Source organism: Cydia amplana, chromosome 27 (assembly GCF_948474715.1).
Source record: "Cydia amplana chromosome 27, ilCydAmpl1.1, whole genome shotgun sequence".
Lineage (NCBI taxonomy): Eukaryota > Metazoa > Arthropoda > Insecta > Lepidoptera > Tortricidae > Cydia > Cydia amplana.
In genome coordinates this window covers 4,447,946-4,651,060 of record NC_086095.1, presented here as the reverse complement: position 1 = coordinate 4,651,060, position 203,115 = coordinate 4,447,946, and the positions used below count along the sequence as shown (strand labels likewise).

At 38.4% G+C, this 203,115-nt stretch overlaps 6 protein-coding genes and 1 long non-coding RNA gene across 7 annotated transcripts; 5 read left to right on the top strand and 2 right to left on the bottom strand.

The window, feature by feature from the left end:
- The first annotated feature begins 21,424 nt into the window (after positions 1-21,424).
- On the top strand, positions 21,425-98,143 carry LOC134660527 (scavenger receptor class B member 1-like). The gene is made up of 13 exons (XM_063516302.1): positions 21,425-21,441; positions 48,899-48,974; positions 49,268-49,347; positions 62,490-62,600; positions 66,725-66,869; positions 75,176-75,317; positions 89,186-89,380; positions 90,388-90,507; positions 92,102-92,225; positions 92,346-92,486; positions 93,092-93,210; positions 94,761-94,889; positions 97,699-98,143. Exons 2-13 carry the CDS (start codon positions 48,910-48,912, stop codon positions 97,954-97,956), a joined length of 1,629 nt encoding a protein of 542 aa, XP_063372372.1. The 5' UTR covers positions 21,425-21,441; positions 48,899-48,909; the 3' UTR covers positions 97,957-98,143.
- Positions 98,144-98,679: 536 nt separating this feature from the next.
- On the top strand, positions 98,680-109,695 carry LOC134660416 (uncharacterized). Its single transcript, XM_063516156.1, has 7 exons — positions 98,680-98,897; positions 99,884-100,628; positions 101,129-101,262; positions 102,482-102,581; positions 103,967-104,098; positions 106,371-106,456; positions 107,914-109,695. The coding sequence occupies exons 1-7, from the start codon at positions 98,745-98,747 to the stop codon at positions 109,693-109,695; spliced, it is 3,132 nt and encodes a 1,043-aa protein (XP_063372226.1). The 5' UTR covers positions 98,680-98,744.
- A 483-nt stretch (positions 109,696-110,178) lies between these two features.
- Positions 110,179-113,503, top strand: LOC134660547 (uncharacterized). The gene is made up of 3 exons (XR_010097883.1): positions 110,179-110,283; positions 112,122-112,220; positions 113,459-113,503. It is a non-coding gene; the product is annotated as an uncharacterized LOC134660547 (long non-coding RNA).
- A 4,912-nt stretch (positions 113,504-118,415) lies between these two features.
- Positions 118,416-121,481, bottom strand: LOC134660458 (coatomer subunit gamma-like). The gene is made up of 2 exons (XM_063516207.1): positions 120,867-121,481; positions 118,416-120,469 (listed from the first exon to the last, which is right to left on the bottom strand). The coding sequence occupies exons 1-2, from the start codon at positions 121,410-121,412 to the stop codon at positions 118,424-118,426; spliced, it is 2,592 nt and encodes an 863-aa protein (XP_063372277.1). The 5' UTR covers positions 121,413-121,481; the 3' UTR covers positions 118,416-118,423.
- Positions 121,482-121,846: 365 nt separating this feature from the next.
- Positions 121,847-153,187, top strand: LOC134660512 (protein suppressor of forked). Its single transcript, XM_063516284.1, has 19 exons — positions 121,847-122,016; positions 122,103-122,294; positions 123,123-123,155; positions 126,680-126,777; positions 127,500-127,653; positions 128,422-128,515; positions 129,920-130,059; positions 132,898-133,089; positions 134,828-134,965; positions 137,212-137,354; positions 137,827-137,984; positions 140,945-141,029; positions 142,540-142,621; positions 143,540-143,647; positions 144,769-144,857; positions 146,760-146,860; positions 148,738-148,872; positions 152,101-152,207; positions 153,082-153,187. The coding sequence occupies exons 1-19, from the start codon at positions 121,969-121,971 to the stop codon at positions 153,184-153,186; spliced, it is 2,202 nt and encodes a 733-aa protein (XP_063372354.1). The 5' UTR covers positions 121,847-121,968; the 3' UTR covers position 153,187.
- A 4,007-nt stretch (positions 153,188-157,194) lies between these two features.
- On the bottom strand, positions 157,195-169,226 carry LOC134660415 (isocitrate dehydrogenase [NAD] subunit gamma, mitochondrial-like). Its single transcript, XM_063516154.1, has 7 exons — positions 168,871-169,226; positions 168,352-168,466; positions 166,787-166,938; positions 165,341-165,485; positions 163,155-163,297; positions 161,251-161,402; positions 157,195-157,427 (listed from the first exon to the last, which is right to left on the bottom strand). The coding sequence occupies exons 1-7, from the start codon at positions 169,107-169,109 to the stop codon at positions 157,195-157,197; spliced, it is 1,179 nt and encodes a 392-aa protein (XP_063372224.1). The 5' UTR covers positions 169,110-169,226.
- A 529-nt stretch (positions 169,227-169,755) lies between these two features.
- On the top strand, positions 169,756-193,971 carry LOC134660532 (transcriptional repressor protein YY1-like). Its single transcript, XM_063516307.1, has 12 exons — positions 169,756-170,033; positions 172,398-172,497; positions 173,575-173,686; positions 176,943-177,126; positions 178,349-178,413; positions 184,158-184,295; positions 186,499-186,585; positions 188,448-188,549; positions 190,136-190,237; positions 191,201-191,321; positions 193,211-193,330; positions 193,817-193,971. The coding sequence occupies exons 2-12, from the start codon at positions 172,411-172,413 to the stop codon at positions 193,944-193,946; spliced, it is 1,248 nt and encodes a 415-aa protein (XP_063372377.1). The 5' UTR covers positions 169,756-170,033; positions 172,398-172,410; the 3' UTR covers positions 193,947-193,971.
- The last annotated feature ends 9,144 nt before the right edge of the window (positions 193,972-203,115 follow it).

Sequence of the window (203,115 nt, the reverse complement as noted above, 5' to 3'; positions counted from 1 at the left end):
ACATCTCGAGCTAGCGAGACGTCATCTATCATCTTCTGCAAATCCTCCTCAGACACATGGCTCATAATCGGCGGAGGTGTAACTTGACACTCAGCCCAGATTATCATGTCTATATAATCAGTTGCATTAAAATTGAGCTGAGGCAATTTAAACACTCTGACAGAACCAGTGATTGGCTGTCGTCTTGCTTGTAAAATTTTTCTTAGAGCAAGTTCTCTCACAGATTTTCTCTCATCCGATATCATAGCCACCAGTATGTTTTCAGGGTGAGCAAAAAAAGCATTCCTCTGGATTACTGGATCAATAATAGACCTCACATCGTCACCGAATGATCTAGTTAAACGTATTAAATTAAATACGTGGTGGGCTCCATAAATACACGACGATTTTTTCTTTATTTCAAACCAGACCGGTGCGTACACTTTGACAATGTATTCTGTTAGAATTTTCAATTTATTCGACGGTTTCTCACATCCAATATAATATCGTAATATACGATTTGCTGTGGTAAGCCAACGAGAATGAGCCATCTTTCCAGGTTGTCTATTTGCGAGTTCTGCACTACAAGTTCCCGTCGACACAGCACAACACATTTCGTACAAATACTTTTGGTCCGTACTTAAAGATTTTAGGACATTTTGGTCTATATCAGTAATACCACTAGTAATAGCTGCGTACTTTTTTACACGCAGTTTATCACAGGTTTCTAGAGCTTTTCCTATGGGCCCCGAGTACTCTCTAGGTCCACTTGTGCCTCCATCCAGCTGACAAAATAAGTGTCGTAAAGGCAACTCATTGGCATGGAGTTGGCATACAAGCCACTGTAATGGTTTTTGCAACTTCAACTCAGTTAATCTAATAACTCCTGCTTTCCACCCAGTATTCGTGGCAGTCCCATCACAACCTATACATTTTAATTCATTTAAGTCGATTTCGTGGCTTTGACAGTATTCAACGATTGAATTGCAAATTTCTTTGCCAGTTCCTGTTCGTGGTGTCGTGTGTCCTAAGTATAAAGAGCCTGGTTCACTTATAAGCGATATATGTTCTTCCACAGTAAGTCTACGATAGGAGCGACCATTCGAATTTTCGATAAGCAAGGTTTTGTCCTTCCTGCCGTCAAAATAAATCGCTTCCAATTGATCATGACTCATATTCTCCTGCAAGTTACATCTTTCGTTATTTCGAGCCCGCCATAGTTTGTTTTTATCCACTACTAAGTTTTTGTCGTCGTGAGATATAAGTCCTACGTCTTGCAGCACAGCAGTTGCGATTGCAGCTCCGGATCGATTTGAAATTCCGTACCGATCACACGTCTTCGCCAGTTCTGGCAATCTTAGGGTGTTATAAGGTGTATCAGTCTTCGGCAGTGATATTACAGATGGAGTATCTATGATGGCATTCGAATCAGTATGTGAAGCAAGCGAAGTACGTGCTATTTTTCGGTTGGAGCTTAGACCTGGTTGAGAGTTATAAAAATCCATCATACGGTTCTGCAACTTTTGCTGTCTTTCAATTTTTGAGCAATTTTTTTGAGTCTGAATTTTGTCTACACCAGCTATAATCATTTGTCTGTGAGATCGTTGATCTAGTAGAAATTTTTGTTCGATGACTGGTACTTTATTTTGTTTAGCACAGGAACAATAATCGGTCCTCAGTACAATCGTGCACTTGCAAGCTGCAATGTCGAAAAGTTGCGTTAAACAGCCGTTTTTAAAGCTCGTCAACTTATCCCTATAGTTGTCGTTTATTTTACTTTTAGGGTACCGTATTACCTTTAAGTATTCGTCGTAATACTTTTTTAACAACTCCTTTATTCTCTTGGGACTTACAGTAGGAATAGAAGCGGAAGCCCAGATCTTCTCGATGTCGCAGCTCACACAAGCAAAAACATGGGTTATTGACGGTTGTTTTCCGGAATTAAGATCTTGCATACGGTGTCTTACGATAAGTATATACTTAATAGTGTCTGATATCGTCGGTAAAAGTTTCACGTTAAGATCTGAAGGTGGTCCAAACAAAGGGCAAGTAACTTCACTTCGTGTTTTGACGGTAGATTGCTTAGAACTCATATTTATGAACAAAACTTGAATAAAGTTGAATTATTATAGGGTTTTCTAAATGTTTAATAAGATTTTCACTTGGTTTTATTTATTTTTACTTAAAAACTATTAATGAGTTATGAAAACAACTATTTGACAAATTTATGAACAAATTGGCGGGTAGCGCGAAAATTGAGTTGACAGTTTTGACGCAAGAAAGCTTACTTTTGTCTATGATTTAAAAAAAAGACCATTGTAATGTACGTTCCGATACTCGCAATGAATGAATAAACTATAAAATTAAATAAAAAAGCTTTCGGACACATTTTAGATACAAAAATAAAAACGTCGAAAAATATATAATTTAGAAATATTGAAGCCATGGTAGAGGGCTAAAAGTTATATAGGTTTTTTTTTTGATTATTTTTCTGATGCTAAACAGACCAAAACGCAACTTTTTAAACGTACCCAGCATTAAAAATATTATTTTTACAAAATCGACCCACCCTACTGAGCAGTGATCCCGCTGAACCGTCAGCTCTCACCCCGGCTCATTTTCTCAACACTGCTCCGCTGTTGTCTTTACCTGTTCCATTGGTGGAGTCAGGAAATTTACGTGACCGACATGCCCTCCTGGATAAGATAGTGCAGTCTTTCTGGCAGCGATGGCGTGCAGAGTATCTGCATCAGTTGCAGTCTCGAGCTAAATGGACCACGTCATCAGTTCCTATCGTAATTGGCACTGTGGTTGTTATAAAGGTAGATAATGCGCCGCCATTTTCGTGGCCTTTAGGCGTTGTAGAGGCAGAACATCCTTCAAAGGACGGCTCAACCCGCGTTGTCACTGTCAGGACAAATAAGGGAAGTTTTGTACGGCCTGTCGTGCGATTGTGCCCATTGCCTAACCAATAATATGTACATAGTATAATTCGTTAGGATAATATTTTTCTTTAGTTTGTTATTTCGCTATTGTTGTGAATGTTCGTTTCTTAGTTTGATGACAAGGGTTATCTCTTACTTTATTCAGTTTTGTTTCCTTTAAAGGAACCCTTTAAAGCCGGGGGAGAATGTTCGCGCCCCTTTTCATTCATTATCATTCACATTCATCCATATCGCTCACTCTTTCTTTCATAAATATATTCGACCTCATTTTTCACATCACCCGCCTTTTCTGCCGACCTATCAAACCGCAAATAAAAAGTAAACAATTTAAATATATTTATAAATTGAAACTTTGATATATACCATTTTTGAAATCAGCAACTATTATTAATTATCTCATTATAATTCCTAAATTTTCGATTTATATACATATCGACATGACACTGGCTACTGTAATAAACGCCATTAAAAAAAAAAAAAAAAAAAAAAAAAAAATATTGGCATTGCTGTCATTGAGCAAAAATACATCGATCAATATAAACTATTATAAAAATACGTTTCGCGTGTGAATAATATAGAGGTTAAAAGAGAACGGAGAAGGAAGAAGGAATAACGAACCACATTTCTGGCGGCCGCCGAAACCAATGAAAATTACATGCAGGTAAGGTCGGCCCATTAATCCCATAATTTATTCATACATAGCCATAGCCCCATCTTATCTTCGGGCTGCGCTTCCTTCCGCTGGTCCTTCGTCATCTATTAGCCGCTCCACAAACAGTTTTTATCTCTTGTGAAAAAAAACGAAATTTTGTGATAAGATAAGATAAACGATAGTTTATTCAAGTAGGCATATTACATGTATATTATGTGTATTCAAAACTTGCATTTCATTAATTTTAGTGATTGTACACTATTGTTTTTGTTTGTCCGTTACTTCTGTTTTGTTTTTATTCGTTTCCTCAAAGGTTAACTGGAAGGGATCCCATACAGGGATAAGTTCGCCTTTGTTGTATTTAATTTACTCTGTAACTATGTTTCTCGTGTTTTTATTTCCATGTGCAATAAAGTATATACATACATACATTACAATGCGCTTATGAACGTCAAATAAGTGTATTAGCTTTATTTGAACACGGCTCCAACCCTACACCTGTGGCTCGAGAAGATTTAAATCCCCCCTCAATTGGAGGAGGGTATCCCAATATGGGACCGGCAACAAACTCGGCGAGACACATCTTTTCAAAACATTATTACATCTTATAATTAACATGCATAATTTACGAGTAAATAAGACAAGTACAATTTAAATTACTATATAATACATGCAATTATACACAGTAGGTACTTTTTTTATAGAAATTTGATTTACAAAAAACATGTACATGAAATCATACAAATAGCTATTTCAGAAAACATAATTATCATAATATCACTTATCAGTGTGATGTAATTAATGGATGACCCCTAAACAGATAAAAATGTATATATAGTGCGTCAAGCAAATCTTGCCAGTAGCAATGTACTGCAAATTAAAGTAGGGTAACACCATGTAACACTCAAAGAGCAGAATTGCGCTAAGAAAAGCAGCAATGTACATCGAACCAAAACGTGTTTCTTTTTCCGCCCTTCATACGTCAGTTCGAGTGAATTATCATAACCTCAAATTTTAGTAATGTTTACCGTCAACGAGTATGATTGTACAGTCACCAGCAAAAATATATGACTGTGGGCAGCCGTGCGAAAATATCTGATGCTCCATTGGAGGCATAAGTATATGGCGACACTAGCTCGGTAAAAATATGTGATGCTTTGTGGCCGGCAAAAACATCGTTAGTCTGTATCCGCATAAATATCAGATCGGGTCGCTTAAAAATATTTGACGACTCATAAAAATCAAAATTATGTGATTACTCTCATCTGGCATAAATATCTCTCCTCTGTGAATGCAAATACATGGGATGGCAGACGGACCGCCTATATATCTGACACGAAATTATGAAATATGTCATCAATCGGCAAAAACGAACCATACCTGGATAGCATAGAGCCTTAAATTGTATAAAGTGATTTGACAATTCACGAAAAGAGTGCAGACTTGTCATTGCATATGTCTGTCTCACGTATTTCATTTGCAATTTTAAATTCGTACTTAATTCAAGTAGACTTTTAATAGAAGATGTGTAATAAACCTTACATAAAAAAGAATGATGAAGAAGTCAACTTGTGTGCCTGACAAGGACAAACAATAATAGCGCTTTCGCTGCTACTCCTACTGAAAGATACGTAAGACTATCCCGCTCGGTCATTTCCCCCACCCTTCATGCCAGATCCAGTTATATACTAGATTCATGATATGATTGCAATACGTTCAAATTAACAAAAAAATTACATCCATTTTATTCCGTCAAATCGATGATAGAATATAATGTGAGACAGACATATACAATGACAAATCTGCACTCTTTTCGTGAATTGTCAAATCACTTCATACAATTTACGGCTCTATACCAAACATGTATGGTTCGTTTTTGAAGGTCGATAACATATTTGTGATTTTCCAACGTGTCAGATATATAATAGGCGGTCCGTCGTCCATCCGATGTATTTGCTTTCACAGTGGAGAGATATTTATGCCAGATGAGAGTAATCAGATAATTTTGATTTTTATGAGTAATCAAATATTTTTAAGCGACCCGATCTGATAATTATGCGGATACAGACTAACGATATTTTTGCCGGCCACTAAGCATCACATATTTTTACCGAGGTAGTGTCGTCATATACTTATGCCTCCAATGGAGCATCAGATATTTTTGCATGGCTGCCCATAGTAATATATTTATGCTGGTGACTGTACATTGTAGGCACCTTAGCTTTGCTTGAGTCCATGCATAATCTTGGTATTTAATGGTGACAGCAGAAATTTCCCTTGAAATAAAAACGATTCAGAATGTAAACAATAAGATGATGGCTGTCATTCAGGATCCACATTCCACAGATAACACACAGATGACACGCGATTTTGGAATTATTCTAACACAGTGTTGCTAACCCGCGATTTTTCAAATTTGCCGCCTTTTACTACTGACAAGATTTGGTTGATCCAGTATACCTACTAATAAAATTATAATTTTATTTTCAGGTTAATTAGAAATATATTTGCCATATTTGGGACGACACCACCGTAGGAAACTAGACGACATCGTGAATTCGAAACTCGAATATACTCTAGTTAAAATTTAACCAATAATATTGTAAATTGGACCTTATGCTAGTTGACATAAGATATTGTTTACATTGGTTAGAGTGTAGTCGCATATGGGTGGAGCAACTTTTTCTTGTCACTCGGTGCCATGGTTACGTTCTCCTGGGCCACTTTAAAACCTGATTTTTAGGCATTTAAATGCACCAAACACGCTTTTTTGTGATACCATTGAGGGTCGTCTACCAAGCGTGTCAGAAGAAGGTGGTGGACAATGTCTGCTAGCAAACTATGCTACTATTGTCTCCTGGCTGACCGGTCAGAATAACAACAAGAAATAGTTGATCCACCCATATACATGTTGACAAATATTAATAGTAATTATCAAAGATACATAGATTGAGTACAGATGCGTCAAATCTAAGATAATATTTAGTGCTTCGAATTTGACAGGTAAACGAGATGGCGGTGTACAGCCCCATACATTTTGCGGTAACTGATTGGCACAAGTTGGCGTTTGACAATAGGGAGTATTACTGCAATGTTTAGCCGCCAGAGTGCAGCACTAGCGCCTTTCGTGAACCATAGAGTAACTTATACATACTGTGCCTTAAACTGTTGACAGGTTTTCACAGACAATAAAATATGACATTGATACATCAAGGCGGTTTGTTTACAAAGGGTCTACCGGGAAACGCGATATCGAAACTCGGCTATCTACTTCTTTATCGCTTGAATATGAGAGAGTGATAGAGAGGTTAGATAACAAAATTTCGACTCTCGTTTGTGGTAGACCCTTGGATTGTGACGGATTGTGGAAGTGGCGCCCCCTACGCAGAGTTTCGCGTAATATTCCCTATTCAGTTACCGGAAACCAGTACAGCGCCATCTGTTTTTCATGTCAAACTACAGGGCACGTTTTTTTCTTAGACTTTGTCTCTCTATTACAATCAATTCTCTTTATAATTATGGACAAATCAAATGATATTAATAAAATAATATGTGTTGCTACTAGAAAAGCTACTGTAATCAAATATACACATAAAACATGTAAAAGAAAGTTTCTTACACACAAATAATAATTTCTCAACGTTTTGATTATGAATACTAATAATATTTGATGACATTATTAACTTCGAGGTAATTGGTAGCTTCATAGTTCTGTAATACATAGAGAAATATAAGTAAAGAAAGAGTGGTAACTCCACACATCAGTTTTCTTACCAAAACGCGAGTTATTTCGTAGTCGACATCTAGCGTCAATTAGCGGACATTATCAGTACTGCTAGTTGACAATAGATGTCGCGGCAAACCAAAACTCTAATGCTCGACAATTTTTAGCTAATATTATAATCGGATTAACCGGAACTATATTTTTAACTCCTTCTGCTTATAATATTACCTAGTTGTAAATTGTTTTAGTAGCGCGTTTTGGTAAGAAAACTGATGTATGAAGCTTAGAATAAATTTAAAAGTGGAAAAATTACTGTCTTGGGTGAGACTTGAACTCACGGCCTCTGGATCGATATTCCAGCGCTCTGCCATCTGAGCCACCAAGACCTCATCCATAGCCAGCAAATCTTTCCACCATAATATCGGTCTAGGGAACCCTAGCGACATCTACCGTAAGAGCGTTACACTTCTTAAACGGCTACCGGAGTTCCAAGTCATATTGGAAATTCACCAGTTACGATGTGCTACCCAGACTAATTTAATTTTACAAGCAGAAACGTCTGCGACCGATGCTATAAAGCTTAGAATAAATTTAATTTAATTTTTTATAGGATCGGTCGCAGACGTTTCTGCTTGTAAAATGAAATTCTGATGTATGAAGTTACCACTCTTTCTTTACCTATATTTCTCTATGGTAATATATAGCGTTGGTGCTATAACATAATAGTATATTGGGTTATGAGGTAACAGTAGTATTGTAGGGTTCCAAACTATAGTTTAGTTGGGTTTTAACATGGGTAAACAAATGTTTTGGGTTACTTTAATAACAAAACTTTCGTGAGACACAGACATTTAATAGTTATTTACGATACAAGTGCGAAAAATTGGAGATTCGCAAACGAGTGGCGAATTTTAAAACACCACCGAAGGGACTGTTTTAAATCGACACGAGCTGCGGATTACCTATTCGCACGTGTATCGTACGTTTTACAGTACATATGGCCCTTTCAATTTTCGACGTAGTTACGTAATGTGCTTATTATAGCGCAGGGTGTCGTAATGGAGCACCAGGTGTACTGTAAACACATATATTAAAACGGGTCACTCACGTATATAATTTAATATATAGGGCATAATATAAATATACTTATGCACAAATTCCACTCATTGTAATGAAAGGCAAATGTGCCTTATAGTTAAAGCATTACTTGAAGAGCTAGATGTATCTTAACTTAACTAAATGTACCTAAATACGAAAGAAGTGACCAAGGCCCAAAGTGCCCAGAGCAGCTATCATGGTCGCATTTTTATCACCTGTCATGCTATGCGTCACTTTCGCACTTACATATTTGTTTAAACGTGACAGCCATGGTGACAAATGATAAAGAGCCGGCCATCTTAGTGTAAGGCCTGAGTGGACGCTCGAAGCGGAGCGTTCACGCGTGATGTGAGCAGCGTGCACTAAGGCCGCTCCTATACGTGCGCATTTGTTTAACATGCACGCCGCACGCCCCGCCCCGCTGCACGCACAACATGAGCGTCCACTCAGGCCTTACACTTAGCCCTACAGGGCTGGAATCGAACCAGCGTCCTCTGCCTCTGCATTCGCGGAAACTGCCTAGACCACTCGGCCACCCGGGCCACGGCGGCATGGATCCAATTTTCTCTCGTATATACACTCTTAAGCGCGACTTGCACCATCCCACTAACTAACCCAGGGTTAACCGGTTTAACCGTTAACCCAGTGTCAAATTTTAGTAGTAACCATGGTAACTCCAGATTTAACCCGTTAACTCCGGGCTAGTGGGATGGTGCAAATGGCGCAACTTACATTGTCAAAAACTGCCTTAGAGGCTAATATTATATATTTTGGGTAGAATAACATATACTCGTAATCCGACATTGTATAATTGTATGGCTCAATGTATTCTGGTGTATAAATATGAATATTTTACAGTAGATTTAGATTGTTAACTGTATACGCCTTGTACAAAAAATGCATATAACGATTTCTACTCCAATAATACAAGAATACTTACTAATTTCTGTCCTACGACGCATAAAAGTTGTAACTGCCACTGGAAAACTTGAATTTTTGGGTGAATCAACTTTTTCTTGTCACTCGTTGCCATGGTTACGTTCTCCTGTGTCACTCTTTAAAACCTGATTTTAAACCTACCCTTTCCATTGAGGGTCGTCTACCAAGCGAGTCAGAAGAAGGTGGTGTACAATGTCTTCTAACAAACTATGCTACTATTGTCTCTTGGCTAACCGGACAGAATAACAACAACCAAATAGTTGATCCGCCCTTTTAATTATTGGTCCACCATTGGTAAGAATTTTATGAAATGATTTTTTCGGCTCGGACCTTAATCTGTTAAACAAAAGGTACCGTTTCTTTTTTGCAGGGGGTACTTCTGCTACTGCTATAACGCCGTCATGAGTAAAAACTGCAGGTAGCCCCTTAACAGATTAGGGTCTGCGCTGTAAAAATCAGTTCAGAAAATTGATACATTATTTTGTAGGCGGTGATCTTCTAATAGAATGTATGATACGGCTTTTATGGGTGGACAGAACTTTATTTCAGATCAGGGGTTGCCAATCTTTTTCAGTCCGCGGCGCACTTGACAGGTTTTAAGGGGCCCACAGATTACCAGTCCGCCGGACGATATCAGCCTGTCAGTTGTTCGGAACTGTCACCTTTTGCGTTTAACTGACAGGCCGATATCGTTAAAATTAACACATTCATTGCCACCCAGCCAAACAAGACATACAAGACAGGCCACAACAATTTCGTCATATAAAGCTGTAGTACCACGATCCCGACTATCGGGTCGTCCGGCCTGGGAACGAAATCATAAAAAACCCGATAGTCGGGTTTTCGGCACTGAATGTGTTAAATCTCGGCGCCCTAACCTACTATAGTTCGTTTTTTTAGCATTAGAAAGAAGGTAAGCGATCTTGACATGTCTTTTAATTGAAAAACGCTTTTTAAAAATCATTAACTATTACTTATGAACGCGGAAGAATATAAATGATCGTATTAGATTCATAATTGTTACATATTTGCCGTGACTGATTTTTAAAACGTGTTTTTCATTAAAAAGACACGTCAAGATTGTTTACCTTATTTCTAATGCTAAAAAACGAACTATAGGCTGTTCAAAATAGATAAGTAAATTCCTTTTTCTCCTTGCACCAATTTTACATGTCTCTGTTTGGCCCGATGGTTGACTGGTAGAGAATGCCATTAGGCATTAAGTCCGCAATTTGTACATTATTTTTGTGTATTGTGCAATAAAGTTTAAATAAATAAATAAGTAACACGGTGAGAAGGATTTCCTCACGGCGCCCCTCTTTACTGTTTACGGCGCACTAGGACGGCGCGGCGCACAGCTTGGGAACCCCTGATTTAGATATTAGATGATAGATTAGATACAGACATGAACTTGGTTTTCTTTTATGATAATTATGGACAATCATTTACTTAAAATGCTTTGACATTCCAAATGGTCAAAGGAATTCTATTTCGTACACTTTTCTTAAGAGGCCCACGGATTACCAGTTCGCCGGACGATTTCGGCCTGTCATTTAACACATTCAGCGCCGAAAACCCAACTATCGGGTATATTATGATTTCGTTCCCAGGCCGGACGACCCGATAGTCGGGATCGTGGTACTACACCTTTATATGACGAAATTTTTGTGGCCTGCGCGGATGTCTTGTTTGGCTGGGTGGCAATGAATGTGTTAAAGGCAAAAGTTGGCAGTTCCGAACAACTGACAGGCCGATATCGTCCGGCGGACTGGTAATCAGTGGGCCCCTTTATGCTGGAACGTGGATCCATGTAGTAGGTATACTTATTTCAGGCGGTTGTTAAAAAAAAGTTGCACGACAATTTTCTAGTTAAAAGTAGCTGAGTTTCGGGGTTATAATAGTTTATTATATTATACATTTTATGTTGCTTAACATAATTCAAATGGGTTCCAAGCAGCCACACCCGCAACCAGTACGATAATGACCATAATACTAACTACCTTAGTTAACAGGAAAGGGGAAGGCCGTTTCTCCATACAAACGTAGTCCCCATTTTCCTCTCTGAATATTGACATTGTGGAAAATATTTTTACATAATTTGATGCATATTAACCAAAGCTATATATGCCTACGTTTGACTTTTTTCGATTTTGCGAAAAACAGTATTCATACACATTTTTAAATGCTCATAACTCTTATAATAATTAAAAATTAAAGAAAAATCAAACGTATGGGCATAGCTGTGATTGATGTACAACAAAATGTGACGAAATATTTTCAAGAATGTTAATATCCAGATTAGCCAGAGAGGAAAATGAGGACTACGTTTGTATGAAAAAGCGATCGCGCGGTTCCTCCACTTTCGTCTTAAACGGTAGGGTAGACCCACAGACATGTATCCTAAGTAGCCCTATTTTTGAACTCCACGTTCCGGTTCACGAAAAAGGCATTTAGTGCCATCAACGCGCATGTGCGTTAAAGCCCCCTCCACACTCGAGCGCGAACCGCGGCGCGAAGCCGAATTCGCTGTCTGCGAATTCACCCGCTTCGCCCGCGATTCACGCACGTAGTAGTCTGGAGGGGTATTGTAGTCATTCCGTTTTATGTATTGACATGAATTATGCTCGACGAATGCTCACATTTTTATTGACACGTTATTTTAAGGCATTTCCTGGGACTTGTGGTATTTATTTTGTTTTATGAAATAAATCGTTTTTTCATAATGTTGTATGTATTATTTAGTCAGTATAACCCCTGTTTTATGTGACCCCATTAATGTGTTTCGTGATTAATAGTAAACCTACACGCGAAAGTATTATACTTCCCGACGGTAAACTTAATATAACATAACACATTCAGTGCCGAAAACCCGACTATCGGGTATTTTATGATTTCGTTCCCAGGCCGGTCGACCCGATAGTCGGGATCGTGGTACTACAGCCACCTACAGCTGTATATGACGAAATTTGTGTGGCCTGGCGCGGATGTCTTGTTTGGCTGGGTGGCAATGAATGTGTTGATATAGGTACGAGGGGCGTTCAAAATATTCTCGGTATTGATATCTTACGACCTCTTCTAAAATTTCTTTCGTTACTGGCCGCTAAGGTTTATTCATTGACATTAAAAAAAAGTATAATTCGAACCGAGATAGTCTTTGGTTTTTCTGCAATTGCTGAACAAACATGAACATCATGTGCGAATTGACAATGTTAACTAAATTAGAACATCGATGCGTGATAAAATTCTTGACAAAACAGGGTAAAAATCAAAAAACCATAAAAGAGGAAATGGATTGTGTTTACCGTGAGTCTGCTCCTTCTTTATCTACCATTCAAAAGTGGTCAAGCGAGTTTAAACGCGGAAGGGAGAGTATTGAAGATGACCCTAGACCTGGCCGGCCTGTAGTAGCTACTTCACAAGAAAATATTGATAAAGTGGAAAAACTTATATTGGAAGATGGTCGAGTGAAGGTAAAATCTATAGCACAAGTAACCAATCTCTATTGGTACCGTACATGATATTATACATGACCATCTTAATATGTCAAAAGTAAGTGCAAGATGAGTTCCGCGAATGCTGACTCGGCTTCAAAAAGACATGCGTGTAGCTTGTTGTTCCGATTTTATTGACCTGTGCGGTGAAAATCCTGATGAGGTGCTGCAAAGAATAGTTACTGGAGATGAAACCTGGGTTCATCATTATGACCCAGAGAGTAAACAAGAGTCCATGCAGTGGCACATTAAGGGTTCAGCTCATCCCAAGAAGTTCAAGGTCATCCCTTCAGCTGGCAAGGTCATGGCCACGATATTTTGGGATTGTGAAGGAGTATTACTAATCGATTATAAAGAAAAAGGTGTAAATATCACAGGACAGTACTACGCTAACATTCTACGTCAATTAAAGGATGTAATTAAAGAACAGAGGCGAGGAAAGTTAACCAAAGGTATTCTGCTTCTGCATGACAACGCCCCCGTCCATACTGCTCATATTGCCAAGGCAGCTATTGTTGAATGTGGGTTTAAAACTGTTACTCACCCACCGTATAGTCCGGACTTAGCCCCCAGCGACTTCTTTTTGCTCCCCAATCTTAAAAAGGATCTGCGTGGAAATAAATTTTCTGACGATGAAGCATTGAAGGCGGCAGTGGAGGAGCATTTTTACACGAAAGATAAAAAATATTTTTACGAGGGATTAAAAAAATAATTGATCGATCTTTTAAGTGTATGAACATAGGGGGGGAGTATATTGAAAAATAAAAATATCAAACTTTTCGTACTTGTTTGTTTTCATTCTCATACCGAGAATATTTTGAATACCCCTCGTAGGTAAGGACCTAGGATTCTCCCTGCATTACTGGCGTTGTTTAAAAAAAACACCTACGGAAAAAAGTGGACGTCAGAGGTCTAAAAAATAAAAGCGTCATACATCTATGACCATTGACCACAGACAACTAAAGATTCGGGAACCAATTTAAATATGGCGGCCACGTATTGTGTGTGCGCTGCATGGCTAATAAAACTATAAATTAGTACAGCCGGTAGCACTGTACTGACTGAGAGTTAAGGGTTGAACTTGGTATGTACAAAAAGCTGCAGATGTAAGTCAAATAAGTCTGCAGCTTACTACAGTATGTCGCACCAATAATGTTGGCACGTGTGTGCTATTTTTCAACAATGTTTAAAAATATACGGAAACAAGGAAAATATCGTGAGGAAACCAGACTAATCCCAATAGGGTAAACTACCCTATGGGTTGGTAGGTCAGATGGCAGTCGCTTCCGTAAAAACTAGTGCCTACGACAATTCTTGGGATAAGTTGCCAAGCGGACCCCAGGCTCTCATGAGCCGTGGCAAAATGCCGGAACAACGCAAGGAAGATGATGAATGTTTAAAAACATAAACAGTGCACGCAGAGGTATGTAAAATGTAAGTAAAATGCAGTCCTTATGTACCGTTATTTATAAGATTTATAAGTTTTACTTATATCTTTAAATTAGTAAGTAATTCACTTTAAATCGACCATAACATTAAACTCTGTACCAATTAAGTAGTACTTTCATTGGAAAACTAGTTTCATTAGGTGAACTAGATATAAACGTAAAAGAATTTAAAAGGCTGTCACACAAACGTTCGTATCTAAAAGATTATAGTTAAACAGTCGCCATCAGATATATCGGAGCGGTCAAGGCGCTCACAAATATCTGAACACGCCTCTATTGTCAAGGCGTTAGAGTGCGTGTTCAGATATTGTGAATACCTAGGCCGCTCCGATATATCTGATGGCGACTGTACTATGGGTACCATCGCACACACTGTTAACTGTACATCGCTGGACCTTATGCCTTTTGTAATAATGTCCACCGATGTACAGTTATGTAGGAGTGTTGCTATTTGTACTAGTGGATATGTGATAATGACAGGCGTGGCTCACTCCGCGATTTCGTCGCTTTGCTACAGGTAGCCAAAATTACATCAGTTCCACACCAATTTTGGGGAAAGCCATAAGCCGCGCGTGGCGCTGTCGCCACCTAGCGGCCATATCTGTGCTGATTGTAACAGACGCGTTTTGTTAGAGAGTGAGTCTTCTGTACCTAGTACTATTATTTATTCTGGCTTTGATATAGAATAAACAACTCAGTGGTGATAAATAAAGTAGGTAATAGGTACTATAGGATTGTACAACGGGACTTAATCGCGTATTTAAGTTTTAAGATTTAGATTTGGTTTTAAGTTTTCAGTTTAAAGATCTTTATTTTCTCATAAGAATAACAATTATTCACTTACATGAGAAAAAACAACAATCAATTACAAAATTAAATTAAATAGTGAGCAAAAATGATAAACATATAAGTTTTAGAAGATGTTGATGTCAACTTTAGCCAGTCTTCTCCGAGACCATGGGGACAACGCCGTTCTCGAAACGTCGGATCTTAAATCTTAAAACTTAGATACGCGATTAAGTCCCGTTGTACAATTTTATAATGTGTAAAAATCATGTTTAAATCAGTGTGTTATGTAGTATAGGGTTTAAGTACAGTATACTAATCTAATAGGTACTCGTTTTACATTACAAAGATGTTCCGGGTTGCTAATCAATTCAATATTGTTTAGATAGATAATTCTATTTAAAATATAACATGTAATAATAATTGTACATAAGATTACATAGTCGACTCATATCGCTCGTAAACATGTAAGCTAACTGACATAAAGGATGACTCACGTTAGACCGGTCCGCGTCCGGGACGGAGTTTCCGGCGCTTACTTTTCTATGACAGATGACAGGTGATCACGTGATACTTTCCATAGAAAACGAAGCTCCGGCCCGGACACGGCCCGGTCTAACGTGAATCATCCTTAATACGACATTATAGTTTACTTATTCTGTTCTCGATTTTCCGCCTTCTTGATTTATCACAGACATGTTTAAGTAGATTACGCATGTTCCGCGATTTATAAGAACGACGACTTGGCACTAACGGCTCGGCCACGACAGACAGCGATCTGACCTTTCGTTCACACTTATGGTTGTCGCTGCCGCCGTCGCAAGTCGCTCAATGTCATGGCTGAGTCGTAATGGCATTTGTCCTACCACCGGCGATGAGCGGGAAACGAAGCTATAAGTACCCATCACGAGCTTGAGACTGACCTGACTGACTGACTTGGTAGCCGTACTGGTAATATGTAACTAGCCCTCTAGTGCAGTGGTTCCTAATCCTATAACCTTTTCAGTCCGGTCACCCCTATGACTAGGGAACCTGATTTTACCCCTCCTCCCAATGGTAATAAAAAATAAAACGTGTACGTTTGTTGTATTGTTATATTAGGTTAGTTTATTACCCCCGTAAAATACCAGTTTTACCCCCACGGGGGTAATTACCCCCCAGGTTAGGAACCACTGCACCACGAGCTTGACACTGACCTCACTGACTTGGTAGCCGTATTGGTAATATGTAACTAGCCCTCTAGTGCATGTCATTTGGGGCATTATCTATGAAAAGGGACCAGGCTGCGTAGCCAAGACGCCAATCGCTTACGCTTCGTAGCGATCGAAACGCAACTGTCACTGTCGCACTAATATGGAAGAGTGATAGAGAGACACAAAGCGTTTCGTTGTCGAAGCGATAGCGATTGTAACCTTGGCTAGGCCGGCTTATTATCGATGGCGCTTACGCCGCACAGCGTCGCACGGCATTGTATTTATATCGGAGCATCGTTAATAATGGCGTAAGCGCCATCGACAATAAGGTCCCTTTTCATAGATAAGGTTACATTTTTGTTTTAATTTGAACTTTAACACGCATGTCTATTAATTAGGTGATGTTTGCATGTTTGGAAACTATGTATGTTACGTATAAATTGTAAACTATCAAATTGACCTGATATTTAGTTAGTGTTGTCGTGTTTGCTGTTTGCGAGATCTACTTTTAGATATGTCTGTGCAATTTACGTTGTCCGGTCAACGTCTGGCCTTAGTTGTTTATGTATTTAATTTATTGATATATGTAACTCACATAATGGTGACACAATGATTCACAGTTTTAGGTTCTAATTTGTCTGTTTACACGACAACGGTTTCACTCACTAGAATTTTTAGTACCTGTAGTGTCCGACCGAAACATATTTTTTTGCCGAAGGTTCGGCTTTGGCTCTAGTTTCGGCCGAAACCGAAACTTTTGCAGATTTATTAAAATAGTTGAAAAAATGTTATTAAACCGCTTTTATTTATACACATATTAAGACTGCGTCTACCTCCAGTGTGGTCCAGTGGCGCCATCATTAGGGGAGTTGTGTTTTCTAATAAACCAATTAATTTCTGTATACTTACCTACATAAATATTGTTGTCCTACTTGCTCCCCAACTTTTGGTCTTTGTCACATAGTTTAGTTTCATAATACAAAATACTATTTCGTATGTTTCGGCCAGGCCGAAAGGTTCGGCCGTTTTTTGACCGAAACCGAAAGTACGGCCGTAACATGATTTTATGGCCGAAACTGGCCGAAACCGAAACCGAATCTTCGGTCGGACACAAATTTTAAGTCGCTATATTGGCGACATGTTTCGGGCCCTTCGGGTGTCCTTCTTCAGGCTCGAATGCTCGCGGCGACTGCAACTCGTGCACTGTCTGTTCTAATTTGTCACAAATTTTCTTGATAGTTAACTTTAAACAATAATACCTAACTATTTCATAAAAAAGTATAACGTACGCTATCATTGTGTGCTGTAACTTTTGTACATTTTAGATTCAATCAACTCAATAGGGGAATAATATTACGAAAAACTCAGTAGGGGCGCCACTAGCACAAACTGTGAACAACCCACCTTGATGCATCAATGTCATATTTATTCGTAACAACTAATCTGTGAAAACTTTTCAAACAACTATTTAAGGAATTTAGTACATATATACTCGTAAGTTACTAGCGACCCGCCCCGGCTTCGCACGGGTTAACAAATTATACATAAACCTTCCTCTTGATCAGTCTATCTATTAAAAAAACCGCATCAAAATCCGTTGCGTAGTTTTAAAGATCTAAGCATACATACAGAGTATACAGACAGACAGACAGCGGGAAGCGACTTTGTTTTATACCTACTATGTAGTGACGATATGGTTTACGGTTTGTCGGTTTGTGCTAGTGCTGCCTCCAGCGGCAGAACATCGCAGTAGGTATTACTTGTAGTCTTTAAATCATGGTACCCCATGTAATAGACAAGGGCAGTATCCATTCAGTGATTCGGTGTACCTCTTGCATTTCATTAAATTATCGTGTTTGCTTTGCCTCCACGGACGTCTCCCATCGATTCCGTCAAAGGCATATATGTAACTTCGTATGTTTACGGGAATGACACAGTTAAAAATGTAAGTTTTAACTGGTTTTGCACGCACGATAACGTATTACATTAGGTATAGAATGTGACATTACGTAAGACCATGCGGACCGCCACGCTGCCCTTCAGCCAATAAGGGCAGGGTTGCGCACTTGCCCATATGTCCGATACACGTGTGTTGTAATATGTACGAGTATAGATTTAGATTTATTTATTTCATAATATGAAATTACAATATAAATTATTTTACACTAATCTATACGAATTTATATTATGATCGTCAAGTAGGAAAATAACAATTGATTATAATTATACAAATGTCAAGCAATACACAATTTAAAAAACCATTACAATCAATTAATTAACAAAAAAAATTATAGTTGGTCGAACCAATTTGTCAGTCAGTAAGAACCAGGAAAACTATACTCATCCTTTTCTTTTGGGTGCTAGTACTAGTGTAAGACAACGTCCGTTTGGAAAACGCGCCTGTGTGACGAAGCCTATATACAGTGCCGGCCCGAGCCCTTGATCAGGGCAGAGCGAAATCGGCTTTTGGCGCCCTTCGTTGAAGTTTTCTAGCGTATTTTCCACCCCCCTCGCCAACTCGCGTTTTTTATAACTTTTTTCTCATTTGCCATTTTGGCGCCCCCCTTGCCATCCGGCGCCTAGAGCGGTCGCTCCACTCGCTCTACCCTAGATCCGGCCCTGCCTATATACATGTAATACATGGTATGATTATCTCTGTCTATGTTTGAAATGAGCCAGTCCTTTAACAAACTATAGTACTAAAGTAAATAAATAAGTGGGAGGAACCTCAATAATCATTATGCACTGAAATAATCATTAATTTACAAACAAGATATTCAGTATATTTATTGCATCTTCATGTTGTTTTTACAAGGTTTTAAGGTATTTCATTTCTGGATGAAACATGAACCCTGTTGGCATAGCAATCTTATCTCTAATAATTTACATAATACAATTCTTGAATAAAAAAAAAACATATAACATTAAAATTTGGGTAAAAACGTAAAGTTTAATAAGTAATTACTAAAATCTAATTGTGAAATATATATACAATACAAGATATAATCATTATTATATCGCCGCTATTTTGGAAAAATTTAAAATTTACATAAATAAATATGTGTCCCATACAACAAACGTGATTTTTATGCCGTTTTTTACGTAATGGTACGGAACCCTTCGTGCGCGCCCGACTCGCAGTTGGCCGGTTTTTCTTTACTTAGGTAAATTTCTTTTTGTATTATTCAATAATGGTATATATAATCGTGAGACTGTATTTAAAAATAAGTAAAATAACCTTAATTTGAATATTTGTAGGCTATGTTTAATTTTTTTTGCACTAGCGTTATACCCGTACCATGAGTCACTGACAGTGTCAAAACGGACATATATGCTACATATATGCTAACGTCTACGTAGGTAATTTACTTTCTATACATCTCGCTCACACTAAATGCGAGTACGAGCGAGGTGCATAGAAACTTAGAAAGTAAGTTACTTTCTCGATAGCGTTTATACCAGTGCCAAACTGGTGGTAGCCACACTACTTAATCTAAGTAATGCGTATTAGGTACCTTTATTAATTATACGTTAGATGGTTGCCCTTCGAATCAATAAGGACAGGACACTTATCCATGCTGTACACACGCGTTATACGAGTATGGGGTCGTGACTCCAAGTCCGAACTGTCAAAAATGTTATTTTTAGAATGAATATTCATATTGTACCTACGTTACATTACATATTATAAACCAACGTTCCAAAAATATATTTAAACTTTATACATATGTATATACATATATATATATATACCTATATATTATACTAGCTTTTGCCCGCGACTTCGAGCGCTGGTGGCCTAGCGGTAAGAGCGTGCACTTGCAATCCGGAGGTCGCGGGTTCGAACCCCGGCTCGTACCAATGAGTTTTTCGGAACTTATATGTACGAAATATCATTTGATATTTACCAGTCGCTTTTCGGTGAAGGAAAACATCGTGAGGAAACCGGACTAATCCAATAAGGCCTAGTTTACCCTCTGGGTTAAAAGGTCAGATGGTATGGCAGTCGCTTTCGTAAAAACTAGTGCCGATTTACGTCCTCAAACGACTTTCTTAATGATACACATTATATATACTAGTCTGATTATTGCCATTTAACTATAAAACTGTTTTGATAAGTACCGACCGATGTCTAATTAGTTATTTATTGCAAAATATGTCATAGAACTCACAGTATACCTACATTAACAGGTTGACGTTCCCAATGTGATGACAATATTTAAAACATCTCAGGCTAATTCGAACGGAAACTGACATCATAATGATAGAGTTAGACCAAGATATTCTGCAATTTTGATAGCACACGCAGTGCAAGTGTTATTTTAAATGTCAAACTTCGTTTTGTAGTTGAAATTGTGACGTATAAATAACACTTGCACTGCGTGTGCTATCAAAATCGTTGCAGACTTATCATGGTCCAACTCTATTTAAATTATGTTATTTTGATTTTGAATTGGTACAGGTTTCGGACAAGTACGAACGAAATGCACGATAATAACAATGACTTAAAGTTACTGTATCATACTTAGATCATCTAAGATATATACTGTCATGTAAGTATGACATCTAAGTTAGACCAAAGTAAGTCTGTCTGATTGACAGAATGACATCTAAGTTAGATGTCATTCTGTCTGTCAGTGTACGTTCGAATTGGCCAGCCTATTTATTAGTCATACTCATACATAATTGATGTAAAATCCCCTAATGTGGAATTATATTTTTTTTAAAGGAGGAGAAATAATAATTAAGGTTTTTTTAAGAGTGGTTTCCCGATTTACCCGGATTCAAATCCGGTCCCATTAATAAGGAAATGATGCTTTTCGATTTCGATAGCGAATTATGGGTACCGATTAAAACTATAATTACAAAAAAGGTAATTTTTAATGATTTTTTTACAACCACCGTCCACTATTATTACGCATCCATAAACCACACTATTGTTTTTATTGCTTAATTGTCATTAATGAGTTAGATTATCTGTCCATAAGGCCACGGTCCACGGTTGCTGCGGCCGGGCTGAATGGCCGCAGTCGCGATCTCGCGGTCTTTCGCAACGGCGCGTGTTTCGAAATTTAAAAAATAACGTTATGGACGCGTTCAAAATATGACGTTCTGAGTGCTGTGTTTTTTTTTGTGAAAAGAGGTTAGTTTAAAGTTTTTATGTTTATGGTTATTGTGAGTGTAAGGTTTGTTGTTTTTTTAATTGGTTTTAGTATGTAATTATTATAATTGCGTTAAAATAATTTACGGCTTAAGTTAAAATAGTGGGTCAGGGATTTCCTTACATTATATTGACTGCTGGCGCTTTTCGTTTGACAGTTTTGTATAATATAAAGTTGGATTAGGTATAGAAACCCATAATTCTCAATAAAAAAAACATTGTATTTTTTAAATATTTTATTAACCTTTTGACCGCCAAAGGCGTTAACTGCAATATCAACCTTCGTGCATTATGATAAGGTTCACGATGACGCACCGCGCTGTAGGCGGGGATACTATAGCTGGTCAACCAAATCTTGTCAGTAAAAAAGGCGCGAAATTCAAATTTTCTATGGGACGATATCCCTTCGCGCCTACATTTTTCAAATTTGCCGCCTTTTTCTACTGTCAAGATCTGGTTGACCAAGTATACATCCATTACCATAACTATAAAAAAAACAGTTACTTATAAAAAAAAAACAGATGAATATCAAAACTTAAATATAAACGATAAATATATAGTGTGTCAAAAATATACCTTAGCAGTATTATTCTATTTTTTGACACATTTAAAGCGGTATTAAATAATATGTCCTTAATTAAATGTTCCTCCCGGATCACTTAGTTTTTTTAATTTATTTAATAATAATCTGCGCACGCGCCTCAAATACACTGGTGCCGGAGATGCAGGCGTCCATGGCCTGCGGAAACCGCTTAAAAATATCAATCAGGCTTGTAATCAGTTTGTTTCTAACCCCCAAAAAAGAGGGTTGTACCCAATATGTTTGACGCCAATATCTGTCTGTGGCAGTAGCTCTCAAACGGATGGGCCGATTTGTGAAAGCGAGTTTCCTTGCGGTGGTCCTTAAAATAGCTGTGTTTGATGGAAATCGATCCAGCAGTTTGAAGAGTATCAGCTACAGACGTATCAGCTCTTTTCCAAAATGATATGCTTATATTTGTCATGACATAGATTTTTTTGGCATACAGCGAAGGGATTTTTTATATTTTTAATTAAATAATTATTCACTGACTTTGTCTTTTGAAAAGTATATCATCAGGCGTAAACAAAAACTCACTAATTGCACAAAAATGGGGCATTATCTATAAAAAGGGACGTTATTGTCGATGGCGCTTACGCCGCACAGCGTCGCGCGGCATTGTATTTATATCGGAGCATCGTTAATAATGGCGTAAGCGCCATCGACAATAAGGACCCTTTTCATAGATAACGCCACAAACAGTTAAACAAAAATCAACCTTATTTTGTTACTACCTGGGTTCACTATGGCTCTGAATTTGTGGCAGTAATTTACATTTTACTGGGAGCCTAGACAATCGTTTGCGCCGTAGCGAACGAAACGATATCTGTCTCTATATCACTCTGTGCGATAGAGAGACAAGATAGGGTTTCGTTCGCTACAGCCTAAACGATTGTCACCTTGACTAGGCCCTCTGAGCTCTTGTTGTCACCCGACAATATGTCACCACTCAATACTGTCGTGAAGAGCTCATGGGTTTTTTTATTAGCATGTTCACTTTAGGAATAATTTATGTTAGTTATTTGTTTTACAAGGGGGCAAAGTTGTTGTTTAACCGCTCGTGCTAATATTGATATACTTACCCGAGCAAGGGATATATTCCAAATATAAACCACGAGCGTAGCGTCGAAAAACGGATTCTTAAGCGTTGCGAGTTTGCCTCACATGTGAATAAAATGCAACTTTTGCTATCAGTTTTTGAACAATCACTAGAGCCTTTACCACTTTTAATTCCGAATACCTATTTGCCACGCTCAGTGCACGGTTATTTTTCTAAAAGATAATTAAATTGCTGCAAGTTTTTTTCTTATTACTTAATATACAGTCGTTTTCAGGGTCACAAAAGTAGTCTAGATTTAAGTAAATGGCAAACAGTTTAAGTTAGGTACAAACATAGACTAAGAATCCTCTAGACGGAGTTTAGAGCAATTATTTCATGAAACCGCTGCTGCCAACAATACTGGGGTGCGGGGGACGAGGTGAGCGAGTCCCGTGCCGTGATTGGTCCGTTCAAAGACACGGACGTCACACAAAGACACTTTGACTCGAAAATGGAGTAAAACTACCGTATATTTGTGGCAGAGGGGGTAGAGTCTGTGCGGAAAGAGAATAGTCGTGGAATGTATGGGGCCCAATACATTCCACGACTCTTCTCTTTCCGCACAGACTCTAGCGCTACTTTGCTCAGTCTGGACTGTCTGGAGGATGTCTTGTCTGTGGGTACAAACAGCAACACACTTAACTGTCCATCGGTGGACTTTATGCCTATTTTATTAAGGTTAACGAACTATCAGTTAACAGTGTGGGCGATAGATGGCGAGTATTTTTTCTTCCGTGTTGTGATTTCTTATAAAATAAACAATTTCCGCTGACTCGAATGACAAAGTGAAGTCATTATAAACGTCATATTTATATTTAAAAAATTCAATTTGACATGAATGATGTCATTGCCACAATTTGTTATTGAAAATGCCATGCAGAATTAGCTAGGCCCGACTCTAAATTCATTTAATAATTTGGTGATATTATTTTTTTGTTACTTATTGAAAAGATAAAAGATAGGTAGTTTATTCAAGTAGGCATAATATGACAATGCGCTTATGAACGTCAAATAAAGCTACACCGAATCCAACCCTACACCTCTGCCTCGAGAAGTGTTAAATCCCCCCTCAATTGGAGGAGGGTCTCCCAATATGGGACCGGCAACAAACTCGGCTTTTCAATTTAATTATATAACTGTAAAGTACTCTATGATTGTACGCCATCATTAAATGCACTCAGAACATCTTTAAGTAGTATAAAAAGTGGGCGAAGGATCTTTCTCAGCCTTAGTCTAGAAAGGAACTAGATTTTTCATAGTCAATTAAGTACAACTGTTTTCGTGTCTGGCATTTTTTAAATGGTTGAATCAACTTTTTAATGTCACTTGTTGCTACAAGTTACGGTTAGGTCCAGGGGAAAAAACAACCTTTTCAAATCCGGTCTTATAATATTTAAATTTACCAAACACGCTTTTTAGGGTTCCGTAGCCAAATGGCAAAAAACGGAACCCTTATAGATTCGTCATGTCTGTCTGTCTGTCCGTCTGTCCGTCTGTCCGTCTGTCCGTCTGTCTGTCCGTCCGTATGTCACAGCCACTTTTCTCCGAAACTATAAGAACTATACTGTTGAAACTTGGTAAGTAGATGTATTCTGTGAACCGCATTAAGATTTTCACACAAAAATAGAAAAAAAACAATAAATTTTTGGGGTTCCCCATACTGCGAACTGAAACTCAAAAATTTTTTTTTCATTAAACCCATACGTGTGGGGTATCTATGGATAGGTCTTCAAAAATGATATTGAGGTTCCTAATATCATTTTTTTCTAAACTGAATAGTTTGCGCGAGAGACACTTCCAAAGTGGTAAAATGTGTGTCCCCCCCCTGTAACTTCTAAAATAAGAGAATGATAAAACTAAAAAAAATATATGATGTACATTACCATGTAAACTTCCACCGAAAATTGGTTTGAACGAGATCTAGTAAGTAGTTTTTTTTTATACGTCATAAATCGCCTAAATACGGAACCCTTCATGGGCGAGTCCGACTCGCACTTGGCCGCTTTTTTATTTGTGGTAGATATTAGCCATAGGTAAAAAAAAAAAGTAGTTCGCCACACCTGTCCCCAACTTCGCCAAATATTTTTTTATTATGAATATGATACCAAAAACATATTTCAAACCCTAATTGTTGAATTACTAAACGCCCATAGTTGGTATAGTTTTTAGGACCTGAAATAAATGATTTTTATTAATTTTATTTATTTTTATTGTTAGTTAAGGCGAAGTTATGACTAAAGGCGAATTTAGGATAGGTACATATTTTTACCAACCCCTGTTTGCAACGAACTGCAACATTGATAGCGGGGTTTGTTTATACGTACCTATAGGTACATAATAGTATTGTTATTTTGTTACAAAAAAAGTACTTAGACTATAATTGTGCCAAAGGCTCCTATTTCCAAATAATTATAAATCTAACAAAGCGACCAACAAAATGTGCAATATTGCAAATTTGCAAACTTGTTTGAAGGATGGCTTGTTATGAAATACCTGAATTTTATGACTTGATTCAAGTATAGGCTGACTTGTTATAGGCTGGCCGCATTTCACCTTCCCATACAAACGAAGTTTCCTTTTCATTTTTAACCGACTTCCAAATCTAAAAGGAGGAGGTTATCAATTCGGTTGTATGTTTTTTTTTATTTTTTTTATTTTTTTTTATGTTTGTTACTCCATATCTCCGTCATTGCTGGACCGATTTTGAAATTTTTTTTTTTGATTGCATGTATATGCTTACAGATTGGTCCCGTTTTTGTCAAAACCCAGTTCTGATGATGGGATCCATGAGGAATCGAGGGAACTCCTCAAATCTTAAAGGCATACATATAGTGATTTTTATATTTTCATCAACAAATCAAGCATATACATTCAAAAAAGTGACATTTGATGGAACTGCTGATGATGATCAGAACGGAACTCTTCAACGACGCATAGTACACGTTTGACGATTTGTCCTCTTCGTTATGTTTGTTAAGCAAGTTAAGTTTTTAAGCCACATTTTTGTCAAGCTCGAGTTCTGATGATGGGATCCATGCGGAATCGAGGGAACTCCTCAAATCTTAAAGGCATGCATATAGAGATTTTTGTATTTTCATCAGAAAATCGAGCATTTTCATTAAAAACTGTCGCATTTGATGCAGTGGAACTGCTGATGTTGATCAGAACAGAACTCTTCAACGACGCATAGTTCACGTTTGGCGATTTGTCCTCTTCGTTATGTTTGTTAAGCAAGTTAAGTTTTTAAGCCACATTTTTGTCAAGCTCGAGTTCTGATGATTCCCATCATGTGGCCACGAGGAATCGAGGGAACTCCTCCAATCTTAAAGGCATGCGTATAGAGATTTTTGTATTTTCATCAGAAAATCGAGCATTTTCATTAAAAACTGTCGCATTTGATGAAGTGGAACTGCTGATGATGATCATAACGGAACTCTTCAACGACGCATAGCTCGCATTTGGCGATTTGTCCTTTTCGTTATGTTTGTTAAGCAAGTTAGGTTTTTAGGCACATTTATGTCAATCAAGTCCTGAACATGGGATCCATGAAGAATAGAGGGAATTTCTAAAATCTTAAAGGCATACGTATAGAATTTTATATATTTATATCAGAAAATCAAGCATTTACATTACAAACTGTGGCATTTGATGAAGTGGAACTGCTGATGATGATCAGAACAGAACTCTTCAACGACGCATAGTACACGTTTTGTGATTTTGAATTTCGATTTTGACTTGGACTGGGCCCCGGACTCCGGACTCGGACCCGTACTCGGACTCGGACCCGGACTCGGATCCGGACACGGACCCGGACCTTGACCCGGAAAATCACTATGGTACCTAAACTAAATATACCACTATGATTACCATAAAATGTAGGTATACCTTTGAGTATATAGCCTAAGGAGATGTGATAACGTAAACTCTTCGAACAAATTTTTTCACCACTTTTAGCGGGGGGCAAGGTAAACACCTACAGCACACCACCAAAAGATAAGTAACTCAACAGACACAGATTTTGCTGTTGCGACAAACGCACACTACAATAAAATTCAACACATCAAAAATTACACGCACACAGACAGAGTTTTCACATAACTATGCAGCATACATACGAACATAATAGTGATGGGTCACATCTGAAGAATGAGTCAAATCAGTTTGATGAATGAACTGAATTGTCTTATACTATTTATTATAAAATTGTAAAAGTGAAAATTCTGTACATTGAAGATATTAGGTAGCCAATAAAATGATTGTTTGTATGTATGGTTGTCTGTATTTATGTGTCTTTGTGTCTTAGCCCGCACGCACAGCTAAACTGTGGAATGAACTGTCGCCCGCGGGTTTTCCGGGTTTATAGAAAACTAGCTTTTGCCCGCGGCTTCGCACGCGCAGGAGAGTTTTTTTTAATTTTGGACCCCCATTTCACCCCTTTAGGGGATGAATTTTGAAAAATCCTTTCTTAGTGGACCCCTAGACCTTATAAGGAACCTACTTGCCAAATTTGGACTTTCTAGTCCCAGCGGTTTGGGCTGGGCGTTGATTTAAGTCAGTCAGTCAGGTCTTTCACGTTTATATATATAGATTTGAATTTCGCGCCTTTTTTTTACTGACATTATTTGCTTGATCAGCTATATTAAACAAACTGCAGTGATTGAATGAATGAATGATTCATTCAATCATTCAAATGTTTAGTCGCTTTTTTGACTTTGTCACATCCCTTAAGACCGATTCGTCCCCGTACCACTGTATTCATGTTTACATTTTTCTGTCGTTTATGTATCGCAACGGTTTTTTCTTTAAATGGAGATTGTACTTCAATATACATTTAATAGTTACTATAAATACTTATTTATGATAGGAAACGCAATCTTGTTGCGAATTTGAGCTATCAGATCACCTTTTACACGATAATACAGAACAAGTCACCATTTTTTAAGAGAAACGTCTCGCGACACGGAACGATGCAAAATGGCGGTGAAGCGACTTCAAGTAGTTTTATATAACGTGTTTGAACAGTTGACCAATGTACTTTGCCGGAGGGGGTCGCCCGTGTATCACATCTCCTTAGGCTATATACTCAAAGAGGTATACATATTACCAAATAAAGTATAAGCGCCGTTAAGTGGGTCCAGGCTAGTAGTTAGAGAAGTCGGTTTTTTCTATTAAAGATTATAAATCTAGGTATACGTGTGAAACTTTGACTTTGACTATACGTAATGAAACTTTGCACATGCAATGACATGAGGTATATATACATCTACGTATGCCTGATGCCTGTAATTATAGTTCGTTTTTAGGGTTCCGTACCCAAAGGGTAAAAACGGGACCCTATTACTAAGACTCCGCTGTCCGTCCGTCCGTCCGTCTGTCACCATGCAGGCTGTATCTCACGAACCGTGATAGCTAGACAGTTGAAATTTTCACAGATGATGTATTTCTGCCGCTATAACAACAAATACTAAAAACAGAATAAAATAAATATTTAAGTGGGGCTCCCATACAACAAACGTGATTTTCGACCGAAGTTAAGCAACGTCGGGCGGGGTCAGTACTTAGATGGGTGACCGTTTTTTTGTTTGTTTTTTTTTGCTTGTTTTGCTCTATTTTTTGTTGATGGTGCGGAACCCTCAGTGCGCGAGTCCGACTCGCACTTGGCCGGTTTTTTTTAGCATGAGAAAAAGACTACGCGATTTCGAAGTGTCTTTTAATTGAAAAAAGCTTTTTAAATATCAATACGTAACTATTATAATGTTAAGTTTTATTGTCCTCTGATGTGCAAAATGAGCCAGAGGACTATGATATTCTTACTTTTAATAAAACACCGATTATCGTAAATTCACTATTTAATTTATTTAGCTTAAGATCCGCCATTAAACAATACCATCAAACTCGTCTTGTTATTATCTATGCGCACTAAACGCTATTTGAGTTACATGGATACACGTTACTCGTCCCCCCTTTAAAAGGAATGTACCTTATTATCTAACTTACAAATCTAATCTTTCAGGTGCTCGCCTGATTCTCGTAGACCGTCTCAGATCCGGATCAGTTGCTGGTGATGTCAGTATCTCAGGGGCGTCTACTGCCAATTGTGGTGGTCCAGTTACTCCCACTCTTTCTGGTGGTTCAGCTGAAGGTCCCACATCTTCTAATCCAATTTCATCATTCTCCCCAGTACACTCATTTCGTCTATCCTCTTCGTTTTGTTCTACTTCTGTCGGGACTGGCGGTGTTGCTATAAGAGGATGTGCAGCCTCCACTGATGGATTTGACTCATTTTCAACCGAGATCTGAGGCAGTTCTACACATGGTCTTAAATCAGAAACATGATAATATTTTTGTATACCACTTGTGGTTATTAAATACCTAACTGGGCTTAATATTTTAACAATAATAGCTTTGGTCCATCCTTTTCCTTCTTTTAAATTTTTTGCCCACACTTTTTCTCCTTCCTTAAAAGTCAAAACCTGTTTATCTAAATTATTATTTTTTATTACTTTTTTAGACAATGCATTTGATGGCTTTATTAACTCGAAACGAGTTCTAGGTTTATATTTAAATAACATTTCATTTGGAGACATGCCAGTGGAGTTTGGGCTGTTTCTATATGTAAATAAAAAGTTTTGCAACAATAGTTCTTGTCTGAAAGAGGGTCTGGACTCATGTTCTACTAATAACCTATTTAATGCTTGTTTAGCTGTCTGAACAGTCCTCTCTGCCATTCCATTTGATTCAGGATGGTATGGAGGGCTCTTTAAAGGCACACATCCATTGTTTTTTAAAAATTGTACAAATTGTTCAGAGGAAAAGGGTGGCCCATTGTCACTGACAAGGTATACAGGAATACCAATTATAGCAAATGTTCTACACAATTTTTCTATTACTTGCGAAGCTGAAGTGCCATTCATTATGTGCACATCAAGCCACTTTGAAGTTGAATCAACTATTAGCAAATAAGTTACAGAATTTTTCATAAAAAAGTCTACATGAACTCTTTCAAAAACATTTTCACATTTTTTCCAACTGACTGGTGGGCTAACATTGGTAAAATTTCTTGATGATTGACATATATTACAACTGGCCACAACTCTTTCAACATCTTCATTCATATTAGGCCACCAGCAATAACCTCGCATTAACATTTTTGATTGCACAATTCCTTGGTGGGACTCATGAAATAACCTTAATACTTTATCTCTCAACTTGTTAGGAATAATAACCCTATTTCCCCACAATACACATTTCTGCTCAGTACCTAATTCCGCCCTTTTACTGAAATATGGTTTTATACACTCATCATTTATTGAACTGGGCCATCCAGATAAAACATATTCATACACTTTACTTAATGTCAAATCTTTTTGTGTATATTTAGCTATTTCCTGAAAGTCAAGTGGAGCATCATCTTTAAGATTAAAATAATTGATGCAGTCAGCTACATTGGCTTTTTCTGGTAATGGTAATCGTGACAGAGCATCAGCATTTCCTAGTAATGTGCCCTTTCTGTAATTTATTTCATACTGATAACCTGACAGTATTAAAGCCCATCTTTGTAACCTTGCATTAGCCGTAATTGGAATTTTTTTAAGAGGGTCAAATATAAATTTTAAAGGCTGATGGTCTGTCACAAGCACAAATTTTCTGCCATACAAAAACTTATGGAACTTTTGAACGGCAAAGATAATTCCCAAAGCTTCTTTTTCCACTTGGGAATAGTTCTTCTGAGCATCATTTAATGTAGCCGATGCAAAACATATAGGTTCACTATTTATCTGGTGACTTAAAACCGCCCCAAGGCCATATTGACTCGCATCAGTGGTGACAAACACCTCTTTGTTACAATCATAATGCACCAGTAAATTACAATCTGTGATTAATTTCCTACTCGCTACAAAAGACTCATGACACTCCTTTGTCCATTTAAAGGGAACATTTTTTCTTAATAACGCATGTAATGGTGCTAATTTATCCGAAAGCCTAGGTAGAAATTTTCCATAATAATTTAATAGTCCTAAATATGCCTGTAACTGTGTAATGGATGTAGGTTCTGGTGCCTTTGTAATAGCCTCTACTTTTTCAGGTAATGGTTTTATTCCCTCTTCGCACACTAAATGCCCTAAAAACTTAATCTCACTACAAAAGAATTGGCACTTATCCAAATTTACCTTCACTCTATATTGTTTTAGTTTTTCTAACACCTTTTTTAAATTCTTATAACAATCTTCTAAATTAGTACCCGTTATGATCAAGTCATCAATATATGCTTTAACATTATTCACCCCTTGTAATATTTGGTCCATAACACATTGAAAAATTGATGGGCCTGATGATACTCCAAATTGCAAGCGAGTGGGCCTAAATAATCCTAAATGTGTATTAATGGTCATATATTCTTGTGATTTCTCATCTAATAACAATTGTTGATAGGCACCACTCAGGTCCAGGACACAAAATACCTTAGCTCCTGCCAGCTCTGCAAATATGTCCTCTGGAAGAGGCAAGGGGTAATGATCAGTGTCTAACATCTTATTTAAGGTCACTTTATAGTCTACACACACTCTAATTTTTTTATCATTCTTTTGAACTACAACAATGGGACTAGCCCAATCACTATGCGTTACTCTCTGAATAATTCCTGCCTTTTCTAAACTTATTATCTCATTTTCTACTTCCTGCTTTTTAGCATAAGGAATGGAGTAAGCCCTATGAAAAATAGGAGTTGCCCCATCCCTAAGCTTCAAAGTAGCCTGCATGTTTACAATATGCGAAGATCTATCTTTATCAAACACACACTTATATTTATTTTTAACACTTTCAATCAACTTATTTTTATCTTGAGTTATCCCCTCTTTTTGTATATAACCTACATTGTGAAGCTTAAATCTTTCTTGCCAGTTAGGAAATAATATTTTCAACCAATTTCTACCTACTAAAGGACTAAAATAACCATCACAATCAATTACTATCAGGTATAAATCTGTTTTAACATTTCTGGGCTCTAATTTTATGGCTCCTAGCACCAACAATGGATTACCAGAAACCGCCTTTAACCTCACTAAACACTTTCTTAGTTTATAACCCGACAAGTATGTCTTATAGTCTCGAAGATGAATAACGGATTTGCAAGCTCCCGTATCAATCTGCATATTTAATTTTCTCCTGCCTAGTCACAACGGGAGCTCCGCACAGTCCTCTGACACATTTCCAATGCTGCCCAGTACTACATCTTCCTCCGGCTTGTATTCACTTCGCTCCTGTCTGCCTTCTGTTGTCACAGGTCCTTGATCTACATTTCTGATATTTCTATAACGGCATTTGTGAGCTAAATGCCCTTGTTTCTTGCATACAAAGCAAACACAGTCTTTTTTGTAGCACCTGTCTGTAGAATGTGAACCGCCACAGCATCTGCATTCCAATCTTCCTGCATTAGCTGGATTATTGTTGTAGGAAGAGTTGTATCCTGATCTATTGGGTGCCGGGGTCTTGTTGATTATTTTCTTCTTTTGGTTTAGCATTTGTATGTTTTCTGCCTCTGGTTGAATATTCTTTGTGTCTTTTGCGGCGCTTTCTAGAGCAGTCGCTAACTTAATCGCCCTTTCTAAAGTCAACTTCTCTTCTGCTAATAGTTTACTAATAATATTTTCATTTTTTAATCCACACACCAATTTGTCTCTTAATGCGTCGTTCAGGAAAGTTTTAAAGTCGCATTTAGCAGCTACTCTTTTTATTTCTACCACAAAATCGTTGATAGATTGTTGTTCTTTTTGTTGGCACCGGTAGAAATCAAACCTCCAAGCGATAATGCTTTTTCTTTCGACATAGTGTTCCTTCAACGTTTTAATTAACTCTGCGTAAGTTTTATCTTTAGGTATATCAGGGGACAACAAATTCTTTAGCACGCCGTAACATTCTGGCCCGATGAATGTGATTAACATTGCTACTTTTTTCGCTTCGTCCTTGATGTCGTTAACAATGAAGAATTGCTCCATTCTTTCAATGTAGGCAACAAAATCGCCTCCTTGGCGATAATTTTCTATATTGCCTATCATCGCCATGGTTTTGTTTTTATTCTCGTCGCCAATATGATATTCTTACTTTTAATAAAACACCGATTATCGTAAATTCACTATTTAATTTATTTAGCTTAAGATCCGCCATTAAACAATACCATCAAACTCGTCTTGTTATTATCTATGCGCACTAAACGCTATTTGAGTTACATGGATACACGTTAAGGACCAAATCATTTTTATATATTTATTATTAGTTACTAACATGTAGATTAAGTAGATTAAGTTAAATACTAACAATATGTTGACCTAATGTTGTCTGTAAAAATAATAAAAATTCATTCATTAATTCATTCATTACTTATGTTATGAGAGAAAAAAGAATGTAAATAATCGTATATCATACATAATTTACTTATGCCTGTAATTAGTTTATAATGTCTGGGAGACCGAGCTTTGCTCGGAAAACATATAATAAACTCGAAAATGCGCGTTTTCCCAGAGCTACGACCCAACTAGATCGATTGTTCGCCCCAAAAACCCTCATTAAATGTCATCGAATTCGTTAGAGCCGTTTCCGAGATCCCCGTAATATATATATCGTATCTGGGAGACCGAGCTTTGCTCGGATAATAAATAAAAAAGCGGCCAAGTGCGAGTCGGACTCGCCCATGAAGGGTTCCGTATTTAGGCGATTTATGACGTATAAAAAAAAACTACTTACTAGATCTCGTTCAAACCAATTTTCGGTGGAAGTTTACATGGTAATGTACATCATATATTTTTTTTAGTTTTATCATTCTCTTATTTTAGAAGTTACAGGGGGGGGGACACACATTTTACCACTTTGGAAGTGTCTCTCGCGCAAACTATTCAGTTTAGAAAAAAATGATATTAGGAACCTCAATATCATTTTTGAAGACCTATCCATAGATACCCCACACGTATGGGTTTAATGAAAAAAAAATTTTTGAGTTTCAGTTCGCAGTATGGGGAACCCCAAAAATTTATTGTTTTTTTTCTATTTTTGTGTGAAAATCTTAATGCGGTTCACAGAATACATCTACTTACCAAGTTTCAACAGTATAGTTCTTATAGTTTCGGAGAAAAGTGGCTGTGACATACGGACGGACAGACAGACGGACAGACGGACAGACGGACAGACAGACAGACATGACGAATCTATAAGGGTTCCGTTTTTTGCCATTTGGCTACGGAACCCTAAAAACACGAAAATGCGCGTTTTCCCAGATCTACGACCTAACTAGATCGATTTTTCGTCCCCGAAAACCCACATATAGCAAATCTCATCAAATTCGCTAGAGCCGTTTCCGAGACCCCCGAAATATATATACCTACAAGATCTTTGTTTTCCTATATACTTTCCCTTATTATATTTAATAGGTACCTAGATAAAATCACGCATCATATCTTAATCTAAAATGCATTCGCATTTGCATCGGTAAAGCAAGGTCATACTAATAATAAACGCGGAAATTCGTAAATATAAATGTAGTTTTACCGGTTTGTACGAAGCCAAAACGTTAGCAGTATGTACGCGTCAAAAATACTGAGCCGATCTTGATGAATGAGGTGTCAACCGATAGAGCCCACAGGAGAGAAAACTAGTGTGTTCGCGCGAACTGTATACATTTTTCTCTCCTGTGGGCAATTAGTTAACAGCTTGTGGGCATGTAAGTAATGATTTTATCATAGTTCGACCTCTAAATAAAAGGAGAACCTTTTCACGTGGATAAGGGTTAAATAAGAAAATTAACCTTTATAGCCCTTAACTCTTGTGTATGTCTACAGGAAAGACGTGAACACAGTTTTCTGTTTGACCCAGAGGACCAAACGTCGACGCGTTACCTCCCTGTCACACTTACGTACGAATTTACAAGTGCGACAGAGAGGCAACACGTCGAACGTGGTTCGCGGTAGGCCCTCTGATAGGAACTCGAGTGTTTTTAGTGTCTAAATTTGAAGAATTCATTTCGTTTTTACTAAAACTTCCGACTATTTTAAGTCTCGAGTCTTTTATAGAGTCTTGTAAATGCAACTCAAATGCGTATGCATAATCTTCGTATATCGGAAACCGGGAAGTGGGTCAAATTTAACTTGCAAGATTTAACACGTACAAACATACATATTAGGTACATTGCAACTATTGCAAGTTAATAAAAAGCTTGTAAAAAAGAAAGGTTTTTTAAAGCCTCCCAGTAGCTCTAGTTATTAATGTTTCTTCCGGCCAATTTCACACTTGACTCAGGTCAAATCATAGATTGGTATAGTGCAAAACAATCACTCCAATTGTGTCAGTCCCAATATGGGTCACCCTGTATTCAGGCCAAGCAATTGATACACCATTTATAATTGACGTCACCAGCGTTGCAGTGATTGCCAAACCCTGTTAACAATGTTGCATTTCGCCGTTTTCCACCAATTTTCGAGTGACGAAATCGAGCGATCTAAATTCGAAAATCGCCACTCAGTTTCATGTTAGCATATCATTGCATTGTCATCATCATCTATTAGGGATGTACTCCAAATTTCAATCGGATCGGATCAGATATCAGAAAGTGGTTCAAATGCATGCTACATGCTACGGGAATCAAATATAGAAAGAATTACAAGATTTGAACCACAATATAAAGAAACAATAAACCAGAACAAATATGTGACGTTATCAATGAAACGGGACCTTATTGTCGATAGCGCTGACGCCATTATTAACGATGCTCCGATATAAATACAATGCCGCGCGGCCCTGTGCGGCGTAAGCGCCATCGACAATATGGTCCCTTTTCATAGATAATGCCCCATATACGCAGTGAAGCTAAATGAAAGAGTGTAAAAACTTTATTTTATTATTTGCGCAACACATGATGTGAAATGGTCCGGTCATTGACGAAATAGATTAAAGAGATAGTCATAACATATTTTATTTATTTATATTGTTTTCAGATTACTTTACGTGTATTAATTAGGTACAGTCAGTGCGGAAAGATTGTTTAAGAGGTGATTGACCCCAAACATTTGGTTTAATTTTTTTACAAGTTTAAAAAAGTGCAAATGCCATTAAAAAAAGGTCAGCTTTTCTTGGCTATGTTTGGCTGTGATTAGTAACAATTTTAAAATTGGAAATATAATGAAAAGAAAAATTGTGTCCTAGAAGAGAAAAGTGCAACTTTGACCGCCCTAGCAGGGAAGAAAAGTGCCACTTTGTTCCCTCCTAGCAGGGAAGAAAAAGCCCTTTTCCGAATAAGTGATGTGAAATAGTAGGTACATTACATACCTAGGGAGGTGAATTCGTGATGAATGCACCAGATCGCAGGTGTTTATGGCCCGAACCGAAGGTGGTTGTGGCGCCCGTGGTTAGTCTAAAATTTTACGTCTTGCCTATGGCCAGGAAGAGAGAGTAAGAAAATCCCGCTTACGGGCCTAGGTGACGTAAAATACTTTTATGCAAAATATTTATTCCGTGGGTGTATCACGTAACGTGTAGGTTTAGAATTACAAACTGAAACGTTATCAAAGTTCGAGCGAGGTCAGGATTATCGCAGCAATGAACTTGGCCGATAAAGATTTTGTGCGATCATGCAGGTTTTTAGAATATTATAAACTATTAGCGACCCGTCCCGGCTTCGCACGGGTTAACAAATTATACACCTAAACCTTCCTCAAGAATCACTCTGTTTGGTAGGTAGGTCATTATGAACACCTCGCACGCTCAGCAACTCCTGCTGCAGACTGTCCCTCTTTAGGGACATTGTAAAGTCAATCTATAATATTCAGTCCTGGAGCCTAGCAGTGGTGCCAGTGGTGCCGTGGAGCATGGGTCGGCCGCTAGTTTGGGACGCTACTAGCTTGCGTTGATACCCTGGCAACGTCGTCCTGTGTACCAAACACCAAAGATGCTGCTGTCGCTGAGGCTTCCTCGGCCGAAAGCCTCGAGTTCCGCAAATATGCCGCTACATACGCGTTGGCTGTATAAAAACAAACAGAGGGGCTACCGCCAAAACCGAATTTCACAAATTGCGGGGATCTTTCTCTTTTACTCAAATGAAGGCGTAATTAGAGTGGCAGAGAAAAATGGCCGCAATTTGCGCGGTAGCCTCTCAGCGTATAAGTATCGCCAATCGCCATTCATTCATAGGATGGAAATATGGCCAGCCTTCTTACCTTGCCCGCTAATGGCGACCTGGGCCAAGTTTTTCAACTAAAACTTACAATTAGTAAGTTTTATTAAGTTTGTTAATTTTTCTTCATATAAAAAAGATAAAAGATTGGCTGTCAAAATTCAAAAAGTGCAAATAAAATCGCAATCATGTCAAGTTACTACAAAACATAATATTCTGACGCCGTACCGTACACTAAAGTTTCAGCCTGGCAGTTCAGCGGGGCGCAGCCAGCATCTTGGGGAACTTGCCGCAGGGGCCTGTTTAGGGTTCCGTAGCCAAATGGCAAAAAACGGAACCCTTATGGATTCGTCATGTCTGTCTGTCCGTCCGTATGTCACAGCCACTTTTTTTCGAAACTATAAGAACTATACTGTTGAAACTTGGTAAGTAGATGTATTCTGTGAACCACATTAAGATTTTCACACAAAAATAGAAAAAAAAAGCGGCCAAGTGCGAGTCGGACTCGCCCATGAAGGGTTCCGTATTTAGGCGATTTATGACGTATAAAAAAAAAAAACTACTTACTAGATCTCGTTCAAACCAATTTTTGGTGGAAGTTTACATGGTAATGTACATCATATATGTTTTTTAGTTTTATCATTCTCTTATTTTAGAAGTTACAGGGGGGGGGGGGGACACACATTTTACCACTTTGGAAGTGTCTCTCGCGCAAACTATTCAGTTTAGAAAAAAATGATATTAGAAACTTCAATATCATTTTTGAAGACCTATCCATAGATACCCCACACGTATGGGTTTGATGAAAAAAAAATTTTGAGTTTCAGTTCGAAGTATGGGGAACTCCAAAAATTTATTGTTTTTTTCTATTTTTGTGTGAAAATCTTAATGCGGTTTACAGAATACATCTACTTACCAAGTTTCAACAGTATAGTTCTTATAGTTTCGGAGAAAAGTGGCTGTGACATACGGACGGACAGACAGACGGACAGACGGACAGACGGACAGACAGACATGACGAATCTATAAGGGTTCCGTTTTTTGCCATTTGGCTACGGAACCCTAATAAATTCTGGGGGTTCCCCATACTTAGAACTGAAACTCAAAAAATTTTTTTTTCATCTTACCCATACGTGGGGTATCTATGGATAGGTCTTCAAAAATGATATTGAGGTTTCTAAAATCATTTTTTTCTAAACTGAATAGTTTGCGCGAGAGACACTTCCAAAGTGGTAAAATGTGTGTCCCTGTAACTTCTAAAATAAGAGAATGATAAAACTAAAAAAAATATATGATTACCATGCAAACTTCCACCGAAAATTGGTTTGAACGAGATCTAGTAAGTAGTTTTTTTTAATACGTCATAAATGCCAATATGATAGCCCGCAGGTTTGCCAGCTGCTCGAAAAACGTGAAAGTCACACTGTTCCGTGCATATTGCACAACTTTCTACACGTGCAGCCTGTGGGTTAAGTATACACAAAAGGATACAACGCTCTCCGTGTTCAATACAATGATGCCTTTAGGGCGCTGCTGCGGCTGCCGCGGTTTTGCAGCGCCTCAGGCATGTTTGCGGAGGCGCGCGTAGATTGTTTTTACGCCACAATGCGCAAGAGGGCTTGGTCAGCAGCCCGCCGCGTACGCTCCAGCGGCAGCGCCCTACTAGCGGTCGTCGCTCACCGTGTTGACAGTGTTGACTCTCCATTTGTGAGGCACTGGTTGTCATTGCATGCACCAGTGTCTCAAAAATGAGATAAATAATAAGTATTGTTGGTTGATTTATGAGGAGACATGTGATTATACTTCGTGACATTATTTACTTTACTTTAATTATTATTATTTAAATCATTGTTTAATTATATCTCAACTGTTATTATTTTTATTATTTTATTTTTATGACATGTTTCCCTTAAATCAATTAATTATATTTTAGTAGGTAATATTAAAATATTCTGTATTTTAAATTTTTAATTTTAGTTGTAATTTAAATTTTTATGTTTCACAGCCTTTTGAGCCATGTTGCTTGACTAATAAAATATATTATTATTATTTGTATCTCCGTTATAAAACTCTCGGGTCTTTTAAGCCCGGTCATTTATAAGGCGTGCGTGGGGATATAGATCCAACACGTAGAGGCCATTTGGAGAGATTTGATGTCATGTAGAACGCCTGCTATTATTATTATTATTATAAATCCCCTAAATACGGAAGTTACGAAACCCTTCATGGGCGAGTCCGACTCGCACTTGGCCGCTTTTTTAGATTTAGGTTAGTTTAGTATTACGAGTATTTTAGAATAGTTTTTAGTTTATGTTTAGTGTAATTGTAATTGTAAGTTGTTTTTTTTGTGTCTGTTTTGTACCATATATATATGAATAATTGACATTCAGAGATAATTGTAATATTGGAGGTTTGTTTACATAGTTAGCAAGTTCCATAGAATGACACTTTACATCGCCAACTCTTCGGAGGCACGACTTTTCTGACTTTACTAATTTAATACAATCGATAAACCTTCGCTAAAATGTTGCTAAAATTATTATATGTAAATCTACAATGTCACGCGGCGAATGACCCGCGGGCCAATATCGAGAGGTGAGTGGCAGCCTTGAAGCGGCTGCACCGGTGCAGTATTATGCAATACTATCGTATTTGTAAACTATGTGGTGAATTACTGTACTATATATTATACATATTTTATGAATTCCCCTTATTCATAAACGCACTACAAGTACAAAGCCTCATTTAGTTATTAAACCGTTTGTCTTAATCTGTCATTTTGAATTATATATGTATTTGTAAGAAAGGCATAACACATATATAAATTGTGGCTTGTATTAACGAGTTTTTAAATAAGGGGGTAAGTATGTATACTATCGTCTAACAGTGCCCTTAAGAACTTTGCTTAGCTTAAGAATAACTAGGTGTCAAGATAAAATACAAAATACAAAATTCTTTATTTCATTAAAAACCATTACATACATATTTTTAACAATGGCTGGTGTCTCCCTGTAAGTTATATATTCACAAAATAACCTGTGCTGGGAGGCACTGCTCTTCCATATCTTACAATTTATATAGTATTATACTATTAATTATATACTTAATTATTATGTGTGTGTGTGTGTGTGTACTTGTGTGGCGTGGCTAGGCTACATATCCTAGCAAGTCTTCCACCTGATCGTAATTTTTATCTTCTAACCAATTTATTATCTTATTTTTTACATCGTATTGTAGCTTTGGGTATAATATTTCAGGAACTTCAATTATTGACTCTCCCCTCTCTGTATATCCTGGAAATAACTTCATTTGTCAAAAATAATTTACACCTATTTGAATTTAACAAGAGTGCGCGTCGCAAAGATAATCTCATCCTCCCAGAACCAATCTTAGATATTTATAAAAAAGGACCGTACTACCGAGCAATAAATATATATAATAAACTACCTACTGAAATAAAAAACATACAAATAAATCATTTATTTACACAAAAACTCAAGTCCGTTCTATTGCAAAAATCATACTATACCATCGAAGAATTTATGCAGGATGATCTATTATGATAATATTTGTAAACAAAGTTCCTAAACATAGAAAATAATAATATGTAGCAAGTAGCAAGCAAAGTATGTTTAAGTGTACTAAATATTATATTTAGTTAATGTAGTCTTAAGGATAATTGCCATACCCTACCAGGGTGCCATGTGATCTGTTTCTATTGTAACATCTATTATATTGTACCATGGTTTGCAATAAACGATATACTATACTATACTATACTATATATCTAGTGATTTGTTTAAAATATTATATAGGTGCGAAAGATGATCCCATAAATATGGTTGTTAATTGAAGATTTATTTATATAAGGAATAACAATATCATTAAAGTCAAAAAACGTATGAATAAAATATATCTATGAATAAAACTAAATTAAACCTAAGTGCTGTGCAGAAAGGGAACGCGGCCAGTGTCCTGGGAACAATGCCTCAGACTAATTTAGGGCAGGCGTGTCTCACTCCGCGATTTCGTCGCTTTGCTACAGGTAGCTAAAAGTACATCCGTTCGGCCCCACTTTTGGGGAAAGCCATAAGCCGCGCGTGGCGCTGTCGTCACCTAGCGGCCATATCTGTGCTGATCGTAACAGACGCGATTTGTTAGAGAGTGAGTCTTCTGTACTTAGTACTATTATTTATTCTGTGTTTAGGGCTAGATTAATGATTTATTTGTTTTGTAATTTATCTCTGTTTTATTAATTAAATTTATTTAAACAAAAAGTAACAAAATCACAGAGACGAAATCAATTAAACCAGCTAGAATTACCAGCTTCAAAATTAGCAATGTTCAGAAATGGTCCGTATTACCGATGTATACTAATAGCGAATAAAATACCAGAAGAAATAAAAAAAGCGGCCAAGTGCGAGTCGGACTCGCCCATGAAGGGTTCCGTATTTAGGCGATTTATGACGTATAAAAAAAAACTACTTACTAGATCTCGTTCAAACCAATTTTCGGTGGAAGTTTACATGGTAATGTACATCATATATTTTTTTTAGTTTTATCATTCTCTTATTTTAGAAGTTACAGGGGGGGGGACACACATTTTACCACTTTGGAAGTGTCTCTCGCGCAAACTATTCAGTTTAGAAAAAAATGATATTAGGAACCTCAATATCATTTTTGAAGACCTATCCATAGATACCCCACACGTATGGGTTTAATGAAAAAAAAATTTTTGAGTTTCAGTTCGCAGTATGGGGAACCCCAAAAATTTATTGTTTTTTTTCTATTTTTGTGTGAAAATCTTAATGCGGTTCACAGAATACATCTACTTACCAAGTTTCAACAGTATAGTTCTTATAGTTTCGGAGAAAAGTGGCTGTGACATACGGACGGACAGACAGACGGACAGACGGACAGACGGACAGACAGACAGACATGACGAATCTATAAGGGTTCCGTTTTTTGCCATTTGGCTACGGAACCCTAAAAATGAAACCAAAGATGAATTGTTCAAACGAAAACTTAAAGATCTGTTAATTAAAAGATGCTATTACTCTGTTAATGAATTTTTAAATGATACAACCTTATCGAATTAAAAAATATAGGTATTTGTAAATATAAATGTTAATAAAATGTATATCATATTTTCTTATACACTCAATTGAATCCTAAACAATGAATTAATTTATTTTTATTTTTATTAATTATTATATATACCTAAATGAATTTTTTAATAATTATATACTTATACATAAATTGAACTAATTTATTTTATTGTCGACGTTAAATTTAACCTATTACTTTGTAAACTAGTTAAAATGAAAAATATTTTTATTAATTGTTAAATTTTTAATTATTTTCCACTAATTTACTTTAGTATTAAGTTTTAGTTAAGTACATTGCTATGTACCCTAACGGGGTTCATGTGAACGCTAGCTGTAAAATGCCCTTTGTAAGACCTTATGTAACACATGATTATAAATGCAATAAATAAATTATGAATTAATTATGAATTATGAATTATGAATTAATTATGAAAACCCTAAAACTTTTAGGTATTTACCTAATCTAAATATAATGTATAAAAATTATATTGACAAATATTCAAATGTAGGTAATCTCCACTATCGTTTTAAGCCGGGTTTAAAGGGCTAATTATGTTTTATTTATCGGGACCTAATTAACGTTTCCTGTCTACTTACCTATATCGCAGTAGGCATTGTAAATAAGGGCCTACTAATCTAATCTAAATATAAATTCCTTATTTTACTATGGTACATATTTACGTTTATCAGATTACCGTAAAACGGGGTGAGTAGGTTTCGCGGGGAGAGGTGGGTTATGAATGGGGAGAGAAGGTTTGAGAGGGGGGTGAGAGGGGATTTTAAGGCTACTGCTACAAAAATAATGTATTCCAATTTAAAATGGAGCTATAGTAATACGCATACTTAATAAAAAAAAATCGATCCAACAATCTTCCAAAATCACCTTTGTATGAAAACCCCTCTCACCCCAAATGCGAGGCACTACGGGGTGAGGTGGGTTTTCCTCTTTATCGTCAAAGTTATGAAATGGAACTACCCAAAATAAAATAAAAACTAAAATACAAACGTCCGGAACACTTATTATATACACCATTCAGTTTTCATAATGTAAAAATAAAATGTTATCTAGGTTTGAATTTCAGTTTTGAACCTACTCACCCCATTTTACGGTATACTGATGGTGTTTTATTCCGTTATGTAAATGCGACTGCGGGTGTTACTTCTACATATTATATTACATAGGTACAATACTCGTACATACATTAGCTTTAATATCTTTGTATTGCAATTTCAGCAACGAAAACTAGTAGTAAGACCAAGATAACCCTGCAGCGATTATCTAAAAAACCGGCCAAGTGCGAGTCGGACTCGCGCACGGAGGGTTCCGCACCATCAACAAAAAATAGAGCAAAACAAGCAAAAAAACGGTCACCCATCCAAGTACTGACCCCGCCCGACGTTGCTTAACTTCGGTCAAAAATCACGTTTGTTGTATGGGAGCCCCACTTAAATCTTTATTTTATTCTGTTTTTAGTATTTGTTGTTATAGCGGCAACAGAAATACATCATCTGTGAATATTTCAACTTTCTAGCTATCACGGTTCGTGAGATAGGCTGTATCTCACGAACCGGTGACAGACGGACGGACGGACGGACGGACAGCGGAGTCTTAGTAATAGGGTTTTTACCCTTTGGGTACGGAACCCTAAAAAGAGCACAGAGCGTGAAATGTCTATGGAATTATGACGTTTTCTATTTAGATTTAGATTTAGATTTAGATTTATTTATTTCATAATATAAAATTACAATATAAATTATTTTACACTAATCTATACGAATTTATATTATGATCGTCAAGTAGGAAAATAACAATTGATTATAATTATACAAATGTCAAGCAATACACAATTTAAAACCCATTATAAGCAATCGATTAATTAACTAAATTATTAACAATGTCAAATAATATAAAATAAAAAAAATATAAAAACAACAATGTCAATATGGCTAAGCTAAGCACGGATATCTCATAATGATCGTCAAATTAAAATAAAATAAAAAAATAAAAAACAGGTCAATAGAAAACTAAAATGATAAACAGGTCAACAGAAAAATAAATTACATTCAATTTGGATTATTACATGTCATTTCCATATATTCATTTACAGAATATAATGGATTATCCAATAAAAAGAGTCTCAATTGGCGTTCAAATGTTTCGTCAGATGGTTCAGTTCGCAATTTTGTGGGTAGACGCTCATAATACGTTGGCCCTATCACCCTCGGATTCTTGACTGAAAGTGCCATGCGACGCGGCACTGTGCGTAGTCTCCCCGTGGATCGGAGCTGTTTGCCCGCAACCTCGACGCGATTAAACATGCATATTACATTTGATATTTGCGCCTTTTTCTACTGCCAATGTTGTTTGACAGACTACAATAGGAAACATCCATAAGGGCGAAGTCGCATGCGATTTTAGTTATATAAACGACAGAGTGACATTGCGGACTGTTTGTTACGTTCAATTCAACCGACCGATCAAAACCCGCAATGTAATGAAACTCGCATGCGAGTTCTCGCATCGTCTAAATGAGCCCTTAGCTCGAAGCTTAGTTTATGTAGGTTTTTAGGGTTCCGTAGCCAAATGGCAAAAAACGGAACCCTTATAGATTCGTCATGTCTCGATGAGCATATCTCGACGCTTGCTGCCAACTGCTTTCGAAGACTGGGCTTCGTTACACGTAACCTTCGTCAGTTTAACGATCCTGTTGCTATCAGGCTTGTCTATAATGCACTTGTAAGAAGCAAGCTTGAGACATCATCGATCGTTTGGCATCCCCACGAATCTACCTACAGTTTGCTTCTTGAAAAGGTACAAAAAGCCTTTTTAAGGTTTTTATACAAGAAAATGTTTGGATATTACCCGTTTCTTTATCCGACAAAGTATCTCCTTGGGACCTTAGGTTACAACTCTTTGGAGGTGAGACGTAACCTTAGCTTATTGACGTTGGCGTGTCGGACCCTGCGAGGTGATTCGGACTGTCCAGAATTGGTGAGTCGACTTGTGCGACTACATGTGCCAGACATCCCCAGGATAGCCCTCAGACCGCGGCGACGCGATCTGTTGGCTTTGCCAGCGGGACGCACCGTGTCACGACTGAACTCTCCGCTGCTCCGTGCCCTCACACAGTTGAATGCACTCTTGGCATCAGCACCCGAGTGCGACCTGTTTGCGTGGCGTTGGGTGTCTGTGAGAAATGAATGCCTGAGATTCTGTGAGGTGATGGATGCGAGGCCTACATCCGTTAAGGTGTAATTGTGGATGTGATAAGGGACTATAGTGATTTGTAATTGTGTTATTTGTAATTGTTTGTTTGTACCTGATTGTTATTCGTAATAGTTATATGTACCTGCTTGGTATATGTTAATGTTAAGTTTCATGGCGCATTGGATCTGTCTGTAAGGTCATGTAAACATATTTCAAAATAAAAAAATAAAAAAAATGTCTGTCTGTCTGTCTGTCCGTCTGTCCGTCTGTCTGTCCGTCCGTATGTCACAGCCACTTTTCTCCGAAACTATAAGAACTATACTGTTGAAACTTGGTAAGTAGATGTATTCTGTGAACCGCATTAAGATTTTTCACACAAAAATAGAAAAAAAAAACAATAAATTTTTGGGGTTCCCCATACTTCGAACTGAAACTCAATAGTTATTTGTACAACAAGTGATCAAAGTTTGATATTTCTTCGAGTGCTTATTTTGAGTCCCGTGCAAGCGAAAGATTCTATAATAGATTCACGAGCGTAGCGAGTGAATCTAATTTAGAATCTTGAGCGTAGTAAGGGACTCAAAAGCGCACGAGATGTAAATAACTTTGATCTCGTGTAGTACACAACATTTTTCACCTCAGCGCAGTGAGAACATACCTATTAGACAACTTGAAAAATGTAATCCTTCTTCATCACTTAATACCTGCACTCATGTTTTCTTAAGATATACAAACAATTAAGTTTAATTACCGCAATGGAACACAAAAACAAAACGTAATAATAAATTCCAGTAAAATAATATAGAAATAACAAACATTAACTGACACTTCAATCGCCAACTTTGACAACAAAAAAAATCTTTGTAAGATACGGTCCGAATTGCGGATACGTACTTTTTGTCAACTATGGTAGAAATTCTTAAAAGTAAAATAATTAATTTTGCGTGATGATCTGTGTATTTTTTGAGTTCGTTATTTTAATTGTACAATAAAATACCTAAAATATAGTATTTTATCAGGTTTTATGAAATCTTAAACTTTATTTTTATTTATTAATTATTAAGAATTCATACTCGTACGTGGTTTGGAACGATGCGGTCTGAAGTTTTTCGGGGGTCTATTATAAACCGTGAATATACCGTTGAATGTCGTTTTAACTTTTTTTTGTCTGTTTCTTTGCTAACAGTGTGAAAGGGACAGAGATAATAGAACCCAAGTATTTCGAACTTTTATTAGACCCCGCATGTTGAAATGACATTTGACAATAAAGGTCACTTGAATGTCATTTTGTCTCACTCAGTGAGCAAAATCGCATTTTGCTCACTGGTTTTAAGAATCAAAGTACCCTTGTTCGAGCTGCTGAGGTGAAAAAAATTTTTTTTCATCAAACCCATACGTGTGGGATATGTATGGATAGGTCTTCAAAAATGATATTGAGGTTTCTAATATCATTTTTTTCTAAACTGAATAGTTTGCGCGAGAGACACTTCCAAAGTGGTAAAATGTGTGTCCCCCCCCCCTGTAACTTCTAAAATAAGAGAATGATAAAACTAAAAAAAATATATGATGTACATTACCATGTAAACTTCCACCGAAAATTGGTTTGAACGAGATCTAGTAAGTAGTTTTTTTTTATACGTCATAAATCGCCTAAATACGGAACCCTTCATGGGCGAGTCCGACTCGCACTTGGCCGCTTTTTTTTAGTTAAATACCTAATAATGTTTCTTCCTGTTTATCATGTTTATTACGCGTGTTTCCTGATTGTTGTTATTTCACGTTTTATCTTTAACACGCTAACGTTTTAACAAACAACTTAGGTTATCGTATCCCAAAATTGTTATTACGGAAGAAATTACGCGTAAAACTGTTATCTACCAATGTATCTGTTATCTATTAGGCATGTTATATTAACGAAAATATGTAAAAACACTCAATAAGTTAGCTCTGAAATAGTACGTACTAGCGACCCACCCCGGCTTCGCACGGGTTAACAAATTATACATAAAGCTTCCTCTTGAATCACTCTATCTATTAAAAAAGCGCATCAAAATCCGTTGCGTAGTTTTAAAGATCTAAGCATACATAGGGACAGACAGACAGCGGGAAGCGACTTTGTTTTATTATACTATGTAGTATTTAATTGATAGTTGATAATAAAAACATACCCAAAATAAATAAGAAATCTGTAGATCCAATAGCATAATTTTTAACGTAATTTGGTACACATTTTATCAACTTATTCTTATTATTCACTAGTGATAGATCATGGTTCATAACGATAATTATACAAATTATTTTTATGCCATTTGGGGTTGAAACCCTTGGCCCGTGCTCTACAACTTTTTAAAGAGCTATATAAAAGACTGGTCTACTTCACTGGTGTCCCAAGAGCTGGCAGCTTTCTCGCACATCGTATCATCGATCGCAATACAGCGGGGTAATGCTGCCAGCATCCTCGGCACCATGCCAAAGGGGCCAAATTTCTTAGACGTATTTTAATTTTGTTAAGTATTAGTTTTTAGTTTTAACTTAGTTTTATTTCATACTCATTTATTTAAAATATAATTACATTAAATTAGATAAATTAAGTTACAATTAGGTACATTATTATTAAAATTTAGGTTGGTATGTCAAATATTATTAAAATTTTGAGGATAATGTTAATTAGATTTGTTTCATACAATTATTGTTTAAAATGTAAATTCGATTGTAAATTATAAAAGTCATTTAGATAGACTGTAAAAGGCGAGAGGAGCCATTTCTTTAGTTGGCGCGTGAATGAGTTGATAGATTCTGTCGTGGTGATGTCTTTCGGTAATTTGTTATACTTACACTTTGGGGCCCAGTACGTGCATGGTTTTGGAGGACTTATATTGTAGATTATGTTTATTGCAATAAATATTAACACATTCGGTACGGCAGCGCGAAACCCAAACTTACTGCCAGTGCGTTACTAGTCATATACTTCCCGTATTGAGAAAGCCAAATTTGCGGCACGACCTACATTTTCCCGTACCATGTCCTGACTTTAAAGGTCCCTACAGACCTGGAATGTTATCGATTTGAACTAAAAGTTATTCTGATCAATAGACTATATCCTTGTGTACCTATATATACAGCTGCCGTCGCCCGCGGATCTGTATAAAATTCCAAAAGATATAGGCATTTTTCAAAACCCTTAATTTTATGGGAATTTTAACCACCGCCGCACCGGGGGGGGGGTTAGACAAGCGCAGATAGCTGCCGCACCGGCGGAAAGTCTAATACGGCCAAATGCTTCCCGTAGCGCAGCGAATATATTAATACAATAAATATAATTTTGTTCACAGCAAAACCAAAGATGTCGGAGTCGCCGACTCGGTGTGCGGACGACTCCGATTCGGACCCGCGGGACTCACTCAATAGGTAACTATTTATTTTTCACTTCTCATTCTTCGGTCGTGTTTTAAGTTATCGCCACTCGTTCAGAATTTCCTCCTTTCCGCACTTGTACATCGTCAATATAGCTGGTCAAGCAAATCTAGTCAGTAAAAAAAGGCGCGAAATTCAAATTTTCTATGGGACGATATCCCTTCGCGCCTACATTTTTAAAATTTGTCGCCTTTTTCTACTGACAAGATCTGCTTGACCAAGTATAACTATTATTTCGATCACGTTTTATGTCGATATTTTTTTTCATAATTTCATTTTTTTAACAGTCTCCTCCAAAACTCCGAAGCCGGCAAAACTGAGTGTTCAGCACAGTGCGAGCCAGAGAAGCGGAGAGCGTATTGCTGCAGTGAGTTTATATTCTAGACCTAATTAAAGCCTTTAGACCTAAGAAATTGCTAAAAAAGTTTTGACCCTATTTTCAGACCTTTAAACATTGCAACTCCTTTTCTTGTATAATTAGTATGGAACTGAAAAAACTAATATCACTAATATCAGCAATGAATTCTACGTCTTCAGTTTATACGAAAATGATACCAAACTTGATGCCCTAGTAGACTTGGACGAGAATATATTATTTTCTCATTTTTGCTCATTTTGTCTCACTCAGTCAGCAAAATGCGATTTTGCTCACTGTTTTTAAGTAGCAAAGTACCCTTGTTCGAGCTGCTGAGGTGAAAACTTAATTGTTGGTATATCTTAAGAAAACATGAGTGAATAGGTAAGTGATGAAGAAGGAATACATTTTTCGGGTTCTCTAATATGTTCTCACTGCTGAGGTGAAAAGTTTTGTGAACTACACGAGATCAAAGTTATTTACATCTCGTGCGCTTTTGAGTCCCTTACTGCGCTCAAGATTCTAAATTAGATCTAGTATAGAATCTTTCGCTTGCACGGGACTCAAAATAAGCACTCGAAGAAATATCAAACTTTGATCTCTTGTTGTACTTACAAATAACTATTTTAAAGATGACGGGTAGCGGCCATTTTGTACCCCGCTCTCCCCGACTAGACGCACATTTCTTATTGCCTCCCGGACTAGAAATGCTTAGAATTACTTACTCAAGGAATATATGTGAAGAAGCTCAAAATAAAAATTGTGTTATGTATGGGAGCGATGCATAACTGCTTCCACTATTCCGAGTTGGCTCTACAACCACTGACTTTTATACTATATCAATGTCTACAACATTTTAGAATACCTATATACAATTATAATTATATATAATTATACGGAGAGAAAATAGGGTTAGGACTGCGTTTCCACCAGGGATGTGCGAGGATGCGAGGGATGTGTCAAGAACCCAAGAGAATGGTGTTGACTAAGTATAGTAGAAGTAGAGCTGCGCTGAGCGACGATAGGTAGGTAAATTACCTAAGTGACTCTATTGGTTCCTAACAAACACATGCCACGCTACGCATTCTCGCACATCTCTAGTGGAAACGGAACCTATCTAAATGTTTGTAACCACTTCTACGCATACTAAGTCGCGGGCTGAGGCTAGTAATTGCTAGAAATAATATCTAAATGACCTCAGCGACCTACTTTTGATCACTCAACACTCATCCACCATCATAATCAGATGATCGCTCAAATGAATTATTTATAGAACATCAAGTCTTTTATAGTGTACAAAGAACGACCTAGCATAAGCCTTTCAAACGCGAATTGCATACTAAAAAGAACTTTTAACTACCAAGATAACTTTGCTGTTTGAGAAACGAGAGTCATTCGAAATGTATTCTTATTGGAAACCAGTAAAGGTGTTGGGTAGTTTTGTTAATTATGTTTTTAATTGTGTAGTGATTTATTTGGTTAAGAGACGTCATTGCGTGACTACGTCATAAAATTGGCACAAGAAAACCTTTGTCATAGAAAAATAAAACAAATGCAAAACTACACTTTCGATTTCCATACAGAAGGGTCTGTCACCTGCAATAATATGTTATTCTTCGAAGGCCGCAAAAACGTGACGTTATCTATGAAAAGAGACCTTATTGTCGATGGCGCTTACGCCATTATTAACGATGCTCCCATATAAATACAATGCCGCGCGACGCTGTGCGGCGTAAGCGCCATCGACAATAAGGTCCCTTTTCATAGATAATGCCCCAAATGTGTAACTCGCTCTTATGTCTCTAAAGTGTCATTCTATATTCTATGGAACTTGCTAACTATGTAAACAAAAGTCACTATAGTAAATTCATATTTTTGACAGTTTCAATTGTGATACGGCGGTTTGTTTACATAGTTAGCAAGTTCCATAGAATGACACTTTGAAAAGATAGTGTGAGATATTTTTCGGCCTTTGTTGTGTTACATATTATTGCAGGTGACTGTACAAGTGTACATGCAGTCACACACTCTTGCTACCATAGAAATAAGGATATATGTTTCGATATATTTGGCCACTTTGGCCGTCTTTATCTATTTGACTTGATCTACTCGTTCGCAGGTTGAACTATGTCATCAATTTTAAATCAACCTTATCGACAACCGACAATGTGGTACCTTTTTGTTGGAGACGTCACATATGGGGCATTATCTATGAAAAGGGACCTTATTGTCGATGGTGCTTATGCCGCACAGTGTCGCGCGGCATTGTATTTATATCGGAGCATCGTTAATAACGGCGTAAGCGCCATAGACAATAAGGTCCCTTTTCATAGATAACTTAGGTATCACATATGTACCCGTACCTATACCAATAAACACCACGAATTGTCTTAAAAACGCCTTAAGAGTCCCCGGCAACTGTATTCTCCATACAAACGTATTTACGCTCTCATTTTAAAACGACTAGTTAGATTGCTCTGAAACTTTGTACTTACAATAGGATAAGGTATATCTAAGTCTGTAATTAGTTTATGTAGCTTCAGATACCATAGTAAAAAAATATAACGAATTTAAGTTTTCATACAAAACTTGTTTTTGCTCTACATATTTCGTTTGTATATAAACTGGAGCTATATAAAAACTAGATATACCTCATGTCATTGTATGTGAAAAGTTTCATTACAATCCAACTCGTAATTTTAAAATGACAATGAAACTCCGTTTGTATGGGAAGGCGAAATTCGGCTTATAAATGTAACGTTAAGTTACGCTTATAAGTAAGCGTTTAAAACAAAACACGGAAATGATTCAAACGACCTGTCGCCATTTTAATCATACGATACGTTAAATGCTAGCTATACTCATCATCAATTCCTAAACCTTATTGTAAGCTACATAAGGTCCACCGAATCCAGTCGCCTGTTGCTATCTGTACTTACTTATTACCAATTGCATAATTTAATATTAGCTAACAGTAAAAAACACACGTTTTGTTTCCTCTGATGAATTACGTAAATAACTGACCTTCTAAATAGAGGGAGGTGAAGGCCGTAGTCGAAAAGGATTTAGATGTCTAGACTAGACCACGATTATTGTTTCTAAATTTGTTTGATACTTACCTACTTCCTATTAAATTGTAGGTACCTAGTACCTACAACGGGACTTAATCACGTATTTAAGTTTTAAGATTAAGGCCTGTGCACACTGGGTGCGTGTGCGTAGACGTGCACGTGCACGTGCGCGTTGTAATATACAGATCCTTATGAGAGACGACACACCGCCTTGCGTGACGTGTGCGTGCGCGTCGCCAACATTTTAGCGCACGCGCACGTGCACGTCTACGTACACGCAGCCGGTGTGCACAGGCTTTTGCCTCTGACGTTTCGAGGACGGCGTTGTCCCCGTCCCGTGGTCTCGGAGAAGACTAGCTAAAGTTGACATCAACATCTTCTAGCCGCGCGAGTTTGTCGAACTACCCGCACTTGGTCTTATCACTTCACTTCACTACATAGTATAAAACAAAGTCGCTTCCCTGTCTGTCTGTCTGTATGTATGCTTAGATCTTTAAAACTACGCAACGGATTTTGATGCGGTTTTTTAATAGATAGAGTGATTCAAGATTCAAGGTTTATGTATAATTTGTTGACCCGTGCGAAGCCGTGGCGGGTCGCTAGTATAGTATAAAAATCAGTTTACCACATGTAATAAAAAACAACGGGTTGCACTCCGGGAGTGCGGCAGAAGTGAAAACTCAATTACTATTGCAAAATGTCTGCAGCACTATGTATAATTGAGGTTAACTCCATCTAGTAGCGTTATTTCGTCGCATTACTTGAAACCCCTAAGCACATCACTGTTAGTACTCGAGTTATATTAATACCAGTTAGAGGGAAATTCACTAGATGGCAATTAAATCAATAAAGAAAAACTCAATGTAATTGTAACAGTTTTTCGATCAGGTCACGTGTCCGTCTTACGCGAGTCTGTCGCGAGTTTAATATTTTTCCTCGCCTCAAAAAGTGCACAGCGCCGCTAAAGAAGTTTTCACTTCAAAAATACAATTTTATCGAGGTTTGAATGTCAGTTTCGTCCCTACTAACCCCATTTTGCGGTACAAACACCACTTCAAGAGCCGCTTACTTCCTGGAACATCGTAAGTACCTGACGTAATTATAATTACGCTTTATCAATGGAATGACGCATAGTATCGTGATCGGAATAATATTGTCTAGGAGTCTAGGAGGCCAATTGGAAATTAAACATTAATGTCAAAAAACACAATCTTTCATGGTCATTAGGTCATAACATGGTCATAACTGTATTGCCTGTTAAATAGGTAAATACAGGTAAGTGTGGCATAGGGATAAGTGTGACTGGCCTTCATATTGGGGCCTGTTTACAATTGATTATTGTTTATAGCTAGGTACTTGCGTTGCAAATGTTGTCAACTCGCAATAAACACTAATCAATGTGTAAACAAAGGCCCAATGGGAGCGTTCAAGTATTACGTAACGAATTTGGGGGGAGGGGGGGTCTTGTAAAACGATATAGTCGAACTACGCATTGTTTTTTAACCCTTCAGAACTTTTCGCCACTTTACGGTACTTTACGCCACATAATTGTGGCCTTTAGGTAAAAAAATGGTCACTTGGTGGTTACGTAACGTTTTACTAGGGGGAGGGGGGGTACAGAAAAACGTTACGGCGCGTTACATGGGGGGGAGGGGGGGTCTAAAATGTCCAAAAATTGCGTTACGTAATACTTGAACTTGCAGGTAACAGGCCCACTTGCACCAATTAATCCACTACCCCGGGTTAACCTGTTAAACCTGGAGTTACCATGGTTACCAGTACAATTTGGACACTGGGTTATCGGTTTAACCGCTTAACCCCGGGTTAGTGGGATAGTGCTAGGGGCTTTTTCTAGGGATTCAATGGTCAGCTACCGAATCCCGCGCTTCATAAAAAAAACAATGCCTTTTGTTTAACAGATTAAGGTTCAAGCCGAAAAAATCTACTCAGAAAATTTCAACATTCACAGCTGACCATTTTTAAACCTTATTGCAAAGACTTAAGATCCATCAATAATCAGTTAAAACTTGTGATCGGAGATCAGATATTTTTCTCAAACTATCAATAGATCTGTTAATTAATTCGTATTTATGTAAATCGTGCACTTGGCCCCGATAACCGACTCGGGTTAAAGGGGGTAATGTGTTTTATGCAATATGTCGCGGTTAGAGCATATGTGGCATACATTAGCGGAGACCATGCGGAGACATGACGTATTGTTAAGGCCAGGTTACTCCAAGTTATTTTTTTGCAAACGGTAAACTATGCATTTGCAGAAAACTATAATATTTACAATAGCGGAAAGTGACATATTCAATCTGCATGGAACACATCTCTGGTCTAATTCGGGACCTTGCCAAAACAATACATTAAGTATAGAAAAAAGCCTCAATTGCTATTCATATTTTTGGCATTTTTTGGCAACCGTAGGTATATATATTAGGATCTAAAAAAGCACTACGATATTTCAAAAACTTTTTTCTGAACCTACGGCACCTTAACCTGTACAGTTGATTGAACTGATCGACGAACTTGGCCTTAAGTTGGTTGGTGAATGAAATGACGTTTGGGATCTGCATCGGATACGAATACATACAGAAGGTCACTGAATACAAGGTTCTATATGCTATTTTTCATATTATTATTATTATTATTTGTATCTCCGTTATAAAACTCTCGGGTCTTTCGAGCCCGGTCATTTATAAGGCGTGCGTGGGGATATAGATCCAACACGTAGAGGCCATTTGGAGAGATTTGATGTCACGTAGAACGCCTGCTGGAACCCATTCACGGGTACATCAATAGATACCCATGAACTGGTTTCAGCAGGCATTAGAAGCTATTGTAGAGAATATGGACAGAGTACTGGTCTATGTTTTATGTTTGGGTGGAAAAAAGACTGGGCTATTGCTAAGAGTTCCGGACACCTGCCATAACATTGTGTTATACAGTGTTATCGAGGCAGGCGGTGACTCGCCACTCGCTAGATGGGCACCTGATGCGCCATCGTAAAGACGGCCAGGCGCAACACCGGCGTGAGCGGCTCAGGGGTGTCGAGAGGTGTGCTGCGCTTTCTCCGAAGTTACTCGCGGCGTTATGCCCTTTAACACTTCCACCCCTGGAGCATATAGCTCTAACGACTCCTCTCTGGACGGCCAATTAAGGCAAGCCAGAGCCGAGAGTCCTGCGGGTCCCCTTGGGATCCACTCCGACCGACGAAGACACGCCGGAGACGGAGACCCTGTACGACTCTCTGGAGCACTCGGGTCCGTGGGGTCGTTACTCCCCAATAGCTCGCCACAAGCTGCCCTGCGGGCTTATTATTATTATTATTATATAATTATAGGCGAGCAGCTATTGAGCTGATGAGCCTATGTCACACAGTGTCCAGTGTTATATAGTTCAAAGTTTGTATAGTCATATCACTTCACTAGTAATCATCAGTCTAACTTATTGCTTAAAAGCCAATTGTCCAATCTGTTTATACACATTGACCGAGGGGGCAGTCACAACACTATCCGGTAAACGGTTCCAAGCCGCCACGACACGGTTGGACAAGGAATGATATGCAGCTTTAGTAGTAGTGGGAGTGCGAACAATTCGTAGGCTGTGACCTCGGGTCTCGCGGCTGACAGTTCTCTTATTGATTATTTTGTGGATGTCAGGGAGATTGTAACAGTGGGTGATAATCTTAAAACACTCGATGAGGTCTCCTCTCACTCTCCTAGCTTTGAGTGTGGGCAGCTTCAGTACCTTTAGCCTTTCTTCATAAGGCAAGCGTTTCAGCTTAAAAGGAATCTTGGTGGCTCTTCGCTGCGCACTTTCTAGAAAATTGACGAAATAAGGATTCCATACTTGAAAAGCATATTCTAGCAAGGGCCGGACATATGTTTTATAAATTTTGATAAAAGCTTCAACAGATATGCATTGAAATGAGCGTTTTATAACATACAAGAACGAATTTGCCTTTTTGACTATGTTATTTATGTGCTCACCCCACTTCAGGTTATTTGTAACTGTCACACCGAGATCCTTTTGGGACGTCACCGCTGCAATTGGAGAGTTCCCTATCATGTATTGGACCATAGGGTTTCTTTTACCGAGGTGCAGAACTGCGCATTTGTTAACATTCAATTTCAATATCCACTTCGAAGTCCACTCCGTTAACCGATTCAAATCAGCTTGCAGCTGGCCCGAAGAAACATGAGGGTTGGCAAAGAACTTGCCATCGTCAGCAAAGAAGCACGACTCTGACTCTATTAGTGCTATTAAGTCAGTCACAAATATTCCAAACAGAGTTGGAGACAAGACAGATCCTTGAGGTACTCCACTCAGCACGTTTAGTGGCTGAGACAGGCAGTCACCGACTCGCACACTGAAGGTTCTGTCTGACAGGTACCCTTCTATCCATTTTAGTAGCTTTCCACGGATTCCAAAATGATCTAGTTTCAAAAGTAGTCTCTGATGAGGAACCTTGTCGAATGCACGTTCAAAATCTAAGTATATAATATCTACTGGGAGGTTAAGGTCCATACTTTCGGACTTATATTTACTAGCTTTTCATTTTAGTTGCAGTTATACCTACTAACTATGTAGTACCTACTAACCTTTTATAATCTGTAGATGAATAAGTTTTTGGCAAAAATTTAATTTTTGGTACACGCTCTTATCGCTGACTGTACTTTTCTTACGACAGACAACTAATACTCATCGAGACAATTCTAAAAACCCCTAACACAATTAGGTTGCGTTGTTTCATCACAGAGTTCCTATGGCCACCTCCTGTCTCCATCATCAGATCAGCTCGATAGTACCATAATATTGCATTGTCATCCGACTTACATGTGCATGCAAAATTTCAGCTCAATCGGAGACCGGGAAGTGGATCAAATTTAACTTGCAAGATTCCATTACAATTTAGTTACATACAGGTCGAGTTCCTATGGCCACCTCCTGTCTCCATCATCAGATCAGCTCGATAGTACCATAATATTGCATTGTCATCCGACTTACATGTGCATGCAAAATTTCAGCTCAATCGGAGACCGGGAAGTGGAACAAATTTAACTTGCAAGATTCCATTACAATTTAGTTACATACAGGTCGACCTAATAAAAGCGTGTTAAAAAAACCGGACAAGCTTGCGCGAGTCGGACTCGCCCACCGAGGGTTCCGTACTTTTTTGTATTTGTTGTTATAGAGGCAAGAGAAATACATCATCTCTGAAAATTTCAACTGTCTAGCTATCACGGTTCATGAGATACAGCCTCGTGACAGACAGACGGACGGACAGATGGACAGACAGAGGAGTCTTAGTAATAGGGACCCGTTTTTACCCTTTGGGTACGGAACCCTAAAACATCTTTCGCTCCGGTGTGTGTATGTATGAAGACCAACTCTGAGAACCTTCTCGGTCGTTTCTATTTATTTATTAGATTCATCATCTTCATCTTCCTCGCGTTGTCATGGGAGCCTGGGGTCCGCTTGGCAACTAATCCCAGTAATTGGCGTGGGCACTAGTTTTTACGAAAGCGACTGCCATCTGGCCGTCCAACCCAGAGGGTAAACTAGGCCCGTATTGGGATTAGTCCGGGTTCCTCACGATGTTTTCCTTCACCGAAAAGCGACTGGTAAATATCAAATGATATTTCGTACATAAGTTCCGAAAAACTCATTGGTACGAGCCGGGGTTCGAACCCGCGACCTCCGGATTGCAAGTCGCACGCTCTTACCGCTAGGCCACCAGCCCTTTTTTATCTATTTATATCTCTATCTATGTATTTAGATTAACGACAATAATTTAACAGCATTAAATTACAGAAAATAGTGATAAACTCTCAGATGTTAATAAACACATATAAAACCATTAAACCAACAAACGGCGGCAATATTATTGTTATTAGCTTATTAGTGATCATCTTGCGTCATTCAGTTGCCTGGCGGATTCAGGCCTAAAAAAGCGTTTGTATAATTTGTATGTTAAACATCATTTTGGTTTAACAAAGGCATATTAAATGAATAGTTGTCGAAGTGCAAAATTGCAAATTACAGGCGTTTTTAGGGTTCCTTAGCCCGTACCATGAGTCACTGGCAGTGTCAAAATTGACATACACGCTATCGAGAACGTATTTACTTTCCATACATCTCACTCGCATGACTCGCACTAATAAGTATGTGAGTACGAGCGAGACGCATAGAACAGTTATTTACGATACAAATGCGAAAAAGAGGAAATTCGAAACGAGTGGCGTAAAACACGACCGAAGGGAGTGTTTTAAATCGACACGAGTTGCGAATTACCTATTCGCACGTGTAGGTATCGTACAACGTTTTACAGTAGAATCAGAATCAAGTATTTTATTCGTGATAAACTTAAAACTAAAATTACATACAAGAGTATAACTAAAAACGACAAATATTAAAAAATTGGTAAGCGTTAAAGTTTACCACGAAATGGGCTCGCCTTCAGCATAATACTGACCCGAAAGTCAGCGCTGATCTTCCGGCGAGACCATTTGTGGACCACGCCACGATCACAGCCGTAAGACACGGCCCTACCTATCATAAGCTGAACGCAACCTTTGCAGCAGCTACCGGCAGCAGTATGTACATTTTTTTTTTCTCTAGCCTATTTTGGTGTCCCACTGCTGGGCAAAGGCCTCCCCTCGTTTTTTCCACTCGACCCTGTCATCGGCATTTTCCCACCATTTGGGGTAGAATGCGTCCAAGTCGTCCCGCCATCTCCTTTTCGGTCTGCCTGAACTCCGGCCTCAGCATGCAGCATGCATGCTGAGGCCGCGGCAGCAGCGGCAGTATGTACATATGGACTTTAAATTTTCGACATACACACGGAAAGTGCTATTTCCCGCACTAGTTCGGGAAAGTATCACCATATGTACTGTAAAGTAAATTACGTTCTCGATGGCGTTTATGTCAGTGCCCAAGGTGGCAGCCTCACTTAACTCGAAACAAGTTTTTCCTTCATTTTTTATTCGAACTTATATGAATGATGGAAATTTGACAAAGCATCAGTTTAACTGACTGAGCATTACATTTGTCTTAAGACGATTGGAAGGCCCAATGCCCTTGAGCGTCAGGGCGGAGCTAAGCGGTCTGTACCCGCACCACCCGCTTACCCCGCTCGCTGCGATCGTACGTGAATTTTGTATCACTGCACCGCCACGAGGTTCAAAGAATAAGATACAGCACAGAGGCGTGCAGTTGGCGCTATACTCGTATACCTTTTGTTTGCAGATATTTTGTTGTTTGAGTATGAGTAGATAATGCATTTAGTGGAGGTCGTAAATTACATTTCACGGTTAATACGACTCGCGTCCTGTTTAAAACGCCGTATAAAATTATATTATTATTATATATTACTTACCCATCCCGTTACGCACCATGCTGCACGTTTGTGTAATTGACATAAGCGTCGTATTGAATTGGTAGAGTGTCATTCGATGGAACTTGCTAACTATGTAAGTAATCAAACTTGATGAATGAATTTACTAATGACTTTTGTTGACATAGTTAGTTCCATAGAATGATACTTTATGCAATACGCCGTCAGCCAACATTTTTTAATGTGTTTATTACCTACCTTAGGTTTTTTGTTTTGTCTAATATATACACATATCATAAAGAAACACATCTTCATTCATACTCACATCGTACATCGTAGTGTACCTTTACTTTACTACCTACTATTTGTAGGAACTGCAACAGTAACTTTGTAATAGCAAATATTTATATGGGATTACAAACTTACTTATGCAGTTCTTAGATCTTTAAAACGTGACTGATATTGCAATATTTTTAGGTTTTCTATGGCTTGATAAGCTGAAAACTACTTATGTTTAAAATTTGAAGCTTGTGGATATACTAGAAGTACCTTAGAATTATGATGATCGTAGGTGAGTGAGTGAGTGAGTGAGTGTGTCAGTGTCGAAAATAAGGAACTTTGACGTACAATCATTCTTAAACTACTAGTTCAAATTGAATGTTTTTGAGAATATATCTTAAGCATGTTTAGCCCTATATATTACTGAAAATTCAGGGTTTTAGCTTCAGCCTGCACAAAATTACAGGACGTCGAAAATGGCCTGAATCGCTTCGAGAAAAGGATGGTACGGCCGTGCCTCTTTTTTTGCTCGACTTGGCGGGGGCACTGCCGTGCCCTCAGATTTACTTAATAATTAATTTATTAACATTATTCTACGTTGCATTTGTAGTATCTGTTAAAACAATTATTCTAATTTAAAAATAACTTTAATCGAATAAACCGTTCACTAGAAATAGGCAAAGTTAGTCGCAAAACGGCCTGTCGTAATGTTCCTTTTTTGGAAAAACTATAAGTCATAGGGAACAAGTCAAACATTAGAAATGTTGTACATAAAACGTAAAATCATATATATTTTTTTCATATTTTTTGTTGAACCGTTAAGAAGATATAGACTCTAGAATGTTAGAGTTTTCGGCCAAAAACGGCGTCTAGCGCCTTAATGATCGGTTTTCTTTTTATACGACTGCCCAAAAAAGGAGTGTATTGTTCTCAGGGTTCATGTTTGTGTTTATATGTGAGTTTCTTTATTCCACCATAACTTCTGAATGCCTTGGCCCTTGACCGGTTTAGATACATCTAAATCGTACATGTACGACGTATGGTTGAAATCCTTACGTCAGCCTCCAAGTGACATGGGTTATTGTGACGTCATAATAAAACAACATGGCGGACTTAATACACGATAACGCGCGACCTTTAGAAAAAAACCCGCAAACCCTATCCAGGGGGTATCAAAATGAAGAGCTTTGAAAGACAATTAAAAATATATTTTTTAGCCTTTTAGTTCACTTTTATTGCACATACCTACCTCTAATTTTCAACGGAAGCCTTCAATAGCGAGCCAGACTCGTTCTTTCAGTAACAACAAATCTTGAGCGTTAACCATAAACCATTCATTAGTTTAACTGAGCGTTACATACATTTTTGTCTCAATGCTAGAGTCATTTGACAGTTCCGTTGGACGCGTCATGGGAAATCAATTATAGTACTTATAAATGCCTTATGGGAAACGGTCGAAGAGATAGTTCAGATCCGGAAACCGCTACCAACTTTTAGTATGTTGTTGGGCATGGTATTTAGTCACCAAAACTGCTGGGAGACAGCGGCGCAGGCCATCTACTTCAGCGGAATGACGTCATCAAAATGACTCCCGCCTCGTCGCGAATATTGCATATTGCACCCAAAATATGTATTGCACATAGGTACACGTGTGGGGTATTCAATGAAAGCCAATTAAATATACTATATTCAATGTATACACTGTGTACCAAAATATTCAACAGTTTAAGAGCAATTTACAAAGTAAATAAATGTAAAAAAATATTCGATTATTTGGGTTTCATAACCAAACCAAAAGTCGGAAGTTAAAACAATGTAGGTACTATAATATTAAAGATGACGTCTCAAGCCTTACATATATACCAAAAAAAAAAAATCTAATGAAAATTGTGGAAATTATGCATCAAAATGTAGGTATTCGCCAGAACAAATGCCTTAAGTTTAAAAAATCAAAATTGGTAATTTTCAGGACAATCGGCATAAGCTCCTAATATGTTATTAGCAATATAAATAGGATCATAAAACTGCTGGGAGACAATCTCTATAGTGCCTGAGTGACAAATAATGGCGTCATACATGTGACCACTGCCGAAATTTGCAAAATCTATACCATGAGTCATAAATACACGTACGTGTGCTACATCAAACGAAAGATTATTAAATATACCATGATTCGTCAATACATTATTTGGAAATTGTACAAAAAATCTAGAGCTCGCCAACTATTCTACCTTAATGCGCTTATATTATGCAAAAAGGATTGAATGTGTACAGACGGCATTAAAGACCAATTGTGACGTTCCACGGTAAAAGGTACCTTATGGCACCTGCCTGGCGCTTACGTCGCATAGCACCGCAATTGTATTGGAGCGGCGTTAATAATAGCGTAGGCGCCAACCGCCATAAGGTACCTTTACCCGTGGGACGTCACAATTGTATTAACGAACTCTATTTTGTTACAGATTCCGTAGCGCAGTGTGTATGGGGAGTCCTGCTGCTGATCATGTCAATAGGAGGTCTCCTGTACACGCCCCTAGACCTGATGCTGTGGGAGAAGCTTAACATGAGGCCAGGTAAGAATGTGTCACCACCAGAAGAGTCACTACCAATTACATAGCTAGCAGCTTTGTATGTAAGTTTTTGCAAAAAAAGAAAACATTTTTTTATACGGTTTTATATTTGAACGACCCGCCCCGGCTTCGCACGGGTTAACAAATTATACATAAACCTTCCTCTTGAATCACTCTATCTATTTAAAAAACCGCATCACAATCCGTTACGTAGTTTTAAAGATCAAAGCATACATAGGGACAGCAGCAGGAAGCGACTTTGTTCTATACTATAGGTACTATGTAGTGATTTTAAAATCCCCCTGAGGCCTTTTTTTTAGGGTTCCGTAGTTTGCATCTTGGAACTCTGAGATTAAGTTATTTTGGGAACGCTAACAAATTTTAAATTAAATTAATTTTGTATTAAGCAGAAACGTCTACGAACGATGCTATTAAGCTTCGAAATAAATTAAAAGTGGAAAAATTCACTGTCTTGGGTGGGACTTGAACCCACGACCACTGGATCACTAGGGAGGCTCATAGCGACATCTACCGTAAGAGCTCATATATGGTGGAAATATTCGCTGAATTGGGTACGGTATTGGTAGCTCAGATGGCAGAGCACTGTACTAGTGATCCAGTGGTCGTGGGTTCAAGTCCCACCCAAGACAGTGAATTTTTCCACTTTTAATTTATTTCGAAGCTTAAATTTTAACTTACGATGAAAGTGCACCTATCTAAGATAAGTAGGTACCCCTTTTTGGAAGTCACACCAATGCATCATAAATATAGGTACAAATATTACAGCAGCAATATTATTCGTATGAAGAATTCGTAAACGGAGAAAAAAGTAATAATGCAGATAAGTACGCAAATTAGAGCAAAAAGTGAATGGTGCCGTTAGATAATATTTCATTATTTTGACCCGACATGATTATTTTTATCAAAATAGGGTATTGACCACACAGTGTTATTTTCGCACAAATTTAACTACCTACCGTGTGTGTAACTATATAAATATAAAAGGAGGCCAAACAAACTACCTACGTTTTTAAAATGTAATAAAAAATCAATTAAAAAAGCGGCCAAGTGCGAGTCGGACTCGCCCATGAAGGGTTCCGTATTTAGGGGATTTATGACGTATTTAAAAAAAACTACTTACTAGATCTCGTTCAAACCAATTTTCGGTGGAAGTTTGCATAGTAATGTACATCATATTTTTTTTAGTTTTATCATTGTCTTATTTTAGAAGTTACAGGGGGGCGGGGCCGCGGGGGGGGGGGGGGGGGGGTCACACATTTTACCACTTTGGAAGTGTCTCTCGCGCAAACTATTCAGTTTAGAAAAAAATGATATTAGAAACCTCAGTATCATTTTTGAAGACCTATCCATAGATACCCCACACGTATGGGTTTGATAAAAAATATTTTTTTGAGTTTCAGTTCTAAGTATGGGGAACCCCCAAAATTTATTGTTTTTGTTTCTATTTTTCTGTGAAAATCTTAATGCGGTTCACACAATACATCTACTTACCAAGTTTCAACAGTAGGTATAGTTCCTATAGTTTCGGAAAAAAGTGGCTATGACATACGGACGGACAGACGGACAGACAGACATGACGAATCCTTAAGGGTTCCGTTTTTTGCCATTTGGCTACGGAACCCTAAAAATTACCTATAACTCACAAGTCTTACAACAAAGGTAACTGCCAGCCTTCTGGGCTTTGGGCACTACGAGTATAACGTCTATAACATAACCCATGAAGGTGGCTTTATTATTATTAATTTTACTTTAAATTTTATTATAGTTTAGTTAAGTTTTATTTTTAATGTTTAGTATTTTTATTTTGTTCGTTATTACCTATGTACCTATTAAGTATAGTAATAAATGTTTCACAACAAAGAAATTAAAGCGAGTCACCGTTTTAATATTGGTAATTAGGTATGTATACAAAACTTTTATTCGCTCTTTCGCTCTATTCTGCGGTGGCTAATAAGTTCATAGTATGCTTTAAATAAATCTGTTATTTTTAAATGTGGTGAAGTGGAAATACTTACGTCAATATATATACCTACTTACACTAAAGAAACATTAAAAACCGAGAACCTTCACGGTTGTTTAATTATTGTAATAAAACGTTAAGTGTGCTAAAAAACTGAAGAACGTTTTTCCGGGTGGTCATATTAATAGTACCTTTGTCCATTTTTGTGGCGTAAATATTGACATAGGTTACCTACTTATTGTATGAACGAGTCATCGTAACCTTCGAATGTAGCTGTTTTTAGGGTTCCGTAGCCAAATGGCAAAAAACGGTACCCTTATGGATTCGTCATGTCTGTCTGTCTGTCTGTCCGTCTGTCCGTCCGTATGTCACAGCTACTTTTTTCCGAAACTATAAGAAATATTGTTGAAACTTGGTAAGTAGATTGTATTCTGTGAACCGCATTAAGATTTTCACACAAAAATAGATTAGAACTGAAACTCAAAAAAAAATTATACAGGGTGGATTTTCTTTTTGGGTAACTTTAACAAATTAAAGAAAACTTTTTTCATACATTTACTATGGAGAAAACGTGAAATTTAATTCACATTTTTCTATCTGGCCAATCAGTCCTGTACATTTAAGGACCATAATACTGTATGAAGACATTGCTGTAGGACTGATGGGCGAGATAGAAAATTGAGAATAACATTTCACATTTTCCCCATAGTAAATGTATGAAAAAAGTTTTTATTAATTTGTGGCTTTTTAGTACATTACTGTAAGTTGACCCCTAGGAAACTATTGATACTGGATAGGAATGGAATCGATTGGCATACAAAAACAGCATGTGAAAAATAAAAGTTTTCATTTTCATACAAATTGTATGGGAAAAGTTTTCCTCGATTTGTGGCTTTTCTAGCCGGAAATTTGTTTTGGTTCCATACAAGCTTTTGATCCTTAATAGGAATGGGATCGATTGGCATCAAAAAAAAAGTTTGTCAAAAATGACCTTTTTCTCGCACCCTGTATGTTTTTTCCAAAATCTGTAAAAGCCAATCTTCATTAATTTGAAATCGAGGGAAGGTCTTCTTAGACCGTTTTCTCGTAGCAGCACGGGATCTGGTAGCTGCTCTCACTGACCCAAAAAGAAAATCCACCCTGTATATGTCTTCAAAAATGATATTGAGGTTTCTAATATCATTTTTTTCTAAACTGAATAGTTTGCGCGAGAGACACTTCCAAAGTGGTAAAATGTGTATCCCCCCTGTAACTTCTTAAAATAAGAGAATGATAAAACTAAAAAAATATATGTTGTACATTACCATGCAAACTTCCACCGAAAATTGGTTTGAACGAGATCTAGTAAGTAGTTTTTTTAATACGTTATAAATCCCCTAAATACGGAACCCTTCATGGGCGAGTTCGACTCGCACTTGGCCGCTTTTTTAACACGGTGTTAATTTATTTGTACCTAACCGTTAGCAAGCTTCAAACCTTCAAGAAAAGAGCGTATGATAGTCACTTTAGTAACAATATCTCGGAGACCGAGCTTTGCTCGAAAAACATATAAAAACTCAAAAATAAGCGTTTTCCCAGAGATAAGACCTAGCTAGATCGATTTTTCGCCCCCGAAAACCCCCATATACCAAATTTCATCGAAATCGTTAGAGCCGTTTCCGATATGCCCGAAATATATAAATATTTATAAATAAATAAACAAAAATTGTTCGTTTAAAGGTATAAGATTTTGAGTAATCACGGTTTCAAAATTGGGAACAATGTCAAAATGTATGTCCGTGACCACAACACTACAAAAAAAAGTTGTGTTACTTACATATATTGTACAGTTGTAGCAAAAAATATAACGAATAGAGCTCTAAATTTTGAGATAAAAATCGGATTTTCCGAGAAAAATGACTAGACATGTTCTTTCCGTGTGCCCTTCATTTATTGTGTGGGTATCACTACATAGTATAAAACAAAGTCGCTTTCTGCTGTCTGTCTGTCCCTATGTATGCTTAGATCTTTAAAACTACGCAACGGATTTTGACGCGGGTTTTTTAATAGATAGAGTGATTCAAGAGGAAGGTTTATGTATAATTTGTTAACCCGTGCGAAGCCGGGGCGGGTCGCTAGTTTTTTATAAAATATAATTTCTTTCCAGGCTTCCCCCCCTACGAATGGTGGGCAGACCCTCCGGACGAGGTGAAACTGCGGGCCTACGTGTTCAACGTGACCAACCACGACCGGTACGTGCGGGGGTTGGACGACAAACTCAACGTGCAAGAGTTGGGACCCGTCGTTTACTTGTGAGTACCTGGGTCAATTTCAAATGATAAATAATACTTATGTACTAAAAAAATCTCCCTTTTCATTATAACGGTGTCTTATGAAATGAAATGAAAAACTTTATTTTCAGGCAACTATTGGCCCATAGATAAATACCTGTAAAACTAGCATACATATTATTATAAAATATGTATAATTATCTTAAAACTAAAGACACAAAATTATGGCTGCGATGCAGTTCGTACGCCGCAGTGTCAGGGAGCCAGCCGCGGAACTTGACACTCTTCGGCCTAAACTCCTCCTTGGTGAAGGTCGCTAGGTGTTCAGTCGGAACGCTCACCACAAAGTATAGGTACAAAATAAATGTACATGTAGTCTTGTATCATACTTTATATGTATAGTACCTAGGTAGACTAAATTAGGTATCGCATGCACACGACATGTTTGCTTGATACAAATGTATTTCACCTTAATATGATTGTACCATTTGTACCGGTCTACTTAGTCCGAGTCGTGATGATGGTTATATTAATTGTAATGCAATGAATAGACACGCTATAACATTATGATGTGATCGTGCATAATCGCTTATCAGCGGAGTAGCCCCGTTAGGTCATGCGAGTTATTATAATTATGAAGCTTAGTAATAAAACTAATAATTGATAATCTATATACATAAATGCAAGTGTCCTGACTGACTGACTGACTGACTGACTGACTGACTGATTCATCAACGCAGAGCCGAAACTACAAAAGATAGAAAGTTGAAATTTGCACACTAGGTTGCATTTATAAAGTGTACAAGAGATAAGAAGCGATTTTGAAAAATTCAACCCCTAAGGGGGTTAAAAAGGGGATGAAAGGTTGTATGGGGAACAAGTTTTATTTTAAGCTAAGAATTTGAAACTTTGTACAAATGTATTATATTAAAAAACAAGAAAACTAATTTCAGCGTTTTTGAAAATTCATCCCCCAAGGTGGTGAAAAAGGGGTTAAAAGTTTGTATGGTGATCAAATATTTTTGTGAGTGTGGGACTTGAAACTTTGCATATGGGGATATTATTATAAGACAGGAAAAGTAATTTCAGCGTTTTTGAAAATTCATCCCCTAACAGGGTTAAAAAGGGGTTGAAAGTTTGAATCCATTACAAATGCTTTGAAACTTCTTAGAAAGGCATAATAGCCGATTACAAAAAAAAATTAATTGCAACGTTTTTGGAAACTCAACCCCTAAGGGGGTTAAAAAGGGGATGAAAGTTCGTCTTGGGGTGCAAATTTTATTTTGATCTAGAAACTTGAAACTTTGCAAAAAGGTATTAAATTAAAATACAAGAAAACAAATTTCATCGTTTTTGAAAATTCATCCCCCAAGGTGGTGAAAAAGGGGTTGAAAATTTGTATGGATATCAAATATTTTTTCGAGCGCGGGACTTGAATCTTTGCATTTGGGGATATTATTAGAAGACAGGAAAAGCAATTTCAGCGTTTTGTAAAATTCATCCCCTAACAGGGTTAAAAAGGGGTTGAAAGTTTGTACGGGTTTCAAATTTTATTTTAAGCTAGGAACTTGAAACTTCGTAAAAAGGTATTAAATTAAAATACAAGAAAACTAATTTCAGCGTTTTTGAAAATTCATCCTGTAAGGTGGTGAAAAAGGGGTTGAAATTTTGTATTGATACCAAACAGTTTTTCGAGCACGGGACTTGAATCTTTGGATTTGGGGATATTATTAGAAGACAGGAAAAGTAATTTCAGCGTTTTGTAAAATTCATCCCCTAATAGGGTTTAAAAGGGGTTGAAGTTCGTATAGCGTTCAAATTTTATTTTAAGCTAGGAACTTGAAACTTTGTTAAAAGTTATTAAATTAAAATACAAGAAAACTAATTTCAGCGTTTTTGAAAATTCATACTCTAAGGTGGTGAAAAAGGGGTTGAAAGTTTGTATGGATATCAAATATTTTTTCGAGCGCGGGACTTGAGTCTTTGTATTTGGGGATATTATTAGAAGACAGGAAAAGTAATTTCAGTGTTTTGTAAAATTCATCCCCTAACAGGGTTAAAAAAGGGTTGAAAATTCGTATAGGGTTCAAATTTTATTTTAAGCTAAGAACTTGAAACTTTGTAAAAAGATATATTTTTAATATGCAAGAAAACTGATTTCAGCGTTTTTGAAAATTCATCCCCTAAGGTGGTGAAAAAGGGGTTGAAAGTTTGTATGGATATCAAATATTTTTTCGAGCGCGGGACTTGAATCTTTGCATTTGGGGATATTATTAGAAGACAGGAAAAGTAATTTCAGCGTTTTGTAAAATTCATCCCCTAACAGGGTTAAAAAAGGGTTGAAAATTCGTATAGGGTTCAAATTTTATTTTAATCTAAGAACTTGAAACTTCGTAAAAAGATATATTTTTAATATGCAAGAAAACTAATTTCAGCGTTTTTGAAAATTCATCCCCTAAGGTGGTGAAAAAGGGGTTGAAAGTTTGTATGGATATCAAATATTTTTTCGAGCGCGGGACTTGAATCTTTGTATTTAGGGATATTATTAGAAGACAGGAAAAGTAATTTCAGCGTTTTGTAAAATTCATCCCCTAACAGGGTTAAAAAGGGGTTGAAAGTTTGTACGCGTTTCAAATTTTATTTTAAGCTAGGAACTTGAAACTTTGTAAAAAGGTATTAAATTAAAATACAAGAAAACTAATTTCAGCGTTTTTGAAAATTCATCCTGTAAGGTGGTGAAAAAGGGGTTGAAAGTTTGTATTGATATCAAACATTTTTTCGAGCGCGGGACTTGAATCTTTGGATTTGGGGATATTATTAGAAGAAAGGAAAAGTAATTTCAGCGTTTTGTAAAATTCATCCCCTAATAGGGTTTAAAAGGGGTTGAAGTTCGTATAGCGTTCAAATTTTATTTTAAGCTAGGAACTTGAAACTTTGTTAAAAGTTATTAAATTAAAATACAAGAAAACTAATTTCAGCGTTTTTGAAAATTTATCCTGTAAGGTGGTGAAAAAGGGGTTGAAAGTTTGTATTGATATCAAACATTTTTTCGAGCGCGGGACTTGAATCTTTGGATTTGGGGATATTATTAGAAGACAGGAAAAGTAATTTTAGCGTTTTGTAAAATTCATCCCCTAACAGGGTTAAAAAGGGGTTGAAAGTTTGTACGGGTTTCAAATTTTATTTTAAGCTAGGAACTTGAAGCTTCGTAAAAAGGTATTAAATTAAAACTGCAAAAAATTTGTATTGGTATCAAACATTTTTTCGAGCGCGGGACTTGAATCTTTGGATTTGGGGATATTATTAGAAGACAGGAAATAGTTATTTTCGATACAAGTGCGAAAAAGAGGAAATTCGAAACGAGTGGCGATAAATTAAAACACGACCGAAGGGAGTGTTTTAAATTGACACGAGTTGCGAATTACCTATTCGCACGTGTATCGAACAACGTTTTACAGTACATATGGCACTTTAAAGTTTCGACATACGCACGAAAAGTGCTATTTTACGCACTAGTGCGGAAAAGTAGCCCCATATGTACTGTAAAGTAATTTTAGCGTTTTGTAAAATTCATCCCCTAACAGGGTTAAAAAGGGGTTGAAAGTTTGTACGGGTTTCAAATTTTATTTTAAGCTAGGAACTTGAAACTTCGTAAAAAGGTATTAAATTAAAACTGCAAAAAATTTATTTCAGCGTTTTTGAAAATTCATATTTCAAGGTGGTGAAAAAGGGGTTGAAAGTTTGTATGGAGATCAGATATTTTTGTGAGTGCGGGGCTTGAATTTTTGTACAGAGGCATTTATTAGAATACAAGAAAAGTAATTTCAACGTTTTTAAAAGTACATCCCTTAAAAGGGTTAAAAAGGGGTTGAAAGTTTTTATGGGGTTCAAATTTTATTTTAAGCTAGGAACTCGAGACTTCTTAAAAGGGTATTTTATTAAAAGAGAAGAAAACTTATTTCAGCGTTTTTGAAAATTCATCTCTCAAAGTGGTGAAAAAGGGTAAAAAGTTTGTATGGAGATCAAACATTTTTGTGAGTCTTTGTAAAATGGCATTTTATTAAAATACGCGAAAAGTAAATTCAGCGTTTTTAAAATTCATCTCTTAAAGGGTCGAAAGGGGGTTGAAAGTTTGTAAAGTTGCAAACAAACTTGAAACTTCGTAAAAAGGTATTTCATCAAAAGAGAAGAAAACAAATTTCAGAGTTTTTGATAATTCATCCCCATGGTGGTGAAAAAGGGGTTGAAGATTTGTATAGAGGTCAAACATTCATTTGAGTGCGGGACTTTAATCGTTGTAAACTTTGTATATGGGCATATTATTAAAATACAAGAAAAGTAATTTTAGCGTTTGTAAAAATTCATCCCCTAAAATGGTTAAAAAGGGGTTGAAAGTTTGTATAGGGTTCAAATTTTATTTAAAGCTAGGAACTTCAAACTTCGTAAATAGGTAGTTAAGTAGTAGGTTTTATTAAATAGAGGACATGAAAATCTTCTGGTTGAGAGGGATTATATCGAGAACAATTTTATTCAGTTAGGGGCTTGAAGCTTCGTAGGTTGTGAAAGACAAGTATCATGCGTTGTAATATTAATAATTAACAAATGATTAACCGTCTTACTGCGATCTTTTGCTGCATAATGTTCTAAGCTAATGTAGAATATATAACCACCAATATACAAATCCACGCGTACGAAGTCGCGGGCAACAGCTAGTCTATCTATATATATAAATGCAAGTGTCCTGACTGACTGACTGACTGACTGACTGACTGATTCATCAACGCAGAGCCGAAACTACAAAAGCTAGAAAGTTGAAATTTGCACACTAGGTTGCAGTTGTAAAGTGTACAAGAGATAAGAAGCGATTATGAAAAATTCAACCCCTAAGGGGGTTAAAAAAGGGATGAAAGGTTGTATGGGGTTCAAGTTTTAGTTTAAGCTAGAAATTTGAAACTTTGTGAAAATGTATTATATTAAAAAACAAGAAAACTAATTTCAGCGTTTTCGAAAATTCATCCCCCAAAGTGGTGAAAAAGGGGTTGAAAGTTTGTATGGAGATCAAATATTTTTGTGAGTGTGTGACTTTAAACTTTGTACATGGGTATATTATTATAAGACAGGAAAAGTAATTTCAGCGTTTTTGAAAATTCATCCCCTAACAGGGTTAAAAAGGGGTTGAAAGTTTGAATCCATTACAAATGCTTTGAAACTTCTTAGAAAGGCATAATAGCCGATTACAAAAAAAGTAATTGCGAAGTTTTAGAAGATTCAACCCCTAAGGGGGTAAAAAGGGGATGAAACTTTGTCTTGGGGTGCAAATTTTATTTTAAGCTAGGACCTTGAAACTTTGCAAAAAGGTATTAAATTAAAAAACAAGAAAACTAATTTCAGCGTTTTTAAAAATTCATCCCCCGAGGTGGTGAAAAAGGGGTTGAAAGTTTGTACGGAGATCAAATATTATTGAGAGTGCGGGACTTGAGTCTTTGTATAAAGCCATATTATTAAAACTCAAGAAAAGTAATTTCAGCGTTTTTAAAAATTCACCCCTTAAAAGGGTTAAAAAGGGGATGAAAGGTTGTATGGGGTTCAAGATTTATTTTAAGCTAGGAATTTGAAACTTTGTAAAAATGTATTGTATTAAAAAATAAGAAAACGAATTTCAGCGTTTTCGAAAATTCATCCCCCAAGGTGGTAAAAAAGGGGTTGAAAGTTTGTATGGAGATCAAATATTTTTGTGAGTGTGTGACTTTAAACTTTGTATATGGGTATATTATTATAAGACAGGAAAAGTAATTTCAGCGTTTTTGAAAATTCATCCCCTAACAGGGTGAAAAAGGGGTTGAAAGTTTGAATCCATTACAAATGCTTTGAAACTTCTTAGAAAGGCATAATAGCCGATTACAAAAAAAAGTAATTGCGAAGTTTTAGGAAATTCAACCCCTAAGGGGGTAAAAAAGGGGATGAAACTTTGTCTTGGGGTGCAAATTTTATTTTAAGCTAAGACCTTGAAACTTCGCAAAAAGGCATTAAATTAAAAAACAACAAAACAAATTTCAATGTTTTTAAAAATTCATCCCCCGAGTTGGTGAAAAAGGGGTTGAAAGTTTGTACGGAGATCAAATATTTTTTAGATTGCGGGACTTGAGTCTTTGTATAAAGCCATATTATTAATTCTCAAGAAAAGTAATTTCAGCGTTTTCAATAATTCATCCCTTAAAAGGGTTAAAAAGGGGTTGAAAGATTGTATAGGGTTTACATTTTATTTTAACCTACGAATTTGTAACTTCGTAAAAAGTTATTTCATTAAAAGAGAAGAAAACTATTGTTAGCGTTTTTCAAAATTCAATATTTAAAAAAAGGAGAAAAAGGGGTTGAAAATTTGTATGGAGGTATATTTTTTGTAAGTACGGGACTTGAATCTTTGTATAATGACATATTATTAGAATACGAGAAAAGTAATTTCAGCGTTTTTAAAAATTCATACCCTATAAGGGTTCAAAAGGGGTTGAAAATTTGTATAGGGTTCAAATTTTATTTAAAGCTAGGAACTTGAAACTTCGTAAAAAGGTATTTTATTAAAAAACAAAAAAACTTATTCAGCGTTTTTAAAAATTCATCCCCCGAGGAGGTGAAAAAGGGTTTGAAAGTTTGTATGGAGATCAAATATTTTTGAGAGTGCGAGACTTAAATCTTTGTATAAAGCCATAGTATTAGAACACAAGAAAACTTATTTCAGCGTTTTTAATAATTCATCCCATAACAGGGTTAAAAAGGGGTTGAAAGATTGTATAGGTTATAATTTTATTTAAAGCTAGGAACTTGAAGCTTCGTAAAAAGATATTTTATTAAGAGAAAAGAAAACTAATTTCAGAGTTTTTGATAATTCATCCCCCAAGGTGGTGAAGGGGGTCGAAAATTTGTATGGAACCCAAATATTTATCGGAGTGCGGGACTTGAATCGTTGTATAAAGGCATATTATTACAATGCAAGAAAAGTAATTTCAGCTTTTTTAAAAATTCATCCCCTAAAAGTTTAAACAGGGGTTGAGAGTTGGTAGAGGGTTCAAATTTTATTTAAAGCAAGGAACTTCAAACTTCGTAAATAGGTAGTAGGTTTTATTAAATAGTGGACTTGAAAATCTTCTGGGGGTTGAGAGAGATTATATCGAGATTATCGAGAACAATTTTATTCAGTTAGGGGCTTGAAACTTCGTAGCCAGGTTGTGAAAGACAAATCTCATGCGTTGTATAATCATTAACAAATGATTAACCGTCCCTACTGCTATCTTTTGCTGCATAATGTTCTAAGCTAATGTAGAATTTATAACCACCAATATACAAATCCACGCGTACGAAGTCGCGGGCAACAGCTAGTAAATAAATATGTATATATCCATCTCACAAAGGATACGTTGTACAACTACATTCACAAAGTTAGGTTTATGTTTGTAAAGTTCTAAAATATTAGCTTTCAAACCGGAGATCGTATTATTAAATTGTACAACGAGACTTAATCGCGTATCTAAGGTTTAAGATTTACCTCCGACCATCGATCGAAGATCGCATGTTAGATCACCGGCGGGTACTTCCCTATCCTACAAGTTTCATGGATCTTTTTGGGTTGGGAGCTCACTAGATTGGAGTACGGAACGGACTACAACAGTGGTTCCTAACCCGGGGGTAATTACCCCCGTGGGGGTAAAACTGGTATTTTACGGGGGTAATAAGCTAACCTAATAATAACAATACAACAAACTTACACGTTTTATTTTTTATTACCATTGGGAGGAGGGGTAAAATCAGGTTCCGTAATAGTTGGTCATATAGGGGTGACCGGACTGAAAAGGTTAGGAACCACTGGACTACAAGCTACAGGCTTCTCTAGTGAGAGTCGTGGACTTTTTCACTTTTGAACTTTATTTTCTTCAGTCCAAGTCACGCTTAACCGCTTCTTATAGGTTTTCTTGTAATCTAAGGGCAAACCACTGTTTTGTGTTAATTTTTAGGGTTACGTACCTACCTCAAAAGGAAAAAACGGAACCCTTATAGGATCACTCGTGCGTCTCGTCTATCTGTCTGAGCGAAAATATGTTTTAGGTACAGAAAAGAAAATACCGGCCAAGGAACAAGATGATTTCTGACATTAAATGGGGCATTATCTATGAAAAGGGACCTTATTGTCGATGGCGCTTACGCCGCACAGCGTCGCGCTGCATTGTATTGATATCGGAGCATCGTTAATAATGGCGTAAGCGCCATCGACAATAAGGTCCCTTTTCATAGATAACGACACAAATAGTCGAATGACGTCGTTGTGTTTGTTTCAGAGAGAAACTCCTCCACTCAAACATTCGCTTCAACGAAAACAACACGCTCACCTACACAGCGAAGCGGTTCGCCATCTTCTTGCCCGATGAGAACGACATAGATTTAAACGCTACTATCATCGTGCCCAATCTAGCGCTACTGGTAAGTTAATATTTACAATACCTACACAGCGAAGTGGTTCGCCATCTTCCTGCCTGATGAGAACGATATAGATTTAGACCCTACTATTTTCATGCCCAACCTAGCGCTACTGCTAAGTTCAAACATGTTCAAATTAGCCACATACTTCCTAATACGACAATCTGCCCGGGGCTGGGATCGAACCAGCGCCTTCTTCATTCGCGGTAGATGTCATAACCATTACCTCACCAGAGTTGATTCGAATAGAAGGTAGGAAAAGATCTTTTGAAGATAAAATATGAAAAAATAGTTTCGGGGAGGCTAGGTAAATTTCAAAACCACTAAGTTTGATTTAAGCGCCATCTATTGACAAATTTACACAACAGTTCCTCTCGACTAAAACAGGTAGCACTCACGGAACGTATCCCCGTGAAATGTGCCTGATAATTATAGATAAGGTACCGATTTTCTTCAGTCACATCAGCAAATGTGTGGGAACTCTTTCAAATTTTATAAATAAAACACCAATGCTACATAAACTGCCATTTAATTATAAAAACTGCTTATTTGACTAAAGCGCCATCTATTGACAAATTTACGCCACAGTTCCTCTCGGCTCAAACAGGTAGCACTCGTGGAACGCGCTGCCCAGTACCCCCGTGAAATGCGCCTGATAATTATAGATAAGATACTGGTTTTCCTCAGCAGCGTCAGCAAAAGTGTGGGAACTCTTTCTGCATTCGTCGACGAAGAAATCCATGAAATATCGGTTTGCTTTAATGGCGGCTTTGTCTGAGGGATGGTACTTGCTGAGTTTCCATTCGTACGCGTTCTTTTCTGGGTGAAATTGGACGCCGTAGAAGGGGTACCTGAAATATGATTTGTTGGAAGAAAATTACATGCCTGTTAAAATTTTATTTCGCCGTACGCCGTATGTCAAATAAAACGTTACACACACGCCAAGTACTTAGCAGCAGCCTATTTCCCGATATATAGCGTTGTACACTAGAAAGTATATGTACTTGGTGTGTACTTGGTAGACTTGTGGTCAAAAATCTTTCATACTTTATAATCTTACTGAAAACTTATTTACCTATTATGTTCAACGGTGGCGATGAATTGTACGCCGTAATAGTCGTCACCGTATGACGTCACTCGCCAGTCCTCAGTCAAGTTGTGGGAGATCAGGTTCTGAAATAAATTAATAAATCTTTTTAATCGTAAACCGAATTTCCAACACAACCAACACATCACGATCAAAGTGCTAGTTGGGAAAAGAACCTCTACAATTGTAAGAAAAGATTCCAAGTGCAAGTGGGAAGCTGGGGGCCAATCCAAGATGACAATCGTACAGTCACCACACGGGATTTTACCATTTAGGGTTCTTGCTAAATTGGAAATTCTATAGCGTAAGTATTGAACAATCAATTTAACTAGGCCCCTAAATGGCGCAACAATCGCGGAGCGTGATGGTACATCAAAATGTACTTATTTATAAGCATCCGTCATTGCCATATCCGATATACGGATATCATCACCATCAGGTATTGATACTATTGTTACTGGAAGACCTGATAGTTATATGTACAGTCAGAGGGAGGTGACACCCCCCCCCCTGCATAGGCTGATTGTATGCAGGGGGGAGGGTCACCTCTCTCTGTAGCTGACTGTACATACCAGTAAGCAAAATTAAATATTTAAAAGTGTCGAGACATGGACGCCCAGAGAGCTATGGTCGTCATGCTGAGCATCAACCTTCAAGACCGCGTGAAGAATGTCCAGATCCGACGGCGCACCAAGGTACAGGACCTGGGATACGTCATTAACAAACTAAATTGGAGTTGGCCCGGACAAGTTGCTAGACGGAGTGATGCCTGGCAAAAATGTTAACAGGATGCAGTGCTATCGTATGAAAGGAGCGCTGGCGCCCGTTAGTTCGTTAAGTGGATGACATTCGGAAGATTGCGGGTCACTGGATGAGATTCGCTCAGGACCAACACAAGTAGAGTACTGGAAGTGAGGCCTATGCTCAGCAGTGGGCGATAAAGGGCTGGGGCCTTACCATGATGTCCTTATTGCGATTCTGTTTAGGACATATACTGAATTGCTAATGGACGGAGCTACATATGCGACTCAGGGCCGGATCTAGGGTAGAGCCAGTGGAGGGGGCGCTCTAGGCGCCAAAGGGTAGGGCGGGCGCCAAAGTGGCAAATGCTGTGAAAACAAACATCTTGAAAAAACGGACGGGTAACTACGGAACCTAATACTGAGCATGGAGCGCCAAAACTTAATCTCGCTCAACCCTGATCGAGTACTCGGGCCGGCGCTGATGCGACTTATATAGCTCCGTCCTTTAGCGATCAGTTTAGGCCCTAAACAGAATCGCAATAAGGACATCATGGCACAGGGCGGACACGCCAAACATCAAAAATCATTTGCGCGTCATTGTGTATGTGTGGGTAAGTCGCTTTACTGAGAGTACGCCAGAAGTCCGGCAGATTCATGTCGCGGGGCGAGGTAATGCGAGTCGGGGCGGGGCGGTGCGTGGCCGTGCTGTATGATAATACTATTACTTATTCTGTGATCATGGTAAGGCCCCTGATATCATATCATATCATATCATCATATCATATCATTTATTCCATTGTAATCATGTTCATTTGTACGTTTGGTCTTACATTTGGCAAGTAGGTACATGATACCCAGCTAGGGTGTACAATATAGGATTTTAACTTATACATATGGTACCTCATCGACGATGCAGAACTGGTGAGCGTTGACAGTCACATCTTGTGTTGCGAGTATGTCGATGACGTCCTCGTCGGCGTCTTTGAACATCTTGCTGTCGCGGAAATCTGCAACAAATATTGAATTGAGATTTACTTTTGACTGGCATTTAAACAGCACAGGGGCTACTGCGGAAACCGAATTTCGCCAATTGCGAATTAGAGTGACAGAGAAAAATGCCGGAAATTTGCGAAATTCGGTTTTCGCGGTAGACCCTCAGGATCGGTGTTGCATGATGCATGGATGCCAGTGATCGGTCTTTCGCTCACATGACCAGAGGCAGGCGTGGCTCACTCTGCGATTTCATCGCGTCGCTACAAGTACCTACAAGTACATGCGGCCCACACCAATTTTGGTGTCTAGCCATAGTAGTTACCGCGCACCGCTAAGTAACGGGGACGCCTGCGTGCGCTTGCGCCACCTAGCGGTCATATCTCTCGTAATAGACGCGTTTTGTTAGAGAGTGAATCTTCTGTACCTAGTACTATTATTTATTCTGTGCCAGGGGGCTAGCCAAGCATCGTTCGCAGAGAAATGAAACGAGACGCTGTCTCTATCGCACTAATATGGAAGTAGAGTCCAGACGAGCTGGGCAAATCGACCGATTTGATCAGGAAAATAATTGGCGCCAATCTCATCTAGCGTCCACACGTACACAAATTTAATCACTAATTTGCATTCCATAGATACTAACTTCGAAAATTGGCATTTTTGTGTCCGCACCTGCTGATTTGATCGGGGAATCAAATTGGCGTTTGCGTCCGCACGGCCTGATTCGATCGGAAAATATCATCAGATTGGCGAAAAATTGTCTCGTCTGGACTCCACTATAGAGAGACAGAAGCGGTTGGTTTCGTTTATTGCAAACGATCGCACTAGTGCGGTAAAGCAGCACCATAGGCACAGGGCGGACGCGCCATACATCAAAAATGATTTGCGTTTATATGTGTGCGCGGCACGGGCGGCACGTCTGTACACGCGTCATTGTGTATCTGACGGACTTCTGGCATGCTCTCAGTAGAGCGACTTACGCACACATTCATGCCACGGCCATTCGCGCTCGCGGGGCGAGGTAATCCGAGTCGGGGCGGCGCGGTGCGTGTCCGTTCTGTATGATAATACTATTACTTATTCTGTGCCAGAGGTACCTACTGTAAAATAGGTATATAAATCAATCTCTACGTGATTGTAGTGATACGGATATTACATGTAATTTTGCTTTTTCACAATCGTGTGTAAAATTGGCCATGACACTCTATTAGCGATGGATTAATCTCCTTTATCTCAAACCTAAAAGTCATGCCGGCTTTTAGCCTATATCTTATCACTAAAGTACCTAATTAATAAGTTTAAATTTAAATTAATAATCAATAATTACAATAATCATGTACGTGTAAGTATAGATATCTATTACTCAAGGAATTAATTCATGAGGCATGAGTCATACGCTGAGAGTTCTTCTTTGAGCGGGGGGGGGGGGGGCAATATACAGATTAAGATTTAGATTGGGAGCATCCATAGGCTAAAGGAGCACCTTACTAAAGTGCGAGTCGGACTCGCGTTCCAAGGGCTCCGTACATTAAGTCCGACTCACCCTTGACTAGACATTTCTAATAGGTTTTCCTGTCATCTATAGGTAACGATCTATTTTGTGTATTTTTTTCAAAATTTTAGACAGTAGTTTTGGAGATAAATGGGGAGGAATGGTTGGACAGACAGACAGACAGGCGCACGAGTGATCCTATCTTAGGGGTTCCGTTTTTTTCTTTTAAGGTACGGAACCCTAAAAAGAGGCCATAAAAGTTATCGGAAGCCAGGATCAGCAGAGCTCAAATTTAAGACAAGTGCCGAAAACCTGTAAAAGAGTTACCAAAAACTTTACCAGCAGTGAAGTTCAATGGTAGATTGTCAAAAGAATAACAGGTTATCAGGTTTACCGGCTCCCCCGTCCGGAAGCCAGGATGAGCAGCAACTCAAATCCAAGTGTAAAAACCGGTAAAAGAGTTACCAAACACTTACCAGCAGTGAAATCCAAGGGTAGATTGTCAAAAGAGTAACAGGTGATCCGGTTCTCCGGATCCCCCCGTCCTGAAGCCAGGATCAGCAGCAGCTCGAAGCCGAGACAGGTGCCGAAGATCGGGAAGTAGTCTCCAGCATCATTCAGCTCCATCGCCAGCTCGTAGATGTGCTGGCCGGCATCAGCGTAGCCGTCGGACTGGTTCAAGTAGGTGGCACCGCCGGGAATGAGGACTCTGGAAATGTCTGGTGTTCGTAAGAATGTACGAGAGGACTTAACAAGCAAAACTCCAATGTCTAAGTTTAAACAAACACTTTCAATGTGTCTGGGTTAGCGCTGTTCATGACTATGCCAAATTTCAAATCGATAGATTAAGGGCCAGTTGCACCAACCACCCTTGACAGACTGATCAACGTCACCCGGCGCGCCGCGGCGCTTTACCAAGTATTATGAAACTTTCCATACAATAAAATTAAGCGAACGATGACTAAACAGTGTGGTGCAAACGAACCTAAAGTGGTTCTAGAGATATGGAGCGAATGGAGCGATGTGACAGGCGGGACGGACACAGTTGCACTATAAGGGTTTCTCATGTCCATGGTGGAGTGTACTCGATCCCATGGCGCTCTCGCAAACGGCAAAGAGGGCGAAACGACGGAGTGGGTTTAGTGGGCAGGGCCAAGTACTCTCCCCCACAGGGGACAGAAACGGCGAGTCCCACACACCCCCCCATCATTGGCATTCTCGCGGCCGGGGGGACGGAGCGTAAATGCATTCGCCCACTCCGTGAACAAAAAAAGTGTTCCTTGTGTCCCTTTTTGGTACGGAACCCTAAAATAGGAATCGATTACCATAGGTAAACTATTTGATAAGTCAAATAACGACAACCGGTCTGGCCTAGTGGATAGTGACCCTGCCTGTGCCTGTGGCTTAGTCAATTTGTGTAAAAATGTCCAATAATATTTATTTAGGTATTTAAATAATCCAAACTTGTATGAGGCTGTCAAAAAATCTGGCCGAATTTACTCACCCGTTTATCTTGGACATGATATCTGCATAGTAAGCACGATCTTTACCAATCCTGGAAAAATACACAATATTTAGTATCTTGCCCATTATTTTCAGTCGAAGCTTTACATTTAGAGTCTAGACATCTACGCTCGTTTCATCCAGAAAAGATGAAACTTTTGTATAAGATCGTCTTATACAAAAGTTCCTCGCAGAGTGTATTATGTAATAATAATGGTTCGTCATTCAGATTTTGTTGTTGATTTTAGACCGACTAGGTACTTGGATTTGTTTGCTTGCAAACCTTCGATGATAGGCACCGCCCGCCCACGATAAACCATGACTCTCTATAACCTATTTTTAGAAATTATTAACTCTATTCACGCGTCCCTACAAGTACCTACAAGTATTATGCCTGCGAGCCACACCAATTTAGGTGTCTAGCTATAGTAGATAGTATGTAGTTGCCGAGCACCGCTAGCGGTCATATCTGTCATAAAGTCGTAGATGCGTTTTGTTAGAGAGTGAATCTTCTGTCCCTGTACTATTATTTATTCTGTGCTTTAGTATACATAGACTGCTGTATATTTCACACTACTGTAAGTATGTGTGCGCTATGTGTGTGTGTCCCTTAACTTACATAATAGGCACGACTCTAGCGCCCGCAGCCTCCACATCCTTGACATAAGAAGCCGCGATGTAACTTGTGTAGTTCTCCTCTGGATACTTCGTATGGAGGTACGCGGACTGCTCCTGAGCCAGTACTCCTATGATGGGTCTGTTGTTGACACTGTCTGTTTTTACTCCGTGTAAGAAGTATAGGACAGACAGAAGCAGAAGGGGCTTCATTGTGATCTGAGCTGAAATAAGAAGTTTATGAGTGTTTCAGTTTCAGTTTCAGTTTATTTATTCAAGAACAATTTACATCGTGTGATATCAAAAGGAGTTGTCATATTTAGCCTTGGCCCAATTTAAGAAAAAACTACACGTTATTTTTCTATAGACACCATTGTGATCATTCGTGATCTGTGACCCCCTCGGGTCTTTTAATCACGTTATTAATACTAGAGGGGTCTAATCTAGTATGATGTGATTTACTCGTATGGTCAACCCCAAATCCCATTAAAAAAATTATACAGATTCGTTAGAACTTTCGATCCAAACCGCAAAATCCGAAATTATATTTTCTTTTGCCGTCATATTTAGTAGGTATGGTTGGTACTTATGAAATTTTTGTCCGTTAAACGCCGGATGGAAACTAGGTTTTCCTGACAATTAGCCTCCCATTTTCTTATCCTAGATCGGCAAAGCTAATAATTTTTATAACAAAAAGAGCTAAAAGAAAAAAACTGCAATAAATGTGCACTCTATTCTCGCACTAATTCGCATACAATCAAATTTATATTTAATACCTATGCTATAAAAGTTTCGTTACACTAAAGAAACTCACAGTTTGACGTCACAGAAGCTCAGGACACACTCCACTCCACTGACTTTCAGTGCAGCTCTGTCTACCACGGAGGCGGAATATTAGAAAATCTCTAAAGTAGGCAACATTTATCTTTTGTTAATCGCCAATATGATTATCAACTGATGATAACGCGTTTGATTTTTGCCGATGAATTGTTTTGGAAACTCAATTAGATTTCTAGATTTTTGATATCTATATTTAGGGTAATTCTACAAAAACCTCATTCCCCTGGCCATACCTATTCGCAAATTCCCTGGGGATGCCGCTTTATTTCAAATACAAATGCATTTATTTCATTACTTTTTGACAGCTGTTCTTAGATATAATACTATACCTAATAATAATTAGTCCATCATAGGTATTAGGGGGGTTATTAGCATCTCAATTTTGGTGACTGTGTGGATGACTCACGTTAGACCGGGCCGTGTCCGGGCCGGAGCTTCCGGAGCTTCGTTTTCTATGGAAAACATCACGTGATCACCTGTCATTGTCATAGACAAGGAAGCGACGACGCCAAGTTAAATCTACAACCAAAAGTCAAAACTGTTAAGCAGAATATCCTGGGAATTTGCGAATAGGTTAGTAGGTACCTACCTATAAAGAGTCCAGACGAGACAATTTATCGCCAATCTGATCAAATTGTCCGATCGAATCAGGCCGGGCGGACGCAAACGACGCCAATTTGATTCCCCGATCAAATCAGCAGGTGCGGACACAAAAATGCCAATTTTCGAAGTTAGTATCTATGGAATGCAAATTGGTGATTAAATTGTGTACGTGGACGCTAGATGAGATTGGCTCCAATTATTTTCCTGATCAAATCGGTCGATTTGGCCATGCAGCTTGTCTGGACTCTATTACTATAGCCAGCAGGGGAATGAGATTGCTGTAGGTGTAGAATAACCCTTTAACGGCTTTAACCATGACTGTATTAGCGGATGCGATCCGTGATTCACGTAATGTGATAAATAAAGCAGCGATCGGCAACCTGCGGCCCGCGGGCCGCATGCGGCCCGTGAACCTGTCATGGCGGTAGAATGAGATAGCAATATCACTTGCTCCCTCATAAATGCGTCCCTTGGAGTGGCCGGCGCTGGCCCATCGTGTAGAGGAGCCATCACTTGCGGCCCGCGAGCCTCCCTGGCTATTTTGTATGCAATATTGACAAACGACAATGTCTGATAAAGTCATAAATATTAACAATAGTACGGCCCGCGTCAACTTCGTTAACTACTATGTAGCCCTTGGCTGCTAAAAGGTTGCCGACCGCTCTATTATAAAGGAAAGTAATGTAAATAAAAATAATATTTCGGAAAATATTGGTAACAAGTTTCGCAAGGAAATGTACAGTACGTCTAAGCTGTGCACTTGAATAGCACAAGGTGAGGCAGTGTCATTATATAAAGACTAAGTGCAGGGGACAATTTAGACTGCGGGGTAATTTAAAATAATCGAAATATCTTCCATGTTTTACATTATTCACTAGAATGCCATATATAAGTCCAGATAGCAAAAAAGAGCCCCCCTTGTACCTTACGTCATATTTTTATAGGAGTTTGTCATTAATGATGACATGGCTACACTTTGTCATTTTGGTCCTTCGATCAACACGGGCTTAACACGGGCTTCCGAGTTTTGGTCCGATTATTATAGCCATTCTCAGTAAACTAAGTGTGGTTACATCTAATGATCATGTCTAATATAAAACTTAACCGAGGTCGTGGCAATTAGAATGCGATATTTTCTAATAAGAACGTCGCTCCCATTTATTTTATGACTGAAGAATTGACTGATTCAGTTTGAGGTTTTTGAAGGCCATATGTGACGTTATCTATGAAAAGGGACCTTATTGTCGATGGCGCTTACGCCATTATTAACGATGCTCCGATATAAATACAATGCCGCGCGACGCTGTGCGGCGTAAGCGCCATCGACAACAAGGTCCCTTTTCATAGATAATGCCCCATATTGTGATACATACATAAGAAATGGTTGTTAGAAATGTTTCAATAACTTTCAATAACTTCATTGCCAGTTAGCGTGATAGTTATTCATGAGATAAATTTTAATTCAATATTATCGGAATCTTTTCGAGCGATGGATGGCGCCAGAACCTTGGGCCTACAGTCGGGTAGATCGCGTTAATTTCAATATTTAACAAATTAACACATATCAGTGAAAGAATAAGGGTCAAAGTCAAATGGCGTTCTAACACTTTTAATCTTTTGTCAAAAGATGGCAGTTTTTTTGTGGCACAGAATAAATAATAGTACTAAGTACGGAAGACTCACTCTCTAACAAAACGCGTCTGTTACGATCAGCACAGATATGGCCGCTAGGTGGCGACAGCGCCACGCGCGGCTTATGGCTTTCCCCAAAATTGGGGCCGAACGGATGTACTTTTAGCTACCTGTAGCAAAGCGACGAAATCGCGGAGTGAGACACGCCTGCTATGACAGTAACATACACTCTATGCTCTTTGGCCATACGATCCCATCCTTGGTGATGACTGATTACATCTTATAAATCCCATCGTATCGAAATATCTTCCATGTTTTACATTATTCACTAGAATGCCATATATAAGTCCAGATAGCAAAAAAGAGCCCCGCTTGTACCTTACGTCATATTTTTATAGGAGTTTGTCATTAATGATGACATGGCTACACTTTGTCATTTTGGTCCTTCGATCAACACGGGCTTAACACGGGCTTCCGAGTTTTGGTCCGATTATTATAGCCATTCTCAGTAAACTAAGTGTGGTTACATCTAATGATCATGTCTAATATAAAACTTAACCGAGGTCGTGGCAATTAGAATGCGATATTTTCTAATAAGAACGTCGCTCCCATTTATTTTATGACTGAAGAATTGACTGATTCAGTTTGAGGTTTTTGAAGGCCATATGTGACGTTATCTATGAAAAGGGACCTTATTGTCGATGGCGCTTACGCCATTATTAACGATGCTCCGATATAAATACAATGCCGCGCGACGCTGTGCGGCGTAAGCGCCATCGACAACAAGGTCCCTTTTCATAGATAATGCCCCATATTGTGATACATACATAAGAAATGGTTGTTAGAAATGTTTCAATAACTTTCAATAACTTCATTGCCAGTTAGCGTGATAGTTATTCATGAGATAAATTTTAATTCAATATTATCGGAATCTTTTCGAGCGATGGATGGCGCCAGAACCTTGGGCCTACAGTCGGGTAGATCGCGTTAATTTCAATATTTAACAAATTAACACATATCAGTGAAAGAATAAGGGTCAAAGTCAAATGGCGTTCTAACACTTTTAATCTTTTGTCAAAAGATGGCAGTTTTTTTGTGGCACAGAATAAATAATAGTACTAAGTACGGAAGACTCACTCTCTAACAAAACGCGTCTGTTACGATCAGCACAGATATGGCCGCTAGGTGGCGACAGCGCCACGCGCGGCTTATGGCTTTCCCCAAAATTGGGGCCGAACGGATGTACTTTTAGCTACCTGTAGCAAAGCGACGAAATCGCGGAGTGAGACACGCCTGCTATGACAGTAACATACACTCTATGCTCTTTGGCCATACGATCCCATCCTTGGTGATGACTGATTACATCTTATAAATCCCATCGTCCGTTCACACGTGTAATATTGTAAATACATTGTAAAAACGTTGACAAAGATGTCAAGGCACACGATTATTCATTGCAACAATGAGTGTTGATTATCAGTTATAATTCACGAACCGTTATATGGCTAGTATAACTTGAGCCGTAAATCTGGTTGGTAACTGTCAAAGGTTTTATATAGAGGTGTTATAAATAAATAAATAAATAAAAATCATTTATTTCAGACTAAAGGTCCATACATGGTTATAGACGGCGCCAGAATAGGTTTTACCGGCATCTAGTTTTGTTTTGTGAGTTCTGGCTTAAAAGGATTGACATGTAAAACCTATTAGTGGCTCTGTAAGATGTAGACCTAGTGAACCCCCTTTGGGTCCGCCATTTTGAAATCCAAAAATGGAATAGCCATAAAAATCCATAGAGTCTGTGCAGAAAGAGAAGAGTCGTGGAATGTATGGGGCCCAATACATTCCACGACTCTTCTCTTTCCGCACAGACTCTATCAAAATGTAACGCGTATTGGTTGAAAAATGTAACCAGCCATAATGAGACTTAAATAAATGTATTCTATTCTAAATGCGACCTACGGAGGAGAATAGCCAGACAAACAGACACACGAAAGCAGTTTTGCCCAAGCTCAAATGGAAATGCTTCGCTTGCCGTTCGCGCTTGCTTGTTATTTGTCTGTCTGTTTCTTCTTCACGCCCAAATCGTTGAACCGATTAATTTGGTATGGAGCTAGTTTGAGTCCTGGGAAATAGGATACCTAGGATAGCTAGTTCATTATAAGTTATGGGCAGATTTATACTGGTCCGTTGTAAACATTGTGATTAACAACATAGGTAGGCATTTAGTGTAGGTACTGCGTAATGATAATGGTGTATGTATATGAATAAGACGAGTGAATATTAAAGACTGCTAATAAATCTATCCAAAATCAAGGAGATCCGACCGCTGTGACATTAACATATTCTGATAGTCTCTTATTAATTTGAAAGGGGCCTTGACTCCCGCTCTGGGTTTTTCCTGATCCAAAGGCTGTCCATCGCAATCTAACGCGGCAACGCAGCAAGCGTGATGGGCACCTTTTCGTCGGGGGCAACCCGGGACGGGTTTTAGTAGGTAGTTATTTTTAAAAATTTAGATTAAATTTATATTTAAGCTTCGTCAATAAATAATAGGTACTTTTATTAATTCGATTTTAAAATGCTGGATTTAGGTGTAAAGTAAAGGTTATTGACTGAGCGAGTGCGAAATGTCTCCGTACCAGTTTGGGCAAAAATGTTTTACAGCCACTGACAAAAAACCGGCCAAGTGCGAGTCGGACTCGCGCGCGGAGGGTTCCGCACCATCAACAAAAAATAGAGCAAAAAATCGTGTTTGTTGTATGGGAGCCCCCCTTAAATATTTATTTTATTTTATTTTTAGTATTTGTTGTTATAGCGGCAACACAGATACATCATTTGTGAAAATTTCAACTGTCTAGCTATCGCGGTTCATGAGATACAGCCTGGTGACAGACGGACGGACGGACGGACGGACAGCGAAGTCTTAGTAATAGGGTCCCGTTTTTCACCCTTTGGGTACGGAACCCCAAAAAAACAAATCAAAACAATAGGTATATTTTTATTCGGGCGCAAAGTAACTGCAACTCTGTATAATAAACAGTCCTTGTTAGTAACGCGTCTTTGGTAGGTACATTACATGGATGTAATAACCAACGTATATAATAAAGACCCTTTGAGATGATGATGTGTTAACGTTTATTTAAATGTTTTCCGCCATTTTGATTGCGTTCTCACGTTCTAGATGTCGCTCGAAGGGCGCTAGGAAACTATGACGTCCTTCTCTGGCTCCTTTACACGATGGGCCATCATACTGGCCCACTAAGATGGGCCAGCGTATACAGTGTGTAGCCTATAACGCGGGCGAAAAATTAAAACGTAGATTCTACTCCTCAAACTAGACAATGTTTGTTCAGCGACTTTTAAAAATAACTTGTGGTTTGTATTTTAAAACACTTTAAAATTTAATCGAACACGCAATGTATTATGAAATTGATTATGCCTGTACGGTAACAAGACTGACAGGCAATGTCAATTAGACGGAATTTAAAGTACATTGAAAATATTATTTAGTTTGTTTGAAAAAGGGACAATTTTAAGACTACATAATTTCAAAAAGTTGTTGAACAAAAGTGTTATTGTTTGAGGAGTAGAATCTACGTTTTAATTTTTCGCCCGCATTATAGGCCACACACTGTAGAGAGAGGGTAGTGGTGTCGGATGGCTTATGGCTCCTCTACACGATGGGCCATCATACTGGCCCACTAAGATGGGTCAGCGTGTAGAGAGGGTAGTGGTGTAGGATGGCTTATGGCTCCTCTACACGATGGGCCATCACACTGGCCCATTAAGATGGGCCAGCGTGTATAGAGAGTAGTGAATGTCGGATGGCTTATGGCGATGGGATGGCCACGATATCGGTTTTTCGTCCGCACATCAAAGTGGGCCAGCGATGGTGCGTACGCATCTACACGTGGCCCATTCCTTAGTACTTGCTCTCAACCATCGCATGGCCATCTCGCTGGTCCAGGTCCAGGGCCATCGTGTAGAGGAGCCTTAAGAGCCACACGAACCAAGCCGCCGCAAGTTTTTTTTTTGTATTTATTGGTTCACCAACAATTGTTTACACTATGTAAAATATAACAACAAACGTTTTGAGTAATATTGCTAAGCGTAACAATTACTTAAAGGTACACCGCTTGCATTGACTAAGGTACTAAAATTGTATATACGTAACATAGCGTTTACAATAATAATGCAGGCATTAACTTCACTTTTAATGCGAAATTCTGAAATAATATGAAATACTCGACAACTCGCTCTATTTTCTTTGTGAACAATTTTTTGCAACGAAAACCACGAATAAAAGTACGAGTATATATTATATAGCAAACCTAGGTCATTAAACAAAACCTCTTTATTCCAGGGCATCTCCTCCTACCTCTCCACCGCGCCGTACATCGCGAAGCTCCTCTTCCGCGGCATCGCGTACCAGAGCGACTTCTTCCTGAAGAAGACCATCTACGAGTACCTGTGGGAGTACCGGGAGCCGATACTGGACACTTCCAAGAGTATAGCGCCGGGGCTGGTGCCGGTTAACAACATGGGGATGCTGGCTAGGGTAAGTCAATAAACAGTAGGTATATTAGACAGGCATCGCGTACCAGAGCGACTTCTTTCTGAAGAAAACCATCTACGAGTACCTGTGGGAGTACCGGGAGCCGATACTGGACACTTCCAAGAGTATAGCGCCGGGGCTGGTGCCCGTTAATAACATGGGGATGCTGGCTAGGGTAAGTCAATAAACAGTAGGTATATTAGACAGGCATCGCGTACCAGAGCGACTTCTTTCTGAAGAAAACCATCTACGAGTACCTGTGGGAGTACCGGGAGCCGATACTGGACACTTCCAAGAGCATAGCGCCGGGGCTGGTGCCCGTTAACAACATGGGGATGCTGGCTAGGGTACGTCAATATAGAGTAGATATATTAGACAGGCATCGCGTACCAGAGCGATTTCTTCCTGAAGAAGACCATCTACGAGTACCTGTGGGAGTACCGGGAGCCGATACTGGACACTTCCAAGAGTATAGCGCCGGGGCTGGTGCCGGTTAACAACATGGGGATGCTGGCTAGGGTAACTCAATATAGAGTAGATATATTAGACAGGCATCGCGTACCAGAGCGACTTCTTCCTGAAGAAGACCATCTACGAGTACCTGTGGGAGTACCGGGAGCCGATACTGGACACTTCCAAGAGTATAGCGCCGGGGCTGGTGCCGGCTAATAACATGGGGATGCTGGCTAGGGTAAGTCAATATGGAGTAGATATATTAGACAGGCATCGCGTACCAGAGCGCGCGATTTCTTCTTAAAGAAGATCATCTATGAGTACCTGTGGGAGTACAGGGAGCCGATCCTGGATACTTCCAAGAGTATAGCGCCGAGGCTGGTGCCCGTTAATAACATGGGGATGCTGGCTAGGGTAAGTCAATATAGAGTAGATATATTAGTTGTAGGCCGGCCGTACTGAAAGCTATAATAAGGGAAAAATAAAGGTGGTCTTAATTTGGTCAGACCATCAAATCAAGCATATTTTTTATAGATGTGTGTCCCTATTGTTTTCAGATCTATGCAGACTTCACAGACGAGGTGACAGTAAAGATAGGCCCTCAATGGGGCCATGGGCACTTCTTCCAGATCGACCGGTTCCACGGCGAGCCGCAGTTGCCAGGTTACGACCCTCAGGCAAGTCAAAGTCTCTCTTATATTCAACCACTCAGGCACGCCCCATTTGATTTTGATAGACTGTGACTTACATAAAGTCTATTTTTTTATTCGGTAGACTAAAATGACATTTCATAGTATGAACATCATGTGTCATTTCATACTATGAAATGTCATTTCTACCGAATAAGGGCCACCCCACATCTAGCGTCTTTCGAGCGTCGGCGTCTCGTCGGCGTCTACAACTCTATGGCCCTGCTCGACGCAACGTCGACGCAACGTCGACGCAACGTCGACGCAACTGCGCAGCGACGTCATTTTTCATAGCGCTGACCGACGCCGACGCCCGAAAGACGCCAGATGTGGGGTGGCCCTAAAAAAATAGACTTTAGGGCCATCCCACATCTAGCGTCTTTCGAGCGTCGGCGTCTGGTCAGCGCTATGGAAAATGACGTTGACTCGACGTTCGGCCATAGAGTTGTAGAGGTACAGTCACTTGCAAATGTTACTCAACGAAGCATAAATATGTGACACGATCTTATTTGTAGTGCCATAAGAGCGCGTAACAATTGACATTTTCATGATGTCTGATAATGTGTATAAAAATAATTTGATTCAGTTGCTTCAAACAAAACATAATTAAAATGTCGCTCCGATGGGCCATGCTGTTTTAACTGTTTTTACTCGCTCGTTACATTGTATAGACTACTCCTGCTAATATGAATTTGTTACTGTATTCACAAACCTATTTTGTAATCGTAGCTTTGTTACTTTTAGCTTTATGTTGTTACCTAGCGCTATATATTTTAGATTTATCAGTAGGTAATCTAGTAATCTGTGGACGATGTTGTTGGTCTCACACTTTATTACCCTTTGTATTCTATTTCTGTGTCTTAACCCTGTGTGTTACTGTTTTTTGTCCCAAATAAATTGAAAAAAAAAAAAAAACACTACTTTTGCGGCCTTCGAAGAGTAACTATTTTTTGGTGCCCCGAAAAACAGCGCAGAGTCTTACAGACACTGCTTATGCTGAGCGGCACCCTATTTGGTGTGTACGTACGTTTCTTTATTTAATTAGCTGTTGTACATAATGTATGTTTTTTACGCCAAATATTTTTTTTTCTATTCTATTATTATTGCAGGTATTGTAGAATAAAGAAGAATAATAATCGACACCCTTAAATGCCTTTTTTTGGTTTCTATCATCTGCCGCACCTGCCCTTGTCGAGATTCTTGGTTGATAGAAGTGATAGATGGTTCATGGTCGGGTGGCAGATAGCTCCAGTCTCGTCATACCATCCGGCCTACTGACATCATCTCTTGATACGATGTATGGTGCGAGAAAAGGTTACCTATAACCAGGCGTGACTCACTCCGCGATTTCGTCACGTCGCTACAAGTACCTTCAAGTACACGGGCCACACCAATTTTGGTGTCTAGCCAATCTAGCCATAAGTAGTAGTTGCCGCGCACCGCTACGGAATAGACGCCTGCTCGCGCTTGCGCCACCTAGCGGTCATATCTGACGTAAAAGACGCGTTTTGTTAAAGAGTCAATCTTCTGTACCTAGTACTATTATTTATTCTGTGCTAACACCAATAAACATTGTCCACAGGAATGTCCCGACCGCATCACCGGCTCGACAGAGGGCGTGATGTACCAACAACACATCACCACGAAAGACGTACTTCTCTACTGGAGGAAGACAGTCTGCAAACTTATGCCTCTCTATTTTGACAGTACGTACTTTTGACACTTATGTCCCACCCCACAGTCCCACTTCCAATTTTGACTACGACTTCCAATTTTAAAACTTTATATGGTGGGTCTAGTCTAAACAAAAAAACTGTTTGTTTCAGGTGAACTAACCGTAGACAACGTGTCTGTATACCGCTTCAACCTATCCGAGAGCGTGTTCGAACGGACCAATGGAACCGACTGCTACAACACAGAACCGCCGCTGTCACCTGGGCTGAGTGACGCCAGCAAATGCTACTTCAGTGAGTCATTATAGTTCTCTAAAGTGTTATATAATGAGTTCATTATAGTTCTCTACAGTGTTGTATAATGAACTCGTTATAGTCAGGCCGTATCAGAGAGCACGTTCGAACGAACCAATTAAACTGCCGACACCGTGGCCATCCCATCGCCATCCCGCCGCGCCATAAGCCGTCCGACACCACTACCCTCACTACACGCTGGCTCATCTTAGTGGGCCAGTATGATGGCCCATCGTGTAGAGGAGCCATATGGTGCACCATAGCTACCACAACCTACTTTTACATGACACATTTAAAAATACTAATGGCGTTGTTCATAAACGGCTGCTAACTTGATGAGGTGATGATCGTCATTTGTCCCTATCTGTCGTTATGCCATAGAGAGGGACAAACGACGATTATCAGCTGATTAACTAGCAGACGTTTATGAATAACTAGCGACCCGCCCCGGCTTCGCACGGGTTAACAAATTATACATAAACCTTCCTCTTGAATAACTCTATCCGTTGCGTAGTTTTAAAGATCTAAGCATACATAGGGACAGAAAGACAGCGTGAAGCGACTTTGTTTTATACTAGGTAGTGATAAGTCAGTCTTCTTTCCAGATTTCCCGATGGTGGTATCCTTCCCCCATTTCTACACTGGCGGCCTACCGACGGACCATTACGTGACGGGCCTGCGGCCAGACAGATACAAGCATAATTCTTACGCCATTGTTGAGCCTGTAAGTATTAACTAACTACCTACTTATTTAAGTACATACCAATTTTTGAAGTGAAAACTTCTTTAGCGGCGCTGGGCACTTTTTGAGGTGGGGAAAAAAAAGATAAACTCGAGACAGCGTAAGGCGATCACGTGACCGTAAGCCCCGTAAGGTGGCCACTCATAATTTAGATGGCATTTAAATCAATAAAGAAAAACTCAATGTTATTTGACATTTATGTTGCGGACTCCTTTTCAAGACTCTTTACCTATGTTCAAATAATTTGACGTTGTCATGGCAGTATGTAAATAAACATGTCAATGAAAAAGTGTGATCTTATTTGAGAATTATAATAATATATAATAAATAAATAGAATACCTCCGCTAAACGTATGTATCGTGTTACCGGGCATCGGTAACATAGTGAGGTGAGTTTTCACTTCTATCGGCACTCCCGGAGTGCAACCGTTGTTGCTTGTTTTTATCGCCTACCTATTTATACTCGTAGGAGATACGAGTAATTAGTGTCTACACTACTCGTAGTGCCACAAAACAAACACCTCTATAAACCCATCACAAGCGACATCAAAGGTCACTCCTTGACACCTCACGACCAGCGAAGAGGAAAGTGATCAATAATATCTACACGGTCGCTACATTATGGATCCTGAATGATAATCCGCGAAGGACTTTAATTGACAAGTCGTGATCAATAGCCGGCTGATTAATATTCTACAGTGTTTTAAAAACGATTTGATTTGGAATACTAATTTATTTTATTCGTGTTGAAATTTATTTACAACTATACTTGGTCAACCAAATCTTGACAGTAGAAAAGGGCGGCAAATTTGAAAAATGTAGGCGCGAAGGGATATCGTCCCATAGAAAATTTGAATTTCGCGCCCTTTTTTACTGACAAGATTTGGTTGACCAGCTATAGCTGCGCCCGCGAGTTTGACAATGTTGATAAGACCAGAAATGAAATGTGCCTATTTAAAGCGGTTTCGCACTACTTCCGATCCGAAACCGTGAAAATATGGTCCGAAGTAGCCGTAGAACTATTTCTATGGTAATTACGCACTAGATCCGTCTGATTTCTTTCCGAAATCGGATGACGGAGTGCGTAAATTACCATAGAAATAGTTCTACGGTTACTTCGGACCATATTTTCACGGATTCGGATCGGATTCGGATCGGACGTAGTGAGAAACCGCTCTTACCCTATTTAGCCAAAAGCTCCCTCCAGACTATGTGTCTGTATCGCGGCGCAAATCCGATTCGCGCACGAGTGTGGAGGGGCCTAAAGACGGACATAATAACTTTCGCATTTAAGGCCTGTGCACACTGGCTGCGTGTGCGTGACGTGCACGTGCGCGTGCAGCGTTGTAGTATACAGATACTTATGAGAGACGGCACACCGCTTGCGTGACGTGTGCGTGTGCGGCTGCAACATTTTAGTGCACGCGCACGTGCACGTCACGCACACGCAAGCCAGTGTGCACAGGCCTTTATAATGTTAGGTATATTAGTCGAGATTTGCTAAAAATAACCAAAAATATTTTCTATTTCAGTTAACTGGAACTCCATTTCGCTCCGTAGCTCGCATGCAGAGCAATCTGCACTTGAAAGACCTTTCTGGTTTTACTGAGGACTACAACAAGTTCTCCAACCTGATAATACCTCTGTTCTGGGCCGAATATGTAAGTATAGCCGGTCAAACAAGTTTGTCAGTTGCAAAAGGCGCGAAATTCAAATTTTCTATGGGAAGATTACCCTTCGCGCCTAGATTTTTTAAATTTGCCGCTTTTTTCTACAGACGGAAATGGCTGACGCTGGTCAACCTGGTCAAGCAGATCTAGTCAGTAGAAAAAGGCGGCAAATTTGAAAAATGTAGGCGCGAAGGGTTATCGTCCCATAGAAAACTTGAATTTCGCGCCTTTTGCTAGTGACAAGATTTGCTTGACCATTTATTAGCTCATTAAACACAACAAAACCTTGTAGACCACTTTTCTTTTTTGTGACGGTTTAGTTTATTTTTAAATTTCGTGGCAAACCTCATCAGCCAATGTGCAGAGATCTCATTGGTTGACATATTAGTGTGGCCATGTAATAATGGTAATTTCCCTTATTTGATTTTCCTCCCATAAAAGCTCGTTAATGCCTCATTTCATTAGTTTAATATTTATCAAATCTGTAGTATGACAATTACATAAGCAAAAGCTTAATAGAACTGCCCAATATTACGCTTTTAAAATATTGTCAGGCGTGGCTCACTCCGCGATTTCGTCGCTTTGCTACAGGTAGCTAAAAGTACATCCGTTCCGGCCCCAATTTTGGGGTAAGCCATAGGTAAGCCGCACATGGCACTGTCGCCACCTAGCGGCCATATCTGTGTTGATCGTAATAGACGCGTTTTGTTAGAGAGTGAGTCTTCTGTACTTAGTACCAGTGTTGGGCATTTAAGAATAAAATCATTATTTGAATAAGAATTCGTAGGAATAAAATCATCTCGATTTTATTCCCGTCAAAAATATTCAAATAATTTTGATCTGGAATAATTCGTATGACAAAAAATTTAATGAGAATAACTTATTCTTAATCAAATAAATATAATCATGATTTTTATTCGAAATAATATTCCACGATTAAAAATGAAGTCTGGGACGGGTACCGTATAGGTACTAATTACGTATAGTTAGGTAGATAATATGTAAATATAGTACTTAGTCTCTTGTCTAATTTATACCTATTTTATGGAATAAAATCTTACAAATTGACTGTCGCTTAGTTTCAGTAACCGTATTATTTCTAATTTAATAACAAAATCATTAGGTTCAATTTAGCTGGTCTAGGGACGTAGCCAAGATACCAATCGCTTGCGCTCCGACAACGAAGCGCTTTCTGTGTCTATCTCTCTTCCATATTAGTGAGTTAGCGTTTCGTTGTCATAGCGCAAACCATTGGCAACATGCCAATCGTTTGGGCTACGACAACGAAACGCTATCTCTGTCACTCTATCGCACTAATATGTAAGAGTGATAGAGAGAGACTATACGCAACTCTACGGAGCGTTAACGTGTGGCATGTTGGCTAAGCACCCTGATCGGATGATAGAACTTGGTAGACAGTGTATAGCGGAATTCTTTAATGGGTACTGTACCTAAACTAAAGTAACAAATATCAAATTAATCCGACTTTTAAATAGAAGGGTGAAAATCAACTTACAAAATATAACCGATTGTACTACAGAAATTAGCTTAATTCTAAATAACATTTTAATTGAATAAAACCTTATTTAGAATACTCCCACTTCTAGAATAATTATTCTGTTTATTATTCCGCATTTAAAATAAAAGTCACATGATTTATTCACCTTAATTTTATTCTAAAATAACTAGTGCAAGAATTGTTTTAATTCAAATCGATTTGAATAAGAATAAAATTTCTGTTTTTATTCTTATTCTTATTCAAGTTAATTTTTGCCCAACTCTGCTTAGTACTATTATTTATTCTGTGATATTGTCACGAAAAGCTGTTCAGGAATTCTAAAAACAATTAAGTCGTGCGCTCTTAAGTGGTATCCAGACGGGACTGATCAAATCAGTCGATTTGATCAGGAAATTTGCATTCCATAGATAATTACCAGAGGGCGGAATTGCTCATGGCAAAAATCAAACGTCAATAGAGTTGGAACGTTGAATTTATCGACTTTTTCAGCTATCGATAAGTTCAGTCACCTTTTACATTTCTGAATTTAACATTAACCTCTTTGATTAGCTAGTTGACTAGCTAGTTTTAATAATGAAGTGCTAAGTTAAGTAGGTAGTTTTTAAAATTATCGTTTTATATTGTCTTTTATTTAAATGTTATTCCGTAATGTTCATATGAAGTCTATTATTGTTTGCTTATGGAGTTGAGGTTTAGTTTTGTTAATAAATAAATAAAGATACGCTAATAGGTACCTAAATATAATTTCAGTTTATTCGATAGTCGATAAAATTCAACGTTCCAACTCTATAGACGTTTGATTTTTGCCATGAACAATTCCGCCCTCTAATAATTACCATGAAAATTGGCATTTATGTGTCCGCACCTGCTGATTCGATAGGAGAATTTCATCAGATTGGCGAAAAATTGTCTTGTCTGGATACCACTTTAAAACGCAAAGAGCTCCATGCGGTCTGACGTATTCTGCTCTTGTAAAGAGGTTTATATAATTATACAGTTTTATTTTATATTCATAATTTTATATTTGGTTTTAGAACAGTCACTGTAGAACAATTTGAATACCTACGTTGCCATAGTAGTCTACAAATATCCTCGTCTTAACAAGACCTAATTGTGTAATTTTCTCTGTAAATCTAATTAGTAATTGTGCTTCGTTTAATAAGGTGTTTCCGTGATAGCGTAACCATTACAACCTCCACTAAGTTACATAAAGTCAGTTTTTCTTTTAAGATGATTTGATGATGATGATGAAAAAAATATATGTGATTTTCTTTGTTTCAGAATCAAGAAGGCTTACCAAAGCGAATTCAGGGCACAATATTTTTTATGACGGTTATTCTACCTCCTTTAACAACTGTAGTTTTAACAGCAACTTTATTATTAGCATGTTTTATTATATTTAGACAAATTTACATTCACAACTTTAAGAACGATAGTTTGAACTCTGTATTGCAACTTCAATATAACCAAAATAAGGTTATAGCTAGTACGAAATGGTTTGCCAATGAAAAAGAAGTTTTCCTGAAGCCTTCTAGCTGAATAAAGCCTCTTACATAGTTCTATTTTGATTATAATAATACATTTGAAAAGTGTCATTAGTGTTAACACAAAAATTGTTCAACGAGTAAAGACTGAAAACCATACTCGCATTTACAATATTATCGCATAAATCATGCGCCGTTATTATTTTCTATGACCATAATTACTTCATTTTATAAATATATATTTTTTATAACTAGATACCCTATTCTGTGACAGGTATATTTTGGAATAGGTACCTAATATACACAATTTTTTAAAGTTTATGTATCCAGGGCTAGTGTTACGCTGTGATTGTTCCTAAGATAAGTAAATAAACTATTTGCTCACTTCTAGTTTTAAGATGTAAATAAATGAATAAAAATGAACCTCTTCTTTTATTAATTTTCCCCTAAATTGTAGCAATACTCCAATATACTGGTATCATTATTGCGTTTTGTTTCTAAGCTGCTTCAATGGCGTCAAATGTCAGATACCCGCACTAAAAGAATACAAAAAACGGGGGCACATACAGCTTATTTTAATTAACAATAATTGTAATATAACAACACAAAATAAATCTTAATATTATATTTTATTGCTAACAGTTTGACGAATATTTTATTTTATTTCTTGCTAAACATAAAACGCACCCGTTGCAAAAATGCAAAAACGAAACGCTTTGAAAGTTGATTATTATGTTTAGATTTTTGCGGCGGTAAGCAAAATTTTCATTTGATTGTATTCCTCGTGCTGCCTATGCAATCTGTAATTTCTCTGTTTTATCTCAAACAATGCGACAATGTTAAATGATGATTCCGAACAAGAAAGTACAGAATTCTAAGAGCAATCAAGCCCAAGCAAGTCCATGGCTACTGTGCCCATCGAAGAGTTTCCCCGGAAAGTTTTACTATTTCAATGGTTCAACCGGTGAGACCGCGTGGAGCCTTAGCGATACAGATGTAAGTAGATATTAGTTTAAACATAATTACAAAAGGCCACAGGCTTTAAAGTTTTACATATAAAATATTTCGTGTTCGAAACGGAACTTAGTCAACTTAGCAATGCGCGCTCCGAGGAATTACGATGTCATGGTGTTTCGTTAAAATATTATGTTTCATACACTAGCAGCTGAAAGCTGATGCGTGTATATCACTGCGCTTGTTTTTTTAACGATAAATGTTCATTTTGTTAGTTGTTTAAATGTTTGTCAAGTCTGTTTATGAAACTGTTCACTGAAGGACCTCATATCACCGCTTCTGGTAATAAAATGTTCAACATTTTGTTACAAACCTTCGTAATCACGTTTATAAATTGAGACCTACGTAAATCCATGGTACCTAAATATAAAAAAACCTAAAGTGTGCATTTAAATTCGTTAAAAGTAAGTAAGTAGTCCATCTCAAGACAGCTCGCTGCGTGGTCTGTCAACTTCTATTAGTCTTATCAGGTTCTAACTGGATTCATTTCAACTAATTAATAATTATACAAAGCAGGGATGTTGCAAATATCTGCATCCGCAACCACGGTACTTCCGCATTATTTTCAACATCCGCATTCGCATAAAATCAATGCGGAACAGTTCGGTACAGGAACGTCTTAGCATCTGCGTAAGTGCTAGACTGCTAGGTAATTTAGTCATTAGCCAAAAAAACTATTAGAAATTAGCAGTCAAGCGTGAGTGGGACTTAATGTACGGAACCCTTGGAACGCGAGTCCGACTCGCACTTGGCCGGTTTTTTGAAATAAAAATTACTAAAATGTAATATTTGACGTTTTTTATGTACCTATCTTGACATCCGCATACGCGGATGTGAGCCTTTAAAAATCCGCATCCGCGGATGTCAAAAAATCGGCATCCGCAACATCCCTGATTTTGCAAAGGCAGGTTTTGCTTGAATGATTGCTACACTTAAATTTGAAAATGTTTTTTATTATTTATCCGCAGAAAAATTTGAAAAAGGGCCCAATCCATAGAGTAACAGATAAAGTCCACACCTATCCTGAACCTTTTGATCCGCCCTTAGACGACAGTACCAACACAACAAACTCCTTCTCGTCTCTAAAAAACACCGGCAACGCATTCACGTACCATGCCAACGTCAGGCCTTCACCCGTATTTGGGCAAGCGGTGTTCCCAAAATATGTCCAACCGGACTTTATGCCCAAATTTATATGGACACTGACACCGATGTATGTGCCAAATCAAATGACGCAACACAGGCAAATGCTGGATCAAATAACACAGACATACGTGCCGGATAAAACAATGTATGTTCCGTCTTTAAACAGCCGTTTTCAAGCAGTAAAAAGGCCAACGTTCGCTCCAGAGTTCCGATTCCAGCCGTTTAAAGAAAAACCAATATTTGATCAAGCTTCAAACTTTGAACCAATGGTTCCCAAACCTAAGATGAAGGATGAAGCTTGTCAAACATTCATACCAAGACTACAGAGACTTAGAACCCAATCAGAAATCGATACAACGACAAAATCAGCTCTAAAACCAAGCAGGTCTGTGGAAAATCTCTCATCAACTAAGGATGTGGAAACATCAACTCTAAGTCCTCCAAGTAAGGTTGAGAATGGAAGTGACAAGTTGAGTGAGCTGGATAAGAATGATTTGAGGTTCAAACTGGTGGCTAAAAAGAAGAAAGTGGAAACGGTGGTGGTGGAGAAGGCAGAAACAGCCACAGGTATTTTATAAAATACATATTTTTTTATTTTATTTGTTAGCCTGTTTTGTCCCACTACTGGACAAAGGCCTCCCTCTCTTTCTTCCACGCGTCTCGTTCTATAGTAAAAACATATTAGTAAAAAAAAACTCTTTATTTCACAAAAAAGCATGCATATATACCAACTTAACTACTAATCTTAAATTAAAAACATTTTTACAGTACATATGGCCCTATTTTCCCGCACTAGTGCGTAAAATAGCACTTTTCGTGCGAATGTCAAATTTTAAAGGGGAATATGTACTCTAAAACGTTGTAAGATACACGTGCGAATAAGTAATTCGCTACTCGTGTCGATTTAAAACGCTCCCTTCAGTCGTGTTTTAATTTATCGCCACCGTTTCGAATTTCCTCTTTTTCTCACTTGTATCGTAACTTTTACACATCTGTAATCGCACATCTGTAATTAATTAATTATATGTTTATTGTATGATAGTCCAATCACCGACTACTTTTTGTAGACCAATCAAAGGCAACTAAAATACGAGATGGCTTACCACCAGAAGGCATATTGCCGAAGAAACGAGTGACCTTCGACCTTCAGGAGCCAGGGGCCAGCCACACTAGCTCTGAAGAAGTACATGTAATTGACCAGGTATGTAAGTTATGTAGGGTGACTGTTACAGTTGTTGGCCATTCAATTACTATTGGCCACATTTACGTTTTATTACTGCGCGTTACTTTCGGTATATGAAGTTGTTAACAGCAATATTAGAGTGACTGCTACCAGTATAATTATTGACCTGGCCCTTCCATAGTAATACGGATGATGACACATGTTGAATTTTATAACAAAATCTAGTAAATAAAATAGATAGCAAATGAGCAATTTATCACAATAATGTGGATATTAAAATAAAATATGGAAATGTTACAAAAATCAGGACCTGATGTTTCAAAATTTAAGTTTTTTTTTTAACTACCAAAAACGATAAAAGTAAGGGTACCATTCGATTCCTTACATTTTATCCAAAAAAATATTGTACAGCAACTATATACATAAATGAAATATTTCACCGACAAAAACGCAATTTTCTTGTTTTGTCCATACTACAAGATGGGCTCTCAGAGACCTTGACGTCACGTTCACTTATCGTTTTGTTAAAGGCGTTTCGCGAGTGAAGTGCGACTCGCCTTCGTCGCTTCGTCGACCTTTGACTACAATTTCTGACTTTTGTGTTACTTTAATGCAATTGGTCCCATATAGACATTTGATCCTAAAAATAAATTGCGATTTTAGTTACATTGCGGACCATTGAGGGGACGTCAATTCAGCCGACCGATCAAATGACGCAATGTAATGAAACTCGCATGCGAGTTCTCGCACCGTCTAAAGGGGCCCACTGATTACCAGTCTGCCGGACAGTATCGGCCTGTCAGTTGTTCGGAACTGTCAACTTTTTGTTCTAACTGACAGGTCGATATCGTCCGGCGGACTGTTAATCAGTGGGCCCCTTAAATGAGCCCTAATTTTCTTTTCTTTCTGTACATTAGCATAGAGAAAAAAATACATAGAGTGCTCACTCCATACATCAGTTTTAGTACCCAAAAGACTATTAGCATCTAGCATCGAGTAGCGGAACTATCAGTACTGCTACTTGACAATAGATGTAGCACCGACCGGAAAGTCTTATGTTGTTGAGATAAGACTTTCCGGTCGGTGCTACATCTATTGTCAAGTAGCATTACTGATAGTTCCGCTACTCGATGCTAGATGTAGACACTGAAATTAATAGTCTGAACTGATGTATGGAGTGAGCACTCTTGTCTTACTTATTTCTCTATGACATTAGTAAGTGGCCAGTTTGTTTTAGAGCCCCGATCCTCACATAGAAAGGCCGCTGTGGTACGTGGCTGCCGACACGGAAGCACTACTGTCGGGTTTGCAGTGTATAGAGGAATTCGTCAAAAGTGGTGAGTCGGAAATTCAAACTTATACATTACTAGCTTTTGCCCGCGACTTCGTCTGCGTGGAGTTAGTAATTTGGGTAGCTTATTTTTACCCAATCTGCTTTTCAACAATTCCCCATACGAACTTCCACCCCCCTTTTCACCCCCTTAAAGGGAGATTTTTGGGATAAAAAGTACAATACAATACAAACAATACAAATACTCTTTATTGCACACCTCATTACAGAAAACAATACGGATAATACAGGAAGAAGAGGTTAAACAACAGGCGGTCTTATCGCTAAAAAGCGATCTCTTCCAGACAACCTTTAGGTAGCGGAAATTAATAAATTTATGTCATGTCAGTACCCTATGTCCTTCCCCGGGATTCAAACTATCTCCATACCAAATTACAACGAAATCTGTTCAGCGGTTTAAGCGTGAAGAGGTAACAGACAGACCAGACAGACACTTTCGCATTTATAATATTAGTATGGATTTTATACTCACTCTTTCATAAGTCAAACTAGTCTTATTTTCACCCGTGTTTTATTAGGGCTCCGTACCTAAATGTACTACTAAAACAATTTACAACTAATATTAGAAACAGACGGAGTTGAAAATAGGGTTCCGGTTAATCCGGTTATAATATTAGCTGAAAATTGTTGAGCACTAGAGTTTTTATTTGCCGCGACATCTATTGTCAACTAGCAGAACTGATAATGTCCGCTACTTGACGCTAGATGTCGACTACGAAATAACTCGCGTTTTGGCAAGAAAACTGATGTATGGAGTTACCACTCTTTCTTTACTACATAGTATAAACAAAGTCGCTTCCCGCTGTCTGTCTGCCCCTATGTGTGCTTAGATCTTTAAAACTGCGCAACGGATTTTGATGCGGTTTTTTTTTAATAGATAGAGTGATTCAAGAGGAAGGTTTATGTATAATTTGTTAACCCGTGCGAAGCCGGGGCGGGTCGCTAGTTGCTTATATTTCTCTATGCTTCTATAGTTATTTGTACAACAAGAGATCAAAGTTTGATATTTCTTCGAGTGCTTATTTTGAGTCCCGTGCAAGCGAAAGATTCTATACTAGATTCACAAGCGTAGCGAGTGAATCTAATTTAGAATCTTGAGCGTAGTAAGGGACTCAAAAGTGCACGAGATGTAAATAACTTTGATCTCGTGTAGTTCACAAAACTTTTCACCTCAGCAGTGAGAACATATTAGAGAACCCGAAAAATGTATTCCTTCTTCATCACTTACCTATTCACTCATGTTTTCTTCAGATATACCAACAATTAAGTTTTCAGCTCAATGCGATTTTGCTCACTGTTTTTAAGTAGCAAAGTACCCTTGTTCGAGCTGCTGAGGTGAAAATGTAATTTTACGTTATGTACCTATTCCAGATGCTAGCTGTCGGTTGCTAGTCCCACACGCAGTATACTCGGAGCTGAAGTCTCTGGGTCGGGGGGAAAATGGGGCGGTGCCCGCGCGACTGGTGCTTAGAAAAATAATCGCACACGACAACAGCATCGTAGGTAAGATTAGGCATTCTCTTCCAGTCAACCAGGGATGTTGCGAATATCCGCATCCACATCCGCAACCGCGGAACTTCCGCATTATTTTCAACATCCGCATCCGCATAAAATCGATGCGGATTTAATGCGGATGTGGAACAAGTCGGTACAGGAACGTCTTAGCATCGGCGTAAGTGCTAGACTGCTAGGTAATTTAGTCATTAACCAAAAAAACCTATTAGAAATGAGCAGTCAAGCGTGAGTGGGACTTAATGTACGGAACCCTTGGAACGCGACTCCGACTCGCACTTGGCCCCGGTTTTTTGAAATAAAAATGACTAAAATGTAATATTTGACGTTTTTTATGTTACTATCTTGACATCCGCATCCGCGGATGTGAGCCTTTAAAAATCCGCATCCGCGGATGTCAAAAAAATCGGCATCCGCAACATCCCTGCAGTCAACCAACTTAACACATTCACTGCCAGACAAAAAACGGCGCACTACCCCAGAAACCGGTCGTCTATAGCTGCGTATAAAACTACCCGCCCAGCGGGTTGTCATCTGAGCAAAGTTTACGAGCGCCCACCAGGTGGGTTCCTGGTAGTGAAAGTGTTAAGGGGCTCCCCCATGCCAATGACCTTCGATCTGAATCCCGTTTTCTAATGTTTTTTGTAGCTTACCATATGGGGCATTATCTATGAAAAGGGACCTTATTGTCGATGGCGCTTACGCCGCACAGCGTCGCGCGGCATTGTATTTATATCGGAGCATCGTTAATAATGGCGTAAGCGCCATCGACAATAAGGTCCCTTTTCATGGATAACGTCACATATTAACATCAACGGCTTTAAGCAATATAGTATCCCATATTTACTTCAAAGTTCATAGTCTTCGACATATTTGGCATCAATATTGAAAAATTTTAGGCCAAAAAACGGGTTTTCTGGCCATAACTTTTGTGTCAATTAGTTTAAAATTAAAATCCTCGACTCGTTTTTCGAGACGTCAATGACGAACCCAAATATGTAGATTTCGTATATCTAAGATACTTCACAACAAACTAGATAGGTACGAAAAAAGTGTTTTTTTAGACTATGTTTAAAAAAATATGTAAAAAATAAGCATTCGTTTCTTTCAAAATCCGGTTGACAAAAATGAAGATAAATGGTTGAAGAACTGATAGCCGTTTGTCTTATAATTCTATCTGTGGTGCAAAACTAGGAGATACGATTCAAAACTTGTCAAAAATCGATGAAAACCGCAGGTAGGCCCTTAGGCATTCTGGACCAGTCAACCATAGCATCAATTCGATTGATCGATGTAAGTCGATGATAAGGCCGTTAGATTGTTAGGGTTCTGTAGCCAAAGGGTAAAAACGGGACCCAATTACTAAGACTCCGCTGACCGTCCGTCTGTCTGTCACCAGACTGTAACTAATGAACCGTGATAGCTAGACAGTTGAAATTTTCACAGATGATGTATTTCTGTTGACGCTATAACAACAAATACTAAAAACAAAATAAAATAAATATTTAAGTGGGGCTCCCATACAACAAACGTGATTTTTTTGCCGTTTTTTGCGTAATGGTACGGAACTGTTTATACGACAACGGTTTCACTCACTTGAATTTTTAGTCGCTATTGGCGACATGTTTCGGGCCCTTCGGGGGTCCATCTTCAGGCTCGAGTGCTCGCGGCGACTGCAACTCGTGCACTGCACAGCGCACGAGTTGCATATAAACAGTTTAAAATATGTCTCACGAAAGTTTAATATCAATGGTACGGAACCCTGCGTGCGTGAGTCCGACTCGCATTTGATTTTGTATTGCTCACTGAAACAACCTTTTCTTAAAAAAAAAAGAAAAAAATTATACTGTTTATTATAAATAAGAATGTACAATATTTTCGGAAACTTAACCTAATCTACACTATAATAGATTATTAGCTAAGTGAGAGGTTTTCCCTTAATTACATCAATGACGTTATTGTTACTATTTTTAATCTAATTTATATTTATATAATTCTATTTTGACTTACTACTTAGGCCCACTTGCACCATCCCAATAACCCGGGGTTAAGCGGTTAAACTGGTAACCCAGTGTCAAATTGTACTGGTAACCATGGTAACCCCAGGTTTATCCGATTAACTCGGGTTAGTGGAATGGTGCAACGCCTTAGTCAGTTCAAGCAGTACTTTTTTAACATTAGTTTCAGCTTATGAGGCTTATCTTCTAATTTATCTATGATATGTCTAGGAAGACTATTTAGGATGTGTGTTTTGTTCTTTTAGTACAGAGTAAACCGGAATACGAGCTGTCACCTGAAGACAGCATGCTGCAGTGCTGCTGGAGTCTGCTGCGAGAGGACTGTCACGTGGTAAGGTCGTCCATTAATTACGTCACACAAAAATTGGACTTTTTTTTCATAGGAAAAAGATAGGCCGTTAAGAGCCAACAGGAGTGGTCATTTCTCCATACAAACGTACTCGACTGTTTCCTCCGTGGGTTTTGAAGCTAGAGCGATGATTTTTTTAACACAGATTAATATTGTCAATATCTGTGTCGGACCGTTTTGATTTTTTTGATATTTTTGTTTTTTAAGGCGCTAGAGCCCTTTAAAAATGGCCAAAATGGCCTAATTGACTGTGTCGCAATGAGAGGCGTAGTATTCAAAACTGATATCAATTAGCCAAAAAAGCAAAACGGTCCGACACAGATAATTTCATAATCATTTAGATTTCCAAATTTGGTTACGATTGGTTAAGTTTTGGAGGAGGAAACAGTCGAGTACGAAACCTCGATATTTGAGATTTTTACGGAGGATTTTTCGCCTTGTCCTTATCGCACTAGTTTTAGGAGCCGATTTCCTCGCTTAACATAACACTACAATAATGACATTTTGATTTTCATACCTCCTATTCAGAAAAGAGCTTTTCCTGCTAGGAGGGATCAAAGTTACACTTTTCTGTTCTAGCACACTATTTTTACATTTTTTTTTTGCACTTTATTTTTTTAGCTTAAATAATCTGTTTAAGCATCAGATTGTGTCAACACTAAGATTTTTTATTTTCCTCATAGTTGATGTGAAAAGCAGTATGTGTCACACGGTATCAAAATTATTTCGTCTTGGGCGTTAACACTTCTTGAATCCCTCATTACGCTCAGGATTCAATGTACGCCCTTGACGGAAATATATCATTTTGATCCCTTGTAACTTGTAACACAAACTACTATTGTTTACCTGTCAGCTCTGATGTTAACTTGGAAATGTTTCTTAGCGAAATAGTTTAATGTGCCGAACGGGTATTTTCCAGCAGTTTATTATTTACATTATTTACAAAGTTTCGCTCTTGATTATGTATAGTTTTGGCCATTTTTTGTCATTTACTATTTAATATTCAACACAGTATTATTCAAGTAAACCGCCACAATGACACTGGCAACAGTGACAACGTATCATTAAAATTATTGTCAGTGTAAGAAATTAGTTCCAATGAAATTCCGCAACATGGCGCATGATCATATTTTAATTATTTCATCATTCAAATTTGTGACGTTATCTATGAAAAGGGACCTTATTGTCGATGGCGCTTACGCCATTATTAATGATGCTCCGATATAAATACAATGCCGCGCGACGCCGTGCGGCGTAAGCGCCATCGACGGTAAGGTCCCTTTTCATAGATAATGCCCCATTTTATTTTAACTTGTTTAGCTTAAGACTCATTAGGTACTGATGTTTTTACTTTCATGCAATTGAATTATTTAAACAATTCTTAACCATGAATTCGCTACCGATTCCAATTATTTTAATTCTAAATAATCATTTTACAGATTCTCATAACAAATAATAAAAGCATAAGGAAAAAAGCGAAAACAATTAATTTAGAATGCTATAATCTAGACGATATAACAATGGAAGAAGGCATCGATAACGAAATCGATCCAGTGATCAATAATGATCTAACGAAGTTGAAAATTATAGTAAACAATGATAATAAGAAATCAATAATAGTAGAAAATGATACAAAGAAATCTGAAAATCTGTTCATGCAAAATTTGAAAGAAATAAACGGTTTTTCTGTTACTAAACCCAATGGTATTAATATACGTCCGTCTAGAATAAACTTGCAACTTGAAACTGATAATATCTTCAGCATGGACTCTAGTTCTGATAAACTAATAAATTTGACTAGACCTAAGGATAAAGTGAAAGCTGCGTTCAATTCTGAATTAACTAACGTAAAAGATCAAATTGTGAATCTTAGCATAACTGAAAATAGTCCTGTACAGAATCGAACTAAACGGATTATGGAAAATGTGTTTCGGAATACGGGGCTTAATGATAAAACCTGTCAAAACCCGTCCTTAGATCTACGAAAACAAAATGCAAGCGCCAAAATAAATGTAGATAAAATTAATCAGATCGTACCAAAAAATGTTGAAGATATTGACGCTAGCGACTTAGATATAAGACTGAACACGATAGAAAATAATCAAGAAAAATTTAGAGATACTATAAAAGTAAGCGGTATTACCAAATTGAATAATCAATTCAATTTGGAAGAAGAATTAGGGAGATTTTGCATTAAAAACTCTGTAATGGAAAACAGAGTTAAAAGTAGAATAGACGAATGGGTTTGCCGCTTGCGTCAAGCCATGGAAGGAGCTTTATCAGATCTCCTTTTAAATGAAAATACTAAGGCTAAAAGAATGAATCCACCTATGAATACCCTGTTTGAAGGAATACTGGGAACAGGTGAAATATTCAGAAAGCACACAAATATAAAACTTATTATTGATCAGTTTCCAATAGAACTGATAAGTTGCAGTTTTAACAATGGAAAATTACAGAAAGATTTTAAACCAAACGAATTTATGAAACTGGCGGGTTTCAGTGTGATTCTTATAGAACAATTGAAGAAGATTGTGAATTGCGAAGAATTGTACGAAGCAGAAGAAATGCTAGAACATTTGATCAAAAACATAGAAAATCCTAAAACTGATATAGATCTGTCTTTAGAAAAAGTTAACACGCCTATATTTAGTAGAAGTGAAATTGAAGATACAAAAACACCGATAGTTTTCAGAAAGAGCCGAACGGAAGTTCTAGAATATTTGAAAAAACATTTTGCGGAGTGCCGAAGTGAAACAGACACGACAGATACTGTTGAATGCTTTGACAATGAGCCAAATATACTTATAACTTGCGGTAAAAACTTGAATACGCTAAAAATTACTAACACTAGAACTATTACTGTAGAAAAAACAAACAGTGCACTCAACACGCAAACTAACAATGAGAATAATGAGAAATCAAATGTCAATAATCACCCGAAAGTAATAAGAAACGTTAAAATCATAGACGCTTTTGAAGAAAGACTCAAAAAGCACGCACAACTAGAATCAGATGAGCTTGATTATGAAGAATCTGTTTATACTAAATCAGATATTACTGAGATTAAGAGCGAAAAACCGGATGAATACGATGTTATGGATGATTTGTGTGTGTCGGATAGCGACACTGATTCAGAATGCACCCGAGCGTACCGATTGGCAAAGATATTTTTGGCGAAAGTGAAAACTACTTTGATACGGATATATAACTTCATGTAAGTATAGAGAAATTAAAGTTTTAAAACGGGTTTTGGGTTCGCCAATAGATCAATAGTTGATCGATTGTATCGACATGTTGGCGATAGATGATCGATTGATATGTAAGGCCAGGCGTGGCTCACTCCGGGATTTCGTCGCGTCGCTACAAGTACATGCGGCCCACACCAATTTTGGTGTCTATCCAAAGTAGTTGCCGCGCACCGCTACGGAACGGACGCCTGCTCGCGCTTGCGCCACCTAGCGGTCATATCTGTCGTAATAGACGCGTTTTGTTAGAGAGTGAACCTTCGGTACCTAGTACTATTATTTATTCCGTGGTGAGGCATGTATAGGGTAAAAACTATTTTCCTAAATGCCACCAAATTTTTGGAAATATTCGTTTTCAAACGCAGATTTGTTTTTATTTTTTAGTTTTATTTAGTTACATAAAAATGACTGGTCTTATTTTTGTTTTATGTTTGATTACAGCAATACAAGTGTACAAGAGTATCAAGATGGCGGCATGTCCTTGGACAAAAAAGCCGATATAAAATTTAAAACAAAACTGGCTCGTAATTACTTGCTGAAAATTGCTGAAAGACTGAAAAAGTAAGTTTTGTACTCATATACCACTAGACATATATAACATTTTATATAAATATTGTTTGATGAGATAGAGATACCCATATAACAGATGGCAGAGAAAAACTCTAAGAATTTTCTGTTTTTCAACGGTAGCTTTTTACTGTTCTGACAAAAATATATGAAATTTTTTACATATCTTGAGAATCTGTTCAGGGCTATCCCTCCCAAATTTTACGATTATTTATTAAAGATTAACCCTTTAACCGCCAGAGTCTGATATATAAGACATTACATATCCAGCTCATTTCGCCACAGTCTGATAAATAAGACAAAGATCTGATTTGGTTTTTACAGCACATTTATAACTGCCGTAACTATGCCAACCTTACTCTGCATGGTACAATAGGGATGTTGACAATTTTTTGGAACTGGTTTCATTTTGTAGACAGACACGTAATAATTACAGAAAAAAATATTAAAAAAATATATTCATTAATTTTGAATAAAAAAACATGTATAATAAGTTTCGTGTTTAAATTTCGCGCCTAAACGCTCCAAACTGTCACGTGACCTTGATGACGTAACGGCGTTTTAAACAAACTGCTGTCAGTATTTTTTTTTATTTATATGGCAACTGACATTTTTTTTAAAGCCTTAACACACTACCGCATCGGACAGCGGCCTTCTTTCTCGCTCTAACTTATAGCTGCGTCCTTAACGCACCACCTTACACACTATCGATTCGTGCGCCGCACCGCACCAAGATTGTGTTTCGGTACGATAATCTGTAGACACTTAGGCAGGTTTTATAACTTGTCTTTGGTGATTCCACTGTGATTACGTCACGCGCTCCGATTGACGTTTGCAGTCACGGGCATTATTTTAAATACTTTTGATTATTTTTAATTAATTTATTACGCATATTTACACTTGCAAAATATGATTTTCCGCGTTCTAATATTCCCTGCTATGGTAAAAACATATATTATATATTCGCGATTCATGTCAACATCCCTATTACTGTCGGTGGCGACACGAGCACGCTCGATCAAAAATTGCTGGCGGTTAAAAGGTTAATGTTATCAACGTAACACAGAAAATTCTTATGTCCAACCAACCACAAAGTATGACGTCATTCCACTCTGCAATGTGCAATTTTCGGCATAGAGAAATATAAGTAAAGAAAGAGTAGTAACTCCATACATCAGTTTTCATACCAAAACGCGTAATTTCGTAGTCGACATCTAACGTCAAGTAGTGGAACTATCAGTCACCAGATGTCACAAGTTTCGCTAGTGACATAGAGAAAAAATACATAGAGTGCTCACTCCATACATCAGTTTTAGTACCAAAAAGACTATTAGTCTTATCTCAACAGCATAAGACTTTCCGGTCGGTGCTACATCTATTGTCAAGTAGCAGTACTGATAGTTCCGCTACTCGATGCTAGATGTAGGCACTGAAATTAATAGTCTGAACTGATGTATGGAGTGAGCACTCTTGTCTTACTATATTTCTCTATGCTAATGACCAAAAATGTACTTACTAAAACAATTTTCAACGAATATTATAAGCAGAAGTAGTTGAAAATAGAGTTCCGGTTAATCCGGTCATAATATTAGCTAAAAATTGTCGAGCATTAGAGTGTTCGCTCGCCGCGACATCTATTGTCAACTAGCATTACTGGTAATGTCCGCTACTTGACGCTAGATGTCGACTACGAATAACTCGCGTTTTGGTAAGAAAACTGATGTATCGAGTTACCACTCTTTCTTTACTTATATTTCTCTATGCTTTCGAGAACAGAAATGTCATTGAAAATTAAATGAGAATATTACTAAGAAATGTGTTGTTTTTTTTAGTATCATCGCGAGAGAATCTGGCGACACGATGACCCTGAAACACCTCCTTATCAAAGCTGGGGACTATGCAGAGGACGACGCTATGGTGGCCAATTTTAAGTTAGTATTACCATTCAGGGATGTTGCGAATATCCGCATCCGCAACCGCAGAACTTTCGCATTATTTTCAACATCCGCATCCGCATAAAATCGATGCGGAGTTTAATGCGGATGTGGAACAGGTCGGTACAGGAACGTCTTAGCATCGGCGTAAGTGCTAGACTGCTAGGTAATTTAGTCATTAGCCATAAAAACCTATTAGAAATGAGCAGTCAAGCGTGAGTGGGACGTAATGTACGGAACCCTTGGAACGCGAGTCTGACTCGCACTTGGCCGGTTTTTTGAAATAAAAATGACTAAAATGTAATGTTTGACGTTTTTTATGTATCTATCTTGACATCCGCGGATGCGAGCCTTAAAAAATCCGCATCCGCGTCCGCGGATGTCAAAAAATCGGCATCCGCAACATCCCTGTTACCATTTACCACGTAATTCATTCTAACAAATATATCCTCCTAAGGCCCAAGGTCCTACTTATAGTACCTATTCAGTTCGATGTAATTTAAACCATGTTCAATTGGAATGGAGTCGCTTTTGCTTTGTTTCGTTCAATTTTCAAACAACGCAAAATCAACTCTATTTCCTACAATTTAGGTTCTAATTTCAGTGGCAAATTTTGGATGTTTAGTTTGTATAGCTGGGGGGATAAATTTCGCTGATGGCCTAGCGGTAAGAGCGTGCGTCTTTCAATCCGAAGGTCGCGGGTTCAAACCCCGGCGCGTCCCAATGAGTTTTTCGGAACTTATGTACGAAATGTCATTTGATATTTTACCGATCGCTTTTCGGTGAAGGAAAACATCGTGAGGAAACCGGAATTATCCCCATAAAACCTAGTTTACCCTCTGGGTTGGAAGTTAGATGGCAGTCGCTTTCGTAAATACTATGTGCCCACGCCAATTCTTGGGATTAGTTGCCAAGCGGAAGCCGTGGCAAAAGCCGGGACAACGCGAGGAAGATGATGAAATATATATTTCGTAAATAGTACGAAAGGATATAGAGTCAGACCAAGATAAGTTTGCAACGATTTTGATAGCACACGCAGTGCAAGTGCTATTTACACGTCATAATTTTATCGAAGTTTGACGCTTAAAATAACACTGCGTGTGCTATAAAAATCGTTGCAGGCTTATCACCACAATTTCATAGCCATAGTGAACCATATTAGTACTAAAATAGGGTTGAATTTTGTTTAAATATTTTTTTTGTATTATATTCACATAATTTACGTTTCATTTCAGACAAACAGTCACCAAGTTCCTCGAGTATGTTCACGTACTGATAGAGCTTTTACAATATCTGCTGTCTCTCTCTAACGCTGGCAGTTCGAAAGAGAGCGACAGAACATATTGTACCTCTTCAGATACTGCAAGCCCGATACTTCCCTCCCGAAGGCAAAAGAAAATACAACCAACCAATAGCAGTTAAGTCATAGACATATTTCACACTTGAGAAAAGACACATTATTATCTATAAAACTCTTAGTTTAAGCTAATTATCAATGATATTTATCTTGATAATTATCGTGATATTTATGCCTGATAATTATCGATTTAATAATAACCTAAAATTTAGGTTTAGGTTTTAGGTTTAAAGACATTTATTCTCATAAAGACAATACATCACTGACATGAGAACATATTTAAAATACATATTTACATCTATTTTTTCGTCGTCGCAGCATAACAAAATTAAAATAGGTACGTACATATGTTATTAGGTTTAACTGAATAACACAGTTAACTACACATTCAACTCGTTTTATATTATCGGTTTGTCTGCAATGACATGTTTAGCAAGTTCCTTTTTAAACGAGTTAAATTTAATACCTACAAGCCTTCGTTGTAGCCAAGGGCGTAGCCAGCCAGTGAATTAGGGGGTGGCGAGTTGATAGGCCTGGGGGGGGGGGCAGAGGCCACAGGGGCATGCATTGTATGTAAAATTTGAGCTCGGGGGGGGGGGGGGTGTAGCTGCCCCCCCTACCTACGCCCATAGTTGGCATGGTTGTAGCTTTCCATCACAGAAAGGTCATTATGCTTCAAGTGCAATAAGGACGTTTCCATGTGAAATTCCAACAGAAATTCTGATAGAAACGTCCTTATGGTAGATGAAGCATAATTACCCTTATATTTTCGATCGATGCTATTCAGCTTAGAATAAATTTAAAAGTGGAAAAATTACTGTCTTGGGTGAGACTTGAACTCACGGCCTCTGGATCGATACTCCAGCGCTCTGCCATCTGAGCCACCAAGACCTCATCCATAGCCAGCTAATCTTTCCACCATATAAGTCTCACCCAAGACAGTAATTTTTCCACTTTTAAATTTATTCTAAGCTTAATGACCCTTATAATCTGTTAAAATTGTTAAATCATAGAAGAAAGTACCAAGTCCTTAATTATTCAGGGCTGGAATACCCGCATTGTTATTGTTACCATGCCTTAAAATATTGACTGTGAAAATAAATAAAATGTTAGTTTAACTAAAAATAAGTACTAAAGACTAGCTGTAGAAAGTAAGACTAGCTGTTAAAATATTCTGATTAATAGATATTTACTGTGACATTTTGTAGTTTTAAAATGATTAAAATATTTTAGACAACATTATTGTACAGTCAGCAGCAATAGTTGCTAAGCGGGCGAGGTGTTCAAAATGATCTTGACGCGACTTTATTGTTAAGAGAATAAGAGCGCGTCGAGGTAATTATGAACACCTCGCCCGCTTAGCAACTTCTGCTGCTGACTGTACTCCATACAAATAGTAGAAACTTTTTGAAGTATTGACGTCATTGTCTTTAAACCATACCAAGTAAGAATTAATTTTGTTATAAAAATATATTAATATATACATTGCCATACACGTCTAGAAAAGTTGACTAAAAAAAATCTTTATAAATTAAGACACATGAAGAGTAATATTAGAACCTAATTAAACTATTGCTGAATGAATATTTTTACCAATCAAAAAATATTCAATTAATATATGATATGATATCGATAATTCAATGGTATATTTCAATCAATAGATCATCGATCGATTAAATATTTTTTGTCAATCAAGTGCCATCGTTAAGTGCCACAGTAACTACTATCGTTAAGTTTGCATAGATACAATTCATATGAGTTTGACAGATGATTTTATTTTAATCTAGGGTAAATCGTCTATTACTGGCCACTGTTTAATAACTGGCCACCTTATACTAAAACTAAATTCTATTCAACATAATTAAGTTTTAGTATAAGGTGGCCAGTAATTGACGAATTGTCTATTTTTCACAAATAAACTTTCAAGTCTGCTGATCTTCCGAAAATACTTGTAATATATTATAGATTTTATGACTATTAAAACAAGGTATAAAATCAAATGTATAATAACCATCTGCCAAATCTGTAGCACTATAAAATGTGGAAGTAATTATTACTTAATTATTAAGATTAGATATATTTTCGTTACATTACATTGATATTCTATTGTTTGTTGATTCATTATAGAATGAGAATGTACCGGTTACCGATGGGGTCGCAATTTTAATGTTGTTTTTCTGACAAATATAGTTTTGACATAATCAAAATAATTTAACCCTTTGAACGCCACGCCTATCGTGTGCACGAAGGCACAGGATAAAATAATAGTACTGGGTACAGAAGATTCACTCTCTAACAAAACGCGTTTACGACAGATATGACCGCTAGGTGGCGCAAGCGCGAGCAGGCGTCCGTTCCGTAGCGGTGCGCGGCAACTACTTTGGATAGACACCACAATTGGTGTGGGCCGCATGTACTTGTAACGACGCGACCAAATCGCGGAGTGAGCCACGCCTGGCCTTACATATCAATAGATCATCTATCGCCTACATGTCAATACAATCGATCAACTATTGATCTATTGGGTGAGCCACGCTTGACGAAGGTTGATATTGGGCTGTAGCCGCGCTTCAGTTGACGTCTGTAGCGGTCAATGGGTTAAGCTTCTTTCTAACAATAAACTAAGGGCTCATTTAGACGGCTCGCATGCGAGTTTCATTACATTGCGTCATTTGATCGGTCGGCTGAATTGATGTAACCTTAATGGTCCGCAATGTAACTAAAATCGTATACGAGTTCGCGCGCCGTCTAAATGAGCCCTAGAGATCGGTTTTCCTAGGATAGCGGTGCCGTCATATAGCGGCCGTCTCCATACTAAATAATACGGCTAAATATGGATGTCGTCGTATTTGTATGGAGACGGCCGCTATGTGACGGCACCGCTATCGGAGGAAACCAAAGCTTAACTCTGCAGACTGCACCAACTTTGACATAACAAAGCGGAAGGTTATTGGCGTTATTGCAAGTCATATTTTCATAGATATTTGACACACTTTAGCTTTGTTAACTCACATTTATAGACGGGTCTATGTGTCGAAACGTGGTTAAATAAAGCTAATCAAATAAATTTCGCGATAGACCCGTCTATAAATGTGAGTAATATGTGTTCAACACGCGAGTTTTAAATATTACACTTTAGCTTTGTCAGACTGTTTTTTTTACATTTGTGACTAAAAAAAAAGGTGACTATGGACATTACGATCACTTAAGACCTACCTATTAATATAGTGCAAAATATTGAAGCCACAATTTAAACAGCTGTTGTACAGTCAGCAGCAGAAGTTGCTAAGCGGGCCAGGTGTTCAAAATGATCTTGACGCGACTTTATAGTTAAGAGAATAAGAGCGCGTCAAGGTAATTTTGAACACCTCGCCCGCTTGGCAACTTCTGCTGCTGACTAGATGGCGCCTTACGGTCCCACTCTTGGCCAAGGCCAAACCGGTTGCCTCAAAACGAACGACAACAGCGCCATCTACTCCAGTTGTTAAATATGGGACTTCATTATTTTGGACAACTTTAGTGTAAGCATTTTTTTCTGACTGTGACATTTATACCTAGAGATCTTCGAGTTCTATGAAACTCGATATGTTTTTTTTTTACTATTTTCAAAGATGATTATAAATAAAAAATTGTTTAATCATACATTGTTTTATTTATTGTAAATAGTTTTAAGATTAGGAAATATATTAAGACATAGTTTGCCAGGCATTGTGGAATGCAGAATAATATATTAAAATCATACGGAAAATACAAGATTGCTTCAGTAAATGCTTATTTGATGGTACTTACTTATTATTGCATTTTCTATGAAACACATACTAATTTCAAATCTAGAAAGACACTGTGGTTCAATAGTAGGTATATTACATACCTAGGGCAGTAAAGCAAGAAATTTCTCAGGTTATTTAAGTACATGTAATTGTCGGCCGAGGCGAAACCGAAGTCAACACACATGTGATCTGAGACTTTCTTATTTACTGACCGAGGTTTGTATACTATTTTTCTCCTCGACAGAGCCGGAAAGCGGCAACTTCATTTAGCGCAGTGGGCTGAAAGTTGACGCTTTCCGGCCGGACAGAAAATTTCATTTTTCATCTAATACATAAATAAGTTGAATGTTTTAACATAATATCTAATAATCAAAATTAAGAAATTTAATTAATTTTCAAATCGTAATACAAAATTGATGAATGATTTATCTTACTACTTATTTGCTGTTTAATATTAAGAATGCACATTCTAATTTAATACAGTGATGTGAGTTGTATGCTACGTACAAATAGTATCTAGTTATGTATGTACGATTCATATTAACCGATTGCCAGTCAAAGGAATTTAAATCTGGTAGGGTGGTTGTAACAATTTCACTTTGATCACTCATATTTTTGCATTTAAGAAGTTAAGAAAACAGAAAAAAAAACTATTTTAGGTTAACATTTGATTCAAAATTATTTACCTATTTACGATAATTTTTCGTCAGCGAGTAATTTTTCAATTTGTGCCATTGTTACAACTGTCCCCATACCGTGGTCGGTTGTAACAGTGATGGGGGACGGTTCTAAGACCTACAGTAGTTATCAGACGTAAATTTTGTAGCAATTTCTATCTTTATTTCATTTTTCCTTCCCTCGAGCTGTATATGATGCAAATGACATCTAATTTGCATTCAGCCTTAACACATTCATTGCCACCCAGCCAAACAAGACATCCGCGCCAGCCACAAAAAAATCGTCATAAAGCTGTAGTACCACGATCCCGACTATCGGGTCGTCCGGCCTGGGAACGAAATCATAAAACACTCGATAGTCGGGTTTTCGGCTGAATGTGTTAAGTAATATCTAATCTAAATGGCAGCCAGTAACAGCTGTGCTACATCCTCTCTCGGCGACCGCGCCGCAAGCTTCATAGTGACAGTTTCCCCTCCAGCAACCAACTTTCCCCTGACCAACACTGGCGCCCCTCCCCTAAATATACCCTGCGCCCTAATCTCCTTTACAGCATCCCCTGACACTGAAGCTTTGGGCAGACCTAGATGTTCACACACAGCAGACACGGCATCGTTTATATTGTTCTGTGACAGACCAAATGTGTCGCTAGCTTCTGGTGCGTTCGCAGCCCTATCCCAAATCTGCTCCCAATCATCCGTCGCTGGGCGCGCTCTGATCTGATCGCTGCAACCTATACCGAACTCTTCTAGAGGGTATGAATCGGCGTAACCCTCATGGGAGTCAGGAACTCCTGATGTGGGGTCACAATCGCGTACTGTGAACTCCAAAGTCGCTCCAAACAGTCCCAAGCTGTCTATGAAAGCGCTTGGGAATTCTAAGATAAGAAACACGCTTCCAGGTTTGTCGTATTCAAGCTTTTGACACGGTACGATGGATTTCACCTCGTATTCCGGTGGCGTTTCCAGACGTACGTGAACATGCTCTAACAGCTGATCATTTAAGGTGTTGACACACTCAAACTGTAGGATAACATGTCTGGCGAAGATGTGTTTTAGCAGACGGACTCGATACTCAGTCTCTGCTTCTGTTAAGTCAAATGGAGGAACTGTCTTAAAGATTGGACCGAGACGCTCAATTCCTGGCAGTTTCGAGAGTTGCTCGGAGTACAACTCCTCGATAGATACTGGTGCAGGCTTACGGACTTCAATTTCAACGACAGCCTCCTTACTCTCCTTTGGTTCTTCCTCTGTAGGTACAGCCATGATGTCGAAAGGTTCTTCAGGGCGTGTAGCCAAATGATCGCGCAACGCACGCTCAAGCAGTACTGGATTCGGCTTGGGGACATTCACGATGTAATCGTTGATAAGTTGCTGGTCACCAGTATCCAAAATCGCGGAGTAATATATAGCTCTGTCACGTACTTCATCATCATCATCCATTTGACATCTTGAAAGCAGGACTCTAATATTGGGAAGTAGCTCGGGTCTTTGAGCTCCGAATTGAGCAACAGCTGACACAGCAGCTGCCCTTACCGGCCCGGATTCAAGAATAACTCTGTTGTAAATAAAGCGTATGTAACGCGAAGGTTGACGCGATTTTGGACCTTCACGGCCGAGCAAATGCAAGATACGGACGGCCAAAGCCGTGTGCTCGCAATCTTCAATGAACTCGCAGAGATGCGCTAGCCCTGGTTCCTTTGCGTCTGGGTTTTCTTCGACCAGTGCTATAATAGCATCCGCTATAGCCGCCTTGTATTCCAAACCTCCTTCGTCTCTTAACATACCAGCCAGAAATGCTGCAAGGGATTGATGTTTCCTTGGGAACTTGGTGCATAATCGCCTTATAGCTCTTACTACGACAATCTTAAACTCATCAGAGATCTCCGATACAAAACTAGAGATCTGCTTCATCAGTCTGTCTACCGAACTCTCCGCACCAGTAGCTAGCAAAGTTGTGACCGCTAGAGTAGCTACAGAGCGATTCGGATCTGAAATCAAGTTCTCCAAATCAACCGCACAGGCTGCGACTGCTGTGGGATGTTTAGCGGTAAGTCTGGCTAAAGTTCTAGCTCCAGCCAGTCTTAAAGAAGCTTTGGAAGATCCACAGAATAGTTGCAAGACTGATACAGCCGGGGCTAGGTCCCTAGCGGTTTTCCTTAGGTTCACAACCGCATGGGCAGCCTCGTAAATGACCATTTCTGACTTATGTCTAAGACAGCACTCAATAAACTCGATGTAAGGTTGTGACGCGTCTGATTCGTCGTCCTCCACCAACTGAGCGGCCAGGCGGATAAGTAGGCAGAGGGCATAGGGGGACTTTAGGGGGGCGCGAGCGAGACGAGTGACAAGTTTGACGGTGGAGAGTTTGTCGTTCCTGCGCGAGCCGGCGACGACGCCGAGCGCGTGGTACGACACCATGGCGTTGTCGGAGCTGATGGCTTCCTGGAAAGGTAAAAATTAACATTTATACAAAAAGATAGGTAAGATAATAATAGTACTTAAAGATGCCACAAGTATTTTGTGACTCAGTTAAACAAATAATATTATTATTATTATTCCGTTTAAGACAGGCAGCTTATTGTTGGTACATCTAAATCATAGTTCACTTACTTAGCACAATTTTACTGTTTAGAATTAGACTGTTTTTCACTGATTAAATGTTATGCTAACGTTAATGCTAAAAAAATAAACTATAGTGATTAACCCTAGTTTCACCTGATAATGTGACAGGGTCTTAGATGTTTTTATAAAGCAAACTCATTAGTTTTACTTCAATAAGTAAAATTTAGGTAAAAGTGATAGTTGAAACAAAGTATTATATTTAGCGTTATTAACATACCTGAGCTTCATTGGCCCACCGGCGCACCAGATCGGGGGCGCTCGACGACAGGTGCAGCGCAGACACCAGAGCCGCTGAGCTCACCGCCGGATTCTTGTCCACAATAGCCTGTTTCATGTATCTCTCGATGGCTTGCAGCATCGTACTGTCCGTAATACTGCACAGGGCTCTGATAGCCGCCGCCCTGTACAAATCCTCCTTGCCAGTCATGTCTTTAGTCAACGAAGATGTCACTATGATGACATCCTGAGCCATACTGCTCAACTCTTTTATACATAAGTATACCATACGACGCAGCATAACATCTTTAGATTGGAACAACTTGGTGGTCGCGAAAAATGCATCGGTAGCTTCTTGGGTAGTTAATTTCTCTCCCTGGTTGAGTAGGAACAGTATTTTCGACAAAATATGCGTGCATTTTCGCGGATGGACCGAACTCTCGTTGAAGTATCGAGATTCTTGTAGCACGATGGTTTTATCGAGGTTCTGGTACGGGTTGCCGCTGCCATCCTCTTCTTCTTTCTTGTCGCGTTTGAAAGAGCTCATTTTGAGCTTTTTCTTGTGGGTTATTAGAAAACTGTGGGGCGCCGACGAATACACTTTACACGTCACTTCGATAAAAATGTCAAACCAACGTCAAAATTATTTCTTGTCAACTGGATGCGGAAATTTTGGCCCAATTTAAAGTAAACGATTGTCTATGAGCGTCCTGTTTATTTTTAAATATGCATTTGTTTACTTTTATCAACATTTATATCACTTTTAATTACCGATGGATTTCAAACAAAGAAGAATAGTCTTTGTCAATAAGCTACCTAAATAAATAGTGTACAATTGCTGTATAATTCAGAAACAAATTAAATTAAATTGAACGCGGCCTTAAGTCATGCTAAAAAAGTAAAAAAAAAAAGAATTTGTCTATAGAAAGCGGCGGTGCTCGGACGTTGGCGTTGTGCGACTTGTGCGTGCCAAATGTGCCAATTATTTTATTGTAGCTACTAGTGATAAAAGACGCTCAGAAATGCAATAAACTAGCTTGGAGTTTCGCTTCGGAGACAGTTTATTACTTCATTTGCTGTAGAACTATAATTTTAATTTCAAAATGGCTAACCCTGCCACTGCTCCAGTGGTAGAAGAGAACCCAGAAATTGTGAGTATTTCCGTGTATTTACCAAGAAATATCACATTTTTGTATAATCCTAAGGTTCATAAGATAATAATGGTTTTTACATCCAGGATTGGGGAAACGAGCGATTACAACGAGCGCAGCGGGCCGTAGAAGCAAACATATACGATGTGGATTCGTGGTCTCTGCTGATCCGTGAGGCTCAAACGCGGCCTATCAATGAAGTGCGGTCGGTGTATGAGAAGCTGATCACAGCGTTTCCGACGACGGGGCGGTACTGGAAGATCTACATTGAGCAGGAGGTTTGTTATTTTTTACGAGCGAGTCGAGCGACCCGCCCTGGCTTCGCACGGGTTAACAAATTATACATAAACCTTCCTCTTGAATCACTCTATCTGTTATAAAAAACCGCATCAAAATCCGTTGCGTAGTTTTAAAGATATAAGCATATATAGGGACACAGGACACGACTGTTTTATACTATGTAGTGATTGCCTGCACATAATTGGCACTGGAGGTTTTAAATTGTAATTTTGGAAATTAATGTCTATAACATAAACGCCGTCTTGTGTTGTGTGTCTTATAATAATCCATGCAAACCAGGGATGTCGCGAACATCCGCTATCGCATCCGCGGAACTTCCGCATTATTTTCAACGTCCGCATCCGCATAAAATCGATGCGGAGCTTATGCGGATGCGGATGGCGAACAAGTCGGTACAGGAATGTCTTAGCATCGGCGTAAGTGCTAGACTGCTAGGTAATTTAGTCATAAGCCAAAAAAACCTATTAGAAATGAGCAGTCAAGCGTGAGTGGGACGTAATGTACGGAACCCTTGGAACACGAGTCAGACTCGCACTTGGCCGGTTTTTTGAAATTAAAATTACTAAAATGTAATATTTGACTTTTTTTATGTACCTATCTTGACATCAGCATCCGCGGATGTGAGCCTTTAAAAATCCGCATCCGCATCCGCAGATGTCAAAAAATCGGCATCCGCAACATCCCTGATGCAAACATTCTATTAGATTGAGAATTTTATCAAAGCTGTGAATTATAATTTAACACTTGCTGCGGCAATTTAATATTTTGTTCAGCACAAGCTAACAGCACTTGTATTCTTATTTCAGATGAAGGCGCGAAACTTTGAGAAAGTGGAAAAGGTTAGTATTTCAAGCGTAAGTCTAAATAAAGGAGAAAAAATAAAACCTCTGCTCTATGCCGCCATATACGCTGGTACAGATAGACATGTAAAAATACATTTATGGACTAAGCATTTAAGCATGATAAAAAGTACAGATTTAAAAGTATAAACAATTTGTACTACTTTTTACATCTTCATAGAAGTCTTATATTACAAAAAATCTAAACCTTTTTTGGGCCATTACCCAATAAACTATAGTTTTAAGACACCATTATAAAGTCTATTTTTTTATTCGGTAGACTGAAATGACAGCTAATTGTATGAACATGAAATGTCATTTCATACTATTAACTGTCATTTCAGTCTACCGAATAAAAAAATAGACTTTAGCACAAGTTATGAAAAGCTAGTTTTTAAGAGATGAATTTAAGATTATTTTAGTGTCAGACAATAAAGATGGTACATTCATGATATCTTTTCTTTCGGTTAGGGTGTGTTACTTGTGTTCAGACATGTTGGAGGCGATTTTCTTTGGCAAATACACTTGATTTAAAAAAATGGGTCACTTTGAATGGATTTATCGATGTTCCTTATATTATGTGATATATTCTCCATATAATGTGGAAATTAACACTTATTATGTTTACAATGTTTGAATTAACAATTACATATTTATTTATTTAACTTTGGAAAAAGTTTATTTTCCTATTTTTACAATCTGGGGGTCATATCTGAAATGTCTCATTGAATAAAGTGTTGCCATAGAAGATCACTTTTGACATGTAATATCCCTATCTACCAGTATAATATGCAATATTGAATAAATGACTATACTGCAAATTTATTTAATTTGAATAATAAAATGGGCGCCTAACCCTTTACCGCATATGAAGCTATATATGGCGGATATGATATTCAACTTTATTGACAACTATTTAAGTTTAAACAAATATTTTTTTATTACATGACAGTAAGGGGCTAATATTATATCCATTTGTGAAAAATCTGTAATAAAGTGGGGCATGTGTATTGAACAAAAAATATAAATGGATTTCGAAAAATGTGCTCATGTTTTCCAAAAAATCCAAATAAGAATTGAGTTTTCATATTTTGCGAGATTTAAATCTGATTGCTAAGGTTGAAATTCTATTGACACGTAAGTATGTGGAACTGAAATCGTCCTATCCTTTACCTAGAAAAGGGTTAATTAGGGAATTAGGGGCCTCGTAGACTTGTCTAGGTACAGTCACCAGCAATAGTTGCTAAGCGGGCGAGGTGTTCAAAATGATCTTGACGCGATTTTATTGTTAAGAGAATAAGAGCGCGTTAAGATAGTTTTGAACACCTCGCCCGCTTAGCAACTATTGCTGCTGACTGTTCGCATAGGGTAAGTAATAAAAACCGATCAAGTGCGAGTCGGACTTGCGTTTCATTACCCAATTTTTTAACAATGTATTTATTTATGCAAAAATTTAGACCCTAGAGTTAGTAGTTCGGACAGACATACAGACTGACGCATGAGTGATCCTATAAGGGTTCCGTAATTTTTCCTTTTTAAGTACGAAACCCTAAAAAATTGTGGGCTATAAGCTTACCGCATCACGCTCACGTCGCGCTGACCTTGTTCTACTGTTAAGGGTTTACAGATCTTCGATTTTTTTACATTAGGAAAGACGATATCAGCCTTTGGACAATATTACAGGCAAGTAAATTGTAGTACCTAAATGTGATTAGTTTTCTAATATTTTTTATTTATTTTTTATAATATTTATAAGTGATGATTACATTATTTCATAAATTAATAAATACAATAAAAAAAAACACAAACAAAGACACTAAAACTACCTGAAAATAAAAAATAAAAAAGCACACTATTAATAAACTAACCTACTTATCGCCCCCATTCCGACCCCCACCCAGCCCAAAAGTGTCAAAGATACTAGCGGAAATCTACATGTAAGTTTTCTAATTAGTATTGTTTTTAAAACGCTTTGTGTCTCTATCACACTTCCCATACTCTTCCATATTAGTGCAACAGTGACAGTTGCGTTTCGATCGCTAACGGCCAGAGTTTAAAATAACTAAACTATGTGATAAATAGATAATAGAGATGTAGGTAGTCAGATAAGTATATTTTTGTGCATCTTCTGATAGCGCCTATCTACGATAGATTCATCAAGGACCGAAGCCTTATATTTACAATGGTAAAAAAAAATAGGGATGTAACGATACCGATACGATATATCGGCATCGCCGATTTAAAAAAACACCCGATATCATAACAAAATGTAAACAACCCACAGTAAGGTATTTTATTGGGCAAGAATATTCTTCACCTCAATTTTAACTTGATGTGTCAAAACTTACGTAAGTTTTACTCCTTCAACATCCCGGTTCATAAATGGGAGGAGCTTGCCGAGGACAGAGACAAGTGGCGCAAACTGGTCTTCGACGGGCGTAAAATTCACGACGACGCTTGGTTTAAGACACTCGCAAGTAAGCGATCCAAGCGTCATCAGCCCGACACTTGTTCGCCACGGGTACATTACACCTGCCAGGCCTGTGGTCGTGTTTGCCGCTTCCGTATTGGCTTACATAGCCACGAAAAACGTTGTCGCCCTACCTGACACTGTTTCAATAGTCTGTAATAGACTTTAAGGCCAATGATGACTACGATATATACGTAGGTATTACTCACTCAACGTAACGTGAAGCTGCTATAATCGTGCTACTTTGGTAATAGGAATGTATTTTTCAGTTTTTCACACTTCTTAAAATCGAGTGTCTATTAAACATAAGTATGTGTTATGTACCTATATAAAGGATATAATTCTTTATTTATTTGATTTATTAACTAACTACCAGGCTATCGATATCGGTATCGGTATCGCCGATTATTTACTTTAAATATCGGTATCGTATCGGCAAAATCATGTATCGTTACATCCCTAAAAAAAAAACTGACCGGCGATGGTCCTTATGTCTTTGAAATAAGGTTTATTATCAAGTCCGATTGTATCTATGTTTTATGTGAATGTCCATTAATTGTTTTTCTACTCCAGCACTTAAATGTGTCAATTAAATGACTGACAGTGATATCTAAAGCAATGTCATTTGAATGCTTTGTCTATAGGCTCATAAGATGACTGCTAGCAGTCATCTTATGAGTATAATACAACTGCTTTATTTTTTTTAAAGATACAAGTTCCGATCATCTTGATTGAAAGAGGTATGTTTTCATTTACAATAATAACTCTTTTTTTTTTAAATAATAACTCTTTTTTTTTTAAATAATAACTCTTTTTTTTTAAATAATAACTCTTTTTTTTTAATAATAACTCTTTTTTTTTAATAATAACTTTTTTTTTTTTTTTTTGCTGCAGCTGTCATAGAAAAAGTAATGTATGCAACAGCTCATAATTGGTTCTTAAAATTCTCGGGTCTTTTTTTTACAAAACTCGACTACGTCTCGTTTTGTAACTTCGACCCTTGAATTTTAAGAACCCTTATTATATCACTGTTGCATAAACTACTATTGTGTAGCTGTTCCAACGATGCCTGATGAAGATTCTAAACATCGAGCTGTGGCGGCTGTACCTCAACTACGTGAAGGAGACGAAATGCATGTTGCCGACTTACAAGTAAGTGCATTATTTATTAACCTTCATATATTTGTTCTTTACGCTTGACGCTGCAAGCATAAGCGTCAAGTTACTACGCCTTAACCTTTTCTACGCCATGTCAAACACAAAATCTGTCACTCAGACGCCACATCATTGAAGTGTCGAAACTGAAGTTGAACTTTATGGTCTTTATGTATATGCACGTAGGTCGGTATTGCTCTGTGGTCTGTGACCGATTAATCGGTCTTTGGCGTTGAACCTACGGTACGGATATATCGGCTATTGGCGTCCAAAAGGCTAAGGCAGTTGTCCCACCAAGAGCGAGTAAGCGATTAGCTATCGGCGATTTTCTCGCCCAAGAAACGAACAAAAGATAGGGATCCTGTGTTAGTAAAAGAGATATTTATAGTTCATCGCTGGCTGTTCACACTGCCGGCGAGAACACTCGCTCTACTAGTTTGTCGCCGAGATAAGAGCTCGCTCGGCGATTCTCGCTTGGTAGTTGAACTCAAGCTGCGAGGCCAATAGCCCGTCGCACTCGAAAACTCGCCTATAGCCGAGCGACAAAACTATTGAAGCTAACACTCGCTTCTCGCCGCTCGCCCACTCGTTTCTAGTTTATCGTTCTACTCGCTTATAGCTCATCGCTTGCGGTGGGACAACTGCCTAATAGGAGGCCTGGGGCCTAGGACGACCAAGGCTGCAAATCTGCCACTGCATTTTTTTTTCTGTTGTCCCAGAGAGAAGATGGCTCAAGCATATGACTTCGCCCTCGATAAGATTGGACTGGACATACACGCGTATCCAATATGGAACGATTACGTCACGTTTCTCAAGAGCGTGGAGGCTGTCGGATCGTATGCTGAGAATCAGAAGATATCTGCTGTCAGAAAGGTAACTATAGAAATATAAAAAAACATAGTAACTGTATAGAAGGTACAAACATATAGAAGATATCTGCTGTCAAAAAGGTAACTATAGAAATATAAAAACATAGTAATATTAACTGTGTAGAAGGTTCAAACATATTTTACTCCAGAAAGTTGCATCCTAACGGCTCGGCCACGATATTGCGCGACCGGCTGCGGTGGCGGCGGCACTCATAGGTGGGAACGGGAGGTCTGACTGCTGTGTCTCGCTATGATTGACGCCGCCGCCGCCGGTCGCGCAATGTCGTAGCCGAGCCGTAAGTGCTGTAAATCCCATATAGAGACAAGGCGTATTATGTTTGCTTTATAAATACAAACCTCAGTGATACCGTGTTACAGATGAAGTACATAACTGTTTTCCATCGTATTTTCTCGGAAAAGTTCGTATTTGCACAGAATAAATAATAGTACTAAGTACAGAAGACTCACTCTCTAACAAAACGCGTCTGTTACGATCAGCGCAGATATGGCCGCTAGGTGGCGACAGGGCCACGCGCGGCTTATGGCTTTCCCCAAAATTGGTGTGGAACGGATGTACTTTTAGCTACCTGTAGCAAAGTGACGAAATCGCGGAGTGAGACACGCCTGGTATTTGTCATGCTACTTCAGTCAACCTCAGTACTTTTTGTACCGAGACTGACTGAAATAGCAAGACACGTTCGTACGTTTCCGTGAAAATACGATGGAGAATAATAATGCACTACATCTGTATAGATTTTATTTCTTTTCCCAGGTGTATCAGAGAGCGGTTATCACCCCCATCATCGGTATAGAGACATTGTGGAAGGACTACATTGCGTTCGAGCAGAGCATAAATACTATTATTGGTAATTACTAATTTTTATAATATTTTAATGTCATGAATACGAAATATCATATTTCATATACTGGGTCAACCAAATGTCAGTAAATAGGAACAAAATAAACTATACTCATCCTTTTCTTTTGGGTGCTAGTACTAGTGTAAGACAAAGATAGTATGATTTTCTCTGTCTATGTTTGAAATCAAACAGACCTTTGATTTGACACACTATAGATATACTTGGTCAACCAGATCTTGACAGTAGAAAAAGGCGGCAAATTTGAAAAATGTAGTCGCGAAGGGATATCGTTCCATAGAAAATTTGAATTTCGCGCCTTTTTTTACTGACAAGATTTGGTTGACCAGCTATAGATTTGATATATGCCAGTCTTGGAGAACACAACCAAACGGAGACGCCTTTGTCTATAATTTTTTGTACAAAACAGTCTGCCGATTTTTGCGGGGGAAGGCCGCGTCAAATGGATACGTAACGTAAAAATATCCATGTCGAATAACTTCAGTCTATAAATTGTGTATGACCATTGGCCGCCTATTTTAGACAGAGGGGAACGCCTGTTAATGGCTACCCCGTTTGGCTATATCCTCTAAGATGCCAGTATTTCTGTGAATGAAAACGTCGTAAGAAAACCGGCCTATTCCCAAAGCTTCGATTTTTAGGGCTCATTTAGACGGTGCGAGAACTGCGAACATGCGAGTTTCATTACATTGCGTCATTTGATCGGTCGCCTGAATTGATGTAACCTCAATGGTCCGCAATGTAGCTAAAATCGTATACGAGTTCGCGCGCCGTCTTAATGAGCCCTTAGTGTAAGGCCTGAGTGGACGCTCATGTTGTGCGTGCAGCGGGGCGGGGCGTGCGGCGTGCATGTTAAACGAATGCGCACGTATAGGAGCGGCCTTAGTGCACGCTGCTCACATCACGCGCGAGCACACAGCCACGCTGCACGCCGCGCCGAGCGAGCGTCCACTCAGGCCTTACACTTAGGGTTCCGTAACGCTAGAATGATGATCACTTTTTTAGGGTTCCGTACCCAAAGGGTAAAAACGGGACCCTATTACTAAGACTCCGCTGTCCGTCCGTCCGTCCGTCCGTCCGTCCGTCCGTCCGTCCGTCTGTCACCAGGCTGTATCTCACGAACCGTGATAGCTAGACAGTTGAAATTTTCACAGATGATGTATTTCTGTTGCCGCTATAACAACAAATACTAAAAACAGAATAAAATAAAGATTTAAATAGGGCTCCCATACAACGTGATTTTTGACCGAAGTTAAGCAACGTCGGGCGGGGTCAGTACTTGGATGGGTGACCGTTTTTTTGCTTGTTTTGCTCTATTTTTTGTTGATGGTGCGGAACCCTCCGTGCGCGAGTCCGACTCGCACTTGACCGGTTTTTTTTTTAATTGAACAGCCGAAAGAATGGCCATGGAGCGCTCCCGTGAGTACATGAACGCGCGTCGCGTCGCCAAGGAGCTTGAGACTGTCACGCGCGGCCTCAACAGGAACATGCCCGCCACGCCACCTACCGTCGACCGAGAGGAAATGAAACAGGTATATATAGTTTGTAGCTTTCTAATAGACCCCGAAGGCTAATCCTATTGTCTATTGTTCAGTAAAACCGCACTTGCTACTTACCTGCAAAAAAGGGTCTTGTTTATTCTAATTGGCACCAGCGCGGGCTAGTCCAACGCTCAAAAAACCAGTGTAGGTGCGCTCTCCGATAACGCGCCTTTGTTACGCATCTCGATGACACATTTTAGACTGGTTCTGTAGCGTTCGACTCGCCGGCACTCAGTAACCGAAGTACCGATTTTTTATGCAGGTGGTTGTGGCACGTGGCACGAGCGGTTTTTCTTAACAATAGACAATAGGATTAGCCTTCGGGCTCTATTAGAAAGCTACAAACTATACTTCTTCTTCAGTCGGTCCCTCAATACTGAGGATCGTGACATCATGTCCTTCTGTTGAAGACCAGGTTCCTCCATAGGGTTCTGTTTCCCGCCAAGCGCATGGCCTCGTGCAGTTTTAATTGCATAGGTGCCGTAATTTGAGGTATGTACTATGGGGTCCCGTTGTTTCCCATAAAGTTTCAAGTCATAATGTATTGTTTCTCATATTGTCAATAGTCCTTAAACTGGAACCGTTAGCATTTCAGGATTTTTGTTAGGTTATCCTATAGATAGGTTAGGTTAAGGTTTGTTTTATGAAAAGTGAAAAGTGACGCGTTTCTGAACCAAATGAATTATGACTAACGAGAATGCGGGAAAACAGTATTGTTTTATGACTGAAAATTGTTATGGACAATAGAGACCCATGTACTATGTACTATTTTATTTTATACATGTATTCGTTGTTTCGTTAGTCTTTAGAATCGGCGAAATAGATTATGTCAGTAAAAAAGATAGACATAAATACGTGAGTAAAAGGAGTCTACCCTCAAGAGAACGCATTTTAAAATAAATTTAAGTAACAATTAAAAAAAATATAGTGTAATTACATTACTAACGTAGGTTATAACATTTTCCTGTGAGCTGCAAATTGGCTACACGACATAAAATAAATGTATAGATCTTTAAGACACATTACATTAAGGACATACCCCTTTTGGCGGACATATTTGTATGTAAAAAAAATGATAAATAATAAAGAACTTTCTATTCTATTCTATTCTATTCGTAAACATTGATGTGTAACCGAATGAATGGAAACTGTTTTGTGAAAAAAAACAGATGACTCGATTCCGACCGGCTTTCCGCATTTAAGGGTGATGTTAAGCCGCCTTTACACCTGTAAATTTTACTTACGTAAGTAGGGACAAAGCTATTTGTTAGAATGAGATAACCAAGGCCCGTACTTTTCATGCCGTTGACATCAATTTGACGTCACGCTGCATATAGGATGATCCCAAATAGTTTTATTGTAAATATTAATCATTAGTCGTCAATCATTTTAATCATGTACAAATTACTTCAATAGTTTTCGTAATTTATAATTAAAAACGGATATCTGTTGCAAAAGTCGTGTAAAGATGACATTGTGCCTATTTACATTTTTCCAACAATACCTAACAAATATACCTATATAAAATTTTAAGTAAAATAATTATGTATTATTTTAATCTGACAGCTCATTGACAGCTGCAGTTAAGAAAAAAAATAAAAAAATAAAACGTTTATTCAGAAATCTTGCTTACAACTAATTACATAAATTCTTCTGCCAAACCACAGAGTGGTTTGTTGGCAGACGAGGCTCCTTTATGTTTATGCAAGCTAGGTAGTTGACAGGTAACTTAAACGTAGGTATCTACTTAACCCTTTACCGCATGCGCAACTATTAAAGTTCATTTTTAAACAAATACTTTTTACTTATGACATGAAGTAAGGGGTTAACTATATTCTTAGCGTACAGTAAAAAAAAAAAGTTATTTAGTTGAGTGACAATAAGATAAAAGTCAATTAAACATCGTACTGATTATTTCAAGTATCGATATCGGTTATCTGCAGAGGTTGTCATAATGATTAATTATGACAAAATAATAATTGGAATCATACTCTATGCAGCGTGACATTTTTGCGTCAACGGCATGATAAGTACGGGCCCTGGAGATAACAATATTCATGTCTCATTCTGTGGTATAGCTGTGTCCCTACTTACGTAAGTAAAACTTAAAGGTGTAAAGGCGGCCTTACGCAACTTATCAAACAAACAAAAGAACAAAAAAAAAACAAACAATAATTTATTTATGAAATAAAACTATTAAAACGGATTATATCGCGTATATTGAATTTATTCTACATCCCGACGTTTCGAACCCTTTACAGTTTACAGCGTTCGTCACCCGAAACGTCGGGATGTAGTATAAATTCAATATACGCGATATAATCCGTTTTAATAGTTTTATTTCATGAGTAACTATGGTATCATCTTGGGTCGTCCCATTCGTTTTTCGTCAAGTTCTTAAATTAGTCCTATTCTGCTTTCGTCACTCATTCTACATTGAAAGCCACCGACGATTGTGACGAATGTAGAATGAGTGACGAAAACAGAATAGGACTAATTTAAGAACTTGACGAAAAACGAATGGGACGACCCAAGATGATACCGTAACTATCGCGGTAACCGAAGACAATATTAATAATTTATTTGCAAAAAAGGGTAACGTTCACAGGTCTTAATGTAAGTAAACAGTAGGTTATTTCACCTTTTCGGCTGTATACAACAGCATGCAAATCCATGAAGGCATCTTGCAGTTATCGAAGAACTAGCAAGCCAAATTAACTCTGGCTTGCCCAACAGGCATATTTTATGGACTGCCACTGGTACTTGCCTTGTTTGCAGCCTTATTATTTTACTATTATTTCAAACATTTTAATCACAGTACAATTTCAGGTGGACTTATGGAAGAAATATATAACCTGGGAGCGTTCTAACCCGCTCCGTTCCGAAGACACGGCTTTGGTCGCTCGTCGAGTCATGTTCGCCATAGAACAGTGCCTCCTGTGCTTGGCACACCACCCCGATGTTTGGCACCAGGCTGCCCAGTTTCTGGACCATTCCGCGAAATTGTTGACTGAAAAGGGGGTAAGTGCTCCTATAGATACCAATGTATTGTATAAAACTTGTATTGTGCCGGCTTGCCTAATTTGTAACAATAGGGATGATGACACATGTTGAATTTTATAACAAAATCTAGTAAAATAGATAGCAAACGAGCAATTTATCACAATAATGTGGATATTAAAATAAAATATTGAAAAATTACAAAATTACAGGACCTGAAAGTTTCAAAATTTAAGTTTTTTTTAACTTCCAAAAACGATACGAGTAAGGGTACCATTCGATTCCTTACATTTCATCCAAAAAAATATTTTATAGCAACTATATACATAAACGCAATATTTCACCGACAAAAAACGCAATTTTCTTGTTTTGTCCATACTACAAGATGGGCGATGACGTCACGGCCTCTGGCCGTTTTGTATAGGGCGTTTCGCGAGTGAAGTGCGATTGTCGGACTTTGACTACAATTTCTGACTTTTGTGTTACTTTAATGCAATGGGTCCCATATAGACATTTGATCCTAAAAACAAACCCGATCGATTGATACCATAAAAAAAAATAGTCATGTAGCCTATTAAGGGCCTTATGTTAGTAGTTATTTGTTTTACAAAAGGGGGCAAAGTTGTTGTTTAACCGCTCGTGCTAATATTGATACCCGAGCAAGTGAAAGATTCCAAAATTGAACCACGACGGTAGCGAGTGTTTCCAAAAATGGAAACGCTATCTTGAGCGTTGCGAGGCTTTCAAAGCATGAGGGTGAAACAAAATTTACCCCCAAGTGTAACACGAAAATTTACACCACACCAACCCGAAGAAAATATTAACTGTAAGATATCAAACAAATGTTATTAAATATATATCATTCGAAATCATCATTTAAAAGTCAATTGAACCAGCAAACATAAGAAAACAACCCACATATATGTGACTTATTTGGTGATTTTTCAAGGGTGATTTTTAATAAAGAGACATGTCAAGGTCGCTTACCTTCTTTCTAATCCTAAAAAACGAACTATAACTGTTATATACAGTGTGGAAAGATAAGTCGGGCCCTGGAGGGAAACTACCTTAAATCCTTAAGCTGGCATTTCACTTAAAGGAGACATTCCTTTATTTTTAAAAAGAAACAAAACTGAATTCAAAGATTTTCTAAAACTCGCTTGCCTCGCCCGGGACTCGAACCGACTAAAAATTCCATAAAATAAAAACTCGCAATTTTATTCTACTAGTCGATACAGTTAATGTTAATGGTAACGTTTCTCCAAGAAACATTAGGTCTTAAACTCGTCTGTCGTACAAAATATCCATAAAATGTAATATTTAGTACTCAAGATTTTTTAGACAAGCCAAATTGAAGAAAAAAAGAAAAATACTTTGAATGCAGTTTTGTTTCTTTTTAAAAATAAAGGAATGTCTCCATTAAGTGAAATGAGCCAGCTTAAGGATTTAAGGTAGTTTCCCTACAGGGCCCGACTTATCTTTCCACACCACAGACAATCCAACCTCTAGACATAGCATAGTCGCGCTACCCCCTCTGCCACACATACGGTAGCGTTACTCCATCTTCGAGTCAATCCCGTGCCGTGATTGGTCCGTGTCTTTGAACGGACCAATCACGGCACGGGATTCGCTCACCTCGTCCCCCCGCACCCCCGTATTTTTGGCAGCATCGGTTTCATGAAAGAATTGGCCTAAGCTCAGTCTAGAGGTTGGATTGTCAGTGTTCCACACTGTATATTTTAGATTTTAACCCTTCCAGGACTCGAACGCGGCGCGCCTGTTTTCCGACGAAGCGGCAGCGGTGTATGAACGCGCCACGAGCGGCCCTCTCAAGAGGTCCACGCTGTTGCACTTCGCGCACGCCGACTATGAGGAAAGCCGGCTGCATTACAATAAGGTAGACGCGCCGGCAATTATTAACTTTGACATTTAAAAATAAACCTAGATATTTGTATAATATTAATAACCTTGGTAACCGAAAATGACATTTAATACGGAATTTAATTTCTCGAACATTATTTTAAGTGTTAAGTTAAATTAGATATGCATGCATTATAATTGGTATACTCACTAGAATAAAATACATATATATAAGTAGGAAATTGGGTACCTCATAAGTACTAACATTATGCGCCCTACCCGGGTGTCATGTACTGACTACATTCTACTAACATCTTCTGTAATGCACATGACTTTTAATGTTAAATAAATGAAATGAAATGAAATTCAATTAATTAATTCAATTATTTATTTAAATCGAATCCATAATTGATCCATAATTGTTAGTACTTACAACAAATCTTAAAATTAATTAAGGTTAGTGACATTCAATTACAAACAATACAAAATAATAATAATAATAGAACCAATAATAAAACTACAAGTACTCAAAATTTTATAGAACTAGATTAACTAGGCAACCTAAATGCACCATTTCTCAGCGTCTGTGGCTGCCACATGCAGTCTATTCCAGTGCATGAGCAGTGGTGCATCTACCCTACCTGCCAACGTTTTCAGGATGCTATTGGTACTGGCAATGGATTCCCTTACTACATTACCGGCCTAGGCCGTAAAATGACTGATTGCATGTCACACGCCACGCATGTTCTAAAAGCACTATACAGTCGCCATCGGATATATCGGAGCGGCCAAGGTGCTCACAAATATCTGAACACGCCTCTATTGTCAACGCGTTAGAGTGCGTGCTCATATATTTTTGGTGAGCACCTAGTGGCCGCTCCGATATATCTGATGTACATATATACTCCGACTAGACATTTACATCTTGCTTGTCTTCTCTTTGGCGTTATAAATTGCAAGTCACCCGAATATCTTTATTCTAAAATAAATATTTCTTCTTTTCACAATCGACACGCCACAAGATCTACTCGACGTTGCATTTTAGAAGTACACCCTCATAGGACGATTGCCTTTACCGGTTGTTTCCGTTATCTCGCGACCAAATGCTGGAATGATATCCCTCCGCCTTTAAGACAGCTTAAATCCAAAAAAACATTTAAAAATCACTTTAAAAAAATTCTTCTTGAAAAACAAACCGCTGGGATTCCATTCGGCTATTTGGTTGCAGATTTTAGGATATAACATGGTGGGGCTGGTGTCACACAACTAGGAGGCTTACACACAGTACACACGGGTCAATTTTTACCAATTTTTACCTATTATCTAAGTATTTTATCAAAAATTATCACACGACATGCACAAATACTCACACTTACACTGTACGATTGTTTCCGACGTACGTAAATACTTCTTCGTAAATATATTCTTTGTTGTGACCTGGGTCCCGGCAGAAAATCAGTGCTTTGCTCGAAAGAGCGAAGCGTATCACTGAGCCGTGACCCTTTTGTCCTGCTGCAACGCACACAGTTTGTACCTACCTACCTACTTTTATTAAATCTTACTTTTGTACCTACTCATTTCTATGTTATTTTCTTTGTTAGTGTAATAATATTTTTTTTTTTCCTTTTCTTCTGTTATGATGATTGTGTGTAAATTTATATTGTGTGTCATTGCAGCTGTCAAATAAATTATTTATCTATCTATCTATCTATCTATCCGGCCGGGATAAGAATCGACGACTCGTTTTGCTCGGGCCTTTATATCAAACTTTTTTTAAAACACATCGGCGGCAAACAAGCATACGGCCCGCCTGATGGTAAGCTGTCACCGTAGCCTATGGACGCCTGCAACTCCACATGTGCTACATGCGCGTTGCCGACCCTTTAAAAACCTGTACACTCCTTTTTAGGGTGCCGTACCCAAAGAGTAAAATCGGGACCCTATTACTAAGACACCAATGACCGCTGTCTGTCTGTCACAAGGCTGTATCTCATGAACCGACATAGTATAAATTTTCACAGATGATGTATTTCTGATGCCGCTATAAGAACAAATACTAAAAACAGAATAAAATAAATATTTAAGTGGGGCTCCCATACAATAAACGTGATTTTTTTGCCGTTTTTGCGTAATGGTACGACGGAACCCTTCGTGCGCGAGTCCGACTCGCACTTGGCCTGTTTTTTTTTAAGAACCCCATTAGTGTCACACTTGACCGGTAATTCTAATTTTTCCCGGCCAGCAATCCCCTATTATTGTAGTAATATACTATTTTCATCACAGGTACATCAAGTGTACACCCGCTACTTAGATATGGAAGATATCGACCCAACATTGGCATACGTACAGTACATGAAGTTCGCGAGGCGCGCTGAAGGCATTAAATCAGCAAGAACTGTGTTTAAACGCGCTAGAGAGGACCCTAGGTAAGACTTCACTACATAGTATAAAACAAAGTCGCTTCCCGCTGTCTATCGGTCCCTATGTATGCTTAGATCTTTAAAACTACGCAACGGATTTTGATGAGTTTTTTTGAATAGATAGAGTGATTCAAGAGGAAGGTTTATGTATAATTTGTTAACCCGTGCGAAGCTCGGTCGCTAGTTATGTTTAAAATAAACCCGCTCTACTTTTACGCTCTCGACACGTTTTGAATCAAGATTTAAAAAAAAATATGTGTGTTAGTTTGTATCTATAGGCCCTAGTTGCCTAAAATAAATGAGATCTATTCTGACTTCAAATAAGGTTGAAGCCCTGAAATTGCCAATATAATAATATATATATTGCTAATTACCTACCTAACCCTTATATTATACCTAAGAACTAATGTAAAAAGTAATGAAATAAATGCATTTGTATTTGTATTTGTAATATATAGTTTGCCCTATGTAATTTCAGGTCAGCCTACCACGTTTTCGTAGCGGCAGCCCTAATGGAGTACTACTGCTCAAAAGACAAAAATATCGCCTTTAGAATATTCGAGCTGGGTTTGAAGAAGTTCCCGCACATACCGGAGTATGTGCTGTGCTATATCGACTACCTGTCACATCTTAACGGTGAGTTAAATTATCATATCTGATCAAAAAAAAGCGGCCAAGTGCGAGTCGGACTCGCCCATGAAGGGTTCCGTATTTAGGCGATTTATGACGTATTAAAAAATAACTACTTACTAGATCTCGTTCAAACCAATTTTCGGTGGAAGTTTACATGGTAATGTACATCATATATATTTTTTAGTTTTATCATTCTGTTATTTTAGAAGTTACAGGGGGGGGACACACATTTTACCACTTTGGAAGTGTCTCTCGCGCAAACTATTCAGTTTAGAAAAAAATGATATTAGAAACCTCAATATCATTTTTGAAGACCTATCCACAGATACCCCACACGTATGGGTTTGATGAAAAAAAAAAATTGAGTTTCAGTTCTAAGTATGGGGAACCCCAAAAATTTATTGTTTTTTTTCTATTTTTGTGTGAAAATCTTAATGCGGTTCACAGAATACATCTACTTACCAAGTTTCAACAGTATAGTTCTTATAGTTTCGGAGAAAAGTGACTGTGACATACGCGGACAGACGGAGAGACAGACAGACATGACGAATCTATAAGGGTTCCGTTTTTTGCCATTTGGCTACGGAACCCTAATGACCGGTCCTAGATGTAGACCGCCCCCAAGGATCTCCACAGCGACTGGTCGGATGCTGTTCTCAAAAGAACGGTATCATCTTGGGTCGTCCCATTCGTTTTTCGTCAAGTTCTTAAATTAGTCCTATTCTGCTTTCGTCACTCATTCTACATTCGTCACAATCGTCGGTGGCTTTCAATGTAGAACGAGTGACGAAAGCAGAATAGGACTAATTTAAGAACTTGACGAAAAACGAATAGGACGACCCAAGATGATACCAAAAGAACGCCCCAAGACACAAGAACATCTTTGAGGTGAGTTTGAAAAAGTTCCCGCACATACCGGAGTATATGCTGTGTTATATCGACTACCTGTCACATCTTAATGGTGAGTTAAACTATCATATCAACTGAAAAATTACCTTTGCCACAGAATAAATAATAGTACTAGGTTACTAGGTACAGAAGATTCACTCTCTAACAAAACGCGTCTGTTACGATTAGGGCAGATATGACCGCTAGGTGGCGCAAGCGCCACGCGCGGCCTATGGCTAGGCACCAAAATTGGTGTGGGACGGATGTACTTGTACTTGCGACGCGATGAAATCGCGGAGTGAGCCACGCCTGCCTTTGCTAAAGGATCTCCACAGCGACTGGTCGTATGCTGCTCAAAAGAGAATCTTTGGGTTGAAATTTCTTGCAAATACCGGAGTATGTGCTGTGCTGCTGTGCTATATCATAGAGAAAAAAATACATAGAGTGCTCACTCCATACATCAGTTTTAGTACCAAAAAGACTATTAGCATCTAGCATCGAGTAGCGGAACTATCAGTACTGCTACTTGACAATAGATGTAGCACCGACCGGAAAGTCTTATGCTGTTGAGATAAGACTTTCCGGTCGGTGCTACATCTATTGTCAAGTAGCAGTACTGATAGTTCCGCTACTCGATGCTAGATGTAGACACTGAAATTAATAGTCTGAACTGATGTATGGAGTGAGCACTCTTGTCTTACTATATTTCTCTATGGCTATATCGACTACCTCTCACATCTTAATGGCAAGTAAACATTAGAGATGCAACGGATAGTTGTCTGGCCGGATACTGGATGTTCGGCCGGACCATCGGCCGGATATTCGGCCGGCGTAACTATACCTACCTACATTTCGGTTTCTCCGGCGCGCATTGTGCAGGTTTTGACCTGTTTCGTAGTGAACATCGCGCGGACTCGTTTCTAGATTCGAAATGAGTGCGCGTGCCACTGAGTAAGATGTTTAAATTGTTTTAAAATTATAAACGAGTACGATTATGGCCGACTGTTTCTTAATAGTAGTTTATGCAACAGTGATATAATAAGGGTTCTTAAAATTCAAGGGTCGAAGTTACAAAACGAGACGTAGTCGAGTTTTGTAAAAAAAGACCCGAGAATTTTAAGAACCAATTATGAGCTGTTGCATACATTACTTTTTCTATGACAGCTGCAGCAAAAAAAAAAAAAAAAAAAAAAAGGTATTATTAAAAAAAATAGTTATTATTAAAAAAAAAGAGTTATTATTTAAAAAAAATTGAGTTATTATTTCAAAAAAAAAAAGAGTTATTATAAAAAAAAAAAGGGTTATTATTGTAAATGAAAACATACCTCTTTCAATCAAGATGATCGGAACTTGTATCTTTAAAAAAATAAAGCAGTTGTATTATACTCATAAGATGACTGCTAGCAGTCATCTTATGAGCCTATAGACAAAGCATTCAAATGACATTGCTTTAGATATCACTGTCAGTCATTTAATTGACACATTTAAGTGCTGGAGTAGAAAAATCCAATTTGTTTACTCCAAAATCAAGTAAAGTTAGGTACTATCCGGTATCCGGCCGGATATTAAAATAGTGGCCGGATTGTCCGGATACCGGATAGTAACCGAATATCCGGTCCGGTCTAGTAAACATCACACGACGTTCTGTGAGCTATAGACCTCGCGAACCCCTATGGCTCTGCTATTTTGAAAAAAAAAAACAAAAGCCAAAGTACACACTCGTCGAGAGACCCCGAAACGGGCCGAGAACGAGTGTACATGCTGCTCTCTCGTCTTGCTCTTCTCCGATTGGAATGAAACGGTTTCGAGACTCGACGAGTGTGTATTGTCAGCAGCAGAAAGTTGCTAAGCGGGCGAAGTGTTAACAATTACCTTGACACACTCTTATTCTCTTAATAATAAAGTCGCGTCAAGATCATTTTGAACACCTCGCCCGCTTAGCAACTTCTGCTGCGGAATGTACAGCCGACATCAGCAGATAGCATATATTTCTCACCTGATTTTAAACTTTATTTTAATGTGATAGGGTTCAATTTCGCATTCCGGACACCATTATCATTACCATTTGGTTTCAGAGGACAACAACACACGCGTACTGTTCGAGCGGGTGCTGTCTTCAGGGAGTTTGAAGCCTGAGAGCTCCGTAGATATCTGGAACAGGTATAAATACTAATATTAGACTTATATCGACCGGGATATGAACTGTGATTACCTTTTGTATTGTTTTCGAGCTCCCTATATTATCATATCTCGGTCGATATAAGTCTAGTGAAACTAACCGTGAACCATTCAAAACTAATACTAATATTGTTATCTAGCACGACTCTTGAGAGTTCTTTATCTCTAGGCATTACTAATTTATCAGCGAAAATATCTGGGAGACCGAGCTTTGCTCGGAAAACATATAAAAACTCAAAAACGCGCGTTTGCCCAGAGGTAAGACCTAGCTAGCTAGCTAGATCGATATTTCGTCCCCGAAAACCCCCATTTAGCAAATTTCATCGAAATCGTTAGAGCCGTTTCCGAGATCCCCGAAACATATATATATAAATATACAAGAATAGCTCGTTTAGAGGTATAAGATTGTATCGGTGGTCTGTGCGTCTTTCATTTGGGCGAATTATCCACCATCCAAATGGCATACCACCATGCAATATCTCGCATACGTATCTTTTGCAAATGATTATTTAATATACTTACGACATAGAGAAATAAGTAAGACAAGAGTGCTCACTCCATACATCAGTTCAGACTATTAATTTCAGTGTCTACATCTAGCATCGAGTAGCGGAACTATCAGTACTGCTACTTGACAATAGATGTAGCAGTACTGATAGTTCCGCTACTCGATGCTAAATGCTAATAGTCTTTTTGATACTAAAACTGATGTATGGAGTGAGCACTCTATGTATTTTTTTCTCTATGCTTACGAGTACCTATGCCAAAATGGTCTTATGTGGATCCACCCAAAAAACCTATGCGAGTAATGAACTCAGTATGTTAGTTTCCCGCCTTTTTTGCAATAAATTAGTCGGGATATATGACACAAAAACTAGTGTACAGTCAGCAGCAATAGCTGCTACGCGGGCCAGGTGTTTAAAATTATCTTTACGCGACTTTATTGTTAAGAGAACAAGAGCGTGTCAAGGTAATGTTTAACAGCTCGCCCGCTTAGCAACTTCTGCTGCTGACTGTACTGCGGCCATAAATATTAGAGATGCAACGGATAGTTGTTTGGCCGGATACCGGAACTGTACCTATATTTTGAGTTTGGCAGGTGCGCGTCGTGCAGGTTTCGACCTGTTTCGTAGTGAACGTTCGCGCGGACACATTTCTAGGATCGTAACGAGTTTTATCATGTCATTACGTAGTAAGTTCGTTTATAGTTACAAGTGCGCGCGCGTATTTTTGTGTAAACAAATAAGTGTATTGTCTGACATTGGTTACGTATTCATTTCTATCTACTGTGTCGTTAGCATTATGACCGTGACTGTTTTTTAGATACCATTTTTTACCCCAAATTGTGTTAATATTACTATCCGGTATCCGGCCGGATAGTAGGTCACTATCCGGTATCCGGTCGGATACTAAAATAACGGCCGGATAGGCCGGATACCGGATAGTAACCGGATATCCGGTGCATCTCTAATAAATATTGTATTTTTGTTAGGTTTCTAGAGTTCGAGTCCAACATCGGTGATCTGGTGTCCATCGTGAAAGTGGAGAAGCGTCGGCAGGCCGTGCTCGAGAAGGTACACACTGGCAAAACTACTAACACCCGACGACTTTCTTTTTATTTAAAATAACTACTAACACCCAACAACTTTCTTTTTATTTAAAATAACTACTAACCAGGGATGTTGCGAACATCCGCATCCGCATCCGCAACCGCGGAACTTCCGCATTATTTTCAACATCCGCATCCGCATCCGCATAAAATCGATGCGGAGCTTATGCGGATGCGGATGTCGAACAAGTGGGTACAGGAACATCTTAGCGGCGGCGTAAGTGCTAGGTGATTTCGTCATTACCTATAACGAAATCGTCTAGATCCAGAAAAGTCGGCCAAGTTACTGTTTATTAAATATAACGCACCTATATTCTTTCTCAAATACTAAACGTTTCGTTTTTTTTAAATAAAAAAATACTAAAAATGTAATATTTGACATTTTCTAAGTACCTAATCTTGACATCCGCATCCGCATCCGCATCCGCGGATGTGAGCCTTTAAATATCCGCATCCGCATCCGCGTCCGCGGATGTCAAAAAATCTGCATCCGCAACATCCCTGCTACTAACATGCAACGAGTTTCTTTTTATTTAAAAAAAAACACTGGCAAAACTACTAACACGCAAGGAGTTTCTTTTTATTTAAAAAACACTGGCAAAACTACTGACACGCAACGAATTTCTTTTTATTAAAAAAAAACACTGGCAAAACTACTAACATCCAAAGACTTTCTTTTTATAAAAAAATCATAGAATCAACGCCATCCATGAATTCCGTAAGGCTTTTTCAATGGTTTTTGACATCCTTCTTGAAAATGAAGCCTACATACCTGAGGCCACTAAAATTATACTTACAATAAGTTTTTTATTTTTTGCGCCAACTCTGTGGATAACAATTATTGAATGAAAATACAATATGAACATTAAATTTTTGTTGTCAGATCAAAGAGTTTGAAGGCAAAGAGACAGCACAACTGGTAGACAGATACAAGTTCTTGGACTTGTACCCTTGCAGCATCCAGGAGCTCAAGTCCATCGGCTACACTGAGGTGAGACTTAGATACAAGTTCTTGGACTTGTACCCTTGCAGCATCCAGGAGCTCAAGTCCATCGGCTACACTGAGGTGAGACTTAGATACAAGTTCTTGGACTTGTACCCTTGCAGCATCCAGGAGCTCAAGTCCATCGGCTACACTGAGGTGAGACTTAGATACAAGTTCTTGGACTTGTACCCTTGCAGCATCCAGGAGCTCAAGTCCATCGGCTACACTGAGGTGAGACTTAGATACAAGTTCTTGGACTTGTACCCTTGCAGCATCCAGGAGCTCAAGTCCATCGGCTACACTGAGGTGAGACTTAGATACAAGTTCTTGGACTTGTACCCTTGCAGCATCCAGGAGCTCAAGTCCATCGGCTACACTGAGGTAAGACTTACATACAAGTTCTTGGACTTGTACCCTTGCAGCATCCAGGAGCTCAAGTCCATCGGATACACTGAGGTAGGATCTATTTTGATTTATTTAACCTTTCATATGTATACCTTGACTGGTCTGGCCTAGTGGGTAGTGACCCTGCCTGTGAAGCCTCGCTCCTGGGTTCGAATCCCGGTAAAGGGATTTATTTGTGTGATGAGCACAGATATTTGTTCCTGAGTCTTGGGTGTTTTCTATGTATTTGTATATTAGGGTTCCGTACCCAAAGGGTAAAAACGGGACCCTATTACTAAGACTCCGCTGTCCGTCCGTCCGTCCGTCCGTCTGTCACCAGGCTGTATCTCACGAACCGTGATAGCTAGACAGTTGAAATTTTCACAGATGATGTATTTCTGTTGCCGCTATAACAACAGATACTAAAAACAGAATAAAATAAAGATTTAAGTGGGGCTCCCATACAACAAACGTGATTTTTGACCGAAGTTAAGCAACGTCGGGCGGGGTCAGTACTTGGATGGGTGACCGTTTTTTTGCTTGTTTTGCTCTATTTTTTATTGATGGTGCGGAACCCTCCGTGCGCGAGTCCGACTCGCACTTGGCCGGTTTTTTATATATATCATTGTCTGAGTACCCACAACACAAGCCTTCTTGAGCTTACTGTGGGACTTAGTCAATCTGTGTAAGAATGTCCTATAATATTTATTTATTATTTATTGCATTAAAACGCTTTTTTGCAGGTGGCGTCAATGTCTAACAAGTCTTGGGCTCTCGGCGGACCATTAGCCGGGATATCGCCTGAACTGGCAGCCGTTATACTCGGGCAGAAGTAAGTTCGTCTACATATTTTTTTCTACAATTGTAAGGGCTAATTTAGACGGTGCGCGAACTCGTATACGATTTTAGTTACATTGCAGACCATTTAGGTTACACCAATTCAGCCGACCGATCAAATGACGCAATGTAATGAATAATCGCACCGTCTAAATGAGCCCTAACTTATTCTTCTTTCTCGCGCTATCCCAGCATTTTGCCACAGGAGCCTGGGGTCCGCTTGGCAACTAATCCCAAGAATTGACGTAGGCACTGGTGGTTACGAAAGCGACTGCCATATGACCTTCCAACCCAGAGTCCACTAGTCCTTATTGACAAAAAAAAACCGGCCAAGTGCGAGTCGGACTCGCGCACGGAGGGTTCCGCACCATCAACAAAACATAGAGCAAAACAAGCAAAAAAACGGTCACCCATCCAAGTACTGACCCCGCCCGACGTTGCTTAACTTCGGTCAAAAATCACGTTTGTTGTATGGGTGCCCCACTTAAATCTTTATTTTATTCTGTTTTTAGTATTTGTTGTTATAGCGGCAACAGAAATACATAATCTGTGAAAATTTCAACTGTCTAGCTAGCACGGTTCGTGAGATACAGCCTGGTGACAGACGGATGGACGGACGGACAGCGGAGTCTTAGTAATAGGGTCCCGTTTTTACCCTTTGGGTACGGAACCCTAAAAACTGTATCTAATATCTAGTTATCGCGAAGACCCCAGGCTCCCGTGGCAAAAATCCAAGACATCAAGTAATTATGATAGAGAAAAAATATTTCATGGATATATAATGACCTCAAAAATTTGCTTTACTTTCACTCTAGTCTGAAACGTACATTAAAACGTTTGTTTATAAGCTTATGTTCGAAAACATGGCATGGCGGGGTGAATAGGGTATGACTACTAGTCAAATCAGTTTCATTTTTCGAACTGTCAAAACGATTTTGTTACTATGGAATTTATATGAAACACTAGCATGTGACGTCACAATCAAATAACCTACTCTTTATAGTTTTATACGGGTTTTAAAATAGAAATCGTGTCTAAAAATAACTGCTGTCTACGTTTCTGTATTAATCTTCTGGTGCTTTATTTCATGCATGGTTTCAAATAATTTATTTTAAATACAGTCAAATACCCAATAGGGATAAAACCGGGAATGACATTTACCTGATAATTTTGATAATACCTAACCTAACCCACAGACAAGACATCCTCTAGACTGAGCATAGTAACGCTACCCCCTCTGCCACTTATACGGTAGTTTTACTCCATCTTCGAGTCAATCCCGTGCCGTGATTGTCCGTGTGAACGGACCAATCACGGCACGGGACTCGCTCACCTCGTCCCCCGCACCCCCGTATTTTTGGCAGCATCGGTTTCATGAAATAATTGCTCTAAACTCCGTCTAGAGGATTCCTAGTCTATGACCTAACCTAACCCACCCTATTCCTCCCGATTGACGGAATCCTATTTTATTTATGAAACAAGTAATGTACATACCCCGGCCGGCGAGAGCAAAAATGCGTTGACAGCTTAATAGTGCGAGGACACACACTTTGGTCGATGTCGATAAAAACAACACGATGTACTGGACCACCGTTATGTATGCAGAAGTATTAATTATTGTTGTAAACAAAATTAAAACCAAGTGTTTGTATTTATTCAGTTTAAGATTGTTTTAGGGTTATTCTTAGAAACGCGTGGAGGTATCAAGTTGAAATAAATAACAAATACTAATGGCTCAGTTTAAAAACAAAAAAAAATTGTGCTTAATTAAAAGTCGACTATTCTATCGACATCCATATGTCGATAGAATAGTCGATATTTAATTAAGCACTAGGAGCAGACGCATTTTTGCTCTCGCCGGCCGGGGTATGGTAATGTAGCTATTATGTATGTGCAGAGATAACGACCCGAACAAGGACATAGCGCGTCCGGATACCAACCAGATGATCCCCTACAAGCCGAAGTCGAACCCTCTGCCCGGGGAACACCCCATCTCCGGTAAGTTATAGACATGTCGCAGTCGGATTGTATAATCCGCCGTATTACATTACGGCTAGCCGTTTTACAAAACAGGGGCGTTTTGAAATGCGGCGGTTTGACGATTAGCCGGATTGAATGCGGCTGAATGAAAATCCGCCGGAATGTATTCGGCGCCATACGTTCTTCAACACGGCTAGCTGTAATGTAATACAGCGAGTCATTAGCCGCCGCTTTGACAGTTTTTAGTTCCCATTTTTAACACTCGTGGCGCTGCCTGACATAACAACAACAAACTATGAAAAATGCTGGGGTGTCCATCAAATCTGGAGTTCGTCGGACTGTTTCTTTTCAAAAAACATTTCCTTCGCAACTTAACTAGACGGAGCCCCGCTATTTAAGTTGTGAAGGAAATGTTTTGGAAAAGAAATACATGTAGTGTGGTGGGACAATGGTAAAAATAAATTAAATTGCAAACATTGACAAACTCCGGTTACGTACGCGACCGAAAGAACTGGTCACTCTACAATCTAAATAGTAGATACGATGCGGCTAAACGTAGGCCGCCTTATTGAAGAACGTATCGCAATGACAATCCGGCTAATTGTCGAACCGCCGCATTTCAAAACGCCCCTGTTTTGTAAAACGGCTAGCCGTAATGTAATACGGCGGATTATACGATCTGACTACGACAGACACACCAAGTCTATGATTACGACGGCCATAAACAAAGACAACCACCCAATGATATTATATATACTTCGTCAAGCAGATCTTGACAGTAGAAAAAGGCGGCAAATTTGAAAAATGTAGGCGCGAAGGGATATCATCTCCCATAGAAAATTTGAATTTCGCGCCTTTTTTTACTGACAAGATTTTCTTGACCAGCTAGGTATAACTATAGACAGGTTAGACTCATACATAAGGAGCACAAAAAATACTTCCATATTTATTTCTGTGCCTACGAACAAATCTGTTATATTTGATTAATTTTCTCATTCCATCCATCTTTGTCACACTCGTTGTTAAACATAAGGTCGTCTCTTTCTCTTTCGGTGTGCGGGAGCTCGTTAGCACGTGCATATTTCTCGCTTGCTCAGGTGCGATCAAAGGCAACTTGTACAGTTTGTCACAAGCTAAGCGCTTCAATTTTGGAACGCCTATAACATAAGTGTTATAATAAATCATTGCAACCACCTCGGAAAGGACATAGCTCGTCCAGACACCAATCAGATGATTCGCTGATATGCCTCATTGCAAGAACTTAGAAACTTGATGCCACTCAGGTAGTTTTTTAGGGTTCCGTACCCAAAGGGTAAAAACGGGACCCTATTACTAAGACTCCGCTGTCCGTCCGTCCGTTCGTCTGTCACCAGGCTGTTTCTCACGAACCGTGATAGCTAGACAGTTGAAATTTTCACAGATGATGTATCTCTGTTGCCGCTATAACAACAAAATATCTGGGTGACCGAGCTTCGCTCGGAAAACATATAATAACTCGGAAATGCGCGTTTTCCCAGAGATAAGACCTAGCTAGATCGATTTTTCGCCCCCGAAAACCCCTATATACCAAATTTCATCGAAATCGTTAGAGCCGTTTCCGAGATCCCCGAAATATATATAAATATATATATATAAATAAATAAATAAATAAACAAGAATTGCTCGTTTAAAGGTATTAGATACTAAAAATAAAATAAAATAAATATTTAAGGTGGACTCCCATACAACAAACACGATTTTTTTGCTCTATTTTTTGTTGATGGTGCGGAACCCTCCGTGCGCGAGTCCGATTCGCACTTGTTTTTATTTATTTTTTGCTGGCGGAGCTAATAAGCGTGAGGTAAAACAACTCCAACTTTATTGTATAACATAAACATGACTGTTTTTATTTCCAGGCGGCACTTTCCCTTTGCCTCCCGCGGCCGCTCACCTCTGCACGCTCATGCCTCCGCCCACCTCCTTCAGAGGCCCATTCGTAGCTGTGGACAGGCTCATGCAGCTCTTCAACAGGATATCGTTGCCTGACAAACGTGAGTATAGCTGGTAGTCCCTCTTCAACAGGATATCGTTGCCTGACAAACGTGAGTATAGCTGGTAGTCCCTCTTCAACAGGATATCATTGCCTGACAAACGTGAGTATAGCTGGTAGTCCCTCTTCAACAGGATATCATTGCCTGACAAACGTGAGTATAGCTGGTAGTCCCTCTTCAACAGGATATCATTGCCTGACAAACGTGAGTATAGCTGGTAGTCCCTCTTCAACAGGATATCGTTGCCTGACAAACGTGAGTATAGCTGGTAGTCCCTCTCCAACAGGATATCGTTGCCTGACAAACGTGAGTATAGCTGGTAGTCCCTCTTCAACAGGATATCATTGCCTGACAAACGTGAGTATAGCTGGTAGTCCCTCTTCAACAGGATATCATTGCCTGACAAACGTGAGTATAGCTGGTAGTCCCTCTTCAACAGGATATCGTTGCCTGACAAACGTGAGTATAGCTGGTAGTCCCTCTTCAACAGGATATCATTGCCTGACAAACGTGAGTATAGCTGGTAGTCCCTCTTCAACAGGATATCATTGCCTGACAAACGTGAGTATAGCTGGTAGTCCCTCTTCAACAGGATATCATTGCCTGACAAACGTGAGTATAGCTGGTAGTCCCTCTTCAACAGGATATCGTTGCCTGACAAACGTGAGTATAGCTGGTAGTCCCTCTCCAACAGGATATCGTTGCCTGACAAACGTGAGTATAGCTGGTAGTCCCTCTTCAACAGGATATCATTGCCTGACAAACGTGAGTATAGCTGGTAGTCCCTCTTCAACAGGATATCATTGCCTGACAAACGTGAGTATAGCTGGTAGTCCCTCTTCAACAGGATATCATTGCCTGACAAACGTGAGTGTACAACTGGTAGTCCTTCCCCCTGCCTCCCGCAGCTCCCCTCTGCACCCTTATGCCGCCGCCGACCTCCTTCAGAGGCCCATTCGTAGCTGTGGACAGGCTCATGCAGCTCTTCAACAGGATATCGTTGCCTGACAAACGTGAGTATAGCTGGTAGTCCCTCTTCAACAGGATATCATTGCCTGACAAACGTGAGTATACAGTGTGGAAAGATAAGTCGGGCCCTGGAGAAACTACCTTAAATCCTTAAGCTGGCTCATTTTACTTAATGGAGACATTCCTTTATTTTTAAAAAGAAACAAAACTGCATTCAAAGATTTTCTAATACTCGCTTGCCTCGCCCGGGACTCGAACCGACTAAAAATTCCAAAAAATAAAAACTCGCAATTTTATTCCACTAGTCGATACAGTTAATGTTAATGATAACATTTCTCCAAGAAACATTAGGTCTTAAACTCGTCTGTCCTACAAAATATCCATAAAATGTAATATTTAGTACTCAAGATTTTTTTAGACAAGCCAAATCGAAGAAAAAAAGAAAAATACTTTGAATGCAGTTTTGTTTCTTTTTAAAAATAAAGGAGTGTCTCCATTAAGTAAAATGAGCCAGCTTAAGGATTTAAGGCAGTTTCCCTCCAGGGCCCGACTTATCTTTCCACACTGTAGAGCTGGTAGTCCCTCCCCCTGCCTCCCGCTGCTCCCCTCTGCACCCTTCGTAGCTGTGGACAGGCTCACGCAGCTCTTCAACAGGATATCATTGCCTGACAAACGTGAGTATACAACTGACCAACGCCGCGAGTTATCGTAGTCGACATCTAACGTCAAGGTAGTGGAACTATCAGCAGTGCCGGCCCGAGCCCTTGATCAGGGTAGAGCGAAATCGGGTTTTGGCGCCCTTCGTTGAAGTTTTCAAGCGTATTTTACACCCCCCCACACTCGCGTCTTTTAAAACTTTATTTTTCTCATTCGCCATTTTGGCGCCCCCCTAGCCATCCGGCGCCTAGAGCGGCCGCTCCACTCGCTCTACCCTAGATCCGGCCCTGACTATCAGTACCGCTACTTGACACTAGAGGGCTAAAGTTTCGCTGCTGACGAAAAAAGTACTATTAAAACAATTTGCAACTAATATTATAAGCAGGAGTTGAAAATAGAGTTTCGGTTATAATATTAGCTGAAAATTGTCGAGCATTAGAGATTTTGTTGGCCGCGACATCTATTGTCAACTAGCAGTACTGATAATGTCCGCTACTTGATGTTAGATGTCGACTACGAAATAACCCGCGTTTTGGTAAAAAAAACTGATGTATGGAGTTACGTGGACGGGGCAGGCCCAAACGGAGATGGCGGGATGACCTGTGCCCTGTTTATCAAAAGCTTGTAACTTGTAATACAAGTGGAAGTAACTTGTAAAACTGTCAAAAAGGGACTTCCACTTGTATTACAAGTTACAAGCTTTTGATAAACAGGGCACTGGACAACTTCCTGAACAATTGGCCGGAGGAAACACCAAATCGGGAGTCGTGGAAATCAAGGGGAGAGGCCTTTGCCCAGCAGTGGGACACTCATATAGGCTAAGAAAAAAAAAGAAGTTACCACTCTATCTTTACTTATACAGGGTGACATTTAAGTCGTGATCAGTAAAATGTTTTTCTACCTCCATAAACAACGGGCAATTTAATGCCCCTACTCTTACTAAAATCAGACAAGATTTTTTTTATTTATTTTTTGTCATTTATTTTACTTTTATAAGTGGATTTAGGATATTAAAACGGCTTGTTAAGATATTTAAATTAGTAAATTGAATCGCCTCTTTGAATCGGAACTGTCATTGGCATCAATTTTGTCATTTGTCCCAGTTAGAAATAATTTACTTAATTTTTCATTTGAAATATCTTACAAAGCTGTTTAAATACCACAATTACCGCATTGTCACTTGTAAAAGTAAAATAAATGACAAAAAATAAACAAAAAATTAAAAAATATCTTGTCTGATTTTAGTAAGAGTAGGGGCATTAAATTGCTCGTTGTTTATGGAGTTAGAAAAACATACTACTGATCACGACCATAGAGAAATATGTATAGTAAGACAAGAGTGCTCACTCCATACATCAGTTAGACTATTAATTTCAGTGTCTACATCTAGCATCGAGTAGCGGAACTATCAGTACTGCTACATCTACTGTCAAGTAGCAGTACTGATAGTTCCGCTACTCGATGCTAATAGTCTTTTTGGTACTAAAACTGATGTATGGAGTGAGCAACCTATGTATTTTTTTCTCTATGTCACGACTTAAATGTCACCCTGTATTTCTCAATGGTTTGACGATGAGCATCATGATTGTTTGTCGTCGTCAGCGCCTGCGCCGACGCAGGAGAACGGCTGCGACACGAAACTGTTTGACCTGGCGCGCTCCGTGCACTGGATAGTCGACGACGAGGGGATCACCACGGTCGCCAACAAGGTACCTTTGGGGCATTATCTATGAAAAGGGACCCTATTGTCGATGGCGCTTACGCCGCACAGCGTCGCGCGGGATTGTATTTATAACGGAGCATTCGTTAATAAAGGGGTAAGCGCCACAGACAATAAGGTCCCTTTTCATGGATAACGTCACATTTGCATTAATACTGTCTTTCCTTTGTGACTTTTTGTAGTGCCGTAACCTAGGTTGGTCTTTGACAACTTTTAAGGTTTTTTTTTTCAAAACTGACGTTTTAATAGGAAATATTACGCGTACCTCTGCGTAGGGGGCGCCACTTCCACAATCTCTGTCACTCTTGCATAATATTCGAGCGATAAAGAGGCAAATAGCTGAGTTTCGACTTCGCGTTTCCCGGTAGGCCCTTTGTAAACAAACCGCCCTGACGTATCTGTCATATTTGATTGTGTGTGAAAACTTGTCAAAAACAGTTTAAGGTTCAGTATGTATAAGTTACTCTGTGGTATACTTGAGTCGCTAGTGCTGCACCCTGGCGGTAAAACATTGCAGTAATACTCCCTATTGCTGACTAAGCCCGTAAGATCATTTTGGCATAGCAACACGTATATGTATACACCATAGACTAGGAATCCTCTAGACGGATTTTAGAGCAATTATTTCATAAAACCGATGCTGCCAAAAATACTGGGGTGCGAGGGACGAGGCGAGCGAGTCCCGTGCCGTGATTGGTCCGTTCAAAGACACGGACGTCACACAAAAACACTTTGACTCGAAAATGGAGTAAAACTACCGTTTTGTGGCAGAGGGGGTAGCGCTACTATGCTCAGTCTGGAGGATGTCTTGTCTGTGGTATACACTATAGATAGCTGTCACTAATATGATGTTACCTTTTCAGTCTCGCAGAAGAAAGGCCGGCGAAGATTCGGATGATGACGATTTGAGCGTCGCGCCTCCAGTCAACGACATCTACCGCGCCAGGCAGCAGAAACGAGTCAAATAGACTCACTAGCTAATGTAGCTATACCACAGAATAAATAATAGTACTAGGTACAGAAGACTCACTCTCTAACAAAACGCGTCTGTTACGATCAGCACAGATATGGCCGCTAGGTGGCGACAGCGCCACGCGCGGCTTATGGCTTTCCCCAAAATTGGGGTGGAACGGATGTACTTTTAGCTACCTGTAGCAAAGCGACGAAATCGTGTGAGCCACGCCTGACCTGGGTCAATCAACTATTTCTTGTTGTTATTCTGTCCCATCAGCGAGGAGACAATAGTAGCATTGATTGTTAGAAGAACTGCTGTACCATGTTCTACTAACATGCTCAGTAGATGTCCCATTATGGAAAGGTCTTATAACTACCATAGAATGCAAGTTTAGTTCATTTAAATACGAAACACCTAGAGTTTTAAGAGTGACTCGGGAGACCGTAACCATAGCAACGTGTGACAAGAAAAAGTTGATTAAGTCACCTACATAGAGAAATATAAGTAAAGAAAGAGTGGTAACTCCATACATCAGTATTCTCACCAAAACGCGAGTTATTTCGTAGTCGACATCTAACGTCAAGTAGTGGAACTATCAGTACCGCTACTTGACACCAGATGTCACTAGTTTCGCTTCTGACGAAAAATGTACTACTAAAACAATTTACAACTAATATTATAAGCAGAAGGAGTTTAAAATAGAGTTTCGGTTAATCCGGTTATAATATTAGCTAAAAATTGTTGAGCATCAGAGTTTTTGTTTGCCGCGACATCTATTGTCAACTAGCAGAACTGATAATGTCCGCTACTTGACGCTAGATGTCGACTACGAAATAACTCGCGTTTTGGTAAGAAAACTGATATATGTAGTTACCACTCTTTCTTTACTTATATTTCTCTATGCTATGACGGACACCAGATTAAGTTCAAAATGTGAAATATATTCTCACTGCCAGTTAATGGGCTACCTAAACATTTTACTGACATAAAATAGTCGCAATGCAAAACACATTGGTGTATGACAGACATCAATTCATCTGAAATGAATTTTTACTATAATTATTATGAAATTAATAAAACTTTTTCTAATATTTTGGTAGTTTTATTTACCCACCTACAACAATACTCTCTAGCAAAATTTATCAGATTGTTATACTATAAAACAATATAACATGAGTTAAATATCTATTAATAATTATACTTGTAACATAATAACATGAGTTAAATTATTTTATATTACTCTGATGGTACTTAATTAATTAACTCGAGACTCCATGAAGTGTCTATTCTTGAAAGCATATTCGACGTTATCTGAAAAATAGACAACGCACTGTGGAAACGTATAGGCAGTGATTTCTTTATAATGTTGGCGTGTGCGTGACAATTGGATATGAGAAATGGCGCCCGAAATGTTTTAATCACTTTTAACGTAAATAAATTGTAATTAGCTTTTTACTTACGCGCCTATAGGCACACTAGTGTGGATAATGATTACAACACGTACTACTTCGGTGTACAGCTTAGAAAATATTTTTTTTAATATAAGGCAATTTATATAAGAAAACGGGACGACACTAGTGTTGCTACTTTTTAATTTCTACTCTTTTTTGCCAAGCTGTACTTAGGTACTTATAGCTTTATCTACCAGAGGGCATACCGCCAAAACCGAAATTCGCAAAATCTTTCTCTTTTACTAAGGCCTAATTAGAGTGACAGAGGAAGATGCCCGCAATTTGCGAACTTCGATTTTAGCGGTTATAGCTCAGTACTTATTTCTAAATGAGGATAATCTAAAGTTACAGCTAAAATGAAACGAATCTATGTAATACTGGTTTTTATTTCCAATATTTAAACAAATAAATAAATATGGACTACTTACACAACGGTAACTGAAATTCTATTTTACAATTCGATCTTGTACTTAAATTTTCGAATGCCTTATAACAGATCTTTGCTAGTCAATAGTCGACCTTAAAATACAATGCATAAGGTTTATTTAAGATCAGTGACAAAGCAGACGAAATGGTAAAGCCTATTTAATTTACATTTTTTACAAATTGTCTAATAATATCTAGAGAATTAAAATTGTGAAAATTTTATACAAAAATGGTAAAATAAATACATGATTTAAATTATTGTTGACACATGGAAACTATTTAGCGGTTTGACACATTTGTTACAATAGGAAATAAAAAAAATTGAAGTCATTTACTGTCTATGGTCTAAATAAATAAACATTGTCTATGACAAAGCGTACAGAACTAAAATGATTCTATTAAGTACTACAAATGTATTTCGAATATATTTGGTAGTTATCTATAATGTAGTGGGTAAAATACTGTATGGTACAGCTAAAATTAAGAATATACCAACTAATTATTTTTATGTTTTTGAATTGTAAGTTTAATAAATCTAAATTCACGAAAGGTCACAACTTATTCTCAATTTTAACTGACCCACTTATAGAAAAATGATGACTATGAAGATTGAAGTTGTCACTTTTCCAAAAAAAAAGTATGCACTTTGGCCTAAAATGTCAAAATTACCAAAATTATTTTTCCTTTTGCACAACAAACAAATCTTGGCTTTTTTGGTAACCCTGACACTTGGTAACAGATGTCGCTACTGTTATATCTTAGTAACAGTGGCGCCATCTACAATCAAGTTCTAAGTTTTAAATCTCATTAAATGGATCGATTAACTTTTTCTTATAACTTATAACTCATTTGTCACTATCTTCCAACTGGTTTAAAACCATGATTTCAGTTTTTTTTTTCAGTAAACACATTTTTTTTGCAATAACTTTAACAAGCTTCTGTAAAAGAATAAGCTTAATATTACACCATTTATTAGTGAACAAGTCACAACTGACTTAGGTATACATACTTTTTTGGCTTATGAAACAAAATAACAAGAAAAACTTGATCGACCCTTTAAAAGAGTGGTAACTCCATACATCAGTTTCTTACCAAAACGCGAGTTATTTCGTAGTCGCCATCTAGCGTCAAGTAGCGGACATTATCAGTACTGCTAGCTGACAATAGATGTCTCGACAAACAAAAACTCTAATGCTCGACAATTTTTAGCTAATATTATAACCGGATTAATCGGAAGTCTATTTTCAATTCCTTCTGCTTATAATATTAGTTGTAAATTGTTTTAGCAGTACATTTTTATCAGTATCGAAACTAGTGACATCTGGTGCCAAGTAGCGGTACAGATAGTTCCGGTACTTGACGTTAGATGTCGACTACGAAATAACTTGCGTTTAGAAAACTCATGTAAATAAAAAATACATATTAGGGTACATCTTACATAGATCAACCTAGCCCCAAACTAAGCAAAGCTTGTACTATGGGTGCTAGGCGACGATATACATACTTATATAAATATATACATAGAAAACACCCATGACGCAGGAACAAATATCTGTGTTCATCACACAAATAAATGCCCTTACCGGGATTCGAACCTAGGACTATCGGCTTCACAGGCAGGGTCACTGCCCACTAGGCCAGACCGGTATGGAGTTACCACTCTACTTATACTTCTCTATGGTTCCCATTCACCCCGGTTGACGGTATCTAAAACCAGGGATCGGATACCGGTATTTTTTGTATGGGAACGGAAACGGTATTTTTTCGTTCTTTGCTAATTACTTCATTTCTAATTAGGCAATCTAATAATACGAAGTCGTAACCTAAAAACACAACTGAGTCCTACATTTTGAGTATAAAATAATTCGAAAAATATGGTTACTTTTTTTTTTTATTATCTCAATATACAATTTTCATACAGGTAAAATATACATTCATTTCAGCTTGTACTACTTGTCGTATGATGATCGTTTTTTTTAGCATATACTTCTAAAGTCTATTTTTTTATTCGGTAGACTGAAATGACAGTTCATAGTATGAACATAAAATGTCATTTCATACTATGAAATGTCATTTTAGTCTACCGAATAAAAAAATAGACTAAGTTTTTGCAAAAAACCGGTTCCGATCCCTGTCTAAAACGTCTAGAAGTGTCCCAGCCCCTGTCCTATGTTACCTATGATGGCTTTGACCACGTCCGTGCTGGAGGCGGTACCCCCCACGTCCGGGGTGTAGATGCGGTCCACGTTGATGGTCTTGGTGACGGCGCCGCGGATGAGGTCCGCGTGGAAGTGGTGTCCGAGGTGCTCGAGCATGTCCACGGACGCGTTGATCATGGCGATCGGGTTCGCGACGTTCTTCCCGGCTATCGCCGTGCCTGGAATCAGGGTTCCAAATTATCCAAATAATTAGTCTGATAAATCGGTATCATCTTGGGTCGTCCTATTCGTTTTTCGTCAAGTTCTTCAATTAATGCTATTCTGCTTTCGTCACTCATTCTACATTGAAAGCCACCGACGATTGTGACGAATGTAGAATGAGTGACGAAAGCAGAATAGGACTAATTTAAGAACTTGACGAAAAACGAATGGGACGACCCAAGATGATACCGATAAATTGATAATTATCGCGATAAATATCGGATAATTATCCTAGGTATGGATGGTGCTATATTTATTTTCTTTGAATTCTGTGATAGTTAAAATAATTATTAAATTGTACAACGGGACTTGGTCGCGTATCTAAGTTTTAAGATTTACCTCCGACGTTTCGAGGACGGCGTTGTCCCCGTAGTCTCGGAGAGGTCTTCTCCTGAGAGGTAAATCTTAAAACTTAGATACGCGATTAAGTCCCGTTGTACAATTTATAACGTGTAAAAATCGTGAAAGTTTAAATCAGTGTTAGTAAAAATAATGATTAGGCGTTTTTTTTTTATTTTAGGTTATTATCAAATCGATAATTATCAGGCATAAAAATCACGATAATTATCAAGATAACTATCATTGATAATTATCCTTTCGAACCCTGCCTGCAATTCACAGTGGGATAAATAGGTAAGTGAGCAGGCCCGAAATTGGAGACCTAGAGGATCTAAGTACTTGGTATGGCACTTGGAATTTAGTGGCGCCCCCTTCTCCTTCTCAAAACCATTGCAAGGTTACTCTATGACAAGTAGGTAAGTAAATATTCTTTTCACCTCAGCAGCTCGAACAAGGGTACTTTGCTACTTAAAAACAGTGAGCAAAATCGCATTTTGCTCACCGAGTGAGACAAAATGAGCAAAATGCGATTTTGCTCACTCAGTGAGCAAAATTCGAGTTTGCACACTGTTTTTAAGTAGCAAAGTACCCTTGTTCGAGATGCTGAGGTGAAAATGTAATTATTGGCATATCTTAAGAAAACATGAGTGAATAGAGGTAAGTGATGAAGAAGGAATACATTTTTCGGGTTCTCTAATATGTTCTCACTGCTGAGGTGAAAAGTTTTGTGAACTACACGAGATCAAAGTTATTTACATCTCGTGCGCTTTTGAGTCCCTTACTACGCTCAAGATTCTAAATTAGATTCACTCGCTACGCTCGTGAATCTATTATAGAATCTTTCGCTTGCACGGGACTCAAAATAAGCACTCGAAGAAATATCAAACTTTGATCTCTTGTTGTACAAATAACTATTATTGCACCAATAATTATACGTTTTACATACATGTAAGACTACAAAGAAATTTTAACAGAAAAATAGAACCAGGTAACAACAGGCGGTCTTAGCGATCTCTTCCAGACAACCTTTGGGTAGCAGGAAATGTAGAACTCAAACAAAAGTCAACAGATAGTGCACGGAGCAAAGTATGGAGACTATTAAACACAAACACACATATTACATACTACTTATATTAGTATTACAACAAAACCTTATATATACAATATATAAAATGGCAACTTAAGGCAGAGATAAAAAGTATACTTTCAGCTGATTTTTGAAAATGGGGAGAGATGACAATAGTTAATATTTACGATAAAAGTGCGGAAAAGAGGAAATTCGAAACTAGTGGCCATAAATTAAAACACGACCGAAGATAGTGTTTTGAATCGACACGAGTTGCGAATTACCTATTCGCACGTGTATCACACCACGTTTTACACTACATATGGCACTTTAAATTTTCGACATATGCACGGAATTCTTTTCATTATAATCACTACATAGTATAAAACAAAGTAGCTTCCCGCTGTCTGTCTGTCTGTATGCTTAGATCTTTAAAACTACGCAACGGATTTTGATGCGGTTCTCACTGCGGACTCAAGAGGAAGGTTTATGTATAATTTGTTAACCTGTGCGAAGCCAGGGCGGGTCGCTAGTAGACTTATAAACTTTCTGTCAAATGTCAAAATTCTGTTTCTCTTCTCATCGTGGTCTAATTCAGGGATGTTGCGAACATCCGCATCCGCATCCGCAACCGCGGAACTTCCGCATTATTTTCAACATCCGCATCTGCATCCGCATCCGCATAAAATCGATGCGGAGCTTATGCGGATGCGGATGTCGAACAAGTCGGTACAGGAACGTCTTAGCGGCGGCGTAAGTGCTATGTAATTTCGTCATTACCTATAACGAAATCGTCTAGATCCAGAAAAGTCGGCCAAGTTACTGTTTATTAAATATAACGCACCTATATTCTTGCTCAAATACTAAACGATTCGTTTTTTTTAAATAAAAAATACTAAAAATATAATATTTGACGTTTTCTAAGTACCTAATCTTGACATCCGCATCCGCATCCGCATCCGCGGATGTGAGCCTTTAAATATCCGCATCCGCATCCGCATCCGCGGATGTCAAAAAGTCTGCATCCGCAACATCCCTGGTCTAATTAAGATTTTAAATTGATTTATTTATTTCATGTTAAAAATTAACTATTATAATAACAAATGTACCATCACGCTCCGTGATTGTTACGCCATTTAGGGTTCTAGCTAAATTGGACATTCCATAGCGTAAGGGGCTGTTTATAAATTACGTCATTGACCGGGGGGGTGGTCCCCCTAAAATCATCCAAAAATCATAAGATAAGATAAGATAAAAGATAGTTTATTCGAGTAGGCATAATTACAATGCGCTTATGAACGTCAAATAAAGCTAGGTAGACCGGCTTCAACCCTACACCTCTGCTCCGAGAAGATTTAAGTCCCCCCTCAATTGGAGGAGGGTATCCCAATATGGGACCGGCAACAAACTCGGCGGGACACATCTTTTCAATTAACATGCATTACGAGAAAATAAGGAAAAAAAAATACAATTTAAATTACTATAGAATTCATGCAATTATACACATAAGGTGTAATAGAAATTTGATTTAGAAAATATACATATGTAGTACATGGAATCATACAAATTCGTAGCTCTTTCAGAAAACATATCAAATTCTTACAAAAGGAAAAGAAAATAAAGTTATTAAAAGAAATGGGAAAACATATTATATAAATCTGATTGATTATTATGAATTACCAACATATAATATTTGATGTGCTTTCCTGCTTACCTGAGCTGTGTCACCTATAACTCTATACATAATACAATGTTTTTAATTGCTACTACTTCTTCATGCTTCGAATGACCCCGTTTCCACCTACGTTGCTACCATCATTCATCCGATGCCCAGACCCCCCCCCCCCATTTGAAATGACGTAATTTATGAATGACCCCTAAGTATGGAACAACCAATTTAGCTAGGACCCTAAATGGCGTAAGAATCAGGGATGTTGCGGATGCCGATTTTTTGACATCCGCATATGCGGATGCGGATTTTTAGAGGCTCACATCCGCGGATGCGGATGCGGATGTCAAGATAGTACCATAAAAAACGTCAAATATTACATTTTAGTAATTTTTATTTAAAAAAACCGGCCAAGGGCGAGTCGGACTCGCGTTCCAAGGGTTCCGTACATTAAGTCCCACTCACGCTTGACTGCTCATTTCTAATAGTTTTTTTTTGGTTAATGACTAAATTGCCTAGCAGTCTAGCACTTACGCCGAAGCTAAGACGTTCCTGTACCGACCTGTTCCACATCCGCATCCGCATTAAATCCGCATCGATTTTATGCGGATGCGGATGCGGATGTTCAAAATAATGCGGAAGTTCCGCGGTTGCGGATGCGGATATTCGCAACATCCCTGGTAAGAATCTTGTGTGGTGAGTGTACCTGTGTTCCTAGTGCCGGGCTCGAAGACTGCGTAGTGTTCGCCGTAGTTTCTTCCAGACAACAGTCCGGCTCCGCCCAGCAGCCCGCACACCACGTTGGACACTATGGAGCCGTACAGGTTGGTCATCAGCATCACGTCGAACTGGTGAGGCCTGGGAAATAGGGTTATCACATGTTATATCAAAATAATAACAACAAATCAACAACAAATTGTAGATTGACTTTTACCATAGAGAAATAAGTAAGACAAGAGTCCTCACTCCATACATCAGTTCAGACTATTAATTTCAGTGTCTACACCTAGCATCGAGTAGCGGAACTATCAGTACTGCTACTTGACAATAGATGTAGCACCGACCGGAAAGTCTTATCTCAACAGCATAAGACTTTCCGGTCGGTGCTACATCTATTGTCAAGTAGCAGTACTGATAGTTCCGCTACTCGATGCTAGATGCTAATAGTCTTTTTGGTACTAAAACTGATGTATGGAGTGAGCACTCTATGTATTTTTTCTCTATGCTTTTACGCATAGAATACGCAGCAAACAATTGTCAACAAATTGTAGATTGAGTTTTACGCTTAGAAAACGCAGCAATAGGGTAATTTGCCAGTAACTGGCCACCTTAAACTAAAAATGAATTCTATTCACCTATAAACAGAATTCATTTTAGTATAAGGTAGCTAGTTATTGAAGGGTGGCCAATTATTAATATACGCGTCGACTTGAGAACCTCCTCCGTTTTTTTTTGTCGGTTAAAAATGAATTCTGTTTATGACTACACAGTATAAAACAAAGTCGCTTCCATGTCTGTCTGTCTGTATGTATGCTTAGATCTTTAAAATTACGCAACGGATTTTGATGCGTTTTTTTTTAATAGATAGAATGATTCAAGAGGTTATGTATAATTTGTTAACCCGTGCGAAGCCGGGGCGGGTTATATATAATAGAATTAATTTTTAGTTAAGGGTGGCCAGTTACTGGCGAATTACCCTATCTAATACCTTTAAACGAGCAATTGTTTTATATGTATTTATTTATGTGTATATATATTTCGGGGATCTCGGAAACGGCCCTAACGATTTCGATGAAATTTGCTATATGGGGTTTTCGGGGACGAAAAATCGATCTAATCGGTCTTATCTCTGGGGAAACGCGCGTTTTTGAGTTTTTATATGTTTTCCGAGCAAAGCTCGGTCTCCCTGATATTTACTTTTACTCACTTGGCTACAAGCTGCATGCAGCAGTTATCAATGATCATGTCGTTGTGTTCAAGCTCCGGATACTCCTTGGCGAGACGGCGGGATGTCTCTAAGAACAGGCCATCGGAGATCCACTCACTCACTCACTCTGCACTCACTCACTCACACTCACTCACTGTACTCACTTGGCTACAAGCTGCATGCAGCAGTTATCAATAATCATGTTGTTGTGTTCAAACTCGGGGTATTCTTTAGCGAGACGGCGGGATGTCTCTAAGAACAGGCCATCGGAGATCAACTCACTCACACACTCACTCACTCACTCTGCACTCACTCACTCACACTCACTCACTCACACTCACTCACTCACTGTACTCACTTGGCTACAAGCTGCATGCAGCAGTTATCAATGATCATGTTGTGTTCAAGCTCGGGGTATTCTTTAGCTAGACGGCGGGATGTCTCTAAGAACAGGCCATCGGAGATCCACTCACTGACACACTCACTCTGCACTCACTCACTCACACTCACTGTACTCACTTGGCTACAAGCTGCATGCAGCAGTTATCGATGATCATGTCATTATGTTCAAGCTCCGGATACTCCTTGGCGAGACGGCGGGATGTCTCTAAGAACAGGCCATCGGAGATCCACTCACTGACACACTCACTCTGCACTCACTCACTCACACTCACTGTACTCACTTGGCTACAAGCTGCATGCAGCAGTTATCGATGATCATGTCATTATGTTCGAGCTCCGGGTACTCCTTGGCGAGACGGCGGGATGTCTCTAAGAACAGGCCATCGGAGATCTTCATAATGTTCGCTTTGTGGACCGTTGTCACCTGAAATAAAAGGATTTAAATATATGGATGTTGACTACATTTTAGCCTTTATTTTTTATGACAATCAGCTTGATTATTGAATTAATTTGATTGGGTCAGATGAGAGTCAAATCCAATCTACCTTGTGATTTTTAGTATTATTAATGCATTTTATTTATTTGAGGATGTTTAACTAGTGTTTTAAGTTTAACCAGGCGTGTCTCACTCCGCGATATCGTCGCTTTGCTACAGGTAGCTAAAAGTGCATCCGTTCGGCCCCAATTTTGGGTAAAGCCATAAGCCGCGCGTGGCGCTGTCGCCACCTAGCGGCCATATCTGTGCTGATCGTAACAGACGCGTTTTGTTAGAGAGTGAGTCTTCTATACTTAGTACTATTATTTATTATGTGGTTTGACTAGAGTTTTTCACTCATCTACTCACAATAAGGTTAGCTCACATTTATACATCAATTTCTGTACATTTTATAATGTGTTAACCGGTTTTTGTACTGTAGGTTCGTTCTACAAGCCGGAGCGGGTCGCTAGTTCATAATAAATTAAAACTTGAGATGCCGAAGCGACGGCGAGGCCGTCTAAAAACACGAGTATAGGCAAAAACTGATGAGCAGGATAGACGCAGGGCTCGGCGTTGGAATGCAACGAAGGATCGTTGCACTGACAATCCAACCTCTAGACTGAGCTTAGGCCAATTCTTTCATGAAACCGATGCTGCCAAAAATACGGGGGTGCGGGGGGACGAGGTGAGCGAGTCCCGTGCCGTGATTGGTCCGTTCAAAGACACGGACCAATCACGGCACGGGATTGACTCGAAGATGGAGTAACGCTACCGTATGTGTGGCAGCGGGGGTAGCGCGACTATGCTATGTCTAGAGGTTGGATTGTCTGTGGATCGTTGTTATGTCGTCGGAAATAAAAGCGGCAGCTTGCTCAACAAAATAGTAGTTTTAATTATCCACAAATTACACTACATTTCGTCCATGTCAAGTAAATGATTAAATTGGATTAAAATAGTCACATGTTATAATAATACTTTAAAATTGGGAACGACTTGGTAGAACCATAATTATATCGACAGAGAGTTATCGAAAGACAACCCGGATACATTCATAGACCGGTAGCATAGAGCAAGACGGAAGGTGTTGCCTGTGCTATAGTTCGTTTTTTAGGGTTCCGTACCCAAAGGGTAAAAACGGGACCCTATTACTAAGACTCCGCTGTCCGTCCGTCCGTCCGTCCGTCTGTCACCAGGCTGTGTCTCACGAACCGTGCTAGCTAGACAGTTGAAATTTTCGCAGATGATGTATTTCTGGTGCCGCTATAACAACAAATACTAAAAACAGAATAAAATAAAGATTTAAGTGGGGCTCCCATACAACAAACGTGATTTTTGACCGAAGTTAAGCAACGTCGGGCGGGGTCAGTACTTGGATGGGTGACCGTTTTTTTGCTTGTTTTTTGTTGATGGTGCGGAACCCTCCGTGCGCGAGTCCGACTCGCACTTGGCCGGTTTTTTTAGCATTAGAAATAAGGTAAACAATCTTGACGTGTCTTTGAAAAACACATTTTAAAAATAAATAATGGCAAATATGTAACAATTATGAATCGAATACGATCATTTATATTCTTCTGCTTTCATAAGTAATAGTTACTGATTTTTTAAAAGCGTTTTTCAATTAAAAGACATGTCAAGATCGCTTACCTTCTTTCTAATGCTAAAAAAACGAATTATATTAATAGACAATACATGTAAAGGAACTTATGTACGAAATATCATTTGATATTTACCACTAGCTTTTCGGTGAAGGAAAACATCGTGAGGAAAACATCGTGAGGAAACCTGCATACATCTGCGAAGAAATTCAAAGGTGTATGTGAAGTCCCCAATCAGCATTGGGCTAGCGTGGGGACTATAGCCCGAGCCCTCTCGCGCGTGAGAGGAGGCCTGTGCCCAGCAGTGGGACGTATATAGGCTCAATTTATTATTATTATTATTACATGTAAAGGGTACGATTTCTAACAAAAACAGTGTCTATTTTTCACCTACCTTCTTCCGTCCGTTCTTCTTGGCGTACTCGAAGGCGAACCTGGCCACCCTCTCGGAGTTGCTGGCGGTCACCACCTTCATGGACTCAATCACGCCAGCTACAGACTCGTGCTCCAACATGGCGTATTCTCCTTCTGTGTTCTGTCTGGAAATGTAAACTATGTATCTATCTATATAGCCTTTTATTTCCGATCCTTGGGTATCTTTTTTAGGGTTCCGTAGCCAAATGGCAAAAAACGGAACCCTTATAGATTCGTCATGTCTGTCCGTCTGTCTGTGCGTCCGTATGTCACAGCCACTTTTCTCCGAAACTATAAGAACTATACTGTTGAAACTTGGTAAGTAGATGTATTCTGTGAACCGCATTAAGATTTTCACACAAAAATAGAAAAAAAAAAAACAATAAATTTTTGGGGTTCCCCATACTTCGAACTGAAACTCAAAAATTTTTTTTTCATAAAACCCATACGTGTGGGGTATAGATGGATAGGTCTTCAAAAATGATATTGAGGTTTCTAATATCATTTTTTTCTAAACTGAATAGTTTGCGCGAGAGACACTTCCAAAGTGGTAAAATGTGTGTCCCCCCCCCCTGTAACTTCTAAAATAAGAGAATGATAAAACTAAAAAAATATATGATGTACATTACCATGTAAACTTCCACCGAAAATTGGTTTGAACGAGATCTAGTAAGTAGTTTTTTTTATACGTCATAAATCGCCTAAATACGGAACCCTTTATGGGCGAGCCCGACTCGCACTTGGCCGCTTTTTTTTTTACTAAAATATGTCCCGCAGTTCGGTGTACCTTTTGGCATAGGCCTCCTCCAACCTTCTCCACTGTACTCTGGACCAGTAAGGCCCCAGGGTTAAGCGGATTTCGTCTACCCATCTTGTTTTTGGAGGGTAGAAAAGGGCTAAAGATAGAATATTTTACCTGATACTAGCGACATCAGCTACATTGATGGCCTTTTATGCCACATTTTACCTGATAATAGCGACATCAATGGCCTTTTATGACATATTTTACCTGACAACAGCAACATCAATGTCCTTTTATATCATATTCAGAGATCGGACAAATTTGCGACATTGCTCGCAATAATGTGGACATGACTCCAAAATTGATTAAATAATTAATCATTTAATTAATTTCTTACCTGAGGTTTAATTTTGATTCCTAATCAATAAAAAACACAAAGATTTCTTATAATGTAAATTTATTAAAGAAATTAATCAGTATGTTTTCCAAATTTTCTGTAGGTACTCATTTTTTTATATCAATAATATATTTAAGTGCTATTTATTGACGAGGGAACAAAATTAAATCTCAAGTAAAAAATTAATTAAAATAATTAAATGATTAATTATTTAATCAATTTCGGAGTCTTGTCCACATTATTGCGAGCAATGTCGCAAATTTGTCCGATCTCTGATCATATTTTACCTGATAATAGCGACATCAATGTCCTTATGCCTCGTGGTGAGTCCGGGGTAGGATTTGCAGTGCATGACGTAAGCGTACATGTCCAATTCATTTCGGAGAGCAACGTTACGTGACGTTACGTACGCCGCTTCACTCTTCGTCTCAATGTTGCCCTGCAATTAAAAAGTTGGATTACTGGCAATATTGGCTTTGTCGTATCACTGATGACCATTGACGTATAATATCTAAGGATGGGCTAATGGGGTACTAAAAATGGTACTAGTTCAGCGGTGTTACTCACAAATTCCAGCCAATCGTGCAGTCTAACGCAACTAGTTGCGACCAATAGCGCGCGTAATGCGAACTCGTCAACCAATCGCGCGCGTGATGCGAACTCATCAACCAATCGCGTTGTAGCGATTTCACACCGCTGTACTGGCCCCTGTCATGCCTCATTATTATTGCCCGTAAAGCCAGTCCTTAGATATTATACGTCAATTCTGATGACCTATTAGCATTTATTTTGTTTCTTTTTTTAGCATTAGAAAGAAGATAAGCGATATTGACGTGTCTTTTAACTGACAAAACGCTTTTTAAAAATCAGTAACTATTGCTTATGAAAGCAAAAGAATGTAAATAATAAATAATCGTATATGATTCATAATTGTTACATATTTGCCGTGACTTATTTTTCAAAAGTGTTTTTCAATAAAAAGACACATCTAGATTGTTAACCTTTTTTCTAATGCTAAAAAACTAATTATAGTATAAGTATTGATAATATTGATATTAAGAAAAGCAACTGCCAGCTTGTTTCAATTAGGCTATATTGGAATTAATCGGATTTTTGACGAAATTTCAATCATTAGGTTTAATATTCAGCTTTTCATACAAGTTTGGGTTTTTGATAAGAGGAACATCAGTTGAGGAGTGTCTTTTCAAAAGGGTTTATTTTTTCTGGGAATCTATTTCTAAATTGGACCTTAAGTTTTCTTAAGCAAGGTTCTCTCTAGAAGTACCGCTAAGAAAAAATTAAACCCTTTTGAAAAGACACTCCTCAGTTGTTGGAAGAAAAATGTATTTGATTGTAGAAAGCAGAAGTCTAAGAACTAAATTGAGCCCGAAAGCAGTAGCCTAAGAAGAAATGAAATGTCAACTTTTGCATTTACCACAAAATGTATGTTGCAGCACCATCTACATCAGCAGGCCCCCCTAGAAAATAAAATTTGTACTAACTAAATGTATGCCCCTCCACCTCCCCTCAGCCATCGCCATACTCGGCCATATCAACTGCCCCCCCCCCCCCCCCCTACCCTATCAGCGGGCTTGTTAACCATACAGACCCACAGACAAGACATCCTCCAGACTGAGCATAGTAGCGCTACCCCCTCTGCCACGAATATATGGTAGTTTTACTCCATTTTCGAGTCAGTGTCTTTGTGTGACGTCCGTGTCTTTGAACGGACCAATTACGGCACGGGACTCGCTCACCTCGTCCCCCGCACCCCAGTATTTTTGCCAGCATCAGTTTTCATGAAATAATTGCTCTAAACTCCGTCTAGAGGATTCCTAGTCTATGTACAGACCTTAAGTCCAACACCGTTCCTCTTGATGGTGGTGATGGCATACTGCACGTCCTCATCATTATCCACATTAGGGTCGATATCCACCACTTCGAAGTCTACTGGGGCTCCAATGTATCTGTAAATTATTTTTTTTTATGTGACAGAACACAGTTAGATAATAGACTTGGATTATAGCCAACCAAGTCAACCCTGATTCCCCCAATCCGTCCAATTGATCTGATATTTTACTACATGATTGGCATAAAAGCTAGATAATTGGGTAGAACCTAATTTTTTGCTTGCGTATAATATGTCATCAATTAATCTGACAAACGATACCTCAGCGATACCTACAATCTTCTAAACTGCGCAAATTGTTAACAAGGCATATTAGCCATTATTTAGCAAATATTCGGCAATTATTTATGTTAAAAATATTGAAAATAAATATATTATCAGTCAATTTAAGACCGAAATACGCCCAGGGGCGCATCAAGTATGGATAAATATAACCAAGACTGACTGTCCCAAGAAACTTACTTGAATATGTCTCTGACGTAACCCATGCACTCCGGACCGATACCACCACCTGGAAGCATGGTAACAGCGTGTCTTCCTCCATAGTGAGCCTTCGGAATGTGGGACTGTTTCCTGATAACTGGTGTTTTGTGCTGGATATCGAAGTCCGACACAGTAGCAGGTGCTGCGGCCGAGCTCGAATACGCGGCACCTCCCAACTCTGGGATAACCTTCAGTTTAGATAGTAGCCTCACTGCCATCGTGTATTTTCTTCACACAAGGCCGTAGAACCTTCTTAAATCGAAAATACTGCGGGCAAGTTGTTGAATAATCACAGGAAAAGGAAGGTGGAGGAAGTTGAAGACTCTTGCACGTCAGATGGCGCTGAACTGTCATAAGTTCTGCATGATGGCGCCACTGTCCTTGTAAAGACTATGCACACGGATATACCGTACATAAATTTAACCCTTAATAAGTCAGAAATTAATCAAAATTGAACTCCACCATTTTTAATTAAAGTCCAAATTATGGCGGTAAATATATTATATGCCCCCTGCCCTAAACTTGTCAGGATTTTTTTTGCTCATTTTTAGTGTCTTTTTCTTCAAAAAAGGGTTGATTAAGGGTACAAAAATAATGTAAAAATCTTAGTAGTTTAGTTTTTTATTTATACAACGTATCTTTAAATGCACTCTGCCAAGGAGTCACAAAATAAGTCTTGTGTAGGAGTTTGACGTTTAAAATTACACTTGCACTACGTGTGCTATTAAAATCGTTGCAGACTTATCTTGGTTCAACTCTATTATTTTAAATCAATTTTAAAACAATATGTAGAATAATCCCTATTACCCGGGTATATTTTTGATTATAGCAACATTCTGAAAATATTTTTTAAGTATGTCGTGTGTGTAGGCTTTATCTTTTCGCCATTGCTCGGGCGGCGTCCATTTTGTACGCCATATTGAATTTGGTCGGACATCTTTGACGCCATGTTTAGTCGGACATATTTTATAAACATTTTCGCGTAAATTTCAAATATTTTTGAGCCTAAATATCGAACTTTTTTTCACTGAAGTCTGGGGGATAGATAGGGGCGAAGATTACTCGGAAAAATTCCGTACCTACGCAGCAGTCCAAATTTGTCTCCAAGTGGCCGTGCAGCTTTTGTTATAAGATAAATAAAGGTAAATTATTTCCACCAAAAACGTTCATACGATTTGACACATTGTAACAAGTGCTTTGTATTTTCTATGAATTTACGGTGTTGGGTGTGTTCTGAAGGTGAGTGGATGAAGGTCAAATTGTGGGGGTTTGATCTGGTTAGCGTTTGGCGTGGTCGTTTTATAGATATCCCAAAAAAGTCGTTCTTATCCTGTCCGCCGACCGCCACTGCCGGCAGCGGCTATCGTCCTCAGTGTAACCGCTAGTTGTTTTCCTGCATCAATGCAGTAATTTATGCGGTAATCACTGCATATATCGTTACGGTCACGCCAAGAAACAGTGACAACCAATTCAATTACGTAGGCTGTCTTCTGTAATATGATATCACCTAGTTAATTGTTTTCGGAACTAGCCACTTTGCATTGACGTGCATTTGCGCGTTATTTATAAAGTTTTGGGCATTTTTACGCACATTACATTAGATTTAGATATAATGACATTCCATTTCCTTTATTTGTTGTGTTTAATAGTTTTAATTTTATCTTCCGACCTCCCGTCCCGTTGGTCGGCCAAGGAATGTGACCAAACAGACGCACCTGTCAAAGTTTTTTTTTTAGAACAGATACCAAACAAACTACTTTCCGTATTTGTTTGTATTTAATCTTGCATGCTTATCTAATGGGTGATATAGAAATGTTAAATTAATGACTACTCATTAAACATACTGTTACATCTTCATTCTTACTAGAAACTTACCTATTGTGATTGAGGTTCATAATTATTTTATACGTGTTTATAACTGGTCTATTAATTATTTTAAATGTTATTTTTCAACAAATTATGTTTACCCAGCAGGTAAAAACATCCATAGTCCACACACATTCATGTCTACACTGTTTGATATGTATGTAGAGTGTAGGTACTGTATTAAAATTATCATCTTGTAAAGGTCAATACTCTTTATTTTTTATCTAATTTTATTGTTTTTAATTAACACTTATTTATAAAGTTGAAAAAAGTAGGTATGTACCTACTTAACATTAATTGATGAACAGCTACGGGTATTTCTATAAATGACACAAGAAATGGAAAAAAAATCTTTTGAATTTGCTAAACTATTTTTGGAAGTTCCTATTTAGTTACCAGCAATAGATTAAAATAACAGTATCCACTTTGAATTAAACGAAAAGATTTATTACCTGCAGAAATCGGTATTATACCTATACCGTTAAAGTTTAACACATTAATTTCCACCCAGCCAAACAAGACGAGTTATTCCCACTAGTTACCACCAAGTTGTTACCTGCTGGGTAAACATAATTTGTTAAAGGACCATGGGCAACTTTGTATGGAGCCTGGACCCAACGCCAACAGAAATGAGAGTAAGGTCATTAGATAGGTATTTCTATGTACTTCATTTTGTTCTATGGGCACCAAGCGGAATTCCATTGCAGAACTGAGATGTTAGTATTTTAGCCAAAATGTTGTCACCCTTATTACCTAGGCAATAGAGTCCAAGTAAGTAAATGAAGGCGAGCACACCGAATGATTTGCCGCGCTCGCCCGGCGGTGGACTCTATTGCCTAGGTAATAAGGGTGACGACATTTTGACTAAAATACCAATATCTCAGTTCTGCAATGGAATTCCGTTTGGTGCCCATAGAACGAAATGAAGTTCAGAGAAATACCTATCTAATGACCCAACTCTCAACTCTGTTGGTTTTGGGCACAGACAAGACATCCTCCAGACTGAGCATAGTAGCGCTACCCCCTCTGCCACAAATATACGGTAGTTTTACTCCATTTTCGAGTCAAAGTGTGTGTGTAAGACGTCCGTGTCTTTGAACGGACCAATCACGGCACGGGACTCGCTCACCTCGTCCCCCGCACCCCAGTATTTTTGGCAGCATCGGTTTCATGAAATAATTGCTCTAAACTCCGTCTAGAGGATTCGTAGTCTATGGTTTTGGGACCATTTTGACGCATAGGCCTTTCTGATTTCAAACTTTATCATGTCATTTCCTCGCGAGGCGGCTCGTTCTGTGTGAACCCGCCTATCGACAGTATCGACTGCCGTAAGTTACGGGTTATTCCCACTAGTTACCAGTGGTAACTACTGGGAATTTTTTTCCCACGTTTTACCACTGGTTGGATGGTAACTACTGGGAATTTTTATTATAAACAATTCAAAATCACTATATTTATACTGTTATTATTTGTATTTATTAACTATAACAAAATGTTGGTGGTAACTACTGGGAATTATTTTTCCTAGTAGTTACCAGTGGTAAAAGGTGGGAAAAAAATTCCCATTAGTTACCACTGGTAACAACTTGGTGGTAACTAGTGGGAATAACACTGAGTTACACACCGTTTAATGTTTCCAGGGCGCGGTTCACCATGATGAACCAGGAGATCATGTGTGAGGTGGAGATCGGGACGCACGGCGGCATAGAGATAGATGGGGACGACCAAGTCGGCGTCAAGGTAACACTAACCCCCTCCCCCCCCTAGGGTTGCCATATCGAAAGGTGCTATTATCGGGAAAAAATATCAATTTTTCGGGATTTTGGGACTCAAGTCGGGAAAAAAAACATTCAATTAAAGTAATCGTATCAAAAACAACGATATTTTACATTATTGACACTACGTCAGCTGCTCTGCCCATTACCGCTCGACGACAGTTCGGAGCTTGAAATTAGGTATTGTTTTATAACGTGAAGATGTTTTTCGGGACAATTTTCACTTGGTCGGGAATCGGGAACACATGCTAAAAATCGGGGGAATCCCGCCAAATCCCGACCATCTGGCAACCCTACCCCCCCCCCCCCCCCCTTCTACCCTACCTTGGAACCTATTTTAACCTACATTAGTACATTTGACACAGTTTTGCACCCCTTTTAAAAGTCTTTTAGCTGAAATAGACAAATAAAAATGTTGTTTATTGATTTAACTAGAGACCCGCCCCGGCTTCGCACGGGTTAAAAAATTATACATAAACCTTCCTCTTGAATCACTCTAGGTATCTATTAAAAAAACCGCATCAAAATCCGTTGCGTAGTTTTAAAGATCTAAGCATACATAGGGACAGACAGACAGTGGGAAGTGACTTTGGTAGCCTTCGTGGTAGCTCAGTTGGCAGAGCATAGACTAGTGCTCCGGAATTCTAGTCGTGGGTTAGAGCCCACCCCGACAAAGTGACATTTCTAAGCTTATCATCTTCCTCGCGTTGTCCCGGCATTTTGCCACGGCTCATGGGAGCCTGATGGGGTCCGCTTGGCAACTAATCCAAGGAATTGGCGTGGACACTAGTTTTTACGAAAGCGACTGCCATGTGACCTTCCAACCCAGAGGGGAAACTAGACCTTTTTTGGTTTAGTCCGGTTTCCTCACGATGTTTCCCTTCACCGAAAAGCGACTGGTAAATATCAAATGATATTTCGTACATAAGTTTCGAAAAACTCATTGGTACGAGCCGGGGTTTGAACCCGCGACCTCCGGATTGCAAGCCGCACGCTCTTACCGCTAGGCCACCAGCGCTTCATCCCCTATAATTTGTTACAGTATGAAGAAATAGAAACCGGCCAGTATGAAGAGTACATAACTGACGACCAGTATGAGGAGGTTGAGGAACAGGTGATTGGCATGCACCACTTGGAGGAAGGTCAGTTCAGCAGTGCGTATCATACCCATTCCATCTTATCTTAGTATCAGCATAGAGAAAAAAATACATAGAGTGCTCACTCCATACATCAGTTTTAGTACCAAAAAGACTATTAGCATCTAGCATCGAGTAGCGGAACTATCAGTACTACTACTTGACAATAGATGTAGCACCGACCGGGAAGTCTTATGCTGTTGAGATAAGACTTTCCGGTCGGTGCTACATCTATTGTCAAGTAGCAGTACTGATAGTTCCACTACTCGGTGCTAGATGTAGACACTGAAATTAATAGTCTGAACTGATGTATGGAGTGAGCACTCTTGTCTTACTATATTTCTTTATGGTATCAGAGATAGGGTTGCCATATCGAAAGGTGCTATTATCGGGAAAAAATATCAATTTTTCGGGATTTTGGGACTTAAGTCGGGAAAAAAAACATTCAATTAAAGTAATTGTATCAAAAACAACGATATTTTACATTATTGACACTACGTCAGCTGCTCTGCCCATTAACGCTCGACGACGACAGTTCGGAACTTGAAATTAGGTATTATTTTATAACGTGAAGATGTTTTTCGGGACAATTTTCACTTGGTCGGGAATCGGGAACACATGCTAAAAATCGGGGGAATCCCGCCAAATCCCGACCATCTGGCAACCCTAATCAGAGATCGGACAAATTGGCGTCACTGCTCGCAATAATGTGGACATGACTCCAAAATTGATTAAATAATTAATCATTTAATTAATTTCTTACCTGAGGTTTAATTTTGATTCCTAATCAATAAATAACACAAAGATTTCTTATAATGTAAATTTATTAAAGAAAATAATCAGTATGTTTTCCAAATTTTCTGTATAGTGTCATTCAATAGAACTTGCTGACTATGTAAACAAAAGTTACTAGTAAATTGACGTTCAGTGTCAATTTTAGTATGGCGGTTTGTTTACATAGTTAGCAAGTTCTATTGAATGACACTTTAGGTACTCATTTTTTATATCAAAAATATATTTAAGTGCTATTTATTGACTAGGGAACCTAATTAAATCTCAGGTAAAAAAATAATCAAATGATTAATTATTTAATCAAATTTGGAGTCATGTCCACATTATTGCGAGCAGTGACGCCAGTCTGTCCGATCTCTGCTTAGTATAGACAAAGAGTATAGAGTGTATAGAGATTTACTGTCATGGTAAATTACGTAGCCAGAGTACATTAACTGCCATCTTTCAACACGAGATTAAAACTTATCTCGTAGAACGCTATTTGACTTGGATCCTTATTCTTTCACTGATATGTGTTAATTTGTTAATATTGAAATTCACGACATCTACTCGACAGTAGGCCAAAGGTGGCGCCATCGCTAAATATTGCACCATACCTTTGGCCTAGTCTATAGTCTGTCACGCCGGATATGTCAGTAGCAATGTAAAGCAAACTAAAGTATGGTATCCCTAGGTAACGGACAAAAAGCAGTAATGTAAATCAAACAACTGTAGACTCTGTGCGTAAAGAGAAGAGTCGTGAAATGTATAGGGCCCAATTCCACGACTTCTCTTTCCGCACAGACTACCTACTTAGCTTGGTTGGTCATAGAGAAAAAAATACATAGACTGCTCACTTCATACATCAGTTTTAGTACCAAAAAGACTTAGCATCTAGTATCGAGTAGCGGAACTATCAGTACTGCTACTTGACAATAGATGTAGCACCGACCGGAAAGTCTTATGCTGTTGAGATAAGACTTTCCGGTCGGTGCTACATCTATTGTCAAGTAGCAGTACTGATAGTTCCGCTACTCCATGCTAGATGTAGACACTGAAATTAATAGTCTAACTGATGTATGGAGTGAGCACTCTTGTCTTACTATATTTCTCTATGGCTTGGTCTAACTGTATTGTGATTCTGTATAACTTAGTCATTTATTTTTACTTTACTTATAACTTTGAACAGCACATGGACACCCTTTCCGATCTTTCATCAAATCATCACTATTCATCTGATTTTTGGGTGTCCGTATTCTCAAGATTGTTTTATTATTTTTAGTTTTGGTTTAGACAACGAAATACTAAGACGCGTAAAGTAGCGCCAAGCGCTAACATAGCTCTCAAAATTACAGCTAAAATATGTATTACAGTACATATCGTCAGGTGACAAGCAAAAGTCACTAAGTACCACCACAAGTTCATAGCCATAGTGAACCATATTAGTACGAAAAGAAGGTTGATTTTTGTTTAAATATATTATAGTAATTAGTGACTTGCTTGTCACCTGACGATATGGTGCTACTTTCCCGCACTAGTGCGTAAATAAGCACTTTTCGTTGCTATGTCAAATATTTAAAGGGGCATATGTACTGTAAAACGTTGTACGATACACGTGCTAATAGGGAATTCGCAACTAGTGTCGATTTAAAACACTCCCTTCAGTCGTGTTTTAATATATCGCCACTCGTTTCGAATTTCCTCTTTTCCGCATTTGTATCGTAAATAACTATTCTGCACTACTTTGCATGTCTTCGTAATCTTTTGATTTCATAACTGTTTTTAACTTCGATCAACACGGAAGGGATGCGGCATTCGCACTATTTCCCCTCTGCCTAGGTACAAGATCAACTGATCTAGCGCGGGTAATAAAACTAGTTGCGCTCGGATTTTTAACTAGACCGAGTCCAGACGCGCGAGTGAACGCAGCAGCAGAAAAAATGCCTAATTGCTCGGTTTTTTGTTGTAAAAAGAGGTCGGGGACATAAAATTTACAAAAAGAAGGTGTTACATTTCACATGCAATATTTTTTTTACATGTCATACGATTAATTACATTTAAACACAATTATTATGTTTTAGTCTCATGTAATTGCTGGATTTATCGATTTTGCTCGCCCAGTACAAATTGCGGATCGGTCGAGGGACAAATCCGACTTCTCATCTCTCAGAAAACAATAAAATTCTTTGACGAAAATGTGTTAGTGTGCGTGTTGTCACACTTGTGACTCGTCCGTACACAAAAAGAGATCGAGGTTTGCAAGATTTGTCTTTGACGTGTGTCTTTTTCTATGTATTTGTGTCGTCATTACAGATTGAATTTTGTATGTAAGTGTGTGAGAAGTGCGACTGTGTCCACGTTCCCCCCCGTGAAAAATGGCAGAATGATTTGAATGTCAAGATATCGCTTGGGCCTATCCCTTCTGACCTGTCGGAAGCCCGTGTTGATCGAAGGTTTTTAATATCTTACCGTGGCACCCAAAAACCCTATCACTTCTCATCAGCTCACAGCCAATTGCACCTATCACCATCATCATCACACCCCATGTCAGCGCTGCTGACAGATTACAAACTTGCAGTCGGGAGCGAAGAGGTAATTCTACCGGGGATGTCCGGAGAGGAAGTACTCGCTGCCAACGACTCTTATGATCCGGTGTATGCTACCCCGCCTTCAACTAGTAATAACAGGTGAGTCGGTCACCATGGTTACCGTCCAGCGCTTAGCTGGTCAGTCACCATGGTTACCGTCCAACGCTTAGCTGGTTTGGAGTTTAGGGTCTCCAGTTATTTAGATTTTACCTTACATAAGTAGTCTCCCTACCAAAGTATAATTGAGGAGTGTCTTTTCAAAAGGGTTTATTTTTTCTGGGAATCTATTTCTAAATTGGACCTTAAGTTTTCTTGAGCAAGGTTCTCTCTAGAAGTACCGCTAAGAAAAAAATAAACCCTTTTGAAAAGACACTCCTCAATTAATAAATAAAAGAAACACTTCACATTATACCAAAAAAATTAATTTTATGACAAAAACGCAACGGCTTCGCACGGGTTAACAAACTATACATAAACCTTTCTCTTGAATCACTCTATTTAAAAAAAAACCGCATCAAAATCCGTTGTGTAGTTTTAAAGATCTAAGCATACATAGGGACAGACAGACAGCGGGAAGCGACTTTGCTTTATACTATGGAGTGATGCCTTACATCACTTTGTAAGAGCTGATACTCTTCAAACTGCTGGATAGATTTTTACCAAACATAGCTAAGAACCACCGCTAGGAAACTCGCTTTCACGTAAAAAAACCGCATCGAAATCGGTCCATCAGTTGGAGAGCTACGATGCCACAGACAACGAACGTATTCAAGTAATTTTGTATGCTTAAAGTCTATTTTTTTATTCGGTAGACTGAAATGACAGTTAATAGTATGAAATGACATTTCATGTTCATGAAATGACATTTCATGTTCATACTATTAACTGTCATTTCAGTCTACCGAATAAAAAAATAGACTTAAGGAAAAATAACTTTTTACAAGTTTTTATTTAGTTTCACCTGTCCCGTTGTCTGTCCGTCTGTAATCAAATCTTGCAAATTAAATTTGATCCACTTCCCGGTTTCCGATTGAGCTGAAATTTTGCATACACATGTAAGTCGGGTGACAATGCAATATTATGGTACCATCGAGCTGATCTGATGATGGAGACAGGAGGTGGCCATAGGAACTCTGTGATCAAACAACTCAACCTAATTGTGTTAGGGGTTTTTAGAATTGTCTCGATGAGTATTAGTTGTCTGTCGTAAGAAAAGTACCTACTACTAAAGTCAGCGATGAAAGCTTGTACCAAAAATGAAATTTTTGCCAAAAACTTATTTTAAATTTTATTTTTATAATATAATGTTTTAAATCCACAGAGGTCGCGGCAGGCCCGCGGTTAAAGCGAACAACACGAACAACGTTCACCACCTTATGCCTATTGGTAAGTATTATCCCACCAGAAACATTTTCACATAAAATGTTGCAAAGACGAGATCATAATATATGGCTCGCGCTGTCAGAAAGTTATCCTAATAAAGGCCCAGTTCCCTAGTACCCTCTGGGTTGGAAGGTCAGATGGCAGTCACTTTCGTAAAAACTAGTGCCTACGTCAATTCTTGGGATTAGTTGTCAAGCAGACCCCAGGCTCCCATGAGCCGTGGCAAAATGCCGGCAAAATGCTTTACACCTTAATATTGTCTTCGGTTACCTACCGCGATAGTTACTCATGAAATAAAACTAATTATGGGATTTTTTCGTGTATATTGAATTCACCAATTAATGCTGAATTGAATTCACCAATTAGTACAATACTTTGTATTGTTAGTGGAGTCAATATAAAGTTAAAGTTACATTAATTGCACAGTCAAATGTTTCTACACGGGTGAATTATATATCATATTGACTACCCGGCTGCGAATTAACAACTTGATATCTGTTCCCGTTTTTGAGAAATAACATTTTTTTTATCTTTTATTTTATACTACCTAAACAGTAATTTCACACTAGAGATTTTTTGAAGAATGGGCTATGAAGCTTACACGACTACACGGTCAGAATTTCTCCCGACAATAATATTAATTATAGATTTAATGAAAAAAACAATAACTTTGTAAGTTTTTCATGACCGAGAATATCCCACACTGAGAGAAAAGTTTACTATTGTGGTTAATAGTATTTGTTTCGATCATGTTTAATTTATCTGCCTGAGGAACTGCTATATTCGCAGAATAGCAGCATGATATTGGAAACAAACAGCTAATAATGTTCTACACAATTAATGGACATTTCTAGTTTTTTGACAGTAACTGTACAAGTTATTGAAGAATAACATACTTATTTTTCTCGCAATTATTAAATCAATTTCCAGCATAAAAAGTCAATGAAGTATGCTGTATTTCCAGGCTTCCACAGAGGCCAAGTCAAACTTTGTTTAAGATGTCAAAAAGATATCATTTTGTTATCATTCGCCCAACCGTCTCGCTCGCACCAATACATATTTCATCTAGTACGAGTGAAATGCACGCGCGAATTATATAAAATGACATCTTTTATAACAAAGTTCGAATTAGCATCAAGGTATATTAGGAAAATATACCTTATGACTTATGGCATTGCGTTAAGGTTTAATAATTCAATGCATAAAGTGTCTGTGTTTATGTGAAAAATGATAGGTGTCAATTTTTATATCTATTCACAAAACGTTTAGAATACAGGATGCACAGTCAGATATAAATAGACCCTTGAAGTCTTACAACTATCTATGATACTGGATCTCAAGCTTATTTGGTTAGTAAGTACCGTCCACCAAGTTATACTTCGAATAGCCACCCGGACAAATTCCAAAGCTAATTTCGAATTTTAAAATTTGACAATTCACGAGAAGAGTAACGTAACGTCAAAGGATATGTTTGTCCCTTTTCAACGATCCTGTCATCCGATGCTTGAGTAGAGTGAAACTAAAAGAAGCAAATGTCAGCAATTCGTAACGCTTAGTTTTTGTTAGCGTTAGCGCATCGCGACATGAGAACTAGTATGAGCCTGGCCCTCGATCACGTATAATTGCAAGGAAACTTGGGATCAAGTTATCTTAGTCAATTTAGAGCAGTTGGAATTCAACTCATTGTGAAATTTTTGAACGTTTTCAAATAATTTGTTGGATTAAGTAGTAAAAGTGTTACAGTGTGTTATATATTTGTGATCTACTCACAAGGCCCTTTCATTTGGTACCCCACATGGTATGTTTAAAAGAAAAATGGTAAAAACTTTGCGTCATAGCAACTACCCTCACCACTTTCGCGCTTGTCATCTCATATATTTGTGTTCAGGATATTATACTGAATGCACTGATACCAAATATACTCATATCCGAGACGATATGAGCGTAAATTTTTCTAGAAGACTTTTCGAGAAAAGGCCAGGCTACAATATCTTTACAGGTTGATTGATACTGAGTGTATTAACACCATGTTCACCCATATCCAAGACGATATGAACGAAAAGTAACCTAAAGCCACCCTACCAACATTTTCGTAACAATGAGAGATTATTTCTTGGAAATAATGTTGTAATATAAACTCCTTGTAGAGCACCTACCTGCGAAGAGATCGTGCTGTCAAAGTTGTTAATGATTTAATATAATATTGTTAATTAACTAAAGTTTTATTAATGCATCATTTAATTTTATACACCGCGGGATTTAATAACCCGAAAGATTTAAACCACGTATTTTTGACGACAGTACGAGTAAATAATGTTATATCAACATGGGTCCAATTATATATTTTAATTAAACTACTATTTCAGTGCAAATTAAATCATATTAATTTACCGCTTCTTTGTGAACAAACCTTTATTCAGAGAGTGAGCGAGTTTAATTAATCTCAAGTAGAGAAACAGAGAGCGAGCATGACATTTCATGAATCACTCCGATATCATACGATGCACGGCGAATGCAGTGACATGTGTTCCATGACAAGAATTGTCAAGTTATGTCTAGGATCATGTTTACGTTGAAATTATTTCAATGGATTGGCACCTCAAAATACCACAAATTGTATCAAAACTTTATTAATTACTACAACAGTAGGTACAGTGCAGTTATTATTGTTGAAACTTTGCGATAAAATCTTTTCCTTTGAGTGAGGTAACCAAAGCCATTAACCATGATTATATCCGAAAGAAATCATGCCTCTTATTGTTTTAACTCATACTACAGCTGGAAAGGGATGATTACTTGAATGACCTTTTATTAAAATATCGATCATGCTTATCAGTACGTATTTTAAATTCTCGATGTGTTGATTTATACCGAGTAAAGTAAAATAAACAACTATGTTAAACAATTACGCTTTTTTATTAATTTAATAAATTAGGTTTTCGAAGTGTGTACCACCGTTTTCAGCACAAAGATTTAATTTTAAACGGATTTCATTATTTAGGTTTACAAAAGTGTTCTTTATTTCTTCGGAAGCCGTTCGAATTTTTATTAATAATTCTTCTCCAGAGTTCACTGGTGTTGAGTATTCCTTCCTTATCTTTCAGAGTTCCCCATAGAAAAAACCAATGGCGTTAAGTCGGGTGACCGGGCGGGCCAGGTTAGAACGTTGCTTCCACGGCCAATCCACCTCTCAGGGTATTGTTCGTCTAGCCAATTTACGAACTTCTAGGCTGAAGTGGGTCCGTCGTGCCGGAAGCACATAGTTCTTCGGGTTTCCAAATCCGTACACAAAGTGAATATCCGCTAAATGAATTTTATTTATTACAGTCAATCAAATTTAAAGATGTTATCTTGCGCATATCTTGTGTGACATATGAAATATGTCATTTTATTGACATCAATTTCGTCATTTTCGTCAAACTATCAGCCAGTTATCGTAAAGGTAAATAGTTTGTACTCTCGTGATTGAGAACAGAACAAAATTTCGGTAGTGAAACCTTTTTGTAGGATATCAAACTTAATTAAGTGAAACTGGCTAATAACCATGTAGTTAGTGCGTCTGCGTGTAAAATTAGTTGGTGGCTACGTCACGCATAAGGGTGTGTTAGAATTGAGATTTTTTAACTTGTGATTTGTTTTAAATAATTAATATCTCTTAAATTAAGGGTTTTTGGACTATGTGTTATATAACTTTATATACTCTAATTAGACTCTAAAATCGTTGGTTTAAATCTTTCGGGTTATTAAATCCCGCGGTGTATATAACCCTATTACCCTTTGAATGACCTTTTTCACGTTTTCTACAGCAATGCAGTCGACTGCAGCAATTTTGAAGCGCGACATTGCTACCGACTGCATTACTGTGGTAAATGTCAAAATCGAAGTTCCTGTCTGGATTTTGGCGTCCATTAAAAATAAATAATCAAAGGAGGTCATCGATCAAATGGGCCGGAGGACAAGCCATCGTTAACTGGTAGAGAATGCCTTATGGCATTAAGTCCGCCTCTTGTACTATAAGGTTTTTCTTTTGTGCAATAAAGATTAACCACTTTATTCATAAACTTTACGGGCCTGATTTAGTTCAATTATGTTTATCCCTTACTTACAAATACATAAGTTAAAGTGACAGATAAGGACAAACGATTATTACTATTTTTAGCTAATTGAGGTTTGTAGCGCGTTTATGAATAACGGGGGTTAAAGAAATAAAATAAATACAGATGTTGACAGTAATTATATACGCATTTTATTACGGAAAAAGATTTAATATTGGGTGTAAATGAAACGGGAATTGGAAATATAAAATAAAATGATATTATATTATTCATTTCCGTAAGTCAAACCATCATCTTTATTAGCATTGACATAACGCTCAACTTCGCACAAACCGTATGGTTTTTCACTAAGGAGTGATATATTCTCTTTACGCTAAACTTTATGGTGGGTAGACAAGTCTGTATACTTGTTTGGAACTAACTGCCACAGTCTGTCATAGCCATGTCATAGCCTCATAGCTGACATATGTGACGTATAGGAGATACCGCAATGCATGCATGCATTGCGCGTTTTATAGGAGCTTGGCCTGAGGTGTGTTAAGTAAGCGCGCAACGCATACCGATGAAACTGGGTAAGATAGTCATGGGAGAATTAACGGTCGATCGGATCGCGAACTCTCGGCTGTTGAAGCGGAACAATCGTCTGCCGCGAACATTGAAGTGAGACGGAGATATGGAAGTCGATAAAACGTTCTCTACAGTGAATCAGTACCCGCCATTTAGGGTAATTTAAATAGCTTGGATGATTTAATAATGGTTTTATTCCATACAATATTACATATACGTGGGAGATTTTTTGTTGTTACACTAACATGAGAAAGAGATTTGAGAAAGTGAAAAACAAACCCACTGTCCATTTTCTCGAAGCAACGAAAACATTTTCAAAACAAAAATGGTTAATAGTAATTAAATGGATTAATTTACGTGAGAGATTTTTTTGTAGGATATAGTAAATATACAGAGCTTAATTAACATGTAATTGTTATGTACACATAGTTGTTATTTTTATGTAAAAAAATATTTTTAATAAAGAAAATTATTGGGAGCTGGTTTTGGTGTCAAGCTGGGAGAAAATATAAATACATAATGAGTATATGTTTGAGAACTGCATATTAAAAAATCTCGAGTGTCGGATTCATGTTTTGATATATTTTTTCTATTTTAATAATAGTTTGGATTTATTAAAACCATGTGACATATTTTGTGGAGATTTTTTTAAAAATATAGTATTTGCAACATAGGTTATCACATCTCAAAAATCTCTAGTGTGAGAATTCATGTAGAGCTCTCATACATTATGAACTGTGCTGACCCGCCTATGTATGTAATTGTAAATATTGTAATTCTTGTAATTATGGAGCTGGAATTACACACTGCACTAATTTTAGTGACAAAAATTCAAGGAGGCCTACGCCTCGTAATATTCAAAAACCATGTTAAACGGAGGCCTATGCTCGTCTCTAGAACATCTGTTCTGATAAAAAAACAACGGGTTGCACTCCGGGAGTGCCGGCAGAAGTGAAAACTCAATGACATTGTAATAGTTTTTCGATCAGGTCACGTGTCCGTCTTACGGTCACGTGACCTGTCGCGAGTTTAACATTTTTTCCCCACCTCAAAAAGTGCACAGCGCCGCTAAAGAAGTTTTCACTTCAAAAAATCTTAATTAACTCCAAAACTGGGTGATTACAGGCGAAGTGCCCATGGGTCTCATGGAGGGTGTCAGCGGAGGCCGAGGCACGGCGCGGCGCTGGGAGCAGAAGCAGGTGCAGATCAAGACCATGGAGGGGGAGTTCAGCGTCACCATGTGGGCCACGGGAGAGGATGATGGTAACTATACTGCTCAGTGTATGCTATGTCAGGGTCTGGCCTCATGGAGGGAGGCCGCGGAGGCCGAGGGACGGCGCGGCGCTGGGAGCAGAAGCAGGTGCAGATCAAGACCATGGAGGGGGAGTTCAGCGTCACCATGTGGGCCACGGGAGAGGATGATGGTAACTATACTGCTCAGTGTATGCTATGTCAGGTGCTGGCCTCATGGAGGGAGGCCGCGGAGGCCGAGGGACGGCGCGGCGCTGGGAGCAGAAGCAGGTGCAGATCAAGACCATGGAGGGGGAGTTCAGCGTCACCATGTGGGCCACGGGAGAGGATGATGGTGACTATACTGCTCAGTGTATGCTATGTCAGGTGCTGGCCTCATGGAGGGAGGCCGCGGAGGCCGAGGGACGGCGCGGCGCTGGGAGCAGAAGCAGGTGCAGATCAAGACCATGGAGGGGGAGTTCAGCGTCACCATGTGGGCCACGGGAGAGGATGATGGTAACTATACTGCTCAGTGTATGCTATGTCAGGTGCTGGCCTCATGGAGGGAGGCCGCGGAGGCCGAGGCACGGCGCAGTCAGATCAAGACCATGGAGGGGAGTTCAGCGTCACCATGTGGGCCACGGGAGAGGATGATGGTAACTATACTGCTTAGTGTATGCTTTTCACTGTGACTGTGACCATTCCTGACAGCCGTCTACAGTTCTCGGTCTTGCAATATCTATGATAGTAGGAGAATGTATGGTCGACCTTCACCGATATGTCTGACGGATGAAACTGACATATTATGAAAGAAAATATGTTCCTGAACATAAATAAATAGGGTTGTCTAAAGAAATATGGTCAAGGCTATTTTTAATTAATTTTTGATAAAATATTTTTTTTTTTCAAATTTCGCCGATCTGTCTGACAAACGAAATAAGTTCCAATGGAAAGTATACAACTTGTACAACATAAATCAACTAGGTTGCCTATCTTTTTCCGGTCACTATTATGTGGTTGCCTAGTTTAAACAGGTGAGTTTTTATCGATAATTGCACTCATCTGTCTGACGCTTGAATTATACATCAAAATTATGGTAATTTTATTGCGAATACAGTGGCATAGGGTTGCCTGCGAAAATCCGGTCACAAATAAGGGTTGCCAGGCTTTTAAATAAAATAAGAGGGGAAGACTTTTAGCGATAACTCATAAACGGCTTAACTTATCAAGTTTGTTTTAATTTTGTTTGAATGAGTTTTTTATGCACTATTTTTATGATTTTTTTCATATTTTTTGTTTCGATTTTTCAAAAGGTAGAAGGAATAACCGTTTTTTGTTCTTTCTAAATTATTATTTCCGAAATTATTCACTTTTCTCAAACATGCAATGAAATGTCGTCGCTCCGGGCGTTATATCAGGCTTCGAAGTATCACGTTTAGGGCGGAGCAACTCTAGAGAACTGTAAAGGAATTTCATACGAAATTGAAGGCCTAGGCCGGGAAGTATTTTTTTTTTAATTCTAATGTAAACATGGGGTCTCTGTCCATGAACAGGCTTAACAGCCGAATTATATTTTTTTTTATATATTTTTAGTGAATGAATGGTTATCGGACCAAAATATCCGTGTTAACGCCTGTTATACACGAACGTACTGATATTAAGAATACGAATATGTATGATTCAATTTGTTGATGAATAAATTTAAAATCTTGTCTATACGTAAGTCACCAGAGACCATAGACAATATTTCAAATCCACTGCATTTATTTTATTTATTGAAATTGAGATTCTTATTATCAGGTTGTGTATAATGGCCCTAATAGGGTCTATTCGAACACTACACACGCCAAATACGGACGACTTCCGTAAAAAAAGTCATTATGGCAGGATTGGAAGGAAAATTAAAAAACTTTTGTCGTGTAGCTATTGGTGGTTGATATTTATTATAATTTGTTTTTTTGAGTGGTGAATTTTTTTATTTCATTGCATATGTTTGAGAAAAGCACTATACATGCCTAGCCGTGAAAAGGTCTTGCCGAATTCGTATCACTATCCGGCCTCCCTACGGTCGGCCGTCTATACCTACTCACCCGGCAAGCCCTTCTTTCCCGGCGTCTGCAGTAATGTACTATTATCAAAAAATGTTGTTTGCAGACCCCTATTTATTTTTAAAGACCTCAAATAATAATTTCTACAAGCATTCCAAGTCGACAAACTTCCACTTTGTACTTGACAGATGACGGTTCCAACCCCGAGCCGGACCCCGACTACACGGAGTACATGACCGGCAAGAAAAGCATCCTAGGCAACGAGACCATGCCAGGTATATACAGAGAATATAGTATATTGTGTCACACCCAGAGTTAACGCGTAATGTATGGAGGCCTTTTTTAGGGTTCCGTAGCCAAATGGCAAAAAACGGAACCCTTATAGATTCGTCATGTCTGTCTGTCTGTCCGTCCGTCCGTCTGTCTGTCCGTCCGTATGTCACAGCCACTTTTCTCCGAAACTATAAGAACTATACTGTTGAAACTTGGTAAGTAGATGTATTCTGTAAACCGCATTAAGATTTTCACACATAAATAGAAAAAAAAACAATAAATTTTTGGGGTTCCCCATACTTCGAACTGAAACTCGAAAATTTTTTTTTCATCATACCCATACGTGTGGGATATCTATGGATAGGTCTTCAAAAATGATATTGAAGTTTCTAATATCATTTTTTTCTAAACTGAATAGTTTGCGCGAGACACTTCCAAAGTGGTAAAATGTGTGTCCCCCCCCCTGTAACTTCTAAAATAAGAGAATGATAAAACTAAAAAAAATATATGATGTACATTACCATGTAAACTTCCACCGAAAATTGGTTTGAACGAGATCTAGTAAGTAGTTTTTTTTATACGTCATAAATCGCCTAAATACGGAACCCTTCATGGGCGAGTCCGACTCGCACTTGGCCGCTTTTTTTGTAAAAGTATGGAAACAAGCATAAATTTAATTTTTGGTAAGAGCTTTTATCGCTGACTGTACTTTTCTTACGACAGACAACTAATACTCATCGAGACAATTCTAAAAACCCCTAACACAATTAGGTTGCGTTGTTTCATCACAGAGTTCCTATGGCCACCTCCTGTCTCCATCATCAGATCAGCTCGATGGTACCATATTATTGTATTGTCATCAGAACTACATACAGCTGCCAATTTTCATGACGCTACGATCCTTGGAAGATGGTTAAATTAGTTACCTTAGATTCCATTACATAGTTACATACAGGTCGACCTAATAAAAGCTTGTTAATTAAAAAGTGGGTTTTTATAAACTATGCATTTTATACTCCTCATTAACAATTTAAAAACAAAATGGTAACAATAATAATAGAATATTGAAAAGTAAATTCGATGCACTTTGCCTCGGACGGTCGATGTTCGAAATGATAGTGTTTATACAATACAATACGTTTATTTAATTTGATGTGCCTAGTGTGGGGATCACTGTACTGCTTTTATGGACACTTCTATATTTCCTGATATAATTTTTTTTTTAATTTGTCGAAAAGCAGGTAGTGTTACAAACGGGTGTCATTCTGAATCCCTAACAACGTTTGTCCTAAAGTCACTTGCCCTAACTGGTTTGTCCTAATGGGCACATGCCCTAACGATCAATTGTCATAACGATTATTTTCCATAATGTAAGGTTCTGAAAAATGGTTAGGTTTTAGAACTTGCTGCCACAAAAGTGGGTTAGGTTAGGGTTCGAACTCAGATCAGCGCTGACTTCTGGGTTAGCATTATGCTGAGGCGGGACCATTTCGTGGTAAACTATGTATTTATATTATGTTTAATTTTCTCTGTTTGTTGTGTACTTGTGTATGTTATAGTTTATCACGAATAAATGCGATGATTATGAACTGCGACCCTCGCAAAAAAGAAAATATGCTTAATAACATTAGGATAAGTAATCAATAATTAGGGAAACCAAAATTAGGGTTTTTAGTGTTAGGACAACTGATCATTATGACAAACAATGTTAGGGAATGCAAAGATAGGAGAAAAGACTTTAGGGATTCAGATATAGATCTGTTACAAACAGGTGTTACATACCTACATATATTTAAGTGGTCCACTTTTGGCCATCATACAAATATTTAACGTGAGTGGCGTAAAGTTTTCTGTATTTTTTCAGGTTTAGACTTATCAGACCCGAAGCAGTTGGCGGAGTTCGCGCGGCCCGGCCACAAGATCAGGCTAAAGAAACCTTCGCCAGAATCATCGGATAGAACTATAGGTGAGCTGTTTTACTAGGAAACTGGTACTTTACTGTCAGCCCCAATGGGGTCTCTATTGCAGGGATGTTGCGAATATCCGCATCCGCAACCGCGGAACTTCCGCATTATTTTCAACATCCGCATCTGCATTCGCATCCGCATAAAATCGATGCGGAGTTTAATGCGGATGCGGATGTGGAACAGGTCGGTACAGGAACGTCTTAGCATCGGCGTAAGTGCTAGACTGCTAGGTAATTTAGTAATTAACCAAAAAAACCTATTAGAAATGAGCAGTCAAGCGTGAATGGGACTTAATGTACGGAACCCTTGGAACGCGAGTCCGACTCGCACTTGGCCGGTTTTTTGAAATAAAAATTAATATTGTAATTCTAAAATGTAATATTTGACGTTTTTTATGTAACTATCTTGACATCCGCATCCGCGGATGTGAGCCTTTAAAAATCCGCATCCGCGGATGTGAACCTTTAAAAATCCGCATCCGCGGATGTCAAAAAATCGGCATCCGTAACATCCCTGCTCTATTGTTTCCCATAAAGTTTTAAGTCATAATGTATTGTTTGTCCGCATTTTCGTTAGTCATAATTTGGTTTTTCTCAGAACCGCGTAAATTTTCAGGATTGCCATAAAACAAACCTAACCTAGCCCATCCATAGGATAACCTTAGGAAATTCCTGAAGTTAACTGTTTCAGAATTATGACCAATGATAATCTGTCAATCATTAATTATGACTTTCAATCATTATGTCAAACAAAGATCCGGCCCCAATGCCATCTCATGTCATGGCGGGAACCAGGAAAAATCGAGAACGTTTTAAATAATATAATGTAGATTTTTTTACAAGCTTTTTATTAACTTGCAATGTACAGTCAGCTGCAAGAATATGTTGCACAACGAAGGCCGCAAAAATATCTGACACGATCTTATTTGTAGATCTATAAGAGCCTGTCACATGTTTCTGCGGCCTTCGAAGAGTAAGATATTATTGCAGGTGACTGTACAGTAAGTAAGTAGGTATGTATGGTACTAAGTTTGTACGGGTCAAATCTTGCAAGTTGAATTTGACCCACTTCCCAGATTCCGATAAAACAACGAAACTTGTGTTTGGGTTTTTAGAATTGTCTCGATGAGTATCTAGTATCCATTTATCCAAGTTGGTCGCAAATAAATGTTTTTTTTTGTTAGCCTGGTTTAGTGCCCCACTGCTGGGCAAAGGCCTCCCCTCCTTACCTCATACATTAATTATACTCTTTAAAGAAATTATTACTAGCTTTTGCCCGCGACTTCCTTTTTAACGATTTCCCGTACAAACTTCCACACCTCTTTTACCTCCTTGAAGGATGGCTTCTGGGATAAAAACTACCCTATGACCTTCCCCGGGACTCAAACAATCTCTATACCAAATTTCAACTAAATCGGTTCAGCGGTTTAAGCGTGAAGAGGTAACAGACAGACGGACACACTTTCGCATTTATAATATTAGTATGGATTAGTATTAGTTGTCTGTGGAAAGAAAAGTACAGTCGGCGATAAAAGCTTGTACTAAAAATGTTTTTTTTTGGCATAAAACTTTTTTTTTCATTTCAGCGTGTCCCCACAAAGGCTGCACTAAGATGTTCAGAGACAACTCGGCCATGAGGAAACATCTGCACACGCACGGGCCGCGGGTACACGTGTGCGCGGAATGTGGTGGGTATTATGTACACCGTGTACATACTTTTTAGACGATTGATAATGTGGTATGTAACATTATAAGGTGTACCTACTCATTCAATTTCATTATTTTAACACATTCAGTGCCGAAAACCCGACTATCGGGTATTTTATGATTTCGTTCCCAGGCCGGACGACCCGATAGTCGGGATCGTGGTACTAAAATGTCATTCAATAGAACTTGCTAACTATGTAAACAAACCGCCATACTAAAATTGACACTAAATGTCAATTTACTAGTAACTTTTGTTTACATTGTTCGCAAGTTCTATTGAATGACACTTTACAGCTTTATATGAAGAAATTTTTGTGGCCGATGTCTTGTTTGGCTGGGTGGCTATGATAATTATAGCTTCAGTCCAGTGGGACCTATCGCCAGTGTCAATGTATTAGGAGCTTTAAATACGACTAAAATTGTAGTACAGTCAGCAGCATAAGTTGCTAAGCGGGCGAGGTGTTCAAAATTACCTTGACATGCTCTTATTCTCTTAACAATAATGTCGCGTCAATATCATTTTGAACACATCGCCAGCTTAGCAACTTCTGCTGCTGACTGTACAAGACAGTGTACGGTGATTTTATTAGCTCTTGTAAAGCGATAGCTGGCCATACAAGCACGTGGACTACCGGCCGTTGACTCCAAAATGGTGGTTAAGCGCGTTTCAAAATTAATTCTCCGTTCACTGCACACCACCACATCAGTTTACTGTATAAAGCTATCGATATTACACTTTAAACAATATTAATGAGGTTGTAACCATTGTGTAAAAATATGCTGTTCCGTGAATAAATGGTTTTGTTTTTAATGAGCAAAAGACAAAGGAATTAATCACGACGCGTGACTATCAAGATGGCGCTCGGATTACGGTTACAGTTTTTTTACTGACATTGCCTTGTACCTAGTACTGACATGTATTTTTGTATATGCTTTCGTTTCAGGAAAAGCGTTTGTAGAAAGTTCTAAACTAAAAAGGCACCAGCTCGTCCACACCGGGGAGAAACCCTTCCAGTGCACCTTCGAGGGCTGCGGGAAGAGGTTTTCACTCGATTTTAATCTAAGGTAAGTTCACTTCACAATATAAACACTTGTAGAAAGTTCTAAAAAGGTACCATTCGTCCATTCCGGAGAAAAGCCCTTCTAGTGCACCTTCGAGGGCTGTGGGAAGAGGTTTTCACTCGATTTTAATCTAAGGTAAGTTCACTTCACAATATAAACACTTGTAGAAAGTTCTAAAAAGGTACCATTCGTCCATTCCGGAGAAAAGCCCTTCTAGTGCACCTTCGAGGGCTGTGGGAAGAGGTTTTCACTCGATTTTAATCTAAGGTAAGTTCACTTCACAATATAAACACTTGTAGAAAGTTCTAAAAAGGTACCATTCGTCCATTCCGGAGAAAAGCCCTTCTAGTGCACCTTCGAGGGCTGTGGGAAGAGGTTTTCACTCGATTTTAATCTAAGGTAAGTTCACTTCACAATATAAACACTTGTAGAAAGTTCTAAAAAGGTACCATTCGTCCATTCCGGAGAAAAGCCCTTCTAGTGCACCTTCGAGGGCTGTGGGAAGAGGTTTTCACTCGATTTTAATCTAAGGTAAGTTCACTTCACAATATAAAAACTTGTAGAAAGTTCTAAACTAAAAAGGCACCAGCTCGTCCACACCGGGGAGAAACCCTTCCAATGCACCTTCGAGGGCTGCGGGAAGAGGTTTTCACTCGATTTTAATCTAAGGTAAGTTCAAAATATGTGACGTCCCACGGGTAAAGGTACCTTATGGCGGTTGGCGCCTACGCTATTATTAACGCCGCTCCAATACAATTGCGGTGCTATGCGACGTAAGCGCCAAGTGCCCTAAGGTACCTTTTCCCGTGGAACGTCACATATAGACTAAGAAATACTAGGAATAAATTCAGCTATTCTGTGACCATATAGTAGATTTTTTCATACAAAGACAGGTGTCACGAATAATGTCTGAATTTAAACGATCGTATTTGTCATGCTACTTCACTCAACCGCAGTACTTTTTGTACCGAGACAGACTGAAACAGCAAGACACGTTCGCGCGTTTCCGTGAAAATACGACGGAAAATAATTATGTACATACATATAATTTTAGACTCGTTTGAGTCATAACTTTCTGTTGGGTCAATAAATTTCTAGTAAACATTATAAACATGCCTTTTACGGGAATCCGCCACGTGAAGAGTTAAATAATTCCAGAAGATTTCACAGATTCTATGAAAAGCAATTTGACTTCCACAGCTCGTTATGTTACAAACAGCCTTATAATTATAATCCGGGGAAATCCTGAAGAAAGGCCAGGTCAAGAGCACCCTAAACCGGCGAGCGTGTATGAGGAATGTTATGAAAGTAACGGAAGCGAAAAAGCCGTAGGGTTGCAAATAGAAAAAAAAAACAAAAAACATGAAAAAAACCTGGCACCATGGTTTTTTTTCTAAATTAGGTTTTTTTTCAGATGAACAAAAATATGCCACAATAACGGTTTTTCGTGATTTATTTATATAAGTAACTTAAAACTAAGTACATTAAAGCAAGTATGTCAGTACAGTATCCGGAATCCCTGAATTCCCCGACGCGGCGACGAGAGGCGTTGGTGTTGCCAACGGTAAATTGCGATAACTACCACTACAGATTTCATTTAAGTTGTTAAATTAAATTGGTTTAATGGTTAACATAAAGTCTAAAACAAGTAAAACAACCGTATAAAAGTATTAACTGCCTTGCAAATTTTGAGTTTTCATACTTTTGAAAAAAACGTACTCCAGAAAAAAAACGGTTTTTTTCACGGTTTTTTTTTCAAGTCAGAAAAAAACCGTTTTTTTACAACCCTAGAAAGAGGTATGTCAGGATCGTAGCAAGTGGAAATCCGTGGTCTCTGCCTACCCCTCCGGGAAATAGGCGTGATTATATAATTGAATCCTATTGACTTACAGAACACATGTTCGGATCCACACGGGCGACCGGCCCTATGTGTGTCCCTTCGACGGATGCAATAAGAAATTCGCGCAGAGCACCAACCTCAAGTCACACATACTCACACACGCGAAGGCCAAGTGAGTATATCATTATGAAAATAACCGGCCAAGTGCGAGTCGGACTCGCGCACGAAGGGTTCCGTAGCATTATACGCAAAAAACGGCAAGAAAATCACGTTTGTTGTATGGGAGCCCCACTTAACACATTCACTACCAGGAACCCACCTGGTGGGCGCTCGTAAACTTTGCTCAGATGCCGGACAACCCGCTGGGCGGGTTGTTTTATACGCAGCTATAGACGACCGGTTTCTGGGGTAGTGCGCCGTTTTTTGTCTGGCAGTGAATGTGTTAAATATTTATTTTAGCCTAGCCTAAACTTGGACAAAACTTTAAAAAAGTATAGTTGCTAATAAGAAATTGTATCAAAAATGAAATTATGTATTTATGTACAAACACAACAAAAACACAAATTTATGGCACAGGATAGGCAGAACAAAGGCGAACTTATCCCTTTAAGGGATTTCTCCCAGTTAACCTAATTAAGATAAATCCTTTCTCCAACAGATCAAGAAATTCGCTATCTCGCAACGGGGGCGGTTCATACGAGTCAGCCCGGACGACGCCTCAGTTCGTGCAACTCGAGATGTCTCCGGATGACTCTAACCACCAACTCATCTTCTACACGCATGAGTGAAGACAGTGAAGCGGTGTCATGAGTGAACTTAGTCTACACGCACGAGTGAAGACAGTGAAACGGTGACATGAGTGAACTTAGTCTACACGCACGAGTGAAGACAGTGAAACGGTGTCATGAGTGAACTTAGTCTACACGCACGAGTGAAGACAGTGAAACGGTGTCATGAGTGAACTTAGTCTACACGCATGAGTGAAGACAGTGAAACGGTGTCATGAGTGAACTTAGTCTACACGCACGAGTGAAGACAGTGAAACGGTGTCATGAGTGAACTTAGTCTACACGCATGAGTGAAGACAGTGAAACGGTGACATGAGTGAACTTAGTCTACACGCACGAGTGAAGACAGTGAAACGGTGACATGAGTGAACAAAGTGACGCTAGTGAAGTGAGTGAACTCAATGCGAGTCATTGTGAAGTGATTGGGTGAAGATAGTGAAATGTTGAGGGGACTGTTTAAAATTAGTGAAAATTTGCAGAACTGCAAGTTAACGGTGTTTGTAAAGTTATCATGGAACGGTTAAAAGACATGAAATTACTAATGGATTATTTTCTTACCTTTGTATGTTATTTTAGTATCTGGCATAAGGTACATTGGGGTAATTTAAAAAAGGGACATTTTGAAAATCGGAATATTTACTAAACTAGAAGCACTTCATACATATGCAGGCGTGGCTCACTCCGCGATTTCGTCGCTTTGCAACAGGTAGCTAAAAGTACATCCGTTCCACACCAATTTTGGTGGCTAGCCATAAGCCGCGCGTGGCGCTGTCGCCACCTAGCGGCCATATCTGTGCTGATCGTAACAGACGCGTTTTGTTAAGAGAGTGAGTCTTCTGTACCTAGTACTATTATTTATTCTGTGACATTAGACACACTTAAACTACTGCAATGCATATCAAGCCATTTTGCTTATTGTTGGTACAGTAGAAAAAGCTTCTAGTTATTACTATAGATATTAGTGATTTCAAAATTATACCACTTTCAAAGTAACCCCAAAGAACTTTATAAAAACATGGTTCAGATATCATGTTAACTTTACAAAACCTATCAAACTATGTGACATTATCAAGTAAAAGGTTCACCTTTGTCATATGTCAATCATTCCTTTGCCAACATACAAAATGGTACCATTTGTTTGAAAATGTCACATGACTTTAGAAAATTATGAAATTTTTGAGTTCAAGGGCCCGTTTGTCAAAATCTTGTAACTTGTAATACAAGTGGATGACACTTTTTGACAGCTTTTGTTAGAAAGGGACTTCCACTTGTATTACAAGTTACAAGCATTTGAGAAACGGGCCCCAAGTCCCCGGGAAAATTGCAAAACTTTGCAAGTGTGATAAATGAAAAACTAAATAGTATATAGACTATGGAATGAAAGGGAGTTTTTACACTACAATTACTTAGTTTTATAAAGTCAACAAAACATTGGATTTAAACAGATTTAACCAAAGGTTCAAATAAAATAACATTTTATTTCTGTGTGGATAAAATTGTTTCCATAAACTTTAAGGTGCTGGGATGACTTCAGAAATGGTTTTTTTTTTAAACTGAAAATCTCTTAAGGGGCTATTCATAAATTACGTTATTTCAAATTAGGGGGGGGGGTCTGGACATCGGATGATAGTAGCAAAATGGAAGAAACGAGGTCATTCGAAGCATGATTTTTGGATGATTTTAGGGGGGGGGGGGGGGGGTCAAAAATCGTCAAAAATAGATGACATAATTTATGGACAGCGCCTAAGAACAATCACTACTTTAGTATCAAGTGCCAAGGAGTAGGGCCAAAGTATAGTGCTATTAAATAAGTAGACATTTGGGCCATTTATTAACACATTCAGTGCCGAAAACCCGACTATCGGGTATTTTATGATTTCGTTCCCAGGCCGGACGACCCGATAGTCGGGATCGTGGTACTACAGCTTTATATGACGAAATGTGTGTGGCCTGGCGCGGATGTCTTGTTTGGCTGGGTGGCAATGAATGTGAAATTGTATTTTTTATGTTATTTCTACTCTAAATAACGAGCTATTTCATCCTAATACGAGAAAATAGTGTTTCATACCGTTACTACTTTTTATAGAATCTGTATGGTGGTAACGGAATAAGAAAAAAAAACGGAATGGCAAGATCGAAAAAAGTATGGTAATTTTGGGACACTTCTCCTATTAAGATCGAAAGAGCTCGTGATTCTGAGTGGGAATAACATTAAATTTCCCAAATTTTAACAAAAAGGTCAATTAAAAAAAAACTACCCAGTTTCTGAACTTACCCCAATGCACCTTGGCTTGATCTCATATTATTTTACTGTTGATCATCATTTTACTCTGATCTATTCGGGCCATTTTATTTAAAATTGTCCCTAAATTTTTTTTTAAATTTGTGAAGTTATATGTTATTTCTACTCAGAATCACGAGCTTTTTCTATCCTAATAGGAGAAAAAAAGTGTCCCAAGGTTTTTTTCCCATTCCGTTACCATTTTTTCATAGACTGTATGGCGGTTTCGGAATGGAAAGATCGAAAAATGTATGGAAATCTTGGGACACTTTTTTTCTCCTATTAGTATCAAAAGAGCTCATGATTCTGAGTAGAAATAACATAAAAAATCCCATTTTGAAAAAAAAGTGTAGGGGACAACTTTAAATAAAATGGCCCATTCGTCCTTAAACTTTTATCAGTTATATTTAAATCACCATAGAGTCTGTCTAAGCTAACACTGCTCTTGAACAGAACATAGTGAGGAAATGTCATTATAAACATCATTATTTTCATAGAAATTGGACTTTACTGGTGACATTTCCACACTTAGCCGAGTTAGCTTGGTCTTCTATTTTATTATTGGTGCTATATTTGATTAGACTATATGATGATTTCAATAAAATATTAATTTGATCGGATTCATATTTCTCTTACAAAACCCTGTCTTTTACTTAGAGAAAGATTATTCTTGTATTTTATAACTATATCGGGGTCCTGCTTATTTACGAATAGAAATATAAATAAATTTGTCTCTAATCAACTACTTATTCTTATAGGGTCATTCTCACTAATTACCACTAAATTGTTACCAGTGGTAACAACTGAGAATTTTTCTCTCACTTGTCATCATTGGTAACAACTGAGAAAAATAAAAAAAAGCGGCCAAGTGCGAGTCGGACTCGCCCATGAAGGGTTCCGTATTTAGGCGATTTAAGACGTATAAAAAAAAACTACTTACTAGATCTCGTTCAAACCAATTTTCGGTGGAAGTTTACATGGTAATGTACATCATATATTTTTTTTAGTTTTATCATTCTCTTATTTTAGAAGTTACAGGGGGGGGGGGACACATTTTACCACTTTGGAAGTGTCTCTCGCGCAAACTATTCAGTTTAGAAAAAAATGATATTAGAAACCTCAATATCATTTTTGAAGACCTATCCATAGATACCCCACACGTATGGGTTTAACGAAAAAAAAATTTTTGAGTTTCAGTTCGAAGTATGGGGAACCCCAAAAATTTATTGTTTTTTTTCTATTTTTGTGTGAAAATCTTAATTCGGTTCACAGAATACATCTACTTACCAAGTTTCAACAGTATAGTTCTTATAGTTTCGGAGAAAAGTGGCTGTGACATACGGACGGACAGACAGACGGACAGACGGACAGACAGACAGACATGACGAATCTATAAGGGTTCCGTTTTTTGCCATTTGGCTACGGAACCCTAAAAAGGAGTACCGATATTTAAAGGGTCGGCACCGCGCATGTAACACCTCTGGAGTTGCAGGCGCCCATAGGCTACGGTGACTGCTTACCAGCAGGCGGGCCGTATGCTTGTTTGCCACCGACGGTATAAAAATATGTGAATTTTTATTGTCAATGATTACAACCAAAATTGTATTTCAATGTTAAGAGCCCATCAACGTGCACACTAGCGCCACTGCTAAATAATCGTGATTATTTAAATTTAACGAAATATATTTAAAAAAGGGGGCCGCTACGTACTGTATCTTGTATTAAAGTACCTTTTGGAATACATCAAACTAGTTTCTATGTTGCTGGATTCGTCAATCTATGCGTCCAACGTTAAAATGGCCGTTTTTCTTTTGAGTTTATAGATTGACGAATCCAGCAACATAGAAACTAGTTTGATGTATTCAAAAGGTACTTTAATACTAGAAACAGTACGTAGCGGCCCCCTTTTTTTAAATATCTTTCGTTGAATTTAAATAATCACGATTATTTAACAGTGGCGCTAGTGTGCACGTTTATGGACTCTTAAATAATGACAAGAATACCATTGGTAACAACTTTGTGGTAACTAGTGGGAATAACCCATGTTATATAATTTGTAATTAAATTAACTTTTCATTAAGCTTAGTTAATGCTTTTCTTTCTTTTTATCTTCTCTTTGAATCGATTTCGAGGACCTCGAGATTTTCATAATAATATTATAATTTTCGTCTTAATTTTCTATTTTAAAAGGGAGTTTATGTAAATATATGTCTTAGAATATTAAAAGTACAGGAAAAACTTTTATTCACAGCAGTTTATCTCAAACTAGCGGACCCGCCCCGACTTCGCACGGGTTAACAAATTATACATAAACCTTCCTCTTGAATCACTATCTATTAAAAAAAACCGCATCAAAAACAGTTGCGTAGTTTTCAAGATCTAAGCATACATACCGACAGACAGCGGGAAGCGACTTTGTTTTATACTATGTAGTGAATATAAGATAATTTCAAGACATATATTTGCATAGATATATTCCTTTAGGATTTAAATAATGAACTGCCTGAAATTACGCTTGTTAATAAACAGGTTGGCTATTCACTCTATACTCCAAAGTCCAAATTATAACATTTTAAACCAAAGAAAATTTGCATGTTTTGTATAAAAACATATAGGGTAATTCGCCAGTAACTGGCCACCGGCCAATAACTGGCCACCCTAAACTAAAAATGAATTATATTCACCTATAAACAGAATTCATTTTAGTATAAGGGCTCAATAACTGGCCAGCCTTCAATAACTAGCCACCTTATACTAAAATGAATTCTGTTTATAGGTGAATAGAATTGTTTTTTAATTTAGGGTGGCCAGTTACTGGTGATATATACTTGGTCAACCAGATCTTGACAGTAGAAAAAGGCGGCAAATTTGAAAAATGTAGGCGCGAAGGGATATCGTCCCATAAAAAATTGAATTTCGCGCCTTTTTTTACTGACAAGATTTGGTTGACCAGCTATAACTACTAGTTTTCATTGGTCGTAATTAATTATTTACATGAAAAAGGTGACCCATTGGAGCAGTATAGTAAAATCTTTTATTTCAATTAATAATGTCTGTACAAATGAATGTCTTATGTTCAATTGTGCATTCTATTATAGAACATTGAAAAATGGGTCATTTCTGCACTCGTATTTCACGTATGGAAACCTTAGCTTCGCTCAGGCTTCTATTTGAAGCCCTCTTCTGATAGAAACAAAGTGCATAGCCACCTGTAACTTGTATATTTTGTACTATAGATATGCCAAATATAAGGGAGTATCTGTTAATATAGATTTAACTAATTCTTTTTATTTGGAGAATGTATGCTAATATTTATAAAAAGTAAGTAACAAAATGTATACTTTTTTATTTCTCTATGTCTATGTAACAATATTGAAAAAAAAAAACAAATATAATAATAAAATTCAGTTGAAAAAAGGGGGTTATTCTCAACTGTTACCACCAAGTGATAGCTAGTTTTTTTTTCTCGTTTTTTACCACTGGGAACGACGGAGACAAAAATCCTAGTCGTTTAGCACAGTTTAATAATTTGTTAACATTCTGTCCTTTTTTTATCGCATATGAATGAAAAAGAGAGCTTACAAATATCAGTATGCATTCTCTATGTGCACTTGTCAGTTAAAAAAGTAAACAGACAGACATACGAATGTGATGGTGAGTTGGTGACACCCACACTCGCTTGCCAAGTTGGTGCAGAGTTAAGGCCCTTTAATACCGGTTGGTAACCAAAATTTCGTAACCAGCTACAAAATGGGAATCTAAAATTCCCTGTATGTAGCCAGTTATGAATTGGGCCATAGTGGTACCGTTTGGTAAATAAGTTTTGTAACTAGCTACAAAATGGGAATCCAAAATTACCTGTTTGTATTATTAATTAGCCGGTTACGTATTGGGCCAGAGTTACTGATCGGAGTTTATTCTACCAAATCAAGGCTAGAACTGTGTACATACGAAAGCACTTCAGACATACGATTATTTTAAGTTTTAATGGTAATTTCTCGCTGACTGTACATTTTATCCAAAATCTGTGAATGACAATTGTCACCAATTAAAAAGTTAGATGGTCACTTCAAAAGTCCCATGTAACCAGTTACAACGCGGGGTATTTTTTTTCCTGTTTGGAAGCTGCCAGCCTATTATGGATAGCTTTATCCATCTTTATCCACGTGATAAAATAACTGTCACTGTTTAACACCGTGGGAAAGAAAGTGACGGACACCGTTTTATCACGCTGTCACGTAGACAAGAACGACCATCATATCCGTACTGGTTACCAAACGTGGTTACAAATCGGTAAGGAAAAGTCCCAATTTGAAGCCAGTTACGAATTGGTATTTCCTTCCCGTTTCGAAGCTGGTTGCCAATTTTTAGTTACCAAACGGTACTAAAGGTTAAGGCTCGGTTTCATTGGTCGATAAGGCCCGCATGCGGGGTGCGGGGGATTCCCATAAAGCATGCTATAGGGCGCGCATTAGGGGAACTGTTTTCATTGGTCAATAGGGTCCGGATGTAATGATTGTCAGATTATCATTAGTCATAATTCTGAAACCGTTAACTCACCAGGATTTTCGTAAGGTTATCCTATAGATAGATTAGGTTTGTTTTGTGGCAATCCTGAAAAGTGACGCGTTTCTGAACCAAATGAATTATGACTAACAACTTTTTGGGAAACAATAGACACCCATACGTCATAATTTTATAGAAGTTTGACGTTTAAAATAACACTGCGTGTGCTATCAAAATCGTTGCAGTCTTATCTTGGTCTAACTCTAAGCTTTTAGCTTGGTCTCACTTTACCACCATGATAACCAAGGGGTTAAATGATTATAAAAGCTTCAATTGTCTGTCTGTTTCCGCTTTTAACCCTTTCGACGCTAGGAATGTCTCAAGTCGTAAAAAGTACAGTCAGCAGCAGAAGTTGCTAGGCGGGCGAGGTGTTCAAAATTACCTTGACGCGCTCTTATTCTCTAAACAATAAAGTCGCGTCAAGATCATTTTGAACACCTCGCCCGCTTAGCAACTTCTGCTGCTGACTGTACTCACAACACTAATAACGCAAGCGTAATATACAATTTTCATTTTCGTCACAACTATAAGAATGGCTTATAGTTATGGCGAACATTGGCAATGTAAGCTTATGTAGCTTGAAATAAGGTTCATATTGGCTCGCTTGCGCTCATGATGTTGGCGTGTGAGTGCCATTTTTATGTTTGAGGGTTAAAGATTCATCATAGTATTTTTCATACAGCTTGGGTACGGTGACTAATGTCATCTCTAAGATTTTGCGACATTTATGAGTTACATTGTATGGAGACGACATCTGTCACCATACCCAAGCTGTTTGAAATATACTATAGACACAAGTGCACGTTATATTAAGTGTTTATCGGAATGGCGACTTCCTTAATTAAGATTTTGTAATATGACTGATTGTATATAAATATGACTGTTTAGTTTTGCGGTCCAAAATTATGAGATGAGTTATTGCTACATTTGGAGACTTTTCTGTGTCTAGATTTTTTTTTAATTATGTAGAGATGATTTTAAATACTACTAACGTGTATATACTTAATATGTGGTTTGTATTTTTTTTTATTAGATTGTGTCAGGATTTTTGGAAGTAGCTCGAATATTAAAATGAATAGTTTAATTCAAATGGTATGTTCAGATTCTTGATATATTTTAACAAACATAGCATTTGGATTGATTAAAATTTATTTTGTGAATTGGTAATTTTCAAATGTAGCAGTAATGTTTTAAAATTGAATGTTCTCAAGCGATGAGGGGTGAGCGAGAATAAAATGTAAATATTTATATAAAATGTGTCGTTTTATTCAATATTACTGGATATTTACACATAAAACTACACAACTAAGGTTCAAAACTATAGGTTGTCAAAGGACTGTCTCATTTCCAGGGTTGGGCAAAATACTGGCTTCCACGTATTTGAAATACAAATTACAAAATACATTTTTAAAAGTATCTGAAATACAAAATACAAACTACTTTGGTGACGGGTATTTGAAATACAAAATACAAATTACAGTGTTTAAAATAATGTATTTCAATTACAAAATATACCTTTATTTATTTTTTTGTTTAGCATTTAGTTTTAACGTTAACGAATATCCTTTCATATAAACTTATAGGGTCATTGCGCTAGTTTTCGTCCAGCTCTAGTTTACGTCCACTTGACGAAATTTGAATATATACCTACATTCCTGCACAAATTTGGACTGATTTCAATCCTTATGTCTAAGGCGTCTAAGCAATATATCTGTCAATACAATGATATTTCGCAAAAAGGAAGCGCTGGTGGCCTAGCGGTAAGAGCGTGCGACTTGCAATCCGGAGGTCGCGAGTTCGAACCCCGGCTCGAACCAATGAGTTTTTCGGAACTATGTACGAAATATCATTTGATATTTACCAGTCGCTTTTCGGTGAAGGAAAACATCGTGAGGAAACCGGACTAATTCCAATTACGGCCCTAGTTTACCCTCTGGGTTGGAAGGTCAGATGGCAGTCGCTATCGTAAAAACTAGTGCCAACGCCAATTACTGGGATTAGTTTCCAAGCGGACCCCAGGCTCCCATGAGCCGTGGCAAAATGCCGGGACAACGCGAGGAAGATGAAGATTTCGCAAAAAGTAGTAAATTAAAAATGAAATATATATTTGATAATCCGTCAAGTCGTCGAAAACTACTGCAATGACCCTATCCCCTAGATTTAAACGAAAAGTTCCACGCAGAAGTTGACCTAATATAGATCCAGTATCCAGCCAATGAAAATTGTATCTCGGCTGGATCGGAGGTTCGCGGTCGGCTCACAGCTTGTGCGAGACATTTTAGGATTATAGAATTTAATAAAATGTATTTATAGAAATGTATT

What these genes read in the sequence shown, in the direction of transcription:
- LOC134660527 (XM_063516302.1), top strand. Translation starts at nt 48,910, where the DNA reads ATGTCGGAGTCGCCGACTCGGTGTGCGGACGACTCCGATTCGGACCCG. An exon ending in ACATGGGGATGCTGGCTAGG is followed by an intron (nt 89,381 to 90,387) that starts GTAAGTCAATAA and finishes TATTGTTTTCAG; the next exon opens with ATCTATGCAGACTTCACAGA. An exon ending in TGCCAGGTTACGACCCTCAG is followed by an intron (nt 90,508 to 92,101) that starts GCAAGTCAAAGT and finishes CATTGTCCACAG; the next exon opens with GAATGTCCCGACCGCATCAC.
- LOC134660416 (XM_063516156.1), top strand. Translation starts at nt 98,745, where the DNA reads ATGATGATTCCGAACAAGAAAGTACAGAATTCTAAGAGCAATCAAGCC. An exon ending in GAAGGCAGAAACAGCCACAG is followed by an intron (nt 100,629 to 101,128) that starts GTATTTTATAAA and finishes TACTTTTTGTAG; the next exon opens with ACCAATCAAAGGCAACTAAA. An exon ending in ACACGACAACAGCATCGTAG is followed by an intron (nt 104,099 to 106,370) that starts GTAAGATTAGGC and finishes TTGTTCTTTTAG; the next exon opens with TACAGAGTAAACCGGAATAC.
- LOC134660458 (XM_063516207.1), bottom strand. Translation starts at nt 121,412, where the DNA reads ATGAGCTCTTTCAAACGCGACAAGAAAGAAGAAGAGGATGGCAGCGGC. An exon ending in GGTGGGCCAATGAAGCTCAG is followed by an intron (nt 120,470 to 120,866) that starts GTATGTTAATAA and finishes TTACCTTTCCAG; the next exon opens with GAAGCCATCAGCTCCGACAA.
- LOC134660512 (XM_063516284.1), top strand. Translation starts at nt 121,969, where the DNA reads ATGGCTAACCCTGCCACTGCTCCAGTGGTAGAAGAGAACCCAGAAATT. An exon ending in GCCGGCTGCATTACAATAAG is followed by an intron (nt 134,966 to 137,211) that starts GTAGACGCGCCG and finishes TTTTCATCACAG; the next exon opens with GTACATCAAGTGTACACCCG. An exon ending in AGTCCATCGGCTACACTGAG is followed by an intron (nt 143,648 to 144,768) that starts GTGAGACTTAGA and finishes GCTTTTTTGCAG; the next exon opens with GTGGCGTCAATGTCTAACAA.
- LOC134660415 (XM_063516154.1), bottom strand. Translation starts at nt 169,109, where the DNA reads ATGGCAGTGAGGCTACTATCTAAACTGAAGGTTATCCCAGAGTTGGGA. An exon ending in ATTGATGTCGCTATTATCAG is followed by an intron (nt 165,486 to 166,786) that starts GTAAAATATGAT and finishes TTACATTTCCAG; the next exon opens with ACAGAACACAGAAGGAGAAT. An exon ending in TGCATGCAGCTTGTAGCCAA is followed by an intron (nt 161,403 to 163,154) that starts GTGAGTACAGTG and finishes CCTATTTCCCAG; the next exon opens with GCCTCACCAGTTCGACGTGA.
- LOC134660532 (XM_063516307.1), top strand. Translation starts at nt 172,411, where the DNA reads ATGATGAACCAGGAGATCATGTGTGAGGTGGAGATCGGGACGCACGGC. An exon ending in ATCATCGGATAGAACTATAG is followed by an intron (nt 188,550 to 190,135) that starts GTGAGCTGTTTT and finishes TTTTCATTTCAG; the next exon opens with CGTGTCCCCACAAAGGCTGC. An exon ending in ACACGTGTGCGCGGAATGTG is followed by an intron (nt 190,238 to 191,200) that starts GTGGGTATTATG and finishes CTTTCGTTTCAG; the next exon opens with GAAAAGCGTTTGTAGAAAGT.